The following is a 243,793-nucleotide window of genomic DNA, read 5'->3' as shown; positions in this document are numbered from 1 at the left end:
CCATAAGCACCGAGCAAACAATCAGCCTGGAGGGAAAAGCAGATCCCCCGTGGCTCCCCACTCCCTGGGTGCATCCATCCACATGCCCTCCTCCTTCACCTGCAAGACCCATGGAGCTGTGCAAAGGCTGTGCATTTATAGCCTTTAAGTTCTTGCCTGATACCACTCCTCCAGGTAGCTTTACCTTGACAACCTCCTCCTGCCTTGAGTGATGTTGCAGAATCCTGTGCTTGTTTCTCTTCCAACCCTGTGGACTGCTGCCACCGTGGTCATCCTGTTGTACTCCCTGCAGTGGCAGGGATGCTGGCAACCCAGGTGCACTCCAGCTTCATGTTAAGTGCCACCTTTTCTGTGGCATGCAGAAACACTCGCCTTTTGAAGGCTATTCAGAGCCTGAACCAGAGCATGGCTGATCTGTTGCCTACACCTGTTTTTATTTTTAATTACCTCCCAAGATCCTTTATTGTTTTCTTACATCATCCCCAGTCTGGTTATGGGAGTATGTTGTTAGCAAGGAAAGTGGAAGCTTCTTATCCTGAGACCAGAGGCATGCTGCTGAACAAAATCTGGGATTTCCAGTTGCAGAATCAGAACACAGAATACAGAATTAACCAGGTTGGAAAAGACCTTCGAGATCATCAAGTCCAACCTCACACCCAACACCATCTAATCAACTAAACCATGGCACCAAGTGCCTCATCCAGTCTCTTCCTAAACACCTCCAGGGATGGTGACTCCACCACCTCCCTGGGCAGCACATTCTTTCTGGGAAGAACTTCTTCCTCATATCCAGCCTAAACTTCCCCTGGTGCAGCTTGAGACTCTGTCCTCTTGTTCTGGTGCTGGTTGGCTGGGAGAAGAGACCAACCCCCACCTGGCTATAACCTCCCTTCAGGGAGTTGTAGGCAGCAATAAGGTCTCCCCTGAGCCTCCTCCTCTCCAGGCTAAGCAACCCCAGCTCCCTCAGCCTCTCCTCACAGGGCTGTGCTCCAAACCCCTCCCCAGCTTCGTTGCCCTTCTCTGGACACCTTCCAGCAACTCAACATCTTTCCTAAACTGAGGGGCCCAGAACTGGACACAGGACTCAAGGTGTGGCCTATCCAGTGCTGAGTACAGGGCACAATGACTTCCCTGCTCCTGCTGGCCACGCTGTTCCTGATGCAGGCCAGGACGCCACTGGCCCTCATTTTCTTTCTCCCATCTTCACAATGTGTCTGGAGCATTGTGTCCAGTTTGGTTCTCCCCAGTAAAGAAAGATATTGACACAAAGTTCAGCAGCAGGTTGCTAAGATGGTTAGGGAACAGCAGAGTGTGTTCTGTGGGGAGAGGCTGAGAGAATTGGGTTTGTTCAGAAGTAAGATGAGAATGTATGGGGAGATCTTATTGCTGTCTGAAATGGGAAGGCACAGAAAAGACACAGCCAGGTTTTTCTGAGAGATGCACTGTAGTAAGAGAAGAGGCAACAGATGCAAGGTGAACTGAGAGCAATTCATCTGTGATATGGGAATATCTTCTTTATTATAAGGGTCATCAAAGGTTGAAATGGTGCACAGAGTAATTATGAAAGCTCCCTTCTTGGAGATATTTGGAACTTAGCTGGACAAAGCCATAAATAACCTTCTTTAATCTGGCCTGCTTTGAGCAGGGGTTTGGACTTGATAGCCTCTAGAGCACCTGCCTGACTTCAATTAGGTTGTGATTTTGTGAGCTCCATTTGTTTGAGCTATGCTTTTGCTTCCTCTATGTGCTTTCTGTTAGCCAATCTGAGCCCCATTTTTCTCCTCAGTGATTTGGGAAGATATGGTTTTATCAGCACAGAGCAAGGGCTGGAAGTATTTTTCATCCCATTTTACTGAGTTGATCTATACATCTTACCATGTCTTTGTTATGAGTTGATATAAAGCATGCCTCTGATGAATAGTCCCACAGTTTAACTTCATTTTCACCTAGCTAAGAACAATCAATTCTGTAAGAGGTCCAGTGAGTCTTCCTAAAGCACTGAATGCCTGAACTGTGGAATGGCAGAGGATGGAAGCAACCTCAGGAGATCATCTAGTACAACCCCCCTGCTAAAGCAAAGTTCTCCTAGATCAGGTTGCAGAAGAACATGTCAGGCAGGTTTTGGAAGTCTCTAGAGAAGGAGACTCCACATCCTTTCTGGGCATCCTGGTCCACTTTTGGCATCCTCACAGGAAAGAAGTTTTTCCTTAAGTAACCATTTTTACCTGTTGCATCTTGTCCTATCACTGGGCACCAGTGAAAGGAGCCCAGCCCCATTCTCTTGACCTCCACCTCAGTCTTCTCTTTTCCAGGCTAGAGAAGAGAAGAGAAGAGAAGAGAAGAGAAGAGAAGAGAAGAGAAGAGAAGAGAAGAGAAGAGAAGAGAAGAGAAGAGAAGAGAAGAGAAGAGAAGAGAAGAGAAGAGAAGAGAAGAGAAGAGAAGAGAATTAACCAGGTTGGAAAAGACCTTTGAGATCATCAAGTCCAACCTATCATCCAACGCCATCTAATCAACTAAACCATGGCACCAAGTGCTTCATCCAGGCTCTTCCTAAACACCTCCAGTGATGGTGACTCCACCACCTCCCTGGGCAGCACATTCCAATGCCCAATCACTCTTTCTGTGAAGAACTTCTTCCCTAGCATCCAGCCTAAACCTCCCCCAGGTGTCTCAGTTTCTCCTCCTAAGAGAGATGCTCCAGTCCCCTCATCATCTTGGTGGCTCTCTGCTGGACTCTCTTCAGCAGTTCCTTGTCCTTCTTGAACTGTGGAACCCCAAACTGGATGCAGGATTCCAGCCCAGGCCTCACCAGGGAAGAGAAAAGGGGGAGGAGGACATCCCTTGACCTGGTGGCTTCGTTCTTCTTAAGACTCTCCTGAACACCCTTGGTCTTACTGGCCATGAGGGCATATTGCTGGCTCAAAGAAGAGCAAGGGGTTTTTATCTCAGAATATGCTGAGCCTTGAAGTTTGGAGGTGACTGACATAACCAAATCACAGTGAGATTATGCTTTTAATGATTTTTGATCAGGGAAAGGAGTCCTGTTTGCTCAGCGTTCCCACTGGGAGTCTTTGACACTCGGTTTGGGATTAATCTTAGCAAATGCAGCTCCCCAAAATCTTTCCCTAAACATCCAGTGCAATAAACATCTGCCCATTTCCAAAGATTTCTGTGGCCCAGGAGCTGACTGTCCTTGCTGTTAATTATGGCTTCTGCAGAGCTTGACTTCTCTCTAACTGTGACCTTTCTCTGAAGTGGAAAAAAAAAACCCAAACCACCAACACTCTTTGATGTGGAGATAATGGACTTGTTACAAACCCTATCCCTTAGCATCTCTCAGAGCTGGACAACTAAAGTGCTAAGTATATGCACTGCCACACAGAGCTGCTATTATGCTGCCAACACTTCAGAGTTAATTATTTTTTGCTTTCAAAGGAGGAAAAGGAGTTTTTAAATTGGTTTAGTGTCAGTCTCACACCAAAGGTGTTTCTTGCTGCATTTCTTCCATAAACCTTCAGTAACATCAATTAAAATTCTGCTTTTCCCCCACAAAGCCCCCCTTTTCTTTCCTTTCTGAGGTATCCTTCTGTCAGTTAGCTGACTGCATCTTTAAGTGGAATAAGGAAATAGCTGTCATCTGGTGCCATGGTCTAGTTGATTAAACAGTGTTGGAGGATAGGTTGGACACGATGATCTCAAAGGCCTCTCCCAACCTGGTTAAATCAATTCAATTCAATTCAATTCAATTCAACTCTATTCTATTCTATTCTATTCTGTTCTATCCTATCCTATCCTGTCCTATTCTATTCTATTCTATTCTATTCTATTATAGCCTAGCCTAACCTATTCTATTCTATTCTATTCTATTCTATTCTATTCTATTCTATTCTATTCTATTCTATTCTATATCTCAGTAACAGGTCTTCCAGAATTAGGGTTGGAATTGGTAGGATTAGACCCACATGTTGACTCTTGAGGACTGAGGCATGGTGCTGTGAGAGTTAAAAATGCTCATTAACCAGTAGAGAAAAATGGCCACTTTTATGCTGAGAGAATTAGACTTAGACTTAGACTTAGAATTAGAATTAGAATTAGAACTAGAATTAGAATTAGAATTAACCAGGTTGGAAAAGACCTCAGAGATCATCGAGTCCAACCTATCACCCAACACCATCTAATCAACTAAACCACGGCACCAAGCACTCCATCCAGTCTCTTCCTAAACACCTCCAGGGATGGTGACTCCACCACCTCCCTGGGCAGCACATTCCAATGGCCAATCTCTCTTTCTGGGAAGAACTTCTTCCTAATATCCAGTCTAAACTTCCCCTGGCACAGCTTGAGACTGTGTCCTCTTGTTCTGGTGCTGGTTGCCTGGGAGAAGAGATCAACCCCCACCTAGCTACAACCTCCTTTCAGGGAGTTGTTGACAGCAATGAGGTCTCCCCTGAGCCTCCTCTTCTCCAGGCTAAACAACCCCAGCTGCCTTAGCCTCTCCTGATAGGGCTTGTGCTCAAGACCTCTCTCACCAGCCTCTCACCAGCCTTGGTGACTCCTTTAAGAGCACTTAGGGAAAGTGCAGCTTCTGCTGAAGAACTGCTAACAACATCTGCAACAGTCCCAAGAGCTCATTAATTCTATTTATTCCAGTTTTCCCTCTCTGATGAGCATGGAAATCACATCTCATAAAGAAATTGGACACACTTGGCTCCTCCTGCTGCTCTAGTATCCAGACTGTGAGTACACACTGCCTTGCCAAGAGCAAGACCACAGGTTCACTGCTGTGCGCCACCTCCACTCTCACGTCTGCAGGCAAAGAGCTGCACCAACCAGAAATGCTCAGGCTGCCTTTAAATCAAGCAATGAGGGCTTGTGTCATCAAGAAACTAAACTGTGTGTCACACCTTGAGTCCTGTGTCCAGTTCTGAGCCCTTCAGTTTAGGAAAGATGTTGAGTTGCTGGAAGGTGTCCAGAGAAGGGCAACTAAGCTGGGGAGGGGTTTGGAGCACAGCCCTGTGAGGAGAGGCTGAGGGAGCTGGGGTTGCTTAGCCTGGAGAAGAGGAGGCTCAGGGGAGACCTTCTTGCTCTCTACAACTACCTGAAGGGAGGTTGTAGCCAGGTGGGGGTTGGTCTGTTCTCCCAGGCAACCAGCACTAGAACAAGAGGACACAGTCTGAAGCTGCACCAAGGGAGGTTTAGGCTGGATGTCAGGAAGAATTTCTTCCCAGAAAGAGAGATTGGCCATTGGAATGTGCTGCCCAGGGAGGTGGTGGAGTCACCATCACTGGAGGAGGAGACTGGATGAGGCACTTGGTGCCATGGTTTAGCTGATTAGATGGTGTTGGGTGATAGGTTGTCCTTGATGATCTTGGAGATCTTTTCCAACCTGGTTAATTCTATTCTATTGTATTCTATTCTACTTCAATGCAGAATGGATGAACCCTTTTGAGCAGCAGGCACTAGCAACATCTTAGCATCAAACAGCAGTAAAGTTAGGTCGACTCAAGACTTCACAAATTCCAGACAAATGATGTTTGACATCTCAGTGTAAATAGGCTGGGTTATAAACATTTCAGTTGTCAAAATCTGAGTGTGTTTGCCTGCTGTTGGGTTTACATCTCTTCCTTATTCTGCCTATTCAGCAGCTGTGTCCTTGTTAATGACTGTGTTTGAACTTGGAAACTGATTTAGACACAGGCTGGGTATTAACTAGTTAGTAGAGCTGGCTGGAAGATGAATATTCAGCTCTAAACCAGGAAAAACTATGCCAGAAGGGCTGGCAAGGAGCAGGGAACCTGGAGGTACAAACACATGGCTGCTGAAGAGGCACAGGGCTGGGAACCAGGGTTCAGTCCTGTTGCAGATGAAATAATTTAATGGACCAGCTACATCCTTGTTCCTATCTACTTCTGGCAGGATTTCAGAATGGCCACATCCCTGCAGAGCATTTCCTAGCACTTTTGGTCAGAAATACAGCTTAACCCAGGCAGATGAGGACCAGGCTTCACATGGAGATGTGCAGTCCATTCTAGCAGTCTGTTTCAGCCTGATGCAGAGCCAGGCTGGCCACCAGACAGCAATAGGTGTCTGATCCAGCCGTAAGTCAGGGGCCAAAATTCTCCAAAGCACATCAATTTACATCATTATTTTACAGGCTTCAAATGAAAGCACTAACTCATCAGAAATATGTGAGGAAGTGCCTCTCCACCCAATAGACATTGCTCCCATATTAAAAGAGACATCAAAGCAATCATCTTCACATGCCTTTCCCTGTACAAGTGGATTAGAATTATGCCTCTATCTCAGAAGACATTCAAATGTGACTTGGGATTAATTAAATTGCAAGACACCTGGAGGGGAGGTCAGAAGCATGTACACTTTCTACTCCAAATGTTTTAGAGTGAGGAAAAAGGAATATTTAATCTGCAAGACCTTTTTGGTCTTGCTGGGGAAAAGGAGTTGAAGACCAGCTTGGGAATTTCAGGGCAAAGAGCACAGAACAACCAAACCCTTGAAAATATACAGAATGATACAAGCACAAAAAGGTAGGGGTTGGAAGGGAGCTCTGGGGACCATCCTGTCCGCCCCCTCTGCTGTCCAGGGAGGTGGTGGAGTCACCATCACTGGAGGTGTTTAGGAGGAGACTGGATGGGGTGCTTGGTGCCATGGTTTAGTTGATTAGATGGTGTTGGGGGATAGGTTGGACTCAGAAATCTCGAAGGTCTTTTCCAACCTGGTTAATTTTCTCCTCTCCTCTCCTCTCCCTCTCCTCTCCCCCTCCCCTCCCCTCTCCTCCCCTCCCCTCCCCTCTCCTCTCCTCTCCTCTCCTCTCCTCTCCTCTCCTCTCCTCTCCTCTCCTCTCCTCTCCTCTCCTCTCCTCTCCTCTCCTCTCCTCTCCTCTCCTCTCCTCTCCTCTCCTCTCCTCTCCTCTCCTCTCCCCTCCCCTCCTCTCCCCTCCCCTCCCCTCCCCTCCCCTCCCCTCCCCTCCCCTCCCCTCCCCTCCCCTCCCCTCCCCTAATAGATTCAGAGGAACACATTGTCACGACCCAGCATCCCAAGCCAACCTAGTTGTAGACAGCAAGAAGGTCTCACCTGAGCCTCCTCTTCTCCAGGCTAAGCAACCCCAGCTCCCTCAGCCTCTCCTCACAGGGCTGTGCTCCAGACCCCTCCCCAGCTTTGTTGCTGACTTTTTCCTAAAGCTTCACTTGAGCTAAACAACTTTCTTGAGCTTTGCCATCAGACCAGCTAGCATCTCCCCAGTGCAATGCCTCTTTAGTGACTGTTTCCTGGAACAGCAGAGACTGGGAAAATACTTTGGTGAAAAGCAAAGAATCACAGAATCACCACAGCACGGTAGGAGTCAGAAGAGACCTCCAGAGTCCATCTAGTCCAGCCCCCCAGCTAAAGCAGGATCACCACAAGAACACATCAATGCTCTTTTGGAATGCCTCCAGAGACAGACTCCACAACCTCTCTGGGCAGCCAGCTCCAGTGCTCTGCTACTTTCAACATGAAAAACATTTTCCTCTGGTTTACATTGAACCTCCTGTGCTCCAGTTTGTGTCCATTGCTTCTTGTGTCACTGGACACCACTGAGAAGAGTCTGGCTTGCCCTTTAGATATTGACAAGCATTAATGAGATTTCCCCCCCTCCCAGTCTCCTCTCCTCCAGGCTAAACAGCCCTGGCTCTCTCAGCCTTACCTTGTATGAGAGGTCATAGAATCATAGAATCAATATGGTTGGGAAAGGCCTCAGAGATCATCAAGTCCAACCTATCATCCAACACCTCATGACTAACTAAACCATGGCTTCAAGTGCCACATCCAATCCCTTTTTGAGCACCTCCAGTGACTCCACCACCTCCCTGGGCAGCACATTCCAATGGCCAATTACTCTTTCTGGGAAGAACCTTCTCCTCACCTCAAGCTTAAACTTCCCCTGGCACAGCTTGAGATGTTCCAGGCCCCTCATGATCTTAGTCCAGCTCTCTGCTAGACTCTCACCTGTACTTTCTTGTCCATCTTGAACTGGGGAGTTTGCTGGCCACACTCCTCTTAATGCACCCCAAGATGCCATTGGCTTTCTTGGCTGTGAGGGAACAGTGCTGGCTCATGGGCATCCTGTTGCCCACCAGGACTCACTGGTCCATTTTCCCAGAGGCTCAGGGCAGCCTCCAACCCATGCTGTTACATGGGAGAGGTTCTTGTAAAGCAGTTAGGAGAAAGAAGAGAGCCAAGACTGTCTGCAAGAAAAAAACCTCCAGGAAAAATGAGGCACCAAATGTGCCTCCATGCATCAGCCAGAGCAGAGCAGCTGTCCATCTGCCCTGTGCAGGGAAGCAGCTATCCCAGCAAAGCTGAAAGCCCTGATGGAAAGATGCTACCATAATCTGTACCACCAGGAGTTTGCCTGGGGGCAAGAGCACAGTTACACCAGTTACACAGAAGGCATTGGTGCTTGGTTCCTGTGAGGTGCCTGGCTACCCAAGCGGGGGTCTAGTGCTTTAAATTGAGCTCCAGAGCTCACAGCCTGCATCAGCTGCTCGCCCTGCTCTCTGCTAACAAGCTTGTCTCTGCAGGAAACAATCCTTCTGCAGATCTCTCTGCTCCCCATCCCTCCTCACCACTGACTCCCACTCACTGGAGACAGGACAGGATCCAGCAGTGCTCTGCCAAGTGACAGGGGCTGCCTGGCAGCCACAGCGAGGGAGCACTTCATGTTTCAGAGCTCTGTGCAATGATCACCTAATTAATCCCCCATTCCCCAGCCCAACATCCAGGGCAGAGTGAGGATGTCTCCATTTTCTCATCCTCCTGATGCAGGGAAGCTGCTGCACAGCAAACTTGGGCCATTTGCTTCTGGTCAAGCAGAAGAAGGGACCTGGAGAGAGGAAGCTAATGCTGAGACCCACCCCCACAAATAAAATGCAGGGGAGTAAAGCAGTTGTCTCATGGGCAGGACTCCTTGCCAGCATCCCTTTCCACCTCACTGTGCTTGGAGGACAATTGAATTACATTGCTGCTTCCCTTTCATTGTGATCTAATTAATAGGGGCAGAGGAAGAGGCTACCTTTTCTTTTGCAGGTCCATGCAAAGCCAAAGCCAGGGCAACTGGCAGCTGTGAGCCTTCTTGGAAAACATGATGCTCAACAGGATGTCTTTGTTAGAGAGGAGAAAGAGGAGAGGAGGATGGCTGCTGTGGGAATGAAGGGCAGATACAGACACCAGCCCTGATTACAGCAGGGATTTTGCACTGGTGCTGCAAAACCTCTCTGTTCTAAGTCTCTCCCCCACCAAGCCATCTACCATCAGCACAGCTGAGAATTCTTGATGGCTGCATGAAGGTCTGCAATGCAAGAAGGCTGTTTGGCTCGCTTGATCACGCAGCTCCAAAGCCCACAAAACACCTCTGAGAGATCATTTCCCGTTCTTCTAAGGACCTGCTACTCCACTAAGGTGACAGCATCACCCTCCTCATGGAGCCACCTGCAGCAGCCCTCTCCACTGCTGACAGTGCCACTCTGATGGGTCACCAAGCATGCCATGGTGCTTGTCACTGAGTGAGTTGCCAGACACTGTCATGGGGACACACAGATTTGAAAACACAATAAAATCCCAGCTCCTCTCAAGTCCTGTACACTGCACTGGTTAGGCCACACCTCGAGCCCTGTGTCCAGTTCTGGGCCCCTCAGTTTAGGAAGGAGGTTGACTTGCTGGAGCGTGTCCAGAGAAGGGCAGCAAAGTTGGTGAAGGGCTTGGAACATAGCCCTGTGTGAGAGACTGAGGGAGCTGGGGTTGCTTAGCCTGGAGAAGAGGAGACTCAGGGGTGACCTTATTGCTCTCTACAACTACCTGAAGGGAGGTTGTAGTGAGGCAGAGGTTGGTCTCTTCTCCCAGGCAACCAGCACCAGAACAAGAGGACAGAGTCTCAGGCTGCGCATGGGGAGGTTTAGGCTGGAGGTTAGGAGGAAGTTCTACACAGAGAGAGTGATTGCCCATTGGAATGGGCTGTCTGGGGAGGTGGTGGAGTCACCATCACTGGAGGTGTTCAGGAGGAGACTTGATGGGGTGCTTGGTGCCATGGGTTAGTTGATTAGATGGTGTTGGATGATAGGTTGGACTTGATGATCTTGAAGGTCTCTTCCAACCTGGTCTATTCTATTCTATTCTATTCTATTCTATTCTATTCTATTCTATTCTATTCTATTCTATTCTATTCTATTCTATTCTATTCTATTCTATTCTACTCTACTCTACTCTATTCTATTCTATTCTATTCTATTCTATTCTGTCCAGGCTTTGGGTTTGCTGTGCTGCAGATGGAGACATGGGAGCTGGCTCTTGTAGTGCCATTTCAAGCCCAGGGTGGTGGCATGGCTTAGACACCCTACTCTGCAGCCACAGCCACTCCTGCTAGTATCAGCTGTGGTCCAGAAGCACTTTGGCAGATTTTGCCCAGCATGGAGACACAGCTATTAAACCACAGGGCCAGTGAGCTCTGTGCAGGATCCACATGAGGATGCTTTGTGAAACAATTCTCAGTGTAAAGCCAGATGGATTCCAAAGGCATCTGGTTTGATGCCACTCCTGCTACCCCATGCATCTCTGCGCCACACTGCCTGGGAGCGGTGCTGTGGACAGCACTGGCACAGGCCTGTATAACAGGGAACTGTGTAGTGCAAGAGCCAGTAGGAACAAGAGGAACAGGGAAGAAGAAATGTTCCCTGACCCACAGTCCCCATCTGCAGAGCTCCCAAACCACCCTTGCTCTTTGCTTTCTGTTGTGTTCTGTGTTATTAAGGTCTTTCTGCTCACCTGAGCAGCTGAGCCCTTGGATGATCTCCAGGATCTTGGAGAGCAGAGAGCTGATTGCACATATCCATCTTCCAGCATCCAGACTAAGGAAAGAGAGAGGAGACATGGTGTCCCTTGGAAGCCATAGCTCAGTGGCATTGACTACATCCTTAAATCTACACCCCCAATGCTTCTGGGGCTGGACTGGGATGGCAATATTTTGTCCATCTAATCCTCTTTGAAAGTTCACATTTATTCAAACTGCTGAGATGTGCTTGAATCCCTCAGCTCACATTAACTCCCTTTTGTGTGTGGGATAGTCTTTCCAGATGGCAGATCACATAACAGATGAACAACTTCATTGTCATTTATCTCCAGAGTTGGAGAAGAGCAACCCCAGTCAATGTAGAGTTTCAGAAGAGGCTTTCTGTGACTTCTCCTTGACACCAACACAGTGGAGGTGGTGGCACAGCCAAGGAGCAAAGGAAAGGGCTGGGACTCTGGGGATAAAACCCAGAGGGGGCTAGGAGACTCATAGACTAATAGAATCAATAAGGTTGGAAAAGACCTCAGAGATCATCAAGTCCAACCTGTCACCCAGCACCTCCTGACTAACTAAACCAAGGCACCAAGTGCCACATCCAATCCCCTCTTGAACACCTCCAGCAAAATAAATAGGTCAAAAAGGTTTCTGGAGTTTGGAGACTCCTGGGAAGGAAGAAAATGGTGGCAGGAGTCAAAACAGGTAGATCATCCTTCCACAAACCCAAGATGGTTAGCCTGGGTGAGGAAGAAAGTGGCACTAAGCCCCTGCCTCAATTAAGTACCTGTGTGTAGATCTGTCATAGCTGGGCAAAGGCATAACTGCTTCTCAGGAGTGCAAACAGAAGGAAATGACAATCCTGAATTTTAGAGAGAAAATTATGAAAGGAGGTGAATTAGTAGTGAGCTAAAAGTTACTTGCATTCATAAGAAGCCAAAGACCTAAAATTGCACAGTGGGTGCACTGGTGGGACTCTGTGTTACCACCCAGTGAGGAGATGGCAAAGCCTCTGTGTGCCTGATGGATGAACTAATATTAATTCTCTGCCCAGGTGGCCAGGAAGGCCAATGGCATCCTGGCCTGCATCAGCAATAGTGTGGCCAGCAGGAGCAGGGAAGTCATTGTGCCCTGTGCTCAGCACTGGTTAGGACACACCTTGAGTCCTGTGTCCAGTTCTGGGCTCCTCAGTTTAAGAAGGACATTGAGACTCTTGAATGTGTCCAGAGAAGGGCAAAGAGGCTGGGGAGAGGGCTGGAGCACAGCCCTGTGAGGAGAGACTGAGGGAGCTGGGGTTGTTTAGCCTGGAGAAGAGGAGGCTCAGGGGAGACCTCATTGCTCTCTACAACTACCTGAAGGGAGGTTGTAGCCAGGAGGGGGTTGGTCTCTTCCCCTGAACAGCCAGCACCAGGACAAGAGGACACAGTCTCAAGCTGCACCAGGGGAGGTTTAGGCTGGAGGTGAGGAGGAAGTTCTTCCCATAGAGAGTTTTTAGCCACTGGAATGTGCTGCCCAGGGAGGTGGTGGAGTCCCCATCCCTGGAGGTGTTCAAGAGGGGATTGGATGTGGCACTTGGTGCCATGGTTTAGTTAGTCCTGAGGTGTTGGGTGAGAGGTTGGATTTGATGATCTCTGAGGTCTTTTCCAACCTATTTGATTCTATGATTCTATGTCACTGACTTCAAAGGTAAAGGAGTTCCTTTGTACTCTGAAAGCAACTGAATAAAATGCCTGGTGTCATTCCTTATCTAAACAGGATTTTCTACTTGTGTCAGGTTATTGTAAACATCAGTTTGATGTGTCTGGCTGCTGCTGATTGGTCCCTCAGAAGTGCATTGCATTAATTTAGCCTTATACTGAGAAAATCTTTTGAACTGTGATATACCTTATTAATGTGATTTGCTTTCTCCTAACAGAAGTGTTAGCTCTGCCCACAGCCCTTGAAGCTGAGCCTTTGGAGTGAAGTTCACAGGGTTAGTTTCAGCTGTGGGCAGAGCTGCCCACTCCATGGACGCTTGCAAGCCACCTTGTCACGAAGGGGTTCCGAGCATCCCAGCCGCTTAGTAGAGAGAAAGCAGACAACCCTTGTACCCAGCTGTACTGCAGGCACCTGAGGGGAAGGGCTAGTTCAAACCTCCTGCATAATCTCCTGAGAGAATGAAAAGCACTGCTTTTCCTGGTGTTTTCAAGAAGTTCCCTGAAGGGGAAGAAGGAGGAAAGCTTCTGCACCACAGAACCACAGAATCATGGAATCAGAGATTATTAAGGGTTGGAAGGGACCTCTGAAGGTCATCCAGTCCAACCACTGCTAATGTAAGTTCACCTAGAGCAGGCTGCATAGGAACATATCCAGCTGGATTTTGAAAGTCTCTAGGGAAGGAGACTCCACAACCTCTCTGGGTAGCCTGGTCCAGAGCTCCAGGACCCTCTAAAGAAAGTTTTCCCTTATGTTTAAGTGAAACTTCCTGTGCTCTAGTTTGTACCCCTTAGCCTTTGTCTTATCCCTGGGCACTACTGAATAGAGCCTAGCCCATCCTCTTGACCTCCACCCTTTAGATACTGGCCAGCATTGGTAAGATCCCCTCTCAGTCTTCTCTTTTCCAGGCTAAAGAGCCTTCCTGAAAGCACCACCAAAGGTGAGACCCTGTGGCCCAGGAATGTAGCCAACATTAAACCCCATGGCACTAAGGAACATGATGAACAACATGTTGCTCCACCTCCACTCAGCAATTGGGATCAGTGCTTTTACTCACTGAAAGCTTCCTGATGAGCTCCCACCTGTGCTCAGCCACTCATAGCACTGGGGCAGAGATCACCTTTCATCTGCAGCCACACATTTTGGAGCTTTCCTGGTAATAAATGGCCCTTAGAGACCCAAACAAGCATTGTAAGGACACCCCTGCAAGATTTTGTGTGGATTGTATCAATAACTGGTCAAGGCTGCTGTAGTCTTTGGCTGCAAGAGAGCTCTGGCTCTCTGCTCATCTGCCTTGTGCATGAGGCCCAGCCCTGGAGATGGCCAAGCATTGCAGCAAGTATCCATAGTGAAGTAAACCACAGACTGACCTCCTCTTCAGGCTAAGGGCATCCTGAGAAGGAGCACCCTGCTGAATCCATCTGGACTTGCTGAAGGACATAGGCCATTTCAGGATTGGCCTTGGCACCAAGGCTGTTAAACATCATGCTTGGCTATGAGTGACCACAGACATCACTTCTTTGGCCACCCCTTACAGCCCAGATGCACTGGGAAGGCTCCCTCACATCATCAGCTTCTTGATCCTGCCAGGTGAGGGAAACATTTCCAAGATTCCATTTATTACCTGTATTTAATCCATTAGTTCTCCCTGCAGACCTCCTGAAGGCTGGGCTGCGATTAAGGAGGAGATAAGTGCCCTGTTTATTGCTCTCCTGATACTTCTCCACTTTGCTCTCCACTTCTATGGACAGTTTTCACCCTGCAGTTGTGCAGTGCCTTGTAAATGTACAGGGGATCCCCCTGCCCTGTCCCCTCAGGATGTGTTAAGAGGAGAGGCCCCTGCAGCAATGCAGCTCTCATGGCTTGGTTCTTCTCTACTGGCATGACACACCTCTCCTGGGGCAGACTCCAACTGACATGTGGATTAGCCATTCCACAAGGAGCTTGTTAGTATAGTGCCAAGCCAGAGGTCTTTAGTTCATGGCAGCACCTGGCCCATTGGTGCATCAAAGGTGCTGGTGCCTGCTGCATGAGGAGCAAAGAAAGCAGAGAGTTGAAAAGAAAAACAACACACCAATGCTGAACGGGCTGAAAATGTAGCCCTTAAACACCTGTGCAACTGAAAGGAGCCACAGCTGGAGTCACCATCACTGGAGGTGCTTAGGAAGAGACCTGATGGGGTGCTTGGTGCCATGGTTTAGTTGATTAGATGGTGTTGGGTGAGAGGTTCAACTTGATCTCAAAGTTCTTTTCCAACCTGGTTAACTCTATTCTATTCTAGTCTAGTCTGTCCTAGCCTAGTCTAGTCTAGTCTAGTCTAGTCCATTCTATCTGTTGAGCTAAAGCTCTTTTATTCTAGTCTTCAGATATGTGCAGTGATGTCACTGTCTAGATAAAGACTTCAGCTGTTACTTGCTGCTCTTGGTAGTAGCTCCTACCTAAACCCCACAAAGCACCTTGTTTTTTAACATTCCCAAAGGCAGCTTTTGCCTCAGGGGGGATATGTAGCCCCTGACATGCCTTTCCATGCTTGTTTCTCATCCATAGATGTAAGAGAAAGAAGAAAAGACTTTCCAATTTCTCCAACCTGATTAATTCTATTCTATTCTATTCTATTCTATTCTATTCTATTCTATTCTATTCTATTCTATTCTATTCTATCCCATCCCATCCCATCCCATCCTATTCTATTCTAATTCCATCCCATCCCATCCTATTCCATTCTATTCTATTCTATTCTATTCTATTCTATCCCATCCCATCCCATCCCATCCCATCCTATTCTATTCTAATTCCATCCCATCCCATCCCATCCCATCCTATTCTATTCTATTCTATTCTAATTCCGTCCCATCCCATCCCATCCCATCCCATCCTATTCTATTCTATTCTATTCTATTCTATTCTATTCTATTCTATTCCATCCCATCCCATCCCATCCCATCCTATTCTATTCTAATTCTATCCCATCCCATCCCATCCCATCCTATTCTATTCTAATTCCATCCCATCCCATCCCATCCCATCCTATTCTATTCTATTCTATTCTATTCTAATCCCATCCCATCCCATTCTATTCTATTCTATTCTATTCTATTCTATTCTATTCTATTCTATTCTATTCTATTCCATTTCATTCCTATTCTATTCTAATTCTATCCCATTCTATCCCATTCTATCCCATTCTATTCTATTCTATTCTATTCTATTCTATTCTATTCTATTCTATTCTATTCTATTCTATTCTATTCTATTCTATTCCATTCCATTCCATTCTATTCCATTTAATTCCTATTCTATTCTAATTCTATTCTATTCTATTCTAATTCCATCCCATCCCATCCCATCCCATTCCATCCCATCCCATCCCATCCCATCCCATCCCATCCCATCCCATCCCATCCCATTCTATTCTATTCTATTCTATTCTATTCTATTCTATCCTATCCTATCCTATCCTATCCTATCCTATCCTAATGTCCCACCAACTAACTTTTGTCTCTCATTGCTGCCAGGTATTCTTGCACCAAGCCTCCCTGCCTGGTGAAAGTAGGAGCTGGCTCCTTCAAACAGACCTGCAGGCTCCGCTGCTGAAGTTGACTGCTGACTTGAGACCTTCCCAATGCCTTTTGTATACATTCCAAGAGGCTGGCACACCCCAACAATATTACTCTTCCTAATGGGCTCTGAGGCAAGGGAATAGGCCAGGACAAATGCACCATGAGCCAAGTCCCTCCTCAGCACACTGCCTTTTTCTTTGCTTGGATATGGCACCCATGTGGCCTGGGGAGTACGTGAAAGCGAGATTTCTCTCAAGATGTGTCATTTTCTAAAGGCCATATTTCCCTCTATACCCCATTTCCTTCCGCTCCTTCCTGTTGTAATGGCCATAGTTTCCATCTCCTGACATCATCAGAAGGGCTGAGAGATGCTGAAAGCACTTATTCTTGGAAGAAAGCATTGCGTGGCAAAGGGAGGATAATTGCGGTGGCAGCACAAGGGGGAGCAGAGATGTCTCCCTACAAAGATTTTACAGCCTTGTTTGCATTCAAAACCAAACAAGCAATCACAACAACAAAACCCCAACCCCCAAAACTCAATTAGAAGTTGGTTGGGTTTTGTTGTTGTTGTTGTTGTTAGAAGCAGCAAGGAAACATGAGAAACTCAGCAACTCGAAATATTCCTGAGGGACAGTAAGAACAAGGGTTAAAAAAACCCCACCAGGCAACCAGCACCAGAACAAGAGGACACAGTCTCAAGCTGCACCAGGGGAGGTTTAGGCTGGAGGTGAGGAAGAAATTCTTCCCAGCAAGAGAGATTGGCCATTGGAATGTGCTGCCCAGGGAGGTGGTGGAGTCACCATCCCTGGAGGTGTTTAGGAAGAGACTGAATGAGGCACTTGGTGCCATGGTTTAGTTGATTAGAAGGTGTTGGGTGATAGGTTGGACTTGGATGATCTCAAAGGTCTTTTCCAACCTGGTTAATTCTATTATCCTATCCTATCCTATCCTATCCTATCCTATCCTATTCTGTTCTATTCTATTCTTTTCTACCATCAAATCTGGTCCTACCAGATCACCACATCTAGTTCAACCAGCAAAGACTGTGTGTCAGGGAGTGAGCTGCCTGGGGCTGATGCCAGCTCCTTCCCCACTGGAGCAAACTGGGCAGCCTAGTAGGGCATTGCCCCTGGTCCCAGCTGAGGACTCACTTCTGGAGAAGGCAATTACCATTCAGTAAACCTCTCTGCTAGGATGTGGTACTGACCAAGGCAGTCGTGGTTGTGGAGCTCACCATGACAGTACTGCATGCCCCCAGAGTGGATGCAGCACAACGCAGAGGAGGTGGTGGTGGAGGGGTAATTGAAAGTTCATTTTAAATTCACAGAATCATAGAATCAGTAAGGTTGGAAAAGATCTCAGAGATCATCAAGTCCAACCTGTCACCCAACACCTCATGACTAACTAAACCATGGCTTCAAGTGCCACATCCAATGCCCTCTTGAACACCTCCAGGGACAGTGACTCCACCACCTCCCTGGGTGGTGACACCCATGTGTGATGGCAGGGGGACTGTGAGTTTCTGACACCCCATCAGCACTGACTGGAAGAAGACTAACCAGCACCTTTGCAAATAGCAGATATGGATAATCTGACCCAAATGGCCCAAACTATTGTTCTCCTATGCAGACAGGGCTGTCTCAGACCCTGTAACCCAAGCATACCCAGGTGAGCTGGTAGCAACCACTGAATGGTTCACCTCAATATAAGGAAAAACTTCTTTACTGTCAGGGTGATAGAATAGAATAGAATAGAATAGAATAGAATAGAATAGAATAGAATAGAATAGAATAGAATAGAATAGAATAAACCAGGTTGGAAGAGACCTTCAAGATCATCGAGTCCAACCTATTATCCAACACCACCTAATCAACTAAACCATGCAACCAAGCACCCTATCAAGTCTCCTGAACACCTCCAGTGATGGTGACTCCACCACCTCCCCTGGCAGCCCATTCCAATGGGCAATCACTCTCTCAATGTAGAACTTCTTCCTAGCCTCCAGCCTAAACCTCCCCTGGTGCAGCTTGAGACTGTGTCCTCTTGTTCTGGTGCTGGTTGCCTGGGAGAAGAGACCAACCTCTGCCTGTCTACGGCCTCCCTTCAGGTAGTTGTAGAGAGCAATGGAGCCCTGAAACAGGCTGCCCAGGGAGGTTGTGAAGTCTTCTTCTCTACAGAGTTTCAAAAGCCATCTGGATGCATTCCTGTGTGACCTACCCCAGGTGATCCTGCTTTGGCAGGGGGGTGGCACTCGATACTCTCCAGAGGTCCCTTCCAACCCCTATCACTCGGTGATCCTATGAGATGGTGTTTGGCACAGCCAAATGGCTGTCTGGCCCCCATAATGTGACACAGGGAAAACATGGACTCTGCTAACAGTGCTCGGCCAGTTTGGCTTGGGTCAGGCAGATTTGCATTGTCAGAAGCATATAAAAAGTAAAGACTAGGAGGATCCCTTTACCAGGTGGAACTGAGCCAGGCTTCTCAGCCCTGTGCACAATTGTAGCTCACTGCAAAATTGTCACTGCCCACCCTCCTTCTTCCAGCAAGTAACAGGATGGCAGAGGCTGCAATACAGATTGCAGGTGAAAGGAGAAGCGGAAGCAGCGTGTCAGGGCTGTAACCACCTCTGGGGGAGACGTGATTTCTCCTCCTCGCCAGATGCACCTTGGTTTTGTGCACAGACATCAATGCTCCCGCTGCAATACTTGATCAGCCCTCACTTTTGGAGTCTGGATGCCTGCCTGTTTCTCCAGCTGAGCAGCCCAAGGTTTCCTCCTGCTGCTGTGGCCGGCTCTGGGTGGGATTTGCGCATCCTTGGCTGCCTGCAGCTGGGGGTGAAGCTCACGCAGGGTCTCTAACGCACTGCGGTGGAACCGAGTCGCTTCCGATGCGGCTGGCTCAGCCTCCTCTCTGCCATCCCTGGCTGCTTCATTAGCATCAGACTGTTCAAAGGGATGGAAATTCAATTATATTTAGGTCAGACATGTATTTTAAGCAGAAATACCTATTACATTTAAAGCATCCTGTTCAGAGCCCTCTCTGTCCGCTGCTCTCAGAGTGGTTGCACAAACACTCAGGGTCCTCACTATGTTTTTTTTAACAGGCACTTCAAGCAGGCACTTCCAAAATCTGGGGTTTGTGTTTAAATATGAATTAGGTTCATTCTCTCTCCCAAAGAAATTAATGCTGGTAAATAAGAGACCACCTTCTGGCAGCGCCGTTAGGTATCCCGAACAGGAAAAAAATCCCAGCTGCCCATGGATAAAAATGAAAGAGAGAAAAAAATAGCTCTCTGCTGGGAGGGAGCAGGCAGGCAGGTGGGCAGCTTTCCAGGAGCACCAGCAGTCAGACACTGCTCCCCATGCTTTGAGCTGCCATTCTATTTAGGCAGTGGCCTCTCCATGACTCTTGGTGCAATCACAACTTAAACAGCTTCACGCATCTGGCTACGCCTCCTGTCAAAGCTGTGTGAGTGATGATCTCCTTGGACTTCATAAATATTGATCATTAGTCTGGAAGCAGCTCAGCAGACAGAAGCTGCTCTTCAGCCCCAGCTCCTGTGCTCACGGAGCAGGAGCTCTGTTGACTCACAGTCAGCACAGTTTTAAACTGGAGTGCCTCCTGATGCATTGGGATCCTTGGCTGGCCATGCTTCGATCAATACTCTAAATCCTCCTGTGAGCAAGGCAGGGACATGGTTACCTTGCCCAGGGCTCCCAGCAGGATAGGGCAATACCACTCCTGGAACAGACCACAGCAATTTTTTTCCACCACCACATGACACCTCCCTCCCTGAAGGGATGGAACCCTCAGCCTCAGTTGTTCATGCTGCTACTAGTGAAGGGTCTGGAGAACAGGTCTTGTGAGGAGCAGGTGAAGGAACCAGGGATGTTTAGTCTGGAGAAAAGGAGGAGGCCTTCTTGCTCTACAACTCTCTGCAAGGAGATTGGAGCAAGATGGGTATTGGTCTTTTCTCCCCAGTAACAAGTGCACCAGTTGCACCAGGGGAGGGTCAGGCTGGATATTAGAATTCTATTCTATTCTATTCTACTCTACTCTACTCTACTCTACTCTACTCTAAAGTTCTTCATGGAAAGGGCTCTCAAATCCTGCAACAAGCTCTCCAGGAAGGTGGTTGAGTCCCCAACCTTGGTGATACTTCAAAGCTGCAGAGATGTGGTGTTGAGGGACATGATTCAGCACCAGACTTGGTAGTTAGATAGTGGCTGGTCTTGATGATCTTAAAGGTCTTTTCCAACTAAAACTATTCTAGGATTTTATGATTCCATACCAGAGCAGAGGAACAGGGCTGCTGCTGCTGCTTCTCTTAAGACCTCAACTCACCCAGGACTGGACATCCCACTGACATGCCCTGCTGCCAATGAATCCTTTCACCTCCTCATAAACTTTCCATTTCTGTGAAGACTTTTCCATTTGATTCCTGAGACAATCTTCTCTCTCTCATCCCATGGGGGCATGGCAGGAGGCAGAGACCCAAGCACAGCCAGCTGCTTCCCCTGCCAGGCCCTGTCAAGCTTCCCTGCAGTGTGCCTTGGCACTGCAGGCATCCCTCAGGCAGAGATGTCTCAGGGAGGATGTGATGCTGTTTTTCTGCCCTTTCTCCAGGGGATCTTCAAATTCCTCATCTCTCACAGAGCAATAGTCTGTTTAATCTGAGTCTGTTTGAAGGCAGCAGGAAAGCACAAGAAAAGAAGAGCTGGATGGAGCGAGCCAGTTTGGGGGAGTTTAGTCGAAAAGATTAAACCATTCCTGTTTTCCAAGCATCAGTGGTGATCTTCCCTTCCATCAGAAGCTTCAGTGCTGGGCCAGGGGGGACATCACTCCAGTGCAATTTCCCTGACCCACAATGAATCACAGAATCATTTCAGTTGGAAAAGACCTTTAAGATCATCAAGTCCAACCACTGTCTAACTGCCAAGGCTGGTGCCAAACCATGTCCCTCAGCATCACATCTCTGTGAGTGTAAAACACCTCCACAGAGGAGGATTCAACCACCTCCCTGGGGAGCCTGTTCTAGTCTTTGCCAACCTAAACCTCCCCATGTACAACCATAATGGGTGCAGGGACAAAGGTAGCTCTTGCCTAGCTGGGAGATGATGCCTCTGACCTTTGGGAAGAGGAGTATGAGCAGCTTAAGAAATCTGTTTTTCCTTCCAGCCTGAGCTGCAGTGCTTTGGCCTAAGCTGCAGTGCTCTGGCCTCAAATGCACTCATCAGATAAAATTCTCTTTAGGCTGAAAGCAGACACAGAAACTGGTCTGAATGGTGTTAGAACATTCAAGAAGGAGGGCTTCAGCACTCAACCATGCTCACAATGTTATTGGGTTAGCATTAATGCACCACATGTGGTGCAGCAGCCAGAGGAAACGGTTGGAGCCTTCCTCAGAACTGATGTCCTGAACTCAGCTGGATTAAATCTGGATGAAACTGGTACAACACTTTATTACTTTCTGTTAGCTGATCACAGAATCTGACTCAGAAGCTCTGTAGCTTGAAGTCTAGGAGCTTGATAAGCAGATCTTGGAGATCTATCTACACAAAGTGATGTCTAGCACTGGTTAGGCCACACCTTGAGTCCTATGTCCACTTCTGGGACCCTCAGTTTAAGCAGGACATTGAGACACTTGAATGTGTCCAGAGAAGGGCAATGAGGCTGGGGAGAGGCCTCAAGCACAGCCCTGTAAGGAGAGGCTGAGGGAGCTGGGGCTGCTTAGCCTGGAGAAGAGGAGGCTCAGGGGAGACCTTCTGGCTCTCTACAACTACCTGAAGGGAGGTTGTAGCCAGGTGGGGGTTGGTCACTTCTCCCAGGCAACCAGCAGCAGAACAAGAGGACACAGTCTCAAACTGCACCAGGGGAGGTTTAGGCTCGAGGTGAGGAGAAAGTTCTTCACTGAGAGAGTTGTTAGCCAGTGGAATGTGCTGCCCAGGGAGGTGGTGGAGTCACCATCCCTGGAGGTGTTCAAAAAGGATTGGACATGGCACTTGGTGCCATTGTTTAGTTAGTCCTGAGGTGTTGGGTGACAGGTTGGACTTGATGATCTCTGAGGTCTTTTCCAGCCTTATTGATTCTGTGAAAATTGTTATAGTTGCCTCCATACAGTACAGTCCCATTGTAAATATACATTCTAACCCTACATCAAACCTATTTAATACAGCTGGGGCAAACTTTCATATTAATAAAAAGCTGTGAATATTTTATTAATATCCATATTTGCCACATGAATTATTAAATAATTGCTGTAGCAGCTTCCTGGAGGTGCAGGAGATTCCAGGAGACGTTCAAGGAAGCTCTGGTGAGGAGAAACAGTGTACAGAGGCACTTTGGAATGGGCTGTCCAGGGAGGTGGTGGAGTCACCGTCCCTGGAGGTGTTCAAGAAGGGGATTGGATGTGGCACTTGGTGCCATGGCCTAGTCATGAGGTCTGTGGTGACAGGTTGGACTGGATGATCTTTGAGGTCTCTTCCAACTTTGGTGATTCTGTGTGATTCAAGAGGACACAGTCTCAAGCTGCATCAAGGGAAGTTTGGGCTGGAGGTGAGGAGAAAGTTCTTCCCAGAAAGAGTAATTGGCCATTGGAATGTGCTGCCCAGGGAGGTGGTAGAGTCACCATCCCTGGAGGTGTTCAAGAAGGGGATTGGACGTGGCACTTGAAGCCATGCTTTAGTCATGAGGTGTTGGGTGATAGGTTGGACTTGGATGACCTCTGAGGTCTTTTCCAACCTTGTTGATTCTGTGATTCAAATAGTCCTTCCCTCCAGGGAAAGCCTCAGCTTGTGTTATTTTATGTGAACCGAGTAAATCACAATGAGAAGCAAGCAGCATTCTCCACCAGGCTGGTGACAAACTGGAAGATGACAAAGGGCAGAAGTTTCTCTTTATTTATTCCCCTTTAAAATGACTTAAAAGCAGATTTAAAACACTTTAAAAAAGAAAAAAGGAAAAAAAAAAAGTGAAAAGGAGGGGATTCAAAATATCAGGAAGCTGAAAGTAAAACCACAAAGGAGGCATTACAGGGTTAGGAGAACACAGGAAGCAGAGTCGGTACAGAACAGATTTACAGCCTCAGCGAACAGCAAGTTCACGCTGCCCATGTAAATGGAACAGCGCCTTGACACTGCCCCTGTCCTCTGCAACACAAAATTCTTCCATCATTTGGGTTCCCTGCAGGGCTGGATAGGAAAACATAATTTTTAAAGAACCCACCCATTTTTAATTGAGACAGAAAAAAACCCACCCCCACCCATTAAAAAATCCGGACTTGCTCCGTAGGCACTGATCAGTGTTCGCCTGGGGTAATCAGTGTGCCAAAGCAGAATTCAGAGTGGCATAATTCCTTTTAAAATGGTCCAGCCCTGCTGTGACTGCAAAGCTAAACTACCTGGGCCCTTTCCCTGGCACTGCCTGGCTGCAGTCCTGCTTAGGATGAGCGGTCTGCAACACCGGAGCTGACGCAGGGCTAGGCGGAAGCAACAGGCAGCAGCACTGGAGGTATCTCCTGGTCAGTCAGAGCACTCCAAAAGCTCAGATCTGCAGAGGCCTTTCGTTCTGCTGACAAAGAGTGACTGTGTGTACCTGCCCAGGCTGGCACTCTGCATGTTTTGAGTTACATCTCACCTCCAGGTGCTGAGACCCAGTACGGACTAAATGGGAGCAAAACAGAAGAGGTTGTTGTCTACAGCCCTCCTCAGAAATAGCCATGCCAGTGGCCAGTGGCAGGAGCTGTGCCACCAGCAGACAACTGCTTCCTTTTCCTCTCCCCTCACTAAACACAGGGCAGCTGTAATGTGACTGCAGAGCACTCTCATAAGGCTGTGGAGCCCTGGCGTCCTCTGAGGGCAGGGATGTGGACTTCACTGGGATCTACCAAAAAAAGAATCAACTCAAAGACATCAGGGGGTGGCAGCTGCTGGGCCCTGGGAGAAGGTTAAAGCAGCGCCCATGAAGGGCACCCTGAAGCCAATTTTTACCTTGCAAGCATGATCACTTCTGAGACTTGTCCTCCTCTCCCTGTTCGGCACACGCCGCCTTCGAGCTCCCCACCTGGGGTGAGCAAGATGCCCCTGAGGTTGGCGGTCCCAAGCCCCAGTGTCCCTGCACACAGGGGAGGAAAGACGTGCTTCATCTGCTCTTTTATTAGGGAGACTCTGGCTTTAAAAGTCACTTTTTACAGAGGCCGTGGCGGGCAGCCGTTAATCAAACATGTCCTCGAACATGCGCTGCCCCATGGCTATGTAAACCTCCTTCTCCTCCGGCGTCATCTGGGCCACCAGCTCAGGGCGCTGGCTCACTTGACTGTACGTGTGCGGACGCCCAGCCACCGTGACAGTGGGGTCTTCCGCTACCACCTCAAACTCTTCATCCTCCTCTTCGTCCTCCAGCCCGTACGTCGTGGCGGCCACGGCGGGAGGGCGAGGAGGAGAGTCCTCCTCTGACTCGCTTGTCTCGCTCTCAGAGTCGCTGGCGTTGACGCTGGAGAGGGGAGCAGCCCCTCCGACCGTGACCGTGGAAGCAGAAGGAGTCTTCTTCTCGTGGATAAGCAGGGCGCGCATCACCTCCTCGTTGTCATCCAGAGCCGCCCGGCCCTCCTCACGCTCCTGGAAGGCATCCAGATCCCGGCCTCCTGCAAAGAGACACAGGGCAACGGTCATTTCCTCACAGGCCTGCGTGATGGCCCTGATGGCTTTCTGGACCCAGTATCACAGTATCACCAAGGTTGGAAGAGACCTCAAAGATCATCGAGTCCAACCTGTCACCACAGACCTCGTGACTAGACCATGGCACCAAGTGCCACATCCAAGCCCCTCTTGAACAACTCCAGGGATGGGGACTCCACCACCTCCCTGGGCAGCCCATTCCAATGACGAATGACCTGTATTAGTTACAGTCAGTGAGCACCTTTGGCCAAGTCACACCCTTAAAAGACAAGAGACAGTTATGCTTTCTCTCCTAACAGCAGAGCAAGCATTGGAATTTTCTGGGAGGCCTGGAGTTCATTTGCGACCAGGAGCACATCACAAGAGAAGACAACAAACCCACGATGGGCAGGCACTTGGAAAAGACCACCCCAAGGAGGTATCCAACTCAAGCATCTCTCAGCTGGCATGATGCACTTTCCATACTGTAGGGCAGAAAGCAGTCCTTGGGTCCTAAATCTGGCCTTCCAGATACCCAGACTATGCACCTAATGATGACACTTCTCAGAGATACAGCAGGTACCTCAGTACTGTTTCAGAGGTCAACAAGCACAGGCTGTTTCCTTTTGCCCTTTTGTTTCCAGCCTGGAGGACTTGTGGTGATGACCAAGCCCACAGGATGTTCTCACAGCACAGACTACAAATACAGGCCCTAAACCAGGCCCTGCCCTGCTGGACTCCCCATCTGTAAGGATTAAGACAAATAATCAGAAGAATCCAGGCAGACTGTGGAAACCATGTGGAAATATGGCACTTGGTGCCATGGTCTAGTCATGAGGTCTGTGGTGACAGGTTGGACTCCATGATCTTTGAGGTCTCTTCCAACCTTGGTGATACTGTGATTTTTTTTGCAAGGTATGTAGTGATAGGACAAGGGGTAATGGCTTTAAACTGAAAGAGAGTAGATTTAGATTAGATGCAAGGAAGAAGTGTGGGTGGTGAGGCACTGGAACAGGTTGCCCAAAGAGGCTGTGGTTATCCCGTCCCTGGAAGTGTTCAAGGCCAGCTTTGAGCAACCTGGCCTAGTTTAAGTGTCCCTGCCTGTGGGCAGTGGCCTTGGAACCAGATGATCTTGAGGGTCTCTTCTAATCCAAACCATTCTATGATTTAAAGTAGCTGTGTTCAGTAAGCTCAAAGGTGCTACCTGTCAAGCAGGAAGGGGAAAAGCTCATTACAGGAACATGGTGTTGGTATTGAACTAGGATCTCATGAAGCAGATGCAGTTTACAGCCTGCAGCCAAGCTGTGCAGCATAGCGTGGAAGACTGTTAAAACAGCTCCTGCTCTCCGAGCTGAAATGCAGCCCAGCCAGTCTCTCTGGCTCCCTACCTGAACTTCTTATTTGAAGATGACTGCAGCTTCCCAGCTCACAGACACATGGCCTGTGCTCCTCTTTCAGTAAGCTTGGCTGTACAATAGCTGGGAGGGTTTGATGTGACTTGGGTAGGCAGGGTGTCTGTAGCTCACAGATTCAAAAGGGTAAAATCCTGTTCAAACAGTGGCATTCTGCAGTAAGCTTCTCCTAATCCTGCTCCTAATTTGATGAGAGGAATGTGAGCCTACCCAGCACCAGTAAACCTAGACAGTATGGAACAAAAGAGACAAACCCAGACCAAAACAATTAAATACAGAGACTCTTACTTAAAAGCAAGGCCTAAAAAGTAGGACAGACTCCCAGTGGGAAACTTCCGTGCACCTAAAGATGATGCCTATGAACAGCTGCTGAAGCTGTGGTGATGGTATTTTGCCTTCATACATTAATGCCACTTGTCTGCTGCTCCAAGACCTGGATCCTCATCCAGGCAGCTGGTAGCCAAGCACTTCCCCCAGGGTCAAAAATGCACTGGTTACTTTTTTCAACTTGAGATGTGAAAGCCAAGCTGAGAAACAGGGGAAGTAAGGAAGTAAGTTCAGTACTCAGACTAAAATCCAGGGGAGTTTGTAGTTAGCTCCTTTCCTCTGGTAAAACAAAGGCCCAAAAGGCTCACTTCTAACTTGACTGGACTTGTGTGTTCCTTATAAATGCAGCTGTAGCAATGGGTGATGGCTGCAACTACTATCAGTAATGCAGTGGCAATATTCTTGGAGGAAGAATGAAGGTGTTGTGTTGGCAGCCTTGTGTTCAGCTTGCTGCTTGCAGCTGTGGAGCATAAGAGGTTACTGGAGGGCATCTCTATGCAATAGTATTGTAGCTCATCACATTGAGAACTGCAAAGCAACAACAGCCTGGGATAGCTCCACAAAGTCTGACTTTGTGGCTGAGGGGCAGGGCTGTCTCCTTGCATGAACTGTTCCTGCCAGATCTAAACAGTGAATCTTTTCTGTCTGTGGTCCCAAGTTTTTGTCCTTCCTGTTAATGTTGTCCAAGAGCTGGAGAAATGAGTGTGGTGTGATGGGAGGCAGCAGAGGGACAGAGGCCTCTCCTGCAAAGTGCTCCAGGGGCTGCTGAGGCTCAGTGGTCCCCAGACTTGCAGATGACATCAGTGATGGCAGAGCCTGGGAGCCTCCTGAGAGGACAGCCTGGGAGAGTTGGGGCTGCTCAGCCTGGAGGAGACAAGGCTCCAGGGACACCTTCTTGTGGCCTTCCTGTACTTGAAGGGGGCTACAAGAAAGCTGGGGAGGGTCTTTATCAGGGTGTGTAGTGCCAGGACAAGGGGCAGTGGCTTTGAGCTGGGAGAGGGCAGCCAGTACCAGAACAAGAGGACACAGTCTCAGGCTGCACCAGGGGAGGTTTAGGCTGGAGGTTAGGAAGAAGTTCTACACAGAGAGAGAGATGCCCATGGGAATGGGCTGCCTGGGGAGGTGGTGGAGTCACCATCCCTGGAGGTGTTCAGGAGGAGACTTGATGGGGTGCTTGATGCCATGGGTTTAGTTGTTTAGGTGGGTTGGATTGGTTGATGGGTTGGACACGATGATCTTGAAGGTCTCTTCCAACCTGGTCTGGTCTGGTCTGGTCTGGTCTGGTCTATTCTATTCTATTCTATTCTATTCTATTCTATTCTATTCTATTCTAAATGTGCTGCAGCAACAATTTCAGGCTGTTTCCACAACCCCCACTTCTCTCTTTAGAAGAGAAGTTTCCAAGGAGGCCTAATTGTGGCCTTCCAGGATCTGAAGGGGGCTACAGGAAAGCTGGGGAGGGACTTCTGAGGGTGTCAGGGAGTGATAGGGCTGGGGGGAATGGAAAAAAATAGAAAAAATGGGTAGATTCAGATTGGATGTTAGGAAGAAGTTCTTCCCCATGAGGGTGGTGAGACACTGGAACAGGCTGCCGAGGGAGGTGGCAGAAGCTCCATGCCTGGAGGTTTTTGCAGCCAGGCTGGATATGGCTGTGGGCAACCTGATCTAGTCTGAGGTGCCCCTGCCCATGGCAGGGGGTTTGGAACTAGATGATCCTTGAGGTCCCTTCCAACCCTAACAATTCTATGATCTCCACTAGCAGTGGAGGTTAAGCAGTGATGACATGGTGCTGCAAGGAGCCATATTCCCTGCTCCGTGTTCCTCAGCGGCACCTGAGAAACATTTCTGCGGTGCACACCGAAAGTCATCCAAAGGAGAGGATGAAAAACTACAGGTGAACTGAGTGCCTAGCAGAAAACCAGGGTGAGAACTCTCTGTAGCTGGTGAATAACAACAACATCTGCCACGGACTGCAGGAGGAGGTTGTTTCAATTGCCTCACTTCATTTAATGTGGAAAATGCTTTGGGATCCGTACGCTTGAAAGGTGCTTTCTGCAAGGAAGGTTTTCTGACTACTGCTTCACATCCATTTCCTTCACTCCCACTACACCTAAATACTCCTCTCCTGCACTGGTTCCAGGGTCTTATGCTCATACATGCCATCTTCTCTTCCAAGGACATGAAGAGTTTCACTCGATAATCCTCAAGTGACGTGGAAGATTGCACCTATTGATTCACTCCTGTACAAATAATGAAAGCTCTCCACTTCCTATTTTTAGTAGCTAAGCTTAAGCAGCACACTTACCAAAGCAGAGAGCTGCTACTACTGGTCACAAGAGCTTGACTGTTTTCTATGGACAATCTGATCCCAACATGAGAGGCTAAGGGAGCTGGGGTTGTTTAACCTGGAGAAGAGGAGGCTCAGGGGAGACCTTCTTGCTCTCTACAACTCTCTGAAGAGAGGTTGTAGCCAGGTGGGGTTGGTCTCTTCTCCCAGGTAACCAGCACCAGAACAAGAGGACACAGTCTCAAGCTGTGCCAGGGGAGGTTTAGGCTGGAGGAGGTGAGAAGAAAGTTCTTCCCAGAAACACTAATTGGCCATTGGAATGTGCTGCCCAGGGAGGTGGTGGAGTCACCATCCCTGGAGGTGCTCAAGAGGGGATTGGACGTGGCACTTGAAGCCATGGTTTAGTCACTCATGAGGTATTGGGTGATAGGTTGGACTTGATGATTTGTGAGGTCTTTTCCAAGCTTATTGATTCTATGATGGGAAGTAATAGCATAGATTATGAGAAGCAAACAGAAGGTAATAACCACTGCCCTGGCCTGGTGGCAGACCTTCCTACTGCATTCCCAGCAGTGTTATTTCTGCCATGTTCTCTCTATAAAACACCTTTTGGAAAACATTTGGCAAGAAGACAGCTGGGAGCACAAAAATGCTGCTGGTAGAATAGAATAGAATTAGAATGAGAATGGAATAGAATTAGCCAGGTTGGAAAAGACCTCTGAGATCATCGAGTCCAACCTATCACCCAACACCATCTAATCAACTAAACCATGGCACCAAGCACCCCATCAAGTCTCTTACTAAACACCTCCAGTGATGGTGACTCCACCACCTCCCTGGGCAGCACATTTCAATAGCAAATCTCTCTTTCTGGGAAGAATTTCTTCCTAACATCCAGTCTGAACCTCCCCTGGCACAGCTTGAGACTGTGTCCTCTTGTTCCTGTGCTGGTTGCCTGGGAGAAGAGACCAACCCCCACCTGGCTACAACTTCCCTTCAGGGAGTTGTAGACAGCAATAAGGTCTCCCCTTGAGCCTTCTCTTCTCCAGGCTAAGCAACCCCAGCTCCCTCAGCCTCTCCTCACAGGGCTGTGCTCAAGGCCTCTCCCCAGCCTTGTTGATGTGATAGAGATTAGTCCTGCAGAAAAGGACTTGGGGATGGTGGAGAAGAATCTAGACGTGAGCCAGCAATGCACGCTTCACAGTATCACAGTGTCACGGTATCACTAAGGTTGGAAGAGACCTCGAGGATCATCGAGTCCAACCTGTCTCCACAGACCTCATGACTAGACCATGGCACCAAGTGCCACATCCAATCTCCTCTTGAACACCTCCAGGGATGGTGACTTCATCACCTCCCTGGGCAGCACATTCCAATGACGAACGACTCTCTCAGTGAGGAACTTTCTCCTCACCTCCAGCCTAAAACTCCCCTGGCACAGCTTGAGACTGTGTCCTCTTGTTCCAGTGCTGGTTGCCTGGGAGAAGAGACCAACCCGATCCTGGCCACAACCACCTTTCAGGTAGTTGTAGAGGGCAATGAGATCTCCCCTGAGCCTCCTCATCTCCAGGCTAAGCAACCCCAGCTCCCTCAGCCTCTCCTCACAGGGCTGTGCTCAAGGCCTCTCCCCAGCCTTGTTGCCCTTCTCTGGACACCTTCAAGTGTCTCAATGTCCTTCTTAAACTGAGGAGCCCAGAAGTGGACACAGGACTCAAGGTGTGGCCTAACCAGTGCTGAGTACAGGGGCACAATGACTTCCCTGCTCCTGCTGGCCACACCACTCCTGATACAGGCCAGGATGCCATTGGCCTTCCTGGCCACCTGGGCACACTGCTGGCTCATGTTTAGGCAGCTGTCAATCAGCACCCCCAGGTCCCTCTCTGTCTGGGAGCTCTCCAGCCACTCTGACCCCAGCCTGTAGCTCTGCATGGGGTTGCTGTGGCCAAAGTGCAGCACCTGGCACTTGGACTTGTTAAATGCCATCCTGTTGGACTCTGCCCATCTGTCCAGTCGGTCGAGGTCCCTCTGCAGAGCTCTTCTGCCCTCTAACTGACCAACATCTGCTCCCAACTTGGTGTCATCTGCAAACTTGCTGATGACTGACTCAATCCCCTCATCCAGATCATCAATGAAGATGTTAAAGAGCATGAGGCCCAGCACTGATCCCTGGGGGACGCCACTGGTGCCTGGCTGCCAGCTGGTTGTGGCACCATTCACCACCACTCTCTGGGCTCAGCCTCCAGCCATTTCCTAACCCAGCACAGAGTGTTGTAGTCCAAGCCACAAGCTGACAGCTTAGACAGCAGTTTACTGTGGGGGACAGTGTCAAAGGCCTTGCTGAAGTCCAGGTAGACCACATCCACAGGCCTCCCCATGTCCACCAAACGGGTCACATGATCATAGAAGGATCACTTGCAACCCAGAAGGCAAATCACATCTTGGGCTGCATCAAAAGAAGCATGGCCAGCAGGTCAAGAGAGGTGATTCCGCCTCCTCTGCTCTGATGAGACCTCACCTGGATTACTGTGCCCAGGGCTGTGCTCCAAAGCCCTCCCCAGCTTTGTTGCCCTTCTCTGGACACGTGCCAGCAACTCAACATCTTTCCTAAAGTGGCAGATTTGGTATGCTTCAGAGTGACCAAATGCCCATGTTACTTTTCAGTAGCGACTTACTAGGAAGGCAGCTTTCTGGATGAGACTGGAAGAAGACCTTTGTCCCAACGCAACAAACTTTCCTGGTGGAAGACAACTACCATTGGTGAAGCACAAACACCTTTTGTGGGTGATTCAGCTTTAGTAATCTAGGTTTCAATCCTGGATCTAAGCAATCAGGATTTTTTGGTTACATTTCCCCACAGGCAGGTGCTTTGCACAGCAGAGTGGAGCAGACAAAATCTGGAGTGTAGGGAGCAGCAGCTGTACGCACATATTTTTGACAGCAGTCTAAAAGCCTCACAGAAGCAGAGCAGAATTTGTGCTCTGGGAATTTCCTTACCATCTTTGATTTCATCAGGGTCATAGGCCCCCTGCACTGTGCTTTCCCGTAGCCAGATTGGTCTCTCTCTGGCCGGCTTGCCGTCACTTGCAGGCCGGCTGAGATCCTCCTGGTCCTCCATGCTGATGACAACGTTCTGGGTATACAAGTCCTCGTACGACGGTCCTTTAGTAGTCCATGCTTCTCGATGGTGGCCTCCTGCAAGGCCAGCTGCAGCTCCTGAGCCAGCACCAGCTGCACGCTCCTTGCTGCATAAAAATCAAGGAGAGAAAAGCAGAGCGCTCAGAAGAAGCCCTTCCCTGGCTGGTGATTACTTATCTCCTGTGGTCTGCACTGAGAACTTGCATAAAATCATAGAATCAACAAGGCTGGAAGACCTCAGAGATCATCAAGTCCAACCTGCCACCCAGCACCTCAGGACTAACTAAACCATGGCACCAAGTGCCACATCCAATCCCCTCTTGAACACCTCCAGAGATGGGGACTCCACCACCTCCCTAGGCAGCACATTCCAATGGCTCTCTGGGAAGAAATTTCTCCTCACCTCCAGCCTAAACCTCCCCTGGCACAGCTTCAGACTGTGTCCCCTTGTTCTGGTGCTGGTTGCCTGGAAGAAGAGACCAACCCCCACCTGCCTACAACCTCCCTTCAGGTAGCTGTAGACAGCAATAAGGTTTCCCCTGAGCCTCCTCTTCTCCAGGCTAAGCAACCCCAGCTCCCTCAGCCTCTCCTCACAGGGCTGTGCTTGAGGCCTCTCCCCAGCCTCCTTGCCCTTCCCTGGACACGTTCAAGTGTCTCGATGTCCTTCTTAAATTGAGGAGCCCAGAACTGGACACAGGACTCAAGGTGTGACCTAACCAGTGCTGAGCACAGGGCACAATGACTTCCCTGCTCCTGCTGGCCACACTATTTCTGATGCAGGCCAGGATGCCATTGGCCTTCTTGGCTACCTGGGCACACTGCTGGCTCATGTTCAGCCTACTATCAACCAGGTCCCTTTCTGCCTGGCTGCTCTCCAGCCACTCTGACCCCAGCCTGTAGCTCTGCATGGGCTTGTCGTGACTGAAGTGCAGCACCCAGCACTTGGACTTGTTGAATGCCATCATGTTGGACTCTGCCCATCTGTCCAGCCTGGCAAGGTCCCTCTGCAGAATCCTTCTACCCTCTAACAGATCAACTCCTGCTCCCAACTTGGTGTCATCTGCAAATTTACTGATGATGGACTCAAGCCCCTTATCCAGATCATCAATAAAGATATTGAACAGGATGGGGCCCAGACATGGTGCCAGGAATTGCTACCCTGGCCTGCTGGTTTGGGAGCTTGGGGATCTCCAGTGGGAAACCCTTCATGTGGCCATCACAACTTCCACAACAGACACTGAAAAAGGAGAGGTAGCACTAAAGCTGCTGCTGCTGCTCTCACATGACAAAACATACAGGAATTCCCAGAATATCCTGAAATAAGAGTCACAGCAGCAACACACAGCTGAACAGCATTCTGGTGTTTGGAAAAGTCTCCTTTTCACTTTTTCACAGCAATTTTACACTGCATTAAAAGAAAGCACTGAGGTTTAAGCAAGTCAAATGATAGGGCCCAGAGACACGTCCCTGCTAATCACAGGAGTTAACTCACCATGCAAAACACAGTTCAAACCCTTGCCTGGACTGTGAGTGACAATGCCAGTGGCAAGGCACAGCTCCTGTGTTACACAGGAGATCTGTCCTATCCACAGACACAGCCTTGGAAGACGTGGGGAGTCCAGGTAGAAGAGAAAAAAAGATGACAGGGCATCTTCAAACCAGGGGACTAGGGCTGGCCAAAGGGCTTTTTGTACTGATGGTTTGTGGGAGGAAGCAAGGCAGAACTATCTTCATTGTGGAAAAGCTGGAGAAACTAAAATGATGACTCCCCCTCTTTGGCCTGGTAAGACCTTGTCTGGAATACTGTGTCCAGTTTTGGGCTTCCCAGTTCAGGCAGAAGAAAGAACTACTGGAGAGAATCCAGCACAGAGCCACTAAGATGATGAGGTGACTGAAGCACCTCTCTTAGGAGAGAGAGCTGGGGCTGTTCAGCCTGCAGGAGAGGAGACTGAGTGGGATCTCATCAATATCTAAGGGGTGAGTGTCAGGAGGATGAAGCCAGACTCTTCTCAGTGGTGTGCAGAAACAGGACAGGGGGCAATGGATGCAAAGTGGAACACAGGAGGCTCCATGCAAACAGAATTTTGAGGGTGGCAGAGGCTGTCCAGAGAGGTTGTGGAGCCTCTCTCTCTCAAGATGTGTTCCTGTGTGATTTACTCTAGGTGATCCTGCTCTGGCAGAGGGGTTGGACTAGATGGTCTTCAGAGGTCCCTTCCAATCCCTACCACTCTGTGATTCTGTGAAGGGTACAGTAGTCAAAGCCTAGCCCTCCTTTTTCTCTGAGTTGCAGCCAGCACATTTTCCTCCCAGCACATTTTCCTCCAGGCTCCTTTCCAGCTCAGGAGACTGATGGAGAAAAGAAACATTCCTGCTTGGATCTGATGGAAAGAGGACATCAGGTGGAGTATTTTCTGCACAGTAATGGCAACGAGCCTAAAATACTCTCTGGTCTGTGCTGCTACACATGCACTGATGAGAAAAAGCAGCTGAATGGAAGCTCACTGCTCTCTGGGTGCCAAAAGCCAAACATGACTGTTTCCCTGCCTCAAAATTGTATTTAATCCTCTCAGAGAAACAGATCTGCTGCAGACTGCACCCACCCTCAGCCACATAATTGCAGCCATCACAGCTAACAGCCCTGCTTGGACTTTTCCCTTTGTCCAGAGCAAATCCATCCAGGATACTCACAGTGTCTCTGCTCTGCTGCCAGCTGAGCTGCCAGAAGCTGTCAGTGAGCACTGTTCAGTCACTGCTATCTACCCAACATTTCCTCCAGCTAAGAAACTTAAAATAAGGTTGCAGCTGGAGAAGACCTGCATAATGTGTCATCTTGTGTAATACAGCAAGGACTTAACCACTGCTGATGAACTAATCCTGCTGGATATTTAGGAGTGAGCAGTGAGGGGAAAATATGTGTGTAGGTGACCATCTCTCTTCTCCAGATAAAACATATTGGAATGGAATGGGATAGGATAGGATAGGATAGGATAGGATAGGATAGGATAGGATAGGATAGGATAGAATGAACCAGTTTGAGATCATCGAGTCCAACCTATCAACCAGCACCATCTAATCAACTAAACCATGCTACCAAGCACCCCATCCAGTCTCTTCCTAAACACCTCCAGTGATGGTGACTCCACCACCTCCCTGGGCAGCACATTCCAATGGCCAATCTCTCTTTCTGGGAAGAACTTCTTCCTAACATCCAGCCTAAACCTCCCCTGGCACAGCTTCAGACTGTGTCCTCTTGTTCTGGTGCTGGTTGTCTGGGAGAAGAGACCAACCCCCACCTGGCTACAACCTCCCTTCAGGTAGTTGTAGAGAGCAAGAAGGTCTCCCCTGAGCCTCCTCTTCTCCAGGCTAAGCAACCCCAGCCCCCCAGCCTCTCATATTGGTGTGCTCAGCTCCAGTTTGGATTGAGGGCTACTCACAGCCTCCCAGCAGCGAGCTTGCAGGGGTCTTTTAGGGAAGAACATTTCAGCATGGATGCTGACAGGTTCTGTGGTGCAGCCAGCCCCACTAGCAAAGCTCCACAGCAGCCTTGACTCTCGGGGCAGGAGCCTCATGCACATGTATCGCTTACATAACCCAAGAAGCCACCCAGAGCCCTTCTTCCCAGCACGTTATTTCAAGTGCTGGTACCTTGCAGCTCTCCAAGGCAGGCGTGCGCTCTGTGCAAAGCACCACTCTGCTTCCCACACAATAGAAGTCTCTAACCAGCGTTTCCCTGACGATTTTATGTAATCCACTTGCCTCCCGAGATGCACAATGCGGCTCTCCCCCGAGCTCCCCCTCCCCTCCGCTGCGCTGTGACAGCGAAACGCTGGCTGCTGCCAGGAGCTGCCTAATGACACTTCTGCACAGAGCTCCCCCTAAGTGTGCCTGGGATGTGACTTTCCTGCCTACGCAGCATCACTGAGCAGCAAAACACTCGCCCCGTGACGTCAGGCGCGCCTCAGAAATGAAAGTAACAACTCCAAGAGACACCTACAGTGCTCATTGCTTGAAGACACATGGACAATTTCTGTCTGCTTTTGGACCCCAAACGTGACTCCATTTTCTCCCTTGTTTGTGGAACTACATCTTCCAGGATGGTTTTGGTAGGAGTGTCAGCAGCCCCTCAAGATTACAAGACCAGGGGGAATATTCCTTGGAGCATTGTCGAATGCCTCCCTCAGTTTAGGAAGGATGGTGACTTGCTGGAGCGTGTCCAGAGAAGGGCAACGAAGTTGGGGAGGGGTTTGGAACACAGCCCTGTGAGGAGAGGCTGAGGGAGCTGGGGTTGCTTAGCCTGGAGAAGAGGACAATCAGAGCAGACCTTATTGCTCTCTACAACTACCTGAAGGGAGGTTATAGACAGGCGGAGGTTGGTCTCTTCTTCCAGGCAGTCAGCACCAGAACAAGAGGACACAGTCTGAAGCTGCACCAGGGGAGGTTTAGGCTGGAGGTTAGGAGGAAGTTCTACACAAAGAGAGTGATTGCCCATTGGAATGGGCTGCCCAAGGAGGTGGTGGAGTCACCATCATTGGAGGTGTTTAGGAGGAGACTTGATAGGGTGCTTGGTGCCCTGGGTTAGTTGATTAGGTGGTGCTGGATGATAGGTTGGACTCGATGATCTTGAAGGTCACTTCCAACCTGTTCTATTCCATTCCATTCCATTCCATTCCATTCCATTCCATTCCATTCCATCCTATCCTATCCTATCCTATCCTATCCTATCCTATCCTATCCTATCCTATCCTATCCTATCCTATCCTATCCTATCCTATCCTATTCTAATACATCTTCTCCCTCCCTACTCATCCCTGGTGAGGCTGCACCTAGAGTATCGTGGCCAGTTCTGAGCTCCCCAGCTCAAGAGGGACAGGGAACTACTGGAGAAAAGTACAATGGAAGGCCACTAAGATGATGAGAGGACTGGAGCCTCTCTCTTAAAGAGGAGAGAGGCTGAGAGATCTGGGGCTCTTCAGTCTGGAAAAAAGAAGACTGAGAGGGGACCTTATCCATGATTATCAATATTTAAAAGGTGGATGTCAACAGGATGGGGCTGGGCTCTTTTCAGCAGTGCCCATGGAAAGGACATGGGGCAACAGGTACCAACTAGAACACAGGAGGTCTCACTTCAACATAAGGAGAAACTTATGTTTCCTGTGAGGGTGACAGAGCATGGGACCAGGCTGCCCAGAAAGGTTGTGGAGTCTCCTCCTCTGGAGACTTTCAAAACCCACCTGGACATGCTCCTGTGTAACCTCCTCTTAAACACCTCCAGTGATGGTGACTCCACCACCTCCCTGGGCAGCACATCCCAATGGCAAATCTCTCTTTCTGTGAAGAATTTCTTCCTAACCTCCAGCCTAAACCTCTCCTGGTGCAGCTTGAGACTGTGTCCTCTTGCTCTGCCCGCTGGTTGCCTGGGAGAAGAGACCAACCCCCACCTGGCTACAACCTCCCTTCAGGAACCTGATCCAGGCAAAGCTGCTTTAGCAGGGGGGTTGTACTAGATGACCTCTGGGGGTCCCTTTCAACCCCTACCATTCTGTGATCTTACTGTGTGGCAGCACTGTTCCAAAGCACAGAATTAAACACCACGTTTCAGGCACCAGCCAAAGGCCAAGTGTGCAAGCTGCTTTACAGGCACCACAGAGCAGATGAAGTTAGCACACTCTTTAATCACTCCCTCCTAGATCTAAGACCTGCTTTTTCTTCACCTAGGTCTGGACTTCACATAGCCACCTTGCAGCCAGGGTCTGTAGCAGCTCAGCTGCCTAGATGAGGCTACATTTGCTCTGTCACCCACTGGTTGTTTTTTCCTGATGGAAATCCCTTAAGGAGTGGTTAGCCTTTAAAGGTGACATAAATAACCCCTGACATAGCTGAGGTATGGCCCACAGAAACCACACTGTGCAATGTGGAAGAGACTTGAAATTTTCATTTCAGTCCTGCCCAGACCATTAAGAAAAGGCCTTGCATAATGGGGCTAACTCTTTTTGTGCTGTGTTTGGAATCAGGCACTTTTCCCCTCTGCTGCTCTTAAGAGCTTCAGCCTCACAACAGACAACCCATGGTGCTTGACAGCACGACCACAGAAAATGATTCTGTGAAGATTTTTGTGATACAAAATCAAGCAATTCTGACAGAGGAAGATGGGAGAGGGCATTAAAATCTACCTGGTTCAGAAAACCACAAGAGAGGAGCTTAGGTATAGCAGATTTATTTTGAAACCTGTGGGGCTGCTTCATGCTTTGCCAAAGATTGAGAAAATGAATGGCCTCCTAGAAAGAGGTAACTGAAGATCTGCCCAGCTTGCCACAGGAAGTGAATGAATCATAGAATCATGGAATCAATAGGGTTGGAAAAGACCTCAGAGATCCTCAAGTCCAACCTATCATCCAGCACCTCAGGACTACTAGACCATGGCTTCTAGTGCAACATCCAATCCTTTTTTGAACACCTCCAGGGATGGTGACTCCACAACCTCCCTGGGCAGCACATTCCAATGGCCAATTACTCTTTCTGGGAAGAACTATCTTCTCACCTTGAGCCTAAATGATGACCTCTGAGGTCTTTTCCAACCTTATTGATTCTATGATTCTATTCTATCATTTTAAACATCCCTCTCCACAGCCTGAGACTGTGTCCTCTTGTTCTGGTGCTGGTTGACTGGGAGAAGAGACCAACCCCCACCTGACTACAACCTCCCTTCAGGTAGTTGTAGACAGCAATGAGGTCTCGCCTGAGCCTCCTCTTCTCCAGGCTAAGCAACCCCAGCTCCCTCAGCCTCTCCTCACAGGGCTGTGCTCCAGACCCCTCCCCAGCTTTGTTGCCCTTCTCTGGACACCTTCCAGCAACTCAACATCTTTCCTAAACTGAAGGGCTCAGAAGTGGACACAGGACTCAAGGTGTGGCCTAACCAGTGCAGTGTACAGGGGCAGAATGACCTCCCTGCTCCTGCTGGCCACACTGGTCCTGATGCAGGCCAGGATGCCATTGGCCTTCTAGGCCACGTGAGCACACTCTGGCTCATGTTCAGCTGCTGTCAACCAGTACCCCCAGGTCCCTCTCTGCCTGGCTGCTCTCAGCCACTCTGACCCCAGCCTGTAGCGCTGCATGGGGTTGCTGTGGCCAATGTGCAGCACCTAGCACCTGGACTTGTTGAATGCCATCCTGCTGGACTCTGCCCATCTGTCCAGCCTGTCAAGGTCCCTCATGACAGTTATGCAATATCAGTGTGGTTGCTCAGAGCTGTAACCCTCCTGGAAACACAAGCAATTGCCTGCATCAGTGCAAAGAGATGATGCTGGCACTTTGTGACCTTTTCTCTTTGTTTCAGAATCACGAAATGTCATTTTTGTCACTGTGTGGTGCTTGGAGGCTGTGCCTTTAAAATTCAGTTAACAGATTTTGAGCAGGGAAGTAGAAAAATAGAAATCAATGACTATTGGGTGTAAAAAGGAAAACAAATGATTATTCTAAAGAAATTCATTGGGTAAAGATCTGGAATAAGAGGAGCTGTACCATAACAATTCTTCCCTTTTCTCTTCTCTTCTCTTTTGACCTTGCCTGGTTTTGCTTTGCTCAGGAGAGAGAATCTGTGTGCTTTGGCTGGCCTTGGCTAAGTCTAACTTCTCTGCTCCTTTCTCTTGTCCCTTTTGTACAGAGCCAGGGAGGAAGGCAGGGAGGGAGTAGCTGGTAGCTTCTCCTGGTCCTTGGCCAGGTGGGTCCTTGTGCTCTTTATTAATTGTAAATACCTGTAAATATTGTAAATCCTGTGTATTTTGTACATATTCATTGAATTCCACTGTAGAGTGTAGATTCTGCTTCTAAAAAATGGAGCACAAGCCCTGTGAGGAGAGGCTGAGGGAGCTGGGGTTGCTTAGCCTGGAGAAGAGGAGACTCAGGGGAGACCTTCTTGCTCTCTACAACTACCTGAAGGGAGGTTGTAGTCAGGTAGGGGTTGGTCTCTTCGCCCAGGCAACCAGCACAAGAACAAGAGGACACAGTCTCAAGCTGTGCCAGGGGAAGTTTAGGCTGGATGTTAGGAAGATGTTCTTCCCAGAAAGTTATTGGCCATTGGAATGTGCTGCCCAGGGAGGTGGTGGAGTCAACATCATTGGAGGTGTTTAGGAAGAGGCTGGATGAGGCACTTGGTGCCATGGTTTAGTTGATTAGATGGTGTTGGGTGATAGGTTGGACTCGATGATCTCAAAAGGTCTTTTCCAACCTATTTAATCCTATCCTATCCTATCCTATCCTATCCTATCCTATCCTATCCTATCCTATCCTATCCTGTCCTGTCCTGTCCTGCTTTATTTGTTTCTAACTGAGTTGGTCTGGCAAAGCTAATGCTGGGGGGCAAACTTCAACCCACCACACAATCCTATTCTATTCTATTCTATGCTATGCTGTTCCATTCTATTCTATTCTATTCTATTCCATGCTATGCTATGCTATGCTATGCTATGCTATGCTATGCTATGCTATCCTATCCTATCCTATCCTGCTTTATTTGTTTCTAACTGACATGGTCTGGCAAAGCTAATGCTGGGGGGGAAACTTCAGCCCACCACACAATCCTATTCTATTCTATGCTATGCTGTTCCATTCTATTCTATTCTATTCTATTCTATTCTATTCTATTCTATTCTATGCTATTCTATGCTATGCTATGCTATGCTATGCTATGCTATGCTATCCTATCCTATCCTGCTTTATTTGTTTCTAACTGACATGGTCTGGCAAAGCTAATGCTGGGGGGGAAACTTCAGCCCACCACACAATCCTATTCTATTCTATGCTATGCTGTTCCATTCTATTCTATTCTATTCTATTCTATTCTATTCTATTCTATTCTATGCTATTCTATGCTATGCTATGCTATGCTATGCTATGCTATGCTATGCTATGCTATGCTATCCTATCCTATCCTATCCTATCCTATCCTGCTTTATTTGTTTCTAACTGACATGGTCTGGCAAAGCTAATGCTGGGGGGGAAACTTCAGCCCACCACACAATCCTATTCTATTCTATTCTATTCTATTCTATTCTATTCTATTCTATTCTATCCTATCCTATCCTATCCTATCCTATCCTATCCTATCCTATCCTATCCTATCCTATCCTATCCTACCCTATCCTACCCTATCCTACCCTACCCTATCCTGCTTTATTTGTTTCTAACTGACTTGGTCTGGCAAAGCTAATGTTGGGGGGGAAACTTCAACCCACCACACAATCCTATCCTATCCTATCCCATCCCATCCTATCCTACCCTACCCTACCCTACCCTATCCTGCTTTATTTGTTTCTAACTGACTTGGTCTGGCAAAGCTAATGTTGGGGGGGAAACTTCAACCCACCACACAATCCTATCCTATCCTATCCCATCCCATCCTATCCTATCCTACCCTATCCTATCCTATCCTACCCTGCTTAATTTGTATCTAACTGAGTTGGTCCGGCAAAGCTAATGCTGGGAGGGAAGCTTCAACCCACCACACAATGATTTCAGACAAAATTGAGGGCACAGATAAGCCAGGCTTTGGCACTTTAGAAGACAAAAAAAACCCCACCTCACAGCAGCCCTTTCATGCAATTAGCTGCTTTGAATGAATAGGAGTTAATAAATAATTAACTCATTGTATGTGCTGAAGCAAGTTGCGTTCAAGTAAGCATTTAAAAGGCCACCTATGTATTTCATCACTCCTTGCATGAAGTAATTAATCATTTACAGTGTTTTTAAAGTATTTAAGAGTCAAGGAAGTGGGTGCTGCTATTTAACCATGGGACTGCACCAGGCTTCTGCTGCGATAATTTCCTGTGCCAGAAGGGGAAATGATTCTCTTTTGCATAGAATCATACAATCAGTAAGGTTGGAAAAGATCTGAGAGATCATCAAGTCCAACCTGCCACCCAACACCTCATGACTACTAAACCATGGCACCAAGTGCCACGTCCAATCCCCTTGTGGTGGTTTAGGCTGGGTGCTGGCCCAGATGCCACTGCGCAGGCCACACCTGGGAGGTCCCAAGGGGTGGGCCCAGCCCAGGGGGTGGTCACAGGGGCCAGGTATTCCATTCCCATAATGCCCTGCTCCCCTATAAAAAGGCCATGTGGGGTCTTCACTTCCTCTTTCCTCCCCTGCTGCTGCCTAGGTAAAATGGTGTGAGCTGCCTCCCTTGTGCCTGCCCAGGCCCAAGGCTGGGTTGGGGGGTGGGGGGGTGGGGAAGAGCCCTGGGGGGTTTGGGTGTACCCCCAGGTGGGGATGGGATGTTCTTGGGTATGTTCTGGGATCTCTCTCTTTATCATGGTGCTTGTGGGTCTCTGTAAAACTTTCATTGTTGTTTATTGTTGTTTTCCTATTTAAACTTTCCATCACTTTTGCAATCCGTTTGCCTGAGTCGTTATTTCTGCCTGTGGTGGGGAGGGGATCTGCCCCAACCCATTACACCCCTCTTGAACACCTCCAGGGATGGTGACTCCACCACCTCCCTGGGCAGCACATTCCAATGGCCAATCTCTCTCTCTCTGTAGAACTTTCTCCTCACCTCCACCCTAAACTTCCCCTGGCACAGCTTGAGATTGTGTCCTCTTGTTCTGTTGCTGGTTGCCTGGGAGAAGAGACAAACCCCCTCCTGTCTACAACCTCCCTTCAGGTAGTTGTAGAGAGCAAGAAGGTCTCCCCTCAGCCTCCTCTTCTCCAGGCTAAGCAACCCCAGCTCCCTCAGCCTCTCCTCCAGATGTCTCCCCAGCCTTGTTGCCCTTCTCTGGACACCTTCAAGAGTCTCAATGTCCTTCTTAAACTCAGGGGCCCAGAATTGGACACAGGACTCAGGGTGTGGCCTAATCAGTGCTGAGTACAGGGGCACAATGACTTCCCTGCTCCTGCTGGCCACACTACTCCTGATGCAGGCCAGGATGCCCTTGGCCTTCTTGGCTACCTGGGCACACTGCTGGCTCATGTTCAGCTGGCTGTCAACCAGTACCCCTAGGTCCCTCTCTGTTTGGCAGCTCTCCAGCCACTCTGACCCCAGCCTGTAGCACTGCATGGGGTTGCTGTGGCCAATGTGCAGAACCTGGCACTTGGATGTGTTCAATCTCATGCCCTTGGACTCTGCCCATCTGTCCAGCCTGTCGAGGTCCCCCTGCAGAGCCCTTCTACCCTCTAACAGATCAACTCCTGCTCCCAACATAGTGTCATCCGCAAATGTACTGATGCTGATACCGGTGAGGTTATCTCAGTTCCACTACTCAAGCTACAGAAAAGGGTTTTGAAAGCAAAGGCTAGTGATTCAGCTTGAGCATACAGGCTTCAAAGCCTCCCCGTATCACCAAAGACATATTGAGTGACCTTGGAAAAATCTCTTCCCCTCTCTCCATTGCTTCTGTTTTCCTATCAGAATGATGACGAAAATTAGCTACCTTCTTGGCTAGAAAAAATTACTGTGGACAGACAAAGAATACTTTATTATATGAAACAGAAAGTGGCTAGAATGAATACATGAGGAACATTCTCTCTCAAGGTTAGCCTGAGAGAAAAGAAGATCCTGTATGCTGCTTGCTCTCCCATTAACTAAAGCCAGGCACTGCAAGGCACTGTGGGAATGCTTCCCCTCATAATGCTTTTTTCTTTCCCTCTCTGTGTTTAATTAATCTTTTTTTTTTTCAACATAGAGAAGTGCATCACATTTCACCACAGCTGACAAAGCTGACAGCTCCCCACATCTTTCTGCATTATTTAAACATCATCTGTTTTTGCACAGCTAGAAATGTTCAGAAAGAAAGTGTCATTTCCCCTGGGTAGGAACATTTTAAAGAGTTTTTGACTCTAAACACGGTCTCATCCTAAAAAGAAGAGGTGTGTAACAAGTGTGACAAAAGCAGAAGGAAAAAAAATACCCTTAATGACAATGAATGTCTCTGAGCTAGAATGCAAAGCCTGGAATGCAGATAGGTTAGTCTCAGAAGCTGGGCAGAAGCAAAAGGAGTAGCTGAAAGACAAGGGTTTGAAAGGGAAAAAACCTAAACCAGTGTGGATGGCACCTTCAGAGCTTTGCCAAACAGCTGCAGTTTGTGTTTCTTAAAGACTGAGGCAAAGGCTTGGTACACAGACCAGCTACAGTACAGCATGCAGCAGGTAATTTGAGTACCTCACCCCACAGAAAGTTACCCCCAGGAGGCTGACCAAAAGAACATTCATCTGCCTTTTTGAGTGAAAAATGGTCATGGCCCTTTGTCTCCTTACATGCACACATGCCTTGGGTAACCTGTCAGTTGCCTGCATAGTTGGTGCTGAACAAGGATATCCTCAGTGCAGCCACAGGCTGCACGAGGATTGTAGTGAGGTGGGTCTCTTCTGCCTAGGAACAAATGACATGACAAAGGAAATGGCCTCAGGTAGCACCAGGGCAGGTTTAGAAGAAATTTTTTCACTGAAATGGTTCTCAAACACTGGAACAGGCTCCCCAGGAAAGTGGTTGAACCCCCATCCCTGCAGCTGTTGAAAAGACACAGAGATGTGGTGCTGAGGGACATGGTTTAGCACCAGACTTGGTACAGCCAGACACTGGTTGGAGTTGGAGATCAAAGAATCATAGAATCAATAAGGTTGGAAAAGACCTGAGAGATCATCAAGCCCAACCTGTCACCCAAGACCTCATGACTACTAAACCATGGCACCAAGTGCCACATCCAATCCCCTCTTGAACGTCTCCAGGGATGGGGACTCCACCACCTCCCTGGGCAGCACATCCCAATGGCTAACAACTCCCTCTGTGAAGAACTTTCTCCTCACCTCCAGCCTAAACTTTCCCTGGCACAGCTTGAGACTGTGTCCTCTTGTTCTGGTGCTGGTTGCCTGGGAGAAGAGACCACCCTCCGCCTGTCTACAACCTCCCTTCAGGTGGTTGTAGAGAGCAATGAGGTCTCCCCTGAGCTTCCTCTTCTCCAGGCTAAGCAACCCCAGCTCCCTCAGCCTCTCCTCACAGGGCTGTGCTCAAGGCCTCTCCCCAGCCTTGTTGCCCTTCTCTGGACATGCTCAAAAGTCTCAATGTCCTTCTTAAATTGAGGGGCCCAGAACTGGACACAGGACTCAAGGTGTGGCCTAACCAGTGTTGAGTACAGGGCACAATGACTTCCCTGCTCCTGCTGGCCACTCTGTTTCTGATGCAGGCCAGGATGGCATTTGCCTTCTTGGCCACCTGGACCAAGGTCTTGAAGGTCTTTTCCAACTGAAAAGATTCTATGATTCTAAGGTCTGGGAAAGCCTCACAGAGCAGATGAATGCACTACAAGGAAGCAGCACAGTGAGAGAGCAGGCGTGTTCCCACCTCTGCTTCAGGGCAGGAATCTCTGTAGGTTCTGGCTCGAGGATTTCATAGGCTAAGTTAACATCTTCTGTCTCCCGTAGCAGAGCATAGATGGGCTCAATCTGTTCATTAAACCTTGCCACGAGCGTCCTTGCATCCTTTTTGGGCATCGCCGACTCATCCTCTTCCACTTCGGTCTCGCAGAAAGTACAGCGGAAGGTGCCTACAACGAGAAAAGTTACTAAGCACCGGGGAGGAAAGCAACAGGCTCAGCTTTCCATGCAGCCTCTCAAGCAGCCCAGCTTTACTGTGTTCTTAGCTCCACACCAAATAGCTTTTCTCCCCCTGACAATCCCTTCCCACACACAGTGTACCTGCTTATCATTTAAGCAGACAACAAAGCAAACACTTCGATGCCATCCAGCGATACCCAGCTGGGTACGGTTTCTCGCTCTGAAAAGCCCAGATGGGCTGCAGTACCTCCACTGAGACATCTCCTAATCTCACTCCCTCTTCCTTGCTGCACATTTGAAATGTCAGCTACCACTGGTCTGTGATGAAAAGCTAAACAGGAGTTTGAATGCCATTTGTTTCAGGTGCTTGCACTGGTACCTCACCGGTCACATGAACAGGCTAATTCCACACTGAAGCGGAGTGTAGTTTTACACTGCACCAACCACGCTGCAGTAACTGCTGGTACAACCATTTTCACTCTGCAACTGATGCAGAAAAGATGCTTTCTTCTTCTGTTTCAGGGCCAAAACATGCAAATGAAGACATCAAATGAAAAAAAAAACCACCACCCTATCCCATCTAACCCCCACATTAGCTTCCTGAAACTCAGCCTGACAGTGTAAGAATCATGTGGATGGCAAATGAGAAGGAACTCGTTATACAGACCTCATCAGGGTCTATAAAAATAGGTCAAAAATACAGGCAACTGAAATGGCTGCATAGCAATGCAGTTACAAAAAAACCCCACTGAACTCCTGCACAGCAGGCTTTTCAGTTTCATCACTCCATCTGTGAGCAAGACCCTTGGGGCAGTACATGCACAGTAGGACCTTACCATATGGTCCACAGCGAGGCGAGCAGCGCAGTGCAATGACTTAGGCTTGTAAGTGCTGGACTGAGAACGTACCCCTGTCTCCTCAGAACACTGACACCCAGAGCAATGCTCACAGGCTGCTCAAGTTCCCTTGTCCCTGGGTGATTTTCTTTATTTATCTGTTCTGTGACACCCATAAACATCTAGCATTAACTCTCAATGGCCTGGTGAAGAAAGGAAAAGATCTTTTTACCAATAGGGAGCCTGAGGAGTCCTATCAGGGAAGTGATAAGAATGGAATGGGATAGGATAGGATAGGATAGGATAGGATAGGATAGGATAGGATAGGATAGGATAGGATAGGATAGGATAGGATAGGATAGGATAGAAAGGGTAGGGTAGGGTAGGGTAGGGTAGGGTAGGATAGAAATAATAGGGTAGGGTAGGGTAGGGTAGGGTAGGGTAGGGTAGGGTAGGGTAGGGTAGAATAGAATAGACTAGAATAGAATAACACAGGTTGGAAGAGACCTTTGAGATCATCGAGTCCAACCTATCATCCAGCACCATCTAATTAACTAAACCATGGCACCAAGCACCCCATCAAGTCTCCCCCTAAACACCTCCAGTGATGATGACTCCACAACCTCCCTGGGCAGCCCATTCCAATGGCCAAGATGATATCTAGATAAGACTATGTCTGGTTGCAGTCCCAGCCCTGGAGCTACTCAAAGTGGGGCTTGACAGGGCTCTGGGCAGCCTGATCCAGTTGCTTACTGCTGAGGGGGCTGGACTAGATGACCTTTGGATGTCCCTTGCAAGCCAGACCATTCTGTGAGTCTATGAAGTCAGTATTAAAATGAGTAGTGAGGCCTGCTATACAACCAGCACTGTCAGTCAAAACAATGGGGCTTGTCCAGGGCACAAGGGCATGATGTAATGAGACAGGCTGGCAAGCCAGGGCTTCTTGTATCTTGTTTTGCTGCTAACACTGATTTGCTAGTCTTGTCACTTCAGCTTTCAACATACCTCCTTCTCTGCCTGTAATACAGTGATAAAAACAGACCCAGCTTCCTCACTGATGGCTGTGAGGGCTAGACAAAGCTTCCATGCTTCTTGGAAAACACACAAAAGCTGTATTTATGACAGGAGATAGATCTGCTGCCTCTCACCACAGCCTGCAGAGAAGCAGTTTTCTACCACAACACCACCTGAAGCAGCTTTTGCTGATTGTTACTCATACGAGTGTATTTTATACATGGCCTGTAACATGCACACATTTCCTGCAATAAACCACCTCTCCAAGAAAGTTTGTCTTATCTACAAGTGAAATCTAGAGCACCCAACAACAGCAGTATGCAAAACGAAGGGTAAGTGGATAAAGTGCTCTTCTCCCCCATCCAAGCATGAAGCATTGTTTGTTTTTTTCCAGTCTGCAAAAACTGCCCCAACTGCCTCAAAACCCCATGCATTACATGAGCTGTCAGGCTGGCAAAAACTGAAGCCAAAGGTTGGTCTCCTCATCCCACATCTGAGGCTATCAGCCTGACACACTGGCAAACAAGTTGAATCAATTTGAAATAATTAGAATAGAATAGAATAGAACAGAACAGAACAGAATAGAATAGAATGGAATAGAATGGAATAGAACAGAATAGAACAGAACAGAACAGAATAGAATAGAATAGAATAGAATAGAATAGAATAGAATAGAATAGAATAGAATAGAATAGACCAGGTTGGAAAAGACCTCAGAGATCATCGAGTCCAACCTATATCACCCAACACCATCTAATCAACTAAACCATGGCACCAAGCACCCCATCCAGTCTCCTCCTATACACCCCCAGTGATGGTGACTCCACCACCTCCCTGGGCAGCACATTCCAATGGCCAATCTCTCTTTCTATGAAGAATTTCTTCCTAACATCCAGCCTAAACCTCCCCTGGCACAGCTTGAGACTGTGTCCTCTTGTTCTGGTGGTGGCTGCCTGGGAGAAGAGACCAACCTTTGCCTGGCTACAACCTCCCTTCAGGTAGTTGTAGAGAGCAAGAAGGTCTCCTCTGAGCCTCCCAGATCCCACAATGGACTAAGTGAACAAACACAGGTTAACGCGAAAAAACTCCTCTGTTTTTACACTCCCCTGCCCCCTCTCCATGTCCTGTTGCATCTTCCTGAGACAGCTCAAACTTCTCATGCTTCCATCTCTAAACCACAAGAGTACTTGCAAAAGATTAAGATCCTAGGGAGAATGGTTCCAATTCAGAGCACCAAAAAATCAGAAAGTAAACACAGCTCTAATGAAACGGAGCCCCTAAAGCCATCGTGGATTTGCTGCAGCTTCTACCCCTCAGGGTTCTTAATAATAACCAAAAAAAAGAGAGAGAGAGAGAGAGAGAAAAGTTAATAGATGAATTATGTAAAGAATCTGGGAATGAGTGAAATGACAAGCTTCCTTCATTAATATGCTGATTTCTTTCGAGGTGATGCAGCACTTCACAAGAGGCATATGTGATTAGAGAACTGGGAAGTTGCTTTGCCGTGGCAGATGGCATTTGTATGTTGCAAAGCATTTTCCTTAGACTTTAAGAGGTCACAGAATGTCACCAGAGCTTTTATGACATGGCACATCACATCAGCAGTGACACATGTTTCGTACAGATGTGAATTGCATGTGACAAACACGAAGTGGAGGCCACGCGAAAGCTAAAATGGCAACGTTCCCACTCCAGCGATGCGTTTCTGCCTTCAGCCCTTACAAAACTCACAGTGTTCCATTCGAATAGGCTGCATAAACCAGGACAAGCAGATATCCTGGAGACATCAGGCTTTCCTGCATCTTGGAAATGCTAATGGAGGAGGCATACATCCTCTCCTTTCCACACATGCCGAGGCACTTCACACACCACTTTGGCTGCATGTTAAAAACCAGCCAGCTGAAAGAGCTCCTCATTTGCTCTCGGACTCTCTGGGGCAGATATGCTGGTAATCTGGCTCCCCAAGGCATACTGAGTTAAAGCAGCTCAAGCTCTGAAGCACAGGGCTACAATATCTAGAGATAATTCCTAATGACTTGATTTCACTTGAGAGAAGGAAAAGGTCAACCGCCCACACGCCTTGCGTGCACAATGTCCAAGCGTGCACATTTCACCGGCTATAATTAACACATTTAACTGCTTACAGCTGAGCTCCTGTCCTGCTCACACCCTTCTCAAAGGGTTCAAAGCCCTATCTCCATCTCAACACAGCATCTTCCTTGCACTCTGTCCTTTGGTTACTGCCCCAGACTCACTGCTATGATACCTGCACGCTAACCTTCAAGCTAAACTTATTTCTATCCATTCCAAACTTTGTGCTGTGCCAAAAGCTGTACCTCAGCTCAGCTGGCTTCCATCTTGCTGTTAATGGTAGAAGCACAGAATTAAAGAACTGTGGAGGTTGGGAGAGACCTCTGACATCACCAAATCCAACTGCTTGCCTAGAGCTCACAATCCTGTCTTCTGCTCAGCTACTATCACTAAGCCATTGTGGTGGGTTAACACCCGTTCTGAAAACAAAACCAAAGCAGGGTGGAGGGCTTGTGGGTGCTTTGCTCTCCCTGCAGGGTGTTGCCCAGGTGGCCAAGAGGGCCAATGGCATCCTGGCCTGTATTAGGAATAGTGTGGCCAGCAGGAGCAGGGAGGTCATTGTGCCCCTGTACTCTGCATTGGTTAGGCCACACCTTGAGTACTGTGTCCAGTTCTGGGCCCCTCAGTTTAAGAAGGACATTGAGACACTTGAACGTGTCCAGAGAAGGGCAACAAAGCTGGGGAGAGGCCTGGAGCACAGCCCTGTGAGGAGAGGCTGAGAGAGCTGGGGTTGCTTAGCCTGGAGAAGAGAAGGATCAGGGGAGACCTCATTGCCCTCTACAACTACCTGAAAGGTGGTTGTAGACAGGAAGGGGTTGGTCTCTTCTCCCAGGCAATCAGCACCAGAACAAGGGGACACAGTCTCAAGCTGTGCCAGGCGAGGTTAGACTCGAGGTGAGGAAAAAGTTCTTCACTGAGCGAGTCATTTGTCATTGGAGTGTGCTGCCCAGGGAGGTGGTGGAGTCACCGTCCCTGGAGGTGTTCAAGAGGGGATTGGACGTGGCACTTGGTGCCATGGTCTAGTTGTGGGGTCTGTTGGGACAGGTTGGACTTGATGATCCTTGGGGTCTCTTCCAACCTTGGTTATACTGTGAGACTGTGATACTGTTTCCCCCTGGGAAACTGAGTCTGTTCCATTCCCCCCTCCCTGCCCAGCTATGGTATAAAAAGCAGGACATTGCAGCTATTGCCTCTCCTTTTGGCTCCTGCCTCTCCTGGAAGAGAGCTACTACAGCTGCCTTCCTGCTCCTCTGCCACGTGGTCAGGCCTGATCCTTCTCCCTTCTGCTTCTGTGCCTCTTCAGAGAGAGATTGGTTTTGTATTATTCTTCCTTGTCCCACTCCCATCCATCCTTGTTTCTTGCCCTTGTGAACCTTACCTGTTATTGTTATATATATATATTGTTTAAAGAAAACTCTTTACCTCTCTACTTCCAGGCTGACTCCAAACTATTGCTTGGTGGATTTGCTCCTTCCTTTTTTTTTTTCCCCTCTCTGTTGGGAGGGAGGAGAGGGGAGTGGGGGAGAGATTCTCAGCCTTGCCCCCATCTGAGCTCTTAACTCCCAGTCAAGGCTTAAACCACCACAGCCATGCCCCTAAGCACCACATCCACATATCTTTTAAATAACCTTGGGGTGGTGAATCCACCACCTCCCTGGGCAGCCTGTTCCAATGCCTGGTAACCCCTTCTGTGAAGGATTTTTTCCTGATACCCAACCTGAACTGCCCTGGGCACAACTTGAGGCCCTTTAATCCTTCAGATATATTTAGAAACTGCTGTCACACTCACCACTCCACCTTTTGCAAGGCTCAATAAGCCACACATTTTCCTTTGCCTTTTAAAACTGTCCACCCATTCCTCCAGCCATGCTATCAGCCTTGCTGGACACTTTCTCCAGTCTGCTCTCATCTTTCTGCTGTAAAGCTGGAAGGACATTCAAGTATCCAGATGAGTTCTCCCAAAAGCCCAAGGGCATTAGTGCTTCTCTGATAGCCACTGAGATCTTTTAAGATGAGAAGGTAACAGATCATGAAAGTGCTGCCTCAATTATCACCAGGTCCAGCAACATTCCCATCTTTCTTAGAATAGAATAGAGTAGAATAGAACAGAGTAGAATAGAATAGAATAGAATAGAATAGAATAGAATAGAATGGAATAGAATAGACCAGACCAGGTTGGAAGAAACCTTCAAGTTCATTGAGTCCAACCTATCACCCAACACCATCTAATCGACTAAACCATGGCACCAAGCGCCCCATCCGGTCTGTGGTCTCCAGGTTGTGGAGTCTCCTCCTCTGGAGACTTTCAAAACCCACCTGGACATGTTCCTGTGCAACCTTCTTTTAAACACCTCCAGTGATGGTGACTCCACCACCTCCCTGGGCAGCACATTCCAATGGCCAGTCTCTCTTTCTATAATGAATTTCTTCCTAACATCCAGCCTAAACCTCCCCGGGGCGCAGCTTGAGACTGTGTCCTCTTGTCTGGGAGAAGAGACCAACCCCCACCTGGCTACAACCTCCCTTCAGGTAGTTGAAGAGAGCAGTAAGATCTCCCCTGAGCCTCCTCTTCTCCAGGCTGATCAACCCCAGCTCCCTCTGCCTCTCCTCATAGGGTCTGTGTTCCAAACCTCTCCCCATCTTTGTTGCCCTTCTCTGGACACCTTCCAGCAACTCAACATCTTCCTCCACTGTACAGTTTCCTGCTGATGAACTCCACCTTTATAGGAGACACTAGTATTAGATGCCAGGTGCATGCCACACTATAATCTTTCAGCTCATTTTTATTCCTCCAGCCTTTGTCCTAATCCAATTCTTCACTCTTGACTGCGTCACCAAACATTAAGCTAATTTATTTTCAAATTCTCCCACCACCTCCTTTCAGGAGTAGAATTATTACCAGTACATGGAGAGTGAGCTCAGGCACAGATGGCACAATCTGAGAAGTATCTGCTGATTTGAGCAGCACTTGATTTGAGATGCCTAAGAAATGCTCTTCTGTAGCTCCTGCTTCACAAAAGAGCATGTTAGTATTCTTACCAATCTTCTTCCACATTCTAGAATCAAGCAGCTTAAGTGAGGTACAACAGTTAATAAGAGCCTTGGAGAAGTTTAGCTCAAAATTACTAGTATCACACTATCACTAAGGTTGGAAGAGACCTCCAAGATCATCAAGTCCAACCTGTCACCACAGACCTCATGACTAGACTATGGCACTAAGTGCCACATCCAATCCCCTCTTGAACACCTCCAGGGATGGTGACTCCACCACCACCCTGGGCAGCACATTCCAATGGCGAATGACTCGCTCTGTGAAGAACTTTCTCCTCACCTCCAGCCTAAACTTCCCCTGGCACAGCTTGAGACTGTGTCCTCTTGTTCTGGTGCTGCTTGCTAGAGAGAAGACACCAGCCCCTTCCTGGCTACAACCACCTTTCAGGCAGTTGTAGAGGGCAATGAGGTCACCCCTGAGCCTCCTCTTCTCCAGGCTAAGCAACCCCAGCTCCCTCAGCCTCTCCTCACAGGGCTGTGCTCAAGGCCTCTCCCCAGCTTTGTTGCCCTTCTCTGGACACGTTCAAGTGTCTTGATGTCCTTCTTAAACTGAGGGGCCCAGAGCTGGACAAAGTCCAACACAACACACAACACACAAACTCAGCTGGCCTGGTGCATCAGGTCATGTTCCTGTGACTATTACAGCCATGTGCTTCAAGCACTTCATTCAGTACTACCCTGCATGATTTTCCTTCTTCTGCAGCATGCCAGACAGAAAGTGAATTCTGTGTGTCCAGCTCCTCTCTCTCACTGAAGCACATTTTTGGTGGTAAAACCAACAATTATAGAAACATAGAATGAATAAGGTTGGAAAAGACCTCAGAGATCATCAAGTCCAACCTGTCACCCAACACCTCAGGACTAACTAAACCATGGCACCAAGTGCCACATCCAATCCCTTCTTGAACACCTGCAGGGATGGTGACTCCACCACCTCCCTGGGCAGCACATTCCAATGGCCAATTACTCTCTCTGGGAAGAACCTCCTCACCTGAAGCTTAAACTTCCCCCAGCACAGCTTGAAATGTTCCAGTCCCCTCATGATCTTAGTCCAGCTCTCTGCTGGACTCTCACCAGTACTTTCTTGTCCATCTTGAACTGAGGAGCTTCACCACCTCCCTGGGCAGCACATTCCAATGGCCAATCTCTCTTTCTATGAAGAACTTCTTCCTAACATCCAGCCTAAACTTCCCCTGGTGCAGCTTGAGACTGTGTCCTCTGTTTCTGGTGCTGCTTGCCTGGGAGAAGAGACCAACCCCCACCTGTCTACAACCTCCTTTCAGGTAGTTGTAGAGAGCAATAAGGTCTCCCCTGAGCCTCCAATTATATGGCAGAGAAAAAGTTACAGGATGCATAAGCAGCTTCAATTTCAGCACTTCCTAGCCCAAAGTGCTTCATTCCAGAGACTGACTAATTCTCCATTTCCCAGGTGCCTACCAACAGGAAACTGGACAAATGTGTTCCTTCATGTGAAGCTGTGCTTACAGCCACATGGCTAATCTGCAGACCTAAGGCCCTCAGTTCTGTGCAAGCCTCTACCATCTGACTCAACAAAAAGGACAACCTCCTAAGTGCTGCATGGGAGCAGAATGCCTTGCCAGCTTGCTCAGTGGCAACAAAGGGAGGATGAGAAGGAAACACCTTGCATCTTGCTCTATCTTCTAGAAAGAGATGTGCTTTGTGCCAGTGCTCACTGGCAACAAAGGGAGAATGAGAAGGAAACACCTTGCATCTTGCCCTATCTTCTAGAAAGACATGTGCTTCATGACCCTACTATCTTACCTGCCAGCTTCAAGCCTAAGGTTTCCTACCCAGCTCCTATCTGCTCCCACTCTGGCATTTCCCCACTTGTAGGGCTCTATTCTCCCTTGCTAGCAAGTCTTGGTGTATCTTGCCCTGCTTTCTCATGCTGGGTTTCTCTCACTTCTCAGGATTCTCTGCCCATATCTTTCTTTTCCTGGGCATTTTTTCCCAGATGCAGCCTTTTCCCACTCCCATGCCTCCCTGCCCCATGCTCTTTGATCAGCTAATTCTGCTTCTTAATTTGAGCCCTGGTCATCAGATTAATTTCCTGTGTCAAGCCAGAGAGGTGGAAGTCCTTTTCACAGCACAACCTGTCATTCAGAGTAATGTAACACAGGCAAAGGAATATCCATTTCTCTGCTCTTCTCTTTCATTTTCTTATCAGCCCATTCTTCAATAAGGCCAAACTGGGGGGCTTTAATTAAATTTTCCTAAGCAATTTAAAATTAGTCCAGTGCACAGAATGGGAAAAACTCAGCATAAAGGGTTTGACAACTGGAAAGCAGCCCTGAGGAGAGAGACTTGGGGGTGCTGGTGGAGGAGAAGCTCAACATGAGCTCTCAGTGTGCACTTGCAGCCCAGAAAGCCAATCAGCTCCTGGGCTGCAGCAAGAGAAGTGTGGCCAGCAGGGCAAGGGAGGGGATTCTCCCCCTCTGCTCAGCTCTGCTGAGACCCCACCTGGAGTACTGCCTCCAGTTCTGGAGTCCCTATTACAAGAGGGATCTGGAGGTGCTGGAAGGTGTCCAGAGAAGGGCCACAAGGATGATCAGAGGGCTGGAGCACCTCTCCTGTGAGGACAGACTGAAGGAGTTGGGGCTGTTCAGTCTGGAGAAGAGAAGGCTCCCAGGTGACCTAATTGTGGCCTTCCAGTGTCTGAAGGGGGCCTACAAGAAGGCTGGGGAGGGACTGCTCAGGATCTCAGGTAGTGATAGGACTAGGGGGAATGGAATGAAGCTGGAGGTGGGGAGATTCAGGCTGGAGGTGAGGAGGAAGTTCTTCCCCATGAGAGTGGTGAAGCCCTGGAATGGGTTGTCCGGGGAGGTGGTTGGGGCCTCATCCCTGGAGGTGTTTAAGGCCAGGCTGGATGAGGCTCTGGCCAGGCTGATCTAGTGTGGGGTGTCCCTGCCCATGGCAGGGGGGTTGGAACTAGATGATCCTTGTGGTCCCTTCCGATCCTGACTGATACTATAATAAGTTCTGCATGGAAAACTAGAACACAGAGCAGTTCCTACGCCCGCCCTCCACAAATGATCCCCGCTCATGTAATGGAAATACTTAGCAACCTAAGTAAAAGGCATTGCTGTCAGCATGAATTATAATTAACTCTCTTTCCTTTCTCATTGATTTTTCAAGATTTAGAGGACTGTTTACAACAGCACCTATAGGCATTTCCCTCCTGAATCATTAAAGACACAAATAGCAGGCTGAATTGCTACAACAGACATAGAATCATAGAACCAGTAAGGTTGGAAAAGACCTCAGAGATCATCAAGTTCAACCTACCACCCAACACTTCAGGACTGACTAAACTATGGCTTCAAGTGCCACATCCAATCCCCTCTTGAACACTTCCAGGGATGGGGACTCCACCACCTCCCTGGGCAGCACATTCCAATGGCCAATTCCTCTTTCTGGGAAGAATTCCTTCCTTACCTTCAGACCTGGACCATTAATAAGTATAACATACTCCACAGTAGAATTTAAGACTCCCCAGTTCAAGAAGGACAAGGAACTACTGGAGAGAGTCTAGTGGGGATCCACTAAGATGATGCAGGGATTGGAGCATCTACTTTACAAGGAGAGGCTAAGAGACCTGGGGCTGTTTAGCCTGGAGGACACTGAAGGGCATTGAGTCCATCATCAGTACATTTGCAGATGACACCAAGCTGGGGGCAGGAGCTGATCTGCTGGAGGGTAGAGAGGCTCTGCGGAGGGACCTTGACAAGCTGGACAGATGGGCAGAGTCCAAGGGCATGAGATTGAACACATCCAAGTGCCAGGTTCTGCACATTGGCCACAACAACCCCAGGCAGTGCTACAGGCTGGGGTCGGAGTGGCTGGAGAGCAGCCAGGCAGAAAGGGACCTGGGGGTGCTGGTTGATAGTAGGCTGAACATGAGCCTGCAGTGTGCCCAGGCAGCCAAGAAGGCCAATGGCATCCTGGCCTGCATCAGGAACAGTGTGGCCAGCAGGAGCACGGAGGTCATTCTGCCCCTGTACACTGCACTGGTTAGGCCACACCTTGAGTCATGAGTCCAATTCTGGGCCCCTCAGTTTAGGAAAGATGCTGAGTTGCTGGAAGGTGTCCAGAGAAGGGCAACAAAGCTGGGGAGGGGTTTGGAGCACAGCCCTGTGAGGAGAGGCTGAGGGAGCTGGGGTTGCTTAGCCTGGAGAGGAGGAGGCTCAGGGGAGACCTTTTAGCCAGGTGGGGGTTGGTCTCTTCTCCCAGGTAAGCAGCACCAGAACAAGAGGACACAGTCTCAAGCTGCACCTGGGGAGGTTTAGGCTGGAGGTTAGGAAGAAATTCTTCTCAGCAGGAGAGATTGGCCATTGGAATGTGCTGCCCAGGGAGATGGTGGAGTCACCATCACTGGAGGTGTTTAGGAGGAGACTTGATGGGGTGCTTGGTGCCATGGTTTAGTTGATTATATTGTGTTGGATGATAGGTTGGACTCGATGATCTCGAATGTCTCTTCCAACCTGGTTTATTCTATTCTGTTCTCAGGGGATTTACTTAATGCCTATCAATATCTCAAGGCTGAGTGTCAAGACAATGGAGCCAGTGTTGTACATGGTCAGCACAAGGGACAATGGACACAGGAGGTTCCACATAAACAGAAAGAAAAAAGCCTTCCCTTTGAGGGAGGCAGAGCACTGGAATGAGCAGTGCAGGGAAGTTGTGGAGTTTCTGTCTCTGGAAGCATTCCAAACCAGCCTGGACATTCTGAGTGATTTACTGTAGCAGTGGGTTGGACTAGGTGGTCTTCCAAGGTTCCTTCTAACCCCTACCATGCTATAATTCTGTGATAGTCGCTTGCTAGAAGTAGCAACCTGAGGGGTTAAATGGAACCAAAGAGAGCTTTAATGACCTTAATGGACAGAGCTAGTAACAAAACTAATTGTTAAAAGAACTGATTAAGTGGATTAATGATAGAGCAGATTAGATTGCAGAAGCAGTTGATCTTTAGTGACTCCCAGACTTAAATGGACTTCTCAGCCCTCATTAAACTGTCCTCAGCATCTCAGTGAGAAAGTCTCTCAGTGTGTCTGAGTGGGAAACACATCCCTGCCCCACCACAACTGCCATCTATTTTATCAGATAGTTTTCCCTTACCCCACTGCTCTTTTCTCCTTGTTCCACAGGCCCAAGAACATTTGTATTCACACTTGACTTCCAAAACCCCAGCTGCTTCAGGCAAAAAACCAGAGAAAGCCACCAATAAAGCCTGTCTCTAGAACACCATGGCAATACCATTCTCTCATGCAAGTACTTCAGTGTTTCTACACACACATCAAAAGAGCCAATTACAGAGCACAGTGTGTTACATAAAACATGGTGCCACATCTCATCTTTCTGAGACAGGTTTCATGGTCCACTGGATCTCAAGCTCTTAAGGACACTCTGCAGCCCAGGCCTGACTACAGTTCTCTATCTTGCCATGGTTTAGTTGATTAGATGGTGTTGGGTGATAGGTTGGACTCGATGATCTCAAAGGTCTTTTCCAACCTGGTCTGGTCTGGTCCATTCCATTCCATTCCATTCCATTCCATTCCATTCCATTCCATTCCATTCTACCCTATCCTATCCTATCCTATCCTATCCTATCCTATCCTATCCTATCCTATCCTATCCTATCCACAGAAAGTGTATGGTTTTCTCCTAGTCTTGTTTAGGAAAGTCCAGAGCAGATGCTGTTGTCAGAGATTCTTATGATACAAGGCCTTTTCCAACCTTACTGATTCTATGATTCTAAGGACAAATACAGGACCACATGTAGGAAATGTCAGCATTTTGGGAAGATTTGCTACCCATCCCCCCTTCTGGAATAAAACACACAGCTTTGCCCCTGAAACCCAAAACACAGAATACAGAATTAACCAGGTTGGAAAAGACCTCTGTGATCACAGAATCACAGAAACATTCTGGTTGGAAAAGACCCTCAGGACCACCAAGTCCAACCCAGAATCCTACTCTACTGTGTCCAGTTCTGGGCCCCTCAGTTTAAGAAGGACATTGAGACACTTGACCGTGTCCAGAGAAGGGCAACAAGGCTGGGGAGAGGCCTTGAGCACAGCCCTGTGAGGAGAGGCTGAGGGAGCTGGGGTTGCTTAGCCTGGAGAAGAGAAGGATCAGGGGAGACCTCATTGCCCTCTGCAACTACCTGAAAGGTGGTTGTAGACAGGAGGGGGTTGGTCTCTTCTCCCAGGCAACCAGCACCAGAACAAGGGGACACAGTCTCAAGCTGTGCCAGGGGAGGTTTAGACTCGAAGTGAGGAGGAAGTTCTTCACTGAGCGAGTCATTCGTCATTGGAATGTGCTGCCCAGGGAGGTGGTGGAGTCACCGTCCCTGGAGGTGTTCAAGGGGAGATTGGATGTGGCACTTGGTGCCATGGTCTAGTCGTGAGGTTTGTTGGGATAGGTTGGACTTGATGATCCTTGGGGTCTCTTCCAACCTTAGTTATACTGTGATACTGTGATACAAGGTTCACCCCCAAAACCATATCCCCAAGCACCGCATCCAAACCACCTTTAAACACATCCAGGTTTCAGGACTCAACCACCTCCCTGGGCAGCACATTCCAATGTCTGAACACTCCTGCTGTGAAAAAATTCTTCCTATTGTCCACTCTAAACCTGCCCAGTCACAGCTTGAGGCCACTCCCTCTTGTTCTATTGCTAATTACCTCTGTGAGAAGAGACCAGCACCAGCCTCTCCACAACATCCTTTCAGGTAGTTGTAGAGAGCAATGAGGTCTCCCCTCAGCCTCCTCTTTCTCAAACTAAACAGTCCCAGCTCTTCATCAGATTTGTTCTCCAGACCTTCCTTAGCTTCCTTGCCCTCCTCTGCCCTGGCTCCAGCACCTCCATATCTCTCTTGTATTGAGGTGCCCAAAAGTGGACACAATACTCAAGGTGTGGCCTCACCAAGTCCAACCTATCGTCCAACAGCATCAAACCAACTAAACCATGGCACCAAGTGCCTCATCCAGTCTCTTCCTAAACACCTCCAGTCATGGTGACTCTAACACTTCCCTGTGCAGCACATTCCAATGGCCAATCACTCTTTCTGTGAAAAATTTCTTCCTAACATCCAGCCTAAACCTCCCCTGGCACAGATTGAGACTGTGTCCTCTTGTTCTGTCACAGGCTGTCTGGGAGAAGTGACCAACCCCCACCTGGCTGCAACCTCCCTTCAGGGAGTTGTAGACAGCAATAAGGTCTCCTCTGAGCCTCCTCCTCTCCAGGCCAAGCAACCCCAGCTCCCTGCATCAGCTGCATGCATCAGACTTGGTCCCAATAGTCTGAAAGGTCTTGGTTTAAAATGTCTGTCTATAGAGAGCACATTGCCAGTGAGATAGGTGACGTTGGGCAGAGGCGGCGATAGTGCTCATCCAGAACATGTCCCCGGTGTCTGAAAGAAGCAACCTGAAAAGCACACAGGATGACACTGCCCAGAGGAGATGATCAGTGCAGTGGCTGTGGTTTGAAGCTGAGTAGAACAGAATAGAATAGAATAGAATAGACCAGACCAGGTTGGAAGAGACCTTCAAGATCATCATGTCCAACCCATCAACCAATCCAACCCACCTAAACAACTAACCCATGGCACCAAGCACCCCATCAAGTCTCCTCCTGAACACCTCCAGTGATGGTGACTCCACCACCTCCCTGGGCAGCCCATTCCAATGGCCAATCACTCTCTTTGTGTAGAACTTCTTCCTAACATCCAGCCTAAACCTCCCCTAGTGCAGCTTGAGACTGTATCCTCTTGTTCTGGTACTGCCTGGGAGAAGAGACCAACCTCTGCCTGTCTACAACCTCCCTTCAGGTAGCTGTAGAGAGCAATAAGGTCACCCCTGAGCCTCCTCTTCTCCAGGCTAAGCAACCCCAGCTCCCTCAGCCTCTCCTCATAGGGCTTGTGTTCCAAACCCCTCACCAACTTCGTTGCCCTTCTCTGGACACCTCCTAGCAACTTAACATCCTTCCTAAACTGAGGGGCCCAGAACTGGACACAGGACTCAAGGTGCGGCCTAACCAGTGCAGTGTACAGGGGCACAATGACCTCCGTGCTCCTGCTGGCCACACTGTTCCTGATACAGGCCAGGATGCCATTGGCACTCTTGGCCTCCTGGGCACACTGCAGGCTCATGTTCAGCCTACCATCGACCAGCACCCCCGAGAACAGAACTGCAACCAAATCATGACACTCACCAGATGAAGCCTGAGCAGATGTGAACTGCTAAATGCAGCATCCTGCCCCCAGAACCGACAGCTCTCTTCATGACAGGCTAACAAAGTACAGCATCTCCTCTATCCCTTGCTTCCTTTCCTGAAGAGGTACTACCAGCTAAATACAATTAGAATTACAGGCAGGAAGCATAGCAACATCCAATACTAAAGGTTGTCTGACGAAGCCTATTATCAGATCCTGGCCTGAAATTTGCTCTAACATCTTCTCCCTCACCATTCTGCCTCAGATGAGTGAGGAAGCCTGTGGAGTGCCTGTTTATCAAATGTCAAGCACAGCAGCTCAGCTAGAAACAGAGCTAGGAACAAATGATGTAACTAAGACTGCTATCTAAAGGGAGGTTTTAATCCCTCTATGAATGTTTCAGCAGCATCTGAACTCCTAAGCTGTGTTATCTACTGTTTACAAACGGGACCAAGACCCCAAAATGAAGGGCAAAAATCTGTTTCCTTTTCCCTGTGTATGAATGATAGAAGCACAGAATGGTAGGGTTTGGAAGGAGCCTCCAGAGATCATCTAGGCCAACCTGACGCCTAAAGCAGCTTTACCTGCAGCAGGTTGTACAGCAACATGTCCAGGCAGCTTTTCAAAGCCTCCAGAGAAGGAGATTCCAGCAGGGCAGCCTGGTCCAGTGCTCCAGCAGCCTCACAGGAAAGAAGTTTTCCCTAAGTTCAAGTGAAACCTTTTGTGTTCTAGTTTGTACCTGCTGCCTCTTGCCCTATCTCTGGGCAGCACTGAAAAGAGCACAGCCCCATCTTCTTGACCTCCACTCTTTAGATATTGGTAAGCACTGACAAGATCCCCTCTCAGACTTCTCTTTTCCAGACTAAAAGAGCCCCAGGTCTTTCAACCTCTCCTCCTAAGAGAGATGCTCCAGTTCCCTCATCTTTGTGGCTTGCCAATGTACTCTATCCAGTAGTTTCCTGTCTCTCTTGAACTGGTGAGCCCAAAACTGGACACAATACTCCAGGCCCAGCCTCAGCAGGGCAGAGTAGAGGGGGAGGAGAACCTCCCTCGACCTGCTGGCCACACTCCTCTTAATGCATCCCAGAATACTGTTGGCCTTCTTGGCCATGAAGGCACATTTGTGGCTCAAAATGAACTTGCTGCCCACCAGCATTAGAATCATAGAATCAACAAGGTTGGAAGAGACCTCAAAGATCATCAAGTCCAACCTGTCAGCCAACACCTCATGACTACTAGACCATGGCACCAAGTGCCACATCCAATCCCCTCTTGAACACCTCCAGGGATGGGGACTCCACCACCTCCCTGGGCAGCACATTCCAATGGCAAAAAACTCTCTCTGTGAAGAACTTTCTCCTCACCTCCAGCCTAAACTTCCTCTGACACAGCTTGAGACTGTGTCCCCTTGTTCTGGTGCTGGTTGCCTGGGAGAAGAGACCAACCCCCTCCTGGCTACAACCTCCCTTCAGGTAGTTGTAGACATAGACTCATAGAATCAATAAGGTTGGAAAAGACCTCAGAGATCATCAAGTCCAACCTGTCACCCAGCACCTCATGACTAACTAAACCATGGCTTCAAGTGCCACATCCAAACCTTTTTGAACACCTCCAGGGATGGTGACTCCACCACCTCCCTGGCCAGCACATTCCAATGGCCAGTCACTCTTTCTGTGAAGGATTTCTTCCTAACATCCAGCCTAAACCTCCCCTGGTGCAGCTTGAGACTGTGTCCTCTTGTTCTGGGGCTGGTTGCCTGGGAGAAGAGACCAACCCCCACCTGGCTACAACCTCCCTTCAGGGAGTTGTAAACAGCAATAAGGTCTCCCCTGAGCCTCCTCTTCTAGAGGCTAAGCAACCCCAGCTCCCTCAGCCTCTCCTCACAGGGCTGTGCTCGAGGCCTCTGACCAGCCTCGTTGCCTGAGGAGCCAGTTTCTCCCAGGTCTGTACATATTCTAGCATAAATTCCACTGAATCAACAGCTTTAAGAGAGTGATACTTTTCAGTATCACACCATAAGGTTTTAAGACAGGTTGCTGCAAATCAGAGTTTCACCTGCAAGCAGCTTGTTTGCACTGACTAACAAGGACTGTAAGGTTGAGGTCTTCAGCACAGCATTCAGCTGCCTGGCTCACATGTAACAGATCTGAGAAGCAGCTTTGTATACTTCTATCCTTCAAATCACCCCACAGAAAAGGTTGGTATTATAGATTCTCTTAGGTGCAAAACCCAGTATTTGATCATACAACTCAACACCATTTCATAACATATGCACACCATGATATCCATCCCTGGAGGTGTTCAAGAGGGGACTGGATGTGGCACTTAGTGCCATGGTTTAGTCATGAGGTCTGTGGTGACAGGTTGGACTCGATGATCTTTGGGGTCTCTTCCAACCTTGGTGATACTGTGATACTGTGATACAGCTCTGACTTTTGAGTACCTGATTTTGTGCCTTAATAATGGTTCTTAACCCTTTTCCTTTTTTTAATACAGATTCAGAGCACTGAATTGCCCACCAGGTATTAAACAGAGAGCAAACACTTCATTTGGGATTAATGTCCACCAGTTTCTTTTCAAAGCTTCTATTACTGTAATATAGATGTAGTGCTACAGGCTGGGGACAGAGTGGCTGGAGAGCAGCCAGGCAGAAAGGGACCTGGGGGCACTGGTTGAGAGTAGGCTGAAGACGAGCCAGCAGGGTGCCCAGGTGGCCAAGAAGGCCAATGGCATCCTGGCCTGCATCAGGAACAGTGTGGCCAGCAGGAGCAGGGAAGTCATTCTGCTCTGTACTCTGCACTGGTTAGGCCACATCTTGAGTCCTGTGTCCAGTTCTGGGCCCCTCAGTTTAGGAAAGATGTTGAGTTGCTGGAAGGTGTCCAGAGAAGGGCAACAAAGCTGGGGAGGGGTTTGGAGCACAGCCCTGTGAGGAGAGGCTGAGGGAGCTGAGGTTGCTTAGCCTGGAGAAGAGGAGGCTCAGGGGAGACCTTCTTGCTCTCTACAACTACCTGAAGGGAGGTTGCAGCCATGTGGGGGTTGGTCTCTTCTCCCAGGCAATCAGCACCAGAACAAGAGGACACAGTCTCAAGCTGCACCAGGGGAGGTTTAGGCTGGAGGTTAGGAAAAAGTTCTTCACAGAGAGAGTTGTTAGCCATTGGAATGTGCTGCCCAGGGAGGTGCACCACTGGAGGTGTTCAAGAGGGGATTGGATGTGGCACTTGGTGCCATGGTTGAGTTAGTCATGAGGTGCTGGGTGACAGGTTGGACTTGATGATCTCTGAGGTCTTTTCCAACCTTGTTGAGTCTATGATTCTACGGGCACTTTTGCAGTGGCACTATTTCTGACTCAGATGAAGTAATCCTGACAGAAAGATCTTCAGGAGGGTCCAAACTTAGCAGCAGATGAGAAAATATCAAAACAATTTCTTTAATAAAAAAAAAGAGAAAAAAAAAAAAGACAATAAAAAGATAGCAACTTATAACAACAAGAACAAAATACTCTTAAACACACAGGAAGAGTAACAAAAGAGGGAAGAAATCTCGTTTATCATTGCCATTAAGCAGTGTCTGACTGTAATCAGAAGGAAATGTCACTTAGCCAGTGCATATGTTCATGTATTATTTATTCTCCCTGAGAGCAGTGGGTAAATGTATAAAAACTGAGGGACTGGCAGTCCTGGAAACAGAAGGTCTCTCTGGTAATCTGCAGAGCGGATTTCACTCAGTTGTGCAGCTACATTATCCCAGGCATAATGTGGCAAAAGGCTGGGGCTGGAATGTTATTGCAGATGGCCAAGAATAGTGTCCAGCACTTGTTCTGAACCCTCTCGGCACAAAATGAACCCTGCTGTTAACAGGGAAAGTAAAAACTGCTGAGATAAGACACCCTTGGCAACAACTTTGAATACATAAGGACAGCATTTTTCTTCCCTCAAACTCTCAAGCCTTTAGGGACAGGGGAAAGGAAAGTTTCAGAGGCTCATTCCAGACCTCCTGTTTCAGGCAACAGCAAGTTTTAAATAATTCCCACACCTGAAATCCATTTCTTCATAGAATCACAGAATCAACAAGGTTGGAAAAGACCTCAGAGATCATCAAGTTCAACCTAGCACCCAACACCTCACGACTAACTAAACCATGGCACCAAGTGCCACATCCAATCCCCTCTTGAACACCTCCAGTGGTGCTGAATCCACCACCTCCCTGGGCAGCACATTCCAATGGCCAATGACTCCTTCTGTGAAAAATTTCTTCCTAACATCCAGCCTAAACCTCCCCTGGCACAGCTTGAGACTGTGTCCTCTTGTTCTGGTGCTGGCTGCCTGGGAGAAGAGACCAACCCCCACCTGGCTACAATCTCCCTCCAGGGAGTTGTAGACCCTGAGCCTCCTCTTCTCCAGACTAAGCAACCCCAGCTCCCTCAGCCTCTCCTCAGGCCTTGTGCTCCAGACCTCTCCCCAGCTTTGTTGCCCTTCTCTGGACATGTTGAAGTGTCTCAATGTCCTTCTTAAATTGAGGGGCCCAGAACTGGACACCACACCAGCACTTCCAATTTTCTGGAAGAGATCTATCCCTCCATATTCACCATCAATACCAAAGCCCTTTAGTAACAAACAATAGATTCTATGAGGAGAGTGATTTACAACTCTAGCACACCTAATGTGGTACCTGAAGTCAAAGAGGCCTTCAAATTCAACAGACACTGGGTCAGAAACACCAAGGACTTAAATCACAGTATCACAGTATCACCAAGGTTGGAAGAGACCTCGAGGATCATCGAGTCCAACCTGTCACCACAGACCTCATGACTAAACCATGGCACCGAGTGCCATGTCCAGTCTCCTCAAAAATATTTCATCAGCCTCCTCATCCTGGTTGGGTGGTCTGTAACAGACTCCAACCAGGATGTCAGATTTGTTAGGCCTCCCTCTGATTTTAACCCACAGGCTCTCAATCCCTTCATCCTCCACCTCAAGCTCTGTGATGGAGAGCAACTCCCTAATATACAGAGCCACCCCTCCTCCTCTTCTCCCTCGCCTGTCTCTCCTAAAGAGCCTGTAACCCACAGTGCAGCACTCCAATCATGCATGTTGTCCCACCATGTTTCTGAGATGGCAACTATATCATAGTCATCCTGGTGGACCAGGACCTCCAGCTCCTCTTGCTTATCGCCCATGCTGCGTGCATTGGTGTACCTGCACTGCAGCTGGGCTCCCAATGTCTCGATTAACCCTGATTTGTGTCCCACGCTCTCCTCTTCAGAGGGACTGGTTTCCTCACCCACCCCCTTCAGACCTAGTCCTAGAATCACAGAAATCACAGCACCACAAAGGTTGGAAGAGACCTCAAAGACCATCGAGTCCAACCTGTCACCACAGACCTCATGACTAGACCATGGCACCAAGTGCCACATCCAATCCCCTCTTGAACACCTCCAGGGATGGTGACTCCACCACCTCCCTGGGCAGCACATTCCAATGGCGAACAACTCTCTCGGTGAAGAACTTTCTCCTTACCTTGAGCCTAAACTTCCCCTGGCACAGTTTGAGACTCTGGAGAGCTTGAGCCTCTCCCCAGCCTCGTTGCCCTTCTCTGGACACTTTCAAGTGTCTCAATGTCCTTCCTAAACTGAGGGGCCCAGAACTGGACACAGGACTCAAGGTGTGGCCTAACCAGTGCAGGGTGCACAGGCAGAATGACCTCCCTGCTCCTGCTGGCCACACTGTTCCTGATACAGGCCAGGATGCCATTGGCCTTCTTGGCCACCTGGGCACACTGCTGGCTCATGTTTAGGCAGCTGTCAATCAGCACCCCCAGGTCCCTCTCTGTTTGGCAGCTCTCCAGCCACTCTGACCACAGCCTGTAGCTCTGCATGGGGTTGCCATGGCCAAAGTGCAGCACCTGGCACTTGGACTGTTCAGAAGTAGATATTACCCTAGGACCTTCAGTCCTTTACTTTCAAATTCTCTGAATTCAGAGGTAATGTGCAGCAAGAAGAATTCCCTACTGCATGAGCTTCCTCCACAAGGCTACCAGGACCACTACCAGAGAACAATACAGATTAATAAAACAACTTTAAAATGGCATTTTCTCCTCAAGATAACAAACCCCAGCCAAGAAAAGAAGGGCACCCAAGGGAAGGTGCTGTGTGTGCTGAGACTTTGCATTTCATGCAAATCTGCTCATGTACACACAGGAAAACTATTTAAGGACAAAGAGTAAGAACAAAATCCTTAAACCATCCTCCCAAGGCAGTATTTGAAAGGCTAATGGGGGCAATGTCAGAAGCATGCATTCCATACCAGTGCTTTCCAGCAGTGGTGAGCCTTGGGATAGCAGCAGTAAGAAATAGGTAAGAAAGTGGAAGCAAGGCAGAGGCAAAAAGCTCCAAACCAGAGTGTTGTTTCCAGCCTGATTTTCAACTGCATCACTTGATGGCCCAACACCAAGAAGATAAAGCTGCTCTTCAGACTGCTTTTGCCTTTTAAACACCTCCAGTGATGGTGACTCCACCACCTCCCTGGGCAGCACATTCCAATGGCCAATCTCTCTTTCTGGGAAGAACTGCTTCCTAACATCCAGTCTAAACCTCCCCTGGCACAGCTTGAGACTGTGTTCTCTTTTGCTGTTGCTGGTTGCCTGGGAGAAGAGACCAACCCCCACCTGGCTACAACCTCCCTTCAGGGAGTTGTAGAGAGCAAGAAGGTCTCCCCTGAGCCTCCTCCTCTCCAGGCTAAGCAACCCCAGCTCCCTCAGCCTCTCCTCACAGGGCTGTGCTTCAGACCCCTCCCCAGCTTTGTTGCCCTTCTCTGGACACCTTCCAGCAACTCAACATCTTTCCTAAACTGAGGGGCCCAGAACTGGACACAGGACTCAAGGTGTGGCCTAACCAGTGCTGAGTACAGGGCACAATGACTTCCCTGCTCCTGCTGGCCACACTATTTCTGATGCAGGCCAGGATGCCATTGGCCTTCTTGGCCATGTGGGCACACTGCAGGCTCATGCTCAGCCTACTCTCAACCAGTACCCCCAGGTCCCTTTCTGCCTGGCTGCTCTCCAGCCACTCTTACCCCAGCCTGTAGCTCTGCATGGAGTTGCTGTGGCCAGTGTGTAGAACCTGGCACTTGGATGTGTTCAATCTCATGCCCTTGGACTCTGCCCATCTGTCCAGTCTGGCAAGGTCCCTCTGCAGAGCTCTCCTACCCTCTAACAGATCATCAACTGCCCCCAGCTTGGTGTCATCTGCAAACTTACTGATGATGGACTCAATGCCCTCATCCAGATCATCAATAAAGATTTTAAAGAGCATGGGGCCCAGCACTGATCCCTGGGGCACACCACTGGTGACTGGCTGCCAGCTGGCTGTGGCACCATTCACCACCACTCTCTGGGCTCAGCCTCCAGCCAGTTCCTAACCCAGCTCAGAGTGCTGCTGTCCAAGCCAGGGGCTGACAGCTTGGCCAGGAGTTGGCTGTGGGGGACAGTGTCAAAGGCCTTGCTGAAGTCCAGGTAGACTACATCCACAGCCTGCCCCACATCTGTTCACCTGATCATAGAAGGAGATCAGGTTGGTGAGGCAGGACCTGCCCTTCCTAAATTCATGCTGGCTGGGCCTGATCCCTTGGCCATCCTGTAAGTGCTGTGTGACTGCACTCAAGATGACCTGTTCCATAATCTTGCCTGGCACTGAGGTCAGGCTGACAGGCCTGGAATTCCCTGTTTAATCCAACTGGCCCTTCTTGTGGATGGCCATCATATTGGCAGTTTCCAGTCATCTGGGACCTCTCCAGTGAGCCAGGACTGCTGAAAAATGATGGAGAGTGGCTTAACCTGGTGCTCCCCACTGTGGCCAGAGCTGGCAGAAGGTAGTGAAGAGAAGTCGAATGTGTGATGGCAAAGCTTCTTCCAAAGACTGTGAATACAGTACCTGACCTCCCATCTTCCCTCTTTGCCCATATGGAGCCATTAGAGTGATGGAAGCAGCACTGAAAGCTTGGGCAGTGCCTTGTAGCTTGGCTGGCAGGAAGGACCCTATTTTCTCATTAAGTAGAAAAGAGAGAGCAAATGGAAAGAGAGGCTTCCTGGGACTGACTGAGCTCCAAGCTGTGGGAAGGTGCCAGAATTGCCGTGGAGAGGAAAAAGTTGGCAGGTTCTAAGTGGCAGAATTGCACAGATGCCAGGAGTTAACATGGAACAGAAAGGGAAGCTAATGCACATTAGGCCTATAAAAATGTTGGAAAGTGAAAATAGGGGGTGGGAATAACAGGGCACCAGGAAAAAATGGGCAGGAGAAACTGCTGAGGTTGCTCAAATTGTGGCCCACGGTACTGGGAAGGCTCTCTTGTGAAGCTGGGACTGAGGTCTGGGTAGCTCTCTCCCACACTGCCTCAGAGAAAGAAGCAATGGAGAAGATTATTTTTTTACCTTCCCAGAGAATGGCCTTAGCTATGCCTTTTCTTTTGACTTGTGCAATGGGAACCACAAGGGCCTGTGGAGGTGAGAGGGACTAAAACAACAGCGTGGCTTAGCTAGATAGCCTTAGTGCCACAGGCACATGTCAGAAACTAACATTTCTGCTAAAAACCCTTCAAAGACAAATTCCCAGCACTCACCTCTACTACCTGCTTGAAAAGAGGTACTGGTTTCAGTTACTGCTCTTTTGGGAGGAAAAATATCTTCTACAGTTAAGGGCAATTTTTGCCTTCTCTACACATCCAAGTGCCAGGTTCTGCACATTGGCCACAGCAACCCCATGCAGAGCTACAGGCTGGGGTCAGAGTGGCTGGAGAGCTGCCAAACAGAGAGGGACCTGGGGGTGCTGGTTGATGGTAGGCTGAACATGAGCCTGCAGTGTGGCCAGGAGGGCCAAAGGCATCCTGGCCTGCATCAGGAACAGTGTGGCCAGCAGGAGCAGGGAGGTCATTCTGCCCCTCTACGCTGCATGGTTAGGCCACACCTTGAGTCCTGTGTCCAGTTCTGGGCTCCTCAGTTTAGGAGGGATGTTGACTTGCTGGAATGTGTCCACAGAAGGGCAACAAAGTTGGTGAGGGGTTTGGAGCACATCCCTGTGAGGAGAGGCTGTGGGAGCTGGGGTTGCTTAGCCTGGAGAAGAGGCTCAGGGGAGACCTTCTTGCTCTCTACAGCTACCTGAAGGGAGGTTGCAGACAGGCAGAGGTTGGTCTCTTCTCCCAGGCAACCAGCACCAGAACAAGAGGACACAGTCTCAGGCTGTGCCAGGGGAGGTTCAGACAGGATGTTAGGAGGAAGTTCTACATTGAGAGAGTGATTGCCCATTGGAATGGGCTGCCCGAGGAGGTGGTGGAGTCACCATCACTGGAGGTGTTCAGGAGGGGACTTGATAGGGTGCTTAGTTGCATGGTTTAGTTGATTAGGTGGTGTTGGATGATAGGTTGGACTCGATGATCTTGAAGATCTCTTCCAAACTGGTCTGGTCTGGTCTATTCTATTCTATTATACTATCATCACAGGTTTCATGGTGAAACTGAGTAATGCTCATGGATGGAGGCGGGCAGCTCCGCACTGCATGGTTTGTCCATAACCCCATCTAACCAGCACCCAACCCCTTCAAAAAGATTTGGAGAGTAAGGTATTGCATGCACACATGTCTATCTATCCATTTAAGAAGGATGTTGAGATGCTTGAGCCTTTCCAGAGAGGGACAGCGGGGCTGGTGGGGGGTTTGGAGCACAGCCCTGTGAGGAAAGGCTGAGGGAGCTGGGGTTGCTTAGCCTGGAGAAGAGGAGGCTCAGGGGAGACCTTCTTGCTGTCTACTACTACCTGAAGGGAGGTTGTAGCCAGGTGGGGGTTGGTCTCTTCTCCCCAGCACCCAGCACCAGAACAAGAGGACACAGTCTCAAGCTGTGCCAGGGGAAGTTTATAATCATAGAATAGAATCATAGAATCAACAACAAACCAAGACATGGATAAAGTAGAATAGAATAGCATAGCATAGACTAGACTAGACTAGACTAGAATCAGTAAGGTTGGAAAAGACCTCAGAGATCATCATTTAGGCTGGAGGTGAGGAGAAAGTTCTTCCCAGAAAGAGTAATTGGCCATTGGAATGTGCTGCCCAGGGAGGTGGTGGAGTCACCATCACTGGAGGTGTTCAAAAAGGGATTGGATGTGGCACTTGAAGCCATGGTTTGGTTAGTCATGAGGTGTTGGGTGACAGGTTGGACTTGATATCTCTGAGGTCTTTTCCAACCTTATTGGTTCTATGATTCTATGATCTTTAAGTCATTGCCTCACTCCACCAACCTGCATGCCAAAAGCAGTTGGGAAGGGCAAGGACAATGAAAATAAACTGGTTCCTACAATTATTTCACTTAGTAAAGACAAAACAAAAAGTAAGACAGGCTGTTTCAGGTGTAAGATACTGACTCTGACCTTTCTGCAGTGGCATGCAGGAGAACTGACTAAAAGCAAAACCAGCAAGACTGATTTTTCAGTTCAGCCTGACCTATGCCTTAGAAGAAATAAGCCAGCAAAGTCATTTATTTCCATTCTCATAATTTGCAGCAGCAGGAAGAAAAAAGGACTTGGTAGCATCAAGAGTATTTCAGCAGTGTTTCTGACCTAAAGATAACCCTCCAGTGATTTGTCATTTTACTCATGGAACTGTTAAAGAGAGATATTGATGCAGCTTACAGTAATGCCAGACAAAGCAATAAAAAGCTTTCTTGACATCTGCAAATTTTGAGAGTCCAGAGGGACCACCTCTCTTTATGTCATTCTATCTTATTTCTGCTTGAAGTTAATTTCTTCTTACTGCTTACATCTCAAATTAGATCACCCAAAAAGAAAGAGCTGAAGCAGCTCAATTCAGCCCTGCCTTAGCTTCCAACTCACTGTTGCACACAGACTGAGCCCTCAGATTATTTTCCATAGGAAACACCTCTTTAACAACCTAAAACAGCGCAGCCCTTCGGAAAGGAAGTATAAAAGTGGTTTAAAAATGAGAAGAAATAGCAAATTCCTTTCCACCTTCTGTGTTTTACAATGTATGTTTGTGGAGAATGTGCTGTTTAAGACAGACTGTAGAGACTGGCAGTCTGAGATAAGAAGTATTTGATAGGATAGGATAGGATAGGATAGGATAGGATAGGATAGGATAGGATAGGATAGGATAGGATAGGATAGGTTGGAATGGAATGGAATGGAATGGAATGGAATGGAATTAACCAGGTTGGAAGAGACCTTTGAGATCATCAAGTCCAACCTATCAACCAACACCATCTAATCAATTAAACCATGGCACCAAGTACCTCATCAAGTCTCTTCTTGAACACCTCCAGTGATGGTGACTCCACCACCTCCCTGGGCAGCACATTCCAATGGCCAATCTCTCTTTCTGGGAAGAACTTTCTCCTCACCTCCAGCCTAAACCTCCCCTGGCACAGCTTGAGACTGTGTCCTCTTGTTCTGGTGCTGGTTGCCTGGGAGAAGAGACCAACCCCTTCCTGGCTACAACCTCCCTTCGGGGAGTTGTAGAGAGCAATAAGGTCTCCCCTGAGCCTCCTCTTCTCCAGGCTAAGCAACCCCAGCTCCCTCACCGCTCCTTACAGGGCTGTGCTCGAGGCCTCTCCCCAGCCTCACTGCCCTTCTCTGGACATGCAAAGTACCCTTTAAATTGCTAAAGCATCAAAACTCTGGAGCTGTACTGCCTTTGAGCTCAATGGGTTGTGGCAGCTTTTGCCTAGTCTGTTTTATGAGTGTATAAAGAATTAATGTTTGTGAGGTGTTTTAAGCACAGCAGGTGTTGAGCCCTCTCCTCTGAGACAGACCACAAACCCAAGCCGGCACATCCATGGATAATGTTTCATACTGTCATAGAATCATAGAATCAATAAGGTTGGAACAGACCTCAAAGATCAAGTCCATATAGACAATGCTTGTAAAGGTCCTGTGAACCTCTTAGATGTTTTTATTTCTGAGGACCTACAATTCCACTTAGACAGAAGCATGAATGAAGTGGCCAAGTTTTCCCTGTTGCTTTTTAGGAGCTGGGCTTACCTGCAGGCATACAGAGTGCGAGTACATTATAAACTAAACCCAAACCAACACTCTAAAAATAATCCTTTTTTCTTTTCTTTAATCTGTATAGTCTTTTCTCCATCAGAAACTTCTCATATCTTCAAAACCAAGTGCTTCTCTGATAACTCATTTTTACAGAGCTGCTTCTCTACTTTCCCTTTGATTTTCCCAGACAGAGCAGTGGTATGGCAATAGAATAGAATAGAATAGAATAGAATAGAATAGAATAGAACAGAACAGAATAGAATAGACCAGGTTGGAAAAGACCTTCGAGATCATCAAGTCCAACCTATCACCCAACACCACCTAATCAACTAAACCATGGCACCAAGCACCCCATCCAGTCTCTTCCTAAACACCTCCAGTGATGGTGACTCCACCACCTCCCTGGGCAGCACATTCCAATGGCCAGCCTTTCTTTCTCTCAACAACTTCTTCCTAGCATCCAGCCTAAACCTCCCCTGGCGCAGCTTGAGACTGTGTCCTCTTGTTCTGGTGCTGGTTGCCTGGGAGAAGAAACCAACCCCCACCTGGCTACAGGCTGGCTGCCTCCTGTTCCTCCACATAAGTTACACCTCCAGTGTCTCAAGGGTCCAGCCCAGAAGGTGGACACAAGAAATAGCATATTTCATACCTATAATGTCCTGTACCCTATAAATCCATCTACAAAGTCATCCTTTTCTCTCTTTCTTCCCTCTCTGCTCCCATGGGAGATGCTCCCTATTGGGTAACAGTGGGGGAGTATCTCAAGGCCTCGTAGGCCTGGCTAGGCCTAATGCTAGGAGGAGAAGGGGAGGGCCAATCTCAGACCTGGCCAGCCTGAGACCAGCCTAGCAGTAGGGGGGAGTAGAAAGAGCCCTGGGGGGTTTGGGTGTACCCTCAGGTGGGTAGATGGGAAAGGCTGGGGACCTCTGGGTGAGCTGGAAGGGACTCCATATGCTTTGGCGTATCTTTGTCACTGCGCTTTGTAGCTTCTGTAAAACACCAATTGCTTTTCCATTTAAACTTTCCATCACTTCTGCAATCCATTTGGGTGAGTGTCATTCTTTTGCCCCTTTCTTGGGGCAAGAGAGGATCTGCCTGGCCTCAAACCAGCACAAGTGGCTTCACTGATCATGCGCCACACCAGCTCCTGATTAATTCTGATCGACAACCAGCAGTTAGCTGGCACATCATCCTCATGGCTCTAGGATGAACAATAATCTGCCTTGCCATCTGCTCCCAGATTTATTTTTAACCAGTCACCGCTCCCTCTAGTGCAGTGAGTATGGCAGGAGCGGCACTCTGCCCCCTGGAAGTGCTGTGCTGCGAGGTGGTGGCAGGGGGTGAGGGGGAATGTCCAGTCATTTGCCCCAAGCATCAGGATGGGATAGGAAACAGATGGATAAAGGCAGGATCAGAGGAAAGAAAAACTGATGCTTTGCCACAGAGGCAGACAACTGCCTGTTCTGCAGCAGATGATAGGCTATGCCCACTGGTGTTCCAGTTCTTCAGGCAAATTTAATGATGTTAAATGGTCCAAAGTGTTAAAGAGGATGGGGCCCAGCACTGATCCTTGGGGGACAGCACTAGCGCCTAGCTGCCAGCTGGATGTGGCACCATTCACCACCACTCTCTGGGCTCGGCCCTCCAGCCAGCTCCTAACCCAACGCAGTGTGCTCCTGTGCAAGCCATGGGCTGACAGCTTGGCCAGCAGTTTGCTGTGGGGGACGGTGTCAAAGGCCTTCCTGAAGTCCAGGTAGACTACATCCACAGCCTGCCCCACATCCACCAGGCTGTCACCTGGTCAGAGAAGGAGATCAGGCTGGTCAGGCAGGACCTGCCCTTCCTAAATCCATGCTGGCTGAGCCTGATCCCTCAGCCATCCTTAAGTGCTGATCTGAATGAGGGCATTGAGTCCATCATCAGTACATTTGTGGATGACACCAAGCTGGGGGCAGGAGTTGACCTGCTGGAGGGTAGAGAGGCTCTGCAGAGGGACCTCGACAGGCTGGATAGATGGGCAGAGTCCAACAGGATGGCATTCAACAAGTCCAAGTGCCAGGTGCTGCACTTTGGTCACAACAGCCCCATGAAGTGCTACAGGCTGGGGTCAGAGTGGCTGGAGAGCAGCCAGGCAGAGAGGGACCTGGGGGTGCTGGTCGATGGTAGGCTGAACATGAGCCAGCAGTGTGCCCAGGTGGCCAAGAGGGCCAATGGCATCCTGGCCTGCATCAGGAACAGTGTGGCTAGCAGGAGCAGGGAAGTCATTGTGCCCTGTACTCAGCACTGGTTAGGCCACACCTTGAGTCCTGTGTCCAGTTCTGGGCCCTTCAGTTTAGGAAGGAGGTGGTGCTACTATATCCAACTGTGGCTCAGCTGAGCTTTCGTTAATGTGGGTGAGTTAAACCATCACAACGATGCATTGTGATGCTGGACTGTCCTGAAGAACACCCTCATAAGTAAGCCAGGGAGAAAGGCAAATTGTCAATAAGGAGGGCACACAGATAAAAAAAATAGCCTCAGTGAGTAGGCATCAATAATTTGGTACCACCTGGGGTAGCTCTTTGAAGTGAGGCCCTGACAGCAGGTTGTATTTCCTAGTGACTGGCTGATAACACAACACTGTGAATTCAGTTCGGAGAGCAGAGGGGAGTTACAAATGCTTTGGGAGACTGGATTTCTAAACTGAGAAATGCTTGGAATAGGTATTACAAAATTCAATAGAGACTGGTACAAAATATTGCACTTGAGATTTTTAAAAGAAAAATAAAAGGGGGGTGGGGGTGGGGAGAGGGGGGGGGAGAAGGGAAGGAAGATGGTGTGGCCAGAAGGAGTAATTGTCTCAGCAGCACACTGCAAAGCCCTCACATTTATAACAGAGGACAAAATCAGGTAGTAACCATGTTGTGCTGCAAAAAAAGAGTTAAAAACTAATGAAATTCTGTCTGCTATATATCATAATGACCATATAGAATCACAGAATCAATAAGGTTGGAAAAGACCTAAGAGATCATCAAGTCCAACCTGTCAACCAACACCTCAGGATTAACTAAACCATGGCTTCAAGTGCCACGACCAATCCTTTTTGAACACCTCCAGGGATGGTGACTCCACCACCTCCCTGGGCAGCACATTCCAATGGCCAATCTCTCTTTCTGTGAAGAACTTCTTCCTAACCTCCAGCCTAAACCTCCCCTGGTGCAGCTTGAGACTGTGTCCTCTTGTTCTGGTGCTGGTTGCCTGGGAGAAGAGACCAAACCCCCCCTGGCTACAACCTCCCTTCAGGGAGTTGTAGAGAGCAAGAAGGTCTCCCCTGAGCCTCCTCTTCTCCAGGCTAAGCAACCCCAGCTCCCTCAGCCTCTCCTCACAGAGCTGTGCTCAAGGCCTCTCCTGCTTCATTCTGTCCTATGAATATCTCTGCTGATAAAGCAGGTACATTCTCATATCCCATACTTGAAGATGGGGACCAGCTGTAACGAGACCAAAGGAACAAAATGACACATCCTAGCACATGCTCCATGAGGGAAAAATTGGAAAGACAGACTTTAGTTTTAAGGTGGTGGTGGTGGTAGGGAACAGAAAATCTTTGATATTTAGTATGTTACAGTAAGGAAAACGGTGACAAACTGTTCTTCAGTTTCACACATACACACAAAAGATTACTCACAGCTTTAATTTGGGGTAAAGGAACTTCAAGTTAGGCTATTAAGAAAAGCAGAGGATAAGAAGTTTGGAATATGCTAGGCATGGAGGTTAAATTTATCCTGCCTCAGAACAGGATGATGGGCTATCTCTTCTAGCCCTGTGCTGCATCTGAAAATAGCCATCAGCATATTCTCAACACAAGATCTCTTTTATTGTGTACTCATTCCCCACCTTCCTACCTACTTTCAAAGCAGAAACAAACAGAACATTTTTGAAGCCACAAACAAACATAAAGCTGACAATCCAGAAAGAAAAAAATCAAGCAGAATTCCCCTCCCACAGCTGAGGGCTGTTTAATAAAAAAGATTACTAACAACTGCTTTCCTTGAAAAGCTGAGTGTGCAGCATCTTTCTGGTTCACAAACAAAGGCTTTCTCCCCTCAGTTTAAGATGTTGAGTTGCTGGAAGGTGTCCAGAGAAGGGCAACAGAGTTGAAGAGGGGTTTGGAGCACAGCCCTGTGAGGAGAGGCTGAGGGAGCTGGGGTTGCTTGGCCTGGAGGCTCAGGGGAGACCTCATTGCTCTCTACAACTACCTGAAGGGAGGTTGTAGTCAGGTGGGGGCTGGTCTCTTCTCCCAGGCAACAACCAACAGAATAAGAGGACACAGTCTCAAGCTGTGCCAGGGGAGGTTTAGGCTGGATGCTAGGAAGAGGCTCTTCATAGAAAGAGAGATTGGCCATTGGAATGTGCTGCCCAGGGAGGTGGTGGAGTCACCATCACTGGAGGTGTTTAGGAAGAGACTGGATGGGGTGCTTGGTGCCATGGTTTAGTTGATTAGATGGTGTTGAGTCTTTTCCAACCTGGTTAATTCTATTCTATTCTTTTGTTTTAGCCTTTGTTCTGTATGTTTTAATCAACAGATTGCCAATGTGACTTTTTAAGACTTATTTAATTTTTTCCTACTATGCTTATGCTGAAACTGAGCAAGCCAGAGTCTCTGTGATTGAAGGGCACCAAACTGCATGCAAACTCAAAAGCCCTGTACTCCTTAGGGAAACAAACCCTAACCCATCAGCACTATCACCAGTGATGGTGACTCCACCACCTTCCTGGGCAGCACATTCCAATGGCCAATCTCACTTTCTATGAAGAACTTCTTCCTAACATCCAGACTGAACCTGAGCTTGATACTTCCCTGCTCCTGCTGGCCACACTATTGCTGATACAGGCCAGGATGCCATTGGCCTTCTTGGCCACACTGCTGGCTCATGTTCAGCCAGCTGTCAATCAGTACCCCCAGGTCCCTTTCTGCCTGGCTGCTCTCCAGCCACTCTGACCCCAGCCTGTAGCACTGCATGGGGCTGTTGTGGCCAAAGTGCAGCACCTGGCACTTGACTTGTTAAATGCTATCCTGTTGGACTCTGCCCATCTGTCCAGCCTGGCAAGGTCCCTCTGGAGAGCCCTTATGCCCTCTAACAGATCAACTCCTGACCCCAGCTTTCTGTCATCTGCAAACTTACTGATGATGGACTCAATCCCCTCATCCAGATAATCAATAAAGATACTGAACAGGATGGGGCCCTGCACTGATCCCTGGGGCACACCACTAGTGCCTGGCTGCCAGCTGGATGTGGCACCATTCACCACCACTCTCTGGGCTCAGCCTCCAGCCAGTTCCTAACCCAGCTCAGAGTGCTGCTGTCCAAGCCAGGGGCTGACAGCTTGGCCAGGAGTTTGCTGTGGAGGACAGTGTCAAAGGCCTTGCTGAAGTCCAGGTAGACTACATCCACAGCCTGCCCCACATCCACCAGGCTGTCACCTGGTCATAGAAGGAGATCAGGTTGGTAAGGCAGGACCTGCCCCTCCTAAATCCATGCTGGCTGGGCCTGATCCCTTGGCCAGCCTGAATGCGCGCTGCGATTTTCTTCTGAGAGGAAAGGGTGTGTGCATATTGTGTCAGATACCTATGGACAGCAGTAAGAAAGAAAGTTGCAAATCTACCTTAACATTGTTAATTGGCTGATGTTTGAGAATCATCCACTCCTTTCCACTGAAAGCCAGAAAGCCCCAGCACTGCTCTCTTTAGATCTTTTCTGTTCTTCACTACAGTAACCCCTACAGTCTCATGTCAATACATTTTCTTTTCTGCTCTGCTTTACCTCCAAGAATATGTAAGGTTTTGGGGGGAAAAAAAAATCTAACAGTTACAATGCTCTGAGTATTTATTTCTCCATGCTTTTATTAAATATACCTTTTTATTTTCCTTAGAGCAAGTTTGCAGCAAGAATTCCCAGATCTAAGGTCCCTATTTACACAACCCAAGATCCTCTCTGCCACTTTTGCATCACGTTTCCTTTCAACAAAAGAGCCTCTGACTTTCCTAAGTATTTTCACACTCTCTGGGCTCAGCCTCCAGCCAATTCCTAACTCAGCTCAAAGTGCTGCTGTCCAAGCCAGGGGCTGACAGCTTGGCCAGGAGTTGGCCGTGGGGGCCGGTGTCAAAGGCCTTGCTGAGGTCCAAGTAGACTACATCCACAGCCTGCCCCACACACTTTACCTCCTTGAATGTGTAAGGTTTGGGGGGGGAGGGGGGAAGTTTAACAGATACAATGCTCTGAGTATTTCTTCATGCTTTTATTAAATATACCTTTTTATTTTCCTTAGAGCAAGTTTGCACCAAGAATTCCCAGATCTAAGGTCCCTATTTACACAACCCAAGATCCTCTCTGCCACTTTTGCATCAACTTTCCTCTGAACAAAAAACCCTGACTTTCCTAAGTATTTTCACATTCCTTTCCCCTCATTCATAAGGATTTGCTCTGGTTCCATTTGAACACACAGGGGCCAGGGGATGTTTTGCCTCAGAGCTACGACTAAATGAGGCAAACGGAGAATAAAAACAAAAGCAAAACCCCAAGCCACACAACCTTGCTCTGCTGGCACCTGCACCCGGGCCCCAGTTTGAAGGCAGATCTCTTGCCTCCCACAGGGGCAGAAAAATGAGACTCAAACAAATGGATTGCAGAAGTGATGGAAAGTTTAAATGGAAAAGCAGTGAGTGTTTTACAGAGAGCTACAAGCACAGTGACAAAGGAGATCCCAAAGCACACCCAGAAGCCTCCCAGCATTTCCCTTCTCCCTACCTGAGGGTACACCCAAAACCCCCAGGGCTTTTTCTTCCCCCACTCCACTGTTAGGCTAATCTCAGCTGGCCAGATCTGAGATTGCCCTTCCCCCTTCTCCTCTTGGCATTAGGCCTAGCCAGGCCTAAGAGGCCTTGAGATAACTCCCCTTCCATTACCAGATAGGAAGCATCTCCCACGGTAGGGGAGAGGGAGAGGGAGAGGGAGAGGGAGAGGGAGAGGGAGAGGGAGAGGGAGAGGGAGAGGGAGAGGGAGAGGGAGAGGGAGAGGGAGAGGGAGAGGGAGAGGGAGAGGGAGAGGGAGAGGGAGAGGGAGAGGGAGAGGGAGAGGGAGAGGGAGAGGGAGAGGGAGAGGGAGAGGGAGAGGGAGAGGGAGAGGGAGAGGGAGAGGGAGAGGGAGAGGGAGAGGGAGAGGGAGAGGGAGAGGACCAGGTTAGAAGAGACCTTCAAGATCACTGTGTCCAACCTATCATCCAACACCAACTAATCAACTAAACCATGCAACCAAGCACCCCATCCAGTCTCTTCCTAAACACCTCCAGTGATGGTGACTCCACCACCCCTCTGGGCAGCACATTCCAATGGCCAATCACTCTCTCTGTGTAGAATTTCTTCCTAACATCCAGTCTCAACCTCCCCTGGTGCAGCTTGAGACTGTGGCCTCTTGTTCTGGTGCTGGTTGCCTGGGAGAAGAGACCAACTCCCGCCTGGCTACAACCTCCCTTCAGGTAGTTGGAGACAGCAATAAGGTCTCCCCTGAGCCTCCTCTTCTCCAGGCTAAGCAACCCCAGCTCCCTCAGCCTCTCCTCACAGGGCTGTGCTCCAGATCCCTCCCCAGCTTTGTTGCCCTTCTCTGGACACGATCCAGCAAGTCAACATCTACACAGCTTCCTGTGTCCACCTACTGGGCTGGACACCTGGGGCACCAGAGGTGCACCCCATGTGGCAGCAGCAGGAGGCACCCAGCCCCAAACTGCCACAACCTATCATTTGCTGCACTAGGAAAAGCAGAACTTTTAATGGAAATCAGGCACAAAAGCACTTCCTGTCACTGCAATCCCAAACCAGAACACTCAATTCTCCTTGGGTACAAGATGATGTGGTGGGGAATAGAATAGAATAGGAATGGAATGGCATAGAATAGAATGGCATAGAATGGCATAGAATAGAATAGAATAGACCAGGTTGGAAAAGACCTTGGAGATCATCAAGTCCAACCTAACACCCAGCACCATCTAAGCAACTAAACCATGGCACCAAGTGCCTCATCCAGTGTCTTTTTAAACACTCCTAGTGATGGTGACTGCACCACCTGTGTCTCCTTAAGTTCAAGTGAAACCTCCTGTGTTCCAGTTTGTACCTGCTTCCCCTTGTCCTACCACTGGGCACCACTTGGAAGAGCCCAGCCCCATCCTCAAGACCTCCACCCTGTAGGTGTTGATCATCATTGACAAGATCCCCACTCAAGCTGCTCAGTTTAACAGAGGCATTGGCATTGCTGGCTTTTCCTTAGCTGTGACCAGGGAGACTGCTGCATGGAGGGGAGAGTTTTCTCTTTATGGCCCATTCAGCCTCATCTTTTCCTTGCTGAAACTGCCAACAAATGTCCCACTGATAAAAATGAGACTTTGATGAATGCTGAGAAGCCTGCAGAAACTGGTTTGGTCGTTGGAAGAAGGGACAGGCCACTCAGGAGGACTAGGAGTTGTTGTGAGGCTATGCAACAAGATTAGAAGGGCCAAAGATCAACTGCACCAGAACAAGAGGACACAGTCTCAAGCTGTGCCAGGGGAGGTTTAGGCTGTATGCTAGGAAGAGGTTCTTCCCAGAAAGAGAGATTGGCCATTGGAATGTGCTGCCCAGGGAGGTGGTGGAGTCACCATCACTGGAGGTGTTTAGGAAGAGACTGGATGAGGTGCTTGGTGCCATGGTTGAGTTGATTAGATGGTGTTGGGTGATGATGATCTCAAAGGTCTTTTCCAACCTGGTTAATTCTATTCTATTCTAATTTGGCTACAGCCATTAAATCCTTCTACAAATATAGTAGCAACAAAAGGAGGACTAAGGAGAATCTCTGTCCTTTGTTGGATGCAGGTAGAAAATAGTGGTAAAAGCTGAGGAAAAGGCTGAGGTACTCAATACCCTTTTTGTCTCAGTCTTCAGTAGTAAGAGCTGTTGTGCACTGCATACCCAGTCCCCTGGGCTGGTATATAAGGATGGGGAGCAAAACGAAGACCCCACCACCCAAAAGGAGATAGTTAGCAACCAGCTGCATCACTCAGACATAGACAAATCTATCAGGCTGGATGGCATCCACCCAAGGGTACTGAGAGAACTGACAGAAGTGTTCACCAAGCCACTTTCCATTGGTTCTGGCTAACTGGGGAGGTCCCAGATGACTAGAGACTGGCAAACATGATGCCCAGCTACTAGAAAGGTTGGGAGGATGGCCTGTACGGAGAACTACAGACCTGTCAGTCTGACCTCATTGCCAGGGAAAGTCATGGAGCAGATCAGTCTGAGTGCAACAATGCAGCATGTGCAGGACAAGCAGGTGTTCAGGCCCAGTCAGCATGGGTTTGTGAAGGGCAGGCCCTGCCTGACTTCCTTCTATAACAAAGTGACTTGTTTAGTGGATGTGGGAAAGGCTGTGGATATTGTGTACCTGGACGTCAGTATAGCCTTTGGCATTGTGCCCCACAGCATCCTCCTGGAGAAACTGGCTGCACATGGCTTGGATGTGTGGATGCTTCACTGGGTTAGCACATGGCTGGATGGCTGGGCCCAAAGAGTGGTGGTAAATGGAGTCAAATCCAGGAGGTGGCCAAACACAAGTGGTGATCCCCAGGGCTCAGTGTGGGGGCCAGTCTGGACACAGGACTCTGACCTGCATTAGGAACAGTGTGGCCAGCAGGAGCAGGGAAGTCACTGTGCCCCTGTACTCTGCATTGGTTAGGCCATACCTTGAGTCCTGTGTCCAGTTCTGGGCCCCTCAGTTTAGGAAAGATGTTGAGATGCTGGAACATGTCCAGAGAAGGGCAACAAGGCTGGGGAGAGGCCTTGAGCACAGCCCTGTGAGGAGAGGCTGAGGGAGCTGGGGTTGCTTAGCCTGGAGAAGAGGAGGCTCAGGGGAGACCTCACTGCCCTCTACAACTACCTGAAAGGTGGTGTAGCCAGGAAGGGGTTGGTCTCTTCTCCCAGGCAACCAGCACCAGAACAAGAGGACACAGACTCAAGCTGCTCCAGGGGAGGTTTAGGTAAAAGGTGAGGAGAAAGTTCTTCACAGAGAGAGTCATTGGCCATTGGAATTTGCTGCCCAGGGAGGTGGTGGAGTCCCTATCCCTGGAGGGGTTCAAGAGGGGATTGGATGTGGCACTTGGTGCCATGGTCTAGTCATGAGGTCTGTGGTGACAGGTTGGACTCAATCTTTGAGGCCTCTTCCAACCTTGGTGATACTGTGAAACAAACAACAACCCCCCTCCTAAGATCAGCAAACAGATCTTTGAACATTTTTGTCACATCAATCCTGATACAGGCAAGGATCCAAGAAGGCAAAAAAAAACCCAACCACCCAACAGCCCCCTACAGAAATGAATCCTCAGACACAGATTTCCCAACCCCATTTGCTGCCTCTCAGCACTCAGAAGCTTCCAGGGGTCTTCATGCTCACTTCAAAAGTGATTATAAACAAACACAGACATTAATTGCAAACATCTCAGCCCTCACAGGGAGTCTCAAATAGAAGGCCCACCGTGCTGTTTACTTGCTTGTGCTTTCCCTTTCCTTGAGCACGCACGCCTGCTTCTGTCAGACAAGCAGAACTGGCGTGGCTCCAAGCTAAATTGCCATCTTGCTGCTAGAAATGCACTGTGCCCAGATTTAAGGTTGGGTTTTACCAGATGTAAGTGAGCTAATGAGCTACAATTAAAATGAGAAGAGGTCAACCCCCTCCCCCACCCCCCAAGCTCTTACTGCTTGCCTTTGCAGGTGTGAAGCGCACCAATGAACTCGAGTTTGTGATAGAAACCATCCCCTGTATTCTGAAGGGGCAGAAGCAAGGTATAAAAGATCAATTTTTTGCCAAAGGTGATAAAGTCTCTTTAGATCCAAGAGAAGGCAGGCAGAAGAACCTCAGAAATTTGTGTTTACTTGTTTACACTTTTGTCTTCCAGTTAAAGTTGGTGAGGGGCTTGGAGCACAGCCCTATGAGGAGAGGCTGAGGGAGCTGGAGTTGCTTAGCCTGGAGAAGAAGAGGCTCAGGGGAGACCTTCTTGCTGTATCCAACTACCTGAAGGGAGGCTGTAGCCAGGTGGGGGTTGGTCTCTTCTTGCAGGCAACCAGCACCAGAACAAGAGGACACAGTCTCAAGCTGTGCCAGGGGAGGCTTAGGCTGGATGTTAGGAAGAAATTCTCCATAGAGAGAGTGATTTCCCATTGGAATGTGCTGCTCAGGGAGGTGGTGGAGTCACCATCACTGGAGGTGTTTAAGAGGAGACTGGATGAGGCACTTGGTGCCATGGTTTAGTTGATTAGATGGTGTTGGGTGATAGGTTGGACTTGATGATCTCAAAGGTCTCTTCCAACCTGGTTTATTCTATACTATAAAGATGAAATTCTGGAACAATGCTGAAGACTAGCAGAGACTCATTAGTATTTCTAAGGCATAAGTCCTGCTCACATGGGATATTGAGGCTCAGAGCTGCACAGAATTGGAGACCTACAAAAAATAAATACTTGGCAAGGAAAATGCTCTTTCTGAAGCTGCCAGTCTAACCAGACAAATCAAATTCAAGATCATCAAGTCCAACCTATCACCCAACACCACCTAATCAACTAAACCATGGCACCAAGCACCCTCTCCAGTCCCTTCTTAAACACCTCCAGTGATGGTGACTCCACCACCTCCCTGGGCAGCACATTCCAATGGCCAATCTCTCTTTCAGGGAAGAACTTCTTCCTAACATCCAGCCTAAACCTCCCCTGGCACAGCTTGAAACTGTGTCCTCTTGTTCTGGTGCTGGTTGCCTGCAAGAAGAGACCAACCCCCACCTGGCTACAATCTCCCTTCAGGGAGTTGTAGACAGCAAGAAGGTCTCCGCTGAGCCTCCTCTTCTCCAGGCTAAGCAACCCCAGCTCCCTCAGCCTCTCCTCACAGGGCTGTGCTCCAAATCCCTCCCCAGCTTTGTTGCCCTTCTCTGGACACCTTCCAGCAACTCAACATCTTTCCTAAACTGAGGGGCCCAGAACTGGACACAGGACTCAAGGTGTGGCCTAACCAGTGCTGAGTCCAGGGGCAAAACGACCTCCCTGCTCCTGCTGGCCACACTGTTCCTGACACAGGCCACCCTGCCTGAGTTCCACCTGTAAGCACAAATGAAGAACTTGTCTTAGCCACAGATAAGCCTCCAGCAACAAGCAAGAGTGTAAGATTAAAATTACTAAACAGCCCAGAAGAATGAAACATTTGACTGCAAAGAGGAAATATTCTTCCATGATACAATTTTAGACTGGCATTGGCTTTATCAGAGCGATTCTGTACCACTGAGCTTTTTCCTTCTGCCAAAGCAGCTGCCCATTTCCTTCCTACACCCAGATTTCCTTTAATCATTGAAGACAGGATGCTGTGCTCTGAGGAAATGCCTTTCCTGGCTATCCCTGGTGGAGGGAATTAAAAGCCTTTTGAAGTGCAAATCTTCACCATGTAGGTTCCATGCCTCTTGCTATTGTTGCCTCTCCCCGAAGAGCAAGTTAGGTGGATCAGTGAACACTGGACTGCTTCTTGCCTTCTAAACTGAGTTTTGTCTTTGCATTTGGGACTCCCCAATGTCTCCATACCCATTTGCCTTCTTTACTCCTCCCCAAACCTCCCTTTTTTCCAGAGCCTGTAACCTCTAGATGGCAGACCCCCTTGATACTCCAGCAGCACAATCATTAATTCTCCACACAGCCAATATGGCTCAGTAGAATTTATTCCTTCAAGTAACAGCTATTTCTGTTACCTGTTGAGACCTTAACAGAATAAACATTCAGTCCAAATGCTGCTTTTCAGGCTATTAACAGAAAAAACCCTTCCTCTGCACTTTTTTTTTTGGAGAGTATAGGCAAGGGAACAACATTTTATTTCAAAACAGAACAATTAGAATGAGTGAGAAGCACCCAGGCCAATAAACTAACACAGGAGAGAAAAAGTAATGTGAAACTCCCCAGGGGGCAAAGCACCCACATGAAGACTCACAGCCAAGTTTTGTTCTTTTACTTCAATTTCAGTCCACAGTTGTGGGGGGAATGGAATGGAATGGAATAGAATGGAATGGAATGGAATGGAATGGAATGGAATGGAATGGAATGGAATGGAATGGAATGGAATGGAATGGAATGGAATGGAATGGAATAGAATGGAATAGAATGGAATAGAATGGAATAGAATGGAATAGAATGGAATGGAATGGAATGGAATGGAATAGAATGGAATGGAATAGAATGGAATGGAATAGAATGGAATGGAATAGAATGGAATGGAATGGAATGGAATGGAATGGAATAGAATGGAATGGAATAGAATGGAATGGAATGGAATGGAATAGAATGGAATGGAATAGAATGGAATGGAATAGAATGGAATGGAATAGAATGGAATGGAATAGAATGGAATGGAATAGAATGGAATGGAATAGAATGGAATGGAATAGAATGGAATGGAATAGAATGGAATGGAATAGAATGGAATGGAATAGAATGGAATGGAATAGAATGGAATGGAATAGAATGGAATGGAATAGAATGGAATGGAATAGAATGGAATGGAATGGAATGGAATGGAATGGAATGGAATGGAATGGAATGGAATGGAATAGAATGGAATGGAATAGAATGGAATGGAATAGAATGGAATGGAATAGAATGGAATGGAATAGAATGGAATGGAATAGAAGGGAATAAACCAGGTTGGAAAAGACCTTCAAGATCATTGAGCCCAACCTATCACTCAGCACCATCTAATCAACTAAATCAACTAAACCTCTGAAACACAAGGCTAGAAATAACACTCTTCATTCAGATAGCATTAGTGGTTTCCTTTCTCACACTCAGAAAAGTAGGGAAGAACTGTCCATATAGTCTGTAACATCCCAGCCTCCAACAATTCCCATCAAAGGCACTGCCAGGGGAACAGGCAAACAGCAAATCTGTGACCTCTTCAACCACTAAGTTCTTCCTAGGTTTGCTACAGATTTCCACAGCAACCTTTTGCAAAATAAAAGCACACAGTGTCCAAAGGATTTGCCTCTAAAAGTTACTGATACTGCTTCTTTGAAGGCAACCATCACTGAGGAAAAAGTGGGATGTCTGGAGGTCTGTTCAAGCTCTTCCTTTAGAGCAGATACAATAGAATTAACCAGCTTGGAAGAGCCCTTTGAGACCATCGAGTCCAACCTATCACCCAACACCATCTAATCAACTAAACCATGGCACCAAGTGCCTCATTCAGACTCTCTTCAAACACTTCCAGTGATGGTGACTCCACCACCTCCCTGGGCAACACATTCCAATGGCCAACTTCTCTTTCTATAAAGAACTCCTTCCTAACATCCAGCCTAAACCTCCCCTGGTGCAGCTTGAGACTGTGTCCTCTTGTTCTGGTGCTGGTTGCCTGGGAGAAGAGACCAACCCCCACCTGGCTACAACCTCCCTTCAGGTAGTTGTAGACAGCAAGGTGGTCTGCCCTGAGCCTCCTCTTCTCCATAACCACCCAAAGTGTAGATCCCTCCAGTTGGTTGCCACGTAAGCCATGTGTCCAGGTTCATAAAGATTATCTCTGAGGCAATATTAAAAGCAAACACCTAACCTTTTTAAAATGCAGGATAGATTCAGACACAATGGAGGATCAAGAGCTCTTGTAGCTCAGCAGCAGGCTAACAGAAGGAAAATACATTTACTTCTCTTTCTGATGTTGTAATCCACTCAAAGCTCTGGAGACAGTCTCACAAATGCTGTGCCTACATTTTTGCCAATCCAAAACTGATATAACACACAATCACAGAATGGAAGGGGTTGGAAGGGATCTCTGAAGCTCACCCAGTCTAAACTAAAAAGCACCTAGAGTAAATCACACAGGAACATGTCCAGGCAGGTTTGGAATGCCTCCAGACAAGGATACTCCTCTCTGGGCAGCCTTTCCAATGATCTGCCACCTTCACAGTGAAGAATGTTTTCCTTTTGTTTAAGTGGAACCTGCAGTGTTCCAAATTGTGTCCATTGCTCCTTGTCCTGTCCCTGGACACCAACAGGTGTCTGGCTGCATCCTCCAGACACACAAGCATTAATGAGATCTCCCCTCACTCTCTACCTCTCCAAGCTAAACAGCCCCAGGTCTCTAAGTCTTTCCTCATAATGCAGACACTCCAGTCTCCTCATCATCTTAGTGGCTCTCCCCTGGACTCTTTCCAGTAATTCCTTGTTCTTACTGAACTGCAGAGCCCATAAGTGGATGCAGCATTCCAGATGAGGCCTCACCAGAGTAGGTTATAGGAGGAGATGAATCTCTCTCTACTGCTGGCCATACTCTTGTTCATAGAATCATAGACTCAACATGGTTGAGGGGCCCAGAACGGGACACAGGACTCAAGGTGTGGCCTAACCAGTGCTGAGTACAGGGGCACAATGATCTCCCTGCTCCTGCTGGCCATACTGGTCCTGATGCAGACCAGGATGCCATTGGCCATCTTGGCTGCCTGGGCACACTGCTGGCTCATGTTCAGCCTACCATGAACCACTACCCCCAGGTCTCTCTCTGCCTGGCTGCTCTCCAGCCACTCTGACCCCAGCCTGTAGCACTGCATGGGGTTGCTGTGGCCAATGTGCAGAACCTGGCACTTGGATGTGTTCAATCTCATGCCCTTGGACTCTGCCCATCTGTCCAGCCTGTCGAGGTCCCTCTGCAGAGCCTCTCTACCCTCCAGCAGATCAACTCCTGCCCCCAGCTTGGTGTCATCTGCAAATTTACTGATGATGGACTCAATGCCCTCATGCTGCAGTTTCCCTTTCCTGCTGACCTGCCTTTGCAATTAGAGAAGAGGAGCAATTTAACATTTAATGTCTTAGAAAAGGAAGCGGGGGTGGGGGTGGGAAGAGAAGCACCTTCAGAACCATTAGATATTATCTAGAGGCACACTGAGGTGCCCATTCATCTCAGTGTGCAGACCATTTTTAGCACACACAAAAAAAAGGAACAGAATTTCTGACATCCAAAAGACATTCATCTTGAACAGGTAAATCAGGGACTGAATGAGACACACATCCAATTATTGATTGGTCAGAAACACCAAATGATTCAATATGCAATTCAATACAAAATTGGGAAAGAAGAGAAGAATTTGTTCCTATTCTCAGTGAGAGCTGTTTTCTGCTCCAGCTCAGATGCACAACCTCAGCAGCTCTGAGCTGACGAGTTCTTCCTTCTGTCCTAAGGCCGATAAATTAAGCCGGACAATAAGCAGAGAGAGACACAACTGGACAGAGGGACACCTGCCCCAAGCTGGGGGCAGGAGTTAGAGGGTAGAAGGGCTCTGCAGAGAGACCTTGACAGGCAGGACAGATGGGCAGAGTCCAAAGCCATGAGATTGAACACATCCAAGTGCCAGGTTCTACACAGTAGCCACAGCAACCCCATGCAGTGCTACAGGCTGGGGTCAGAGGGGCTGAGAGCATCCAGGCAGAGAGGAACCTGGGGGTACCTGGGGGTCTGCAGTGTGCCCAGGTGGCCAAGAAGGCCAATGGCATCCTGGCCTGCATCAGAAATAGTGTGGCCAGCAGGAGCAGGGAAGTCATTGTGCCCCTGTACACTGCACTGGTTAGGCCACACCTTGAGTCCTGTGTCCAGTTCTGGGCCCCTCAGTTTAGGAAAGATGTTGAGTTGCTGGAAGGTGTCCAGAGAAGGGCAACAAAGCTGGGGAGGGGTTTGGAGCACACCCCTGTGAGGAGAGGCTGAGGGAGCTGGGGTTGCTTAGCCTGGAAAAGAGGAGGCTCAGGGGAGACCTTCTTGCTGTCTACAACTCCCTGAAGGGAGGCTGTAGCCAGGTGGGGGTTGGTCTCTTCTCCCAGGCAACCAGCACCAGAACAAGAGGACACAGTCTCAAGCTGCACCAGGGGAGGTTTAGACTGGATGTTAGGAAGAAATTCTTCATAGAGAGAGTGGTTGGCCATTGGAATGTGCTGCCCAGGGAGCTGGTGGAGTCACCATCATTGGAGGTGTTTAGAAAGAGACTTGATAGGGTGCTTGGTGCCATGGTTCAGTTGATTAGATGGTGTTGGGTGATGGGTTGGACACAATGATCTTGAAGGTCTCTTCCAACCTGGTTTATTCCATTCTAATATCCAAAGGATATAATAATATGAAGTTAATTAATTAGGAATTAATGAACCCTTTTTTTTTAACTTTTATTTTAAGCTTCCACCAAGAAGACTATGCCAAAACACCACGTGAACAAATGCATCATAACCTCAAATTGCATCCAAGAGCAGAGAGGCTGCAACACAGGTACCAGGATTCTCCTTGAGCTCCTGATTCGACTTACAGACACCGGTGCCTAAAAGAATTACACATTTGGTGGATGCTATCACCTAGGATGCAGTTTCAAAAGCAGAGCAAGTTGCTGGAGTAAAAAGACAGGCATGCTGCAGTCCAGCATTCATCAGTACATAAGGCTTAGCAATATTCACAGGTTTCACAGAGATCTTCCTGCTCTTATCTATTTCAATTTGCAAAGCCAAGAGAAAAGTTGAGGTGATAACCTTTACTTGAAGGGCAATTATTTCCTGCACTTCTAAGAATAAAATGTCCTTTGTAGACAAAAATATTGTAAGCCAGGCTCTGCATTTATCAGATACCTTTTTTTTTGCAATCTAAGAGACAGCAGAGCAGCCTGTGATGTGGAACACAGGGAAGCCAGCACTCTACAGGCAACAGCTTTTCTGAGTTACTCCAGTGCCTTGCAATCTGCACAGGGCCTACCTCTACCTTTACCTTTTTCTCCACCAAGCTGAGAGATTCATGGCTGTAGCCAGGTGGGGGTTGCTCTCTTCTCCTAGGCAACCAGCACCAGAAGAAGAGGACACAGTCTCAAGCTGCACCAGGGGAGGTTTAGGTTGGGTGTTAGGAAGAAATTCTTCAAAGGAAGAGTGACTGGCCATTGTAATGTGCTGCCCAGGTTGCTGACCTGAGGAATCACAGCATGGTTGGGGTTGGAAGGGATCTTTCAATGCCATCTAGTCCAATTTCCTTGCTGTAAGTGGAGACATCATCAGCTAGAGCAAGTTGCTGAGAGCTTTGTCCAAGCTGACCCGGAATGTTTCCAGGGATGGGGCACCTGCATCCTTTATAGGCAACCTGAGCCAGGGTCTCATCACTGCCAGTGTAAAAACATTGGCTCTTCTATCTAGTGTGAAGTGCCCTCTCTATTGGTTTAAAGCCATCACCCTTTGTTGTGTTGGCCTGCTCAGGGAGGTGGTGGAGTCACCATCACTGGAGGTATCACAGTATCACCAAGGTTGGAAGAGACCTCAAAGATCATCAAGTCCAACCTGTCACCACAGACCTCATGACTAAACCATGGCACCAAGTGCCATGTCCAATTCCCTCTTGAACACCTCCAGGGATGGTGACTCCACCACCTCACTGGGCAGCACATTCCAATGGTGAACAACTCTCTCTGTGAAGAACTTTCTCCTCACCTCCAGCCTAAACCTTCCCTGGTGCAGCTTGAGACTGTGCCCTCTTGTTCTGGTTCCCTCAGAGAAGAGACAACTCCCTCCTGGCTACAATCCCCCTTCAGGTAGTTGTAGACAGCAATAAGGTCTCCCCTGAGCCTCCTCTTCTCCAGGCTAAGCAACCCCAGCTCCCTCAGCCTCTCCTCACAAGGCTGTGCTCAAGGCCTCTTCCCAGCCTTGTTGCCCTTCTCTGGACACATTCAAGAGTCTCAATGTCCTTCTTAAACTGAGGGGCCCAGAACTGGACACAGGACTCAAGGTGTGGCCTCACCAGTGCAGAGTCCAGGGCACAATGCTCCTGCTGGCCACACTTTTAAGAGACTGGATGGGGTGCTTGGTGCCATGGTTTAGTTGATTAGATGGTGTTGGGTGATAGGTTGGACTCGATCTGAAAGGTCTTTTCCAACCTGGTTAATTCTATTCTATTCTTCCAGCCAGGTTTTTCAACCCACAGGGAGTGAGTTCAAGTTACAGATGTAACACACACATCCCTCTTAAGGCATTTGAAGGAGTATTCCTACTTTTAGAAAAACCTGCATTAATTCTGATCTGTTTTCTCTCAGGTTTTCCCTTCATGGGGCTCCAGGCCTTATCAAGCTGAAGCAGAGTAAAGCTGACAGGAACGCTCTTGGAGCTTTTGCCAGAGATTTGAATAGAAACAGAAAAACGAAGCAGAGCACGGGCAGTTTCCTTCTGTTGGTGTGTGCCAAAAGCTCTCAGTGGCAGCACAGACAAACAAAATGTGCCTGTGAAGTCAAGAAAAGAAACACCCCATAAATCATACTGATGTGTTTACGTACACTTGGAAAGCTAACAACAATAAGAACTAAAAAACCTCACGGAGCCTGAAGTTGCTCAGTACAGAACTGCTCCGAGTCCTCGTCAAGGGGAATTTCTGACACCTCAATTTACACAGACTTCCTGAGACCTCATTCTTGGATGGTAAAAAGCTGTAAATTGTTGTGGTAGCAACATCATGTTGCACATGCACAGGAGTACATGGCAGACAGAGCTATCAGAGAATGTCTGTTCTGAAAAATCACTGAAACTACAGAACAAGAATTGACAGCATAAAGATCAAGTAGGATTGACTGCATAATGTAAATAGGGGTACTGGTTGATAGTAGGCTGAACATGAGCCTGCAGTGTGCCCAGGTGGCCAAGAAGGCCAATGGCATCCTGGCCTGTAACAGGACCAGTGTGGCCAGCAGGAGCAGGGAAGTCATTCTGCCCTGTACTCAGCACTGGTTAGGCCACACCTTGAGTCCTGTGTCCAGTTCTGGGCTCCTCAGTTTAGGAAAGATGTTGAGTTGCTGGAAGGTGTCCAGAGAAGGGCAACAAAGCTGGGGAGGGGTTTGGAGCACAGCCCTGTGAGGAGAGGCTGAGGGAGCTGGGGTTGCATAGCCTGGAGAAGAGGAGGCTCAGGGGAGACCTTCTTGCTGTCTACAACTCCCTGAAGGGAGGCTGTAGCCAGGTGGGGGTTGGTCTCTTCTCCCAGGCAACCAGCACCAGAACAAGAGGACACAGTCTCAAGCTGCGCCAGGGGAGGTTTAGGCTGGATGTTAGGAAGAAGTTCTTCATAGAAAGAGAGGTTGGCCATTGGAATGTGCTGCCCAGGGAGGTAGTGGAGTCACCATCACTGGAGGTGTTGAGGAAGAGACTGGATGGGGTGCTTGGTGCCATGGTTTAGTTGATTAGATGGTGTTGGGTGTAGGAGGGACAGAATACAAAGAGAGATACACCAGAAATGGACACAAGAGCTCCCCAAGAAAAGGCAAAGCAAAAACACAGGGAAAAGGGGAAAAAAATTAACCAAATAGATAGGACAGGCTCAAAAGTAATTTGAATCAAATGAGGAAGATTCAAAGCTAGTGTAGAACTTGCCTGAGGAAGTGGAAATTCAGAACAAGAAGAGAAGACAAATGTGTTCTGAATAGCTCAGTGGGGATGATGTGAGAAGCTGAGCCCTCAGAAGAAAAGGCAGTAGCTCTAGAAGTCAACACATAAGAAGGAAGCAAAAAAGTAAATAAATCAAAGGCTAATCAAATTTCCAATCTCAGTAACAGGACCCAGGACCTGTATGCTCAGCTGCATACAGGCAGCTTGAATGGGATACAAGATGCCTTGTGACAGGTGCAGAAAATCCGCCTCTGAACACGTTATGTGCAGTTCTGAGGCACACAAATGACATGGGAAAGTGGCAGGAAAACAAGGGGAGATAAAATGAAATTCAAGGTGTTGTCTTCCCTCCTACCGAACTGATATTGCCACCTTCCATTTGCTCTTCCCAAATTCAGTTTCCTATCAGCACACAGGATGTGAAAGGGATTCAGGCAGTTTGCTGCTACTGCCATGCATCTTCAGGAACAGTAGGAGAGTGATATCCAAAAATATTTATCAAACCAAGAATAAACTGTGGGAGGGCAAAGAGCAGACAAGTAATTAGCTGCTATGATTACCAATAACAACAAAAGACTCCAGTGATTACAGCTGCAATTAAGAACATTCCAACAGCACCATCTTAGTATCAGAGTATCAGTCAGGGATGGAAGGGACTACAAGGATCATCTAGTTCCAACCCCCCTGCCATGGGCAGGGACACCCCACACTAGATCAGGCTGGCCACAGCCTCATCCAGCCTGCTCTTAAACACCTCCAGGGACAGGGGCTCAACCACCTCCCTGGACAACCCATTCCAGGGCTTCACCACTCTCATGGGGAAGAACTTCCTGATTCACATTACCCATTTATCTTCCATCCTTTCCTTTCCACTGTTTATTCATGTCTTATCTAAGTGAATGTTACAGTGAGGACACTTCATGCACTGATGCATCTAGGAGAGACCAACTGTAATTACAATTTCCTGGTAACAGCAAGGTTTTTCTTCACAGCAACAGAAGAGCAACACAAGACTGCACAAAAATTACATTGCAAAGGTAGGAAAAAGACAGAGGAAAAACTACTTCATCTTCTTTCTAACATCAAACTCACCTGCATCACTGCTGAATATCCTGGATGCAGTTTGGCATTTAGAATACCTAAGGAAATCCAGAGCTGAATAATGTGAGGCACTGTGGGACCTCATTTCTGTCAGTCCTTCAACTTCAGCCACTCTCTCCCTTTTGCAGCTTCTAGTCACACACTTTCCTTCAAACTGACCTTGAATTTGACAGTGGAACCCTAACACTACACTAGCTTCACAAATGTGATTAAAAGGTATGAGGTACACCCGAGAGCCATTCCCCACAGAGAGCCAATTAATCACCGCTACAGAACGCATACCCACGAAGGCAGTTTCCACTTCTGTGACATTCAATAAAGGATTCAACTCAAACCCATCTGTACAAAGAAGACAGCTCCCTCTACTGGGTGAGACAATGCAGCTCCTCCTCTCCCTCCCCTCGCACTCCACAGAACAGACATCTGCATACATTGTGGCCAGCAGGAGCAGGGAAGTCATTGTGCCCCTGGACTCTGCATTGGTTAGGCCACACCTTGAGTCCTGTGTCCAGTTCTGGGGTTCAGTTTAGGAAGGACATCGAGACTCTTGAATGTGACCAGGGAAGGGCAACAAGGCTGGGGAGAGGTCTGGAGCACAGCCCTGTGAGGAGAGGCTGAGGGAGCTGGGGTTGCTTAGCCTGGAGAAGAGGAGGCTCAGGGGAGACCTCATTGCCCTCTACAGCTCCCTGAAGGGAGGTTGTAGCCAGGTGGGGGTTGGTCTCTTCTCCCAGGCAACCAGCACCAGAACAAGAGGACATAGTCTCAAGCTGCACCAGGAGAAGTTTAGGCTCAAGGTGAGGAGAAAGTTCTTCACTGAGAGAGTTGTTAGCCATTGGAATGTGCTGCCCAAGGAGGTGGTGGAGTCACCATCCCTGGAGGTGTTCAAGAGGGGACTGGATGTGGCACTTGGTGCCATGGTTTAGTCATGAGGTCTGTGGTGACAGGTTGGACTCGATCTTTGAGGTCTCTTCCAACCTTGGTGATTCTGTGATATTTAATTCTCCAACAAGTAATTTAAATATAAGCATTTTAAAGATCCAGTCCCCAGGATGGCATGCAGCTGTTCAGACTTCTCTGCAGGTGTAGGATTTGGCCCACAGAAACAAGTTTATGTATTTTCTACATTTAAAAGCACAAAGACCAAACTTCGTTCCATTAGTCTAAGAGCCTAATGAAGCTACATTTTACCTCTAGGTGAAACACTTGAAAACCCAGCACCCCTTAGGTCAGTCTCTACTGTCAGCCCATGTCTGGGAACAGACAGAATTCAGCAGTGTTATTCAGTATTTGCATTTCAAACCTGGATTTCTTACTGCTAATCAGTTAAATGCTTGCTTTATATATATCCCTACTGTATGAGACAGAGCTTATCTTTTTGAAGGGAATGACTGCAGCTTTCCACCTGCACAAGGCTTCATCACATCAGCTGTATGCAATTGTTCACATATAGAACAAAGAGTGATGGAATGGAATTAACCAGGTTGGAAGAGAACTTTGAGATCATCGAGTCCAACCTCTCACCCAACACTATCTAATCAACTGAACCATGGCACCAAGCACCCCATCCAGTCTCTTCCTAAACACCTCCAGTGATGGCGACACCACCACCACCCTGGGCAGCACATTCCCATGGCCAATCTCTTTTTCTATGAAGAACTTCTTCCTAACATCCAGCCTAAACCTCCCCTGGTGCAGCTTGAGACTGTGTCCTCTTGTTCTGGTGCTGGTTGCCTGGGAGAACAGACCAACCCCCACCTGGCTACAACCTCCCGTCAGGGAGTTGTAGAGAGCAATAAGGTCTCCCCTGAGCCTCCACTTCTCCAGGCTAAGCAACCCCAGCTCCCTCAGCCTCTCCTCACAGGGCTGTGCCCCAGACCCCTCCCCAGCTTTGTTGCCCTTCTCTGGACACCTTCCAGTAACTCAACCTCCTTCCTAAACTGAGGGGCCCAGAACTGGGCACAGGACTCAAGCTGTGGCCTAAGCAGTGCTGAGTACAGGGCACAATGACCTCCCTTCTCCTGCTGGCCACACTATTCCTGATGCAGGCCAGGATGCCATTGGCCTTCATGGCTAGGGGTAAAGCTTACAACCTGGGCATGTCATGCTTAGAACTGGCAGGCACTCAATGCAACCCAGTGACTCCTCCAAATCAACTTGTGTTTCTCTCCATTTCTCAAAAGATCTCTTTGTGACAGGCGCCAGGCAACAAACCTCTGGTTTGCTCACCACCTTGGCTTTCATCATCTCACTGTTCTCATCCTTGAGCTTCCTACAAGTACCAGACCATTTTTATTCAACCTCTGACATCACAGTAAGGTTATGAAGCCTTTTAGGGATTGAAAGGGTGGAAAAACGAACGAAGAAACCACATATGCTGCTTTTACAAGCAGAGATCACACTCTCAAATCAACATTTATACCATTTTAAACCTACATTTAAAATTACCTTAGTGGCAAGTTGCTACTTGGTTTGAAAAACACCAACAGCAACCGAAGCACTTTGTACCTGTGCACCCTGAAAACAGATTTGTGTCCAGAGAAGGGCTACAAAGCTGGGGAGGGGTTTGGAGCACAAGCCCTACGAGGAGAGGCTGAGGGAGCTGGGGCTGCTTAGCTTGGAGAAGAGGAGGCTCAGGGCAAACCTTATTGCTCTCTATAACCCCAGCTCCCTCAGCCTCTCCTCACAGGGCTTGTGCTACAAGTCTGCATCTCTAGATCTAAATGTCATTTTCTTGGTGTGATAGCCCAATCCTCTCAAAACAATACGTGTGGGAGGGCAGTCCTGATAGCCCTTAATGACTCAAGGTGTGACATACCAGCTCTTGAATAGACAGTGTGATGGCCTTAATAGCTCTGGAGGAGAGCTGCCTGCTTTCTAAATGGCTTAACAATGAGAAAAGTTAATTTCTTTAGAGGCTGGAATTCCCTGTTTAAACCACTGCAAGGGCACCATGGAAAGGCAAATGTCATCCTGGCCCACATCAGGAACAGTGTGGCCAGCAGGAGCAGGGAAGTCCTTGTGCCCTGTACTCAGCACTGGTTAAGCCACACCTTGAGTCCTGTGTCCAGTTCTGGGCCCCTCCGTTTAGGAAAGATGTTGAGTTGCTGGAAGGTGTCCAGAGAAGGGCAACAAAGCTGGGGAGGGGTCTGGAGCACAGCCCTGTGAGGAGAGGCTGAAGGAGCTGGGGTTGCTTAGCCTGGAGAAGAGGAGGCTCAGGGGAGACCTTTTTGCTGTCTACAACTCCCTGAAGGGAGGCTGTAGCCAGGTGGGGGTTGGTCTGTTCTCCCAGGCAACCAGCACCAGAACAAGAGGACACAGTCTCAAGCTGTGCCAGGGGCGTTTTAGGCTGGATGTTAGGAAGTTCTTTATAGAAAGAGAGATTGGCCATTGGGATGTGCTGCCCAGGGAGCTGGTGGAGTCATCATCGCTGAAGGTGTTTAAGAAGAGCCTGGATGAGGCACTTGGTGCCATGGTTCCGTTAATTAGATGGTGTTAGGTGATAAGTTGGACTTGGTGATCTCAAAGTTCTTCTCCAACCTGGTTAATTCTATTCTATTCATACCACTCTTTGTGATTTTGGGGAGACCATGACCAGCCCCTGACAAAAGGGTACAAAAAGACAGCAAATTCCAGCGTGCATGTGTTGCACCTACCACATAAGACCCTGCTGGAGTGTACACCCACCACCAAGAACTTGGACTATACCTGTGAGACCCTGTGGGAACCAAGGGTGGTGATCTCTCCTCTCTCTTTTTTCCTCTCCTTTTTCTTCCCATTTTCCCTCTGCTCCAGTCCAACCAAGCACCCTTGAGGTGCAAGTGATAGTTTTCATCTGCTCTAATAAACCTAACTCCTCAGCCATTTGGTGTCAGTTCACCTTAATTTACTCCAAGGAAAATGTCTGAATCTTAACCCAATCCACTACCACCCAGGGCTGGGTCAGGACACTGGGCCATGACACATGGTTGTTCAAGTAAAAGAAGTTTCACAGCTCTTCTTTGGAGGCAGCAGAGAATTGCCTCAACATTTGCTTGGTCTTCCCCCCAGCCCCCCTCCTCCAAAGCAGATCAGACATCTGATGTAATCCTAGATTAAAAGATTCAAGATACCTGAACACAAAGCACCACACTCCAATGTTCCTAAGAGCATCTGACTTTTGTTCAGGGGAGATCACTGCTGCTATAAAGGAAACTGTATGGCAGCCTTCCAGTACCTGAAGGGGGCCTACAGGAAAGCTGGGGAGGGATTACTTACAAGGGCTTATAGCACTAGGACAAGGGGCAATGGTTTTAAGCTAGAGCAGCATAGATTTAGACTGGACATTAGGAACAGTTTCTTTACTATGAGGGCGGTAGAACACTGGAACAGGTTCCCCAGGGAGGTGGTTGAGGCCCCATCCCTAGATATATTCAAGGCCAGGCTTGATGGAGCTCTGATCAACCTGAACTAGTTGGTGATGTCCCTGCTTACTCAAGGGGGTTGGGCTAGATGACCTTTAGATGTCCCTTCCAACCCAGTGCATTCTACCATTTCTCAAGAAAAATCAGGATCAGGACAAAGAATTCAAAGGCAAAAAGAAAAAGTAAAGAAATGCAGAAGATGGAAGCCTAGCACCCAACCCCTGCCACCTGCCTTCCCCCCAGTCCTTACATAGAACACATACATACATAGAATAGACCAGGTTGGAAGAGACCTTCAAGATCATCGCGTCCAACCCATCAACCAATCCAACACCGCCCAAGCAACTAACCCATGGCACCAAGCACCCCATCAAGTCTCCTCCTGAACACCTCCAATGATGGTGACTCCACCACCTCCCTGGGCAGCACATTCCAATGGCCAATCACTCTCTCTCTGTAGAACTTTTTCCTAACATCCAACCTGAACCTCCCCTGGCACAGCCTGAGACTGTGTCCTCTTGTTCTGGTACTGGCTGCCTGGGAGAAGCGACCAACATCCGTCTGTCTACAACCTCCCTTCAGGTAGTTGTAGAGAGCAATAAGGTCACCCCTGAGCCTCCTCTTCTCCAGGCTAAGCAACCCCAGCTCCCTCAGCCTCTCCTCGCAGGGCTTGTGTTCCAAACCCCTCACCAACTTTGTTGCTCTTCTCTGGACTCGTTCCAGCAAGTCAACCTCCTTCCTAAACTGAGGGGCCCAGAACTGGACACAGGACTCGAGGTGTGGCCTAACCAGTCCTAGGTCAGACTAGCAAAATAGGATCAGGTGCAGATGTTCTTCCTTTCCTTCCCTTGGCCAGAAGTACAGAAGACAAAGTATTTGGACTGCCCCTGTAGACAATGACTCCCAGAAAGATTCTTACTTCATATCCATGAGGGAGAGACACCTCCACTGAGACTGAGACACACACTGAAAAAGAATCCTGTTTACTCCCAACCACAGAAAGGCTGCAATTAACTCCTGTTAACTTCCTAGGGACTGCTTTACACTTTGAAAGCAAGGTTGTGCCATACAACCATAGGACCAATAAGGTTGGAAAAGACCTCAAAGGTCATCAAGTTCAACCTGTGACCTGGCTGGAAGAAAATGAAACAGTGACAACTCAGCCACAGAGCCACCAAGGTTGGAAGAGACCTCAAAGATCATCAAGTCCAACCTACCACCCAGCACCTCAGGACTAAACCATGGCACCAAGTGCCACATCCAGTCCCTTCCAGGGACTGGTGACTCCACGACCTCCCTGGGCAGCACATTCCAGTGCCTAACAACTCTCTCAGTGAAGAACTTTCTCCTCACCTCCAGCCTAAACTTGCCCTGGTGCAGCTTTAGACTGTGTCCTCTTGTCCTTGAAAGACTATCACTAAACTACAATTTTTTGCATATCAAAGTCAACTACATATATATTTACATGCACACACACACACACGTATATGTCCTCTCTGCAGCCTACCAATAAGTCTTACAATTCAACAACAAGATCAGATCACACTGCAAAGCTGCCAGAATCATAGAATCAATAAGGTTGGAAAAGACCTCAGAGATCAGCAAGTCCAACCTGTCACTCAACACCTCAGGACTAACTAAACCATGGCACCAAGTGCCACATCCAATCCCCTCTTGAACACCTCCAGGGATGGCGACTCCACCACCTCCCTAGGCAGCACATTCCAATGGCCAATCTCTCTCTCTGTGTAGAAAACTTCCTCCTAACATCCAGTCTGAACCTCCCCTGGCACAGCTTTAGACTGTGTCCTCTTGTTCTGGTGCTGGTTGCCTGGGAGAAGAGACCAACCCTCTCCTGGCTACAACCTCCTTTCAGGGAGTTGTAGAGAGCAATAAGGTCTCCTCCCCTGAGCCTCCTCTTCTCCAGGCTAAGCAACCCCAGCTCCCTCAGCCTCTCCTCACAGGGCTGCGCTCCAGACCTCGCCCCAGCGTCACTGCCCTTCTCTAGAGATGTTCAAGTGTCTCAATGTCCTTCCTAAGCTGAGAGGCCCAGAACTGGACACAGGACTCAAGGTGTGGCCTAACCAGTGCTGAGCACAGGGCACAATGACTTCCCTGCTCCTGCTGGCCACACTATTTTTGATGCAGGCCAGGATGCTGTTGGCCTTCTTGGCCCCCTGCTGGCTCATGTTCAGCCTACCATCAACCAGCACCCCCAGGTCCCTCTCTGCCTGGCTGCTCTCCAGCCACTTTGACCCCAGCCTGTAGCACTGCATGGGGCTGTTGTGGCCAAAGTGCTGCACCCAACATTTTGACTTGTTCAATCTCATGCCCTTGGACTCTGCCCATCTGTCCAGCCTGTCAAGGTCCCTCTGCAGAGCCCTCTCTACCCTCTAACAGATCAACTCCTGCTCCCAACTTGGTGTTGTCTGCAAATTTACTGCTTATGGACTCAACGCCCTCATCCTGACCATCAATAAAGATATTGAACAGGATGGGGCCCAGCACTGATCCTTGGGGCACACCACTAGTGCCTGGCTGCCAGCTGGCTGTGGCACCATTCACCACCACTCTCTGGGCTCAGCCTCCAGCCAGTTCCTAACCCAGCTCAGAGTGCTGCTGTCCAAGACAGGGGCTAACAGCTTGGCCAGGAGCTTGCTGTGGGGGACGGTGTCAAAGGCCTTGCTGAAGTCCAGGTAGACTACATCCACAGCCTGCCCCACATCCACCAGGCTGTCACCTGGTCATAGGAGGAGATCAGGTTGGTCAGGCAGGACCTGCCCTTCCAATCAGGCTAAAATTCCATTTCCTGTAAGTCCAGAACTGACACCATGAAGGCGAGAGCAGGAGCACTCTGTTCCCCTGAAGGGAGGCTGTAGCCAGGAGGGAGTTGGTCTCTTCTCCCAGGCAACCAGCCCCAGAACAAGAGGACACAGTCTCAAGCTGTGCCAGGGGAGGTTTAGGCTGGAGGTTAGGAAGAAGTTCTACACAGAGAGAGTGCTTGCCTATTGGAATGTGCTGCCCAGGGAGGTGGTGGAGTCACCATCCCTGGAGGTGTTCAAGAGGGGATTGGACGTGGCACTTGGTGCCATGGTCTAGTCATGAGGTCTGCGGTGACAGGTTGGACTCGATGATCTTTGAGGTCTCTTCCCACCTTGGTGACACTGTGTGTGCCACCGTGTGTGACGCCCTTACCAGTCCTGGGGTCAAAGAGCTGGTTGGCCTCCAAGTCGGTGAAGGTGCTGAAGCAAATGGGGCACTTGAAGGAGGCGCGATTGGTGGAGTCCCTCTCGTCTGTCTCGATTCTCCGCCTCATGTGGTCCAGCTTGTATTTCACCACGTTCACCAGCAGCCGGTAGTTGATGAAGTAGTAGTTGTGGCGCGTGGTCTTGCCGTCGGGCGCCGTCTCCACCCTCATCCTGCACTTGATGAACTTGTCTCCCTTCAGGGTGTTGAGGACGGCCCGCAGCTGCTTCCGGTCAAACTTCAGCAGCTCCAGCATGTCCTCCTCCTTCACACAGGGGTTCCTGATGAGAATGTCCAGCGCCAGGGCGTGTTCAATGCCGTAAAAGCCACGCACCACATATTTAGCGAGGCGTTTGAGAGCGGCCGGCACCTCAGTGAGGACGTCTGGGTCAGTCATAGCGGGTTCAGAGCTCAAGCTTCATGTATACTGCAACGGAAAAAGCAGCAGATGGATTCTTAGCAGGTCTTCTGACTGCAGAACTTTACATTCACCTTACTCATAGCTAAAAGAAAGGGAGGTTTTCCATTTCTCTTTCCCAAGCCCTCAACTGCTACTGTGTCCAGTTCTGGGCCCCTCAGTTTAGGAAGGACATTGAGACACTTGAACGTGCCCAGAGAAGGGCAACGAGGCTGGGGAGAGGACTCGAGCACAGCCCTGTGAGGAGAGGCTGAGGGAGCTGGGGTTGCTTAGCCTGGAGAAGAGGAGGCTCAGGGGAGATTTTCTTGCTGTCTACAACTACCTCAAGGGAAGTTGTAGCCAGGTGGGGGTTGGTCTCTTCTCCCAGGCAACCAGCACCAGAGCAAGAGGACACAGTCTCAAGCTGTGCCAGGGGAAGTTTAGGCTTGAGGTGAGGAGAAAATTCTTCCCAGAAAGAGTAATTGGCCACTGACTCACTCCCACCAGTTAAGGCTACTCCAAAATCTGTGATCATGCATCATAGTGGCCTGATGGATTTGGTTTCTTTGGGGGTTTTGTTTGTTTTAATGGGAAACATTGCCCTCTCACAGGACTCCTGAGTAGCACTACTCACTGAAGCTTTGCTTCCTTTTAACCCCTACCCTCTCTCACAACTCAAGTAATACTACTCACTGAAGCTTTGCTTCCTTTTAACCCTTACCCTCTCCTGCAACCAAGGAGGTATGTTCCTCTCTAGGGTTACAGCCAGTACAACTGCAAAGCAACTAGGTTGTGGATTTTCAGAGCTTAACAGTGAGTAAATCAGTATTGCCCTGTCTTTCCACCCTTTAGGGTAAGAAAAACCCCAACACTTTCATTCCCTTAAGGTGATTCCCTGCCCAAGCTTCTTTTTTTCCCCTCTCAGGGCCAAGTGGTATTCACAGTGGTCAAAGTGAATTAGCTGTGACTCTCACACAAAGGACAGTTTAGACCACAGAGCTTTGTATGACAAGTAAAAGGGTTAGCAGTAAGGGATATCCCATCCTGAGTTTGCCATCCAGTATGTGTGAATCTGTAAGTCAGATCCAGTCTGCCTGTTGTCACAGGGCATTGTCTCTGAGAATCAGTTTCATTCTGTTGGCAGTTTGTAAAGGCTTTCAGTCACTTAAAGATAAATCTTGCTTTTGACTGAACCTGTCAGCAACATACTGACACCATAAATCAATGTCAAGGTAGAAGCTAGCTAGGAGCCTTTCTTTATTCAAATTGATTAACTCTTATTCAGAGCTTAAGCACAGTATATCATTAATGTAAAGACCAACTGTAAAATCCAACCTGGCACTCCAGAAGAGATTTTAAACAGCCAAACTTCTCAAGTCAAAGGGTTTTTTCAGCGCTGCTCTCAAAACCAGTCAACCAACCCAACCCTTCTCTCATCATCAATTCACTGTCTCCTAAAAATTCCTTACCAAACACTTGGGGATGAGACTTGCAGGGGGCACAGTGACCTTCAAAACATCAGCTGTAACCAAAAAAAAAACCAGAGAGAAAGAGAAAAGTGCTTTTCAATAAGCACATCTCGCTCCAGACATCTCATCTGAGAGCTGATGGAAAGCATTTTCTCTGCAAGAATCTCATTGAGAAGACAGCTGCAGATAGCCACAGCAGCTTTCAAAGCAGACTTCACAGTAACACACGGTATCACAGGGTCATTAAGGTTGGAAGAGACCTCAAAGATCATCGAGTCCAACCTGTCACCACAGACCTCATGACTAGACCATGGCACCAAGTGCCACATCCAGTCCCCTCTTGAACACCTCCAGGGATGGTGACTCCACCACCTCCCTGGGCAGCACATTCCAATGACAAATGACTCTCTCAGTGAAGAACTTTCCCCTCACCTCCAGTCTAAACCTCCCCTGGCACAGCTTCAGACTGTGTCCTCTTGTTCTGGTGCTGGTTACCTGGGAGAAGAGACCAACCCCCACCTGGCTACAACCTCCCTTCAGGGAGTTCTAGACAGCAAGAAGGTCTCCCCTGAGCCTCCTCTTCTCCAGGCTAAGCAACCCCAGCTCCCTCAGCCTCTCCTCACAGGGCTGTGCTCCAGACCCCTCCCCAGCTTTGTTGCCCTTCTCTGGACACCTTCCAGCAACTCAACATCTTTCCTAAACTGAGGGGCCCAGAACTGGACACAGGACTCAAGGTGTGGCCTAACCAATGCAGAGTCCAGGGGCACAATGACCTCCCTCCTCCTGCTGGCCACACTGTTCCTGATGCAGGCCAGGATGCCGTTGGCCTTCTTGGCCACCTGGGCACACTGCTGGCTCATGTTCAGCTGGCTGTCAATCAGCATCCCCAGGTCCCTCTCTGCCTGACTGCTCTCCAGCCACTCTGACCCCAGCCTGTAGCTCTGCATGGGGTTGCTGTGGCCAAAGTGCAGCACCTGGCACTTGGACTTGTTGAATGCCATCCTGTTGGACTCTGCCCATCTGTCCAGTTGGTCAAGGTCCCTCTGCAGAGCCCTTCTGCCCTCTAACTGACCAACATCTGCTCCTAACTTGGTGTCATCTGCAAACTTGCTGATGACTGACTCAATCCCCTTCATCAATGAAGATGTTAAAGAGGATGGGGCCCAGCACTGATCCCTGGGGGACACCACTGGTGCCTGGCTGCCAGCTGGCTGTGGCACCGTTCACCACCACTCTCTGGGCTCAGCCTCCAGCCAGTTCCTAACCCATCTCAGAGAGCTGCTGTCCAAGCCACGAGCTGACATCTTAGCTAGCAGTTTGCTGTGGGGGACGGTGTCAAAGGCCTTGTTGATGTCCAGGCAGACTACATCCACAGGCCTCCCCACGTCCAGCAGACGGGTCACCTGATCATAGGAGATCAGGTTGGACTTAAGGCACCATTTCCTGAAAAATGCACTCAAACAGCTTAAAATGAGACCTACAAAGGACCAATAAATAAGACCACCTCCAAGGGAATGCATTGTGCCTTTGGCATTCAGCAACAGTTAGAGATTCAGGAATGCTTCTTCATCTCAATTACTAAAACATTATTTTTCCCCCTCATCTAAAGTTCTTACACATTTATTTCTTCTTCTCATGCACAAGAGAAGGCTTCAAGGAGAATTTATTCTGATCTTTCAGTACATAGAGGAAGCATATTAGAAAGACAGAATAGAATAGGAATAGACCAGACCAGGTTGGAAAAGACCTTTGAGATCATCAAGTCCAACCTATCACCCAACACCATCTAATCAACTAAACCATGGCACCAAGTGCCTCAGCCAGTCTCTTCCTAAACACCTCCAGTGATGGTGACTCCACCACCTCCCTAGGCAGGCCAACACAACAAAGGATGATGGCTTTAAAACAATAGAGAGGGCACTTCACACTAGATAGAAGAGCCAATGTTTTTACACTGACAGTGATGAGACCCTGGCTCAGGTTGCCTATAATGGATGCAGGTGCCCCATCCCTGGAAACATTCCAGGTCAGCTGGAACAAGGCTCTCAGCTCTAGATGACTATGTCTCTGCTTACTGCAAGGAAACTGGACTAGATGGCAATGAAAGATCCCTTCCAACCCAAACCATGCTGTGATTCCTCAGGTCAGCAACCCCATGCAGTGCTACAGGCTGTGGACAGAGTGGCTGGAGAGTGGCCAGGCAAAAAGGGACCTGGGGGTACTGGTTGATGGCAGGCTGAACAGGAGCCTGCAGTGTGCCCAGGTGGCCAAGAAGGCCAGGGGTATCCTGGCCTGTATCAGGAATAGTGTGGCCAGCAGGAGCAGGGAAGTCATTGTGCCCCTGGACTCAGCACTGCTTAGGCCACAGCTTGAGTCCTGTGTCCAGTTCTGGGCCCCTCAGTTTAGGAAAGATGTTGAGTTGCTGGAAGGTGTCCAGAGAAGGGCAACAAAGCTGGGGAGGGGTTTGGAGCACAGCCCTGTGAGGAGAGGCTGAGGGAGCTGGGGTTGCTTAGCCTGGAGGAGACTCAAGGGAGACCTCCTTGCTCTCTACCACTCGCTGACGGGAGGTTGTAGCCAGGTGGGGGTTGGTCTCTTCTCCCAGGCACCCAGCACCAGAACAAGAGGACACAGTCTCAGGCTGCACCAGGGGAGGTTTAGGCTGGATGTTAGGAAGAAATTCTTCCCAGAAAGAGAGTTTGGCCATTGGAATGTGCTGCCCACGGAGGTGGTGGAGTCACCATCACTGGAGGTGTGTAGGAAGAGCCTGGATGAGGCACTTGGTGCCATGGTTTAGTTGATTAGATGGTGTTGGGTGATAGATTGGACTTGATGGACTTCCAACCTGGTTAATTCTATTCTGTTCTCTCATAGAATTGCTCTGGTCAGAAAAGACCTTTAAGATCATCAAGTCCAACTACTATCTAACTCTACCAAGGCTGGTACCACACCACATCCTGTAGCACCACAGAGCCAAAGGAGGTGGTAGAGTCACCCTCTCTGGAGGTGTTCAAGAAACACAGGGACATGGCGCTTCAGGACATAGTTTAATGGCCATGGTGTTCTTAGGTGGATGGTTGGACTCAATGATCTTAGAGGTCTTCATGAGGATTCAACCACATCCCTGGGGAGCCTATTCCAGGGTTTGAGAACCCTTTCTGTCAAGAGATTTTTGTCTAATGTGAAATCTAAATGTCCCCTGGCGCAACCTGAGGTCATTTCCTCTTGTCCTATCACCTGTTACAAGGGAGAAGAGACTAACACCAACCTTGCTACACATCCTTTCAGCTAGGTGCAGAGTGGTCAACAACACTGAACACAACCAAATTACCTATGAAAAGAAGAATAGACATATGTTCAGCAAACACCAATTTTTATCCTATATTGAGGCCTTATGTCAACAACTCAAAGATTTCTATGGCTGGCTTGAGAGCAGCCCTGAATAAAAAGACTTGGGGGTGCTGGTGGATGAGAAGCTCAAGGAGCCAGCAGTGAGCACTTGCAGCCCAGAAAGCCAATCAGATCCTGAGCTGCATCAAGAAAAGCATAGCCAGCAGGTCAAGGGAGGGGATTCTCCCCCTCTGCTCTGGTGAGACCCCACCTGGAGTACTGCCTCCAGTTCTGGAGCCCCTATTACAAGAGGGATCTGGAGGTGCTGGAAGGTGTCCAGAGAAGGGCTACGAGGATGAGCAGAGGGCTGGAGCACCTCTGCTGTGAGGACAGACTGAAGGAGTTGGGGCTGTTCATCTGGAGAAGAGAAGGCTCCCAGGTGACCTAATTGTGGCCTTCCAGTATCTGAAGGGGGCTACAAGAAGGCTGGGGAGGGACTTCTCAGGATCTCAGGTAGTGATAGGACTAGGGGGAATGGAATGAAGCTGGAGGTGGGGAGATTGAGGCTGGATGTTAGGAAGAAGTTCTTCCCCAGGAGGATGGCGAGACACTGGCACAGGTTGCCCAGGGAGGTGGTGGAAGCCTCATCCCTGGAGGGTTTTAAGGCCAGGCTGGATGTGGCTCTGAGCAACGCAATCTAGTGTGGGGTGTCCCTGCCCATGGCAGGGGGGTTGGAACTGGATGATCCTTGAGGTCCCTTCCAACCCTAACAATTCTATGATTCTCTGGCTGGCTGAAGGACATATTTTGCAATATCGTATTTGGTAATCACATTATCTTTTCAGTGAGGCTATGCAGAACAAAGGCATGAGAGGAGCATGCATATACCACTGCCACAACTAGGAAAAGCTAGTTTCTCTAGGAAAAGCTGATACCTGGCCACTCTGCCATGAAGAGACCCAGGCTACAGCATATGAGCTCCAAATCCTTACTAGCTTTCATCAGGTAAGTCAGACAGTGAAGCAGCTCCCAACAGTAACCCAGTGCCATGAGACTATCAGTGTGAAATTCCAAAGCAGGGGACTTCACTGTTGTATCCTTGAGCAGTGATTTCACCTTCCACTGAAGGAGTAAGTCAAACCTGAATTAATTAGTTGTGCAAAGAAAGAAGATAACATCTCCTAATAAGGTTTTAATGGACGTGCATCTGTTTCATAATGATGTCTGCACTGACCTTAATCATTTATGAACATCAGGAGACATTGGCAGGGAAGAAACAAAAGGACAACAATGGCCAAGACAAACCACTGCACAGTAACAACCTGCAGCACTGAAGATAAAGCACACTGGGTAGGATGGACATGAAAAACATCAAATTTATCACAGAATCAGTAAGGTTGGAAAAGACCTCATCGAGTCCAACCTGTCACCCAACACCTGATGACTAACTAAACCATGGCACCAAGTGCCACATCCAAGTCCCTCTTGAACACCTCCAGGGATGGTGACTCCACCACCTCCCTGGGCAGCACATTCCAATAGCAAATCACTTTCTGGGAAGAATTTCTTCCTAACATCCAACCTAATCCTCCCCTGGCACAGGTTGAGGCTGGTTGCCTGGGAGAAGAGACCAACCCCCACCTGGCTACAACCTCCCTTCAGGGAGTTGGAGAGAGCAATAAGGTCTCCCCTGAGCCTCCTCTTCTCCAGGCTAAGCAACCCCAACACCCTCAGCCTCTCCTCACAGGGCTGTGCTCCAAACCCCTCCCCAGCTTTGTTGCCCTTCTCTGGACACCTTCCAGCAACTCAACATCTTTCCTAAACTGAGGGGCCCAGAACTGGACACAGGACTCAAGAAGTAGCCTAACCAGTGCTGAGTACAGGGGCACAATGACTTCCCTGCTCCTGCAGTACATCATATAGACATTAGCATTAACAACTCTTTACAGTTGTAGCTGCAGACAAAAAATGGTGCACACCAATTACTGAAGGCCAAACTTGGTAACACAAAGAGTGAAGGTAGAAGTTCCCAGTTACAGCTTAAGTCAAATTATCCTCTCCCATAAAGAAGAGGATAATGTTCTTCCCAGGAAGGAAATTCATAAAGAAGAGGAGAATCTCCCTTCACGGCCTTCAACCACAATCCCTGCCCACTCTGCACTAATTTTGCCAGCTGTCTGAAAGGTGAATCAAGCCAATAAAAAGTGAAAAACTACCATGCCAAAGATGTAACGTATTTTAGGTGGACAGCAAGGGGGAAAAGTTCAAGAACTGAATCATTTATGCTACCAGACTACAGCCTACACAAAGTAGAGAGAAGAATGTGTGGCTAAGGATGAGGAACAGAGGGCTTTCCTCAAGTGGTGCCAAGAACATTTAATTGAGGCTCAGGGGAGACCTTCTTGCTGTCTACAACTATCTGAAGGGAGGTTGTAGCCAGGTGGGGGTTGGTCTCTTCTCCCAGGCAATCAGCACCAGAACAAGAGGACACAGTCTCAAGCTGCACCAAGGGAAGTTTAAGCTCGAGGTGAGGAGAAAGCTCTTCACAGAAAGAGTTATTGGCCATTGGAATGTGCTGCCCAGGGAGGTGGTGGAGGTCCCTGGAGGTGTTCATATAGGGACTGGACATGGGATTTGAAGCCATGAGGTGTTGGGTGACAGGTTGGACTTGATGATCTCTGCAGTCTTTTCCAACCTTATTGATTCTGTGATTCTATGACTCAACTGTAGTGTGAAATTACTAAAACATTTCAACCACCAAGCATCAGAAACTGTTACAGTTTGAACAATACAGCAACAGAAGCACAGCTATGATTTTGGAGACTCCTCAAACATGTCCCTTCTACAATGAAGTGCTAATGTTTGGCTTGATATTTTTCTAAAGGAAGTAGAACTGTTTCTCAGTATTATCAAGCCTAAGAAGTCACAATTACACTCAAGTACAGTGGGCTTAAGCCCAGCATTTGTTTTTCAGCAGCAGCAATTGTTTTCCATATTCTGGGTTCAGTGAGGCCTGGAACACCACACTTCCCACTGGGATTTTCAGGAATCCCAGCAAGAAGGTCAAGATTTACAGAAGCACTAGGTTCAGGAAAGTTTTAGTTCATCAGGGTGTAGCAGCAAAAAAAAGTGTCTATGCTGTGGAAGTAAGTAACAGAGAAACTAAACAAGATAATAGGTTAGCTTTAACTCGTGTAGCTTCTCACTTACAAGAATCCCCTGAAGTGTCCTGTGTGAAAGACTAGCAAATAGTATCTTAAAGGAAGCAGAAAAGGGGAATGAAACTCCCATCACCCCTGCTCTGCCTTCTCCTGTGCCAACTCTGGCACACACAAAGACCTGCATGTGCACCAGTTTGTATCACCAAGAGGCAAAACAATACCTTCTTTCTCCCCCTCCCCAATTCTACTGGGTTTTTCAACAGTTGAACTGGCTAGTGAAAAAGTCCAACAACCTATTGAACCAGCAAACAGGAAAGGATGCCAGTGGAGAAGATGAGAGAAGAAACTACCTTCCATGGCTGAAAAATGCTACCTGACCTGGATTCCATGAAAACATGCATTAACTGTGCACTGCTGCACACCCTTTCCAGACTGCTGAGCCTCCTTATGCATTCTGAGTCACTTGCAATGATACATGTTTGACAAGTCAAACCAATTCAACAGCTTAGTGCCCTTATGCAATGGGATGCTTATTTGCTTTTCAGGTAACCAGCAAGCTTGTGAAGCCAGAGGAAAACCTACACACCAAAAGTATGGATTTTGCTGAACTGAAGGGATTCGTTGTATGGATTCAACCAAAGGTCAAACCTGGCGAAACAAAATTGGCTAGATTTGTTGCAATGTTAGTTACTCCTCAGACTCCCATAATCTTCCACCTTCCTTCAAACTGCAGATTTCCTACAGGAGCAGACTCAGCTTTAATACCACGTGGAGTGGAGAACCCCGTATTGCTATCTGCACGGCTTCCTATCCCCTACCCATTTCATGTGGTTTTAAACAGACAATTGCATAGGCTCCTGTACCACAACCGGAGGGGCTCGGCCGCATCACCTACAAAAAAAAAAAACCAAGCAAGAAAAGCCCCACAAAAAACATACAAGGAGAGGCCGACAGTGGTTTGGAGCCAAAGGCGAAGTAGGCGCCTAGAGCAGCGGCCCAGCCAGACAACTTGAGGGGAGTACGGACCCCCACGGGCGCTGCTTGCATACCCAGCCCGTCAGCAGCACCCAAAAGAACTGGGGGAAGAGTAGGGGACGTAGTGCCGGGCCCCTGAGGACCACAGATACCCGCCGTTGGGCTCCCGGGAAGCGAATGGATGGGGGAGGGGCAGAGGGGTCTCCCAGCCATTAATCTCCCCTGGCAACACCACGTTGAGTCCCCGCCCGGAACGGCCGCTGGCCGCAGGATGGCACAGCCTGAAAGGGCGAAGCCCGGCGGGACCCCTCCAGCAGCGCAGGGCGGGCACGACCCCGGCTCGCTGAAGCCGGCACTGACCTGCCGCCGCCTCCAGCTCTCGCCGCTCCAAGCAGCGCTTCCGGCGGCTCCGCCAGAGCACGTCACACGGCCGCGCCCTCTTGTGACGTCACACAGCTCGGGGGAATCTCGGCCAACAGGGCTCCGTGTACTGCACATGCGTAGTAGAACCCCTCCTCGCCCACCGCGCGCTCGACTCACTGCGTCAGCGATGAACGACAGAAAGGCAAGCCAATCGGTACCCCGCAGAGATCCCAGCGTTCCTGCCCTCACGGAAGTTTAAGCCAATCAACACTGAAAGCGACGCCTACGCTCGAGCAGACAGCCAATAGGCGGAGAGAAGCGTGCGCTGAGATTGGCGGCCCCGGGAAGGGAAGCGGTTTCCGGGGTTGCTGGGAGGTGCAGTAAGATGGCAGCTTTGGACAGGGTCAAGGTACTGGTGTTGGGTGACTCCGGTGAGTGTCCCTCCCCTTCCCACCATCCCCCCTTTCCGGAGCCGTGAGAGAGCTGGGGATGTCCCCTTCCGCCATCTCCCCTCACACCACGGACGCGGGAGGGTGCCCTCCCCGGAGCTACTTGGCTGCGCATGCGCGTTCTGCCGTTCCCACCGCCGCTCCCTCCGCCCCTTTTGTGCTTGGGACGGGTGCTGGGAGACCCCACTCTCCGAGCTATGTCGGCCGGGGCTCTGCTCGTCTGCCCTCGCCTCACCTGTTGCAGGGAGTGCGGGGGTACCTGTCGGCCCTCGGGGCTTTGTTCCTTAACCCCCTCACACCTTTGCGCTGGGCGCTGGCCAGCGACTGTTACCCGCTCCTGCCGAGAGTTTAATTAGCGCTTCAGCCCGTGGGCTTCTCAGCCGTCCTTGTGTGATCTGCCAGGAACTGTTCTCTGTGTGTATTTGCAGGCGTCGGAAAGTCTTCCCTTGTTCATCTCCTGTGCCAAAACCAGGTGCTGGGAAACCCGTCGTGGACAGTGGGCTGCTCGGTGGATGTTCGAGTAGGTGACATGCCTGACCTCTTTATAGCCCTAGGTCAACATGTAAGCGTAGAGAAGGGCCTTGGCTTTTTTATGTAATTATTTATTCTCTTCCATAGCTTATGGCCAAAGAAAGAGGTGTCTTACAATGTGATGTTTGGTTTTGTTTGGGTTTGTTTTATTTGCTAAGGACTTAATCTTTTAAAGCAAATCAGGATGCTGGAGAGTTGGGCAGAGGTGAACCTCATGAAGTTCAACAAATGGAAGTGTAGAGTCCTGCAGCTGAGGAGGAATAACCTTGTGCACCAGTACAGAAGGACCTGGGAGTGCTAGTGGACAAGTTCAGCGTGAGCCAGCAATGTGCCCTCATGGGCAAAAAGGCCAATGGTATTCTGGGGTACATTCAGAACACTGTGACAGATGGGTTGATGGAGGTTCTTCCGTGACCCTCTGCTCTGGTGAGGCCATACCTGGAGTATTTTATTTGGTTCTAGGCTTCCAGTTCAAGAGGGACAAAAAATTACTGGAGAGAGTCTACTGGAGGACAATGAGGATGGTGAGGGGACTGAAGGATCTCTCATACAAGGAGAGGCTGCAGGACCTGGGGCTCTTTAGCCTAAAAAGAGAAGACTGAGGGAGGAAGTTAATAATGCTTATGAATATCCAAAGGGGGGAGGTCAAGGAGATGGGGCAGGGCAGTTTCCAGTGGCACCCAGTGATAGGACAAGAGGCAAAATGCACAAACTGGAACACAGGAGGTTTCACTTGGTCTTAAGGTGAGAATTCTTTCCTTTGAGGGTTCTGGAGCACTGGACCAGGCTGCCCAGTCTGGTTGTGGAGTCACCTTCCCTGAAGACATTCAAAACCTGCTTGGATATGCTCTTGTGCAACATGCTCTAGGTGACCCAGCATTAGCAGGGGGGTTGGACTACAGGATAGACTAGCACAGAATGGAATAGAACTAACCAGGTTGGAAGAGACCTTTGAGATCATTGCGTCCAACCTATCACCCAGCACCATCTAATCAACTAAACCATGGCACCAAGCACCCCAGCCAGTCTCTTCCTAAACACCTCCAGTGATGGTGACTCCACCGCCTCCCTGGGCAGCACATTCCAATGGCCAATCTCTCTTGCTGGGAAGAATTTCTTCCTAACATCCAGCCTAAACTCCCCCTGGCACAGCTTGAGACTGTGTCCTCTTGTTCTGGTGCTGGTTGCCTGGGAGAAGAGACCAACCCCCACCTGGCTACAACCTCCCTTCAGGGAGTTGTAGAGAGCAAGAAGGTCTCCCCTGAGCCTCCTCTTCTCCAGGCTAAGCAACCCCAGCTCCCTCAGCCTCTCCTCACAGGGCTGTGCTCCAGACCCCTCCCCAGCTTTGTTGCCCTTCTCTGGACACCTTCCAGCAACTCAACATCTTTCCTAAACTGAGGGGCCCAGAACTGGACACAGGACTCGAGGTGTGGCCTAACCAGTGCTGAGTACCCTTGGTGTCTTTACTGATGATGACTGTTTAAGTGTTGCATGGGTTAACTCCTGTGAGCTGGTGCTCTGGTCATGCATGCTGTGAATTTTTCATCAGATCCATGACTACAAGGAAGGGACTCCAGAAGAGAAGACCTACTACATTGAGCTGTGGGATGTTGGAGGTTCAGTGGGTAGTGCCACTAGCGTGAAAAGCACACGAGCAGTCTTTTATAACCTGCTGAATGGTAAGCTTGCTTGGTGTAAATGTTGTTTTCAAAAGTCTGGTTTTGTCACTGCTTCTGTTCTGCACTGTCTCCTGCTTTTGGGGCAGGAGCTGTGTAGGTGTTACTGAGGGCTGTATTGTTGTCTGTTCTGATTTCAGTACATTTATATGGGGGGGGGGAGGGAAATGCCATTTGGAAGCATAATTTTATGGATTCAGTTTTGAACTGAAAACTGGTTTAGATAAACATGTGCAGCTGAGTTTTGTCTGCCTTTTACTGAAGTCTTGTGCAGCTGGCACAGCAGGGAGTCTTTGAAGTGACAGTGTTGTCCCTTCCAGCTACACTTGCCTTCACCTTTCCACACCAGATATACATGTGTGGCAGTTAAGGCTGGGTGCCTCCTGTTGCTAGCACACAAGATACACCTCCAGTGTCCCGAGGGTCCAGCCCAGTGGGGGGACACAGGAAGCTGTGTATTTCATACCCATAATGTCCTGCTCCCTGTGAATCTATCAGCAGGGTCTCTCACTTCCTCTTTCTTCCCTCACTGCTTCTGTGGGAGATGCTCCCTACCTGGTGTGGTGGGTTAACACCCATTCTGAAAACAGGGTGGAGGGCTTGCAAGTGCTTTGCCCTACCACACCACATCTGGTAATGGAAGGGGAGTTGTCTCAAAGCCTCTTAGGCCTAGCCAGGCCTAATGCCAGGAGGAGAAGAGGGAAGGGCAATCTCAGATCTGGCCAGCTGAGGGTAGCCTAACAGTGGAGTGGGGGAAGAAAGAGCCCTGGTGGTTTGGGGTGTCCCCTCAGGTAGGGAGAAGGGGAATGCTGGGAGGCTTTTGGGTGTGCTGTAAGGGACTCTGTATGCTTTGGGATCTTTTTGGTCACTGTGCTTGTAGCTCTCTGTAAAACACTCACTGCTTTTCCATTTAAGCTTCCCATCACTTCTGCAATCCATTTGAGTCTCATTTTTTGTGCCCCGGTGGGAGGCAAGGGAGGGTCTGCCTCAAACTGGGACAATGTGTCTAAGCATGATGTATACTTTCTGCTCTGTTCAGTTCCAAAGTCTACATCAGTCAAATAACCAGCACCAGAACAAGAGGACACAGTCTCAAGCTGCACCAGGGGAAGTTTAAGCTGGAGGCGAGGAGAAAGTTCTTCCCAGAAAGAGAGATTGGCCATTGGAATGTGCTGCCCAGGGAGGTGGTGGAGTCACCATCCCTGGAGGTGTTCAAGAGGGGATTGGATGTGGCACTTGGTGCCATGGTTTAGTTAGTCATGAGGTGCTGGGTGACAGGTTGGACTTGATCTCTGAGGTCTTTTCCAGCCTTATTGATTCTATGACCTTCAGTAGTTATATCCTACCTGGGCAAATTTGAACTGTTCTCCCATCAGATTGCAGCAGGCTGGTAACCACCTTTGCTCCTGTAATTTGCCAAATTACTTGAAAGAATTGAATCTTGCAACCTTGCTGTATACAGAAACTAGTATTTTGTACCTTCAGCTGAGACTTAAAGGCCTACATACATAGAATACATACACAGAATACATACATAGAATAAACCAGGATGGAAGAGACCTTCAAGATCGTCGCGTCCAACCCATCAACCAATCCAACACCACCTAAACAACTAACCCACGGCACCAAGCACCCCATCAAGTCTCCTCCTGAACACCTCCAATGATGGCAACTCCACCACCTCCCCAGGCAGCCCATTCCAATGTGCAATCACTCTTTCTGTATAGAACTTTTTCCTAACATCTAGCCTGAACCTCCCCTGGCACAGCCTGAGACTGTGTCCTCTTGTTCTGGTACTGGCTGCCTGGGAGAAGAGACCAACATCTGCCTGTCTACAACCTCCCTTCAGGTAGTTGTAGAGAGTGATAAGGTCACCCCTGAGCCTCCTCTTCTCCAGGCTAAGCAACCCCAGCTCCCTCAGCCTCTCCTCGTAGGGCTTATGTTCCAAACCCCTCACCAACTTTGTTGCTCTTCTCTGGACTCGTTCCAGCAAGTCAACCTCCTTCCTAAACTGAGGGGCCCAGAACTGGACACAGGACTCGAGGTGTGGCTTAACCAGTGCAGTGTACAGGGGCAGAATGACCTCCCTGCTCCTGCTGGCCACACTGTTCCTGATGCAGGCCAGGATGCCATTGGCCCTCTTAGCTGCCTGGGCACACTGCAGGCTCATGTTCAGTCTACCATCAACCAGCACCCCCAGGTCCCTCTCTGCCTGACTGCTCTCCAGCCACTCTGACCCCAGCCTGTAGCACTGCATGGGGTTGTTGTGGCCAATGTGCAGAACCTGGCACTTGGATGTGTTCAATCTCATGCCCTTGGCCTCTGCCCATCTGTCCAGCCTGTCGAGGTCCCTCTACTAGTCCATCTCTGCCACTAGTAAGAGACTGTAAACCTAACAATGCAGTATTGCAGTTGTTACTACTTGGCATCCAAGGGTTGTTCACTAAAAGTAGGTGTATGCAAGGTTAACAACTGCTTCTGAAAGCCTGTCACAGGTGTTCTGTTTCATTCTCTTCTCTTGTGCCAAATCATTTGAGGGCCTTTCAAGAGTGTGTTAAGCCATACAATAAACACAGTTGCTCTGTGATTATTTCATTGGCTATCTTTTCCTTCTGGGCAAGGAGGAAGAAATCTGTTTATAGAATAGAACAGAATTAACCAGGTTGGAAAAGACCTTTGAGATCATTGAGTAGACTAAAGGATAGGATAGAATAGAATAGATATAACCAGGTTGGAAGAGACCTTTGAGATCATCGAGTCCAACCTATCACCCAACAGCATCCAATCAACTAAACCATGGCACCAAGCACCCCATCCAGTCTCTTCCTAAACACCTCCAGTGATGGTGACTCCACCACCTCTAGCTTATGTTTACCTCTCTAAATAAGGTTTCAGTTGAGTTGTGCCTTCAAAGCAAGTCTGTTTGGTATATGAAAAGATGGGCTTTGGCACCAGTATGCCAGTGAGTGTAGGTCAGACTTGGAAATATCCTATAACAGCACATTAGGAGATGAAATACTGAATTTATGTGTCTGAATTATAATTGATTATGTTACTAGAATAGAATTATTTGTCTCCAGTGCCCAGAAGATATTAGGCAGCTCACATATGAAACCTGTTGGCTTTAGTAGTTAGCCTTGGCTCTGGTTTCTTTCATTACATTAATTCCTTCATTAGATCATGTCTCACAAATTGCCTCTGTTTGACCTGATTTCAAAAGAGAATATGAATGTGTTCCTTCTGCCTGACTGCTTCTGCATTCTGGGCTTGCAAGTGGTCTGAAAAATCTGAGATCAAAGGACATTTAATGTTTGGTTGTGGCAGCATCTGCAAAGGCTGTCAGGGAGAGACAGTTTTTGACAAGGTTAGGTATGGTTTGCTTGGGGCTTGACCACAGTTCTGCTTTGGTGACCCTGCTTCTGGTGTGTGGACTGTGATAGTCTAGAACAGTGACTGGACAGTAAGACTGTGGCTTGCAGACCTTAGTGGGGGAGGAGGATTTCCTTTAGCAGTCATTGGTCCTGCCTGCTCTTTTTTGATCTTGACACAGTCTTTTTTTCTACTGCTGGAACTAACTGTGTAGGTTTTCAGTGAGGCAGATAAGGGGGCTGACCAGGCAAAAACATGACTGTGGAAGGGGAGGCTCCACATAAAGATAAGGAAGAAATTCTTCCCTTGGAGAGCGGCAGAGTACTGGAACAGGCTGCCCAGAGAGGTTGAGGAGTTTGGAGGCATTCAGAATGGACCTGGATGTGTTCCTTTGGGACTGACTTCAGGTGGCCCTGATTTTAGCAAGGGGGTTGAACTAGATGATCTTCAGAGTTCCCTTCCAACCCCTACTATTCTGTGAAGAGTAGCTGGAGGTGGAGAGTGTTTCTCTAAGATCATGCAGCAGTGCCTCTGAATCTGTTCCTATAGGCCAAGCTATGTTGTATCAGGGGTTTTTTTTTCCCCTATGCTGGGGGTGGACACGCAGTTGAGTTGCCTTTTCATGCTGTTACTGAGCTAAATGCTTTGAAATAGGGTGATGGTGGTGATATGTTGGGAACTCTCATAGGAGAGTGTGCACAATTGTGTGGGGGAGTGGAAAATCTTTGTGGAAATGTGGCTGGTTTGTGGCACCTTTGGGAGTTGAGTTGAAAGATTAAGTTGATAAGCTTTTTCCATCTATAGATTGTGAAGTGTGTTGAGAAGGAGTCCTGATGCAAAGAGGGGGTGTAATTCCATATTGTCCTTGAGTGGTTTGACACCTGGAGGAAGGAGGAGTATTCCACAGGTTGCAGAAGGTGTGAATGAATAGAAGAAATTTGCCAGCAGGAGTTGGTAGTTGAGTTAGGAGCTGTACTTATCAGAAGTGGATTTCTTTTAGTGGCACAGCTAGGAAGTGTGGCTGGCTGGTTTTGTCTCAGAATATACATTTTGAAGGATCATGGTAATGAAAACTGCTGGAAGCTTAGGCTTAAATACATCAAATCTTACTAGTTTCTAGCAGCCATTTGGCTGACTGAGAAAGTTTGTCAGAATCTGTTTCTCCTTTCAGATATCTCCCCAGGTATATGGACCATTAGTTCTTGAACACTCAGAAAGGCATTCTCTAAGCTCACTCAAAGAAAGAAACAGCCCTCAGACTTTTTGGATGGTATGACAAAATGACAATTATGTTTAATAACCAGGTAAAAGAGAAAGGATGAATTCTCTGCTGCAGTAACACAGTTGCAGTATCGTTAGGACTAGATGTAGGGGAATCAGGCAATGAATCATGGAATCAATGGGGAAAAGACCTCAGAGATAGTCAAGTCCAACCTATCACCCAACACCTCAGGACTAACTAAACCATGGCTCCAAGTGCCACATCCAATCCCCTCTTGAACCATCCAATCCTTTCTTGAACACCTCCAGGGATGGTGACTCCACCACCTCCCTGGGCAGCACATTCCAATGGCCAATCTCTCTTTCTGGGAAGAACTTTTTCCTCACCTCCAGCCTAAACTTCCCCTGGCACAGCTTGAGACTGTGTCCTCTTGTTCTGGTGCTGGTTGCCTGGGAGAAGAGACCAACCCCCACCTGGCTACAACCTCCATTCAGGGAGTTGTAGACAACAATAAGGTTTCCCCTGAGCCTCCACTTCTCCAGGCTAAACAACCCCAGCTCCCTCAGCCTCTCCTCACAGGGCTGTGCTCAAGGCCTCTCCCCAGCCTCGTTGCCCTTCTCTGGACACATTCAAGTGTCTCAAAGTCCTTCCTAAACTGAGGGGCCCAGAACTGGACGCAGGACTCAAGGTGTGGCCTAACACCTGCAAGCCTCTTGCAGATTAAACCCTGAGTTGGCTCTGTTCTTTAATGAGATTTTTCTCTTGGCTTTTCTCCAGTTCCTGACAAGCAGCATTAAAACTGTTGCATCCTGATATTTTCAGCTTTACTCATTCACTGTAGCTGAACTGGCTGTACCTCCCTTTCTTCATTCCCAGATATGTAGGAGCCTGCAGATGTTGTTTAAGTAAGATATGTTTTTTAAAAAGTCATTAAGTAGCATCTTGCTGCCTTCCCTTTCATTTCAGGGATCATTTTAGTGCATGATTTAACCAACAAGAAATCATCCCAGAATTTGTACCGCTGGTCTTTGGAGGCACTCAACAGAGACGTTGCTCCGACAGGAGTTCTTGTGACAAATGGGTGAGTGAAAAACAATGTGAATGCTGTGAATCCTGAGAAACAATTAGGATGCAATAGTGCCAAGGTGTTTGGGCAGTTTGTGTCCATGCCTAAGGGTAGTTGAAATTAGATCACAATATCACCAAGGTTGGAAGAGACCTCAAAGATCATCAAGTCCAACCTGTCACCACAGACCTCATGACTAAACCATGGCACCAAGTGCCACATCCAATCCCCTCTTGAACACCTCCAGGGATGGTGACTCCACCACCTCCCTGGGCAGCACATTCCAATGGTGAACAACTCTCTCCGGGAAGAACTTTCTCCTCACCTCCAGTCTAAACCTCCCCTGGTACAGCTTGAGACTGTGTCCTCTTGTTCTGGTGCTGGTTGCCTGGGAGAAGAGACCAACCCCCACCTGGCTACAACCTCCTTTCAGGTAGTTGTAGAGAGCAATAAGGTCTTCCCTGAACCTCCTCTTCTCCAGGCTAAGCAACCCCAGCTCCCTCAGTCTCTCCTCACAGGGCTGTGCTCAAGGCCTCTCCCCAGCCTCGTTGCCCTTCTCTGGACACGTTCAAGTGTCTCGATGTCCTTCTTAAACTGAGGGGCCCAGAACTGGACACAGGACTCAAGCTGTGGCCTAACCAATGCAGAGTCCAGGGACACAATGACTTCCCTGCTCCTGCTGGCCACACCATTCCTGATACAGGCCTGGATGCCGTTGGCCTTCTTGGTCACCTGGGCACACTGCTGGCTCATGTTTAGGTGGCTGTCAATCAGCACCCCCAGGTCCCTTTCTGTTTGGCAGCTCTCCAGCCACTCTGACCCCAGCCTGTAGCTCTGCATGGGGTTGCTGTGACCAAAGTGCAGCACCTGGCACTTGGACTTGTTGAATGCCATCCTGTTGGACTCTGTCCATCTGTCCAGTCAGTCGAGGTCCCTCTACAGAGCTCTTCTGCCCTGTAACTGACCAACATCTGCTCCCATCTTGGTGTCATCTGCAAATCTGCTGATGACTGACTCAATCCCCTCATCCAGATCATCAATGAAGATGTTAAAGAGCATGGGGCCCAGCACTGATCCCTGGGGGATGCCACTGGTGCCTGGCCTCCAGCTGGCTGTAGCACCATTCACCACCACTCTCTGGGCTCAGCCTCCAGCCAGTTCCTAACCCAGCTCAGAGTGCTGCTGTGCAAGCCTGGGGCTGACAGCTTAGCCAGCAGTTTGCTGTGGGGGAGAGTGTCAAAGGCCTTGCTGAAGTCCAGGTAGACCACATCCACAGCCTGCCCCACATCCACCAGGCTGTCACCTGATCATAGAAGGAGATCAGGTTGGTCAGGCAGGACCTGCCCTTCCTAAATCCATGTTGGCTGGACATGGACATTTGAGAGGGACAAGGATTGTGCTGGTGCCCCTGTGCCCAGTTAACAGGACCATTGCCTCATTCAGCATTGTGCTTGTTTCCCTCATCAGTGACTATGACCGCGAGCAGTTTGCAGATAACCAGATTCCCCTGCTGGTGATAGGGACTAAGCTGGATCAGATCCCAGAGACGAAGCGGAATGAGGTTCTGACCAGAACGGCTTTCTTGGCTGAGGATTTCAATGCTGAAGAGATAAATTTGGTGAGTATCCCTGGCATAACTGCTTGGGCTTTTTCCAGATGGGGGCAAGTCCTGTTTTTCCTAAATGAGGGTGTGCCAAAATTTAAGGTTTAGAGATTGTCTCACTAATCATAGAACCACTAAGGTTGGAAAAGACCTCAGAGATCATCAAGTCCAACCTATCACCCAACACCTCATGACTACTAAACCATGGCACCAAGTGCCACGTCCAATCCCCTCTTGAACACCTCCAGGGACAGTCACTCCACCACCTCCCAGGGCAGCACATTCCAATGGCCAATTACTCTTCCTGGGAAGAACTTTCTCCTCACCTCCAGCTTAAACTTCCCCTGGCACAGCTTGAGACTGTGTCTTCTTGTTCTAGTGCTGGTTGCCTGGGAGACGAGACCAACCCCCTTCTGGCTACAACCTCCCTTCAGGTAGTTGTAGACAGCAAGAAGTTCTCCCCTGAACCTCCTCTTCTCCAGGCTAAGCAGCCCCAGCTCCCTCAGCCTCTCCTCACAGGGCTTGTGCTTGATACCTCTCCCCAGCCTCATTGCCCTTCTCTGGACACATTCAGGTGTCTCAGTATCCTTCTTTTATTGAGTGGCCCAGAACTGGACACAGGACTGAAGGTGTGGCCTAACCAGTGCTGAGTACAGGGACACAATGACTTCCCTGCTCCTTCTGGCCACACTAGTTCTGATGCAGGCCAGGATGCTTTCTTGGCCACCTGGCCTCACTGCTGGCCCATGCTGGAGTCATACACATTTTGAATGGCTGTCTCCCTTACTTGACGAAACAAACTGTCTTTGTTTCACTACAGGAAGTTGTATAGGGAGTGTTGGATGAGGTTACCAAAGCTTAGAGCTGATGGTTGGCAGTTTTCAATGGGGGCTGAGCTCTTTTCAGTGGTGTTCAGTGATAGGGCAAGAGGCAGTGGGTACAAACTAGAGGACAGAAAGAACTGGAGGACACAGGGCTATTTGGAATCCTTCAGCTGATCACCAAACAGAAGTTGGCCTTTTGTCTGAAAAGACTGTGGAGCAGAAAGCAGCAGATGGGTTTTCTCTAGCTGTGTCTGGTGAGTGTGTTGACTTCCTTGCATTGATTTCCTTGTGTTTGGTTTGTTGCTGTGTTCTAGGATTGCACCAATCCTCGTTACCTGGCTGCAGGGTCATCCAATGCTGTCAAACTAAGCAGGTTTTTTGATAAGGTAGGTCAAGACAATTAAGATTTATTGTTCTATATATTGAGTCCTGTCTGTGAGTTGAGCATCAAAGAACTAGCTGCTCCTTTCACATTCTGCTTTTTGAGTTGATTCAAGCCAGTTGTGGAGAGGCCAAAGATTGGTCTGCTTTTGGACACCCCCAGAAAACAGCTGATCTGCTTGTAGATTTGATTCTTGATCTGCAGAGAGCAATGACAAAGAGCTGACAAATGTGCAAAGACACTCTGAGTGTGCTTTTGGAGCCCCTTTGTAGGTTTGCAGTGTGCTAAGACAGCAATGTGTGGAGGTACAAGCCTGTGGTTAGCTCTGTTCATCCCCGTTAAAGCATTTAGGAATCAAGAAATTTGGGATATTGCTCTGCCTTCCTGCAACCAAGCATCAAGGTCTGCTGTGAAAATAACAGGAGGAATGCTCTGATTTAAGCAGATCACTTCCTGTAACAGATCACACTTCAGAGGAGCTTTGGCCTGGATTCTCATTGGAGGAGGGTGTAGATTGTACAGGGGTAGAATACAGAATTAACCAGGTTGGAAAAGACCTTTGAGATCATCAAGTCCAACACAGTCTCAAGCTGCACCAGGGGAGGTTTAGGCTGGAGGTTAGGAAGAAATTCTTCATAGAGAGATTGCCCATTGGAATGTGCTGCCCAGGGAGGTGGTGGAGTCACCATCCCTGGAGGTGTTCAGGAAGAGACTGGATGAGGTGCTTGATTAGATGGTGTTGGGTGATAGGTTAGAATAGAATTAACCAGGTTGGAAAAGACCTCAGAGATCATCAAGTCCAACCTATCACCCAACACCATCTAATCAACTAAACCATGGCAGTAAGGGTCTCATCCAGCCTCTTCCTAAACACCTCCAGGGATGGTGACTCCACCACCTCCCTGGGCAGCACATTCCAATGGCCAATCTCTCTTTCTGGGAAGAACTTCTTCCTAATATCCAGCCTAAACCTCCCCTGGCACAGCTTGAGACTGTGTCCTCTTGTTCTGGTGCTGGTTGCCTGGGAGAAGAGACCAACCCCCACCTGGCTACAGCCTCCCTTCAGGTAGTTACAAACAGCAGTAAGGTGATACAAATCACTTTTTGATTCTTAGGTTGACAGTGCTGCCTCTGTATGTATCCTTCAGCACAGTGAGCAAGTCAACTACCTCTTCTCAAGCATTGCCTGTGTCTAGGGCCTCCACAGAACCACTGGAGCTCTAATGCACCTGCAGAATGAGCTTCATCTGGTGCTCAGAATGGCTGCAGCTGCAGAGAGGGATGGGAATAACTGATGCAGTAAGGAGAGATGCAAACCATTACCTCCATTAATAGTGAGGGATGAATAAATTTGGTGTGCAGAAGCTGAGGATAGCACAGGTTTGGTAAGAACAGCTGGAGGGGGCAGCTCCTTCTATGTGCAATAAAGCAATAGGCCTGGAGCAGGGAACGTGGCTCCAGACCTTGTCCCAGTTAGCCATGAGTTTCAGCACTCACATGTGAAGTGTTGACTGGAAGATGAGGTTCTGCATATGTTGTGCCTGCTGAGATCACTCTCTGTTTTTCCCAGGTTATAGAGAAGAGATACTTCTTAAGAGATGGCAATCAGGTTTGGCATTTTTTTTCTTCTTCTTCTTTTGTTTCTCCCTGTGTGATGTGAACTGCTGACAGAGTCCTCTTCAAACGTGGGCTTCTTGTGATTTGAATGATAATCTCTGCTGGTAATTGAGCCTTGAAGTCTGTGGGAGCACAGCTGGTTTGGAGAGACATTAAAAAAAAGGGCTGACTTCTGTCAGCTGAAGTGTTTGTGATTGGCAGTGAAATAATGAAGTATGCTAAGAGAGTAGAAGTTGCAAGAGTGAGGTAAATGGGCAAATAAGATCTCACTTCAAATCTGTCAGCTTCAGGCTGCTGGATTGCAGACTTAGGCCAAGATGCTGCCTGGAAAGCCAATGAAAAGGCTTTGTTTGCACAGCTGGAACCAGCATTTTATCTTCTGTATAGGTAGAATAGAATAGAATAGACCAGCTTGGAAGAGACCTTCAAGATCGAGTCCAACCTATCACCCAACACCATCTAATCAACTAAACCATGGCACCAAGTGCCTCATCCAGTCTCCTCCTGAACACCTCCAGTGAGACCCCACCTGGAGTACTGCCTCCAGTTCTGGAGCCCCTATTAAAAGAGGGATCTGGAGGTGCTGGAAGGTGTCCAGAGAAGGGCCACGAGGATGAGCAGAGGACTGGAGCACCTCTCCTGTGAGGACAGACTGAAGGAGTTGGGGCTGTTCAGTCTGGAGAAGAGAAGGCTCCCAGGTGACCTAATTGTGGCCTTCCAGTATCTGAAGGAGGCTACAAGAAGGCTGGGGAGGGACATCTCAGGTAGTGATAGGACTAGAGGGAATGGAATGAAGCTGGATGTAGGGAGATTCAGGCTGGATGTGAGGAGGAAGTTCTTCACCATGAGAGTGGTGAAGCCCTGGAATGGGCTGTCCAGGGAGGTGGTTGAGGCCCCATCCCTGGAGGTGTTTAAGAGCAGGCTGGATGTGGCTCTGGGCCAGCCTGATCTAGTGTGAGGTGTCCCTGCCCATGGCAGGGGGGTTGGAACTAGATGATCCTTGTGGTCCCTTCCAACCCTGACTGATACTATGGCAACTCCACCACCTCCCTGGGCAGCCCATTCCAATGGACAATCACTCTCTCTGTGTAGAACTTCCTCCTAACCTCCAGCCTAAACCTCTCCTGGTGCAGCTTGAGACTGTGTCCTCTTGTTCTGGTGCTGGGTGCCTGGGAGAAGAGACCAACCCCCACCTGTCTACAACCTCCCTTATGGTAGTTGTAGAGAGCAATAAGGTCACCCCTGAGTCACCTCTTCTCTAGTTTTCATAGCACCAGCAAAGCCACAAGGACAATGGCAGCATGATACCAGCTTTTAACCCACCTGTTAAGGAATGAATTAACTGCTTTCAGGACAGTTGGTGAAGAATGACTCCTGTGGCTTGGGCAGGCCACTTCAACTTTTTGTGTCCCACACCTTCCCATATGCAGTCTCATGCAGAGAGCAGTGAAGTTCCACTTACCACATCAGTGAGGTGCTTGTAAATTGCTGTCAACGGCACCACTGAAATACAATCCAATGTTTCAGTAGATGTAGCCTTGCTGAAAGTCCCTTAGGGAGAGCAGGGCGGAAGAATAGTCACAAACTGCTTACTTCCTTCGAGCATGTTTTTATGCCTTTTAAAAAGAGGCCTGGATCAGGAACAGTGTGGCCAGCAGGAGCAGGGAAGTCATTGTGCCTGTGTACTCAGCACCGGTAAGGCCACACCTTGAGTCCTGTGTCCAGTTCTGGGCCCCTCAGTTTAAGAAGGACATTGAGACACTTGAACATGTCCAGAGAAGGGCAACGAGGCTGGGGAGAGGCCTTGAGCACAGCCCTGTGAGGAGAGGCTGAGGGAGCTGGGGTTGCTTAGCCTGGAGAAGAGGAGGCTCAGGGGAGACCTTATTGCTCTCTACAACTACCTGAAGGAAGGTTGTAGCCAGGTGGGAGTTGTCTCCTCTTTCCAGCAACCAGCACCAGAACAAGAGGACACAGTCTCAAGCTGTGCCAGGGGAAGTTTAGGCTGGAGGTGAGGAGAAAGTTCTTCACAGAGGGAGTCGTTCACCATTGGAATGTGCTGCCCAGGGAGGTGGTGGAGTCACCGTCCCTGGAGGTGTTCAAGAGAGGATTGGACGTGACACTTGGTGCCATGGTTTAGTCATGGGGTCTGTGGTGACAGGTTGGACTTGATGATCTTTGAGGTCTCTTCCAACCTTGGTGATTCTGTGAAATTTATTTTTCCCTCTTTCAGTTCTGCATGAAGCCTTTCCCCTCCTCCCCTCCTCTCTCCCCTCCTCCCCACATTCTAGTAAAAGGAAGTCAAGCTTTCATGGGGGTACTATCATAGAATCAATAAGGTTGGAAAAGACCTCAGAGATCAAGTCCAACCTGTCACCCAACACCTCATGACTAGACCATGGCACCAAGTGCCACATCCAATCCCTTCTTGAACACCTCCAGGGATGGTGACTCCACCACCTCCCTGGGCAGCACATTCCAATGGCCAATTACTCTTTCTCAGAAGAACTTTCTGCTCACCTCCAGCCTAAACCTCCCCTGGTGCAGCTTGAGACTGTGTCCTCGTGTTCTGTTGCTGGTTGCCTGGGAGATGAGTAGTAGCTTAATGCAGACAGCTCCCTGTGTGCTGGTAGTGCTGGATGCATGATGTAAGCTTTTTTCTTATTTAATCATTTTTAGTGGCTAGGCAGCAATTACCTTTATATTCCTTATGGCCCTGTGCCCAAGATCACAGCCTGCTGATGACTCCCTTCTTCTGCCTCACTGACAACTCAAGAGCTTAAAATAAATCTCAAGAAATGGACAGTCATATTTAAAAAGCCCCCAAAGTCCAAACTAGAACTGGAGAGTTCAGTAGAACCTCTCAATGTTGCTAGTTGAAATTATCTACTTAGTCTAGATCTTAGTACTGTGTGTGTGTTTTCTACAGTAGGCCTCTTGGATCACTTGTGGTGTTTCAGGATGAAAATCAGTGTCAAGTTTCAGGTTTTTTGTAGCTATGGCTGTGATCAAATGTCTTATAGAGAAGGATTACTTTTAATTAGTGACTTTGATACAAAAAAAAATGCTAAAGCAGGTAAGTTTTTGCCTATGGTGTCCTGCTGCTTTTTAGAGTAGAACAGAATTAACCAGGTTGGAAAAGACCTCAAGTCCAACCTATCACCCAACACCATCTAATCAACTAAACCATGGCACCAAGTACCTCATCCAGTCTCTTCCTAAGCACCTCCAGTGATGGTGACTCCACCACCTCCCTGGGCAGCACATCCCAATGGTCAGTCACTCCTTCTGTGAAGAATTTCTTCCTAACATCCAGCCTAAGCCTCCCCTGGCACAGCTTGAGACTGTGTCCTCTTGTTCTGGTGCTGGTTGCCTGGGAGAAGAGACCAACCCCCACCTGGCTACAACCTCCCTTCAGGGAGTTGTAGAGAGCAAGAAGGTCTCCCCTGAGCCTCCTCTTCTGCAGGCTAAGCAACCCCAGCTCCCTCAGCCTCTCCTCACAGGGCTGTGCTCCAGACCCCTCCCCAGCTTTGTTGCCCTTCTCTGGACACCTTCCAGCAACTCAACATCTTTCCTGAACTGAGGGGCCCAGAACTGGACACAGGACTCAAGGTATGGCCTAAGCAGTGCTGAGTACAGGGGAAGTCATTCTGCCCTGTACTCAGCACTGCTTAGGCCACACCTTGAGTCCTGTGTCCAGCTCTAGGCCCCTCAGTTTAAGGAGGACAGTGAGACTCTTGAAGGTGTCCAGAGAAGGGCAACAAGGCTGGGGAGAGCCCTTGAGCACTCACTGTCCTAGAGTGGGCAGTGTGTACAGATTGGCCGCAAAAGCAGAAGCCCTAATCCTTTGCATTGTTGCAGCCATTTGTGTTGTGATCTTGAAGCTTGCAGCATTTGAAACTGTCCTTTCAACTCCCAGAGAAGCGCACTGCAGGCTCAGGTTAGGAGGCATAAAAGTCTCAAGAGATCTTTCATGGGACTTGGTAATACTGTTGTAGTTTCAACAATGAGTGGAGAAATTCTTGTTTGCCTTTGAGTCTGGGTGAAATGAAGAATATGAAATCTGCAATTACCTGGTTTAGGATTTGCCCCAAAGATTCAGGCTTTCATTGTAACCTTCCCCAAAAAACCTGAAGGTGCTCTGTGTAAGACATGAGCCATCCTCAAGTTTTGCAGCTTGTTTAACTAACAGCATTTTAGTCCTGATTCTGGGGGTGGAGTGGAAGAGGGAGGCACCGTTGCAGTTGGCTTGGGAACATGGTGCTCGGTTATGGACTACAGGGAGCTCACGCCGATTCTGACATGATGACTTCTCTTTCCTGTCCCTAGATTCCTGGCTTCTCTGAAAGGAAAAGGTTTGGAGGAGGAACACTGAAGAACCTTCATTATGAGTGAAAAATGAAGAGGTGGAAGATGGCTTTTTAAGGACATTCCCATTCTGACTGGATGCTGTTGTCTGGCAGGGTGAAAATGATCCTGCGGCCAAGCAGGCTGCCGAAGCTGCTTTGGCTGGAGAGGATTTCTGAACCATCTAATCTGAAGCCTAGAGAGTTGTTCCTTAGGATTGCAAGCCATCTGGATAGATGGGAACACTTGGGGGAAGTGTGCAATAAATTGAATGCCTCTCACACTGCTATGGGAAGCTTCCTCATCCACTGTGAATGCGTATGTGACGTTTGCAGCTCTAGTTTGGAGGATCTCCGGGCACTCTTTGAGATGAATTGCATTCATCTTACCTCTAAGGGAAAGGTGACACCAAGTGGGCTTCCAATTTGCAGTGAAGTGAAAAAAAAACAAGTGAGCAACATGTAAGGATGTGTTAAGGAATGGTCTGGAAAATAAGAGGAAGCCTTTATTATATGACTGGTGTTGCCTCACATGGGACACACTCTTCAGACCTGTTCAAAAGGGATAAACATAAATAGGCAAGAGGTGAAGAAAAGAGTTGAAGCCTTAATAAAAAGTCTTGAGTAGAAAACAGGTGGTGTTAATTCTGCTTCTTAAATTGAGATGTTTACTTTGTCCTCTTCCAAGTGACTCAGGTATTCCTGGTTACCTTCTCAGAAATGAGTGCAGTCCTTTTCTGAACATTAAAAGGCAATACAAGGAAAGCTGATGGGGAAAGTGGTTTATTTTATGCAGTGCTTGTTTAGGACAAATGTGACATGGTTTGACTGAGCCTCAGGGCTTAGCATATGCAGAAAATGTGACATGTAAGGACATCCTCTGAATTAGAAGGGGTAGAAATTCAACAGTTACACAAACCTCTGTACAAAGTAGGCACTGAGCCTGATTAGAAGGCAAGTTCTGTGATGGGGATGCTTCCTCTTCATATTTAGTAGTAAGGATAAAGGGGACTTGACTTGGTCTGAGGGCCACTGCAAGCTGTTCTCTTCCTAAAAGCCCAGGCTTTGCATGATTTCTCAGCCCCCCAGAAGTCCATCATCAGTACATTTGCAGATGACACCAAGCTGGGGGCAGGAGTTGATCTGCTGGAGGGTAGGAGAGCTCTGCAGAGGGACCTTGACAGGCTGGACAGATGGGCAGAGGCCAAGGGCATGAGATTGAACACATCCAAGTGCCAGGTTCTGCACATTGGCTACAGCAACCCCATGCAGTGCTACAGGCTGGGGTCAGAGTGGCTGGAGAGCAGGCAGGCAGAGAGGGAGCTGGGGGTGCTGATCAATGGTAGGCTGAACACGAGCCTGCAGTGTGCCCAGGTGGCCAAGAAGGCCAATGGCATCCTGGCCTGCATCAGGAACAGTGTGGCCAGCAGGAGCAGGGAGGTCATTCTGCCCCTGTACTCAGCACTGGTTAGGCCACACCTTGAGTCCTGTGTCCAGTTCTGGGCCCCCCAGTTTAGGAAAGATGTTGAGCATAGGACAGTATCACAGTATCACAGTAACTAAGGTTGGAAGAGACCCCAAGGATCATCAAGTCCAACCTGTTCCAACAGACCTCACAACTAGATCATAGCACCAAGCGCCACATCCAATCTCCCCTTGAACACCTCCAGGGACGGCGACTCCACCACCTCCCTGGGCAGCCCATTCCAATGACGAACGACTCGCTCAGTGAAGAACTTTTTCCTCACCTCGAGTCTAAACCTCCCCTGACACAACTTGAGACTGTGTCCCCTTGTTCTGGTGCTGGTTGCCTGGGAGAAGAGACCAACCCCCACCTGGCTACAACCACCCTTCAGGTAGTTGTAGAGGGCAATGAGGTCGCCTCTGATCCTTCTCTTCTCCAGGCTAAACAATCCCAGCTCCCTCAGCCTCTCCTCATAGGGCTTGTGCTCAAGGCCTCTCACCAGCCTTGTTGCCCTTCTCTGGACACGTTCAAGTGTCTCGATGTCCTTCCTAAACTGAGGGGCCCAGAACTGGACACAGTACTCAAGGTGTGGCCTAACCAATGCAGAGTACAGGGGCACAATGACCTCCCTGCTCCTGCTGGCCACACTATTCCTAATACAGGCCAGGATGCCATTGGCCTTCTTGGCCACCTGGGCACACTGCTGGCTCATGTTTAGGCGGGTGTCAATCAGCACCCCCAGGTCCCTCTCCGTTTGGCAGCTCTCCAGCCACTCTGACCCCAGCCTGTAGCTCTGCATGGGGTTGCCGTGGCCAAAGTGCAGCACCCGGCACTTAGACTTATTAAATGCCATCCCATTGGACTCTGCCCATCTGTCCAGTCGGTCAAGGTCCCTCTGCAGAGCCTTTCTACCTTCTAACTGACTAACATCTGTTCCCAACTTGCTGTCATCTGCAAACTTGCTGATGACTGACTCAACCCCCTCATCCAGATCATCAATGAAGATGTTAAAGAGGATGGGGCCCAGCACTGATCCCTGGGGGACGCCACTGGTGACTGGCCGCCAGCCGGATGTGGCACCATTCACCACCACTCTCTGGGCTCAGCCTCCAGCCAGTTCCTAACCCAGCACAGAGTGTTGTGGTCCAAACCACGAGCTGACAGCTTAGCCAGCAGTTTACTGTGGGGGACGGTGTCAAAGGCCTTGCTGAAGTCCAGATAGACTACATCCATGTATGTACTACATACATGTTGAGTTGCTGGAAGGTGTCCAGAGAAGGGCAACAAAGCTGGGGAGGGGTTTGGAGCACAGCCCTGTGAGGAGAGGCTGAGGGAGCTGGGGTTGCTTAGCCTGGAGAGGAGGAGGCTCAGGGGAGACCTTATTGCCCTCTACAACTCCCTGAAGGGAGGCTGTAGCCAGGTGGGGGTTGGTCTCTTCTGCCAGGCCACCAGCACCAGAACAAGAGGACACAGTCTCAAGCTGTGCCAGGGGAGGCTTAGGCTGGATGTTATGAAGAAATTCTTCACAGAAGGGTTGCCCTTTGGAATGTGCTGCCCTGGGAGGTGGTGGAGTCACCATCCCTGGAGGTGTTTAAGAAGAGACTGGATGTAGTGCTTGGTGCCATGGTTTAGTTGATTAGATGGTGTTGGGTGATAGGTTGGACTTGATCTTGAAGGCCTCTTCCAACCTGGACTATCCTATTCTAATTGCATGGAGTGGTAAAAGCCTCATTTATGGCAGCTTCTTTCCCCTCCTTCCTCACATCATCTCTAATGGTTAAGCTTCTGGCAAAGGCTGAGAGCTGGAGTTAGATATAAATACAGATTAATAACAGATGGGGATAGAAGGAAGTAAAATGCTGGTGTGAAATTGACAGGGAGCAGGGGGCTGCAGTCTGGAGATTACATCTGCCTGCAGCTCTTCTCTAGCAGCTGCTTGGAAATGAATGGAAAAGTGCTTATTGCCACTAATCAGGCACAGAAATGACAGCTAGGTGAGGCAGTCAAACTCATTAAAAATATGGGTACTTTGCATTTCCTTAGGCCATTTCCAGCAAGGTCTTGCACCATTTGCAAACATGAGCACAGGAAGTTTTCAGATGCCTGAATGAAGTAGGTTATTAGTTTGCATTTAGTTTATGACCAGGGAAGATGAGGCACAGAAATAATCATAGCAGATAACCCATGTGTGAGTGCTGCATTTTGTGACAGCACCAATGTCCCTCTGCTCCTTTGACAGTGAGAGCTGAAATGATTTTCTCAAGGTCAGGTGCTAGAATACAATAGACTAGACTAGACTAGACTAGAATTGAATTGAATTAACCAGGATGGAAATGACCTTTGAGATAGGGACTAGTGAGATTTGGATAGGGACTAGTGATATGGACAAGAGGAAGTGCTCTCAAGTTGCACCAAGGGAGGCTTAGTCTGGGTGTCAGAAGAAACTTCTTGACTGAAAGGGTTCTCAAGCACCAGGGCTCCCCAAGGAGGTGGTTGAATCCCCATCATTGGGAGTGTTTCAAAGATGCATTGAAGTGCTGAGGGACATGGTTTGGCACCAGCCTTGGTGGAGTTAGGTAATTGTTGGACTCAATCAACCTTAAGGTCTTTTTCAACTGGAAAGATTTCATGATTCCATACTCCAAGTTTTGTTGAAACACAATCCCCACTTCTCATGAGATTCCCATGCTTGGGGTTTGGATAATTGCACTGAAGCTGTCAAATGGTTTTTGCATTGATGACTGAAGCACACTGCACCTCTCTTAAAATAGCTCCAGACAGTTTTTGTTCGGAGTGGTAGCTTCTGTTTTCCTGCAGAGGCAGAATGGGGTGATAATTACTTTATTTTAAAGGAAGTGCTAGCTTCTTGGCAGAACCAGGAGCCAGAGCTGGATGCATTGGTGTTTGCAACACAGAACCACCAAAGTTGGAAAAGACCTCAGAGATCATCAAGTGCAACCTGTCTCCCAACACCTCAGGACTAATTAAACCACGGCTCCAAGTGCAACGTCCAATCCCCTCTTGAACACCTCCAGGGATGGTGACTCCACCACCTCCCTGGGCAGCACATTCCAATGGCAAATTACTCTTCCTGGGAAGAACTTTCTCCTCATCTCGAGCCTAAACCTCCCCTGGTGCAGCTTGAGACTGTGTCCTCTTGTTCTGGTGCTGATTGCCTGGGAGAAGAGACCAACCCCCACCTGGCTACAACCTCCCTCCAGGTAGTTGTAGAGAGCAATGAGGTCTGCCCTGAGCCTCCTCTTCTCCAGGCTGAACAACCCCAGCTCCCTCAGCCTCTCCTCACAGGGCTGTGCTCAAGGCCTCTCCCCAGCCTCATTGCCCTTCTCTGGACAGGTTCAAGAGTCTCAATGTCCTTCTTAAACTGAGGGGCCCAGAACTGGACACAGGACTCAAGGTGTGGCCTAACCAGTGCTGAGTACAGGGCACAATGACCTCCCTGCTCCTGCTGGCCACACTATTCCTAATGCAGGCCAGGATGCCATTGGCCTTCTTGGCCTCCTGGGCACACTGCTGGCTCATGTTTAGGTGTCTGTCAATCAGCACCCCCAGGTCCCTCTCTGTTTGGCACACCTCTTTCAGCTCTCAAAAAAAAACACCTCACCTTCAGGCTTGGGGCTGTGACCCCAGGCAGCCTCTCTGTGTCACAGTTTAAACCTCCTTCAGTGTGTTTCACCTTTCTTTGCCCCTTCTGTCAACTTTCTGTCTTGCCTGTGTCCCCCCATGCCCCTATTCTGTGCTCCTTCAGCTCCCTTCCTCCCAAATTCTTTCTCTCACCACTTCCCAGGTGGGGAAAAGGAGGCTGAGGAGAGCCCACCTCACCCTGCAACTCCTTGAAAGGAGGTGGTAGTGAGGTGGGTATTGGTCTCTTTACCTAGGAACGAGTGATAGGATGAGAGAAAATGGCCTCAAGTTCCACCAGGGGAGGTTTAGATTGCCTTTTAGAAGGAACTTTTGCTCTGAAAGGATTTTCAGAGACTGGAATAGGCTCCCCAGAGAGGAGGTTGAATCCCCATTTCTGGAGGTGTTTTAAAGACACAGAGATGTGGCCCTGAGGGACACGGTTTAGCACCAGCCTTGGTCGAGTTAGATAATGGTTGGACTCTGTGCTAAAGGTATTTAGCAACTGAAAACTTGATTCTGTGAACATGTCTTAAATAAGAACAGTCCCCCAAACCTGCCCCTCTTGATTTTCACATAGAAAAGTAGGAAATGCATGTCTGCAGTAACCTTAAATTCTTGAATGTATGGTTTTGTTCTCATAGCAAGCAGAAGTCTTTAACAAAGGTGCCTCTGGCTTTAAGCACATGAAACATATCCAGTAATGGGGTTTGGGTGCAACCTTAACAGAAATTTTCCTTATTGCTCTTTGCAGAGTGTTGTATTTGCAGAGGCAGCTGCAAACAGAAAGGGACCTGGGGGTGCTGATTGGCAGCCGGCTGAACACGAGCCAGCAGTGTGCCCAGGCGGCCAAGAAGGCCAATGGCATCCTGGCCTGCATTAGGAACAGTGTGGTCAGCAGGAGCAGGGAAGTCATTGTGCCCTGTGCTCAGCACTGGTTAGGCCACACCTTGAGTCCTGTGTCCAGTTCTGGGCCCCTCAGTTTAAGAAGGACATTGAGACACTTGAACATGTCCAGAGAAGGGCAACAAGGCTGGGGAGAGGCCTTGAGCACAGCCCTGTGAGGAGAGGCTGAGGGAGCTGGGGTTGCTTAGCCTGGAGAAGAGGAGACTCAGGGGAGACCTCATTGCTCTCTACAACTCCCTGAAGGAAGGTTGTAGCCAGGTGGGGGTTGGTCTCTTCTCCCAGGCAACCAGCCCCAGAACAAGAGGACACAGTCTCAAGCTGTGCCAGAGGAGGTTTAGGCTGGAGGTGAGGAGAAAGTTCTTCTGAGAAAGAGTAATTGGCCATTGGGATGTGCTGCCCAGGGAGGTGGTGGAGTCACCATCCCTGGAGGTGTTCAAGAGGGGATTGGACGTGGCACTTGGTGCCATGGTCTAGTCATGAGCTCTGTGGTGACAGGTTGGACTTGATGATCTTTGAGGTCTCTTCCAACCTTGGTGATTCTGAGAATGTGCTCTGCTCATCAGAAATGAGATACAAAATGCTGTGGCGTAGCATGCCATCAATAGATTTTATTTTTGGATGAGGTATAGTGAAGGTCAGGGCTTGAATTCTTGTTTCTCAGGATAAGGAGGTGAGAGACTGAACTGATGGAAGTCCTGGTTCTGCTATTTCTTTTGCTAGTCAGCTCTTCCCATTCCAAGTTATCTTTCTGTCTCACTTTCCTGATGTGGATGTGGGTTACTCTGATTCTTTTATAGGGTAGAGCAAGTCTGTGGCTTGGTGCACTACTTTTCTTTCTTTCTTTTTTTACAATAAGCCATTATCTTTATTGCTAAGCCTGTCACTGGCTGGCAAGTTACCAGAAAGTGTTCAGAGGTAGAGCTTTTAGAATCATAGAATCAATAAGGTTGGAAAAGACCTCAGAGATCATCAAGTCCAACCTGTCACCCTCATGGCTAACTAAACCATGGCTCCAAGTGCAACGTCCAATCCCTTTTTGAGCACCTCCAGGGACGGTGACTCCACCACCTCCCTGGGCAGCACATTCCAATGGCCAATTACTCTCTCTGGGAAGAACTTTCTCCTCCCCTCCAGCCTAAACCTCCCCTGGCACAGCTTCAGACTGTGTCCTCATGTTCTGGTGCTGGTTGCCTGGGAGATGACCAGAATGAAAGTCTGGGGGATTTTGGGGCAATCCAACTCAAAGTTCAGTCTTGGGTTTTTTTGACTAGGAGGAGCTTAAGGTGAAACAGTGTGTGTGATTAACCCATGCACATCTCCCTTCCCTTTGCCCTGAAAGTTAACATTTACAAAATGGAAATTCACTGCTGCCTCTGGGTTAAACATTTATTAAAGGTCAAGGGAGCTCAGTAGCTTTGGAGGCTAGGACTGCATTCAGAGTTTTTATCTTGCTGTCTGATGACATCCTCTCTTCCTGAGGCTTGTTCTTGTGTGGGCTGGATGGGCTGTCTTGCCCTGGATTTAAAGATCAGATCACAAAATTCAGTGACTGTCAAAAATTAGCACCCTCTTTACCCACTGCACCACAGTGGGAAAGGACAGAGTAGGGCAAGGTGACTGAAACTTTCTCATGATTCCTAGAAGTGGTCCTAGCCTATCCTAAAGGCAGAATAGAATAGAAGAATGGAATGGAATGGAATGGAATGGAGTGGAATGGAATGGAATGGAATGGAATAGAATAGAATAGAATAGAATAGAATAGAATAGAATAGAATAGAATAGAATAGAATAGAATAGACCAGACCAGGTTGGAAGAGACCTTTGAGATCACCGCGTCCAACCCATCATCCAACACCACCTAATCAACTAAACCATGGCACCAAGCACCCTATCAAGTCTCCTCCTAAACACCCCCAATGATGGTGACTCCACCACCTCCCAGGGCAGCACATTCCAATGGGCAATCTCTCTCTCTCTGTAGAATTTCTTCCTAACATCCAGTATGAACCTCCCCTGGCACAGCCTGAGACTGTGTCCTCTTGTTCTGGTACTGCTTGCCTGGGAGAAGAGACCAACCCCCACCTGGCTACAACCTCCCTTCAGGGAGTTGTAGGCAGCAATAAGGTCTCCCCTGAGCCTCCTCCTCTCCAGGCTAAGCAACCCCAGCTCCCTCAGCCTCTCCTCACAGGGCTGTGCTCCATCCCCCTCCCCAGCTTTGTTGCCCTTCTCTGGACACCTGCCAGCAACTCAACATCTTTCCTAAACTGAGGGGCCCAGAACTGGACACAGGACTCAAGGTGTGGCCTAACCAGTGCTGAGTACTGGGCACAATGACCTCCCTGCTCCTGCTGGCCACACTGTTCCTGATGCAGGCCAGGATGCCATTGGCCTTCTTGGCCATCTGGGCACCTGCTGGCTCATGTTCAGCCTACTGTCAATCAGCACCCCCAGGTCCCTTTCTGTTTGCAGCTGCCTCTGCAAATACAACACTGCAAGCAGCAATAAGGGGTTGTTGTGACCGAGGTGCAGCACCCAGCGTTTTGACTTGTTCAATCTCATGCCCTTGGACTCTGCCCATCTGCCCAGCCTGTCAAGGTCCCTCTGCAGAGCTCTCCTACCCTCTAACAGATCAACTCCTGCCCCCAGCTTGGTGTCATCTGCAAATGTACTGATGATGGACTCAATCCCCTCATCCTGATCATCAATAAAGATATTGAACAGGATGGGGCCCAGCACTGATCCCTGGGGCACACCACTAGTGCCTGGCTGCCAGCTGGCTGTGGCACCATTCACCACCACTCTGTGGGCTCAGCCTCCAGCCAGCTCCTAACCCAACGCAGTGTGCTCCCATCCAAGCCATGGGCTGCCAGCTTGGCCAGGAGTTTGGTGTGGGGGAAGCAAGCATCACATCACAGTGAGCAGGTGGCTTCTCCAACCACTTTTCACACAGCATCTGCTTTTGCACAACAAGGAGTGCATGCTCTCTCCTGCAGACAACTTTGATGATCTTTCCTGCACGAACAAATGATAATAATTAACCTGTCTGGCATCTGCTGCTGAATGGTCACAGAAAAATGACAAGGACATATTTCATGAGAGCCACTTGACAGAAAAGTGCTTGTTATTCAAAAGAGCTCCTTTTGCCAGAAAGCTGTTGTCAGTGATAAAGCAGCAGAACTATTATTGCTTTATTTTCTCATATTCTGATGATTAAATTCCCTGCTCTAAGTAGTGCACTGGCAGATAAACAAAGACAGCTCCTCTGAGAGCTCCTGTCACATCTGACAGCATGTAGAGGGTTAACAAACAGAGATGAAAAGCAGGTTGGGAAAGCTGAGATCACAGAAATAGGAATGAATTCATCTATTAATAGACAGGCATAGCAATGAATGCATTCTAGCCAGGCAAAGAGGTTGGTCCTCCTGGAAGCAAGATGCATCACTGGGGAGAGCAGAGGGCCGTTGCAGCACCAGGTCCACAGCCACATGAGAAATGGTTTCTGTGTCTGTGTTGCCTATTCTGTATGTTGTGCACAGGAAAGAAGAGCTTCACTGCTGGGGCTGGACAGCCATTCACTGCAGGTGAGGGTGACCCCTGGTGCAGTAATCACAGTCATCACAGCAGCAATGGCAGGCTGCAGTCCATGCTGGGGACCACTGTCCTGAGCATTGAGTAGAAAGTTATGAAGATGTCAGACCTGCTCTAGAGAGTGTATACCCTAAGAGAAAGGGGTAGGGAAGGACCAGAACCAGCACCAGAACAAGAGGACACAGTTTCAAGCTGCACCAGGGGAAGTTTAGGCTTGAGGTGAGGAGAAAGTTCTTCACAGAGAGAGTTGTTAGCCATTGGAATGTGCTGCCCAGGGAGGTGGTGGAGTCACCATCCCTGGAGGTGTTCAAGAGGGGCACTTGGTGCCATGGTCTAGTAGTCATGAGGTGTTGGGTGACAGGTTGGACTTGGTGATCTCTGAAGTCTTTTCCAACCTTGTTGATTCTATGATTCCATGATATACAGCCTTACTTCTGCCACATGGCATGAAATGCACTTTGCACAGGAAAATGCTAATGGGGAGAGTAGGGAAGCACAGGGACTGCTGCCCCATGTCCCTCCCTCCTTTTTCTCCCAGGGACACAGGTCATTCACCCAGGCAATCCTCCACTACCTGAGCTTGCAGGTGCCTCAGCCTTTTAATGCATATGCTATGAATGAGAGTTGAGTCCCTATTGACCAGCAGGTCAAATATAAAGTATCTCATCTTCTATTTGCAAGCCTTTTCCCATCCTCCTCATGGCTCATTCAGCACTGTGATGAACACTAGCTGTTAAGCTTTCAAGCAAGCCTCTTGATACTTTCTCTCATTCTGCCTTTCTAGCTTAGATGACCTCCTTGCACATCTCCATCATGATGCCTTTGAGAACAAGTCACACAGACTGGCAGAAACATAGAATGTTAAGGGTTGGAAGTGACCTCCACATTAGGTCCAGCCCCCCCTGCAAAGGAGGATCACCTAGGGCAGGCTACACAGGAATGTATCCAGTTGGGTTTTGAGAGTCTCCAGGGAAGCACACTCCACAGCTTACCTGGGCAGCCTATTCCAGTGTTTCATCAACCTCACTGCAAAGAAGTGTCTCCTCATGTTGAGGTGGAACCTTCTGCACTCTACCTTGTACCCAGTGGATCAGTGTTGGGCCCAATCCTGTTCAATATCTTTATTGATGATCTGGATGAGGGGATTGAGTCCATCAGCAGTAAGTTCACAGATGACACCAAGCTGGGGGCAGGACTTGATGTGTTAGAGGGTAGGAGAGCTCTACAGAGGGACCTTGACAGGCTGGACAGATGGGCAGAGTCCAAGGGCATGAGATTGAACACATCTAAGTGCCAGGTTCTGCACATTGGCCACAACAACCCCATGCAGTGGTACAGGCTGGGGTCAGAATGGCTGGAGAGCAGCCAGGCAGAAAGACACCTGGGGGTAGTGCTTGATAATAGACTGAACATGAACCAGCAGTGTGCCCAAGTGGCCAGGATGGCCAATGGCATCCTGGCCTGCATCAGGAATAGTGTGGCCAGCAGGAGCAGGGAAGTCATTCTGCCCTGTACTCAGCACTGGTTAGGCCACACCTTGAGTCCTGTGTCCAGTTCTGGGCCCCTCAGTTAAAGAAGGACATTGAGACTCTTGAACATGTCCAGAGAAGGGCAATGAGGCTGGGGACAGGTTTGGAGCACAGCCCTGTGAGGAGAGACTGAGGGAGCTGGGGTTGCTTAGCCTGGAGAAGAGGAGGCTCAGGGGAGACCTTATTGCTGTCTACAGCTACCTGAAGGGAGGTTGTAGCCAGGAAGGGGTTGGTCTCTTCTCCCAGGCAACCAGCACCAGAACAAGAGGACACAGTCTCAAGCTGTGCCAGGGGAAGTTGAGGCTGGAGGTGAGGAGAAAGTTCTTCACAGAGAGAGAGATTGGCCATTGGAATGTGCTGCCTGGGGAGGTGGTGGAGTCACCATCACTGGAGGTGTTTAAGAAGAGCCTGGCTGAGGCACTTGTTGCCATGGTTTAGTTGATTAGATGGTGTTGGGTGATAGGTTGGAGAGCATGATCTTGAAGGTATTTTCCAACCTGGCTAATTCTATTCTATTCTATTCTATTCTATTCTATTCTATGCTATGCTATGCTATGCTATGCTATGCTATGCTATGCTATGCTATGCTATTCAATTCCAATTCTATTCATTGGTCCTTGTCCTTAATAAGCTGCTGCTATGCAGGTACCATACAGTTGCATCTACATCACATGGTATAAATACAATTGCACTGATCTCTAATGCTTTATCACATATCCCTTTTGGGTCTCATTACATTTTTCAGCTAGAATCTTCTTGGACTAAAGGCCATGTAAAACCAAGCACTGGACAGAGATGTCATAAACCCAGGAAGGTAGCTAAGAAGACACTGAATGCTTTTAATGCTCATTCTTCCATTAATTCCTTGTGGTTCTCAATCATATTTATGTGATGATGAAGAGAGTTGCTAAAATATTGATGAAGTACATCTACACTTAATGTTTCATGAGATCTATACCTAAGAGCAGCTGCAACTAATTGAAGGGATTGTTTAAGTCAATCACAGAAACACTGAGGTTGGAAGTGACCTCTGGAGATCATCCAGTCTAACCCACGTGCTCCTGCAGGGTCAGCTGGCACTGGTTGCACAGGACTATGTGCAACATGAGCCAGGAGTGTGCCCAGGTGGCCAAGAAGGCCAATGGCACCCTGGCCTGCAACAGGAACAGTGTGGCCAGCAGGAGCAGGGAAGTCATTCTGCCCTGTACTCAGCACTGGTTAGGCCACACCTTGAGTCCTGTGTCCAGTTCTGGGCCCCTCAGGTTAGGAAAGATGTTGAGTTGCTGGGAGGTGTCCAGAGAAGGGCAACAAAGCTGGGGAGGGGTTTGGAGCACAGCCCTGTGAGGAGAGGCTGAGGGAGCTGGGGTTGCTTAGCCTGGAGAAGAGGAGGCTCAGGGGAGACCTTCTTGCTCTCTACAACTCCCTGAAGGGAGGTTGTAGCCAGGTGGGGGTTGGTCTCTTCTCCCAGGCAATCAGCACCAGAACAAGAGGACACAGTCTCAAGCTGCACCAGAGGAGGTTTAGGCTGAAGATTAGTAAGAAATTCTTCCCAGAACGAGAGATTGGCCATTGGGATGTGCTGCCCAGGGGGGTGGTGGAGTCACCATCACTAAAGGTTCAGAAAGGGATTGGATTTTTCCAACCTTATTGATTCTATGATTCTACGATTTTATTCTATGGATGTGGCACTTGGTGCCATGGTTTAGTTAGTCATGAGGTTTTGGGTGACAGGTTGGGCTTGATGATCTCAGAGGTCTTTTCCAGCCTTCTTGATTCTATGATTCTATGTTTTGAATATCTTCACATCTGGAGAATAAACTCCAGGTAATGCATTTCAGTGTTTGAGCACCAATTAATATTCACATTTAAGGGCAAAAATGCAAGTCCAGACAACTACTGACCAGTCAGCCTCAGTCAGTCCATCGTGGAGAAGGAGTGCTCCACCAACTCAGAGCAGCTAATCCTGGAAACCATTTCCAGACACATGAAGGACATGGGGGTCATCAAGATTTTGGACTTGATGATCTTAAAGGTCTTTTCCAGCTGAAATGATTCCATGATTAGTCACCATGGAGTGGCGATCTCTCCTTTAAATGGCATGATCTAGGTCACGAACAGCAAAGAAGTGGTAAAAAATCTTTCTTTATTTTGTGTAATTTGGAAGGCAGTAAATCCAGTGTCAGTTCAGAGAATGGAATGAAATGGAATGGAATGGAATGGAATGGAATGGAATGGAATGGAATGGAATGGAATGGAATGGAATGGAATGGAATAGAATAGAATAGAATAGAATAGAATAGAATAGAATAGACCAGACCAGTTTGGAAGAGACCTTTGAGATCATTGCGTCCAACCTATCACCCAACACCACCTAATCAACTAAACCATAGCACCCAGCACCCCATCCAGTTTCTTCCTAAACACCTCCAGTGATGGTGACTCCATCACCTCCCTGGGCAGCACATTCCAATGGCCAATCTCTCTATGAAGAATTTCTTCCTAACCTCCAGCCTAAACCTCCCCTGGTGCAGCTTGAGACTGTGTCCTCTTGTTCTGGTGCTGCTTGCCTGGGAGAAGAGACCAACCCCCACCTGGCCACAACCTCCCTTCAGGTAGTTGTGGACAGCAATAAGGTCTCCCCTGAGCCTCCTCTTCTCCAGGCTAAGCAACCCCAGCTCCCTCAGCCTCTCCTTATTGGGCTTGTGCTCCAAACCCCTCCCCAGCTTTGTTGCCCTTGGTTTTCCCCATATGGAACAGAAAAGCAAGGCTAGGCAGCCTAAGAAGCTTTAAACCATTTGCATGGCTGTGTAACTGTGTCCTTTCTTAGGACAACAGAAGAAGCAGGAGGTAGGCTTCCCCATGACTAACAAGCAACACCTTTATTTTGACCTGTCCCACAGGAAGAAAACAAGAGAATGGGGCCTGTAAAGAAGCGTGAGCAAGGTGAAAAGTAGGCTCACAAGGGGGATTGTAAGCTAAAATGTGATGTTATTCCTCATGCTGAGTGGAGATCCCCAGCAGAAGGGCATCATGGAAACTCCTGAAACTTCTCACCTTCAGTTTGTAAAACTGTAGTCCAATGTATTCTTCACTGTCAGAAAATAAGTGAGATGAACTCTTCAGTCTTAAAGTCTTTAGTCCTAAAGTCTTGCAGTCTCAAACTGCACCAGGGAAGGTTTAGTCTTGAGGTGAGGAGAAAGTTCTTCACAGAGAGGGGTTTGGAGCACAGCCCTGTGAGGAGAGGCTGAGGGAGCTGGGGTTGCTTAGCCTGGAGAAGAGAAGGCTCAGGGGAGACCTTATTGCTCTTTACAGCTACCTGAGGGGAGGCTGTAGCCAGGTGGGGGTTGGTCTCTTCTCCCAGGCAACCAGCACCAGAACAAGAGGACACAGTCTCAAGCTGTGCCAGGGGAAGTTTAAGCTCAAGGTGGGGAGAAAGTTCTTCACAGAGAGATTGGCCATTGGAGCACAAATCCTGTGAGGAGAGACTGAGGGAGCTGGGGTTGTTTAGCCTGGAGAAGAGGAGGCTCACGGGAGACGTTATTGCTCTTTACAGCTACCTGAGGGGAGGCTGTAGCCAGGTGGGGGTTGGTCTCTTCTCCCAGGCAACCAGCACCAGAACAAGAGGACACAGTCTCAAGCTGTGCCAGGGGAAGTTTAACCTTGAGGTGAGGAGAAAGTTCTTCACAGAGAGATTGGCCATTGGAATGTGCTGCCCAGGGAGGTGGTGGAGTCCCCATCCCTGGAGGTGTTCAAGAGGGGATTGGACGTGGCGCATGAAGCCATGGTTTAGTTAGCCATGAGGTGTTGGGTGACAGGTTGGACTTGATGGTCTCTGAGGTCTTTTCCAGCCTTATTGATTCTATGAGTCTATGAAATATTGTGCAGCAGGAAAGGAGTATCACAGGTTGATGACAGGTCCTGGCTACTTTATTATAGGATGAGAAGAAATGGCATCCAGCTGTGCCAGGGGAGTTGGGTATTAAGAAAAATGTCTTCACTGGAAGGGTTGTCAGAGCAGACTGCCCAGGGAAGTGGCACAGTCACTGTTCCTGGAGGTGTTAAAATAAAACATGTGTAGACTTGTGTGGTGGGTTTAGGCTATGCCTTTAAAATTGAGGTACAGATTTTGAGCAGAAAAACAGAGAAATATCAATAAATCACTCTTGGGTGTATAAAGGAAAACAAAAGATTATTCTAAACCAATTCATTGGGTAAATACCTGGAATAAGAGGAGCTGTACCATAACAATTCTTCCCCTTCCCTTCCCTTCCCTTCCCTTCCCTTCCCTTCCCTTCCCTTCCCTTCCCTTCCCTTCCCTTCCCTTCCCTTCCCTTCCCTTCCCTTCCCTTCCCTTCCCTTCCCTTCCCTTCCCTTCCCTTCCCTTCCCTTCCCTTCCCTTCCCTTCCCTTCCCTTCCCTTCCCTTCCCTTCCCTTCCCTTCCCTTCCCTTCCCTTCCCTTCCCTTCCCTTCCCTTCCCTTCCCCTCTCTTCTCTTCCCTTCCCTTCTCTTCTCTTCCCCTCCCTTCTCTTCTCTTCCCTTCCCTTCTCTTCTCTTCTCTTCCCTTCTCTTCCCTTCCCTTCTCTTCTCTTCTCTTCTCTTCTCTTCTCTTCTCTTCTCTTCTCTTCTCTTCTCTTCTCTTCTCTTTTCTCTTCTCTTCTCTTCTCTTCTCTTCTCTTCTCTTCTCTTCTCTTCTCTTCTCTTCTCTTCTCTTCTCTTCTCTTCTCTTCTCTTCTCTTCTCTTCTCTTCTCTTCTCTTCTCTTCTCTTCTCATTTTCCCTTGCTTGGGAGAGATAATCTGCTTGCTGGCTGGCCTTGGCTAAGTCTAACCTATTGCTTCTCTCTCTGCTCCTTTCTCTCTTGGGACAGGGAGGTGGGGAGGGGGCAGTGGAGCAGCTTCCCTGGTCTCTGACCAGGGGGGGTTCAGTGTTATTTGCTAATTGTAAATACCTGTATAACCTTGTGACTCCTGTGTATTTTGTACACATTCATTGCATTCCATTGTAGAGTGTGGATTCTGCTTGTAAATACAGCTCCATTTGCTTCTAACTGAGTTGGTCTGGCAATGTTAATGTCGGTGCGAGAAGAGAGAAGGAAGAAGAGACCAACCCCCTCCTGGCTACAACCTCCCTTCAGGTAGCTGCTGTAGACAGCAATAAGGTTTCCCCTGAGCCTCCTCTTCTCCAGGCTAAACAACCCCAGCTCCCTCAGCCTCTCCTCTTAGGGCTTGTGCTATGATTCTGTGTGAATTTCAGCATGAGCCTCTGAGAGATTTCTTCCTAGGAGGACTTACAGTAGAGCAAGTCAAAGAAAAGGAAAAAAATATTGTGCCTTTTTTTTTTTAATGAGAATTCAAAGGAAAACAATTCAATAAAATCAATTTATCTTCCCCCCCCCCCCTGCAACTTCTGGAAATGCTGAGCTACTTTCATTAGTATGCTGTAGCTAAACACTTTGCTGCCACTCTTTCCTCAGCAACAGCTTTCCTGAAAATATTAATATTTCAGCTCCAGTGGCAGGAATTCAGCCCTGAACCTGGTGTTTCACAATTAGCACTGCCTTTACCAGGATGGGGATGTGATCCTTTCTGTTCCCACTGTAACACAGCTCAGCAGCATAATGAGCAAATGCTCACTGCACTTCTGGAGGGCTGTATGTGTATGTGAAAAGTGCCAGAGAATGCAGAATACAGAATTAACCAGGTTGGAAAAGACCTTAGAGATCATCGAGCCCAACCTATCACCCAACACCATCTAATCAACTAAACCATGGCACCAAGCATCCCAGCCAGTCTCCTCCTAAACACCTCCAGTGATGGTGACTCCACCACCTCCCTGGGCAGCACATTCCAATGGCCAATCTGTCTGGGAAGAATTTCTTCCTAACACTCAGCCTAAACCTCCCCTGCAACAGCTTGAGACTGTGTCCTCTTGTTCTGGTGCTGGTTGCCTGGGAGAAGAGACCAACCCCCACCTTCTGCAACCTCCCTTCAGGGAGATGTAGACAGCAAGAAGGTCTCCCCTGAGCCTCCTCCTCTCCAGGCTAAGCAACCCCAGCTCCCTCAGCCTCTCCTCACAGGGCTGTGCTCCAAACCCCTCCCCAGCTTTGTTGCCCTTCTCTGGACACCTTCCAGCAACTCAACATCTTTCCTAAACTGAGGGGCCCAGAACTGGACACAGGACTCAAGGTGTGGCCTAACCAGTGCTGAGCACAGGGCAGAATGGCTTCCCTGCTCCTGCTGGCCACACTGTTCCCATCCAGGCCAGGATGCCATTGGCCTTCTTGGCCACCTGGGCACCTGCTGGCTCCTGTCCAGCCTACTATCAACCAGTACCCCCAGGTCCCAGAACAGTTACAAGGATGGGTTTTCTTTGTTATTAAACACCTTGCTCTTTTATCCCCCCCTCCCATTTGTGGGAGCTACAACCCCTTTTTTCAACATCTAAAGAGGAAAAGCAGCAGTGAGGGAACCCAGCCCCCCTCACCCTCCTGTTTGTTGTCTTTGAGTCGACCCTGGGGCTGGTCCTGTGGAGAAGGGCTGGCGTTTGGTTAAACACAGACTGGGCTGAGCAAACAGGTTGAAAATTCCCTTGGACTTTCTCACCTCCGGCACTGTCAGCCTGCCACAGACCCAGCTCAGTCACCCAGCTAGCAGGCTTGGCTTGGCAGGCTTGGCTTGGCAGGCTGCTTCAGCTAGATACCTGCTTGGAATCTGTGTCTTCTCCAAGAGGAGGTGAACCAGGAGGAGAATGACTGGCTTGCAGGTAAGGGGCCAGGTGCCCATGAGCTACCAGTGCTGCCTGTGGACACCTCTTCTCTACTGACTCTGGTTCCTTGGCCTTTGCTTCAGTTTAGAATAGCCCTCATTCCTGTTTCAAGGTGTGTTAAACCTCTCTCTTGGGATAAAGGACCTTGCTGCATTTTGTCTATTCTTTCCCTCTCCTACTCCTTTGGAAATCATTCTAGGTCAGTGTCCTGGTTTTGCTGGGATGGAATCCTGCTCCATCCATGGGCTGCAGACCATTAGCAGTTCTGAGTCAGCCAGGAGAGCTGACTGGAGTTGGCTACAGGTTTGTCCCAGACCCTGAGCATCACACTCAGTGTAAAGGAGGAATTTTGCTGAGGAGAGAAGAGCTTTCTGTTAGGGCCTCCTGCTTGGGCTTTGCCTCACTCTGCTCCTCTTACCCTCTCCTACTCTTGAGGACTGCCTTCATGCTTTTGAGGCACTTGGTACCATGGTTTAGTTGATTAGGTGGTGTTGGATAATAGGTTGGATTTGATGATCTCAAAGGTCTTTTCCAACCTGGTTAATTCTGTATTCTATTCTGTGTTCTGATGCTGTGACTGTTGCACCTCTGCTGGACTGAGTATAACTTTATATTCCTTGTATTGACATAGGGATCAGTTTGGCTATTTCATTAAACCCATTTTTATTTCAACCTGTTGGTCTTCTCTTCCCAGTCTCTGCTGGGGAGGTCATTGCATGACAGAGCAGCTGCTGTAGTTTAGCCCCAGATATGGTTTGAGTTGCAGACAGTCAGGCTGTCCCAAAGCAGGACCTCTTCATTGCAGGGTTTGTCCTTTCCCTGCTCTCCATGTGCACCCCTCCTCCCACCCTGGCTGCCAGGGGGGTGTTTCCTCCTCAGCCTATGAAATCTGTCTTGCAGCACCTGCCCAGATGTTGCAACCCCAACTGTCATCCTCCCCAGGGTTTCTCAGTAGCCCTTGCAGGACATGCTGTCACAGTGGGGCTCTGGCTCTGGCCTCTTTTCCAAGCCCCAAGAAGGGCAGCTGGCCAGAGCTTTCCCTGCCACTGTTTCCCAGAGCATGAGGAAGTTCTGGGGAGAGGCAGAATGTGGTGAGTTTGTGGCTCAGGTGTAGGAGCATGAGACTCACAGCTCTGCATCTCATCAGCACATTACTGCTGTCGTAGGGGGCTGAAGACCCAGGGACCCTCAGAGTGTGAGTAATACTGCAGCAGGCAGGAGTGGCAAGGTCTCACCTGGGTCTGCAATGGGTCTCAAGAGCTTGTGCAGGATTTATTTCTCCCCAGGCTTCAGTTCTATCATTGTTACTAAACATTTCCCTGGCTCTGGACTTGGCACTCATCCAGAGTGAATGGCCATTTTGGTTTATGTCATGGCTGTAACAACATCTTCCATCTTTAGCTTTGGCCTGTGCCTATCAGCCTAACACCTTGTTGACCAACTTAATTGTCACTTTACCTTTCCCCACTGCTCCTCCCAGCATCTGCCTCTCTCTTTCCTCCCTCATGGAGTGCCCTCACCCACACTAGAGGTGGGCAACTCCTTTCAGGAACAGTCTAGTCCTGGACCATCTCCAGCACTTTTAGAGCAGGAGGTTGGCCAGCCTCTGGGCATCCCCTGCTGGGACATTGGCCCTGTGGCACCGCTGCAGCACCGAGGCAGAGCTTTGGCTTGAATGCTTTGGGTTTAGCCCACAAGGAGGCTGTGAAGCCCCATGCAGAGGATGAAAATGCTGCTCTGCTCACTGCCCTAGATGCTCCTGTTCCTGTTTCTGTGGGTTTGCTTTAGCTACTCTGGTGCTGACTGAGCTGATACCAAGTGCCATGGCTTTAGTCTGGAGGCGGATGCCGTTTCCCTGTGTCTTGCAGCAGCAGTTGATAGGGAAATGCATTATGCAACGTTTGAAGAAGAGCCTTAATTATTTTGCAGCCTATGTGTTTGGACTTCAAATGTGTTTCTCCCATGCCTGCTGTCTAATCCGCTGAACAAAAGGTTATGGTTTATAGGTCAGAGCACGACACCCATTGCGAGCGCTCTGCTTTGCATCCCAGCTAGCCCAATCAATGAGCTCTGCTGAATTTTTTATGCTGTGCTGGGCTTTCATCTGCCTCACTTTATGGAAAAATGACAAAACAAGAAAACAAAGTGGAGCCAGATGCATTTCTGAGCTCCTGTTCACGTAAAGAGCTACAGGGTCTCGAACAAAACAACAACAGTAATTAAAAGCAGAAGGGAAAACTAAGGACCACAGGGAGCTTTGTGTGGCATGGAGAAACCACCAACACAACTGCCAAGCCAGTTCCCATTGACCTACCCATCCTGGACAGTGTGACTAGGAATGGTGGAGGCCAGGTGGGGACCTAGAGGGAGGGCTCTTTGAACTAAAGCCCCACTGCTGTGCCATGGAAAAGAACGTGCTGGAACATGTCCAGAGAAGGGCAACAAAGTTGGAGAGGGGTTTGAAATACAGCCCTGTGAGGAGAGGCTGAGGGAGCTGGGGTGGCTTAGCCTGGAGAAGAGGAGGCTCAGGGGAGACCTTATTGAAGAGCAAGGTGTTTAATAATGAAGAAAAACCATCCTTGTAACTGTTCTGGGACCTGGGGGTACTGGTTGATAGTAGGCTGAACAGGAGCCAGCAGGTGCCCAGGTGGCCAAGAAGGCCAATGGCATCCTGGCCTGGATGGGAACAGTGTGGCCAGCAGGAGCAGGGAGGTCATTCTGCCCCTGTACTCAGCACTGGTTAGGCGACACCTTGAGTCCTGTGTCCAGTTCTGGGCCCCTCAGTTTAGGAAAGATGTTGAGTTGCTGGAAGGTGTCCAGAGAAGGGCAACAAAGCTGGGGAGGGGTTTGGAGCACAGCCCTGTGAGGAGAGGCTGAGGGAGCTGGGGTTGCTTAGCCTGGAGAAGAGGAGGCTCAGGGGAGACCTTATTGCTCTCTACAACTACCTGAAGGGAGGTTGTAGACAGGTGGGGGTTGGTCTCTTCTCCCAGGCAACCAGCACCAGAACAAGAGGACACAGTCTCAAGCTGCACCAGGGGAGGTTTAGGCTGGATGTTAGGAAGAAATTCTTCCCAGCAAGAGAGATTGGCCATTGGAATGTGCTGCCCAGGGAGATGGTAGAGTCACCATCACTGGAGGTGTTTAGGAAGAGACTGGCTGGGGTGCTTGGTGCCATGGTTTAGTTGATTAGATGGTGTTGGGTGATAGGTTGGGCTCAATGATCTTGAAGGTCTCTTCCAACCTGGTTTGGTTTATTCTGTTTTATTCTGTTTAAAGATGGATGTCCATCTGCCCAGATATTTATGCCAGAAGGGATGTTCTGGTGTGGATGCCAGCTGGGCAGAAAGGGGTTGTTTCTTTCCTGGCTTGAGGCCACCCTGTGCAACACCGAAGGAAGGGTCAGCAGGAAGAAGAGTTGTGGTGTGCACAGCCCTGGTGCTGTTGCTCTTGGCCAACTTGCATCAGCAAGGTCCCCCTTTGCCTCTTCAGAGCCCTGGAGCACACCACTTCCAATAAATGTGAGAAGTTTTGTGTTATGCAGCTATTTTTGGCAGCCCAAGTAGTGTATGACACTGACCTCTAAGGGCATGGAGAGGAGAAAACGTCTCTGAGGTCTACCACAGGAAAAGGCAAACCAAAATGAATGAATGAGAAAAGCCACGCTGCACATCCAGGCAAAGCCTTGGAGCCACGCTCAGGGTGATAAATCATTGCCAGGACAACGTCTCTCCTCCTGCAGCTGCACTCCTGCCAATGTCTCTCTTTTTTAGCCCTCACTCATTTACCTGAGGATTTTTTTGCTTCCCTTGGTAAGGAAGAACTCATTGGACTAAACAATGATGCAGCAGCTTTTTGCCCTCTGCTCTCAGGGCAGCGGGGTGATGCCACCCTCTCCCAAACACTGCCTCTTCCCTGACTCAGCTCCCCTGCTGCAGATTGCCCAGCCTCCTGCCTTGCTGGGTGATGACCACCAGCTCTCCAGCCAGCCAGGTGGGTAGCTGCCTGGGCTGTTGTGCTCAAGGGCCAGCTGTCTGAGCCTGACAGCACAAATGTGGGCATGGAGCAGCTGCCCACACAAGTTGCTTATTGCTGGGCTGCTTTTCTTTCCTGCCCCCAGCCCAGCAAGCAGGAGCGAAGCAGATTTGGGGGATTGGGTTGAATGCCCATCCCTGAAGATGTTGAAAAGTTGCAGAGATGTGGTGCTGAGGGACATGGTTTAGCACCAGACTTGGTAAGAGTTAGGTAATGGTTGGACTCAATGATCTTAAAGGTCTTTTCCAACCAAAATGGTTGTGCAGGTCACCTGAAGGACAGGAGAGCAGTTTCTCACAGCAGAATCTAGGCACCTCCTTCCCTCTTACCCTAGCACTGTGGCAGGAGTCTGCCAGGAAGCACACACTCTTTGCCAGATGCACACAGCCACCAAGAACCAGAAACTGTCCCCTCCTAGCTCTTCACCATCTTGCTCGAGCATTTTGCAGCCCATGCTCAGCAAAGCAGCCTGCACATTACACTGACACTCTCCTGGCTGTGCTAATGGCAGGGCTTGGTGACCCTCACTTGCTATGCCTCCAGAAAACAAGCATGTCCCCCTCCTCCTGCCCTTCTTCCCTCCCCTGTTCATCAAGGTTGCCCTTCAGGCAAATGATCCAGCCATCTCTATGTTGCTGGGAGAAGAGGATTCAGTGCAGAGTCCTCTGGTAATTCAGGAAGTGCTGCAGTGCCATCAGATATTGCTGCAGTTCTGTTTAAAAGAGAGGAGGGAAAGAAAAAAGAGAGAGAGAGAGAGAGGGAAAAGAAGAAGGAAAATGGACAAAAAAAAAGAAAAGGGAAAATTCTGCTCTAGTACAATACATTTGCCAAGGCTGCTAAGGAGGCTTGCTGCTCTGCATATCAATATTCTCCATGCAGAACCCAGTGGAAAGCAGAATCCTAGCAATGGAGCTTCATTTGTGAGGAGGAGAGAGTTCTCTTCCCTAAACTGACGGGAACAGAGACGTTTGCAGGTTTGATTTCCAGCCAGCCCAGCTGCCCCTGGGATCAGACTTTCCTTACAAGTTCACTGAGAGGTGCCAGAGGAAAGCACATGGATTTTCAGGAGGTTTTGCTCTCAGAGTGTTTGTTAAAGTGGGACATTTCTAGGGGGGAGCTGCAAATCGCACAAGGCCGAGACCCTTCTGGGGCAATTAATGCAGGCACGACAATAAGGAGAGAGAGGGGATTTGTCCTGCTGCCTTCACACCACACCTCTGCCTCCCAGGGTGTCACACCACACTGGGGGAAAGGTGCCTGGCAGCTGCTGAGGTTTCTGAGCTCTGGAGCCCCGAGGCAGCTGCTGGCACACGGCAGCAGCATCGCAGTGCCGCAGCCATCCCGTTGCAGCAAGCGCTGGTGAGTCAGCTATCTGTCGGGACTCCTGGGCTTTGCCGTCCCGGCGCCGCCGTCTGAAAGCAGCCCAGCAGCCCGGCTTGTGCTTGCAGCTGGTAGAGGGGAGCATTAATATTTAACTCTCTCCCTAGGCCATGGAGCTGAACTATTGATCGCTGCCAAAACACCTCTGCGTTCACGTAGAGTTCAGCAGAGCTGCCTCATGCCTTTCCTTAGGGTCTGAAGGGACTGTGTGACACTTCTGTCAGTGCAAAGTTAAGGTCTCTATTATTCTTGCTCCCCTTGCCTGCCTCAGGTTTGCTGGGGGACTTCTCTCAGCGATGCAGAGCTGGGAGCCACATCATCTGGGGTCCTGTGGCTTTCAGTCATGCTCAGACCATCAGCTGTAGGCAGGGCAGGCATGGCAGAGTATGTAGGTCTGCTGCATCCATGGGTATCTCAGATATACATCATTCCAGAAAACCAGATTATCACCTGCTAGTGGATTATTGCTTGCTTACTCCCATAGAATCATAGAATCAATAAGGTTGGAAAAGACCTCAAAGATCATCAAGTCCAACCTGTCACCCAACACCTCATGACTAGACCATGGCACCAAGTGCCACATCCAATCCCTTCTTGAACACCTCCAGGGACAGTGACTCCACCACCTCCCTGGGCAGCACATTCCAATGGCCAGTTACTCTCTCTGGGAAGAACTTTCTCCTCACCTCCAGCCTAAACCTCCCCTGCAACAGCTTGAGACTGTGTCCTCTTGTTCTGGTGCGGGTTGCCTGGGAGAAGAGACCAACCCCCACCTGGCTACAACCTCCCTTCAGGTAGTTGTAGACAGCAAGAAGGTTTCCTTTGAGCCTCCTCTTCTCCAGGCTAAGCAACCCCAGCTCCCTCATCCTCTCCTCACAGGGCTGTGCTCAAGGCCTCTCCCCAGCCTCATTGCCCTTCTCTGGACACCTTCCAGTGTCTCAATGTCCTTCTTAAACTGAGGGGCCCAGAACTGGACACAGGACTCAAGCTGTGGCCTAACCAGTGCTGAGTACAGGGCACAATGACTTCCCTTCTCCTGCTGGCCACACTGTTCCTAATGCAGGCCAGGATGCCATTGGCCTTCTTGGCCACCTGGGCACACTGCTGGCTCATGTTCAGCTGGCTGTCAATCAGCACCCCCAGGTCCCTTTCTGCCTGGCAGCTCTCCAGCCACTCTGACCCCAGCCTGTAGCACTGCATGGGGTTGCTGTGGCCAAAGTGCAGCACCCAGCACTCGGACTTGTTAAATGTCACCCTATTGCTCTTGAGTCTGGCTGTATATGTAACAGATATCTGGCTTATTTCTCCAGTACATGGTGCACAATGTGGTCAAAATAAACATGCAGATTTAGCAGAAGAGCAAATCCTGCCTGTGCTTCCCAGGCCACCATGGATTTAGCTGATGAAGCAAAGCCAGGAGCTGTGCAAGTGGTCTGGCGCAATCCACAAGCAGAGCACCAGAGAAAGGCTCGGTGCACACAAAGAGCCTGAAAAGATGCACGGGGGAAATGATGGATGGGGGGTTTTGGAGAGGTTTTGCTTGCCTTTTCAAAATGCTAATGAGCTGTGTGGTTTATTTTCCAGTACATGTCAGGATTTGGAAATGAACATGCTTCTGAGGATCCACGTTGTCCAGGAGCTTTACCGGAGGGACAGGTACTGGGCTTTGTAAAAGTGCTGCATTAAAATGACACAGAGCAAAGGGAATATCTATTCCCTGGGCTTCTTTTAATCTTCACTAAAGTTTCCAGCAACCTTCTTTATGCAGGACTGGAATAATAAGAGGCTGGCAAAAATCAGAATGAAAGATTGCCATTCATATTTTCTGGTTTTAAGGTACTCAGGAGCTTACAAGTTTCATGTTGGGGGAGGGGGGCGTTGAAAGACTTGCCTAAATTACCACTGCTCAACAACAGCTTTCTTTCCAAAGGGAAATGGAATGGAATGGAATGGAATGGAATGGAATGGAATAGAATAGAATAGAATAGAATAGAATAGAATAGAATAGAATAGAATAGAATAGAATAGAATAGAATAGAATAGAATAAACCAGGTTGGAAGAGACCTTCGAGATCATCAAGTCCAACTTATCATCCAACACCATCTAATCAACTAAACCATGGCACCAAGCACCCCATCCAGTCTCCTCCTAAACACCTCCAATGATGGTGACTCCACCACCTCCCCAGGCAGCACATTCCAATGGGCAATCAGTATCACAGTATCACCAATGTTGGAAGAGACCTCAGAGATCATCAAGTCCAACCCCCCACCACAGACCTCATGACTGAACCATGGCACCGAGTGCCACATCCAATCCCCCGTTGAACACCTCCAGGGATGGTGACTCCACCACCTCCCTGGGCAGCACATTCCAATGACAAACAATTCTCTCAGCGAAGAACTTTCTCCTCACTTCCAGCCTAAACTTCCCCTGGCACAGCTTGAGACTATGTCCTCTTGTTCTGGGGCTGGTTGCCTGGGAGAAGAGACCAACCCCCTCCTGGCTACAACCTCCCTTCAGGTAGTTGTAGAGGGCAATAAGGTCTCCCCTGAGCCTCCTCCTCTCCATGCTAAGCAACCCCAGATCCCTCAGCCTCTCCTCACAGGGCTGTGCTCCAAACCCCTCCCCAGCTTTGTTGCCCTTCTCTGGACACCTTCCAGCAACTCAACATCTTTCCTAAACTGAGGGGCCCAGAACTGGACACAGGACCCAAGGTGTGGCCTAACCAGTGCAGTGTACAGGGGCAGAATGACCTCCCTGTTCCTGCTGGCCACACTGTTCCTGATGCAGGCCAGGATGCCACTGGCCTTCTTGGCTACCTGGGCATACTGCAGGCTCATGTTCAGCCCACCATTGACCAGTACCCCCAGGTACCTCTCTGCCTGGCTGCTCTCCAGCCACTCTGACCCCAGCCTGTAGCACTGCATGGGGTTGCTGTGGCCAATGTGCAGAACCTGGCCCTTGGATGTGTTCAATCTCATGCCCTTGGACTCTGCCCATCTGTCCAGCCTGTCCAGGTCCCTCTGCAGAGCTCTTCTACCCTCCAGCAGATCAACTCCTGCCCCCAGCTTGGTGTCATCTGTCAATTTACTGATGATGGACTCAATGCCCTCCTCCAGATCATCAATAAAGCTGTTAAAATACTCAGCCACACCAAGAGAGAAGCCTTTGCCTTTGGAATCATACAATGATAGAATGGCAGGTGCTGGAAGGGTGCTCCACAGACCATTGAGTCCACTCCCCCTGCCAAAGCAGTGCCACCTATGGCAGGTCACACAGGAATGCATCCAGATGGGTCCTGTAAGCCTCTCCACAACCTCTCTGTTCAGCTTTTTCCAGTGAGCAGAAGTTTGAAGCTTGGCAGAGAGGCATGCTGAAGCAGGGTAGGTGGCTTTCATAGCCTGCTTGATCAGGGAGGCTGGTCTAGACAATCTCCAGAGGTCCCTTCCAACCCCTACCAATCTGTGATCCTGTAATTTCTATAGGAATGTAGTCCATTGAAGCTGGCTTAGAAGCCTTTGGCAGGAGAGCAGCTCCTTTGCAGAGGGAGGACATGAATGCCTGTCATGCATTGACAGACTCATTCTTAAAAGTAAGTAGCTTCTGAACACATTTGATGAAAACAGATGATGTTGGATACTTCTCTTTTGAAGAAAGGAAGCACAGCCCGTGTGATGCCAGCCACTTTGTCTGCAGAGGCAAGAAGGAAGCTCTGAAGAATTAAAGCTCTCTCATCCCCTTTGTGCTGCCCTTCTTTACACCAGCACACATCCTGAAGCTGACTCTGCCCTCCACTGGATCTCCTATAATTCCTTTGATTTGAATGGCAGCTCTTTATGCTCAGTCAGTGATGTCCCTCGGAGCTCCTCTCCTTCCTCTGCGCAAAGAGGCCAGGAGGATCCAGGTCAAACACAGAGCTTCACAACTTCATTTTTCCTGAGTTTCCTGGACCCCACAGTGCTGTAGTGTTTTCAGATCTCCCCAGCTCTGGTGCTTAGATGTGTGTGCCACTGTGGACAGTAATGCACAACACAAGGACATGCTAGGCATGTATATATGTCCCCTAGGTCTGCATTGCAGGCTGTGGTGTGCCCACAAGATGACAAATGGTCGTGCTGGATGAGACTCACTTGATGGCTCAGCTGGTGCAGCATCTCGTTTCTGAGGCTGCCTACAGCAGATGGGTGGAGAAAAAAAATGTAAGCAAGAAGGCACCTGCAGGCTGGGAGATCCATAGTGGTAGCTGCTGGTCTGACAAGGTAGCAAGGCTGTGCTGGATGTGCCTCTTGCATTCAAAGACTAGCACCGCTTTCCAGAGGAGGAGAGCCCCTCCAGCTCCTGGCTGAAGTACTCTGAAGTAGGAGACTCAGGGGTGACCTCATTACTCTCTACAACTACCTTAAGGGAGGTTGTAGACAGGCAGGGGCTGGTCTGTTCTCCCAGGCAACCAGCACCAGAACAAGAGGACACAGTCTGAAGCTGTGCCAGGGGAGGTTTAGGCTGGAGGTTAGGAAGAAGTTTTACACAGAGTGATTGCCCATTGGAATGGGCTGCCCAGGGAGGTGGTGGAGTCACCATCATTGGAAGTGTTCAGGAGGAGACTTGATAGGGTGCTTGGTGCCATGGTTTAGCTGATTAGGTGGTGTTGGGTGATAGGTTGGATGTGATGATCTTGAAGGTTTCTTCCAACCTGATCTATTCTATTCTATTCTATTCTATTCTATTCTATTCTATTCTATTCTATTCCATTCCATTCCATTCCATTCCATTCCATCCCATCCTATTCTATTCTATTCCATTCCATCCCATCCTATTCTATTCTATTCCATCCCATCCCATCCCATCCCATCCCATCCCATCCCATCCCATCCCATCCCATCCCATCCCATCCCATTCTATTCTATTCTATTCTATTCTATTCTATTCTATTCTATTCTATCCTATCCTATCCTATCCTATCCTATCCTATCCTACTCATCTGGAAAGAGTTTGGAGTCAGTGTGGAAAGAGTTAATAGAAAATTCAGAATACAGGATAGAGGGAAAAAAAACCCCAAACACAAGATTCTCCAGTCCCAGAGGTGGATCCTTTCTCCTCTGCAGTATTTATAAGACTGGCATCTGCAGTAGTGCTGGCTAAGATAAAAATGACAAGGGCTATTGATTCCCCTGCTTCACTCTATACCCATAACAACAAGGTGGAGCTTGAGGGCTGGAAGCTACGTGCCTTCCAAGAGCTTTTCCTCTTCCTTCTGCCCACCAGTCAGGGCAGTGCTTGATACCATATGGATGTCTGATCTACTCAGCCCCAGCGGGACAACAGGATGCTAAAGCAGACCTTGCAGGAGGGAGGTGGGATGGTGTATGACTGTCCCACTGGGGGATTTCCTGCAGTTCTTGGATACCTTTGCTTCTTGCTGATCTCAAAACAACAATACATGCTGGCCTACTTAGATCAAAATGTTCAGTTTCAGTCCTCTGAAAGGAAGGAGCCTGTTCTGTAGTTATGAACTCACAGGGGTTGTTCAACCGGTGCTATTCCTAGCCATGGCTCTGCAAAGGGAAAAGTGTCCCCTTTGTACTCCAGAGAGGGACTGGCACTCTGCAGGAGCCCTGTGGAAAAGCAAAGGCTCCCACACAGGTCACTCCTGCTCCTGGGCAGCAAACAACACTGGCAGCAGGAAGCAGCATGCCAGCAAAACGCCTACTCCGGGCACCCCTCCCCTGAGCTGAGGGCAGGAGGAGGAGGTTAGAGCATAGGAGGGAGAAGCAAAGGAGCAGCTGCTGTGGGTCTTTATTAGTCCTCTGGAAAGCCAGGCAAACACTCTCTGGAGCAACCTCTCTGAATGCTTAGCCTCCCCAAAAACATGTGCATAATAAAGGTGTGCCTTGCAGTCTGCAAGTGTTGGGATCAATCCTCTTCCCTGATGCTCCCCTTGCTGACCCTCCCAAGCTTGCTCTAGCAGCAGGCATGTGCTTACTCCTTGGGGCACTTGTGTGTGTGGTATCTGGCATGTGAGAATGGGGTTTGGGGGGTCCAGGTGGTACCCATGGGACACCCAGCCTCATGGGAGTAAGAGCACAGCTACTGGGGCTGATGCATAGACTCAAGAGCACAGTCTGCCTCACAGCACCGGAGTGCTGGGCACCTGCCATGGTGCTCTGCTGGGGGCTCCAGAGATAAATAGATCCCAGCCTGCTGCCCCTCCTTAATTTTCTCACTCCTTGTTTTATCTTCTTCTTCCCTTCAGAATAATCCACAAGTCTGCCCATATGGCCTGTATGCTGAGCAGCTCTCAGGCTCTGCCTTCACCTGTCCCCGGCCCACGAACAAGAGGAGGTATGGTGACCCTTCGGGAGCGGGTGGGTGGTGTGGGCCACTGGGGAGGGATGGAGAGGTTGCCTCTGTGCCACCACTTTCTGTGAGCCCAGGTGGGTGAAAAGCCTCTGCTGTGCACTGGCAGAAGGGAAACCATGGAGAGGAAGAGAGGAAGCTTCAGTGAAGCGACTGGATTACAAAACTGCTGAGGAAGGAGGGGTCAGGACGGGAAAGAAAGTGGGTTTCTGCATCACGACAGGGATGAGACAGCTCTGAGTGGGTTGTGTGGGCTATTGGAAACAAGCTCAAGGGCTCAGCCTTGATGCTGCTGTGGCAAGATCACCACTGTGATTGGTTATGGCAAGCACCTGATGGACAGTGTCAGAACCAAGGCTGAGCAGGATTTTCTCCTTCTAGTAAGGGACACTCCACCATGCTGACCGGGGCTGCTTAGGTGCTAGCTCAGGCTGTCCCCTTTTTCAGGCTGGTCAGGGGCTCAGACCAGCATCAAGCAGCCAGCATGCTGCTTGCCACCCCACGTTCTAATAATAATAACAGAATAGAATTAACCAGGTTGGAAAAGACCTTTCAGACCATCAAGTCCAACCTATCACCCAGCACCATCTAATCAACTAAACCATGGCACCAAGTGCCTCATCCAGGCTCCTCCTAAACACCTCCAGTGATGGTGACTCCACCACCTCCCTGGGCAGCACATTCCAATGGCCAATCTCTCTTCCTGTGAAGAACTTCTTCCTCTCTGCAGGGATGGGGGATTCCAACACACCCTTGGGCAGCCTGGGCCAGGCCTTGCCAACCCCTTCAGGGAAGAAACTGTTCCTCATGTCCACCTTGAGCCTCCCCTGGCACAACTGGAGGCCATTTCCTCTTGTCCTATCACTTGTTCCTCAGGAGAAGAGACCAACCCCCACCTGACTCCAACCTTCCCTCAGGGAGTTGTAGAGAGCAATGCTGTCTCCCCTCAGCCTCCTCTTCTCCAGATGAAGCAATCTCACCTGCTCCATGTTCTCACTCACCTAATCTAACCTCCGCTGGAGCAACCTGAGGCCATTTCCTCCTGTCCTGTCACTTGTTACTAGGGAGAAAGGACCAACTCCCACCTCACTCCAACCTCCTTTCAGGTAGTTGTAGAGAGTAAGAAGGTCCCCCTCCAGCCTCCTTTTCTTCAGAGTAAACAACCCCAGTTCCCTCAGCTGCTCCTCACCAGCCCTGTTCTCCAAACCCTTCGCCAGCTTTTTTGCCCTCCTCTGGACCCCCCTCATTGCCCTTCTTGAAGTGAGTGCCTCAAAACTGAATCCAGTACTGCTGAGATATGGTTTCACCAATGCTGAGTACAGGGGACAGCTTGTTCCAGCTGGCAGCAGATGTCCTGGAGACCTGTCTTGGTCATTGTGCTCTGGCCATGGCCAGATTGGAGAAGATGAGTTTCTCATTTTGCTTCTCCCAGAGTGGCTTTTCTGTCCCTTCCGTTGCTCCTTCAAATGAAAGGCAAATGCATCATCCGAGCTGCCTAGCAGAGCTCTGCTCTCCAGGCCGGTGCCAGCTCGCGGTGTGGGTGGGAAAGGGATGAATCATTGTTTGCTGCATGAGGATGTCCTTGATGGAAATTTTCCAGCTCTCAGGGGAGGGCTCCCTCCTCCCGTTTCCCACCTACCCAAACTGCAGCCACCGCTGTTAACACATCAAAGGCACTGGCAGCCCTGCCTAGCTCAGATTCCTTTGTTACCTCTGCTCTCCTACCTGATTAAAAGCCCAACTTCGGCTGCTGGAGCTGCAGGCTGGCAGAGGCTGCAGCCATGGACACAGAGGGCCACAAGGAGACACTTGAATGTGTCCAGAGAAGGGCAACGAGGCTGGGGAGAGGCCTGGAGCATAAGCTCTACGAGGAGAGGTTGAGGGAGCTGGGGTTGTTTAACCTGGAGAAGAGGAGGCTCAGGGGAGACCTCATTGCTGTCTACAACTCCCTGAAGGGAGGTTGTAGCCAGGTGGGGTTGGTCTCTTCTCCCAGGCAACCAGCCCCAGAACAAGAGGACACAGTCTCAAGCTGCACCAGGGGAAGTTTAGGCTGGAGGTGAGGAGAAAGTTCTTCACAGAAAGAGCTGTTGGCCATTAAAATGTGCTGCCCAGGGAGGTGGTAGAGTCCCCATCCCTGGAGGTGTTCAAGAGGGGGTTGGATGTGGCACTTGAAGCCATGGTTTAGTTAGTCCTGAGGTGTTGGGTGACAGCTTGGACTTGATGATCTTTGAGGTCTTTTCCAACCTTATTGATTCTGTAATTCTCTGAAAGAGAATGCCAGCCCCAGGTAGGGAAGGCAGAGCTCTTACAGCAGTGGGAAGTATCATCCCATGTAAAATTCTGATCATAGAATCAACTGTTGAGGTTGGAAGAGACCTTTGAGATGATCAAGTCCAACCAGGCTAAACAACCCCAGGTCTCTCAGCCTTTACAGGTTCATTCATTTCTTGTATACATTCATATACCTGCCTGTGGATGTAAGCATGTGGAATTATATGCAAACACATATAGACATCTACCTACATATAACAACAGCATCTATTTCTATTTAGGGCCTGTAATGAAAAGCCATCTCTCTGCAAGCCTTTGTTTGTGAGCTTGTGTTTGATATTTAATACACATTTTTGGCCCAGTTGCCACCAGTGAGAATGTCAAACCTGCCTTTAGGAGCTCAATCAGCTAGCAGCCCACCAAAGGCTGTGACCTCTCCCCAGGTTAACCCAGGCCTTTTCTTTCTTTGTAGCTGGCTGTATCGGATCCTACCTTCAGTCTGCCATAAACCTTTCAAACCTCTTCAGGAGGGCCACTTGACACACAACTGGGATGAAGTTGAGCCTGACCCCAACCAGGTAACTATGCTGGAAAGAACCCTGTTACTCCCAGGAGGACAGTTAAATATTGAGCTAACCAGGGGTGCAAAGGTGCTGAGCTCCAAGAGGTCTGAGGAGACCTGTAAGGAGGTGGGGATCTGGCCAACACAGGAGCTGGATCTTGACTGGCACTTGTTATTCATCACCTGGGGGTGATCAAAGGAAGGACAGCCCTCAAAGCAATGCTCATTGCTTCCCACCTCAACAGAATGGAATGGAATGGAATGGAATGGAATGGAATGGAATGGAATAGAATAGAATAGAATAGAATAGAATAGAATAGAATAGAATAGAATAGAATAGAATAGAATAAACCAGGTTGGAAAAGACCTTAGAGATCATCAAGTCCAACCTATCACCCAACACCATCTAATCAACTAAACCATGGCACTAAGCACCCTATCAAGTCTCCTCCTAAACACCTCCAGGGATGGTGACTCCACCACCCCCCTGGACAGCACATTCCAATGGCCAACAACTCTCTCCATGAAGAACTTTCTCCTTACCTTGAGCCTAAACCTCCCCTGGCACAGCTTGAGACTGTGTCCTCTTGTTCTGGTGCTGGTTGCCTGGGAGAAGAGACCAACCCTCACCTGGATACAACCTCCCTTCAGGTAGTTGTAGAGAGCAATGAGGTCTCCCCTGAGCCTCCACTTCTGCAGTCTAAGCAACCCCAGCTCCCTCAGCCTCTCCTCATGGGGCTTGTCCTCCAAACCCCTCCCCAGCTTTGTTGCCCTTAATGGATGTTGTGCTGCTTCCCAGCATTTCTGCCATGTCACAATGCTTGATCTATGCTGTCTAGCATCTCCCTTCAGGGGTCCTGTTTGCCACCTCTTAGGTTACTCTCTCTACATCTTCAGTGACCCCCACCAAAGACCCATTGTGCCCCAGCCCAACCAGCAGAGCAGCAGCATGTTTCTGCCATCCATCCCCTCCTTCCTTGCACTTTCAGAGAGGCTCCCAGCCCGTTTCTTTGCAGCCCTCACAGGAAATCAAGCTTCATTCTGGAGAGTCATGCAGAGACATGGCATTTGTCTTCCCCTGTTATGGCCTTGCCATCATCTTTAAACATGATTTCTTCCCTTCCAGCTCCAAAACATTTGGTCTGGCTAATCTGACTCTCTCATCTTGCCACTCTCCTCTCAACATCATCTCATGGTCACCCACTTCTACTCCTCTCAGGTTTTGCCCTTTGATGTATCATTATTAGCTAATTTCCAGGCTCCCATCAGCCTCACCATTTGTCTAAACACTTTCCAAGCTCCCCTGGAGTACATTTCCCAGCTACTGACCGAGCAGTGGTGACAGGTCTGTATTTGCATGCCTTTGGTGCTCCTTTCCTGACAAAGCTCCAATGACTTCTGTTACCGCCTCATCCATCCCTGATGTCCTTTCACAGCACACAGCTGCCATTACAGTTATTTATGGCTGTGATAATTCCAAGATGCCCAGCTCTCAAGCATCTCAAGCCACATATCTGCAGCATGTCTTTTACCTAAGGCAACAGCAATAAAGATCCTGCCCACTCTCTCACCGCTTGCACTGACAAGAATCAGACTCAAAGAGCTGTTTTTCTGAGCAGAAAGTGGGAGCCTTCCCCCTGCCTCTCATGATTTAGGACTAGACTTGGTAATGATGGTTGAAGTCAATGACCTTGTGGTGGTCTGAGCCTTAACTGGGACTTAAGAGCTCAGATGGGGTCAAGGCTGTGAATCCTTTCCCCACTCCCCACTCCTCCTTCACAGTATCACAGTATCACCAAGGTTGGAAGAGACCTCAAAGATCATCGAGTCCAACCTGGCAGCACAGATCTCATGACTAGACCACGGCACCAAGTGCCAAATCCAGTCCCTTCTTGAACACCTCTAGGGATGGTGACTCCACCACCTCCCTGGGCAGCACATTCCAATGGCCAACAACTCTCTCCATGAAGAACTTTCTCCTCACCTCCAGCCTAAACTTCCCCTGGTGCAGCTTGAGACTGTGTCCCCTTGTTCTGGTTCTGGTTGCTAGAGAGAAGAGACCAACCCCTTCCTGGCTACAACCTCCCTTCAGGTAGTTGTAGAGAGCAATGAGGTCTCCCCTGAGCCTCCTCTTCTCCAGGCTAAGCAACCCCAGCTCCCTCAGCCTCTCCTCACAGGGCTGTGCTCCTGACCCCTCCCCAGCCTCATTGCCCTTCTCTGGACACGTTCAAGTGTCTCAATGTCCTTCCTAAATTGAGGGCCTCAAGGTGTGGCCTAACCAATGCAGAGTACAGGGCACAATGACTTCCCTGCTCCTGCTGGCCACACTGTTCCTAATGCAGGCGAGGATGCCATTGGCCTTCTTGGCCACCTGGGCACACTGATGGACAAGAAGGCCAAGAAGGCCAGCGGCCCAACAGAGAGGAAAAAGAAAGGGAAGGAGCAAATCCACCAAGAAATAATTTGAAGTCAGCTTGGAAGTAGAGAGGTAAAGAATTTTCTTTTATATATATATATATATATATATCTCACAGAATCACAGAAACATCCAGGTTGGAAAAGACCCTTGGGCTCATCAGGTCCAACCATTGACCCTACTCTACAAAGTCCCCAAGCACCATATCCAAACCACCTTTGAACACATCCAAGGTTGGTGACTCAGCCACCTGCCTGGGCAGTCCAACTGGCCATGGGCTACTGAATGAGCTGCACACCAAGAGCTGCCCTGCAGAGGGGCAGTTTGCTGGGTGTGTGAGCCAGGTCTCCTGGTTTAGAAAGCTGAAGGATTTATACAGACAGTGCTGACAGATTTCATTCCAGTTTTCTCCAACAGCAGAAAGTGAGACAGGGGTCAGAGACACTCCTGCAGTACCTTGAGTTCTCTCCCCACCCCATGCAGTTGCTGAGCACTTACACATATGTAACAATAACAGGTAGGGTTCACAAAGGTAAGGGATAAGGGTGGATGGGGGGGAAAAATGAAATACAAAACCAGTCCTTTGTAGTCCTGGTGGATGTAGTGGGGAGAAGGATCAGGCCTGACCACAAGGCAGAGAAGCAGGAAGGCAGCTGCAGTAGCTCTTGTCCAGGAAAGGCAGGAGCCAAAAAGAGAGCTAAAGGCTGCAGTGTCCTCCCTTTTATACCCTAGCTGGGCAGGGGGGCAGGGAGTGGAGTAGACTCAGTTTCCCAGGGGGAAATGCCCTGCAGGGAGGCCAAAGCACTGGCAAGCCCTCCCCCCCTGTTTTCAGGATGGGCATTAACCCATCACAGACCTTAAAGGTCTTTTCCAACCAAACCAATTCTCTTAGTTTCTCTCATCCCCTCTGAAGCAGGTCCTGGGACAGGTTCAGTTTATTGGATGAGGCCAACTCTCCCCTGTGGTGCTTTGTGTTTTGCCCAGATCACTTAAGGAGCTTTCCCAGTCATCATCCATCTAAAAGGATGGCCATATGGAGACACCTTATGCAAAGCCCACTGAAGCCAATGGGGGGGGGGGGGAAAGATATCTTTTAATGTTGCCTGAAGACAGTGGCAGAATCACAAAAAGGCACAGGGGACAAAAGAGGAAAAGAGACAAATGTGGTGAAACTCTGTGGCATGACACCTATGCAAGAAATGCTGAAACAGAAGAAAGCTCTCCAGCCTGGAACAGACTAAAGGGAGCTATGATTGATAGGCAGGGAGAAAACAAATGTCACATTGAAGGGGTGGGGGGAAAAAAGAGGCATAAACTGTGAAGCTTCTTGCCAGAGGATGCAGATGGATTCAAAAAGTGATTGGACAAATCTTGGGGAGATAAAAGCCATAAAGCAATAGTAAGTGCAGAGATGCTGTATCTCAAGAGGCTCACAGACCATACAGCAGGGAAAGAACACTAAATCTGCCCCATTTTAAGCACCTGGTGCTGGCTGTCACTGCCTTTCTTGGACTCCCTTTCTGGCTCAGGGTGATCATTTTTCTCTTCTTGCAGTGACTTTGTAGTTTGCAAGTGTCCCAGAGAAGGGGCTCAGACATCATTTTCTGTTGAGACCAGCGGGCTGGATGCTTTGCTTGTCCCACATGAACGACAGCTCTGGAGGTCCCACAGTGAAAATGAAGCTGCTCCACAGGAACTACTCTGTACCTGTTACTTCATCAGTAGACTTACTGCCTTCTTCCATATGCCTCAGTGAGAATATTTCCTTCCCTTTAGACTGTCATTTTACCTAACAATTGTTTCTCTCTCATGCCTTTCTCTCTATATATATCTCCTCCTGGCCTTCAGGGTCTTTTCTCTTTGTCCCTTCACGTGTCTGAGGTCTTGGGTGACAGGTTGGACCTGATGATCTGTGAGGTCTTTTCCAACCTTATTGATTCTATGATTCTATGTCCTTTCTGTCAGTATTTCACTGTGGTTTCTGTCAACTGGGTCTCAATTCCCAGTCCTGAAGGCTTAGTACAATCATTAGAAGAGCACTTCCAAGTTAAGATGCCATCACTGGCCTGCACACCTGCCATGAAGTAAACAGGAGGCAGGGAAGGTTGCAGCAGCCTCTGGAGCACCTTCTGGCAACGCTTTGCACTGGCTCTGATTTGTATCAGGAAGGCTGTCTTTGGAAGCAAAGGAAAGCAACCCTCAAATCTGTCATTTTTCACCAGCTTAGATGAAATCATCTCCTTGCTAACCAGGAGATGGGGAGGGACTTCTCAGGATGTCAGGCAGTGATAGGATTAAGGGGAATGGAATGAAGGTGGAGGTGGGGAGATTCAGACTGGAAGTGAGGAGGAAGTTCTTCCCCATGAGAGTGGTGAAGCCCTGGAATGGGAATGAGACCCCATCCCTGGAGGTGTTTAAGAGCAGGCTGGATGAGGCTGTGGCCAGCCTGATCTAGTGTGGGGTGTCCCTGCCCATGGCAGGGGAGTTGGAACTAGATGATCCTTGTGGTTCCTTCCAACCCTGACTGATACTATGATACTATACTATGATCAATGAAAATGTGCTTTAAAGAAGTCTGTAAGCAAACCCTGAGGTTCAGCACTATCTTATTGACTCTTCTGTGAGTTGTCACTTCATAAGGGTCACATCTGATCTGCTGCTGGTTACATTTGGTGTCTCCATCAAAAATATGCAGATTCTCCAGCAACCTCTTCCCCTCCACCTGGTGTCTCAGCAATGTGACCCTGAGCAGGCACCAGCATGAAGCTGCCCAGGTCTCCTGGGGAGGAAAATATGCCTCTGCCCAGCAGCAAAGGGGATGAGGGGAGAAAGGGAGAAGGAATAGAACCAGTCCAGGTGATGCAAAGCTGCTGCTGTGGTGGGATGCCCTCAGGAAGCAGACAGCTTCAGAGAGTAGAGTGGAGAAGGCCAAACCATGAGGCCAGCCCTGGGTGCAGCTGTTTCATTGTCAGTGAGCCTCTGCTTTGCTCAGCTTTACTGGCAGATGCACATGCTGGGTACAGCTGCCTGCTTCCTCCTGAGGATGGCTCTCCAGGAGAGCCTGACAAATTCCTTGGGCACCTACATTTTGATTTGGGTTTGCAAAACTTCCAGGAGGCTTGGAGGGATTTAACGATCTTTGTGTCTCTTTCAACTGTAGCTGAAATTTCACATAGTCCAGAATGGGGGGGGGGGGGGTGGCCAGCACAGGCTCCCATAAACTTTGTTTTCTCAGAGCACCAGCCTAAAAGCATGTCAGGAACCACCAGGTCAGGTAGCTAAAAGCAGCAAAATAGAGGAGAGGAGAGGAGAGGAGAGGGAGAGGAAAGGGAGAGGAGAGGGAGAGGAGAGGGAGGGGAGAGGAGAGGAGAGGGAGAGGAGAGGGAGAGGAGAGGAGAGGGAGAGGAGAGGGAGAGGAGAGGGAGAGGAGAGGGAGAGGAGAGGGAGAGGAGAGGGAGAGGAGAGGGAGAGGAGAGAGAGAGGAGAGGGAGAGGAGAGAGAGAGGAGAGGGAGAGGAGAGGGAGAGGAGAGGAGAGGAGAGGAGAGGAGAGGAGAGGAGAGGAGAGGAGAGGAGAGGAGAGGAGAGGAGAGGAGAGGAGAGGAGAGGAGAGGAGAGGAGAGGAGAGGAGAGGAGAGGAGAGGAGAGGAGAGGAGAGGAGAGGAGAGGAGAGGAGAGGAGAATTAACCAGGTTGGAAGAGACCTTTGAGATCATCAAGTCCAACCTGTCACCCAACACCATCTAATCAACTAAACCATGGCACCAAGCACCCCATCCAGTCTCTTCCTAAATACCTCCAGTGATGGTGACTCCACCACCTCCCTGGGCAGCACATTCCAATGGTCTATCTCTCTTTCTGGGAAGAACTTCTTCCTGACATAGAGCCTAAACCTCCCCTGGTGCAGCTTGAGACTGTGTCCTCTTGTTCTGGTGCTGGTTGTCTGGGAGAACACACCAACCCCCACCTGGCTACAACCTCCCTTCAGGTAGTTTTAGAGAGCAAGACGGTCTCCCCTGAGCCTCCTCTTCTCCAGGCTAAGCAACCCCAGCTCCCTCAGCCTCTCTTCATAGAGCTGTGCTCCAAACCCCATGGATGCCTGGAGTCACAGCCACTTTCACCTGGGGTCAAGCATATTGTTGCAGAGGATGCTTCTGTCAGATAGTCACATCCACATCCCTCTATTTTTTGGTGTTTGGATTGGTCCACACTAAACTTCCCTCAGTGAAGGGCTCTCAGCTGCAGCACCTCACTCCCAAGTGCTTCAGAGACCCTTAATGTGATATTAGTGATAATAAATACTTCAGGCTTCTCTGACTCCTTCTGCCTGAGGATCTCATCAGGCTTTGCAAGAAGTAATTAGCTCTCAGCTCCCATTTATGCAGGTAGAGATATTTCTGCTTCAGATGCAGGGCAAATGAGGTGGAGCAAATGGGGGTGTCATGCTGGGGTCACGGAGGGAGTGAGTCATCCAGCGCAGAGTGGAGCACAGGGCCGTGATGATGTGGCTGTGGAAAGCTGGCTCACCTGAATTTCTTTGCTCTCCACAGTGTTGTTAGTAACAGAGGAAGGGGCAGATTTTAAGCAGGATTACCTCTCTTTTTTTAACCTTGACCCTATCATCACCTGGGGGCAAGAGCTTATCTGCTGGAGGGTAGAGAGGCTCTGCAGAGGGACCTGGACAGGCTGGACAGATGGGCAGAGTCCAAGGGCATGAGATTGAACACATCCAAGTGCCAGGTTCTGCACATTGGCTACAGCAACCCCATGCAGTGCTACAGGCTGGGGTCAGGGTGGCTGGAGAGCAGCCAGGCAGAGAGGGACCTGGGGGTGCTGGTCGATGGTAGGCTGAACATGAGCCAGCAGTGTGCCCAGGCAGCCAAGAAGGCCAATGGCATCCTGGCCTGCATCAGGAACAGTGTGGCCAGCAGGGGCAGGGAGGTCATTCTGCCCCTGTACATTGCACTGGTTAGACCACAGCTTGAGTCCTGTGTCCAGTTCTGGGCCCCTCATTTTAGGAGAGATGTTGAGTTGCTGGAAGGTGTCCAGAGGAGGGCAACAAAGTTGGTGAGGGGCTTGGAACACAGCCCTGTGAGGAGAGGCTGAAGGAGCTGAGGATTGTTTAGCCTGGAGAAGAGGAGGCTCAGGGGAGACCTTATTGCTCTCTAAAACTACCTGAAAGGTGGTTGTAGCCAGAAAGGGGTTGGTCTCTTCTCCCAGGCAACCAGCCCCAGAACAAGAGGACACAGTCTCAAGCTGTGCCAGGGGAGGTTTAGGCTGGAGGTCAGGAAGAAGTTCTTCACAGAGAGAGTGATTGCCCATTGGAATGTGCTGCCCAGGGAGGTGGTGGAGTCACCATCACTGGAGGTGTTCAGGAGGAGACTTGATGGGGTGCTTGGTGCCATGGTTTAGTTGATTAGATGGTGTTGGGTGATAGGTTGGACTCGATGATCTTGAAGGGCTCTTCCAACCTGGTTTATTCTATTCTGTTCTATCATTATTTTGTAAAAAAAAAATGATTAAAATGGAAAAGAAAAAACCAACTCTCTAAAAAAAAGGGGAAAAGGACACCTGTAAGCCAAATTAAGCAAAGAGGAAAGAGTAAGCTACCTCAGCTAATAAAGGATGGGGGAGCAGGGTGGGAGGTGTGCCTGCTTGCTTTAAGGTCACCCCTGTTTGTGTTACAACCACTGCCATCACCATCTTGCTTTTTGTTTGCCTCAATTTAGCTGCGATGGAAACCTTTTGAGATCCCCAAAGCCCCTCAGCATGAGGTGGACTTCGTGAGCGTAAGTCTGGTGGCCAGGGTACCTGGGCAGCCTTTATCTCTGTTTGGGGGCTGGAAGGGCATGTGGGATGCTCAGAGCTGGGTGAACCGCAGTGGGGTTGACACCACTGGGCTTGCAGAGCCTCTGTGGGAGGGGAGAGGATCCCAGATTTCAACCAGCTGACAGTGGGTTTGGTTTTCTTTGTTGCCTTTCATAGAATCATAGAATCTATAAGGTTGGAAAAGACCTCAGAGATCATCAAGTCCAACCTGTCACCCAGCACCTCATGACTACTAAAACATGACACCAAGTGCCACATCCAGTCTCATTCTGAACACCTGCAGGGATGGTGACTCCACCACCTCCCTGGGCAGCACATTCCAATGGCCAATCTCTCTTTCTGGGAAGAACTTTCTCCTCACCTTGAACCTAAACCTCCCCTGGCACAGCTTGAGACTGTGTCCTCTTGTTCTGGTGCTAGAACTGGGAGAAGAGACCAACCCTCACCTGGCTACAACCTCCCTACAGGGAGTTGTAGAGAGCAAGAAGGTCTCCCCTGAGCCTCCTCTTCTCCAGGCTAAGCAACCCCAGCTCCCTCAGCCTCTCCTCACAGGGCTGTGCTCAAGGCCTCTCCCCAGCCTTGTTGCCCTTCTCTGGACACGTTCAAGTGTCTCAATGTCCTAAAACTGAGGGGCCCAGAACTGGACACAGGGCTCAAGGTGTGGCCTAACCAGTGCTGAGTACAGGGCACAATGACTTCCCTGCTCCTGCTGGCCACATTGTTCCTGATACAGGCCAGGATGCCATTGGCCTTCTTGGCCATCTGGGCGCACTGCTGGCTCATGTTCCGCCTACAGCCAACTGGTGCCCCCAGGTCCCTTTCTGGCTGGCTGCTCTCCAACCACTCTGTCCCCAGCCTGTAGCACTGCCTGGTGTTGTTGTGACCAAGGAATAAGGAAAACCAAACAACTCCCACTTGTCCCCAGTCCCTGGGCTGGAATACCCCAGCTTACATGGATTTTACGAAACCCTTAATATATTAAAGGAAAAGCCAACATGTTTGGCAGAAGGCTGGTAGCAGTATTGGAGGTGAAGATAGGGCAGTGATAGGCCAAGGGGCAGCAGGTAAAAACTAGAAGACAGGAGGTTTTCTTGAACTTAAGGAAAAACATCTTTCCTTTGAGGGCAAACGGAGAGCTTGTGGAGTCTTCTTCTCTGGAGACCTCCAAAACTCAAGGGGGTTGGACTAGATGGTCTCTGGAGGTCCCTTCCAACCCCTACCATTGTGTGAGAGAGTGTGGGATAAGGGGAGGAGAGGGGACTGGCCCCTGCCCCACAGCTTGCTGTTGTCACCCAGTGCTGTGGGTCTGTCCATAGGGACTGCACACCTTGTGTGGTGCTGGTGAGCCCAGAGGACGCCACGGCATCGCCATCCATATTTATGTCTGCAACATCTCCATGTTCAACAGGTCAGTGACTGCAACACCAGAGGCTCAGGCTGCCCCAAGCTCTCTGTCTGCATGTGCATGTTTGTCACTGCTGTGCCTAGCTGTTCCCAGTGCCACTGTCTTCACGCCCCTGTGCTCCTGTGTGCAGAGGTGGAGGTGTTTGTGCTGCCCGTGGCACAGGTCTGTGAAGCAGGTTGTGGCCCATGGCCAACCAATGCGGGAGTGAATGGGGAGCCATCAGAAGGAGGAAGCTAGACTTGGTGATGAAGCAAGAGGGGATGTGATGTATCCAGCTGCTCTTGTCACAGGAACCAGAGCTGCTCCTTGGAGGTCAGCACACACACAGCTTCCCCTCTGCAGCAGCTCATGGGCAAAGTCAGCCCTGCTCCTCCATTTATCACACCTGAGGCATCCATGGCTACAGAGGCAGGGACCTTGCAAAGGCTGGAGGAACTCTTGCTTCCAGACCAGGCACATTGAACCTCCCTGCCTCATCTGCACCAGTCAGGATACTGCATTCACTGACCTGCAAATAGCATCTCTGGTGCTGAAGGGGAGACCTCTGCCACATCACTATCCAAGATCAAAACTCAGTGGCTGGAGTCATGGAGTGCACAGGTGCCTGGGGCTTACAGCACCTTGACCTTCCTTTTCTTCTTTTTCTACAGATGCCTTTATAATTCAGATGGTGACTTCCTGATTGGTGAGTAGATAATTAGGCTTTTTCTTTTCCCCACGAGGGTCTACCTGGGTTGCCACCTGCCTGCCTGCCTGTTCATCCAGAGCACTGAGCCCTACAGGCACAATTTAGAGGAGAATCATAAAATCATAGAATTGTTTCAGTTGGAAAAGAACTTTACCTTCCTAAAGTTCAATTGTCAACCCAGCATCACCACGGTCATACAATCAATAAGGATGGGAAGGACCTCAGAGATCATCAAGTCCAACCTGTCACCCAACACCTCAGGACTAACTAAACCATGGCACCAAGTGCCACATCCAATCCCCTCTTGAACACCTCCAGGGATGGGGACTCCACCACCTCCCTGGGCAGCACATTCCAGTGGCCAATTACTCTTTCTGGGAAGAACTTTCTCCTCACCTTCAGCCTAAACTTCCCCTGATGCAGCTTAGAACTGTGTCCTCTTGTTCTGGTGCTGGTTGCCTGGGTGAAGAGACCAACCCCCACCTGGCTACAACCTCCCTTCAGGTAGTTGTACACAGCAATGAGGTCTCCCCTGAGCCTTCTCTTCTCCAGGCTAAGCAACCCCAGCTCCCTCAGCCTCTCCTCAAAGGGCTGTGCTCCAAACCCCTCCCCAGCCTTGTTGCCCTTCTCTGGACACCTTCAAGTGTCTCAATGTCCTTCTTAAACTGAGGAGCCCAGAACTGGACACAGGACTCAAGGTGAGGCCTAACCAGTGATGAGTGCAGGGCACAATGACTTCCCTGCTCCTGCTGGCCACACTGTTCCTGATGCAGGCCAGGATGCCATTGGCCTTCTTGGCCTCCTGGGCACACTGCAGGCTCATGTTCAGCCTACTGTCAGCCAGTACTCTCACGACTCTCTCTGCCTGGCCGCTCTCCAGCCACTCTGTCCCCAGCCTGTAGCACTGCATGGGGTTGCTGTGGCCAAAGTGCAGTGTCCCAAAGTGCCATATCTACATTTTTAACAGCTCCAGAGATGGTGATTGCACCACTTCCCTGGGCAGCCTGTTCCAATGCCTGACCACTCTTTCAGTAAAGAAAGTTTTCCTAATACCCAGTCTAAACCTCCCCTGCTGCAACTTGAGGCCATTTCCTCTCATTCTATCCCTTGTTTACTAGGGAGAAGAGACCAACCCCCACCTCACTATAGCCCTCCTTTTGGGGAGTTGTAGACAACACTGGCTTCACCCTCCTGCCATCCACACTTGGTGGTCTGGCAGCAGCTGGGCTGTTGGAAGGGTTGCACCACTCCTGTGCAGCAGAGAGCACGTCTCTGTGCCAGACCTCAGCGTTTGTTTTCCTGAGCAGCGACCCAGATTCCTCGGCGTGCTCCTCAGGGATCAGTTCCCCAGCACTCCCCAGACTGATATTAGGCACACCACAGAGGAAGTTTTCTGGGAAACACAAACCTCAGGTTTTCTGAACAGCTTACAGCTAGATGCCTTCCTTGCTTTCAGTCCAAGAGCATTTGGCACGGCAGCTTAGCTCCCACGTACTGCCAGCCTCAGGCAGCCAGGCTGCCATGATAAGCGTTGAGGCTGGCACATAAAGTGTGTACATGCTGAAAAAGCTTCTGAGTGATAGCAGAAGTCTGATATTTGCTTGTATCTTTCCTGACCATGGGACAAACATGCCTTCAGGTTACCCACAGAAACATTCCTCTCATCAAATAGCTATTAAAGTGTTCTCTCTCAGCTCCCTCGCTGCCGTGAAGTGAAAGTCTTGGGGCAGGTTGTATAAATCTGCTGCTTTTTCAATTCAAAATGTGAGCTCTCCAGGGCCAGGGCAGGCACAGAAAATAATGCAGATGTTAGTCAAGCGTTGCTTTTGCTCTCAGGAAGCAGGGAGAATGAATTATTCCCAGCTATCTCCTGCTGCCACAGTCATAACAAGGATGGGTACGTGCATGGTTTACGTGAAGATCATGAGGCAGGCAGATATGGCCCAAAATGGAGCAGAATCACAGAATCACCAAGGTTGGAAGAGACCTCAAAGATCATCAAGTCCAACCTGTCACCACAGACCTCATGACTAAACCATGGCACCAAGTGCCACATCCAATCCCCTCTTGAACTCCTCCAGGGACGGTGACTCCACCACCTCCCTGGGCAGCACATTCCAATGGCTAACAACTCTCTCAGTGAAGAACTTTCTCCTCACCTCCAGCCTAAACTTCCCCTGGTGCAGCTTGAGACCAGTTCTGGGCCCCTTGGTTTAGGAAAGATCTTGAGATGCTGGAAGGTGTCCAGAGAAGGGCAACAAAGCTGGGGAGGGGTTTGGAGCACAGCCCTGTGAGGAGAGGCTGAGGGAGCTGGGGTTGCTTAGCCTGGAGAAGAGGAGGCTCAGGGGAGACCTTCTTGCTCTCTACAACTACCTGAAGGGAGGTTGTAGCCAGTTGGGGTTGATCTCTTCTCCCAGGCAACCAGCACCAGAACAAGAAGATGCAGTCTCAAGCTGCACCAGGGGAGGTTTAGGCTGGATGTTAGAAACAAATTATTCCCAGAAAGAGAGACTGGCCATTGGAATGTGCTGCCCAGGAAGGTGGTGGAGTCACCATCACTGGAAGTGTTTAAGAGGAGACTGGATGAGGCACTTGGTGCCATGGTTTAGTTGATAAGGTGGTGTTGGGTGATAGGTTGGACTTGATGATCTCGAAGGTCTTTTCCAGCCTGGTTAATTCTATTCTATTCCTATTCTATTCTATTCTATTTTCTTGTTCTGGTGCTGGTTGCCTGGGAGAAGAGACCAACCGCCTCCTGCCTACAACCTCCCTTCTGATGGTTGTAGAGAGCAATAAGGTCTCCCCTGAGCCTCCTCTTCTCCAGGCTAAACAATCCCAGCTCCCTCAGCCTCTCCTTTGGACTGTGGCATAAACTTTGCATCAAGGCACAAAGTCAAGGATGCTCTAACCTCATGCAGGTACCTGGTGTGACATGGGGGCTGTGGGGCTGGTCTAGAAGCCCCAGACCTGTCTGGGCAGCTCTGCTGCAAGGTTCTGCATGGGAGAGGGAGCCCAGTCCTGATGTGAATCAGGGCCAGACAGGAGGCATTGCTCTTTTTTTGGAGCCTGAGTGTTTTGGGGGGAAGGAGGTGGTGGCAATCATCACATTGCTTCAGCTTCTCTGCCTGCTTTTTATTTTCACAGTGCCCCAGCAAGGGAAACTGCTCATCACAACTGAGTTTGGGAAGATGATGGTGGAGCCCAATGAAATCTGTGTCATTCAGGTAAGGGCTGACAGCACCTTTCCTGTGGCTGCTCAGAGCCTGACACTGGAGCAAGCCAGCTGCTGCATTCAGCTGTTCATGGTTTGTCAGGCAAGCCCTGGGAGGATGCCATTTTCTTCCTCTGTTTTGCAGCTAGGAATGCGCTTCAGTGTGGAGGTGTTTGGAGAGACCAGAGGCTACATCCTGGAGGTGTATGGGGCACATTTTGAGCTGCCTGACCTGGGACCCATTGGTAACAATCTCCCATCAGACCTACAGTGAATTTTATATAAAGAGACAGGAATTGCAAGCCTCAGTCCATCCTTTTCTCTCCCATGTAACACATCCTTCCAAGCAGATGCTCCTGCAGGATAATGCTTTTTGTCCCTGTACCGCTGCTCCCCAGCAGAGCAAGCATCCCCCTGGAACAGTATGCCAGCTCAGTGGTGCTGATTTTCCCCTGGGACTAAAGGAACCACTTCCCTCCCATTTTCTCTCTTCCTTTCTGGTCTGAGAGTCCCTGTCTGCTGTCTCTGAACCTGTTCCTACCAAAAGAAACTCAAAAGGCCCTCATCACTGATGCCTCTGACTTACAGGTGTGGCATAAACTGGAGAGGTGGGAGAGCAGCCAAACAGAAAGGGACCTAGTGGTACTGATTGACAGCCAGCTGAACATGAGCCAGCAGTGTGCCCAGGTGGCCAAGAAGGCCAGTGGCATCCTGGCCTGCATCAGGAATAGTGTGGCCAGCAGGAGCAGGGAAGTCATTCTGCCCTGTGCTCAGCACTGGTTACACTTTGAGTCCTGTGTCCAGTTCTGGGCCCCTCAGTTTAAGAAGGACATTGAGACTCTTGAACGTGTCCAGAGAAGGGCAACAAAGCTGGGGAGAGGCCTTGAGCACAGCCCTGTGAGGAGAGGCTGAGGGAGCTGGGGTTGTCTAGCCTCTAGAAGAAGAGGCTCAGGGGAGACCTTATTGCTGTCTACAACTACCTGAAGGGAGGTTGTAGCCAGGTGGGGGTTGGCCTCTTCTCCCAGGCAACTAGCACCAGAACAAGAGGACACAGTCTCAAGCTGCTGGAGGCTTAGGCTGGAGGTGAGGAGAAAGTTCTTCACTGAGAGAGTTGTTAGCTGTTGGAATGTGCTGCCCAGGGAGGTGGTGGAGTCCCCATCCCTGGAGGTGTTCAGGAGGGGATTGGACGTGGCACTTGGTGCCATGGTTTAGTTAGTCATGAGGTGTTGGGTGACAGGTTGGACTTGATGATCTCTGAGGTCTTTTCCAACCTTATTGATTCTATGATTCTATGATTTACCCAGTAAAAACAAAGGCAGGTTTCAGAGGCAACAGGTATTCCTGAAGCCCCATTTTAGGTTTAATCAAGTGGGTTTTTTTTTCCCCCTGACCTCTGTTAGCAGAGGCACCTTAGAGCCCCAGAGCCTGGAGTGCTTCAGTGTCAGAAGCTGTTCCTCTTGGAGAATTAGCAATCAATAGAATGAGCAGCGGAGGACTCGGATCAGCACCGCATTCACATCCTGTGTTGTGCTGCCAGGGTGGATCTGCTTTCACAGAGCACAGGGCTAGCTCTCATAAATCACAGATCCTCCCTGCCAGCTGCCTGCTGGTGTGTGCAATGCTGCAGATCATCCAGGCACAGCCTCCTGCTGCCGTGACAAAGAGATTGCGCGGGAGCGTGGCGGCTGAAGCTCCGTCGTCCTTGCTGTGCTTTCACAGCCATCTCTCTGGAGCTGCTCACCTTCCTTGGGGAGTGCAGGTTAGGGGCTGACCTGAAAGCAGCTCTGTGGAGAAGAACCAGGGAGTGCTGGAGGACAAGTTCACCATGAGCCAATAATGTGCCTTCATGGCCAAGAAGACCAACAGTATCCTGGGGTACATTAAGAAGAGACAGGCCAGCAAGCCAAGGAATGTTCTCCTCTGCTCTGCCCTGGTGAGGCCAAACCTGGAGTGTTGTGTCCAGTTCTGGGTTCTCCAGCTCAAGAGGCACAGGGAACTACTGGAGAGAGGATCCAGTGGAGAAGCTGAGAGACCTGGGGCTCTTTATCCTGGTTAAGAGAATACTGAGAAGGGATATTATCAATACTTAAAGGGTGGAAGTCAAGAAGATGGTGCTGGGCTCTTTTCTGTGGTGCTCAGTGATAGAACAAGGGCCAGAAGGTACACACTAGAATACAGGAGGTTTCACTAGAACTTAAAGAACTTCTTTCCCGTGAGGATGGCAGAGCACTGGCTGCCCAGAGAGGCTGTGTGGTGTCCTTCTCTGGAGACTTTCAAGACCTACCTGGGCATGTTCCTGTGCAACCTGAAGGGAGGTTGTAGCCAGGTGGGGGTTGGTCTCTTCTCCCAGGCAACCAACACCAGAACAAGAGGACACAGTCTCAAGCTGTGCCAGGGGAGGTTTAGGCTGGAGGTTAGGAAGAAGTTCTTCCCAGAAAGAGAGATTGGCCATTGGAATGTGCTGCCCAGGGAGGTGGTGGAGTCACCATCACTGGAGGTGTTTAGGAAGAGACTGGATCAGGCACTTGGTGCTATGGTTTAGTTGATTAGATGGTGTTGGGTGATAGGTTGGACTTGATGATCTCTGAGGTCTTTTCCAACCTGGTTAATTCTATTCTATTCTTTTCTATTCTATTCTAACCTGCTCTAAGTGAAGCTGCTTTGGCATGTAGGTTGGACTAAATGATCTTTGGAGTTCCTTCCTAACCTCTGCCATTCTATGATCCCTGGAATACTTGCCTGCAAACTTTTGTTGATGAGAAAAACACCCCTTGGTTACTGCTGCTAAGATTGTCTCAGGGAAGGGAAGTGAAGCTTCCATTCACGCAGCTAAAATAACCACAGAACCTGGCACCAATATTTCTCCACTATCAGAATGGTGGTTTGGGATGGGTTGGTTTTGATTTTAGGTTGGGTTGGCCAAGCTGTGCCAGGGGAAGTTTAGGCTGGGGGTGAGGAGAAAGTTCTTCACTGAGAGAATTGTTAGCCATTGGGATGTGCTGCCCAGGGAGGTGGTGGAGTCACCATCACTGGAGGTGTTCAAGAGGGGATTGGACGTGGCACTTGGTGCCATGGTTTAGTCATGAGGTCTGTGGTGACAGGTTGGACTCGATGATCTTTGAGGTCTCTTCCAACCTTGGTGATTCTGTGATTCTGTGATTTTTCTTCCCCCACTGGGTTGGACTTCTTTCATAGCTCTCAGGTAGATCTAAAAGACTGGCCATGCTTGAAGAAAACTGAGCTAGGTATTACCAAGCAGTAACAAGCTTGGCATGTCCCACCTATATTTATGTGGCCTTTGCCAACATCTCATAGCCATACTGAAACCAAAGCTGCTTGTACCTGCAGTGGGGAACCAGTCCTATTTCCAGCTATTTGATGGGACTTATGGGATCTCACTCCAGCATCTCTCCCATGTGACATGCTGGGCACACCTCTTTCCACATCCAGCCTCCAGTGATATTTTTTCAGCAGCTCTCCTTTCAGCCACCTGAGGTCACCTGCCTTCACCTACTTGCACTCTGTGCCTGATCCACTTGAGTATTGACACTGCTGTCTCAGCCTGTTGGTAATGAGGTTTCCCATTAGCTATTTTTTTACAGAGGCTGTTGAGCTGGATTTGGAGTTTCATTTCTTTTTTGGTCTCCAGAAGGCAGGAATCTATTATAAGGTTCACTTGCTGGAGAAAAGAAAATGAGTGCACTTGCCTGTAAACCTTTCCAGGAGGTGGCAATTATAAGAGCTCCTCTTCTCACCATCTACCCACCTTCTCCTCAGAGCCCAAGATCCTTTGTATTTCAGCCTGTCTTAATTCTAGCTTCACTTTTCACTTGAGCAAGTGACAGCTGGAGAGAAGCATCAACTGTTACACCTTAGCAGCAGGTAGTAATGTCTGCATTTTTACCCAAGAAGCTCCCAAACACTTCATAACTAATGCTGAAAAGAACATGTCAGCACCTGCATGGTGTTTCACACTTTGAAAAGGCATTCCTGGTGCTGCCAACACCCTTAGTGGGCCCAGATTCTGTAAGTAGGGGTAGCTGTGGTGGGTTGAAGTTTCCCCCAGCATTAACTTGAGCCAGACTAACCCTGGCTGTAGGTATCAGTATCCCTCTTTATGCAAGCATTCAGACATGTGTTTGGCCTCTGCTGCATGACTAAGTGTCCAGTCAGCAGGATGTCCAAAAGAAAAAGGAGAGCAACTCACCCTACATTTTTATGGCAGGGGTTGGAAGGGACCTCTGGAGATCACCTAATCCAACCCCCACTTCTAGAGCAGGTTCCTCTAGAGCAGGTTGCCCAAGGAGATGCCCAGGTGGGGTTTGAAAGTCTCCAAAGCAGGAGACTCCACAGCCTCTCTGGGCAGCTGTGGTGGGTTGAAGTTTCCCCCAGCATTAACTTGAGCCAAACTAACTCAGTTAGAAGCAAATGAAGCTGCATTTACAAGCAAAAACTACACTCTAGAATGGAATGCAATGAGTATGGACAAAATCTGTCCAAAATTATCTGGATGAGGGCATTGAGTCCATCATCAGTACATTTGCAGATGACACCAAGCTGGGGGCAGGAGTTGATCTGCTGGAGGGTTGAGAGGCTCTGCAGAGGGACCTCGACAGGCTGGGCAGATGGGCAGAGTCCAAGGGCATGAGATTGAACACATCCAAGTGCCAGGTTCTGCACATTGGCCACAGCAACCCCATGCAGAGCTACAGGCTGGGGTCAGAGTGGCTGGAGAGCAGCCAGGTGGAGAAGGACCTGGGGGTGCTGGTTGATGGTAGGCTGAACAAGAGCCAGCAGTGTGCCCAGGCAGCCAGGATGGCCAATGGCATCCTGGGCTGCATCAGGAACAGTGTGGCCAGCAGGAGCAGGGAGGTCATTCTGCCCCTGTACACTGCACTGGTTAGACCACACCTTGAGTCCTGTGTCCAGTTCTGGGCCCCTCAGTTTAGGAAGGATGCTGACTTGCTGGAACGTGTTCAGAGAAGGGCAATAAAGTTGGTGAGGGGCTTGGAGCACAGCCCTGTGAGGAGAGGCTGAGGGAGCTGGGGTTGCTTAGCCTGGAGAAGAGGAGGCTCAGGGGTGACCTTGTTGCTGTCTACAACTACCTGAAGGGAGGTTGTAGTCAGGCAGAGGTTGATCTCTTCTCCCAGGCAACCAGCACCAGAACAAGAGGACACAGTCTCAGGCTGCACCAGGGGAGGTTTAGGCTGGATGTTAGGAGGAAGTTTTACACAGAGAGAGTGATTGCCCCTTGGAATGGGCTGCCTGGGGAGGTGGTGGGGTCGCCATTCCTTGTCTTATTCCTGTGCACCACCCAAAAGAACTTAGCCCCTTCCACTTGACACCCACCCCTCAGGTATTGATAGACATTGATCAGATCCCCTCTCAGTCTTCTCCAGACTAAACAGCCCCAGAGCTCTCAGTGTCTCTTCACTGGGGAGATGCTCAAGTCCCCTAATCATCTTTGTGGTTCTCCCTTGGACTCTCTCCAGCAGGTCTCTGTCTCTCTTGAACTGGGTGCTCAGGGCGAGGCTTGACAGGATGCTTGGTTGCAGGGTTTAGTAGATTAGGTGGTGTTGGATGATAGGTTGGACTCGATGATCTTGAAGGTCTCTTCCAACCTGGTTTATTCTATTCTATTCTAAAATATACAGGAGTTACAATATTACACAGGTATTTACAATTAGCAAATAACAAGGACACCCCCCTGATCCAAAAGACCAGGGAAGGTGCTCCACTGCCTCCCCTCCAAACCTCCCAAATCCCCCTGTATCAGAGAGAGAGAGAGAGAAGCTGGGAGAAAGCAGCATTAGTCTTATCTCAAGGTCAACCAGAAGCATTATCTTCTCCCAGGCAAAGCAGAGCAGCCAAGATCAGAGGAGAAAAGGAATGAAAAGAGAAGTGAAATGTGAAGAATTGTTATGATACAGCTTCTCTTATCCCAGACATCTAGCCAATGAATTTGTTTAGAATAATCTTTTCTTCTCCTTTTTACACCCAGCAGTGATTTGTTTATATTTTTCTACTCTTCTGCTTGAAATCTGCAGCTAAATTTTAAAGGCATAGCCCAAAACTGCCTCTGCAGCCTGTTCCAGTGCCCCAGGCCAGAGGAAATGATTTTTCTCTTATGCTCAAGTGAAACCTCCTGTGTTCTAGTTTGTTACCTGCTTTTAATTGAGGATGGCATAGTCATCTGAAGGGGGCCTACAAGGAGGCTGGGGAGGGACTTCTCAGGATCTCAGGGAGTGCTAGGACTAGGGGGAATGGAATGAAGCTGGAGGTGGGGAGATTCAGGCTGGAGGTGAGGAGGAAGTTCTTCCCCATGAGAGTGCTGAAGCCCTGGAATGGGTTGTCCAGGGAGGTGGTTGAGGCCCCATCCCTGGAAGTGTTTAAGAGCAGGCTGGATGAGGCTGTGGCCAGCCTGATCTAGTGTGGGGTGTCCCTGCCCATGGCAGGGGGGTTGGAATTAGATGATCCTTGTGGTCCCTTCCAACCCTGACCTATTCTATGATTCTATGAATCTTGTTCAGAAGGGACCTCGGGGAGTAATCTTGTTCACAAGGGACCTGTGTTAGTCACAGAAGGTGAGGATAAGCTTAAATACTAGGCTGTATTACATTTACTTGCTCATAGAAGCACAAGAAGTACATGACTATTTCAGCTTTTGTGGTGGGCCAAGGAGCAGTAAGATCATTCAAAATACAGAATGGCACCCACAAAGCCAGGAATTTGTGCCAGCCTCTCTGTGTTTGCAGCTCACCCAAAGAGCTCTGGAATCTCAAGGTGCACAGGGGAGATTTAGGCTGGATGTTAGGAAGAAATTCTTCCCAGAAAGAGAGTTTGGCCATTGGAATGTGCTGCCCAGGGAGGTGGTGGAGTCACCATCCCTGGGGGTGTTTAGGAAGAGACTGGATGGGGTGCTTGGTGCCATGGTTTAGTTGATTAGATGGTGTTGGGTGATAGGTTGGACTTGATGATCTCGAAGGTCTTTACCAACCTGGTTAATTCTATTCTATATTCTATATTCTATATTCTATATTCTATATTCTATATTCTATATTCTATATTCTATTCTATTCTATTCTATTCTATTCTATTCTATCTCTCTTTCTTCCACAGGAGCCAATGGCCTGGCCAACCCACGTGATTTCCTGGTGCCCGTAGCATGGTATGAGGACCGCCGAGTGCCAGGAGGTTACACAGTGATCAGCAAGTACCAGGGCAAGCTGTTTGCAGCCCAGCAGGTGAGGATGCCCTTGGGGAACAGGTAACCCTGAAGTGCACCAGCTTCTAGTGCATGGCCTGGGATAAGCAACTCATAAAATCATAAAGGATGGAAAAGACCTCTAAGATCAAGTCTAGCTGCCAACCCAACACCACCATGGCCCTGACATGCCATATCTATATGGTTTTTTGAACATCTTCAGGGATGGTGACTCCACCACTTCCCTGGTCAGCCTGTTCCAACCCTTGGCCACTCTTTCAGTAAATAATTTTTTCCTAATATCCAATCTAAATCTCCCCTGGTACAACTTGAGGCCATTTGTTTTCATCCTATTGCTAGTTACATGGGAGAAAAGACCAACACCCATCTTGCCACAACCTCCCATCTGGGAGTTGTAGAGAGGTCTACTCTGAGCCTCCTTTTCTGCTGACTAAACAATCCCAGTTCCTTCAGCCTCTCCTGGTAAGACTTGTTCTCAGCAGCAAGCATGTAGTCTCAGGAGGTTCTGCTGGGTTAAGTGGGGCAAGACTGAGCCTTTGCTTGATTGGGTCACTCATCTTCCCAGCTGAGGCTCCTCAGGGTGCAAATAAGTGTTGGTGAAGATGTGCTTGCCCAAAGACTCAACGCTGGTCTTTGCCTCACTGTTTCCATACATTTGTGGTGACAGAGTAGAAAAGAGGAGCTGCTGTGAAAAAAACACATGGTTTCTTTACCAGAAAGCCAGTGTGGCAGCTGGCCTTGTTCAACTACTGTCTGCCCTTGGAGACCAAACCCTAGAGAGTGGGTCTGGTGGAAATGCCTTACAGTTTTGCAACTCCCTTGCAGTGTTGGGCTCTGCCTAAAGGACTTTGTGCTCCAGGCTGCCAGTGTACCTCTCATCAGCACCAAGACTGGGCACCTATTGAACTTGACATTGCACAAATGCATCAGAAATTGTCCTGTCATCCATCCATGAGTTTCTTAATATCTCATTAAAGTACACAGACAAGGAACAGGAGAAAGGACATTATGTAAGAACAGAGGGATGTAGAGCTGCCCACTTTGCACTCATGCAGCAAGTTGGAAGGTTGTGCATGGTAACCCTCTGTCTCTTTGCTTTGGTAGGAATTCTCCCCCTTCAATGTTGTAGCCTGGCATGGGAACTACACACCCTACAAGTACCAGCTGGACAAATTCATGGTCATTAACACTGTTGCTTTTGACCACGCGGTAAGTTCTGGAGCTGGGCATGGCAGGGCAATGCTGCATGGATGCATGGTGCTGTTCAAACCTTCCCTGAGCAGCAGGGGCTCAGCACTGCTTTCCCTGGGCCCAACCCAAGCTCTTGTAGACAAAGAATAGAATAGAATAGAATAGAATAGAATAGAATAGAATAGAATAGAATAGAATAGAATAGAATAGACCAGGTTGGAAGAGACCCTCAAGATCATCAAGTCCAACCTATCATCCAACACTACCTAATCAACTAACCCATGGCACCAAGCACCCTATTAAGTCTCCTCCTAAACACCTCCAGTGATGGTGACTCCACCACCTCCCCGAGCAGCTCATCCCAATAGGCAATCACTCTCTCTGTGTAGAATTTCCTCCTAACCAGCCTAAACCTCCCCTGGTGCAGCCTGAGACTGTGTCCTCTTGTTCTGGTGCTGGTTGCTTGGGAGAAGAGACCAACCTCCACCTGTCCACAGCCTCCTTTCAGGTAGTTGTAGAGAGCAATAAGGTCACCCCTGAGTCTCCTCTTCTCCAGGCTAAGCAACCCCTAAGGCTGCCTAAAGGAAGAGCCATCCAGTTCCATCTCTTTCCTGCCATATTCAGCATGGGACTGAGATGCTGGGCGCTGTCACACAAGATCACGAATCCCTTTGGCAAGGGAGACCTATATCAGCCAGGTTTACTGGAAGGCTGATCTGAGCTGGCAGCTCTGAGCCCTGCTCTGTTTCATGCTTTCACCTTTTATTTTATGTTTGTTTGTTTTTTTTCAGGATCCTTCTATCTTCACTGTCCTGACAGCCAAGACAACCCGTCCTGGAGTGGCCCTGGCTGACTTCGTCATATTTCCTCCACGCTGGGGGGTAGCTAACAACACCTTCCGGCCGCCATACTACCACCGTATGTCTGCTCTTTGAGTACAGGACTACAGAGAAAAACAAACAAACAAGCAAGCCAGCCCCCATTTATTTGAGAGGACACACAGGGATGTGGCATTCTGAAGTGTTGTCCTTGGCAGCGTTAAGAGCCAGCCTCTTGGAGCCAGCCAGTGCCTCCTCGGAAAACAAACAAAGCCAAACGTGTTCCTATTTAGAGCATCACAAAACCAATCAGAGGTGATGGGCTGGTTGTGTCTGCATAGATGGATGCATCTGTACTCAAGGGGCTCCCACTGAGACTGGGAACATATTGAACTTGGCATTGCACAAATCTGTCAGAAATTGTCCTGTCATCCAGCCGTGAATTTCTTAATACCTCATTAGAGTAGGTAGAAAAGGAGCGGGAGAGAGAAAATTATGGTGTCACAGGTGGTGAGAACAACAGAGGGATGCAGAACTGCCCAAGGCCATCAGGAGATGGGATCAGAGTTACAGCAAAGCAGTGAGCTGGCTCTCCTGAGCCCTTCTTTACCTGCTGCACAGTGACAGAGGTACCTCTGGCACAGTGAGAGCGATATCTCTGGAGAAGAGGAGGCTCAGGGGAGACCTTATTGCTCTCTACAACTACCTGAAGGGAGGTTGTAGCCAGGAGGGGGTTGGGCTCTTGTCCCAGGCAACCAGCACCAGAACAAGAGGACACAGTCTCAAGCTGTGCCAGGGGAGGTTTAGGCTGGAGGTTAGGAAGAAGTTCTTCCCAGAAAGAGTAATTTGCCATTGGAATGTGCTGCCCATGGAGGTGGTGGAGTCACCATCCCTGGAGGTGTTCAAGTGGGGATTGGATGTGGCACTTGAAGCCATGGTTTAGTTAGTCCTGAGGTGTTGGGTGACAGGTTGGACTTGATGATCTCTGAGGTCTTTTCCAATCTTATTGATTCTATGATTTAAGAAGCCAGCAATCAGGAACTGGACTCCTTCTCAGGCAGAGTAGTTGGTTGATGTTTCAGGATTGCCCTTACCAGAGTCAATTTACTTTTGGCATTTGTTTGTTTGTTCGTTTCTTCTTGACAAAGCATGGCCACATGTTGCATTGAATGGATGCTAGACATCCAGTTCTCCACATGGGATTATCCTACCAGGGTGGGAATGAGGCAACCTGCTCTGTTTTGTGCTTCAAGCACCTGCAACACAGGGATGACTGTACTGAACTTGCTTTACAGCACTTTAAGATCTCTTATCCAAGTCTGTAAACATCAGGTTACATCACACAGCTCCAGGTGGTAGGAAAAGCATAGGTCTACCAACATGAAAGTACCTTCATTAGGGAGCTCTATTTCTGAATCCTGGTAAGAGTAGAATAAAGCCTGCACAGCTTTACAAGCATTGCCTGTAGGATCCACAATGTCCTCTCATGTGATACTCTGCTTAGGAACCCCCACTGCTGGTCCAGCTTAGCTCATAGGTTTCAAGGAGCTCACAGCCCAGCTGTGAAGCCTCCCAGTCACACTGTGTTGTAACCTCTTCTCTATGCCTCCCACAGGGAACTGCATGAGTGAGTTCATGGGGCTCATCAAAGGCCACTATGAAGCAAAGGAGGAAGGCTTCCAGCCTGGAGGGGGCAGCTTGCACAGCATGATGACTCCTCATGGGCCAGATGCTGACTGTTTTGAGAAGGCAAGCAAAGCCAAGCTGGAGCCTGAGAGGGTTGCAGAAGGAACCATGGTAAGAAGCCAAGGGAGTCAGCAAGACTTTGAATGCAGCCCAGCAGAACACAGCTGTGTCACTCTCAAAATACAGCCTTGCTTCTTGCTGGCAAGTTGGAAAAGCATTTACCTCCCTTGCTGATCAGCACCAGGAGCTCCCCTGGAGCTATGCAATGCCAGGCAGCTTTGATCATCTGCCCACATAAACTGTTGCCTGAGCAGGAAGCTGGGAATTTTCATGCTGATTAATTGAATTTTGGTCTTAGCCTATGGACAAAGAAGTGAAACCCCCAACTGCCCTCCTTTCTCCACCTCCTAAAATCTAATGATGATCATCAGCAGACCTTGAATTAGAGCTTTTGGATCAAGGTGGCTTTCTTGGGCATCCAGGGAGTCCAAAGTCACTCCTGAGACCTAGTTAATAGTAGCATTGCAATGCCAGCTCTGAAAAGCAGTTCCTTCCTGGGCTGATCAGGCTGGAAACCAGTGCTGGACTATGTAACCAGCTCCGGTTTGTGGTAGAGCAGTGCCACCTGGCCTGGATTTAAACTTTTGCTCTCCTGCCCTAACCTATCTTCACTCTTCCCAACAGGCCTTCATGTTTGAAACTTCCCTCAGTCTGGCTGTCACCAAGTGGGGCCTCCAGACTTGCAATCGCCTAGATAAAAGCTACTACCAGTGCTGGGAACCTCTGAAGAGCCATTTCAACCCCAAGTGCAAGTAAAGGGAAGTATTTTTTGCTTGCAGTATGTGAGTGACAGCAGGGAGGTCCAGCATTCCTACGTGTGGAGGCACAATCGACTCAAGCAAAGCAGAGTGCTCCAACACAGAAGAGTATTTCCAGTAGCCACCAAGCTACTAAAATGATCATCCCATATGTAACTTGGGAAAGGCAGTAAAACCCCCACCATTATTCTTAACTTTCAAGTACCAATTAAAGTTTTCCTGGTGACATGCTAAAACTGAAGTACTTGCATGACTCTTCCCATGTGTGGTTGGTGTGGATGGAATGGAATGGAATGGAATGGAATGGAATGGAATGGAATAGAATAGAATAGAATAGAATAGAATAGAATAGACCAGGTTGGAGAAAACCTCTGAGATCATCAAGTCCAACCTATCACCCAACACCATCTAATCAACTAAACCATGGCACCAAGTGCCTCATCCAGTCTCTTCTTAAACACTTCCAGCGATGCCCACCACTTCCCTGGGCAGCACATTCCAATGGCCAATCTCTCTTTGTGTGAAGAATTTATTTCTAAGATCAAGCCTAAACTTCCCCCTGCACAGCTTGAGACTGTGTCCTCTTGTTCTGTCACAAGTTGCCTGGGAGAAGAGACCAACCCCCACCTGGCTACAACCTCCCTTCAGGTAGTTGTAGACAGAAATAAGGTCTCCTCTGAGCCTCCTCTTCTCCAGGCTAAGCCCAGAATCACAGTATCACAGTATCACCAAGGTTGGAAGAGACCTCAAAGATCATCAAGTCCAACCTGTCACCACAGACCTCATGACTAAACCATGGCACCAAGGGCCACATCCAATCCCCTCTTGAACACCTCCAGGGATAGTGACTCCACCACCTCCCTGGGCAGCACATTCCAATGCAACCCCAGCTCCCTCAGCCTCTCCTCACAGGGCTGTGCTCCAAACCCCTCCCCAGCTTTGCTGCCCTTCTCTGGACACCCTCCAGCAACTCAACATCTTTCCTAACCTGAGGTACATTGTGTGGACACGAGATGACAGTCAGCCTCTATTCAGAGGGCCTCCTGAGAATACAACCCTGTGTCTTTCACAGGGAGAAGCTGGGGATCCACAAAGCATTTTATGCTGTCTGTAGGACAAAGACATTTGAAGGCTCTACCAGAGCTAAGCCTCCTCTAAGAGCAAGCCACTTCAACCTGCTGATTGGTAGAGTGTTGCCAAGGAAACACCTGTTTAGAAAAGCAAACTGCAGATCAGAAATGGTTAAAGAATCCAAAGGGCCTCACTGCTAAGTGAGGGAAAGTTTCCTTTCCAGCCCCATGCTCTGGCCATCCTTCAACACTGACTGATTTGTCAGCCCTTGACAAATTCTCTCCCTAGTTAAGTGCTAAACTGCAATACCACAAATGTGGAAGGGCTCATTTGGCCAGGACAGACATTTGCTCCTGGGAAGGAAACTGAAACAAAGCTCAAGTGCAGATAACATCATGGAGGGCCTCAAAATTTGTTGGAATATGCAAGCCTGTGGTGGTTTGAGCCTTAACTGGGGCTTAAGAGCTCAGATGGGGGCCAGGCTGAGAATCCCTCTCCTGCTCCCCCCTCCTCCTTCCCAACAGAGAGGAAAAGAAAGGGAAGGAGCAAATCCACCAAGAAATAATTTGGTTTTGGCTTGGAATTAGAGAGGTAAAGAATCTTCTTTAGACAGTGTGTATGTGTGTGTATATATATATGTAACAATAGCAGGCAGGGTTCACAAGGGTAGGGAACAAGGATGGATGGGAAAAGAAAGCAATATGAAATACAAAACCAGTCCTTTGCAAAGTGTGGAAGCAGCAGGGAGCACCAGGTGGCAGGGAAGCAGCGAGCCAACACCAACTCTGTTTCATCCCTGCGAGGCAGAAGGAAGACAGCCATGGCTGCAGTGTCCTCCCCTTTATACCCCTGCTGGACAGTGGGGGGGAGTGGAACAGACCAAGTCAGTTTCCCAGGGGGAAAACACCCTCCAGGGAGGGCAAAAACCCTCACAAGCCCTCCTCCCCTGCCTCCAGGATGGGTGCAGCCCACCCCAATGCCTCATTCCCAGGTGGTAAGTTCCACAGGGTTGAGGCAGAAAGCAAAGCCTCAACAAAGAGTACATCCCAGGTACCCCAAACCTCAGACCTGCACTTTTGCATCTTCCCATATGAAAGCTACTGAGCTTGGTGCCATCAGAATCCAAGTTTCTTACTTCCCATGAGAGAAGACACTCAATTTTCCAAAAGAGAAGGAAACACAGAGCTGTGACACCTAACTTCAGTCACTTACATCCATCATCAGTTTTGGATCTGCACCAGATCCTTGGGGAAAGAAAGGGAAAAAAAGCAGCAAAACACTAGCTTTGAGCAAAGTATTACATTATAAAATCTACAGGGAGATGTGTCCTCTAAAATAGCCAGCTCAGAAAAGGACATTCAGGACAATCAATATGCCAGAGAAGCTGATTTAATCAGTCTGATCCAAAGATAAAGTAGGTTTAAATGTTTCACTGGCAAAGGGGAAAAGCTTGTTTTCTGTTTGGGACCTAAATTATCAGCCAGTGACCTGCAGGCTTGGGTTTCCCTTGCTACAGACTCATCACTGAAGCGGACCGGGATAGGATAGGATAGGATAGGATAGGATAGGATAGGATAGGATAGGATGGGATGGGATGGGATGGGATGGGATGGGATGGGATGGGATGGGATGGGATGGGATGGGATAGGATAGGGTAGGATAGGATAGGATAGGATAGGATAGGATAGGATAGGATAGGATAGGATACGATAGGATAGGATGGGATGGGATGGGATGGGAGAGAAGAGAAGAGAAGAGAAGAGAAGAGAAGAGAAGAGAAGAGAAGAGAAGAGAAGAGAAGAGAAGAGAAGAGAAGAGAAGAGAAGAGAAGAGAAGAGAAGAGAAGAGAAGAGAAGAGAAGAGAAGAGAAGAGAAGAGAAGAGAAGAGAAGAGAAGAGAAGAGAAGAGAAGAGAAGAGAAGAGAAGAGAAGAGAAGAGAAAGAGCAAATTAACCAGGTTGGAAAAGACCTCTGAGATCATCGAGTCCAACCTATCACCCAACACCATCTAATCAACTAAACCATGGCACTAAGCACCCCATCCAGTCTCTTCCTAAACACCTCCAGTGATGGTGACTCCACCACCTCCCTGGGCAGCACATTCCAATGGCCAATCTCTCTTGCTGGGAAGAATTTCTTCCTAACATCCAACCTAAACCTCCCCTGGCACAGCTTGAGACTGTGTCCTCTTGTTCTGGTGCTGGTTGACTGGGAGAAGAGACCACTCCCCACCTTGCTACAAGCTCCCTTCAGGTAGCTGTAAACACATCAGTCAGATGGTAACACATCAGTCAAGGGTGGAATTCCATGAGGCACATTCATTCTGTCTTCAACCCTACAACTCTGAAGGGAAACTCCTCTTTCTTCCCTCTCCACACCCAGCACGACTGCCTCAAACCACCTCCAGTAGCACTGCACCTTTGCTCTTTGCAAGAAAACAACTAGGAGAATTCTGCAAACAATGAGATAGAAAAGTAGGGCAGCCTTTCCCCAGGCACCACATTCAGCTCCACAGGGATGTAGCATCAGACACTCATTTGCAAAGGAAAGGGCCGTGGCAACTGCCGCCAGCGTCAATCTGAGGCTGGCCTAAAAGACCAGAGACACTGCGCTCATCCCCGGTCCATCCCGAACCATTTGCTCCACTGGCCTGAAACAAACGCAGCTGCGAGGGAGAATTTACGTGAGTGGCAACTCAGGCTCCAATTAGCTGAGGAAATGGGTCCTGGGAGATCAAATTAGGTTGTGGCAGCACTGAAGGTAGTTCATTTAGCATGCTCAGACAAGCAATTCTTTCTTTCCCTAAACACCGCTCTCTCCATGCGCCGATGCCCCTCTGCACTGATCCACAGCACTACCTTGTAGTGTCATTTGTGACTGTCCTGCAGAAGCTGTGCTGCAGGGACAATATTCTGCCTGTGCTCTGGCTAAGATAGCAGAACAAGCTGCAAGAACAGGTGCAAGAGGGCTGCTGGGAGCACACATGGGATTGCAAAAGCAGGCCATGGCTTTGCATGCTTTTCATACAAAGAGAGATTGGCCATTGGAATGTGCTGCCCGGGGAGCTGGTGGAGTCACCATCATTGGAGGTTGCTCTCTTTGCTCTCTTTAGGCCATCCAAGCCACACAGTTCACTTAGAATCAACCAGGTTGGAAAAGACCTCAAAGATCATCAAGTCCAACCTATGACCTAATACCTAACACCTCCTGACAACCAAACCATGGTTCCCAGTGCCACAGCCAAGCCCTTCTTGAACACCTCCAGGGATGGTGACTCCACCACCTCCCTGGGCAGCACATCCCAGTGGCCAATTACTCTTTCTGGGAAGAACTTTCTCCTCACCTGAGCCTAAACTTCCCCTGGCAGTACCTTTGGACTTAGTTTTATACAGCCTTGAGGTGTTCTGGGTATTGTCCATGTGTTACAAAAACAACAGAGCAGCAAACACATACTCAGGACTTGAATGCTTGCAGAGCCTTTTAGTGATCTCAGAAACCACAGTGTGGTTCTTAGCTCCCAGATGGAGATGGTGTTTAGGAAGAGCCTGGATGGGGCACTTGGTGTCATGGTTTAGTTGATTAGATGGTGTTGGGTGATAGGCTGAACTTGATGATCTCAAAGGTCTCTTCCAACCTCATTAATTCAATTCAATTCAATTCAATTCAATTCAATTCAATTCTATTCTATTTCTATTCTTATCCTATCCTATCCTATCCTATCCTATCCTATCCTATCCTATCCTATCCACTCTGCTCTGACTGCCAAGCTCCCCATGGCATGACCTTTTCATGATCCAGACAGGGAAACACTTTAAAAACAAACAAACCAACCAACCAACACACCATTAATCAGGAAAAACATTTTTATCGTGAGGGTGACTGAGCATTAGCACAGGCTGCTCAGAGAGGTTGTGGACTCTCCATCCATCAAAAGCCATTTAAACATGATCCTGAATCATGATCCAGGTGGCCTTCCTTGAGCAGAGGGTCAGACCTTCCAGAGAAGGGCAGCAAGGCTTGTGAAGGGTCTAGAGTTGGTTGCCTGGGAGAAGAGACCAACCCCCACCTGGCTACAACCACCCTTCAGGCAGCTGTAGACAGCAGTAAGGTCTCCCCTGAGCCTCCTCTTCTCCAGAGCCCCCTGTCAGTTGCCCTGGGCAGAAGACATGTTCTTACATGGAGAGAAGGCATCTTCACAGGCACAACGTCCAGTGAGGTTTGTGGTTGCATTCTGGTGATTTAAACCAGAGCCTATTTGCAGAAGTGAAATGCAACTCTCCCACACTTGAAGGGAATCAGTGCTAAGGATTAAAATCCTTGTCTGCTGACTTCTTGTGACTCACACACCAGAACCACAGTGGAAATGCTAGTCACACAGCATGACAACGCTCAGCTCACTGTTTCCAAGGCTGATCTGGCAATTTTATCCAGAGGTTTATTCTAATAATCCAACACAGGGTTGGATTATTCAGGTTTGCATTAGGGAAAACATAAATTAACCCAACTTGCAGACAGCATTCAGGCAGACTCCTGAAGTTACCGTGTCACAGAACTCAGCACTGGGGAGGCCACACCTCCAGTATGGTGTCCAGTTTGGGGCACCTCAATACAAGAGAGATGTCAAGCTGCTGGAAGGAGTGCAGAGGGCAACAAAGCTGGTGATGGGTGTGGAGAACTAAGCTTAACAAAGAGCAACTGAAGGAGCTGGGGCTGTTTAGTTTGAAAAAGGAGACATCATCACTCTCTAGAACTACCTGAAAGGACATCATAGAGACATTGGTGCTGGTCTCTTCTCACAGGTAATTAGCGATAGAACAAGAGGCAATGGCCTCAAACTGCAACAGGTGCACAGGGGATAGCAGGAGTATTTTTTTCACAGGAAGTAGTCAGACATTGGAACAGGCTGCCCAGGGAGGTGGTTTAGTCACCATCCCTGGATTTGTTTAAAGGTCATTTAGATGTGGTGCTTGGGGATATGGTTTAGTAGTGAACTTTGCAGAGTAGGGTCAATGGTCGGATTTGATGATCCCAGAAGTCTTTTCCCACCTGAGCAATTGTGTGACCTTGCCTATTATTTGATCAGGGCAAACAACATAGTCAAGGTGACAACAGGAAGTAATACCTAGTAGGTAAGCAGTGGTTCTTTGGAAACTACTTGGGATTTGTGTAACATTTTACCCTTAAGCCTGTGCTGCTCTAAGAGCAGCAACTCCCACAAGACGGAAGGAGCCTCTGTGTGTAGATCAAAGGAGCACAACGGTAGAATTCAGGACACTCTGTATCTACCTGCACTGTCATTGTTGGAAGATGCAAGATAACCAGCAAACAGTTAAGATTTATTCTTATGAAGGAGAAAGGTCAGCAGACAATACATCTGATTTTATTTATATCTCATGAGCAGCACTGCAATTCCAGGAGCTTAAAATACGCTGAATGGTCGCACGTATGTACCTTCCTGGATACGCTTCTCTCGGCGGTCCTGTGGAAGGAAGCAAACATGCAGCATTAGCCTATTAGAGAAGAATCATAGAAGCAATAAGGTTGGAAGAAACCTCAAAGATCATCAAGTCCAACCTGTCACCCAACACCTTATGACTACTAAACCATGGCACCAAGTGCCACGTCCAATCCCCTCTTGAACACCTCCAGGGACGGTGACTCCACCACCTCCCTGGGCAGCACATTCCAACGGCTAACAACTCTCTCTGTGAAGAACTTTCTCCTCACATCGAGCCTAAACTTCCCCTGGTGCAGCTTGAGACTGTGTCCTCTTGTTGTGGTGCTGGTAGCTTCTAGAGAAGGACTGAGATGAGAGAAAACCAGTCTGGTCCTTCAGCATGAACCACAAGACAGCACCACATAAGGGATTGGACGTGGCACTTGAAGGCATGGATTGGCAGTCATGAGGTCTTGGGTGACAGGTTGGACTTGATGATCTTTGAGGTCTTTTCCAACCTTATTGATTCTATGATTAGAGTCTTTCCCAACCCATATGACTCTGTAAGCACAAGCTCTGCTAACAGCTGTTGTGGTTTAAAGAGTAAAAAAGGGGCAAGCTGTTGGTCTTTTTCATAGCTTCACCTACCAGCTACAGCAGACATGCCCAGCTTGACCTCTCTGCACGTTTAGCTACTCTCTCAGGCCAGCAGAGACCAATTCCTGTGATGTATTTTCCACCAAACTAGATGCACCAGTTAAGTTATACATTCAGCTCCTGCCTCCTCGTTCCAGTTGAATAATCCATTTTAAAGATTTCATTATGGAGAAAGAGCATAACAACTTCCCTACACGTGCCTGTATTCACTGCCAGAACATTTGTATCCCATGCTGCACTCATGTGCCTTCCTGACAGGTATTGTTACGGTGCACAGCTGCTGTAGATACTGACCAGATTCCTTCTGCTGGATAAAACCAGAGGACAAGCTAAAGATTCAGCAATTTATCTTTTGCTTTCCCAGACACACAACAAATATTCATAGAATCACAGTATCAGTCAGGGTTGGAAGGGACCACAAGGATCATCTAGTTCCAACCCCCCTGCCATGGGCAGGGACACCCCACACTAGATCAGTCTGGCCACAGCCTCATCCAGCCTGCTCTTAAACACCTCCAGGGATGGGGCCTCAACCACCTCCCTGGACAACCCATTCCAGGGCTTCACCACTCTCATGGGAAGAACTTCCTCCTCACCTCCAGCCTCAATCTCCCCACCTCCAGCTTCATTCCATTCCCCTTAGCCCTATCACTCCCTGAGATCCTGAGAAGTCCCTCCCCAGCCTTCTTGTAGCCCCCTTCAGATACTGGAAGGCCACAATTAGGTCACCTGGAAGCCTTCTCTTCTCCAGACTGAACAGCCTCAACTCTTTCAGTCTTCTTCAGAGAAAAGAGTGTAACAGTTACTGTGCTTTATATAACACCAGAAAACAATGAAACATCAGGAAACATCAGTAAAAGAACTGCAATAAAGGAAAACAAATTGTCCTGGAGACTACATTCAAGGCTTCAGTTTAAATATTCCCAGGCAATTACATCTGGACTTCACACACAAGAGTTTTATTTTCAGGCACTCACATGCTAAGCCACACTTGGTGGCTAAGCTCAAGTGTGGCTTTAATTACAAAAACAAAACCTGCATGCCAAGATACTGCAGAGATGCTGAAGTCTCTAAAATATACATCAACATGTTTGACATTTCCTAAACCCTCCCTTTTCACTTCATCCTAGCAAACAACACTCCCTATTAATTTTGTGTTTGCACTTCTTGGTTTCTGACTTAATCCATTTTGGGCAAAAGAGGAAACAAAAATGTTTTAACAATAGCTGCAGATTCACTAGCAAAAATATGCCCCTGCCTGCCAGTCACCCAGCATTTTGTTATATAGGTAATTAGATACTTTTCAGAACAGTCTGTCATTGCCCAAATTCTGATGCCCATATTTCAGGTGTGGATAGGATAGAAGAGAATAGAAGAGAATAGAAGAGAATAGAAGAGAATAGAAGAGAATAGAAGAGAATAGAAGAGAATAGAAGAGAATAGAAGAGAATAGAAGAGAATAGAAGAGAATAGAAGAGAATAGAAGAGAATAGAATTAACCAGGTTGGAAAAGACCTTTGATAGCATCAAGTCCAACCTATCACCCAACAGCATGTAATCAACTAAACCATGGCACCAAGCACCCCATCCAGTCTCTTCCTAAACACCTCTAGTGATGGTGACTCCACCAGCTCCTTCTGTTCACCTTCTGTGAACACAGAAGCAACATAAACTTTCCAAAATCTTAAACCTCCAGCTGAGATCAGTGCTACAGAGAGCTTTATTATAGCAGAATATTCTGACTGGGGAAACTCTGACTGGCCATTGTCTTGGGTGCAATACAGTACTCTTAGCACACAAGGACTCTGCAACCAGTTACGAGGCTCTGAGACAGCAGGCTCTGTATCAGCCTTTCTTCTCTCATGGCTTTAATGGTATTAGAATAGAATTAACCAGGTTGGAAAAGACCTTTGAGATCATTGAGTCCAACCTATCACCCAACATCATCTAATCAACTAAACCATGGCACCAAGTGCCTCAGCCAGGCTCTCCTTAAACACCTCCAGAGACGGTGACTCCACCATCTCCCTGGGCAGCACATTCCAATGGCTAACAACTCTCTCTGGGAAGAACTTTCTCCTCACCTCCAGCCCAAACTTCCCCTGGTGCAGCTTGTGACTGTGTCCTCTTGTTCTGGGGCTGGTTGCCTGGGAGAAGAGACCAACCCCCACCTGGCTACAACCTCCCTTCAGGGAGTTGTAGAGAGCAAGAAGGTCTCCCCTGAGCCTCCTCTTCTCCAGGCTAAGCAACTCCAGCTCCCTCAGCCTCTCCAGGTGGAAGAAGATCAGACCAGCTAGCTCTCCTGGCAGAACTACCTTTTACAACGGGTGTTCACCGACGTTCAGTGTTGTCAGCTAACTTACCCTATCAACTTTGAAGAGAACAGCCCAGAAAATGAGAGGGCCTAAAGCATAAACAGCTCCAAAGAAGGACGTCTTGGCTGTCGGGCGGAAAGTCGGGTAGACGTTGTGCGTCCTTGCATAGCTCCAGCGGAGCAAGGCAGGATCTTCCTGGTTTGGAAACAAAACCAACACGGTGAAGCCCCAGGGGTCCTACAGGGGCCCCGCAACTCGGCCCAGGCCTGTCTGCCAGCGAGACGAGGCCTACAAAGTCCCCGGCGGCGGCGGGGAAGGGCGTCAAGGTCACGGGGAGCGCAGCGCCCCGGCCGCTCAAGCGCAGGGCCGCTCAGACGCAGGGCCGAGCCCCGCTCGGGGACACCGCGCACGAGGGGCAAGCCACCCCCCCGCGCCCCCTCCCCACTCACGATGACGGCCGGCGGCTTGGGGTTGTTAAGCTGCAGCTGGTACTGCCGCTTGAGGCGGGCGCGAATAGCCAAGCGCTCGGCCTCGGCACGGCGCTTCTCCGGCGACGCGTCGTAGGTCTCGGGGTCGAGCTCGGCCGGCAGCGAGACGAAGCGGTTGGGCCGGTACGCCTGGGCGGCGGTGGGAGGCGGCCCCGCCGCCATCTTGCTAGCCCCCGGTCGCCGCGCGCGCCGCCCGCCCGCCCCACGCGCAACTGCGGGAGGCGGCGCCAGCCGCGCGCCGCCGCCGCGCCCCCTGCCGGCCCGCGAGGGCGACAGCAGAGCCCGCGGCGACAGCAGCGTCCTGCGCCCTCAGGGGTGGTGGGGGGTCCGGAACGGAGGGCGGTGTCACGCTTTGCAGAGGGGAGATCAAGGCAAGGTTCGTACAGGTCCAACCTCCCTGCCGTGGGCAGGGACGCTTTCCACTAGATCAGGTTGCCCGGAGCCACATCCAGCCTGGCCTTAAAAACCTCCGGGGGTGGGGCGTCTACCACCTCCCTGGGCTGCCTGTGCCAGTGTCTCACCGCCCTCATGGGGAACAACTTCCTAACGTCTAATCTAAACCTACCCTCCTCTAACTTGGGTCCATTCCTTCTAGTTCTGTCACTACCTGACACCCTAAAATGTCCTTCACCAGCTTTCTTGTAGCCCCCTTCAGATACTGGAAGGCCACAATGAGGTCACCTGGGAGCCTTCTCTTCTCCAGACTGAACAGCCCCAGCTCTCTCAGTCTGTCCTCATAGCAGAGCAGCTCCAGCCCTCTGCTCACCTTCGTGGCCCTTCCCTGGACACCTTCCAGCACGTCCATGTATTTCTTGTAGTAGGGTTTCTAGATCTGGACACAATACTCCAGCTGGGGTCTCACTCCAGGTGTAGAGGGACAGAATCACTTCTCTCAACCTGCTGGCAACACTTCCCTTGATGCAACCCAGGAGACGGCTGGCTTTCTGGGTGACAGAGCGCTGGAACAGGCTGCCCAGAGAGGTTGCGGAGTCTCATCCTGTGGAAACTTTCAAAACCCACCTGGACACAGTCCTGTGCAACCTGCTCTAGGTGAACCTGCTTTAGCAAGAGGGTTGGACTAGGTAATCTCCAGAGACCCCTTCCAACCCCTACCATACTGTGAAAGGACCTTCAGGGAAGGCAGAGCTGAGGTGCCAGGAGTGCTGTGCTGCGCTGAGGGAGGACGCGGTGGCCACTGCTACGCAGACTGTGTGCACTGAAACAAAGTATTACTTCAGTGGTGTGTCACAGATGGGCTGGAAGTGGCAACATCCTACTGTTCCTGACTTTCAGCTTCAAATCATAGAATACATAGAATACATAGAATAAACCAGGTTGGAAGAGACCTTCAAGATCATCGCGTCCAACCCATCAACCAATCCAACACCGCCCAAGCAACTAACCCACGGCACCAAGCACCCCATCAAGTCTTCTCCTAAAAACCTCCAGTGATGGCGACTCCACCACCTCCCCAGGCAGCCCATTCCAATGTGCAATCACTCTTTCTGTATAGAACTTTTTTCTAACATCCAGCCTGAACCTCCCCTGGCGCAGCCTGAGACTGTGTCCTCTTGTTCTGGTACTGCTTGCCTGGGAGAAGAGACCAACATCCGTCTGTCTACAACCTCCCTTCAGGTAGTTGTAGAGAGTAATAAGGTCACCCCTGAGTCTCCTCTTCTCCAGGCTAAGCAACCCCAGCTCCCTCAGCCTCTCCTCGTAGGGCTTATGTTCCAAACCCCTCACCAACTTTGTGATTCTTTCTGATTCTTTAACCAAGGCCAGGCTGGTTGGGTAGGCAGCCAGATAACCTTCAGGATTATTGCGCGGTGACTCACTGCCCTGATAAAGTTTATTGACAGCTTCACAAATTGCCCTCTGCAGATGAATACAAGGTGAAGAAAGCCTGAAGGTTTTGGCTTCAGGATGTTTCTGCCCCCTCAACATGAAGTGCTTTGTTCTCCAGAGCCATAAAAAATGTAGGGAAGTTGTCTTTCTGGAAACAAACTTGCCAGGAAACAAGTTTTCTGCCGCTTCTTCTTCTTTGGGTGTACAAAACCATGACAGCAGTTATGCTGACTGGAATCAAGGAAGTTTAAGGCTGTTTATATACATTTAGAACCTCATCTACTCTGGAGTAACTCTTCAGACTCAGGGCATGTTGGACAAGGGATCACAGCTTGCTCCTAAGCACGCCTAGAATAATATCATTGACTTTATTTAAGATAACAGAGCAGAAGCTTGGCCTTGCATCTTTTGATTCCACTCTTCTTTTACCTAAGCACTTGGATAACAGATCATCTCCTGTTGGTCTGAGCACCTAGTTAGGAACTAGGGCTCTGTAATTTGATTCCAGCAGGATGAATCAGGAGTTGGATATTCCTAGAGTTTGTATGCCTTGAGCACACCCACAGAGCAGGAAAGTGCTTTTCCCTCTCTAAAGCACAAGCCTGCTGTCCTCTCAGAAACTATTTCCCAGTGCTTCTCCAGCTTTCCCACCCTCATATTCTTCACAAACACGTGGCTGCTGATCCAAGTGAAACCCAAGCTGCTTCATTCATAGTCAGCTCTCAAGAACATACTTACACACCCTGTTGCTTTGTTTCCCAGGGCTTTCAGCTAAGGACAGTAGTTTCTGCTGCAGGGAACAATTCACTCCTTTTACTCTCTCTTTTTTGTGACCATCAGATTTAGTGCACTCTGTGTCTCCAGCTCCACGATTATCTCTCTCCATAATCAGCATGTGGAGAGCTACTTTAGCAGCATGGTACATATACCAGCAGCACTGCCATGTGGTACTCCAATGGTACTTTCATCTCAGAGGGTTTCCAAAGACTTGGCAGCCTGTGTTTCCCTGCTCATGACCAGCCTGCTTATTAAACAGCTGTTCCTCCCTGCTCTCTCTTATTTCTTAAGAAATCATAGAATCAATAAGGTGGGAAAAGACCTCAAAGATTATCAAGTCCAACCTATCACCCAACATCTCATGACTAACTAAACTATGGCACCCGTGTTGAACACCTCCAGGGACGGTGATTCCACCACCTCCTTCTTAAACTGAGGGGCCTAGAACTGGACACAGGACTCAAGGTGTGGCCTAACCAGTGCTGAGTACAGGGCAGAATGACCTGCCTGCTCCTGCTGGCCACCCTGTTCCTGATGCAGGCCAGGATGCCATTGGCCCTCTTGGCCACCTGGGCACACTGCTGGCTCATGTTCAGCCAGCTGTCAATCAGTACCCCTAGGTCTCTTTCTGCCTGGCTGCTCTCCAGCCACCCTGACCCCAGCCTGCAGCACTGCATGGGGTTGTTGTGACCAAAGTGCAGCACCTGGCACTTGGACTTGTTGAATGCCATCCTGTTGGACTCTGCCCATCTGTCCACCTGGCAAGGTCCCTCTGCAGAGCTCTCTTACCCTCTGACAGATCAGCTCCTGCTCCCAGCCTGGTGTCATCTGTACATTTACTGATGATGACACATGCAGCCTTGAAACAGAGATTCCTGTCAGGAGCAGGGGTGCAGCTTGGATTAGTTTACTGGGTAGGGGTAGCTGTTCTGTGGGAAATGGTGGGCATTTTCCTCCCCTTTGTTGCATCACAGAATGGAACAGCAAAACTCCTGACCCTGCAGATCTCCAAAAGTACTTTGAGACAGCCAGTGGCTTTTCCCACAATCTGCTGGCTCCTGAGTCTGTCTGTAATTGTGTGGGATAGTTTCTGTGAGCAGAAGCAAATATGGCCTTGAGGTGAAGTCACTTGGCAAAGGCAGTGGGTTCAGCTCCCAGCCCTGCTGCAGACTCTTTGCGATCTCATCTGTGCAGGTCCAAGCTGTGCCTTCTCCCTCTCCTTGGAGCTCACAGCTGCGGGTGTGCATGCTTAGCCTGCAAACAGTGCTGAAATTAATTCTACTGGGAGTGAAACAGAAGGTGCAAAGCTACATTTCCATTAATAATGCAATGTACTGTACTAGAAATCCGAGCAGCCAGCCACTATGCTGAAAACCCCTTTGCATTTCCTCTCTAATCACTAACTCTTCTTCCCTCCCTAAGGATCAAGTTGCCCACAGGGATTCTTTTCTGAGAGGTGTCATTGGTTCCAGGAGAAGCATATTCTCAAGCCTGTTCATGGCAGTATGTTGTTTCCACTCCTCCAGAGGTGGGTTTGAGCATTTTCTTCTATTGGTAACAAGCCATGTCTCTGACTTGAAAACAGCACTGTTCAGCAGAAGCCCAAGACAGCAACAGTAAGTGATGAAACCTTGCATAAAGCAATGCAGGACAAAGACAGAAATACTCTGATTTTTTAAACATTGTTGCTGACAGGAGGTGCTGCACACAGGGAGAAATGCTGCAGTGACAAGCCAGACTCCTGTGCAGATCTCCTGCATCGTATATTGAGATGCTTGAACATGTCCAGAGAATGGCAATGAGGCTGGGGAGAGGCCTCGAGCACAGCCCTGTGAGGAGAGGCTGAGGGAGCTGGGGTTGCTTAGCCTGGAGAAGAGGAGGCTCAGGGGAGACCTTCTTGCTGTCTACAACTACCTGAAGGGAGGGTGCAGCCAGGAGGGGGTTGGTCTCTTCTCCCAGGCAATCAGCACCAGAACAAGAGGACACAGTCTCCAGCTGTGCCAGGGGAAGTTTAGGCTGGAGGTGAGGAGAAAGTTCTTCACTGAGAGAGCTGTTAGCCATTGGAATGTGCTGCCCAGGGAGGTGGTGGAGTCCCCATCCCTGGAGGTGTTCAAGAGGGGATTGGATGTGGTACTTGGTGCCATAGTTTAGTTAGGCATGAGGTGCTGGGTGACAGATTGGACTTGATGATCTTTGAGGTCTTTTCCAACCTTATTGATTCTATGATTCCAAGATACTGACCTTCACTTTAGACCTATGTGATTTTGTTGGTGACTGCAGTTGTTCTGCATATAGTTGTTCAACTATATGCAGAAAGTCACATCTTCTCAGAGTGGCCAGACTAAGTGACTCTGTTCTTCAAGTGAATTAAAGAATTAATCTCAACCACAGACCTGTCTTCCCATCAATTGTGCATGATGCCTTCAGAAGAGGTTGAGTGTGCTGTCACCTCAAAAAATACTTGTGCCTGTCAAATGTGTGCAGGGTGCTTGCAGTTCCCCTGTTTGCATCAGCTGTCAGGCTGGTTCAACACACTGGTGGACTCTGTTTTGAATTCTTACTGAGCTTTTGCAAGGAAAGCAAATTGGAGAATGGGAGAAGCTGACAAAATCGCTCATCTGACAAGAAGGTTCTTATCAGATATCCCTTGTGTCTAATCACTTCTCCCAGGTCTCTTCTCCCAGGCAAGCAGCACCAGAACAAGAGAACACAGTCTCAAGCTGCGCCAGGGGAAGTTTAGGCTGGAGGTGAGGAGAAAGTTCTTCCCAGAAAGAGTAATTGGCCATTGGAATGTGCTGCCCAGGGAGGTGGTGGAGTCACCATCCCTGGAGGTGTTCAAGAGGGGATTGGATGTGGCACATGAAGCCATGGTTTAGTTAGTCATGAGGTGTTGGGTGACAGGTTGGACTTGATGATGTCTGAGGTCTTTTCCAACCTTATTCATTCTATGATTCTAATTCCCACCTATACCAGGCAAGAAGGGTCACTTGGTTCCTGTTCCATACAAGTGAATGAATACTAATGTGTGTGCCACCTTCTGAGGGCAGTGAGTATCAGGCATCCATCTGCATGGGTACATCCATGGTAAAAAGCATAGTAGATACAGAAAGGGAGCAGTGTAAAAGTTCTAGGACACAGTATAGTTTATCTGGCTTCAGGACAGCTGTGTCTGATTGCAGCATAGAGCTATGTGAATTGTCCAGGTAAATGCAATTCATTCTGCTGAAGTCCCTCTTTATCTTTAACTTGCAGTTGCTTAAAGGAAAGCTGGCATGCAAAGGAAGGAGTTAACATGGTTAGGGGGATTATGAATAGTTCAATTACAGCCAACAGGCCACCCATAAATGTGTATCAAATGTTGAGCTCAGCAGGAGTTCCTTACAAAACTGGGACACTTAATGAGTCATAAAAGTGCCAGGAATAATGAGAGACAGCATTAACCAAACCATTTCTGTCTCTCCTGGGCTTGTCCAGAGATGGTAACAAGAAGCCCTCTGCTGTTTCAGCTTTTCCTGATGAAATAAATTTTTTCTCTTGCACTGAATTAGAGCTGTGGCTGAGCTGCCTGAGCCAGGGAGCTGGTGCTCCCTGGGAGGCTCTGGTGGGAGAAGGAGAAGCTGGCCAGAGCCATCTGTTCTCCATTCCTTTGCAGGTCAGGATTTCATAATATAATTTTCCTAGCTCTCCCTCTGCTTCCAGCTCCTTGCAGGAGAGGTGATTAATAATCACTCAGTGCTGAAGAACGAGAGATGAAGAGGTCTTAGAACAAAGTATGGTGGCAGTTAGAAAGCTGAATTTCTGAGGGTAAGTCCTATTACTGGCTAAGTGTTAGGAGTGCTCAACCAGCCAATGAGTAATGTTATTCCTAGGCTTCCCCTCACATTGGCTGTCAGGAGCCAGAGTGCATGAGAAAGCTGTCATTGCCCTGACCCTCCATCACCTCTAGGTCCAGAAACAGTGTTGAAGATCAGCCCCTTGGCCTTAGCTGTGCCTAAGCTGTGTCTGCTCTGTGTTCTGTCTATCCTTGGACCACAGTGCATCAAGGTCCCACCTTGACCTCAGACATTCCTTGTCACTTTAGCCTTGCCTGGACATCACTGAACTGTGGCTGATTGTTGTTATTTCCACTGGACCTGCACAGATCACATTGTTTGGCTTCCAGCTCTCTTTTCCCTGTGGAGCAGCCCAGTCTTGCCATTCTTGGACTGCACTGTCACTCATGGAGCAGTGCTCAACCTCATGACCATGGGGAGCATATGTGGCACCAACAGTGGACTTGTACTGATGCCAGCAAAAATTCAAAAAGCAGCTGCTAACAAGAATCAGAGAGAGGAAACTCAAGTGCTGCAGGAAATGTCTCACACAGGGTAAGGGGAGGCACCCTTTCTGGCCTGCTGCTCCTGACACACATCACTGCCAGAAGGCTTTTTCTCCATTCCTCCCAAGGTGTTTTGCTCTGCCCACAAAAGAAAGGACAGATCTGCCTTGTTCAGGGGAGTCTGAGCTTGGGGAAAGTAGCAGTGCCTGCTGTGAACTCTGCTTGCATGATGAACAAGATGCTTCCAGACTTAGTTTGGGGGAAAAGACAATGGAAGTCAGAATGGGATGTGTTGGAGGACTACAAAGAGGTGGTTCAAACAGCCAGGGATCAGGATAGCAAAGCAAAAGTGCAGATAGAATTAAGCATGGCTAGGGACATAGAATAGAATACACTTAACCAGGTTGGAAAAGACCTTTGAGATTGAATCCAACCTATCACCCAACACCATCTAATCACCTAAACCATGGCACCAAGCACCCCATCCAGTCTTTTCCTAAATACCTCCAGTGATGGTGACTCCACCACCTCCCTGGGCAGCACATTCCAATGGCCAATCTCTCTTGCTGGGAAGAATTTCTTCCTAACATCCAGCCTAAACCTCCCCTGGTGCAGTTTGAGACTGTGTTCTCTTGTTCTGGTGCTGCTTGCTTGATAGAAGAGACCAAATCCCTCCTGGCTACAACCTCCTTTCAGGTAGTTGTAGAGAGCAAGAAGGTCTCCCCTGAGCCTCCTCTTCTCCAGGCTAAGCAACCCCAGCTTCCTCAGCCTCTCCTCACAGGGCTGTGCTCAAGGCCTCTCCCCAGCCTCGTTGCCCTTCTCTGGACACGTTCAAGTGTCTCAATGTCCTTCTTAAACTGAAGGGCCCAGAACTGGACACAGGACTCAAGGTGTGTCCTCTTACCATAAACATGTCTGAGAGGATGTGAGGCATCCCCTGGAGATCCTGTCTTTCCTCACGAGGTGGGGAAAGAATCTACTTTATCCCAGATGCTCTCCAGCCCCCAGGGTATGTAATGTGTCATAGTGCCATGGCTCATGTAGCTTAAGGCCAAATCTTATACATGCTTTATTGCACCTGGAGAGCATTCCTCCAGGTTCTGTCAAAACCATGGGTGAAACCTTGGACTTGCTGACAGCAAAGCAGAGCCCTGTGAAAAACGGCTCTGCCCCCCAAAGCCATCTGATTCCTTGCGACATCTCACTTGAAGTTCTCTCATGGGTTTAGCTGGATTTCCTTCCACAAACAAAATCAGAACATGAGGAAAAGGCTACTGTGTGAGGATCCAGCCAGGAGGGGCCAGTGAGAATTTAATCCTCACTGACATGCCCACTCCTGCTCCTCATGACAGGAATACAGTGCACCAAGTGCCAGGGACTCAGCATGTCCAGGTGGGGTTCGCTCACTTTGTGGGGTCATCCAGTTCAAAATTCCTTCACAACCCCAAATGATTTTTTTTAAGTGGAAAAGGAACAGGACTTTATAGACAATAACTCCCTAAGAAGTCACAAATTTCTCCTTTGTGCAGGAAGATGCCTTGATCAGCCTTGAAGGAGAGGCAACTCTATCAGACATAGAAAGAGATACTCACTTTATTTTGCTCAAATTCTGCAGCTCAAATTTTACTGCAAGTCTTTGGGAGCACCCTGTGAAGCAGACCATTGGTATGAGTAAAATATGTTGGTAGGGACATGCTGAATTCAGTGTGACTCTCTGGCAATCTGTGTATTGCAGTGGGGAAGTGCTTGGTTGTGGCAATGCAGAGTGGGGGTTGGCTTTTCTCCAGGTAAAGGACAGAATACAAATGAGGCTGTTGCTGCAGAATGCCAACTAGTGGGAAATATAGGCAGTGGCCAGCCTGGGTATTTCAATGCTCAGGAAACAAACAATCAAACAAAAACAGGGGGGAAAAAACCACCCACCTTAAACTTCTGACCTGCAGAGATAGGATGTCAGAGCATCAGAGCAGCTCTTTCCTTGGGCTCTTACTATCATTGCACAAATCAGGAACTTTAGCTAAAGAAGAAATATCCCTTAGCACTGCAGAACCCTGTATCTACCAGGTTTCATCTGCCTTGCTGGGGAGACTGGGTAAGGCAGCTGGCAAGGTTAAAAATTGCCTCCTAAATTAATGTCTCCATACTTCTCTTGATAACCTCTTAGCAGCAAGGCTTGCTCCTTGAATAAACCATTTCTGTTTACAGTGCTATGAGTCACTGATCCAGCCAAAGTAACTGTGATTTGCAGCTCCTGAAGGAAAGATTTCTACCTCTGTTGTGACACAGAGTTCCTTTAGACAGTCCCTTTAGACACTGCTTTCCCTGCTCTCCTACTGCCCCTCACTCCATTCCCTTACAGCCATATGCTTCCCCTCTGCATACCTGCAGATGTTTTTGCCCTACTAAACCCTTTACTCCCACATTCCCACCACTGCTGAGGGACTCTACTCCTTGAATGTACTTCAACTTCCTCAGCCTTCAGTTGCTGCTCAGTCTTCTCCCTGCTCTCTCCTCAGCATATCCTACACATTTTCTCCCAGGCATCTTCAGAAGAAGGTCCTGCCATGGTGGCAACCACTTGCAAAATGCTTAGCAGATATAGTAATTGCCAACCTTCTGGTACTCTGCTTTCCTTTATCCTTGTCTCTGGAGCAGAGGTATTCATATTCTTACTACTTTGTTTTCATGTACTTTAGAATCCTCCTGTGGCCTGAAGCCAAGGGAAGTGCAAGCAGCCATCACAGAATCACAGAACTGTTTTGGTTGGAAAAGAGCTCTAAGATAATTGAGTGCAACCATTATGTAAGTACCAATGCTGGTGCTAAACCATGTTCCCCAGCACATCTCTGCATCTTTGAAACACCTCCAGGGATAATGATACAATCACCTCCTTGTGGAGCTTATTCCAGTGTTTGAGGACCATCTCAGTCAGGAAGTTTCTTCTAATAGCCAAATTAAACCTCTGTTGTGGCAACTTGAAGCCATTTCCTGTCCTCCTATCACTCCTTACTACAGAGAAGAGACCAACACCCACCTCACCACAACCTCCTTTCAGGGACTTGTAGAAAGGAAGATCTCTTAGCTTCATTTCCCCCAGATTAAACAATCCCAGTTCCCTCATCTGCTCAGCACATGAGGGCAGATTGAACTCAGTTTCTGCAGCAAGCCTTGCAGTTTTACAGACCAGTGACACACTGAAGGCACATCCTTCTCTGCAGAAATGCCTTGCATTGCTAATTCTTCCTTACTTTGTGTGTTGTTGTACTGGCAGGAATGAGTTTGCCTTTTCTCAGGCCCAGGCCTGGTTACCCCACCTTTTGTTACTGTGTTGGAACTGGCTGCAAGTTGCTCCACAGAGACAGTTTCCTCACGGCATGGTCCCTCAGTCACTTCAGTGACTAGAGCTGCCCATGGCATGTGGTCACAAACTGAATGAGTCCAAGGGAAACGGCCCAGCCTAGTGCTGGCATGTCTGTGTCAGTCTCTCATATCTGTCTCAGATGCCTCTTCAGCTGAACCCATCAATAGGGAGCCTGCATTTCTCCATAATTTCCCTGGGGACTGAACACATCCCATCAGCTGAAAGAACAAGGGCAGTGACTCACCACCCAGCCTGCCTCATTCTTTCCAGGATAGTCCTTCCCACAGGAGAAGCTAAAATGCCCAAATCAATTTGTCTCAAATCCAAATGAAGTTTTGCAATATGATAAACCACTCACTTTGCCCACACCACCAAAGTCAAACCACTTTTTATTTACAGTTGTGGACTGACTCCTCCCAGCACAGAGCATGACACCATTTCCTATCCTTTTGCTTTGCCCTGTGGGGCTACCTACATCAGCTCCTTGACCAACTCCTTGTTTTGCTTCACTGTATGAAGAGCAGGAAAACTGAGCCACCAATGTCAAAAACCTCCTGTATATTTTTTAAGACAAGTGAAATGATGACATCCCCTCCTGACCACAGTGCTGCCCTTTTGCCAGACAATGACAGAAAAGGGCTTTCTGGCCTATAGAGCATTCTCAAAGCAGAGTTACCTCGATCTGTACCCTCTCAGTTCTGACAGCAGTCAAGCAAATCATTTCAGTTGAGACTTTATAGGGTTTTATCATAGTTCCTCACAGTGTGACACCTATGAATACCACTGTCCCTATCTTTCAAATGCATGTGTATTGCACCTGGCCCAACCTTCATCAAACTGTGTTGGGTTTGGGCTGAGCTGGAGTTAATTCTCCTCAAAGCATGCTTCTAGTGCTGTGCTTTGCAGTGCTCTAGCTGAGTGTTGATGACACACCAGTGTTTTGGCTGCTCCTGACCCCAGACTGTGCTTTTCCAACATTTCCCCACCCCTAGAGTCTGCTGAGGGGACCCAGCCAAGCCAGCTGACCCAAACTGGCCAAAGGGATATTCCATGCTGTGGGATGTCAGCTCAGATATAAGAGCAAAGGGAAAGAAGGAAGCTGGGGGGGGGATTTGTCCATGGTGTCTGTCCTCCAGAGGAACCATTAAGCGTAGAGAAAGGCAACAAAGCTGGGGAGGGGTTTGGAGCACAGCCCTGTGAGGAGAGGCTGAGGGAGCTGGGGTTGCTTAGCCTGGAGAAGAGGAGGTTCAGGGGAGACCTTATTGCTCTCTACAACTATCTGAAGGGAGGTTATAGCCAAGTGGGGGTTGGTCTCTTCTCCCAGGCAACCAGCACCAGAACAAGAGGACACAGTCTCAAGCTGTGCCGGGGGAGGTTTAGGCTGGATGTTAGGAAGAAATTCTTCCCAGCAAGAGAGATTGGCCATTGGAATGTGCTGCCTGGGGAGGTGGTGGAGTCACCATCACTGGAGGTGTTTAGGAAGAGACTGGATGAGGCACTTGGTGCCATGGTTTAGTTGATTAGAAGGTGTTGGGTGATAGGTTGGACTTGATGATCTCAAAGGTCTTTTCCAACCTGGTTAATTCTATTCTAGTCTAGTCTAGTCTAGTCTATATTCTATTCTATTCTATTCTATTCTATTCTATTCTATTCTATTCTATTCTATTCTATTCTATTCTATTCTATTCTATTCTATTCTATTCTATTCTATTCTATTCTATTCTATTCTATTCTATTCTATTCTATTCTATTCTACTCTATTCTATTCTATTCTACTCTATTCTATTCTACTCATTGGAAGAGATAAAGGACTTAAACTAGTTGTACCGAAACAATCTCTCTCTCTTCTCTCTTCCTTGGGCTGGGAGATACTAACTTGCATCTGCTTGACCTTGGCTGCACTGCTTTTGTTGTGATTGGTATTGACTTCTCTGCTTCTGTCTCTTGTCCCTTTTATACAGGGGGGTAAGTGGGATGCAGGGAAGGGAGAAGCTAGTAGCTTCCCCTGCTCTTTGGCCAGGGGGGGTCTTTCTGCTGTTCATTAATTGTAAATACCTGTAAACATTGTAACTCCTGTATATTTTGTACATATTCTTTGCATTCCATTGTAGAGAGTCATTTTGCTTATGGATACAGCTTTCATTTGCTTCCAGCTGAGCTGGTCTGGCAAATTTAATGTTGGGAGGGGAATTTCAACCCACCACAGTTTTGAACCAAAAAGAAAATTCCCAGAGGGAAAAACACCAAAGCTTTATAATATAAGCACTTAACCAGAGTAGAGCTGTGATCAGTAATGCTTCTACACCTTCATTCTTAACCCTGAGCTGCTACCAAAATACTAATTACTTGAAAGAAGCTGCAGTGCCATTGCTCCCACAGCAAATTCCTGTTGCTTCTGTGCTAGGCATCTGGTTCAGAAAATAACATTGGGGTTGCAGCAGAGGTCTTCCAGCTGCTATGTAACTTTCCCAAAGCAAACAACCTAGGGGGGGAAATGAGAATACAGGATCCTCACTTACACAGAGCCTTCTCTTCACTGCAGGAAACACTGAATATATTAGGGCTCCAGCTGAGCTGATGCAGAGCTCTGAGGATTCATGAAGAGAAGTCCCTGACAGAGGATTCTGGTGGGTGTTTGTTGACAAAGAAAGGCTGGGATCTCATCAGAAGTGCAATAAAGGACATATCAGCAGAAAGGACAAGCTGGTGTGTTGGCCCTGCAAAAAAGCACAAAGTAAGAAGGCCAAAAGCCATCTCCCTCTGCTTGGTCTGGGAGCCAATACCTGTTGTAAAGATGCAGCACGTGGGAGGGCTGGGAACAGCAGCGAATGCACTGCCAGGCCCCGGACTTGGCAGGTTATTAATGTCAACACATGTCAAAACCCCATCTGATGATGGGGTCAGAACTCATTCTTAAGGCTGCTTTGAGAGGCCCATGCACAACAAAAGAGTGAGTAGGAGTTCTGCACTGTTCCTTCAAGGCAGAAGAGCTCTCAGCAGGGCAGGGCTGTGCAGCCCTACTGCCTGCTGGGGAATGCCAAGAGGCTTTGTACATGAAATCATAGAATCACAAAATGCTGTGGGCTGGAAGGGACCTTTAAAGGTCATCTAGTTCAACCCCCTGCAGGGGAAACAGACATCTTTCACTACACTGAGTCACTCAGTGCCTGGTCCAACCTGACCTTGAATGCTTCCAGAGATGGGGCTTCTGCCACTCTCTGGGCAACTTTTAGGAGTGCCTCACCACTCTCAGAATAAATTTCTTCTTTTTATCTAGTCTGAATCTACTCTCTTCTGCTTTAAAATCATTACTCAGTGTTCTGTTGCAAGAGACTCTGCTAAAAAGATTATTTTTCTTATAGGTCTTTAAGGATCAAAAGGCTGCAATAAAGTCTCCCTGGAGCCTTCTCTTCTCCAGGCTGAATGACCCCAATTCTCTCACTCTTTCCTCATAGAAGAGGTGTTTCAGTCCTCTGATCATTTTTGTGGCCCTCCACTGGACCTGCTCCAAGAGGTCTATGTCTTTTTTTGTGTTGAGGGCTCAGAGGTGGGCACAGTACTCCAGGTGAAGTGTCACCAGAACACAGCAAAGGGGCAGCATCACTTTCCTTGACCTGCTAGCCCTACTGCTGTTGATGCAGCCCAGGACAGGGCTGGTCCTCTGGGCTGCGAGTACACACTGCCAGCTCATGTTCAGCTTTTCATTCAAGTCCTTTTCATCAGGGCTGCTCTCAATCCCTTCATCAGCTAGTCTGTACTGATACTGGAAATTGCCCTGACCCAAGTGCAGGACCTTGTACTTGGCCTTGTTGAACCTCAAGAATTTCACACAGACCCACTTCTCAAGTTTGTCCTTGTCCCTCTAGATGGTGTTCTGCCCCTCAGCTGTCAGATGCACTACTCAGCTTGGTGTGGTCTTGCTGAGGGTGCACTCAAGGATTTTAACATCAACCTGCAAGATGCACTTTGCCCATGATGTGCAATCCAGACCATGGCTCCCATCACCAGTGGAACAGTCAGGTTCAGAGATACCTGTCCTTCTTAACAATTAAACCAGTGTGGCTGATAAGCATTTACAGTGGTTGTCCATCTCCTTTGTGGGGAGTCCTCATTCATCCTTTACCACTACCAGATGCATCCTAGTGGGTTGTGTTTAACAACAAGCAGGGGACACCAGATTTTGCTCTTGGCTTTTGTGCTGACCTTGGGAAAACTCTCCAGTTGCCTACTTCAGGTTCCCTGCCTCTACAGTGGAGAAGAGGAGGCTCAGGGGAGACCTTATTGCTCTGTACAACTACCCGAAGGGAGACTGTAGACAGGTGGGGGTTGGTCTCTTCTCCCAGGCAACCAGCCCCAGAACAAGAGGACACAGTCTCAAGCTGTGCCAGGGGAGGTTTAGGCTGGAGGTTAGGAAGAAATTCTTCCCAGAAAGAGAGATTGCCCATTGGAATGTGCTGCCCAGGGAGGTGGTGGAGTCACCATCCCTGGAAGTATTTAAGAGGGGACTGGATGAGGCACTTAGTACCATGGTTTAGTTGATTAGAAGGTGTTGTGTGGTAGGTTGGACTCAATGATCTTGAAGGTCTTTTCCAACCTGGTTAATTCTATTCTATTCTATTCTATTCTATTCTATTCTATTCTATTCTATTCTATTCTATTCTATTCTATTCTATTCTATTCCTATTTCTATTCTATTCTATTCTATTCCTATTTCTATTCTATCCTATCCTATCCTATCCTATCCTATCCTATCCTATCCTATCCTATCCTATCCTATCCTATCCTATCCTATCCTAATATTTTTTTATCCATTTTTGTTGACAGCCTGGGGAACTATAAGCAGACCACATCTCCATTCTTAACAGAGGTTGCATGTCCAGTTTTCCATGAGCATGTTTGGAATGTCATGGTTTCTACATAATCATCTTGAGGTTTGACCCTGCTGTCACAAGGGAAACATAACCAAATGTCTAAGAGCTGAAGCAAAAATGTATCCCTGGGAAGCTCAGTAAAGGCTTCCCTCTGGTCACTCCAAAGGGACCATTAGAGCAGATCCTCCCAGGCTAAAATTCTGGGTGGAAAGAGAATGTTACCAGTGAGTCATCTGGATCCTCAGTGTAGGAGGTCAGGAGACACTCCTGCTTTTACTGATTTCTTAACTCAGAAGTTTTGCCCAGGGATGCTTGCAATTACTCACATCCCCTAATATTTGGGGATGCATATAGAAGCACTTATAACACCAGACATTTTCATCCAAAATTAATGCAGTGGGACTCAGTGCTGCCAGAACTAAGTCCCTCAGTACCATCTACATTGTGCCACTGGCACAATAGAAAGAGCCATTTGGCAACTAGAGAACACAGGTTTAAAAGGGGACAGAGCAAGTGTTCTTCCTTGCCTCGTGATGGGCAGGAGATACAGTAAGAAATCATGGGTCACACCACAGGGTTTTTACCATGAAGTGTTCTCATTGCTGCTGCTTCTGGTGGTAGAATTACAGCTCTCAGGCTAGAGAATGAGCATGGAGGAGGAGTATCACAGTATCACAGTATAACTAAGGTTGGAAGAGACCCCAAGGATCATCAAATCCAACCTGTCACCACAGACCTCATGACTAGACCATGGCACCAAGTGCCACATCCAATCTTCTCTTGAACACCTCCAGGGACGGCGACTCCACCACCTCCCTGGGCAGCACATCCCAATGACGAATGACTCGCTCAGTGAAGAACTTTCTCCTCACCTCGAGTCTAAACCTCCCCTGGCACAGCTTGAGACTGTGTCCCCTTGTTCTGGTGATGGTTGCCTGGGAGAAGAGACCAACCCCTTCCTGTCTACAACCACCTTTCAGGTAGTTGTAGAGGGCAATGAGGCCACCCCTGATCCTTCTCTTCTCCAGGCTAAGCAACCCCAGCTCCCTCAGCCTCTCCTCACAGGGCTGTGCTCCAAACCCCTCCCCAGCCTTGTTGCCCTTCTCTGGACACGTTCAAGAGTCTCAATGTCCTTCTTAAACTGAGGGGCCCAGAACTGGACACAGGACTCAAGGTGTGGCCTAACCAATGCAGAGTACAGGGGCACAATGACTTCCCTGCTCCTGCTGGCCACACTATTCCTAATACAGGCCAGGATGCCATTGGCCTTCTTGGCCACCTGGGCACACTGCTGGCTCATGTTTAGGCGGGTGTCAATCAGCACCCCCAGGTCCCTCTCTGTTTGGCAGCTCTCCAAGAATCATAGAATCAATAATCTCTCATAGAATCATAGAATCAATAAGGCTAGAAAAGACCTCAAAGATCATCAAGTCCAACCTGTCACCACAGACCACATGACTAGACCATGGCAACAAGTGCCACATCCAATCCCCTCTTGAACACCTCCAGGGATGGGGACTCCACCACCTCCCTGGGCAGCACATTCTAGTGGTCAGTTATTCTCTCTGGGAAGAACTTTCTCCTCACCTCCAGCCTAAACTTCCCCTGGTGCAGCTTGAGACTGTGTCCTCTGTTTCTGGTGCTGGTTGCCTGGGAGAAGAGACCAACTCCCAACTGGCTACAACCTCCCTTCAGGTTGCTGTAGACAGCATTAAGGTCTCCCCTGAGCCTCCTCTTCTCCAGGCTAAGCCTTAGCCTCTCCCTTAGCCTGTCCTCATAGGGCTAGTGCTCGAGGCCTCTCTCCAGCCTCACAGTGGCTGTACTGCACCATGGGCATCTGCCTACCCTGTCCTTGAGGCCCTGTCTTGGGCTTTTGCAGCACTTTTGCAGCCTGCAGTTTCAGTGCCCAAATTTTGTGTGTCCTTTGGGAGGAACTCCACCAGCCCCCTGGGAAGGCACCCCTCGGTTGTGTTGTGCTCCTCTTTGCTGCTGATAATTGCCTTTCCCTTTCTCATTCTCCAGGGCTGGCTCCCTGGCAGCTCCACAGTGTCAGAAGCATCTGGTGCACGCAGAGGCAGCTCGTCAGGGAGAGAGGATGAAGAAAGCTGTTTGAGACACCCATGAAAGACCTGCTGACGCCTGATGCTGAGCCTTCATGAAATGCTGGTTTGCACACAGTTCTGCTTATAATATAGATGATCCTTTCAATCACCTGGTATTTTTAGTAACCCAGTCATTTGCATAGGAACACAGCCTTGGTGATTTGCAGACTCCTAACCTTTTCCAGCACGACAGGCTCTGATACTTGGCACTTGGGACACAGTAATATCTTAGAGTGTCTTTTACTTTTCTTTTAGCAGTGGATGGCTACATTCCAACTCATATCCATTGTAGCTGCAAACCCACCCCCACCCCCATATAAATTAAAGTAATGTTTACTATTGCTCTTCCTTATCATGAAGTGACTGCATTAGTAAGGTTGTGTTTGCCTATGTTGCATGGAGTTCTGCTCATGTAGATGGGAAATTACAGTTAGTTATAACTCCATGCATGCTTGTATTCATCATGAGCAAAAATTAGCAGTAGCTCAGGAGAAACAAAGCCTTCTTTAGAATAGAATAGAATAGAATAGAATAGAATAGAATAGAATAGAATAGAATAGAATAGAATAAACCAGGTTGGAAGAGACCTTCAAGATCATCATGTCCAACCCATCAACCAATCCAACCCACATAAACAACTAAACCATGGCACCAAGTGCCACGTCCAGTCCCCTCTTGAACACCTCCAGGGATGGTGACTCCACCACCTCCCTGGGCAGCACATTCCAATGGCCAATCTCTCTTTCTGGGAAGAACTTTCTCCTCACCTCCAGCCTAAACTTCCCCTGGCACAGCTTGGGACTGTGTCCTCTTGTTCTGGTGCTGGTTGCCTGGGAGAAGAGACCAACCCTCACCTGGCTACAACCTCCCTTCAGGGAGTTGTAGAGAGCAATAAGGTCTCCCCTAAGCCTCCTCTTTTCCAGGCTAAACAACCCCAGCTCCCTCAGCCTCTCCTCACAGGGCTGTGCTCAAGGCCTCTCCCCAGCCTTGTTGCCCTTCTCTGGACACCTTCCAGTGTCTCAATATCCTTCTTAAACTGAGGAGCCCAGAACTGGACACAATACTCAAGGTGTGGCCTAACCTACTAGTTAAGTCTAACCCAGTGCTTTCTCTCTCCTCCTTTTCTCTCTTGGGACAGGGAGGTAAGGCAGGGGGGGTGTGGGGACAGTGGAGCAACTTCCCTGGTCTCTGACCAGGGGGATTTTTTGTGTTGTTTGCTAATTGTAATTATTTGTATAACATTGTAAATCCTGTATATTTTGTACATATTCATTGCATTCCACTGTAGAGTGTAGTTCTTGCTTGCAAATACAGTGAGGTTGTAGGCAGATGGGAGTTGGTCTCTTCTCCCAGGCAACCAGCAACAGAACAAGAGGACACAGTCTCAAGCGGCACCAGGGGAGGTTTAGGCTGGATGTTAGGTAGAAGTTCTATACAGAGAGAGAGATTGGCCATTGGAATGTGCTGCCCAGGGAGGTGGTGGAATCACCATCACTGGAGGTGTTTAGGAAGAGCCTGGATGAGGCACCTGGTGCCATGGTTTAGTTGATTAGATGGTGTTGGGTGATAGGTTGGACTTGATGATCTTAAAGGTCTCTTCCAACCGGGTTAATTCTATCCTATTCTATTCTATTCTATTCTACTCTATTCTATTCTATTCTATTCTATTCTACTCTACTCTACTCTACTCTACTCTATTCTACTCTATTCTAATCTACTCTATTCTATTCTATTCTACTCTACCCTATTCTGTTCTGTTCTATTCTATTCTATTCTATTCTATTCTATTCTACTCTATTCTATTCTACTCTATTCTATTCTACTCTACTCTATACTCTACTCAATTCTATTCTATTCTACTCTATTCTAATCTATTCTAATCCATTCTATTCTACTCTACCCTATTCTATTCTATTCTACTCTATTCTACTCTATTCTACTCTACTCTACTTTATTCTACTCTACTCTATTCTATTCTATTCTATTCTACTCTACCCTATTCTATTCTATTCTATTCTACTCTATTCTATTCTACTCTTCTCTACTCTACTCTACTCTATACTATATTCTATTCTACTCTATTCTAATCTATTCTATTCTATTCTATTCTATTCTATTCTACTCTACCCTATTCTATTCTATTCTATTCTACTCTACTCTATTCTATTCTACTCTATTCTATTCTATTCTATTCTATTCTATTCTATTCTATTCATTTGCTTCTAACTGAGTTGGTCTGGCAAAGTTAATGCTGGGGGGGAAGCTTCCACCCACCACACACTGAAAAAAAGAAGAAGAAGAAGAAAAAAGTGTTATTATTCTAATCATCAAGCCACAAAAAATGATGATGCCACTGTTGTGGAGACCAGATACATGTCTCTTATCAGGCACAACAAACAAGCTAGCAGCGATTCACAGCCTGAAATACATTTCCATACATTCTTGGGTGAGCACTCATCAGTGAGAAACACCACTGGGAAAATTGTCCTGAGTCCTCATGCAGCAGAAACAGCCCCTGCTGGTTTGGAGATACATTTGTTAGAGTACAAGATGCTCAGCTTCACTGCAAGCTAATATTTCTTGCTTCCCAGTGGCTGTTGGGAAGCCTCCCTGCAAACTGAGCAGGACTGAGCCTCAGGCTAGGGCAAATTATCATGCATGTCGTGTTTCTTCTTCATTTTACTGTTGCTGTTCCTGGACTCACCTTACTCTGACTTCCCAAAGGCATCATTAACATCCTAGATTTTAGTCTATGTTTTATTTATGGCTTCAAAAAAAAACCCCAACAAAACAACAACAAAATGACCAAAACCCAAAACAAAACCAACCCACAAACAAACAAACAAACCCAACCAACCAAGCAAACAAAAAAAGGAGGAACAAAATGAAAATGGCTCAAATCCATAGCTGCTCTGGTTAGATTTCTGTTGTCACCTCAAAGCAAAGGATGTGCTGTTTGTCACACTGTGCTGTCAGTGCCTGCTGAAGAAGAGGTAGTATGAAATGCTTTGGCATTCAACAGGTCCAAGTGCCAGGTGCTGCACTTTGGCCACAACAACCCCATGCAGAGCTACAGGCTGGGGTCAGAGTGGCTGGAGAGCTCCCAGACAGAGAGGGACCTGGGGGTGATGATTGAGAGCCACCTAAACATGAGCCAGCAGTGTGCCCAGGCAGCCAAGAGGGCCAATGGCATCCTGGCCTGCATTAGGAATAGTGTGGCCAGCAGGAGCAGGGAAGTCATTGTGCCCCTGTACTCTGCATTGGTTAGGCCACACCTTGAGTCCTGTGTCCAGCTCTGGGCCCCTCAGTTTAAGAAGGACATTGAGACTCTTGAATGTGTCCAGAGAAGGGCAACAAAGCTGGGGAGAGGCCTTGAGCACAGCCCTGTGAGGAGAGGCTGAGGGAGCTGGGGTTGCTTAGCCTGGAGAAGAGGAGGCTCAGGGGTGACTTCATTGCTCTCTACAAATACCTGAAAGGTGGTTGTAGCCAGGAAGGGGTTGGTCTCTTCTCCCAGGCAACCAGCACCAGAACAAGAGGACACAGTCTCAAGCTGCACCAGGGGAAGTTGAGGCTGGAGGTGAGGAGAAAGTTCTTCACTGAGTGAGTCGTTTGCCATTGGAATGTGCTGCCCAGGGAGGTGGTAGAGTCACCATCCCTGGAGGTGTTCAAGAGGGGATTGGACGTGGCACTTGGTGCCATGGTCTAGTCATGAGGTCTGTGGAGACAGGTTGGACTTGATGATCTTTGAGGTGTCTTCCAACCTTAGTGATACTGCGAGACTGTGAAATGTGCTGTTTACTAAATGCTCTCTGCAGAAGAAAGTCACTGTCCTATTACTCACTGCTCTGCATGGCTGTGGTCCTGAATTAGCTGTGAAGACCTGAGCATCTGGTTCAGCACCTGCCTTGCTTCCCAGAAGGTCAAGAGCTTCAGCAAGCCTTGCTGACCCGTGCCCCAGGCTCTGCCTGACAGCAGGGTGTTTGTCCTGGGGCATCAGGCAGAAGGCTATGAGTTCGAGGTGAAAACAAAAGTTCTCACCTACCTTCTTCTTTTGAGAAAGGGCTTTAGGTGCAGCCAAAGGGTTGAAAAGCAAGTTAAAGGAGAAGGACGTCAAACCTCTCCAGCAGGCAGTCCCTCTGCCTTTGCTGGCCGAGGCGTCGCCTTGCAGGGAAGAGATCTGCGCCCTCTGGTGGCAGAACAGGGGAGAAGTAAGTCTGAAACCTGTCCACATTTGCTGCCCAAGGGCACCGAGGGAGGATCTGCACTCCCGGACCCCCCGGCAAAATATTTGGCCGCCAATTAGGCTTTGATATTTGGCCTTGACATTCAAGCAGCTCACAAACACAGTAAGCTCCCCCTCTGCACTCCCTGTTTCAGTGCTGAAGCCAAAGTTTGCCTGTTCCTGAGCATGCCATTGTCCAGTCAGGATGGCAGTTTCATTGAGAACACCTCCCACTGCTCAGCTCAGCTATTACAGCTCCTAAGTATGCAGCCAAGGTTATCACCATTTCTAAGTATCACAGAAATGTTTCAGTTGAAAAGACTTTAAAGACCATCAAGTCCAACCATTATCTGAATCCACCAAGGCTGCTACTAAACCATGTGCCTCAGCAGCACATCTCTGTGTCTTTGAAACACCTCCAGGGATGGGGATTCAACCAGCCCCCTGGGTGGCCTCCTACAGTGTTAGAGAACTCTTTCAGTGAAGAAGCTTCTTCTAATATCCAACCTAAACCACCCCTGGAGCAGCTTGAGGCCATTTTCTCTCTTCCTGTCACTTGTTACTAGGGAGAAGAGACCAACACATACCCTGCTACAACTTCCTTACAGAGAACTGTAGAGAGCAAGAATGTCTCCCCTCAGCCTTCTTTGCTCCAGACTAAACCACCCCAGCTCCCTCAGCTGTTCTCAGCTCCAGACCCTTCACCAGCTTTGCTGCCCTCCTCTGGACATGCTCCAGCACCTCCATGCCCTTCTTGAAGTGAGGGTCCCAAAACTGAACCAGTGCTGAGCACAGGGACACCATTTCCCTACTCCTGCTGGCCACACTGCTCCAGATACAGCCCAGGATGCTGTTGGCTTTCTTGGCCACCTGAGCAGCCTTGGGCTCATGCTCAGCCAGCTCTTCATCAACACCCCCAGGTCTTCATCTGCTGGGCAACTTTCCAGCCACACTTACCCAAGCCTGTAGTGTGGCATGGGGTTGTTTGGACTTAAGTGCAGGACTGGGCACTTGGCACTTGAATGCTTTGTTACCAGCCTGTCACACAGCACCATTGAAATGCCTGTAACAGTTGTGCTGAAATATTGACTTGGACACAGATCATAGAATCATAGAATCAATAAGGTTGGAAAAGACCTCAGAGATCATCAAGTCCAACCTGTCACCCAACACCTCATGACTAACTAAACCATGGCTTCAAGTGCCACATCCAATCCCCTCTTGAACACCTCCAGGGATGGGGACTCCACCACCTCCCAGATGCACATCAAAAGCAAGGAGGAGAGTTTTGCTGCTTGCAGGGAAAGCCCAGACCAAATGAGTTTAGTAATAACACCCATGACTAGGGTGAGTGAGATGTTTATCAGACTGTGGAGGTTTTGTTTCCTATATGTGCTGTCTTCATCCATCCCACGTGGGACACTGGCTTCACACCTTCCTCAATGCTTTCCTTTCAGCCCAACTTGTTTCTTTGGGCATGAAATGGAAGTCACTGCAGAATGATTTTCTTACAACTGCTTTCAGAAATAGTGTGGCCAGCAGGAGCAGAGAGGTCATTCTGCCCCTGCACTCAGCACTGGTTAGGCCACACCTCGAGTCCTGTGTCCAGTTCTGGGCTCCTCAGTTTAAGAAAGATATTGAGATGCTGGAAGGTGTCCAGAGAAGGGCAACAAAGCTGGGGAGGGGTTTGGAGCACAGCCCTGTGAGGAGAGGCTGAGGGAGCTGGGGTTGCTTAGCCTGGAGAAGAGGAGGCTCAGGGGAGACCTTATTGCTCTCTACAGTTCCCTCTATGAAGGGAGGTTGTAGCCAGGTGGGGGTTGGTCTCTTCTGCCAGGCAACCAGCACCAAAACAAGAGGACACAGTCTCAAGCTGTGCCAGGGGAGGTTTAGTCTGGAGGTTAGGAAGAAGTTCTTCATCAAAAGAGAGATTGGCCATTGGAATGTGCTGCCCAGGGAGGTGGTGGAGTCACCATCACTGGAGGTGTTTAGGAAGAGACTGGATGAGGCACTTGGTGCCATGGTTTAGTTGATTAGATGATGTTGGGTGATAGGTTGGACTCAATGATCTCAAAGGTCTCTTCCAACCTGGTTAATTCTATTCTACTCCTACTTCTATTCTATTCTATCCTATCCTATCCTATCCTATCCTATCCTATCCTATCCTATCCTATCCTATCCTATCCTATCCTATCCTATCCTATCCTATCCTACACAGATAAGAATGAAAACACCTTGCCTGGGATTTTCAAGATGACTACAGTGACTTTGTGTTTTCAGATCAATCTGCCAGAGAGTGACAGGCACAGTGGAGAGGAGGCACATTTCATACTGGGATGTCACTATGCCAGTCAACCATACTCAGATTATAAGAGCAAAACAATAGGAAGTAGTTTGGGGAGGGGGAGGAAAGGGTAAGTCATCTCTTCAGTCTGCATAGAGACTTTTATTCCTGTGGTATTCAAGAGAAGTTGTATGCTGCTACTCCTCCCATTGCAGTTTCCTTTGTACAAAACCTTAAGAAAAAAATTGCTTTGGCTCCCTCAGCATGGAAATTGCTGCTGCTTTTGCTCAGCATCAGCTCTGCTGGCACTGGGCCACTCCAGGTTTCTCACCCCATGTCTCTCCCACTGCACAGACTGGCTGTCTGGGTCCCTGATTCTCTGTCAAGACCCAAAGGGTACAGGTCCCCTTGGTGACACAGAGATTTTGGTGACAGCAGATGAGCCTCCTGTTATTGTGGCCCTGCTACACAAAAAGCTGCCCAGTGGAAGGACAGGAGCTGGTGGCAGAAGCATGCTAACCCTTGTCTGCTGGAATGGGCCTCCAAGGGCTGGAGACTGTTTTTCATTGCAGCCTTTGAATGCCACCCCTGTCTAGCTGTGCCAGCCTTGCTCCCTCCTGGGGCACAGTTTGGAGTCACAGAAAGTCACAGAAAGGGTCAGGTTGGAAGGGACCTCAGAGATCATCTACTCCAATCTCCCCACTATGGGCAGGGACACCTCTCAACTAGATTCAGCTGCTGAAGGCCTCATCCAGACCTGGCTTTCAACACCCCCAGGGAGGAGGCAGCCACAACCTCCCTAGGCAATCTGTTCCAGAGTCTCACCACCCTCATGCTCAAGAACTTCTTCCTCAGCTCCAGTCTCACCCTGCTCTCTTTCAGCTTCAAACCATTGCCTCTTAGAATAGAATAGAATAGAATAGAATAGAATAGAATAGAATAGAATAGACCAAGTTGGAAGAGACCTTCAAGATCATCATGTCCAACCCATCAACCAATCCAACCCACTTAATCAACTAACCCATGGCACCAAGCACCCCATCAAGTCTCCTCCTGAAAACCTCCAATGACAGCGACTCCACCACCTCCCCAGGCAGCCCATTCCAATGGGCAGTCACTCTCTCTGTATAGAACTTCTTCCTCACATCCAACCTAAACCTCCCCTGGTGCAGCCTGAGGCTGTGTCCTCTTGTTCTGGTACTGGTTGCCTAGGAGAAGAGACCATCATCCATCTGTCTACAACCTCCCTTCAGGGAGTTGTAGAGAGCAATAAGGTCTCCCCTGAGTCTCCTTTTCTCCAGGCTAAGCAACCCCAGCTCCCTCAGCCTCTCCTCACAGGGCTGTGCTCCAAGCCCCTCACCAACTTTGTTGTCCTTCTCTGGACACCTTCCAGCAACTCAACATCTTTCCTAAACTGAGGGGCCCAGAACTGGACACAGGACTCAACGTGCGGCCTAACCAGTGCAGTGTACAGGGCACAATGACTTCCCTGCTCCTGCTGGCCACACTGTTCCTGATCCAGGCCAGGATGCCATTGGCCCTCTTGGCTACCTGGGCACACTGCTGGCTCGTGTTCAGCCTACTATCAACCAGGTCCCTTTCTGCCTGGCTGCTCTCCAGCCACTCTGACCCCAGCCTGTAGCTCTGCATGGGGTTGTTGTGACCAATGTGCAGAACCTGGCACTTGGATGTGTTCAATCTAATCTGCCTCTAGACACCCTCAGGAAAAGTCCCTTTGCAGCCTTCCTGTAGAATCCCTTCAGGTACTGGAAAGCAGCTCCAAGGTCCCCCCCAGCGTCTTCTCCAGGCTGAACACCCTCAGCTCCCTCAGCCTATCCTCACAGCAGAGGTGCTCCAGTCCTTCCATCACCTTTGTAGTCCTCCTCTGGACTCACTCCAGCAGCTCTGTGTCCTCCTCCTGCTGGGGACACCAGAACTGGAGGCAGGATTGGAAGTGGGGGATTTGTGCCTGGGACTGCTCTGACCCTATCTGTTTCTATACTCACTCTATTTCTATACACTTTTGTCAGCAGGAGTGCTTTGGCCCATACAGGTTGTGCTGTTTCCCCCTAAAGAGAGCACAGCTCTCTGGCCAGAAGTATTTTCTGGCCAGCATGATCACATTTACATGAAGACTTCTGCCAGCTTTGCTATATTGATCAGGGGTAGAGAGCAGGCTGAGGGTAAACGACACTCTTAGAGATAAAGCTCTGCCAAAAGAACTTTTAGTGTGGCTCAGCCTTAGCAGCTGCTGTTCTGGTGCTGTATCTCTGGCTATTTTTAGCTTGCCTTTGCAATAGACAGACCCGTACCATTCCCCTGAATGATGTGAAACTTGCCAAGTCCAGGGTGCACATTTTAATTAACTCGGTGTTTGCTCGAAAGAAAGAGACCTGCCTGCACTTTCATTTGATCATTCAAGCAATACTCACTGGGTGCTCACTCCTGACCTGCAAGCCCTCATATTTAAAACAAGCTGGGGGATGCAGGGTGGGGAGAAAGGCATTTATTTGGCAAGGAAACTGCTGCCCTCAGGCTATTAATGCATCTTAATCCTGAGCAGAAAATGAAATTGCTTTGGGCAGGTGCCAAGCAACACATTGACTTTCCTCTGTTCTTCTTCAGCTGCCTTTCCTGTATGAAGCAAGCACCATAATCCTAGGGCTCTGCTCTGGCCTCACTTTACATCACCCCTCCCAAGGTGGTATCCAACCAGCAGAGTTTCCCCCAGTTAACAGAAGGGAGGCAGATCTCATTTGTGCTGTTATGTATCCTTTGCGTTGTGGCTCAGAGCCCTTGTTCAATGTTGCTAACGCTGGACTTCATGTCTGCAGAGCCAGAGGGCACTTCTGTTTTTCTCCTGATTGTGCTTTAAAGCATAATTACCTCTGAACTGCATCATTTGCTGGTCCCCTGGTAGTGTTGCTCAGAAAGAAAAAAATATCTGAAGCTCTGCCCACCAGGCAGAAGAGCTGTGGCAGTCACCAGGCTGCTCAAAGAAACTAAATAGCATCCCCTTATTGCTGATTGATCCCAGGCTGCCATGCGTGGGCCCATTTAGCTACCCTGATGCTGCAGTGCTGACAGAAGGAAGATCTTCCACTTCTGCTCCCCTGGGGGCTTCTGGCCACTTCTTATCCTCCAACATGGGCCTGGCATGAAAGGCTGTTCGGTGAAACAGCTCACTTCCTAGGCTGGAAATTACCCCTGGAAAATGACTGTGCTGGTCTGAGTGGCTGCCCTGCTGTGCAATGATGGGGAGAAATGAGGAGCAGGATGGCTTGGGGTGCTGGCAGCCCATGCTTTAATGTTCTCAGAATCACAGAATCACCAAGGTTGGAAGAGACCTCAGAGATCATCAAGTCCAGCCTGTCACCCAACACCTCAGGACTAACTAAACCATGGCACCAAGTGCCACATCCAATCCCCTCTTGAACACCTCCAGGGATGGTGACTCCACCACCTCCCTGGGCAGCACATTCCAATGGCTAACAACTCTCTCTGTGCAGAACTTTCTCCTCACCTCCAGCCTAAACTTCCCCTGGTGCAACTTGAGACTGTGTCCTCTTGTTTTGATGCTGGTTCACTGGGAGGAGAGACCAACCCCCTCCTGTCTACAGCCTCCCTTCAGGCAGCTGTAGACAGCAATAAGGTCTCCCTTGAGCCTCCTCTTCTCCAGGCTAACTAACCCTGTGAGAGTGGTGGGCTGCAGAGATACACATTTGGCACAGCAGTGCAGTGCAGTGTTTCAGGCAGGTATACATCATCAGCATCTCCAGTTCTGTGCTATAGAAACACCAGCAAAAACAGTTCTGGGAACAAACACCTTCAGTCCCTGAACACTGCTGGAAAGTCTGAAAGCCCTCCTCACAACAGGAAAGTCAAATGTTTTCCTGGAATTTCAAGGCATGGGATGGAGTGGCAAATACAACTCATGAGAATTTGTCAGGGCCCTGAGCACACTCTTCCCCCTTCTAGAGCTGGAAGAAGCTTTTGTGGAGGCAGACCTGCACAGCTCTGCTGAGATGCTTTCATGAGGGATCCTCCTGAACTGCTTGTAAGTCATCTCTCCCTCACGCTTGGCCCCAGCCTCAGCTGTGCTACAGCTGTGCCCGTGCCAGGCTGGTACCCTACCAATCATAGTCATAGAGTGGTTTGGGGTGGAAAGAACCTTAAAGATCATCTAGTTCCAACCCACTGCCATGGGCAAGGACACCTCCAGGTTGCTTAGTCATAGAATCATAGAACTGTTTTGGTTGGAAGGACCTTTAATGGTCATAGAGTCCAACCATTCTCTAACTCTAACAAGTTTGGAGAGCCCCGACCCTGCTCTGGGGTGTCAGCTCCCCAGATGAGCCTCAGGCTGGCCTCATCACTTTTGGCATTGCTGCTGCCTGCTGTGGTTTCATTGTGGCTGCAAGAGTGGGACAGGGGCACTTGTCAAACAACAGAGCTCTGCTGCACACAGGGATGATGGATGATTTCTCCTCTGCTGCAGGGAAATTGATTTGGCAGGAACTATTGAGGATGACTTTCCAGGCTACCTTGAGACTTCTTTGCCAGCACAACACCTACTTGCAAGAGACCACTGGCCACCAGCACAACTCAGAAGTGACTGAGGAGCCAAGCCAAGGACTGAAATGATTTTGCACAGTAATTACAGGGAAAGAGAGAAACATCATTGGAGTCTGTTTCTGCACAGACTATTGAGACACAAAGAAAGCATAAGAGAAGCTATTGCTCTTTACACATCCAAGATGAGATCACCTATCTGCTCTCTACAGCAAGTCTTCCAACTAACAAGTGATAGGGTGAGAGGAAATAGCCTCAAGCTGCACAATGGGAGAGGTTTAGACAGGATATTAGAAGAAACTTCTTCACTGAAAGGGGTCTTAAACACTGGAAGAGGCTTCACAGGGAGGTGATTGAATCTCCATCCCTGGAGGTGCTTCAAAGATTAAGAGATGTGGTGCTGAGGGACATGGTTTAGCACCAGCCTTGGCCAAGTTAGGTAATGGTTGAAATCAATAATCTTTTCCAACCAAAATGATTCTATGATTCTCAGTACAGTCCATGTACTAAATGCTCCATTTTGGCATGAGCAGTTCAGGCTGGGCCAAGAAAGCAGAAAGCTAGTAACTTTAAGAACACAGCATTTCAAGTGGCTGCCTGAATAGCCTAGCCTAGCCTAGCCTAGCCTAGCCTAGCATAGCATAGCATAGAATTAGCCAGGTTGGAAAAGACCTTAGAGATCATCAAGTCCAACCTATCACCCAACACGTCCAATCAACTAAACCATGGCACCAAGCACCCCATCCAGTCTCCTCTTAAACACCTCCAGTGATGGTGACTCCACCACCTCCCTGGGCAGCACATTCCAATGGCCAATCTCTCTTTCTATGAAGAACTTCTTCCTAACATCCAGCCTAAACCTCCTCTGGCACAGCTTGAGACTGTGTCCTCTTGTTCTGGTGCTGCTTGCCTGGGAGAAGAGACCAACCTCCTCCTGGCTACAACCTCCCTTCAGGTAGTTGTAGAGAGCAATAAGGTCTCCCTTGAGCCTCCTCTTCTCCAGGCTAAGCAACCCCAGCTCCCTCAGCCTCTCCTCACAGGGCTGTGCTCCAGACCCCTCCCCAGCTTTGTTGCCCTTCTCTGGACACCTTCCAGCATCTCAACATCTTTCCTAAACTGAGGGGCCCAGAACTGGACACAGGACCCAAGGTGTAGCCTAACCAGTGCAGTGTACAGGGGCAGAATGACTTCCCTGCTCCTGCTGGCCACACTGTTCCTGATCCAGGCTAGGATGCCATTGGCCTTCTTGGCCACCTGGGCACACTGCAGGCTCATGTTCAGCCTACTGTCAACCAGCACCCCCAGCTCCCTCTCTGCCTGCCTGCTCTCCAGCCACTCTGCCCCCAGCCTGTAGCACTGCCTGGGGTTGCTGTGGCCAATGTGTAGAACCCAGCACTTGGATGTGTTCAATCTGATGCCTTTGGACTCCACTTAAAACACTGCCTCTCCTGGAGTTACACCCCAGATTCATGCAACACTGAACTGCTGAACCTATGAATCACTTTTGATGACATTGCTATGCATGACAGATCCAAAGAAAGCACACACACAAAAACCCACCCAACCTCTATTAGCACTACCTACAAGCAGCAGAGACTGCAGCCTAAAGTTGAGTCACAGCAAAATGCAAATCCACCCAGAAGAACTGAATCATTTTGTCCGTGCTGCAGAGAGAGGAGGCATCGGATTTGATTCAAAGTGAAGCAAGCAGCTAATGAACAGCAGCTTCCCTCTAGAAGTCAGCTGCTGCACAAGGAGTATCGACATACCAGTCAAGGTTTATACCATGAGCAGCAGACATGCACAGCTTGGGAACTGGGGCAGGGTACAAATGAGGAAGACTAAGAGGGCAGCCTTGAGCAAGGCCTCCAAAGCAGTTGCTCTGAGGTCAGACTACATCAGCAAAAGGGAGGCAAATGCCACATCAGACAGAGCAATAAGAAGGAGCATATGGATGAGCTGAAACCAGTGCTGCAAAACTGCATTCCTAGAAAATCACTTGCCTGCCATAGTCTGGGTGTCAAAGGGGTTTTTCTGGCACACACACACTGGATCACACCAAACATTGCAAGCTATTCACAGTCTCCTGGGAATTGTTCTTCACAAGCCTCATGCTCCTACACCACCAAGTCATTAGTAGGTAATTTTAAACCAAGAAAAAATCCAATAGAACTGGAGAATAAAACCAGGGGGAAGCAAGTTCTTCTAGCATACCTTCCTTCTTGAAATTCAGAATACAGAATTAACCAGGTTGGAAGAGACCTTTGAGATCATTGAGCCCAACCCATCATCCAACACCATCTAATCAACTAAACCATGGCACCAAGTGCCTCATCCAGGCTCTTCCTAAACACCTCCAGGGATGGTGACTCCATCACCTCCCTGGGCAGCACATTCCAATGGCCAATCTCTCTTTCTGGAAAGTATTTCTTCCTAACCTCCAGCCTAAACCTCCCCTGGTGCAGCTTGAGACTGTGTCCTCTTGTTCTGGTGCTGGTTGCCTGGGAGAAGAGACCAACCCCCACCTGGCTACAATCACCCTTCAGGGAGTTGTAGAGAGCAAGAAGGTCTCCCCTGAGCCTCCTCTTCTCCAGGCTAACCACCCCCAGCTCCCTCAGCCTCTCCTCACAGGGCTGTGCTCCAAACCCCTCCCCAGCTTTGTTGCCCTTCTCTGGACACCTTCCAGCAACTCAACATCTTTCCTAAACTGAGGGGCCCAGAACTGGACACAGGACTCAAGGTGTGGCCTAACCAGTGCTGAGTACAGGGCACAATGACTTCCCTGCTCCTGCTGGCCACACTGTTCCTGATGCAGGCCAGGATGCCATTGGCCTTCTTGGCCACCTGGGCACACTGCAGGCTCATGTTCAGCCTACCATCAACCAGTACCCCTAGGTCCCTTTCTGCCTGGCTGCTCTCCAGCCACTATGACCCCACACAAAAGAAAAGGGGGGAAGAGTTTGAGGAAGGAATCTGCAGTAATAGTCCAGACAGTGACTAGAAATAAGTTACTGGAAATAGCAAGCAAAGGGGAGGGTGTGGGATGTGCTGGATTTTAAAGAAGAAGCAAAAAGAGCAGAGTGACCTGCATAAAAATAACAAGCTCCCTTGGCTATTGCAGGCTTTTGGAATGAGAAAAACATTGTCTGCAGAGAAAAGACTAAGGCTGAAAGGTAAGGAGAAAGAGTGATTCCCAGCAAAATGGACACAGAGGACGTGGAAGAAGAAAGAATAGATGAGTAAAGGGCATCTTGCTATAGCACTTTATAAAAAGATAGTAAGAGAAAACATGATTTTTTTGAGATGGTTTAAAAACAGAGACAGAAGGAAATATCAGGCATTGTTGTTCAAACAGAAACAGTAGAATAGAATAGAATAGAATGGGATGGAATGGAATGGAATGGAATGGAACGGAATGGAATGGAATGGAATGGAATGGAATGGGATGGAATGGAATGGAATGGGATGGAATGGAATGGAATGGGATGGAATGGGATGGAATGGGATGGAATAGAATAGAATAGAATAGAATAGAATAGAATAGAATAGAATAGAATAGAATAGAATAGAATAGAATAGAATAGAATAGAATAGAAGAGGATGGAATGGAATGGAATAGAATTAACCAGGTTGGAAATTACCTTCAAGATCAAGTCCAACCTATCACCCAACACCATCTAATCAACTCAGCCATAGCACCAAGCACCCTCTCCAGTCTCTTCTTAAGCATCTCCAGGGATGGTGACTCCACCACCTCCCTGGGCAGCACATTCCAATGGCCAATCTCTCTTTCTGGGAAGAACTTCTTCCTGACATCCAGCCTAAACCTCCCCTGACACAGCTTGAGACTGTGTCCTCTTGTTCTGGTGCTGGTTGCCTGGGAGAAGAGACCAAACCCCACCTGGCTACAATCTCCCTTCAGGGAGTTGTAGAGAGCAAGAAGGTCTCCCCTGAGCCTCCTCTTCTCCAGGCTAAGCAACCCCAGCTCCCTCAGCCTCTCCTCACAGGGCTGTGCTCCAAACCCCTCCCCAGCTTTGTTGCCCTTCTCTGGACACCTCCCAGCACCTCAACATCTTTCCTAAACTGAGGGGCCCAGAACTGGACACAGGACTCAAGGTGTGGCCTAACCAGTGCTGAGCACAGGGGCAGAATGACCTCCCTGCTCCTGCTGGCCACACTGTTCCTGATACAGGCCAGTACTGCAAGAGATGAATCATGGTTTGTGTTATTGGCAGCAGCAGACAACTGATGCACTCAGGAGAAGAGATACCACAGCCTTCTTACCGTGAGTTGTCTTTAGAAGGTAGGGTTTGCTTAGCTCTGTCATTAGCTAACAAATTTCCCATCAGTGTGTCAAATCCTCCTAAGGCAATATTAACTCATTATCAGTGACTCCTGCAATCCCTCAGATAAAGCCAATGGGGTGAAATGCAGGAGAAGCTCCTGGGATGTCAAGGGCTGTCTGTGTGATTAATGTGCCACGGAGGGGGGCCGCAAGGAGCTGGGAGCCAGCTATCGATGCAGACGTGCACAGAGTTGCTGTACTGTTAATACAGCTCCTGAGCTGGCCTCAGAAATACCATCATAAGCAGAGAGGACATTCCTGCCATAAAGGATATGCTCACAAAATGACACAGTACAGTTCAAATGCAAAAGCAAAGCTTTCCTCTTCCACCCACTACCTTCTCCAGCTGCCCCTTGTTTGAAGCATATGGCAGCATATATCATGCTCTGAGCTTTCCCCATAGAATCAATCATAGACCATAGAATCAATAAGGTTGGAAAAGACCTCAGAGGTCAGCAAGTCCAAGCTGTCACCCAACACCTTGTGACTAACTAAACCATGGCACCAAGTGCCACATCCAATCCCCACTTGAACACCTCCAGGGATGGTGACTCCACCACCTCCCTGGGCAGCACATTCCAATGGCCAATTACTCTTTCTGGGAAGAACTTTCTCCTCACCTCCAGCCTAAACTTCCCCTGGTGCAGCTTGAGACAGTGTCCTCTTGTTCTGGTGCTGATTGCTTGGGAGAAGAGACCAACCCCCACCTGGCTACAACCTCCTTTCAGGTGTTTGTAGACAGCAATAAGGTATCTCCTGTTTAGGAGCATAGTTTAGTGGAACTTGGCAGTGTTATCTTTATGGTTGGACTCAACAATCTTAAAGGTCTTTTCCAACCTAAATGATTTAATGATTCCAATAATTTTGACACTCATTAATTCAGAGAAGGAACCTGTGCTTTCAGCTCTCAAAGTGGGAAACATGATGCAGCTAGAACCAAAGACTAAGAGACAGAAGTAAAACTTTGCCAACTCTTCTGTTTCTTTAGAACCACAACATCAAGATCCCAAATTGCCTACAGCTCCATGAGGGGACAAGAGATTGCTGAAGCAAGAAAGGCTCTTCATCTGCAACATGTGGCAGGAGAAAGAGGTAAGGGATTTGTCTTCCCTTTGAACAGCAAATGGCATTTTGTGTGGTCCCAGCTGTGGTCTAATTTTTGGCCCATCTCAACTGAAATAGAAGCATTTTGCAGAGGGAAGGAGATGGCCAGCAGAACTCTGCAATCTCAGTCTTCTCTCTGAGCATGCAGGGGAAAGAAAGCTTATTTTCAAGGTGGGTTGACCAACATCACATCCAATATGCATTTGCAAAAGAGAAATCAGTCATGGCCCACCCCAAAGTGCCAGGCTCTCAAAAAATATCAGTGCCTCAAGGGCCTCATGCCATTGATCTGGAGGGTAGAGAGGCTTTGCAGAGGGACCTGGACAGGCTGGACAGATGGGCAGAGGCCAAGGAGATTGAACACATCCAAGTGCCAGGTTCTGCACATTGGCCACACCAACCCCATGCAGTGCTACAGGCCGGGGTCAGAGTGGCTGAGAGCAGCCAGGCAGAGAGGGACCTGGGGGTACTGGTTGATGGTAGGCTGAACATGAGCCTGCAGTGTGCCCAGGCAGTCAAGAGGGCCAATGGCATACTGGCCTGAACAGTGTGGCCAGCAGGAGAAGGGAAGTCATTGTGACCCTGTACTCAGCACTGGTTAGGCCACACCTTGAGTCCTGTGTCCAGCTCTGGGCCCCTCAGTTTAAGAAGGACATTGAGACTCTTGAACATGTCCAGAGAAGGGCAACAAGGCTGGGGAGAGGCCTTGAGCACAGCCCTGTGAGGAGAGGCTGAGGGAGCTGGGGTTGCTTAGCCTTGAAAAGAGGAGGCTCAGGGGTGACCTCATTGCTCTCTGCAACTACCTGAAAGGAGGTTGTAGCCGGGAAGGTGTTGGTCTCTTCTCCCAGGCAATCAGCACCAGAACAAGGGGACACAGTCTCAAGCTGTGCCAGGGGAAGTTTAGGCTGGAGGTTAGGAGAAAGTTCTTCACTGAGAGAGTCGTTTGTCATTGGAATGTGCTGCCCAGGGAGGTGGTGGAGTCACCATTCCTGGAGGTGTTCAAGAGGGGATTGGACATGGCACTTGATGCCATGGTCTAGTCATGAGGTCTGTGGTGACAGGTTGGACTTGATGATCATTGAGGTCTCTTCCAACCTTATTGATACTGTGATACTGTGAATGTGTCCAGAGAAGGGCAACAAAGCTGGGGAGGGGTCTGGAGCACAGCTCTGTGAGGAGAGGCTGAGGGAGCTGGGGTTGCTTAGCCTGGAAAAGAGGAGGCTCAGGGGAGACCTTACTGCTCTCTACAACTCCCTGAAGGGAGGAGTGGGAGTTGGTCTCTTCTCCCAGGCAACCAACACTAGAACAAGAGGACACAGTCTCAAGCTGCACCAGGGGAGGTTTAGGCTGGAGGTTAGGAAGAAATTCTACACAGAGAGAGAGATTGGCCATTGGAATGTGCTGCCCAGGGAGGTGGTGGAGTCACCATCATTGGAGGTGTTTAGGAGGAGACTTGACAGGATGCTTGGTTGCATGGTTTAGTTGATTAGGTGGTGTTGGATAATAGGTTGGACACGATGATCTTGAAGGTCTCTTCCAACTTGGTCTATTCTATTCTATGCTATGCTATGCTATGCTATCCATTTTCAAAGGCCTGTAATTTGAGCATTTTAGGACACTGAGGAATGTGCTGAATAAGATGAAAAGCTTCCTTTAGTAAAATTCTGTGCTTTCAGTTCTGCTGCACTGGCTTTAAAGGGTTCAGCAGACAGCTATCTACAGGCTGAGCTCCTGAAGTGTGGGGTTACTTTGCTGGGAGGGCTCAGGCAACACCAGCATTAGTTTTAGGGGTCTGAGGTGATGTACAAGTGGGTCCATACCTCCAGAACAGGTGTCACACAAGAGGGATGAGTCTGGGAATATGCACTTGCCACTCCAGGTTATAAACTGTAAGTTGAACTCTGTTCAGCTTCCTCCAGCAAGAACAGTTGTGAGACCCAGTGATGAGCTCTTCTCACAGCAGGCAGGACTGCAGGAGCTGAGTGCAGTTCCTGTGGCTTTGAGTTATGAATTATCCAACTGTAGCTGTGTGCCAGTCTCCCACCCTGGCCAGAACTTAGCTATGAAACTCTGTCTGTTTAAGCAGCTCTCAGTTCTGTTATTTGTGAGGTCCTACAGTTGCATGTATTCAGAGTCAGAGAACAACATGAATGGGAGGAAACCTCTGGAGGTCTCTAATCAAACTCCACACTCCCAGCAGGGGTCATTCTAAAGCTAGATAAGGTTGATTATGGCCAGATGAGTCCTAAAATCTCCAAGGGAAGAGATTCCCCAGCCTCTCTCAGCACTGCTTTCCAGCTGTCCTGGTTTTGCTGGGAAAGAATCCCAGGCCATCCATGGGCTGCAGGCCATTAGCACTTCTGAGTCAGCCAGGATGGGTGACCTGAGTTGGCTACAGCTGAATCCCAGACTGTGGGCACCACACTCAGTATAAAGGAGGAAGTTAGCTGAGAAGAGGGGAGCCTCATGTTTGGAGTTCATGCCTCATCACCCCTTTCTTTCTCTTGAGGGCTGCCCTCCTGGTTATTGTGACTGCTGCGCTTTTGCTGGCAACTTCAGTTACCTTGTATTTGGGTTGGTATTAATTTGGCTGTTTAATTAAACCTGTTTTCATTTCCACCTGTGGGCTTTCTCTTCCTTTCCTGAGTCCCCATCTCTGCTGGGCAGGGGTCCCTGGGTGATAAAGGAACTTCTACAGTTCAGCTGCAGATATGGGCTAAACATAGACACCAGCATAGCTTCCACTTCTATGAGTTTGATGTCTGCCTGCTTTTCCTCCTGTAGATGAGGGAGTTAAATGGTGCTGACCCCATTATTGACCACCTGGGGCATGCTACTCAGAACTGTCTTCCTTTTAATCATTGGAATGTTGACCTTTATGCTTCGAGCTCACCTATTTTCACTCACTTTGCAGTCCATTCATAAGAGTTCGTACCACCCTGTGCTGGCTGCAAGGATACTATGAGCCAGTATTCCAGTAATCCAGCACTCCATTTTGGTGGGGGGGAGAAATATGCATGCACCCCAACATCACCCATCAAAAAGTTTTTTGTATCTCATTTGGCCACATATTCTCTGTTGGCAATAGATCAGTTACACCAAAGCTCTCTGGAAAGTGGCAGGGCAGGACACAGGGCCAGGACTTGTACATGGCAGTAAAACTGTCAGCGAGTGATGGCAAGGGGCCAGAACCACAAGCTGTGCTATGCCAGTCACAGATGGGAAATGGAAATTCCTGATGTTTTGTACTTCAGCTCAGAGCCTGAACAGATTTTCAGGAGACCACATTAAAAAAGAAAGAAGTTATCTTTCTCTGCCTGACTTCTGCACCCTGCCAAATCTCAAGAGTCTTTGCCACAACACTGCGAAGGGAGGTTGTAGCCTGGAGGGGGGTGGTCTCTTCTCCCAGGCAACCAGCACCAGAACAGGAGGACACAGTCTCAAGCTGCACCAGAGGAAGTTTAGGCTTGAGGTGAGGAGAAAGTTCTTCACAGAAAGAGTTGTTGGCCATTGGAATGTGCTGCCCAGGGAGGTGGTGGAGTCACCATCCTTGGAGGTGCTCAAGAGGGGATCGGACGTGATGCTTGGTGCCGTGGTTTAGTCATGAGGTCTGTGGTGAGGGGTTGGACTTGGTGATCTTTGAGGTCTCTTCCAACCTTGGTGATTCTGTGTGATTCTGTGAAAAAGGAAAGGCACAAAAGGGTCAGGGAGGAGCTCTTAAATTTTGTCTTAAGGAATATGTCAGGCTGCCAAGATATGAGAGTGTGAACTCCTCTGTAAAGTCACAGGAATCAGGATCTGCAGTTCTCAGCCAGGGGCTATTAGGGTTTTTTCCTACCAGTTAGCCACAGCTAACTACCAGCTAGCTGTAGCCCAAAGAAGAAAGCTATTTGTACTGATAAATCCAAACACAAACACAGCTTCCTGAGTAGCCTGATAAGGTCAGCTGAGGAACACAGAAACCCACAATGGTGGTAGCTTCTCTCTCTCATCTGAAGCTCTTGCTCCAGCTGTCTGAATTTCTACTCCTTTCTGGAATGGCTGGGGGGGGGTGGGAAAAAAAAACCAACAAACCAGCAAGTCTGCACTTTTAAAACTCTCCTTTTCCCAAGCCCCTTTTCAGAAAGCAGAGATGCTATTTCTGTAGGAACTTAAAAGGAAATACATGTCTGAGACGGAGAGCAAGGATGGAAAATTTCAGTGCAAACAAACGGTGAATGTTTGGCAGCTGGGAGCTGACAAGGTTTTGTAATATGCTGTAGCAGAGGGGTTGTCTCCTTGGCTCTACCAACAGGCAGATTTCTAAGGGTGGGGGGGGGGAAGAGATGTGTCTGTTGGAAAGTATTTTCTTCTGCAGAAAATTCTCTGAAAGTCTGTTGCAGTGGAGAAGTAGCAGCTGTTTGATCAGACAGAGCCCAGTATGTTCCCCCCAAATGCCTGTCCTCTCTGTCTCTTTCTTTCCCTTGTTCCAGCTTTGGCCAAATTCTTTAGCCACAACTGGTTTTTTAATTGCTCCTGCTGTGGCCAGCCTTACCACCTCCAGCCCACTTCCTTCTGCCTTTCATTTGTTCAGACCGGCTTTGCCAGCAGTGTGGGAAGGGAAACAAATGGCTTTAGCTTGTGTTTTCTGCACTCTGAAGGTCTGTGGCACAATGGGAAGCTCTGGTGCAAACTCACCTATGAGGAAGGTCAGCTGATGTGAAGTACCATCATTAGGCATGCAAAATTGCAGCCAGCAGGTTTCACAGCCTTTCCTATCTCCCATCAGGAAATGACCCAGCAGATAATACTGGTTGATAGAAGGCTGAACGTGAGCCTGCAGTGTGCCCAGGGGGCCAAGAAGGCCAATGGCATCCTGGCCTGCATCAGGAACAGTGTGGCCAGCAGGAGCAGGGAGGTCATTCTGCCCCTGTACTCAGCACTGGCTAGACCACACCTTGAGTCCTGTGTCCAATTCTGGGCCCCTCAGTTTAGGTAGGATGTTGAGTTGCTGGAAGGTGTCCAGAGAAGGGCAACAAAGCTGGGGAGGGGTTTGGAGCACAGCCCTGTGAGGAGAGGCTGAGGGAACTGGGGTTGCTTAGCTTGGAGAAGAGGAGGCTCAGCGGAGACCTTCTTGCTCTCTACAATTCCCTCCCTGAAGGGAGGTTGTAGCCAGGTGGGGGTTGGTCTCTTCTCCCAGGCAACCAGCACCAGAACAAGAGGACACAGTCTCAAGCTGTGCCAGGGGAGGTTTAGGCTGGATGTTAAGAAGTTCTTCCCAGAAAGAGAGATTGGCCATTGGAATGTGCTGCCCAGGGAGGTGGTGGAGTCATCATCGCTGAAGGTGTTTGAGAGGAGACTGGATGAGGCACTTGGTGCCATGGTTTAGTTGATCAGATGGTGTTGGTTGATAGGTTGGACTCGATGATATCAAAGGTTTTTTCCAACCTGGTTAATTCTATTCCATTCCATTCCATTCCATTCCATTCCATTCCATTCCATTCCATTCCATTCCTTCTCCCAAGGATACAAAGCTGGTTGTCACAAGAGGGTTTTGCTTTACCATGTTTACATACACAAACACTAAAAAGGAGACATTTCCACTACAGAGCAGATTTGAAAGGTCATGAGAAAGTAAAAAGGAGCTGTGACTGAAAAGGAACACAATGTCCATCTCTCCATGCCACCCCATCAACTGCAGGTTGCAGGTCATTTGGCACAGCCTGCACTCTGAGTGGGTACATGGGTACCAGCTCTGACCTCCATAGGTTTGAGTGGTGGCAGCAGCATGAGTTTCTTCCCAGGGTGGACAAGTCTGCTTGTTAGATTCCCAGCCAGAGGAAGGAAGTCTTTTATTTCTGTGCTTTTCTGATGCTGTTGCCAGTTGCCCAAGGAGCTTGGAGAAGAAAGGGCATTTACCTGCAATGCAGAACCCAGTAGAGAGGACCAGATGGGAAGAAAAGGGATTGTACTGAGACAAGCCTCCTGGTGCCGAAACAGAGTGGCAAAAGAGAATCAGGAATATGTAGGACAGGAGTGATAGAATCTGGACTGCTGGGGGAGATCATACTGGGAGTGGGGAGACACAGACAGAAGCAGCTGGGGTAGAGAGTTTGTGGAGAGCCTGAGGAAAGAGAGTGACAGGTGGGACAAGGAGTTGGAGGAAGAAGACTGGGAGTGGGAGATGGATGTTCAAGAGTATGCTGAGAAGAGGAAGGAGACTGAGCTTCAAAGCTGAAGGATGCCAAGTGCTTTGGGGGCTGAATGAGGAAAGCAAGCAGGAAGCAGAGACAGAAAAGAAAAGGGAAGTGGGACAAAAAAGCAGCCCTAGGTACAGGAAGGAGCAGGATAAGGTAGGAATGAAGGAATCAGGCTGAGAAGATGAGGCTGGGTTATGCTGTCACCAGGAATGGCTGGGCTCTGTTCCTTGCAGCACCAGTCCTCTGCATGGGCAGCATCCTCTCCTGCTGGTCCAATTTACAGAGGCTAACACTTACTCCCCAGTGGTAAAGGCTGTGGCCTCACTGTTGCTCTTGGTGGGTGTCCATGTGATACTGCAGCATGGGCTTTTGTTGTTGCTGTTGGATTTAGGTTTGTGGGGTTTTACTTTATTGTTCTGGAAGATGATTGGTATGAGAGTCTTTCCAAGTTAAAATGCTTTGAACCATCAGGACATCAAAGAGTATTTCAGATGTGGTGTCCCTGCTCACTGCAGGGGAGCTGGACAAGATGACCTTTGAGTATCCCTACCAACCCAATGCATCCTGTGATCTGTTCTGTAGTTACCAACATGGTAGGCCTATGAGGTGTCTGAAGTACACGTTTTGTCTTGGAATGGATAGAAGTGAGGTAGATTGATAACAGAGGTCAGATGAGTGATGGAGACCATTTAGACCTGTTTGCTTAAGGAACATGGTTTAGCACCAGACTCAGCTGGGTTAGACAGTAGTTGGACTTGATGATCTTAAAGGTCTTTTCCATCCAAAATGATCCTATGAGATCATCCCTTGCAGTGAGACCTCAAGTCACCCCCTCACAACCATTGCTCTCCAGGAGCTCTGTATGTCACCCCTGCCAGCCTCTATGCTGACACCTGAGCTAGGACACCCCTGCTTCCCACTTGCCTTTATTGTGGGCTGATCCCTGTTTCCTCTGGGTGACAGAACCACCTTCCTGTACAATGGTGTATCAGGAGACATCTGCATGTGCTTATTGTGTGGTCTAAGCCCGGCTGCTCCTGAGCCAGCGATTGCAGTGTGCCCTCTGCTGTCTTGCTCTCTGTGTCGTCTGATGTTTCTGAGCTTTATGGAAGCTGAGCCTCTGCCCGGAAGCAAGAAGCACCTGTGTCTCCCCCTGTCCCTGTCCCTCCTCAGCAATGTGTTGTCAGAGGTGTCCTGAAATGCAGAAGGAGGTTCCTAGCTCAGAGCTGCTGTGGGAGGTGCTGCAGGTACCTGCAGGTCGTGCCTCATCACGGAGCCCAGTGGATAGCAGCATGGCTCTCCTGCATATGTAACTTGAAAGGACAGCAAGACCCCAACCCTGAGGTTTTGTACAGGAAGCAGTGATGAAGATACTGAAATGGAGAGAAACACATTTTGGTTTTTACTTTAAAGAAGGTCTCCTGCAGGTGGGTTGCATTGATCTAGTTCTGTTTAACTACTTTCTTGCTTCATTAGGGCTCACCCTCCCACTGAAGGACAGATAACACTTTTTTTTCCTGTTCTTTCCTTTCATGGCTTTTACCACCTATCCTGTCTCCACTCCCTGGTGCATCCCTCCAGATCTGAATTCTCCTAGTTCATCTGCTTCATTTCTCTCTTGGTTTGTTGTTTTTCCTTCTAAAGCCAGTATTTTCCTTTGAATTTCCCCCTTTTTTCCCTCATTGCTTCTTCTTTCTTAGTTCCAAGAGCTGGTATCTCTCCTTGGGGTGTCCTGTATCTCTCCTTAAACAGGTGTAAACAGACAAATGAACTATCACCTCCTTACCAGGAACAGAACAGATTTCACTCAGGCAATGCTTCTTGGCAGCCAAAGAAAGAATCACCATTGCTTTGGAGAAAACATCTCTGAATAAATAATGCAACTAAGATAGGTTTAACTTTCTTACCTTACCATTGCAGTGCTATGTTTGCAGGAAAAGAAAGAACAATCTATGACCTCCAAAGGGGAGAGTGATTCAGCTAGGTGAAGCAGTATACCATTAGTCTTAATTAAATTGCCAGGTTTTAGTATGAGAAGAGAAGAGAGAGAGAAGAGAAGAGAGAGAGAAGAGAAGAGAGAGAGAAGAGAAGAGAGAGAGAAGAGAAGAGAGAGAGAAGAGAAGAGAGAGAGAAGAGAAGAGAGAGAGAAGAGAAGAGAAGAGAAGAGAAGAGAAGAGAAGAGAAGAGAAGAGAAGAGAAGAGAAGAGAAGAGAAGAGAAGAGAAGAGAAGAGAAGAGAAGAGAAGAGAAGAGAAGAGAAGGAGAAGAGAAGAGAAGAGAAGAGAAGAGAAGAGAAGAGAAGAGAAGAGAAGAGAAGAGAAGAGAAGAGAAGAGAAGAGAAGAGAAGAATTAACCAGGTTGGAAAAGACCGCTGAGATCGAGTCCAACCTATCACCCAACACCATCTAATCAACTAAACCATGGCACCAAATGCCTCATCCAGTCTCTTCCTAAACACCTCCAGGGATGGTGACTCCACCACCTCCCTGGGCAGCACATTCCAATGGCCAATCTCTCTTTCTGGGAAGTACTTCTTCCTAACATCCAGCCTAAACCTCCCCTGGCACAGCTTGAGACTGTGTCCTCTTGTTCTGTTGCTGGTTGTCTGGGAGAAGAAACCAACCCCCACCTGGCTGCAACCTCCATCCAGGTAGTTGTAGACAGCAATAAGGTCTCCCCTGAGCCTCTTCTTGGGCTTGAGGTGAGGAGAAAATTCTTCCCAGAAAGAGAGATTGGCCATTGGAATGTGCTGCCCAGGGAGGTGGTGGAGTCACTGTCTCTGGAGGTGTTCAAAAAAGGATTGGTCATGGCACTTGAAGCCATGGTTTAGTAGTCATGAGGTGCTGGGTGACACGTTGGACTTGATGATCTCTGAGGTCTTTTCCAACCTTATTGATTCTATGATTCCATGTGGCTCTCTCCAGCAGAGGATGATGCTTTGAGAGGGGCTGGAAGAGAAATCCAAACAGAAAACATCCCTTGAGTTTTCTCTCCTTTCCTTCAACCCCCTTTGGTAATTTTCTACAGCAGAGGCAATGTGATCCCCAGACAGGAGGATCTTACAAAGTCTGAGTAGATCTTAAGGCTGCAACACAAAAGCCCTTTGTGTGGCACACCGCAGGGTTAATCATCTGTCACGCTTGTCTACCAACAGGCTCTGCAGCCAGTTCTACACAGTGTGATTATACCTCATCAAAGTTATTTCACCAGCCTGCTTAAAAGGTTGTACAGCAGTAGAGTGAGCTTTCTCCCACCACTAGTGTCTTTTTCACCTGCTCCCCTGCTGAGGATGCTTCAGGCTGTGTGGTCCCAGCAATACCCTGCAGCATTTTTCGGTCTTGTCAGCAGGGTCCTTTCTTCTGAGCTCTTGGCTTTGGTTCCCAGCCTAAGTTAACAGGAGTCCTGTGGAAAATTATTTGGAGGACAAGAGGCAGCTCTGATAATGGGAAACGTCTGTGAGGGATTGGAACATTGGCTTGTAATCCCTGGGCAAAACTGCCTCACTCAGGAGAAGGGAGGGCAAAGAAAGCATGCAGAACAAAGATCTTATTTCACTTAGCAAACCCAACACGTGATGTTTTCTCTGGAATGCCTTGCTGACAAATGAGCCCAAATTTTCCAGGGCCCATGGCTTTTATTAGGCTCAGACAAGGCCATAAGTGGCTGAAAAGTATGTAAATTCACAGCTCATGCTAATTTGTCATTTCCAGGCTCAGCGCTACCTCTGAGACAGGTTTGGTCTCCCCTGTGGAGTGGGATGGTGGGTGAGGCCTCTGACACCCCTGCCCTGAAGCTTCTAGCCCAGCCTCGTTGTCTGTCATGTACAGCTTGGCATAGAATCATAGAATCAGTAAGGTTGGAAAAGACCTCAGAGATCAGCAAGTCCACCTTGTCACCCAGCACCTCATGACTAAACCATGGCTCCAAGTGCCACATCCAATCCCCTCTTGGACACCTCCAGGGACGGGGACTCCACCACCTCCCTGGGCAGCACATTCCAATGGCTAACAACTCTCCCTGTGAAGAACTTTCTCCTCACCTCCAGCCTAAACTTCCCCTGTCACAGCTTGAGACTGTGTCCTCTTGTTCTGGTGCTGATTGCCTGGGAGAAGAGACCAACCCCTTCCTGGCTACAGCCTCCCCCTTTAGGTAGTTGTAGACAGCAAAAAGGTCTCCCCTGAGCCTTCCCTTCTCCAGGCTAAGCAACCCCAGCTCCCTCAGCCTCTCCTCACAGGGCTGTGCTCCAGACCTCTCCCCAGCCTCCTTTCCCTTCTCTGGACACGTTCAAGTGTCTCAATGTCCTTCTTAAACTGAGGGTCCCAGAACTGGACACAGTATTCAAGGTGTGGCCTAACCAGTACTGAGTACAGGGGCACAATGACCTCCCTGCTCCTGCTGGCCACACTATTTCTGATGCATAGAGGCAGTTACAAAGAGTGGCTCCATCCAGACCTGCCTGTGTCACCAATCTGCTAAGCTTCTCCCACCAAACTGAGCTAGGTTCCCACAGGAGCCAAAATTACTAAGCTGGATGCTTTGCCTGGAGCAGATGACATGAGACCTTGCTAAATGGAGATTGATGCAAGCTTGTGAAAAACACTGGAGAGACTCTAGGCAACGTTTTGGGTTCTACCAGACCTATTGCTAAATGGCTGCAGCTCTTGTGGGAACTCATTGACACAGACATAAATGGAGTCAGAGGTTCAGACACAGCAAACACAGACTCCACTTCTAAGGGTGGAAGTGCTTCAGTGTAAAGTCAATGAGATTGTGCACATTGATTGTCCCTCAGCCTCCCACTGACAGGCAGGCCCCTCCAACTCTGCCATTCATCTGGAACCTGCCTGCCTCTCTTTCCAAGTGCTCTGATTGTGCTTTCATCTTTTCTTCTTGCCCATGGCTTGCTTTGCTTGCCTCTTCCAGTCTGTTGCACTGCTAGAAATGTGTCTCTAGTCTCCTTTCCCTTACCATCTCACATATTTCAGTGGTTTCTGCAGCACTGCACTGGCCCAGAGCAATGAGTACAATATCTGAGCTTGCTCACACTGCTCTTACAGTTTCTGTTCTCCTGGGACAACTCATCCAGTTTGCAATCACAGCTTCCTATCCACTTTGCATCCTGCCACTAGCATTTCCAGTCCAAAAGCTCTCACTCTCAGAGGTTGAGAGCAGTGACCTTTTTAATTTGGATTGGTTTTGTTTACAGTTCTTTATCCAGATGTAAAAGGTTTGGCATACATCCTGACCCACTGGGGCAGCAATTAAAGGCCAACACCTTCAAATATAGATGTCTAAGCTCAGGCACTTTCTCCATACTTACAACCTAGTTCAACAGTCTGACTTGCAAGCGCTCAGCAAATGTGCTTGCCAGCCTCCGTGGTGGAACTGAGGGTGCTTAGCATCTCCTAGGGCATGTCAGCTCTGCAGGAAGACAGACATTGCATCTCTGTATGGAGGAAAACTAACATCCCTTGGTTTCCATCACCTAGCCCAGGGCTGGGAGGGGAATCTATGATTTCATAGCATTGCTAAACAATGACAAGAGCTGGTCTCTAGGGTGGGCTGTGCTTACTAACACATTGCACATTTTCTTCCTTAACAGCACATTTTCTCATTTTATAAGAGTCCCTGAGGTAATGTTTGTGTCCTGGATCAGCTGTGCAAACTCAGACTGCCAATTCCCAAGCTTTTTCATAGAGACCACCAGAAGACCCATCCCGAGTTTGTGTGCTGACCATCACAACAGTCTGCAGTCAGATAAAGCTGTGTGGACCTCTCCTTCTGAGCTCACAAACCTCTAGTGACACAGAAAGCTGCACTTCCATACCCAGCCCTCGCTGACCCAGGCACAACTCACAGCTCAAACACATTTGGGGCAGTAAAATTCCTGAACAACTTCTAGTCAAGCATCCCAGGCTCTGCCAAGGGCTTGGACAAATAGCTAAGTGTGTTTGAGCATATTCTGTGCTAGTGGGTCAAAGAATCATAGAATCATAGAATCAATAAGGTTGGAAAAGACCTCAGAGATCATCAAGTCCAACCTATCACCCAGCACCTCATGACTAACTAAACCATGGCTTCAAGTGCCACATCCAATTCCATTTTGAACACCTCCAGGGATGGTGACTCCACCACCTCCCTGGGCAGCACATTCCAATGGCAAATTACTCTTCCTGGGAAGAACTTTCTCCTCATCGGGAGCCTAAACCTCCCCTGGCACAGCTTGAGACTGTGTCCTCCTGTTATGCCTGCTTCAAAATGAAAGTGCTGGCTGGAGCAAAGTAAAGCTGGGGCTACGGATAGAATAGAATAGAATAGAATAGAATAGAATAGAATAGAATAGAATAGAATAGAATAGACCAGACCAGGTAGGAAGAGACCTTCAAGATCATCATGTCCAACCTACTATCCAACACCATCTAATCAACTAAACCATGGAACCAAGCATCCTATCAAGTCTCCTCCTGAACACCTCCAATGATGGTGACTCCACCACCTCCCTGGGCAGCACATTCCAATGGCCAATCTCTCTCTATATGAAGAATTTCTTCCTAACCTCCAGCCTAAACTTCCCCTGGTGCAGCTTGAGACTGTGTCCTCTTGTTCTGGTGCTGGTTGCCTTGGAGAAGAGACCAACCCCCACCTGGCTACAACCTCCCTTCAGGTAGTTGTAGAGAGCAATAAGGTCTCCCCTGAGCCTCCTCTTCTCCAGGCTAAGCAACCCCAGCTCCCTCAGCCTCTCCTCACAGGGCTGTGCTCCAAACCCCTCCCCAGCTTTGTTGCCTTTCTCTGGACTCATTCCAGCAACTCAACATCTTTCCTAAACTGAGGGGCCCTGAACTGGACACAGGACTCAAGTTGTGGCCTAACCAGTGCTGAGTACAGGGGTAGAATGACCTCCCTGCTCCTGCTGGCCACACTGTTCCTGATGCAGGCCAGGATGCCATTAGCCCTCCTGGCTGCCTGGACACACTGCAGGCTCACGTTCAGCCTACCATCTACCAGTACCCCCAGGTCCCTCTCTGCCTGGCTGCTCTCCAGCCACTCTGCCCCCAGCCTGTAGCACTGCATGGGGTTGCTGTGGCCAATGTGTAGAACCCAGCACTTGGATGTGTTAAGTCTCATGCCCTTGGACTGAGTCCATCTCTCCAGCCTGTCAAAATTCCACCAAATAAAGACGCTACAACTGTCTTACCCTTCAAGTGAGACAGATTATTGCCCCATCACAGAGGCCACTTACCAAGCAACCTGATTTCATGAATTGTCACCTAAAGGGGTAGGGTGGTCACTAGCTTCAGCACAGCTCTGAAAGCACAACCCCACCCCTTAGGGCTGATGTTTCATACAGCAGGGGGAAAAGGAGGAGACTTAAAAGATGTGGGTGGT

At 48.9% G+C, this 243,793-nt stretch overlaps 4 protein-coding genes across 4 annotated transcripts; 2 read left to right on the top strand and 2 right to left on the bottom strand.

Annotated features, from left to right (window-relative positions):
- Window positions 1–23,354: 23,354 nt before the first annotated feature.
- Window positions 23,355–111,679, bottom strand: GTF2E1 (general transcription factor IIE subunit 1). Its single transcript, XM_009906529.2, has 5 exons — window positions 111,602–111,679; window positions 101,862–102,339; window positions 45,238–45,439; window positions 31,767–32,014; window positions 23,355–24,733 (listed from the first exon to the last, which is right to left on the bottom strand). Exons 2-5 carry the CDS (start codon window positions 102,307–102,309, stop codon window positions 24,303–24,305), a joined length of 1,329 nt encoding a protein of 442 aa, XP_009904831.1. The 5' UTR covers window positions 102,310–102,339; window positions 111,602–111,679; the 3' UTR covers window positions 23,355–24,302.
- Window positions 111,680–111,935: 256 nt separating this feature from the next.
- On the top strand, window positions 111,936–128,879 carry RABL3 (RAB, member of RAS oncogene family like 3). Its single transcript, XM_009906527.2, has 8 exons — window positions 111,936–112,035; window positions 112,482–112,573; window positions 114,134–114,263; window positions 119,818–119,932; window positions 121,385–121,535; window positions 122,659–122,730; window positions 124,297–124,335; window positions 128,670–128,879. Exons 1-8 carry the CDS (start codon window positions 111,990–111,992, stop codon window positions 128,733–128,735), a joined length of 711 nt encoding a protein of 236 aa, XP_009904829.1. The 5' UTR covers window positions 111,936–111,989; the 3' UTR covers window positions 128,736–128,879.
- A 17,547-nt stretch (window positions 128,880–146,426) lies between these two features.
- Window positions 146,427–186,483, top strand: HGD (homogentisate 1,2-dioxygenase). The gene is made up of 14 exons (XM_009906526.2): window positions 146,427–146,574; window positions 153,574–153,645; window positions 158,244–158,332; window positions 161,091–161,196; window positions 169,323–169,382; window positions 170,739–170,830; window positions 171,478–171,512; window positions 174,660–174,739; window positions 174,872–174,971; window positions 181,846–181,970; window positions 183,056–183,160; window positions 183,934–184,060; window positions 185,576–185,757; window positions 186,331–186,483. The coding sequence occupies exons 1-14, from the start codon at window positions 146,560–146,562 to the stop codon at window positions 186,460–186,462; spliced, it is 1,320 nt and encodes a 439-aa protein (XP_009904828.2). The 5' UTR covers window positions 146,427–146,559; the 3' UTR covers window positions 186,463–186,483.
- Window positions 186,484–192,763: 6,280 nt separating this feature from the next.
- NDUFB4 (NADH:ubiquinone oxidoreductase subunit B4) lies at window positions 192,764–196,629 on the bottom strand. Its single transcript, XM_054163551.1, has 3 exons — window positions 196,393–196,629; window positions 195,992–196,138; window positions 192,764–193,013 (listed from the first exon to the last, which is right to left on the bottom strand). Exons 1-3 carry the CDS (start codon window positions 196,591–196,593, stop codon window positions 192,954–192,956), a joined length of 408 nt encoding a protein of 135 aa, XP_054019526.1. The 5' UTR covers window positions 196,594–196,629; the 3' UTR covers window positions 192,764–192,953.
- Window positions 196,630–243,793: the final 47,164 nt, after the last annotated feature.

This window comes from Dryobates pubescens, chromosome 8 (genome assembly GCF_014839835.1).
Source record: "Dryobates pubescens isolate bDryPub1 chromosome 8, bDryPub1.pri, whole genome shotgun sequence".
Classification (NCBI taxonomy): Eukaryota; Metazoa; Chordata; class Aves; order Piciformes; family Picidae; genus Dryobates; species Dryobates pubescens.
Note: the sequence above shows the minus strand (reverse complement) of the source record. Positions and strands in the feature narration are given on the sequence as shown.

Excerpts from the sequence above, each read along its gene's own strand:
- GTF2E1 (XM_009906529.2), bottom strand. The coding sequence starts at position 102,309 with ATGACTGACCCAGACGTCCTCACTGAGGTGCCGGCCGCTCTCAAACGC. Across the intron at positions 32,015-45,237 it reads ATTCCTGCCCTGAAGCAGAG|CAAGGAGCGTGCAGCTGGTG; the intron begins GTGGGAACACGC and ends ATTTTTATGCAG. Across the intron at positions 24,734-31,766 it reads CCCTGATGAAATCAAAGATG|GAGGCCGGGATCTGGATGCC; the intron begins GTAAGGAAATTC and ends GTCTCTTTGCAG.
- RABL3 (XM_009906527.2), top strand. The coding sequence starts at position 111,990 with ATGGCAGCTTTGGACAGGGTCAAGGTACTGGTGTTGGGTGACTCCG. Across the intron at positions 121,536-122,658 it reads ATGCTGAAGAGATAAATTTG|GATTGCACCAATCCTCGTTA; the intron begins GTGAGTATCCCT and ends GCTGTGTTCTAG. Across the intron at positions 122,731-124,296 it reads TAAGCAGGTTTTTTGATAAG|GTTATAGAGAAGAGATACTT; the intron begins GTAGGTCAAGAC and ends TGTTTTTCCCAG.
- HGD (XM_009906526.2), top strand. Across the intron at positions 181,971-183,055 it reads AGCTGTTTGCAGCCCAGCAG|GAATTCTCCCCCTTCAATGT; the intron begins GTGAGGATGCCC and ends TTGCTTTGGTAG. Across the intron at positions 184,061-185,575 it reads CCGGCCGCCATACTACCACC|GGAACTGCATGAGTGAGTTC; the intron begins GTATGTCTGCTC and ends TGCCTCCCACAG.
- NDUFB4 (XM_054163551.1), bottom strand. The coding sequence starts at position 196,593 with ATGGCGGCGGGGCCGCCTCCCACCGCCGCCCAGGCGTACCGGCCCAAC. Across the intron at positions 196,139-196,392 it reads CCAAGCCGCCGGCCGTCATC|GAAGATCCTGCCTTGCTCCG; the intron begins GTGAGTGGGGAG and ends TTTCCAAACCAG. Across the intron at positions 193,014-195,991 it reads TTCTCTTCAAAGTTGATAGG|GACCGCCGAGAGAAGCGTAT; the intron begins GTAAGTTAGCTG and ends TTCCTTCCACAG.